Below are 288,358 nucleotides of genomic sequence, written 5' to 3'. Positions count from 1 at the left end.
CTAATAACCCACATCACTCTTAGGCTGGGGAATGAAATTATCCCTACTGACCATGCATAATTTTATGTATGAAATATTAAATAATGTGGTTAACTTTAAAAATGCAGACATCAGTCAAACCTTGTGTTTAAAGATTTATTAGTAAGCAGCCAATGTTTAAGCATTGGGAATAGAATCTGACTGTTGTAGTCTGATCATATACAGGATGAAGAGAAATATTATGTGGAGGCATAAAATACTGGTTCCTTTCTGTTTACATGGCGTTTTATAGCCTGGACTGGCTGTCGCCAAACTATTGCACTTGACATGCCCTCTAGATTCTTTTTTTCTTTTTTACAGTCCAGCCCTTTAAGATTTCCTGTAAATGCAACACTGTGTGTTTTGGTAATCAGTAGTCTAAATAAATTCTTAATGACTAGCTATCAAAACAAGACGCAAGATTCATTGCTTTATGATTTATGTTCGCAAATGCTGTTATGAAGAACTTGGTTCATTAGAAGCAAATCTTCTGTGGCTATATAATCTTTCTAATGAATTATGAATTACACTTTATATTTTATATTGGAAACCGATATAAATACAAACGCTGTTTCTTAAGATAGTGATTTGAAAATGTTTCCATGAGGCTTCTTTAAAAAAAAAACCCCTGATGTAATTCAAAAGATATTTTAACCAGAGATGAGCGAATCTTTTGAATTCTAATTCGCCATCTTTGCTAACTTTTCCATGAAAATTCAAGTAACAGCAATTCAATCGGTTGTGAAGCGAAAGGGCCCCAAGTTCTTCAATTTCCTCTGAAAAAAATCTGTTTGACAGTATCTCTCCCATCTCTTTCTTCCTGTCAATTCCATCTGTATTATTCGCTTTTCCTTAGACACAACATTTTTAAGTGCTGTATTGGTGGATCCTGTTTTTATCAGCTGTGTATGGAGGTGTTACTTTTCATGGTAACCCTGCCTCTGATGATAAGGAGCCTGCTGAAAAACTATTTCTGGAAGGAAAGGTATTATGAGCCTAAAAAGGCCTAGTAGCCAGTGTAAAAATTACAAGATTACTAATTTTTTAACAATAAAGATCATGAAATGAAAAAAAAAATGTATTTTTTTTCAAGTACGGAACATGTAACGCAATACCTGATTCAAATCATAGGTCATTTTCTGATGACAGCTTACCCTTAAGGTGAAGTTAATATTTGATTTCCACTTTTTTATTTTTTTTCCTATAGCAAATAGTGTTATAAACATTAAGTTTAGAAAATCCTTTATTGTGATAGATATTGGAAGAAACTTAGAGCATTGAGAAGTTTTTGCCAAAACATGAGAACCTTGGGCATAAAACGCATGCTGCGTCCAGTACTTTATCCGAAAATTACTTCTCAATTGCTTTTTAAGGATTTAGCTATTGTTGCCTGCTTTAAAAGTGCAGCTAAACCAAATTAAAAAGACAGCAGTTTTTATTGACTGGAGCATAAGATAAGCCTTGTGATTCTTAAAGGTGTAATATTGGATTTACAGTGGTTTCTTTTCTTATTTTTCACATTGCATTTATATATTATATTATATATCATATGTAACCTATATTTAAACAATGGATCGACAATTTCACATTAGAAAAATAAATTGGAAATTGAAACAAGGATCAGGCTGTTCAAGCATGAAACAAAGCTCGGGCCGTTGATGTAAAACCAACTCGCATGTACTGACGCATATTGCAATTGTCTCTATCTAATATATAATTGCCTAGAATACTACTTCCTGCAATTTGTGCCAACTTCCGTGGCTTTGTCCGGAGCTAATGTCCGGAGCTAATGTCCGGAGCTAATGTCCGGAGATTAATTGCCTAGAATACTACTTCCTGCAATTTGTGCCAACTTCCGTAGCTTTGTCCGGAGCTAATGTCCGGAGCTAATGTCCGGAGCTAATGTGCGGAGCTAATGTCCGGAGCTAATGTCCGGAGCTAATGTCCGGAGATAAGTGACGTCAACAGTGTCCAGTGTCTGATTGGTTGCCGCCTGCTGCGAGCGACCAATCAGAAACGTGCCGTACTGTGACACACTCCGCCCGCCATTTTGGTGTGATTTTTGAATTTTTACCTCACAGCAAGTTTCTACTGCGTGGAGGCGGGCCCAGTGACGTTGCTCTTCAAGCTCCTGCCGAATTTCGTCAAAAAAATGATAATACCATTTACCAAAACTATATATATTTAGTTGTGAAGTGGTTCAGTGACATTTTCACACCGATTTTGAACTTTTGTTTGGTGTTTTCTCCATATACTGCCTATTATTTTTGTTCTTTCTTACTATTATTTATTAATTGTATTATTCTTACATTTGAATAAATAAAGTATATATGGATTCTAGACTCCCGATTCTTTAGAATCGGGCTGCCATCTAGTATGTCATATTTGCATAAAAATCTAATATATAAAGCTGAATGTGTGTGTGTATGTGTGTGTGTGTGTGTATGTATGTATGTCCGGGATTGGCATCTGCACCGTCGCAGCTACAGCCACAAAATTTTGCACAGTCACACGTCTGGACCCCGAGAGCGTCATAGGCTATGTTGTGAAGCGAAATTTTAACCCCGCGCGTTCCAATTCACCAAACAATTTTGCCCCTATCTACATAATGGGGAAAAAGTGAAAGGAAAAGTGTTGGAGGCGTCGCAGCTACAGCCACAAAATGTTGCACAGTCACACGTCTGGACCCCGAGAGCCTCATAGGCTATGTTGTGAGTAGTGTTGAGCGATACCGTCCGATACTTGAAAGTATCGGTATCGGATAGTATCGGCCGATACCCGAAAAATATCGGATATCGCCGATACCGATATCCGATACCAATACAAGTCAATGGGACATCAAGTATCGGAATGTATCCTCATGGATCCCAGGGTCTGAAGGAGAGGAAACTCTCCTTCAGGCCCTGGGATCCATATTAAAGTGTAAAATAAAGAATTAAAATAAAAAATATTGTTATATTCACCTCTCCGGCGGCCCCTGGACATCAGCGGGAGGATCCGGCGTCCGGCACGGCTTCTTTCTTCAAAATGCGCGCCTTCAGGACCTGTGGAATGACGTCCCGGCTTCTGATTGGTCGCGTGCCGCCCATGTGACCGCCACGCGACCAATCAGAAGCCGCGACGTCATTCCTCAGGTCCTAGAAGGCGCTCATTCTAGGACTTTAGCTGAGGAATGACGTCGCGGCTTCTGATTGGTCGCGTGGCGGTCACATGGGCGGCACGCGACCAATCAGAAGCCGGGACGTCATTCCACAGGTCCTGAAGGCGCGCATTTTGAAGAAAGAAGCCGTGCCGGACGCCGGATCCTCCCGCTGATGTCCAGGGGCCGCCGGAGAGGTGAATATAACAATATTTTTTATTTTAATTCTTTATTTTACACTTCCGATACCGATACCCGATATCACAAAAATATCGGATCTCGGTATCGGAATTCCGATACCGCAAGTATCGGCCGATACCCGATACTTGCGGTATCGGAATGCTCAACACTAGTTGTGAGGTGAAATTTTAACCCCGCGCTTTCCAATTCACCAAACAATTTTGCCCCTATCTACATAATGGGAAAAAATGAAAGGAAAAGTGTAGGAGGCAAATTGACAGCTGCCAGATGTGAACAAGGGGGACTTAAAGAATGAGAGCGATGGCGCCAAAGAGTATATACCGTACAGTTGCTAAGGTGGGGCCCCGACATGGGATACTCACCACACACGGGGATATGAACACACACACACAAAATGCGCCACACACTACCACGTGCTTGAACACATATTACCCTCAGCACACATTTCACCACAAATACACCAACCTCGCCACATAAAAGTTGAAGCACAAAAGTCGCCGCTCAAAACTCGCCACGCGCAGAACTCGCCACATGCAAAAACTAGGCTCTTGCAAAACTCGCCACAAGTGCAAAACTCACCTCATGGAAAACTCGCCACACGCAAAACTTGCACACGCAGAAATAACGCCACATGCACAAAAGTTGCAACACATGCAAAAGTTGCCTCACACAAAACTTGCACATACTCAAAAGGCACCACACATAAAACTCGCCACGCGCAAAACTCACCATGCGCAAAACTTGCTGCACACAACTTGCTACACTAACCAGTCACATGCAACTCGACACACAAAATGTTGCTACACGCATGTTGCCACACAAAACTCATCTCACAAAAGTTGCTACATGCATGTCGCCACACGCAACTCAACACACAACTTGACAAACGAAACTCGCCCTAAAACACACACAAGTCTGGTATTATCCTTCAAAAATAAAAATCTGATTAATAAGCAGACAAACTACAACAAATGTACCATATAGGAAATACGGCAGCTGTCAGTCACATGACCTGTCTATTATGTGTATGTGTGAGCTAATATATACTGCTGGGGGAGGGCTTCCTGTTGGCTGGGGATTTATCAGGCTGCCAATTTAGCTTACAAATACTGAGGTAAAAATACTGAGCAAATAACGAGGTCTAATACAGGAGGAGATGACACACAGGTACATACTATATACAGGGGAGATGACACACAGATATATACTATATACAGGAGAGATGACACACAGGTATATACTGTATAGAGGAGGAGATGACACACAGGTACATATATATACAGGAGGAGATGACATACAGGTATATACTATATACAGGAGTAGATGACACACAGGTATATACTAAATACAGGAGCAGATGACCTACAGGTATATACTATATACAGGAGGAGATGACATACAGGTATATGCTATATATAGAAGATGACATGCAGGTATATACTATATACAGGAGGAGATGACACACAGGTATATACTATATACAGGGGAGATGACACACAGGTATATACTATATACAGGAGGAGATGACATACAGGTATATACTGTATATAGAAGGAGATGACATTCAGGTATATACTATATACAGGGGAGATGACATACAGGTATATACTATATACAGGAGATGACATACAGATGTATATCATATATAAGGGAGATGACAAACATGTATATACTGAGGTGATGAGGTGAAAATGAGAGATGAGAGGTGTGAGGTGAAAATGAAAAGGTGTGAGTGCAAAATGAGAGGAGTGAGGAAAAATAGTGGAGTGATCAGAAAATGACAGATGTGAGGTTGAAATGACAAGTGTTAGGGGGGAATGAGAGGAGTGAGGGAGAAAATGAGAGATGTGATTGGGAAAATGAGAGGCGTGATGGGAAAATAAGAGAAGTGAGGTGCTATAACTAACCACAGATATTTACCATGCCCAGGCAACGCCGGGCTCTTCAGCTAGTCTGTTATAAAGCTCTAGATTTTACATTTATTAAAATGCAACCAATTTCCTACTGCCCTATTTGAATATGCATCCGCTTCTGGAGTGGCTATTTTTCTGATAAACTTGGTCTGGCCATGTCTTACTTACCGTAGTTGGTCATTTATTTGAACTGCTACAGGAAAAATACATTGCCAATCCCTGTATGTGATCCCATGTGATAACATCTGTGGGGTTTTCAAAAGCCAAATTGATCATTTAGTTGCTAGGCCACATTCATTTTAAAAAGCGTTTGTCATCACAAGGCAATGCCAAGATCTGCAGCCCTAGTTGGGGGTTCTGCATCTCCTACAAAGTTTACTTTGCACAGTGGATGGCAGGGAGTGCAGCAAATTTAATCAGGATGAGTGAGAGTCTCAGAGTTCAGATTTCCAAGGATCTTATTGTTCCATTGATCTTAATATCCTAGCAACATGTGATGCAATTAACAATTAGTTTCCAAGTAGCTCAATGAAGAGTTAATGTCACAGTAAAGTATATACTGATATACACTGTTAGGGCTGGCGGAACGCACCAAATAATATAAAGGTAGTAATAAGGTGCGTTCGCAGCCCAGGGTCCACCGTGCAGAGATGTTACCTGCTGCCCGGTAAACGCAGACGCTATATGGAGGTATAATAGATGAACATACGCGGGTTAACGTCACCCAGTGTGTACAGAGGCGGACTGTTGCTTCACAGAACCGCACTACCACAGAATATAAATGCCATAGCCTGTTAAATCTCACAAAGCTCAGCAAAGTCAGCTCTAGTGTATAGTAACAGGACTCTTCCCCAAGGACACAGGGTTAGAGTCCCTCTAGAACCACTAGCACTTGGCGCCGCAACAGCAGTGACAGGAAGAGTCTTAGGGTACTTTCACACTAGCGTCGTACGACGCTCGACGCAACGTGTCGTGGCGACGTACCGATGCATGCTGTGAAAGCGCAGCACAACGGGGGCAGCGGATGCAGTTTTACAACGCATCCGCTGCCCATTGTGAGCTCCGGGGAGGGACACAATGCACCAAAAAACGTTACACGCAACGTTTTTTGGTGTCGACGGTCCGCCACAACACGATGCAACCGTTGCACAACGGTTGCGACGTGTGGCAATGCGTCGCAATGCGTCGCTAATACAAGCCTATGGAGAAAAAACGCATCCTGCAGACAACTTTGCAGGATGCATTTTTTCAGCAAAATGACGCATTGCGACGTGCATCGTATGACGCTAGTGTGAAAGTAGCCTTAGCTGATAGATTTAGCGCACTAAGTGCGCACAGCGCCGCTCTGACTGACGCCACTAACCACCCTGACTAGGGCCTGGAAAGCGCACTAATTGCACACGGCGCCACAACTGGCGATCACTGCTAATTTGACGCAGTATACTCGTTCCTAGTGCTGGATGGCACAGTCTGGCGCAAGTTAGCTCAAACACCTACATGCAGCGCTAGGGAAGGAAATGATTAGGAGCTTACACCAAATATCAAACACACATCCACACACACACACGAGTTCAGAATTATACTATCGCATGGCTGGGCGGCCATGGAAACCTTTTATAGTTGCAGCCTTCCGGGACCTTCCCAGTGGACCAATCAGAGCCACAACAGGACCTGAGCATGTGACCTCCAACCTCCAATGAGAGGTCATCCCATGGGCATGCTCAGTAGACAAAAAGCAGGACTTAGGCTGGTTTCACATTGGCGTTTTTTGGGGTGCGTTTTTGCGGTAAAAAACGCAAAAAAACGCATGGTGAAAAAACGCATGTAAACGCGTGTAAACGCTGCGTTTTTTTGACGCATGCGTTTTTGCATGTGGTAAAAAAATGCGGCGTTTTGACGCGTTTACATGCGTTTTTACATGCGTTTGCGTTTTTTAAATGCATGCTGAGAAATGTGTGACAGCTGCCAATCATCAAAAAAAAGTAAAAAACCCACTATAAACAGAAACAGTTAGGGTTAGGGTTAGGGGTAGGGATCATAACCCTAACCCTAACCCTAAAGGGATCCTACCCCTAACCCTACCCCTAACCCTAAGGGATCCTAACCCTAACCCTACCCCTAACCCTAAGGGATCCTAACCCTAACCCTAACCCTACCCCTAACCCTAACCCTACCCCTAACCCTAAGGGATCCTAACCCTACCCCTAACCCTACCCCTAACCCTAACCCTAAGGGATCCTAACCCTAACCCTACCCCTAACCCTAACCCTACCCCTAACCCTAACCCTAAGGGATCCTAACCCTAACCCTACCCCTAACCCTAACCCTACCCCTAACCATAAAGGGATTAGGGGTAGGGTTAGGGGTAGGTTTAGGGTTAGGGGTAGGGTTAGGGGTAGGGTTAGGTTCCCTTTATCACCTTTATGTTGGGGGGTGGCATATCAGTGTGTTTTCTGGTTTTTTAATAAAAAAACGCATGCGTTTTTTACCGCAAAAAACGCATGCACCAAAAAACGCATGCGTCCCCATTGACTCCAATGTATTTTTTGACCCCAAAAAAACGCATGAAAACGCATGCGTTTTTTTTTGGTCCAAAAAACGCTTCTAAAAATACTACAAGTAGCATTTCAGAAAATGAACGCATGCAGTAAAAAAACGCATGCGTCAAAAAACGCGACCAAACGCGTACACAAAAAAACGCATGTGTTTTCAATGTTAAAGATAGGGAAAAAAAACGCATGCGTTTTTTTGAAAAAAAACGCTGCAGACAAAAACACAAGTGTGAAACCACCCTTAGTCCCTGGAGTGTCTGCTCACCACTGATTAATGTTGGTTACAATAGCTGGACCTGGGACAGCAGCAGTAACCAAATGCACAGCATCAGCTTGAGCAAGGCGCTGGGGCTGACATCTCTGTTTAGCAGACTCATCTGCGGCTGGAGAAGAATGGGAGACGACAGAGGACATGGTTCAAGATTTCCCCTGTGCAGTGATGGGAAATTGAAACTGTACCTATCATTACCCCCCTCCTAGGGCCCCTCTTCCTTGGACCTTGATACGCTCAAAAGCTGCAACGAGCTGAGGAGCCCAAATGTGCTCAATAGGTTCCCAGGTCCTGTCCTCTGGGCCATGACCCTTCCAGTCCACCAGATAGTACTTTTTGCCACGTACCACATTGCACCAACAATAGCGTTCACCTCATAATCATCCGTGGACGAACCCGATGTCCCGGCAGATGACTCGGAAAACCGGGACATGTGAATGGGTTTTAGGAGGGACACATGAAAGGTGTCGGTGATACCTAGGCATGGTGGAAGGGCCAGACGATAAACCACAGGGTTGATCTATTCCAGGACCTTGAAGGGACCTATGTAGTGAGGTGCAAACTTAGTGGACTCAACTCACAGCCTGATATTACGGGCGGAGAGCCACACTAAGTCGTCAGGAGCAAAAGTCGGAGTGGGGTGCTGGTGTGCATCAGCGGAGACCCTCATTCTCTCCTTGGAAGCTCGGATGGCATCCTTTGTGCGGTCCCAAATGTCACGTGCCTCCACCGCCCAGTCTGCCACCCTAGAATCGGTGGACGGCATGAGCAAGGGCACAGGGACACATGGATGCTGGCCGTAGGTAAGGAAGAGTCTGTCCAGTAGAGTCAGCTGCAGCATTGTTCAGCAAAAACTCCGCACATGGTAGCAATTATGCCCAGTCATCCTGCCTGGCTGAAACAAAATGTCGCAGGTATGTGACCAGGGTCTGGTTGGCAATCTCTACCAACCCGTTCATCTCAGGATGGTATGCAGAAGAGAGATTCAGCTCAATGCTGAGTAGATGACAGAGCTCTCTCCAGAACCGCAAACTGGGGACCCTGGTCACTGACAATTTTGTCAGGCATACCATGTAGGCGAAAACATGCTTAATGAACAACACCGCAAAGGCCCGTGCAGAAGGTACCCGCAAAAGAGGCATGAATTGCACCATTTTGGAAAAATGGTTGGTGACTATCCAGATAAGGGTGCAGCCACGAGACTTTCCTGGGTAAGCCCACCACAAAGTGCATCCTGACCATTTCCCAGGGCCTGTCCGCCACTGGCAGGGAGCAAAGTAGCCCAGCAGGCCGTTGCTGAGGAGACCAATTCTTGGCGCAGGAGAAAGATGCCCAAATATAGTCTCTGACATCACGGGCCATATGTGGCCACCAGTACGTCCTCACCAGGAGCTCAGATGTCCTCTTGGTCGCAAAATACCATCCACCCTGGACAAGTGAGCCCAAGAGAGAACCTCTGGTTGCAAATTAGGTGGTACAAAAGTCTTGCCTGGGGAACAGACTCTAGCGAGACCAGGGCCACAGTTCTCAGGCTCTCTGAAGGGACAATTAGCCGAGGCTGAAGAGGTGTCTCCACTCTGAAAAGTCCAACTTCATGGCTAGCAACTCCCTGTTCCTGATGGAATAGTTCCTCTCCACCTGTGAGAAGGTCTTAGAGAAGAAGCAAGGATGCTTATGACCTTGAGCATCCTTTTGGAATAGGACTGCTCTAGCACTGACGAATGAGGCATCCACCTCGGTAATAAATGGTTTATCTGCATTGGGGCAATGTAAAATGAGAGAGCTAGCGAAGTGTGACTTGATAGGTAGGAAGGCCTTGGAGACCTCCTCCGACCACAATTTGGGATTAGCTTCCTTCTTGGTGAGGGCAACAAAGGGAGCTGCCAAAGTTGAGAAGTGGGGAATGAACTGGTGATAACAGTTAATGAACCCCATAAAGCGCTGCACCGCTTTGAGAGAATGGGGATCTGCAAGTCCATCACAGCTTGTAGCTTGGCAGGATCCATGGCCAATCCCTGGGCAGATATGATATAGCCCAGGAAAGGCAAGGACTCCTGCTCAAGCACACACTTCTCCAACTTGGCATAGAGGGAGTTTGCCCGTAGGAGGTCGAAGACTTTGCAAACATCTCTCTGGTTGGAGTCTATATCTGGAGAGTAGATGAGAATATCATCCAGATAGACTAAAGTCCGAGTTGGTGAGCATATACCAGAAGATATCATTTACAAAGTCTTGGAAAACGGCTGGGGCACTACAGAGCCCGAAGGACATCACCAGATACTCATAGTGGTTGTCCTTGGTGTTAAATGCTGTCTTCCATGCATCCCTCTCACGGATGCAAATCAGGTTGTAAGCACCCCGCAGATCAAGCTTAGCAAAAACCCTTGCTCCCCGCAATCTGTCAAAGAGCTCAGATATCAGGGGCAGAGGGTACTTGTTCTTAATGGTGATGGCCTTAAGACCCCTGTAATCTATGCATGGATGTAGTTCTCTGTTCTTTTTCTGCACGAAGAACACCACCCCTGAATGTGACACTGACTTCCTAGTGAATCCTCTTGCCAGATTCTCTTGGATGTACTGGGTCATTGCCTCTGTCTCTGGGAGAGATAAAGGATAGACTCGACCCGGGGGGGGCTCTGCACCAGGCAAGAGGTCAATAGGACAGTCATATGGGTGGTGAGGCAGAAGGGTCTCTGCAGCCTTCTTGGAGAACACATCCGCATAAGGCCAATAGTGCTTGGGGAGAGAGGAAAGATCTGCGGGTACCTCTGTAGTAGCAACCTGAATGCACTCCCTCGACATCTGCCCTCACAAGATTCATTCCAGAATTCTCCCTGAAGACTATGAGGGGAGTGATACCACAGCCAGGGTATCCCTAAGAGGACCTCATCAATTCCCTCGGAAATGACTAACAGGGAGATAATCTCCTGATGGGAAGGAGACATGGAAAGAGTGAATGGGATGGTTTGGTGCATTATCTGTAAGGGCAGTGTTGACCCATTCACCACTCGTACGGTCACTGGTTTAGCGAGAATCACCAGGGGTATTGCGTGCCGCTGGGCAAAGGCAGGAGACATGAAGTTACCCTCCGCCCCAGAATCCATGCAGTGCTCTACCATATGAGTGGATGGGCCTTTGGTAATTGTCCCCTTAAAGGACAATTTGGAGGAAAACGCTGCTGTGCCTAATGAACCTCCTCCTGTGGTCACTAGACGCGGTAATTTTCCCGACCGCTGGGGACATTTCCTGGCATAATGTCCCGACTGCTGGCAGACAGAACAGACCATGGGTACTCGAGCGACCTGGGACTTAGATCCCGCTCAAAAAACCTCCACGGCCTCATGTGGCTCGGATGCCTGACCTGGAGTTTCCAGTGATCTGGCGAAGGTGGGAGCCAGCCAAAACCTCAGCTAACACTGGGCTCGCTCCAACCTTCACTTGTTAAAACGAAAGTTGATGCAAGTGGAGACTGCTATTAGCTCCTCCAGTGTGGTGGGAATCTCCCTAGTGGCCAAAAGGCCTTCACATGGTCAGCCAGCCCCCTCCAAAATACAGGGATGAGGGCTTTATTCGGCCACTCCAGCTCAGATGCTAAAGACCGGAAGTGGACGGCAAAATGGCTGGCTGGATGAACCCTGTGTCAGTGCCAGCAGTTGGAGCACCATATCATGGGTGACTTGAGGTCCCAAAAAGACCTGTTTCAGAGTGCTCAGGAACCAAGGAGCACTCAGCACCACATGAACGTCGTGCTCCCACAGCGGCATAGCCCACTCCAATGCCCTGTCCGACAAGAGAGATATAATGAATCCCACTTTAGCCCGTTCTGAGGGGAAAGGTGCAGCCAGGAGCTCAAGGTGTATCGCACACTGGTTCACGAATCCACTACATGACTTGCTATTCTTGCTATTCCCAGAATACTTATCTGGCAGCGGGAGGTGGGATAAGTTCAGAACAGGGGTGGCAGTGGACAAACTAGCTGCAGCAACGCTAGCTGCCTTAACAGCTACTGCGGTAACATCCACAGCTGAGGTCGTGCGCTCGAGAACCGCCATCCTGCCCTCCAGCTGATGGATGTACTGCGGCAGTCGCTGTTCGTCCGCCATTACTAGCCAGACCCTGGTGCTAGTATAATGTTAGGGCTGGCAGAAAGCGCCAAATAATATAATGGTAGTAATAAGGTGCGTTCGCAGCCCAGGGTCCACCGTGCAGAGATCTTACCTGCTGCCCGGGAATGGCGGACGCTATTTGACGGTATAATAGATGAACACACGTGGGTTATCATCACCCAGTGTCTACAGAGGTGGACTCTGTTGCTTCACAGCACTGCACTACCACAGAATATAAATGCCGTAGCCTGCTAAAGCTCACAGAGCTCGGCAAAGTGAGCGCTAGTGTACAGTCACAGGACTCTTCCCCAAGGACACAGGGTTAGAGTCCCTCTAAACCCACTAGCACTTGGCGCTGCAACTAATTGTGCAAGGTGCCACAACTGGCGGTTGCTGCTAATTTGACACAGTATATTCGTGTCTAGTGCTGGATGGCACAGTCTGGCGCTAGTTAGCTCAAACACCCAACTACATACACCAACGCTAGGGAGGGGAATGATTAGGAGCTTACACCAGATATCAAACACACATCTACACACACACAAGTTCAGTTTTATACTAGCGCATGGCCGGGCGGGATCAGCTTGAGCAAGGCGCTGGGACTGACATCTCTGCTGAGCAGACTCCTCTGTGGCTGGCGAAGAATGGGAGACAGCAGAGGACATGGTTCGAGATTCCCCCTGTGCAGTGGCGGAAACTCGACACCTAACATACACTACATAGACAAAAGTGCAGGGAAACCTACACATTACAGATACATGAGCTTTTGAGAGATCCCATTCTAATACCACATGAGATCCCATTCTAAATTTATAACTTTAACTCTTCTGGGAAGGCTTTCTACAAAATGTTGGAGTTATTTTGCCCATTCATCCACGACAGCATTTGAGATATTAGATACTGAAGTTGGATGAGAGGACCTGGCTCACAATCTCTATTCGATTTAATCCCAAAGGTGTTTTATGGGGTTGAGTTCAGGACACTTTACGAGCCAGTTTTGTTCTTCCAGAGCAAACTCACCCAACCATGCCTGTATGGACCTTGCTTTCTGCACTGAGGTGCAGTCATACTGAAATAGAAAAGGGCCTTTGACTAAACACTTCCCGCAAAGTTCAAAACTTACAATAGTACAAGATTTCTAAAGCAATTAGATTCTTACACTGCATCTAAACAGCCTAGGCCAGCCACTGAAAAACAACCCCATAGCATTACACCTTCATCACTAAACTTAACAGTTGGCACATGGCAATTAGGCTGGAAATGTAGGCCTGACATCAGCCAAACATCAGACTGCCAGATAGAAAAGCATGAATATACAGAAGACTTTCCAGTAATGAGGCGCTTTACACCAATACATCTGGCACCTGTAATTGTATAGACATCTGCTCTGGCACACAGTTTTAGTGATGATGTTAATGCCAGAAGAAGGTTGGACCTCTGTAGAAGTCCACAGAAGTGGCTTTTATTTACCAGAGAACTTTACGACTCCGCTCTGTAACTTTATGTGGTCTGTTCTTCATGGCTGAGGTGCTGTGACTCCTAAAGTCTTCTAATTTTCAGTAATACCAATCACAATTAGTTGTGGAATATATAACAGGGTAGAATTTAACAAAGTGACTTGCTTCATGGGTGAAATCCTGCTACTGTATCATGCTCTTTAGAATGACCCATTCTTTCACAAACATGTGTAAAACCAGACTGCCACGGCTAAGGGGTGGACTTCATATACCTAGAAATGGGACTAAGTAAAAAAACCTGGGTTCAATGATTAAGAAGTGTATGGCCGATAATTTTGCCTGGATAGTGTATGAGTCTTTGATCCTAATTTAAAGATTGGAAGACTTGAATTAATCTATTATTAATCTTTTTGTGCAGTAGTTTGTATGTTCAATGCCATGTTTGTGTAGCCTTCTGTGGGACACTTCAATACTACTTACTTACACACACCCAAATACCCAAATTCTAAAATTCTACTCATAGTATTACAGAATTCACAAGGTTTTTTTGAGATTACAATGACTGAAGTGATAAGAATATCTGGGCAGTGTAGAATATATTGCTGTTATATAAGTAACATAACTAAATAAGTCTGGATCTATAGTCTCAATTTTTGTACTTTTTTATAAAGATTGAACTAGATCAGAATATATTTTGTCTTGAACCCCTTTCTGACCTCGGACGGGATAGTACGTCCGAGGTCAGAAGCCCCGCTTTGATGCGGGCTCCGGCGCTGAGCCCGCATCAAAGCCGGGACATGTCAGCTGTTTTGAACAGCTGACATGTGCCCGTAATAGGTGCGAGCAGAATCGCGATCTGCCCGCGCCTATTAACTAGTTAAATGCCGCTGTTAAACGCAGACAGCGGCATTTAACTACCGCTCCCGGGCGGCCGGAAATGACGTCATCGCCGACCCCGTCACATGATCGGGGGTCGGCGATGCTTCAGAATTGTAACCATAGAGGTCCTTGAGACCTCTATGGTTACTGATCGCCAGCAGCTGTGAGCGCCACCCTGTGGTCGGCGCTCACAGCACACCTGATTTTTAGCTACATAGCAGCGAACAGCAGATCGCTGCTATGTAGCAGAGGCGATCGTGCTGTGCCTGCTTCTAGCCTCCCATGGAGGCTATTGAAGCATGGCAAAAGTAAAAAAAAAAAGTTTAAAAAAATGTGAAAAAAATAAAAAAAAATAAAGTTTAAATCACCCCCCTTTCGCCCCAATCAGAATAAATCAATAAAAAAATCAACTCTACGCATATTTGGTATCGTGTCTCTCAGAATCGCCCGATCTATCAACTAAAAAAACAGCATTAACCTGATTGCTAAACAGCGCAGCGAGAAAAAAATTCGAAACGCCAGAATTACGTTTTTTTGGTCGCCGCGACATTGCATTAAAATGCAATAACGGGCGATCAAAAGAACGTATCTGCACCAAAATGCTATCATTAAAAACATCATCTCGACACGCAAAAGATAAGCCCTCAACCGACCCCAGATCATGAAAATCGGGTATCGGAAAATGGCGCAATTTTTTTTTTTTTTTTAGCAAAGTTTGGAATTTTTTTTCACCACTTAGGTAAAAAATAACCTAGTCATGTTAGGTGTCTATGAACTCGTACTGACCTGGAGAATCATAATGGCAGGTCAGTTTTAGCATTTAGTGAACCTAGCAAAAAAGCCAAACAAAAAACAAGTGTGGGATTGCACTTTTTTTGCAATTTCACCGCACTTGGAATTTTTTTCCTGTTTTCTAGTGCATGACATGCTAAAACCAATGATGTCGTTCAAAAGTACAACTCGTCCCGCAAAAAATAAGCCCTCACATGGCCAAATTGACGGAAAAATAAAAAAGTTATGGCTCTGGGAAGGAGAGGAGTGAAAAACGAACACGGAAAAACAAAAAATCCCAAGGTCATGAAGGGGTTAATATAGCACATAATATGTGTGGTATTGTCCTGAAAAAGATGAACTGCCATAAGCTATCTATTCTGACATGTTATAACAAGCATTAGGATATCATTTCAGAACAATTATGCAACATATTGTAACAGTGGAAATTATGGCAGTTAGGTAAAAATAGCAGATGCTAATAAATTCTACAATTATTCACACTACAAACAAGACCATGATTGTTTGATACTTTTGGTTGAAATCCCTAATATGGCACCTCTAGACGACATAAAAAAGTGCCATAGACACATGCGGTGCTCCTGCCAATCCTCATTTCTACAAAATGCCAAAGCTACATGATGCGGGCATCCTTTGTTAGAAAATTCTGGCAAAGAGAGTGCATTGTACATTAAGCTGGCGTGATTTACAAGTCCCACAATGATAATTTTTTTATAGCTCTGCAGTTGAGAGACAGATTTGAGGCAAAGTAGAAATGTGGCCAGCGAGAGGGACTCATCCTCTTTATTGCAGAACTGCTGAGAAACACAGGAAAATGAGCCATAAATCTAACAAGCCCCAGAAGTGATAAAAAGTCATTCTGTAAATATTAGTTCTTTGGGTTGAACATTCACTTCTGCTATATGACAGCTCCATCGCTCCTTTGCCAACATTGTCTCAGACACAATAAATCTGTGCATGTTTAACCTATTTCTGTAGAGCAATGTCATGGCTTCCCATAAGCAAACAGTTTATATTGTTGGGTGTCTATCATACTGCTTTGCCTTCATTACATTTATTCCACTACATATAATCTTGTAGGCTTTCCTTCCGCAATGCCCACATAACCTCACAAACTATTCGAGTGGCACGTTGCTCTCAGAAAATGACTAGAAGAATAAACAAGAGTTCCAATTCACTAACTACCAGATTGAAACCAAAGAAATGAGCCAGAATATACTATATGTTGGTATGAGTGCAGTGAGGTGCACATTCACACTGTGGCCATTTGACAAGTGTAAAAGCCATCCCATCATGGGTTCAGTGATTAAGTATGGCCCAAAACTTTTGTCCAGAGAGTGTATAAGTCTTTAATCCTAGTCCAAAGTTTGGAAGTACGACAAGGTGTACTGAATCAGGATGGTCCCTAACTCTTGTAGTAAACCTCACTATACGTCAGCAGACATCAAAATAAATGGGGGTAGGGCAGGACCCAGACCCCACTGTTCAGGCACCCGTTCACCTGTGGAAAACCATAAAAACAAAATGTCCAGCCCAAAAAGGGGACGAAACACATCTGTTTGTACAAAGTACAAAAAACTAAAGCAAAACCAAGGAAATGAGTCGGCATATATGTTGGTATAAGTGCAGTGTAGGTGCACATTTACACAGTGGCCATTTAAAAGATTTTTAGTTACCAGATTAAGACTCTCCTTTTCTTTATATATTTACTTGTAGAATATGGCACCCAAAACCGGATGCTATATTCAAGGTGTGGCTTTACACAGGATTTATATAGGGGTAATATATACATTTATAGAGGATATATTTCTCAATTTGATTAAAATTATGAGACAGGATAGGAAAAAAATATGGGGAAAATATTAAGTAATTCCTTGAATTGTTTTAACTGTTTTTCTATTTTTTACACTTGTGGCACTACAGTCAATTACGAACATGGTGTCATTTGAAGCTCATGGGGTGCAAACAAAATCTTCAACAGGTCACCCAAATACCATGGGTCTTTAATAGTATTGTTCTTCTCATGTGGACCAGGGGCGCTCTCCTCCCCCCTCCCGCCAGTAGCCTCCAGGGTCTGAGTGTGTAGAAAATTGTATTGGATGCTAGGCTGGCGTAGATTGGGTTTAGGTTACAAAAACCAATGAAAGACCCATGCATGACTTATTGTAGTACTATACAGTTTTGCTTCAGTTGGGCTAGTAAATACATTTTACTAGTCTATACTTTTATGTACATAGAAATGACACTATATATTGCTACAGTAGTTTTATGGGTTAGATTCCATCATAAGTAATTTCCTTAAACCTTGCAGTGTTGATTTTTAAGGCTCAATTTATGTATTTTTCCTTAGCACCAATTTCCCAAAATATACACAGGCATTCAGCATAAAAATATCCCTTTGGCAAGTGTCCTATTTTTTAGAAGCAAACAGTTTTATTGTCATTAGGCCTGAATATCTCCTAATGAAAGGCCTCCGATATTGTAAAGTAAGATTCTTCTTAGGGCTGTATTATACAGATACAGTTGGCATGATCTACCCATATTCTTCGGTGAAATACAGGGTAAATAAGTAATAGGTGATGAGTCAGAAGGCTTTACATTACAGGAAAATAGTGAATAAGTAGCTAGTTAAAGTGCTGCTATGTCATTTTGTATAATTTGCTATTTATTTATAGTGTGTAAATATATTCCACAGTTCTACTGAATATGTTGACGCCTCATAAACAGAGCAAAATAATAATAGTGCTCAACAATGAGAAGTAATAGCAGTTCTGCTGAATATTTTATATAATGGGGGAGCTATATACAGAACAATACATCCTACTGTACCATTTCTAAATAATGGACATTTATTCAGATTTGTTTAAGCAAACAACGTATAATTTTTCTTTTCCTTTTTTAAAATTCTCTTCAAACTGTTTTCCTGTTTCGTCAGTTTTTCTGTGGTTTTTATTGCAAATTCTATTAACAAAGTTTAGAGAGCAATTTTTACCTGTATGTTCAATGAAAACAACATGTAATAGTCCGAGTAGTGGTCCTGTCCTTTAACAAGAGATAGTACTGTTTAAATAGTTGGGTTAATCAAATAGGGTAAATCAGAATTTCTTACTACATATAGTACTGAGCCAGCATTAGCCAAACCACACAGACAAAGGTTCTAGAATCAAACTATATTGCTCCTTCTATCCTTGTCTTCCTCCTCCTGCTTCTGCACCATACAGGGATCCATCTTACATTGACACATATAACATGAAGCAAGATACTCTCCTGTGCTTACATTCTTCACTTTTCCACTCAATGGCACCTTTCAACTTAGAGGTGGCTGCAGGATGTCTCACACTGATATGAAAAAATTGAGATAGAGGAGAGCCCCTATTTGATTTCAATCTCCTCCTCTTAAAAAGTGGGAGCATTTATCACTAAATTTGTGAAGAATTTGTTTTTCCCTAAATATTTAAATTGTGGGGATCCACTCTCTTTGGCAGCTGAAACCATAATTTAGCATCATATATGTTAGGGGTCGAGTTCCTGCCTCTGCACAGGGGGAATCTCGAGCCATCTCCGCTGTGGTCTCCCATTCTTCTCCTGCCGCAGTGGAGCCTGCTCAGCGGAGGCGTCAGTCCCAGCATCATGCTCAGTCTGACACTGTGTGAAGGGTTACTGCTGTCCTTCCAGCTTCTGCCATTGTAGCCAGTACTGGTCAGCACCGAGCAGACGTCTTGGGGACTAAGTCCTACTTTTCCCCTTCTGAGCATGCCCAGGGTAAGATCTCTCATTGGAGATCAAGGGTCTCATGCTCAGGTACTGCAGCTATTCCCACTGGTACTCTAGGAAGGTCCTGAAGTTGCTCAAGTTCTGTGGCAGTTTCCCAATGGTCCTTTTTTGGAAGGTCCTGTAGTTGCTGCAGCTATATAAGGTGCGCATGACCGCACGGCCATGCGCTAGTATCTTTCTGAGTTATGTGCTGTGTGCCAGTGTGGTCATGTGAGATTGTATTCAGGGACCCGGCTGAAATAAGCCCCTAGAATACCGGCACCTCCGGTGAGGAGATTGTGTGCATGCATGACCACTGACTGCTCTCTGTTGGGCAGTTAGCCTGTGCTCCTGTGAAGTCTAACAGGGCGCAGTGCTTTCCTTTCATGGCTTCTCTGTGAAGTAACAGAGCTAGTCTATACCACCAAATAGTGCCACCATTTACTAGCAGCAGGTTCTCCGGGCTGCGAACGCATCAATAATAATAAACATCTATATTTACTCGGTGCGTTCCGCTAGCCCTAACAATATATAGGTATGAAAATATTAATCCATATAATGCACCATTGAAAATAGTAAACTGAAAATATGAAGGACTAGAAATAATGGTACTACACCATATTAACATGAATCATATAGGAGGAGGCGTTAATGATCACAACAATAGAACAATTAATAGATTATGAAAGCGTAGTTTATTGATATAAATTCAAAACAAGTCACCACCAAGTTAGCCAAGAAATGGAACCACATTAAAAACCTGATATATCACAAATTGGTCAAAAAATACAAATGTAAAACTACTATAAGTGCAATGTATGGTAAATTCATATTCGGTATAAAGAGTATAACAAATTCAAAATAGTCCATAAAGCAATATGGGCTCACCTGCTTAGCTTAAGGTCCACACTCTTAGCCTCTGGTAGAAATAAAACAACATCAGAGGTCCTTCCACTTCCACTAACAGACCATTTTGGAGCAGTTCAGTTGCCATTTTACTCCAGTTGCACCTCCTGGATTGGAAGTTGTGAACGACCAGGGCCGCCCAGCTCTTCCAGGCGTTCTGAAAACCCGGACCCATTAAAACACCTCGCAGTACTATAAGTGCTGGAGCCTGTTTCAGATCACCGAGGCTAGGAACCTTGGTGACACATATATTCCATCCAGAACATGTCCAACTGCATTGCTACAATATATTATATACATACATATATAGGTAAAGTTTATATTTAGCCTTTTTTTAATCAATAAAGATTCTCAAAAGGCGATAGGTTCTCTTTCACATGCTCCAATGGGATTTATGAATTATTAGAGTACTACAGAACTAGAAAAATCATTGGATTTATTTAGTATAGATCTTTAATATTTCTGCCTATTGTAAATATCTTTCTAACCATAAGGATAGTTGAGAAAACCCAGTCGTCATTTACATTAAATTTAAGATCTCAGAAAAGATAAACATTCTTGAAAATAAAGCTATTTCCCCGATAATTCAATAATCCTGTGTCTAGTTATGCATTTTATTTGCTACTCCCTTCCATTCCATAGCAAATCAAAATTAAAATGGTTGAGCTACATTTTCTGGCCCTTTCGTATTTCACAGCTGCATCGCTGCTTACAAACTGTCACATTAGCTTTCATTTTTAAAGATGACCTTTGAAGCACACATTTAGAAACGTATTATTTAATCATAAGGCAATTTACCTTGCATTCATCTGTGGTTATTTTTTTCCCCATAATGGCTAATCGTTTAAGGCAAACATTTATAAACCAAGTTTCCCTCCACACAACTGACTTTCAATTGTAGAAGGTGAATATAGTATTTATGAGTTTTTATTTTCTCTTTGTTACAGCACGAAATGAGGACTGTGTATGAAGAATTCATTTGTCATATGGTTGATTGAATATTAAGACAAAAGAATAATTCATGTCACTACAGCTATATGAAATGCTTATTATCTAAAAGTGATATAAAGCATTATGTGTATGTTACTTTTGTAAAGAACAGCTTTTTTATTCCATTTTATATAGTAATCTGCATCCCGTTGCGGATTCCGGTGCGGCATTATAAATGAATATACCTAAATTATCAATAGGGACAATCACGTCTAGCCCCCTCATTTCACATTATTGTTATATGAAAATACAGGTAACATAAATACTACTTAGTAAAGTCAACGGTAAAAGGAAAAAATGACTAATCAGAATCACTGCTAGATTCATGAAGAAGTGGAACAAACTAAATTTGGCATACGTACCCCAAAATTCAAAAAGTCAGCACACAGATGTATGAAAATTTTGCAAGAGAGACTTAAAAGTTGCATTTGCTTTTGACTAATCTACAGTACAAAGAAAAAGTTTGGACACACCTTCTCATTTAAAGATCTTTCTGTATTTTCATGACTATGAAAATTGTAAATTCACACTGAAGACATCAAAACTATGAATTAACACATGTGGAATTATATACTTAACAAAAAAGTGCGAAACAACTGAAATTATGACTTATATTCTAGGTTCTTCAAAGTAGCCACCTTTTGCTTTGATGACTGCTTTGCACACTCTTGGCATTTTCTTGATGAGCTTCAAGAGGTAGTCACCGGGAATGGTCTTCCAACAATCTTGAAGGAGTTCCCAGAGATGCTTAGCACTTGTTGGCCCTTTTGCCTTCACTCTGCGGTCCAGCTCACCCCAAACAATCTCGATTGGGTTCAGGTCTGGTGACTGTGGAGGCCATGTCATCTGGTGTAGCACCCCATCACTCTCCTTCTTGGTCAAATAGCCCTTACACAGCCTGGAGGTGTGTTTGGGTTCATTGTCCTGTTGAAAAATAAATGATGGTCCAACTAAACGCAAACCGGATGGAATAGCATGCTGCTGCAAGATGCTGTGGTAGCCATGCTGGTTCAGTATGCCTTCAATTTTGAATAAATCCCCAACAGTGTCACCAGCAAAGCACCCCCACACCATCACACCTCCTCCTCCATGCTTCACGGTGGGAACTAGGCATGTAGAGTCCATCCGTTCACCTTTTCTGCGTCGCACAAACACTCGGTGGTTGGAACCAAAGATCTCAAATTTGGACTCATCAGACCAGAGCCCAGATTTCCTTCTCTGGTCTAATGTCCATTCCTCGTGTTCTTTAGCCCAAACAAGTCTCTTCTGCTTGTTGCCTGTCCTTTAGCAGTGGTTTCCTGGCAGCTATTTTACCAAGAAGGCCTGCTGCACAAAATCTCCTCTTAACAGTTGTTGTAGAGATGTGTCTGCTGCTAGAACTCTGTGTGACATTGACCTGGTCTCTAATCTGAGCTGCTGCTAACCTGCGATTTCTGAGGCTGGTGACTCGGATAAACTTATCCTCAGAAGCAGAGGTGACTCTTGGTCTTCCTTTCCTGGGGCGGTCCTCATGTGAGCCAGTTTCTTTGTAGCGCTTGATGGTTTTTGCCACTGCACTTGGGGACACTTTCAAAGTTTGCCAATTTTTCGGACTGACTGACCTTCATTTCTTAAATTAACGATGGCCACTCATTTTTCTTTACTTAGCTGCTTTTTTCCTGCCATAATACAAATTCTAACAGTCTATTCAGTAGGACTATCAGCTGTGTATCCACTAGACTTCTGCACAACACAACTGATGGTCCCAAACCCATTTATGAGGCAAGAAATCCCACTTGTAAACCATTCCCGGTGACTACCTCTTGAAGCTCATCAAGAGAATGCCAAGAGTGTGCAAAGCAGTCATCAAAGCAAAAGGTGGCTACTTTGAAGAATCTAGAATATAAGACATATTTTCAGTTGTTTCACACTTTTTTGTTAAGTATATAATTCCACATGTGTTAATTCATAGTTTTGATGCCATCAGTGTGAATGTACCATTTTCATAGTCATGAAAATACAGAAAAATCTTTAAATGAGAAAGTGTGTCCAAACTTTTGGTCTGTACTGTACACAGTGCAGTGTCAAGTACTCCCCTTTTTATCTGGTTTCAGGTGTGATTTTCATATTGTCCACACTTGTTAATTTCCACAGGTGAGTTTGAATGAGCATCACATGCTTGATACAAAATTGTTTACCCATAATTTTGGAAAGGTTCTAATAAATTTGTCTGGCTCATATCTGGGGTTTTGTGTGAAATTATGTCCAATTTGCCTTTTTTTCTCAGATTTTTTCTGTTGTTCCAATACACATTAAGGGAATAAACATGTGTGTAATAAAACATGTGCAATTATAATTTTATGGGAGAAATACGTCATTTTCTGGAACAATTTTAAGCGTGCCAACACTTTTGGCAATGACTGTTCATCATATACACTCACTATAGGTATAAACAGGCTCCAGGACCTTAAAATAAGGCTGCCATTGGTGCTATAGAAATCCAGTATTTCCAAATCTTTAGGAAACTTTAGTCTCACTGGGCACCATATGTTCTTTAATATCTTCCCAACAAATTATACTACCTATGATGACACTTGGAGTATAAACAGTAATAAAACAAATCATTAAAATTTAGTTGACACTACAGATTTAATAAGAATAGGAATATATAATACAAGCAGTATGACATATTGGAGAATCAACTAATCTGTCACAGGACACAAATTTGCAAAGAAACATTTTCTTCAATCAGCCCTTGAATGTTAAGGTACCGTCTCACAGTGGCACTTTGGTCGCTACGACGGCACGATCCGTGATGTTCCAGCGATATACTTACGATCTCGCTGTGTCTGACACGCTACTGCGATCAGGGACCCCGCTGAGAATCGTACGTCGTAGCAGATCGTTTGAAACTTTCTTTCGTCGTCAAGTGTCCCGCTGTGGTGGCATGATCACATCGTGTAACAAAGGTGTACACGATATTGTGTACGATGTAATGGGTGGAGGAGCTTGATACGTAGGAGCGCACGACTTTAACATCGCAAATACGTCATGAAATTATCGCTCCAGCGTTGTGCATTGCGAAGTGTGACCGCAGTCTAGGACGCTGGAGCGATAATAGAGCGACGCTGGAGCGTCACGGATCGTGCCATCATAGCAACCAAAGTGCCACTGTGTGACGGTACCCTTACACTGAATACAAACACAATATGAGTCATGTGCTACATTTGGAAAACCAAGCAGGTGGCAATACCAAGGTACCTATACAATTAGGCCCTTATATAGTTGTACAAGCAGCACAAAGTGTATGTCATCAACCACATGGCTATAGTGATATTAGAAATTGACGAGGGCCAACAGCCCGAAACACTGTGTCTGCGAATTGAAATACTGATTTAGCTATTAGACTATTAGTTAAAAATTGATAAATTCATTGTTATTTACCCGAGATGGAGTCAAGTAAGCGAACATACCCTACTTCTCAAGACTCATATATTTCCATGTCATCTGCTATTATGCAATTGTTGTATTCCTGTCCAGAATATTGGCAAAGCAGAACAAAAATCATGTGAAAACAATCAACACCTTGATATTTTCCAATGGCTGGACAATTAATGCTCCAGTAGCATCTGAAAGAATGAAACACTGTCTTCACTCCCACCTTCCTTCCCCCATCATGTACTGAACACATTTTTCAAACCTGACTTTGTGCAAACATGCTGTTGTGCTGCAAGCATTAAAAGGCAATTTAGTACTCAAAGGATTAAAAGCTCATGTTAAATTGAAGACTACACTTGGCATAAACATTAAAAATTGACAGAACACCCTGCACATTAACTTCACCGGGGCCCCATAATTAGCATTTAAAAGTGAAACATAATTTCCTTACCATGCTAATCCACTACCTAGTTACTCATTCATAATGCATTTGTTGAAATACAAATGATTTTTTTTTCCACATTTTACTTTTCTATTTTGCATTTTGACTAGAAAAGAATAAGAGATGCTCAATTTTTTTTATGAAAAGCTTGGACTTTGTATTTGCATAATTGCATTTCATTTGAAGTACATATAGCAAACAATATGGTCTATTTTTAGCTGTAAACTCGCAATGAAGATATAATATTCATTATTAACTCCTTCATGACCTTGGGATTTTTCGTTTTTCCGTGTTCGTTTTTCACTCCCCTCCTTCCCAGAGCCATAACTTTTTGATTTTTCTGTCAATTTGGCCATGTGAGGGCTTATTTTTTGCGGGATGAGTTGTACTTTTGAACGACATCATTGGTTTTAGCATGTCGTGTACTAGAAAATGGGGGGAAAAAAAAGGTGCAATCCCGCACTTGTTTTTTGTTTGGCTTTTTTGCTAGGTTCACTAAATGCTAAAACTGACTTGACATTATGATTCTCCAGGTCAGTACGAGTTCGTAGACACCTAACATGACTAGGTTATTTTTTACCTAAGTGGTGAAAAAAAATTCCAAACTTTGCTAAAAAAAAAAAAAAAAATTGTGCCATTTTCCGATACTCGTAGCGTCTCCATTTTTCGTGATCTGGGGTCGGTTGAGGGCTTATTTTTTGTGTGCCGAGATGACGTTTTTAATGATAGCATTTTGATGCAGATACGTTCTTTTGATCGCCCGTTATTGCATTTTAATGCAATGTCGTGGTGACCTAAAAAACGTAATTCTGGCGTTTCGAATTTTTTTCCCGCTACGCTGTTTAGCGATCAGGTTAATGCTTTTTTTTATTTGATAGATCGGGCGATTCTGAGCGCGGCGATACCAAATATGTGTAGATTTGATTTTTTTTTATTGCTTTATTTTGATTGGGGCGAAAGGGGGGTGATTTAAACTTTTATATTTTTTTTATTTTTTTCACATTTTTTGTAACTTTTTTTTTTTACTTTTGCCATGCTTCAATAGCCTCCATGGGAGGCTAGAAGCAGGCACAACTCGATCGCCTCTGCTACATAGCAGCGATCTGCTGATCGCTGCTATGTAGCAGAATTGCAGGTGTGCTGTGAGCGCCGACCACAGGGTGGCGCTCACAGCTACCGGCGATCAGTAACCATAGAGGTCTCAAGGACCTCTATGGTTACAATGGAGACGCATCGCCGACCCCCGATCATGTGACGGGGATCGGCGATGACGTCATTTCCGGCCGCCCGGCTGGAAGCGGTAGTTAAATGCCGCTGTCTGCGTTTCACAGCGGCATTTAACTAGTTAATAGGCGCGGGCAGAATCGCGATTACGGGCACATGTCAGCTGTTCAAAACAGCTGACATGTCCCGGCTTTGATGCGGGCTCACCGCGGAGCCCTGCATCAAAGCAGGGGATCTGACCTCGGACGTACTATCCCGTCCGAGGTCAGAAAGGGGTTAATAATTCTTGAATATCTATGGTGGGGTAGTATTAGCATGATGTTAACAAGTTTAAAAAGCAATGGTTCACAGCATCGCAAATTTAGCTATTTGTATTACTATATTATGTCTAGATCTGCGATGTACATAGCAATATATATCACTCAACATTGAAATTGCAACACAAAGCAGATACATTTATGCAAATAGAGGAAGTAGCAGGTGCCGCTAAGATCTGCAAATGATCACATTTTCAAGCAACTAGCTCCAATCTGTAGCATGTGGTAGGGTCATAAAACCCAGATCGAAATCTAAGTTTTGGAGGGTTTCAATGAAACTTCAAATATCTGGTCAAGTCTTGTGGGTTGATTGTGCGATGTCTCCTGTTCTCTAATGTGCTAGTTATCACCATTTATCACAAACTGAGACAAAATCTTTGAACTGAGAGATATTAGTTTATCACTCTGACAAATCACAACATGTGTAGGCCAAGATATCACCACAGTTTAATGTTATATGTTCCAGTGATTGGGAGAACTATGACAAATTGTAATGAAAGTAAAGGTACCTTCACACTGAACAATTTAACAACGATATTGCTAGCGATCCGTGACGTTGCAGCATCCTGGATAGCGATATCGTTGTGTTTGACACGCAGCAGCGATCTGGATCCTGCTGTGACATCGTTGATCGGAGCAGAAAGGCCAGAACTTTATTTCGTCGCTGGATCTCAAGCAGACATCACTGAATCGGTGTGTGTGATGCCGATTCAGCAATGTCTTCACTGGTAACCAGGGTAAACATCGGGTTACTAAGCACAGGGCCGTGCTTAGTAACCCGATGTTTACCCTGGTTACCAGTGTAAATGTAAAAAAAAAAAAACACTACATACTTACATTCCAGTGTCTGTCCCCCGGCGCTCTGCTTCCCTGCACTGTCAGCGCCGGCCAGCTGTAAAGCACAGCGGTGACGTCACCAATCTGCTTAACGGCCAGCCGGCGCTCACAGTCAGTGCAGGAAGTAGAGCGCCGGGGGACAAACACCGTAATGTAAGTATGTAGTGTTTGGTTTTTTTTACATTTACACTGGTAACCAGGGTAAACATTGGGTTACTAAGCGCGGCCCTGCATCGTTGTCTAGATCGCTGCAGTGTCGCTAAATGTGACGGTACCTTTAGAGGTACACTAGGCCCGCATCCACATGGATGATCATCAGATTAGAAGAATGGCATGTAGAGCTCCATTCTGTACTGCAAGAACATTTGGACTTTTCTTATCAAGCCTAATGCTTCAAACAGTGTACACACAAACCCTTAAGGTACCTTCACACTAAGCGACGCTGCAGCGATACCGACAACGATGTCGATCGCTGCAGCATCGCTGTTTGGTCGCTGGAGAGCTGTCACACAGACCGCTCTCCAGCGACCAACGATGCCGGTAACCAGGGTAAACATCGGGTTACTAAGCGCAGGGCCGCGCTTAGTAACCCGATGTTTACCCTGGTTACCATCGTAAAAGTAAAAAAAACAAACACTACATACTTACCTTCTGCTTTCTTTTCACCGGCGCTGTGCTTTCCTGCACTGACTGTGAGCACAGCGGCCGGAAAGCAGAGCGGTGACGTCACCGCTCTGCTTTCTGGCTGACCGGCGCTCACAGCCAGTGCAGGAAGCAGAGCGCTGGGGACAGACAGCTGAAGGTAAGTATGTAGTGTTTGTTTTTTTTACTTTTACGATGGTAACCAGGGTAAACATCGTATTACTAAGCGCGGCCCTGCGCTTAGTAACCCGATGTTTACCCTGGTTACCAGTGAAGACATCGCTGAATCGGCGTTACACACGCCGATTCAGTGATGTCTGCAGGGAGTCCAGCGACGAAATAAAGTTCTGGACTTTCTGCAGCGACCAACGATGGCACAGCAGGGGCCTGATCGCTGCTGCGTGTCAAACACAACGATATCGCTAGCCAGGATGCTGCAACGTCACGGATCGCTAGCGATATCGTTGTGAAGTTGTTTAGTGTGAAGGTACCTTTACATGACATTGTGCTACAAGTCAAATGTTCAACAACAGGTGTTCCATTGACCTCACACCACCACTATTAAAGAATTTCTTGGTGAAGAACATGATGGCAATGGAGGCTGACACGGAGGTCAATCTTCTTCAATAATGAGTTCTGCTTATGTCTTGTGTACAATGATAGCCGGATATTGGTCCGCTGACCATGTGAGCAATACTATGAAGAGGCCTTCATGAGGGAACATCACACCAAACCTACTCACAGAATTATGGTGTGGAGTGGCATAATGTACAGTAGTCAGACCCCTTCAGTGTTCATTCCAAGTACACAAACAGCTTGGTATTAAATTGATTTGGTCATGGAACCAATGGTACTACCATTTCTCAAAAGTGTTCCAGGAACCACCTTTCAACACTTAAATGCCAAACCGCATGTTGCTTGTATTAATGTGAGCAGACTTTGTTGACAAAACATGTTTCCATGACAAAGCAGTGACTCTAGACTTGTCTCCCATTGTCCCATTGGGCCAATCTGAGACATCATTGGTTGAAAATTGCAAAGGAAGTGGCAAGCAGTGGATCTTGATGATTTGATTGCCCAAGAACAACCACTGATAACCTCATTGAATAGCATAACATGTCTTGTAAGCCAATACTGAATAGAGCAAGATGTTTTGAAAATTTTGTTTCCATTTTTTTTCATTTACATATCATTAATATGTCTAAAGGTACCGTCACACATAACGATTTCTTTAACGATATCGTTGCTTTTTGTGACGTAGCAACGATATCGTTAACGAAATCATTCTGTGTGACAGCGACCAACGATCAGGCCCCTGCTGGGAGATCGTTGGTCTCTGGGAATGATCAGGACATTTTTTTTCGTCACTGATCACCCGCTGTCATCACTGAATCGGCGTGTGTGATGCCGAACCAGCGATGTGTTCACTGGTAACCAGGGTAAATATCAGGTTACTAAGCGCAGGGCCGCTCTTAGTAACTCGATATTTACCCTGGTTACCATTGTAAAAGTAAAAAAAAAAAGTACATACTCACATACCGGTGTCTGTCACGTCCCCCGCCTTCAGCCTCCCACACTGACTGTGAGCGCTCGCCGTAAAGCACAGCGGTGACGTCACCGCTGTGCTCTGCTTTACGGCCGGCCGACGCTGACACAGTGAGTGCGGGAAGCTGACGCCGGGGGACGTGACAGACACCTGAATGTGAGTATGTACTGTTTTTTTTTTTACATTTTTTTACTAATATTTTTTGCGTTACCACATTTTGAGAGCTATAATTTTTCCATATTTGGGTCCACAGAGTCATCTGAGGTCTTGTTTTTTGCGGGACGAGTTGACGTTTTTATTGGTAACATTATCGGGCATGTGACATTTTTTGATCGCTTTTTATTCTGATTTTTGTGAGGCAGAATGACCAATAACCAGCTATTCATGAATTTCTTTTGGGGGAGGCGTTTATACCGCTCCGCGTTTGGTAAAATGGATAAAGCAGTTTTATTCTTCAGGTCAGTACGATTACAGCAATACCTCATTTATATAATTGTTTTATGCTTTGGCGCTTTTATACGATAAAAACTTTTATAGAAAAAATAATTATTTTTGTATTGCTTTATTCTGAGGACTATAACTTTTTAATTTTTCGCTGATGATGCTGTATGGTGGCTCGATTTTTGCGGCACAAGATGACATTTTCAGCGGTACCATGGTTATTTATATCCATCTTTTTGATCACATGTTATTCCACTTTTTGTTTGGTGGTATGATGATAAAGCGTTGTTTTTTGCCTCGTTTTTTTTTTTTTTTACGGTGTCCACTGAAGGGGTTAACTAGTGGGACTTTTTAGGAATTTTTTTTACATTTTTTTTACACATGTGAATATTTTTTTTTTACACTATAACATTGCCCCAGGGGGGGCATCATGTTATAGTGTAAGATCGCTGATCTGACACTTTGCTGTGCACTGTGTCAGATCAGCAATCTGACGTGCACTCCTGGAGGCTTCCCGGCGCCTGCTCTGAGCAGGCGCTGTGAAGCTGCCTCCCTGCAGGACCCAGATGCAGCCCCACGGCCATTTTGGATCTGGGCCTGCTGCAGGGAGGAGGAGGTAAGATACCCTCGAGCAACGCGATCACATCGCGTTGCTCCAAAGGGTCTCAGGGAAGCACGCAGGGAGCCCCCTCCCTGCGCGATGCTTCCCTATACAGCCGGAACACTGCGATCATGTTTGATCGCAGTGTGCCGGGGGTTAATGTGCCAGGGGCGGTCCGTGACCGCTCCTGGCACATAGTGCCGGATGTCAGCTGCGATAGTCAGCTGACACCCGGCCGCACTTCCCCCATGAGCGCAGCTGATCACACTGGACGTACTCTCCCATCACTGGGAATTAAGTCCCAGGTCACCTTGACGGGATAGTACGTCCAATGGGATTAAGGGGTTAATTGTAATCTACAACAAGATCATCAGTTAAAACTATTTGTACTGGTCATTCTGGGACATTTCTTAAAATCAAATTAAATTATTGTTGTCCTGGCTTTAATTTCTGGAAATAAAGTAGTTTAGATGTAAGATAACCAAAATTTTGAGACTTTTTAAGCTATTTTAATGCATTTTTTTTTTAACAATATACATTTTTATTGACTTTTTTATCATTACACTCTCCACTTTTCAGAAAAGAAACATAACCTCTCTTCTAGTGTGTCTTGCACAGTTTGCTGTCTAGATAGTACAATTATTCTGAGCATTTGAAGTCGAATTGATATTGTTTCACCAGTTTATTTGGTTGTACGTTCTTCTGCATGGCAAAAAGCTCTACTGCACTGTGCGAAATGATTAAAGATGTTTATTTGGATGCACAATTCAAGGCAAGGAATTACAAATCAGAGGCCTAAGGCAGAAAACATTTTTAACTCACAGACCAGCTGTGCGATATAAAGGGGCTACAAGACTCTTCGAGAAGAGCAGTGGGATTCCGCAGTCAGTTTCCGCAGAATTGTTTTCATTCATCACGATAACTTACTAGTTTGTATTTAGTATTTCATACATCCTGTGTGGGTGAAGGCAAGAGTGTTTTCACTGTTATGAAAGAAAAAATCAAGGCAACATCCATTCTAAAGAATTCATCTTACTTAGAAGAGCCAGTGGATTGTGGATTTAGGTACAGTAAATCCAAGCAGCTCTATATTTTGTTTGACATGTTAGTACACCTTTATCCCTAATACATCAATTGCTCTTTCCCCAAGCACAGTCTGCTACTCCTTATTGAAATTCCGACCTTCTTTTGTTAATAATGTGGACGTATCTTAAACCAAAACATAGTACGCTGTTGGGTAAGGTTTATCCCCTGTATAGGGACTTTGTGTAGTTTTGTTTCCATAACATATACTTGATTTTTAGAACAGGTATAACTTTGCCTCTCTTATTCTTTTTTGAACAATATTTTACTTTTAACATATATGCATTTTGGGTAGATATTAGGAAATTTGGAGTGGAATTGAATTCTATTTGATCAAAATTTAAGCATTTTCAAAATATGGATTTTTGTAAATTCGATTTTGCAAATTGGCATTCAAAATTGGCAGCAGGATGACTGTCATTTTACTGAACTGTAAATGATATGCAAAAGTTTAAAAAAAAGAAAAAAAACCTTATAGTCACCTCAACAGTCACCTGTCCAGCCATTCTGATGACTGGTCCTCAGAGCCACCTCTTCTTTTACACTGCATGACCCGCATCGCCTGGCCTGTTCACACTGGGCTGGAACTTCTGGTCACCAAAAGACTTCAGAAGTTGCTGCATACCACAGTTCATGATGTCACAGTCATGCAATGCTTAGTGACTTCTGAGACCTGGTTTTGGCTGGAGGTTCCAGCCGAGTGAATCGTTTAAAGATGTGACAGCTAAAAGAAGGGGTCCTCAAGGCCTCTTAATTCTGCCGTCATAGTTTACTCTAGGCCATGACTTCCATCCCCTACCAGGCCTCATAGATCACTGCACATCATAAGCCATGACATGATGACGTGCGACCCAAAGTGACTTCCAAGACCTGGTTGCGGTCTGATGTCATGTCCTAGAGTTAATAGGCACAGAGATGGAGGTAGCTATGGGGGAAAGAAGAGGCAACTATGAAGACCAAACGATGGTCAGCGAGCAGTTGAAGGGACATACAAGTGAGCAGTGAAGTCAGCATAAGTTTTTTTTATTTACATCTTACTTCTATTATACTCTGGGGCCTGGATAGACTAAAATGACCGGACACATTTTGAGCGATTTTGCGTACATAGTAGTTTAATGACCTATCCTTGAGTTGCCAAAATCATTTTTGTGACTTTTTTGTGACATAGAACATAGAATTTTTTTAATATTTGTTTTCATAGAATATTATGTTTTTTACTATTTTTTTTAGAAATGCTATATACAAAAAGTGAAAATGTATATATATTTTTATATATAGTTCTTTATTCTTAAAATTTGTACATTGAAATTAAAATAATCTATCCAGATAAATACTTTATTTGGTTTCAGTAGTTTGAATATGCAGTATAATATGCATAGTCTCAGATTAAGGAAAGGCTGTGGTGACGGTTTGGTTGTGTTCACTTATGGCGATGTGAGTTGTTTCAACATTGGCGTGTTATTTTTTAATGTCTTTACTCATTCTTATGTATTTTTACGTATATTTTTTTACACGTGTTCCCCTGAGGACACATATTTTTTGATGACATCAGTCACCTTTGATGACATGATTCACTCACAGAACTGATTTGGGTTTGCTAACGGGGATTCTGGCAATAATTTTATTCAGGCATTATTTCTCAGGTGAAGTTTCACACACTGTTTCATCTCCTGAAACCTAGACTGTGATGACAAGGAATAATGCAGTTTCAAAGACGTACATTATAGAGAAGCCAACAATAGCAAGAAAGTAACAATTGCGTAATTACTCTTTAAATAGGGTATCCGTGACTTTATAAAAAGCACTAACAGGCAGGTAATTGCAACATATCTGCCTGCTGTGTCCAGCACCGTTTGTCGATGGCAAACCACTCATGCTGGGGATTCAGAAGCCTCTGCTAACTTAACGTCTACAAAGTGGAGGCTTCTTTTCCACTCCGCTCTAGTGGGACTTATGATTGACAGCTGTATCCCCACTGCCTAAGGCCAGTCTCACACGTCCAGATAATTCCGGTACCAGAGTTATCCATGTCTGAGTGCTCACGTAGGCCATCCGTGTGGGATCCGTGTGATGTATGTTTTTAGGGTCCGTGTGCTGTCCATGTAATGCAACAATTTTTACAATTTTAACCCTATGACAGGAAAAATGCACACGGACAGCACACGGATGGCACACGGACAGCATCCGTGTGTGGTATGTGTTTACACGGACCCATTGACTTTAATGGGTCCGTGTGATCCGTGCGCTCCCACGAACACTGACATGTCTCCGTGATTTGCAAACGGACACACGGTCCGTGAAAACAAGCTGACATGTGCAGAGACACATTTATTTTAATGTGTCTACGTGAGTCAGTGTCTCCGGTACGTGAGGAAACTGTCACCACACGTACCGGAGCCACTGATGTGTGAAACCGGCCTAACTTGGAGAAAAGGCTGTCAGAATGATGTCAGTATTTATACCCTGTCGCCTCAGTAGAGGAAGCTGAATCCCCGGAAAGAGCAGTATGTGACCGCTCTGTGTCGAACAAGAAGGGCGCTGTGCACAAAAGGCAGGTAAGTCGCAATTTATAAAGTCCCAGATATACCCTTTAAGGTATCTGACAGAAGTAGCTAAAGCAGTGTTTTGAATGGTGTTGTCTGCTCTTAAAAAGCAATTGTGGAGTCCTCTGACCATAAGTAGATCACAGGGTTTCCTGTCATGGAACTCCCATGATCAATTTTTTATGCAGTGGAACATGAAACACATGTTTATTTCTTCCAGGGTTAGAAAAATATTGCATGGTGTCTATTAAAATCAGTGGATTGCCTAATGCACAGACTTGTCAGATCTCTCTGGCTATAAGATCAAGGTCTTAAGTTGTGTATTAGAAAATAGGTTTTCTAATCCAGCAAACAATATTTGGGAAGCTTGAACATTTTGCAATGGACTAAGATAGTACTACATAGACTTATATACAGCATCTTATGTCCCAATTGATTTACTGCCCATCCAGTCCTAAGAAATTGCCCTATTTGAGGAGCAGTGCAATGAATGTTGATGCCTCAATTTAAAGAGGACCTGTCACGTAAATGCTTTCCTTAACTTAATTTCGCCCCTATTTTTTATATACTGGGGTGCTTCGACACATCATTTTTGTGGGTACATGTGTTATTTTTGCAGATTGATCATGAATGCATTACAATCTACGTGCCTTTTCGCATGTTCTTTGTTCCACTGCTTTGCTGACCGATTCACAAAAAAGGAGACGTCTGTTTTCCTCCAAATTGCAGATCAAGCTCGCCAATGCAGGTCAAAGACCGTGTGTTAAAAAAGAATAGGACAGCACGTAGATGTGTTATGTGTGCTGTCCATATTCTACTGCTTAATAGGTGGTCAAAACAAAGACAAATTTTTTTCTTTTCATGCAAGAAAAATGAATACTATAGAGATTGTAAAAACTGACATATGGAACAAAAATGGGTCCACAAATGGAAAAAACATGTATTTTTGAAGCATAAGAAAAAACCTGATGTGTGAAACCGGCCTTAATGTAGTCTTTTCAGCCAAGTGGTCAGACTTGGTCCTCCTCAACCCTTCTCTATGGAAGTGTTTTTGATGACCCTGCCCAGTTGGATAAAAAGCTAGATTTAAATATAGGGAAGAGTGCACCTTATCTCATGAACAGAGAGAAGCAAAAAAAAATCTTGAAGAACATCCGATTCAGGAGGACAGAAACATTTTCATATTTCTGGCAAATGACAGGTCCTCTTTAAGGATTGCCAAATAAGTGATAAAAGAAGAGCTGCTGAGGCCAGAAGATAGGAGACGGTTTTCAGCGTTTCTGTCTGATAGCCACAGACTACTGACCTGGCAGATGGACCGGTTCCTGTATATCGATTCGCTCTGAGTCTAATTGCTATCCAAATGTATTTAGTGACTATAAATCATATAGCTGGCATTTGGGGATCTTTGTAAAATAAACATTCTTAAGGCCTACTGGTTTTATCGGAACTTGCCTAGCCTACCATCTGATGTACATGGGGGCCGCTATGTCATCACAGGTCATTGTCTCGCAAGGCATTACTGGGAATGGGAGCTGCTGGCAGCATCGCGAGCATCGGGAAGGCTGCGGGGGACGCCGGTAGGTAAGAATATCACGATTTTTTATTTTTTTATTATTTTTAACCTGGGTTGTGTTGTGTGCGTTTTTGCAGCGGAAAAACGTGGCAAAGACGCATACACAGCGTGTGCACATAGCCTTGACGGATCCGTCAAAAAAAGGACCCAGTGCATCCGTGTTTTACAATCTGCACAGGATCCGTCTTTTCAACAATTTGACGGATTGTGACTGATTGTAAAAAAAGGAAGGGTGAAAGATACCTTAAATGTTGTGCTTTTTTCTTATTAATCTATTTGTAATCTGCCTGAAGAAGGAGCCACAGTGCTCTGAAAGCTTGCAAACATATTATTTTCTGGTTAGCCAACAAAGGTATCACTCCCAGAATACTTCTGTCATCATTGGGCAGAAAAGTATTCACATATATAGTGTATGTAAAGACACATATGCACATTTTTCTCAGTATCTGAAATGAAATCAGAATAAGCCTTTCCCGTTTTAGGTCAATTAGGATTACCATAATTATTAATATTTGCCAAATACCAGAATGATGAGAGAATGTTTTAAAGCATTTTTATTACTGACAGCAAAGTCAAAAGTTTACATACATTTCATTAGTATTTGGTACCATTGCCTTTAAACTACATGACTTGGGTCAAGCATTTGGGATATCCTTCCACAAGTTTCTCACAAGAGTTGGTCAGAATTTGGGCCCATTCCTCCTGCCAAAACTGGTGTAACTGATCCAGGTTTGTAGTTCGCCTTGCTCACACCTGCCTTTTCAGCTTTGGCCATAAATTTTCAATAGAATTGAGATCAGGGCTTTGTGATGGCCACTCCAAAACATTGACTTTGTTATCCTTAAGCCACTTTGTTACTATTTTGGCAGTATACTTTAGGTTACTGTCCATTTGGAAGACTCATTTCCACTCAAGCTTTAACTTCCTGGCTGTTATCTTGTGATATTTCTTCAGTATTGCCACATAATCTTCTTTTCTCTTGATGCCATCTATTTTGTGAAGTGTACCAGTTCCTTCTGCAGCATAACAACCCTACAACATGATGCTGCCACCCCCGTTTTTCACCTTTGGGATAGAATTCTTAGACTTCCCAGCTTCTCTCTTTGTCCGCCAAACGTAACGTTGGTCGTTTTGCCAAAAAAGCTCAATTTTAGATTAATCAGACCACAGGATATGTCTCCAAAAATAAAGGTCTTCGTTCCTGTGTGCATTTGCAGACATTAATCTGGCTTTTTATGTTTCTTTTGGAGTAATGGTTTCTTCCTGGCAGAGTGGCTTTTCAGCCCATGATGATACAGTACTCGTTTCACTGTGGATATTGACACAATCTTACCAGCTTCCACCATGAGCTTCACAAGGTCATTTGCTTTTGTCCTTGGGTTAATATGCACATGTAAAACCAAAGCATGTTCATCTCTATCACACAGAACCTGTTTCCGTGCTGAGCGGTTTGATGGCTGGACATTCCCATCTTGTTTGTACTTGCGTATAATTGTTTGTACAGATGAACAAGGCACCTTCAGGCATCTTGAAATTGTACCCAAGGATGAGCCGGACTTGCGAAAGTCCACAATTCTCTTCCTGATATCTTGGCTGATTTCTTTAGGCTTTCCCATGTTGCTACACAAAGAAGCAGTGTGTTTCAGGTGTGCATTACAATACATCTACAGATGTGTCTTTAATTAACTCAGGTGTTGTCAAAAAAACAGAAGCTTCCAAATACATGACATCATCATATAGGCAGTCCAAAATTCTTTAAAAGGAAAAATTATGAAAAAGTAGACATGTGCACAGCCGTAAAGAGGTGCCAGAGTAGGTTCCCATGCTATAATATATAGCAAAAACTCGGCACTCAACTTAACATAATACAGGTGATTTAATGGTGTCCACAAAATAACAGAAAGTTTTGGTCCTACATCCGGACCTTCATCAGTCACAGTTGATAAATGTGAGGGAGCGAGTGGACCTACAGAATTGCTGATTGTGGAATGAGATCACACGCATGGACTAGCGGTGGATTCTGCATCCCACACAGGCATGGCACTTATGTCCTGATATTTTAAGGTATATCGCTTCATTTGGGGCTATACTGCCCACATACAGGCAGCGCTCACACACAAGTGTGATCTCATTCCACAATCAGCAATTCTGTGGGTCCACTCGCTCCCTCACATTTATCAACTGTGACTGATGAAGGTCCCACACCTCCCAACCATCCCGGATCAAGCGGGACTGTCCCGATTTTGACAGTGAGCCCCGCAATCACGTGCGGGACATTAGTTGTCCCGCACTGGTTGGGAGGTGTGTAATATCACCCGGTCAGCTCCCTGAGTCCCTGCACCCGCAGAGCAGCACACCACATATTGGCTGCTCTGTATGCACAGGACCTGTGATGAGGTCACAGGATGGGAGGAGTCAGAGGTCACATGATCGGGAGGACCTCTGTGTACAGGACTCTGCTGGTTGTCATGGCGCTGGACGAGGGTAAGCATATGTGTGAGGTCAGGAGGTGTTTACAGTGTGGATGTAGTAGAGCTGTGTGTATGGATCGGAGCAGCATGTGAAAGGTGTATGGAGCGGAGTTGTGTGTGTATGAGGTGTACGGAGCGCAGCCGCATGTGTACGAGGTCTATGGATCGGAGCAGCATGTGAAAGGTGTATGGAGCGGAGCCGTGTGTGCATGAGGTGTACGGAGCGGAGCCGTGTGTGTAAGAGGTGTACAGAGCGGAGCTGCATGTGTACGAGGTGTACGGAGCAGAGTCACGTGTGTACGGAGCAGAGCCGTGTGTGTACAAGGCATACGGAGCATAGCAGAGTGTGCAATGTGTATGGAGCGGAGTCGTTTGTGTGTACGGAGTGGAGCCGTGTGTGTACGAGGTGTACGGAGTGGAGTCATGTGTGTGTGTGTACGAGGTGCATGGAGGGGAGCCATGTGTGTACGAGGTGTACGGAGCGGACGCTAGCTGTGTCGGATTGTAGCAGATATTGCTCCTCACTCTGAAACTGACTGACACAGGAGACACGAAGAGGTCTTTATCAATGGCGTATCACAGCTGCAGCAACGTGAGCAGTCAGCGGCGCAGCTGGATGACATATTTCAGCGCCACGGGAGTGGAAGGTTCCGGCTGCTGCGAGGGAGCGTGGTGAAAGGTGTGTGTGTGTGTAGTGATGGAGAAGGCAATTATGGGGGTGGGGTAACCATGTGTGGCCATTATACTGTACCCAGCATTGTGTGGGGCCATTATACTGTACAAAGCATCATGTGAGCCCATTATACTGTATGGACTATCACTGGAGGCCATTATACAGTATGGAGCATAATGTGACCATTATGCAGTATGGCGCATCATGTGGAGCCATTATACAGTATGCAGCATTATGTGTGGCCATTATAAAGTATGGAGCATCATGTGTGGCCATTGTACAGTATGGTGCATCATGTGGAGCCATTATACAGTATGGAGCACTATGCGTGGCCATTATACAGTATGGAGCATCATGTGTGGCCATTATAGAGTATGGAGCATCATGTGTGGCCATTATACAGTATGGAGCACTGTGACCATATTTTTTTTGTTTAGAGTTATTATTTATGAAACATTGTGATCAGCAGTGCTAAATGGGTGTGGTTGGGGCGTGACTAGTTGTGAAATGGGTGTGGTCAGAGGCATGGCCTAAAATTCGCCACGGCGCGCTTTGTGCGCCCCTAACTTTGTCCCTCTTTCCTTTCCTCAAAAGTTGGGAGGTAAGAAGGTCCGGATGTAGGACTGAAACGTTTCTGTTATTTTGTGGACACCATTAAATAATCTGTATTATGTTAAGTTGAGTGCCGAGTTTTTGCTATACAAAATTCTTTAAAGGCATAGTAATCTTAGTGGATGTAAACTTTTGACTTTGCAGTAAGTAATAAAATGCCTTAGAACATTCTCTCTCTCTCTCTCATTATTCTGGCATTTGGGAAATATTAATACCGTATATACTTGAGTATAAGCCGAGAATTTCAGTCCATTTTTTTAGGCTGAAATTACCCCTCTCGGCTTATACTCTAGTCATTCCCAGGGGTCTGCAGGGGACGGGGAGTGGCAGCTGTCTAATAATACTCACCTGCTCCTGGTGCGGTCCCTAGACGTCCCTCGTTCTCCGGGCGCTGACAGCTTCTTCCTGTATTGAGCGGTCACATGTTACCGCTCATTACACTAATAAATATGGACCCCATTCCACTCCCATAGGGGTGGAGCCACATATTCATTACTGTAATGAGCGGTACCATGTGACCGCTCAATACAGGAAGAAGTTGCCGGCGCCCGGAGAACCAGGGACGTCCAGGGACCGTGCCTGGAGCAGGTGGGTATGGCGGGGCAGTGCACTATATTCACCTGTTTCTCCTTCCCCCGTCGGCGCCGCTGTCTTCTGCATCCTCTGCAGTGATGCTCAGGTCAGAGGGCGCAATGACGCAATTAGAGTGTGCCGCCCTCTGCCTGAGCGCCAGTGCGGAGGACGGGGAAGACACAGCGATGCTCGGCGGTGGAACGGCGGACAGGTGAATATAGCAAATTCCGGGGGCCTGAGCAACGAGAGGTGAGTATGTCTTTTTTTTTTTTTAAATCGCAGCAACAGCATGTTGGGCAAATATCTCTATGGAGCATCTTATGGGGCCATGTGCAGCATTATATGGGGCAAATATCTCTATGGAGCATCTTATGGGGCCATGTGCAGCATTATATGGGGCAAATATCTCTATGGAACATCTTATGGGGCCATGTGCAGCAATATATGGGGCAAATATCTCTATGGAGCATCTTATGGGGCCATGTGCAGCATTATATGGGGGCAAATATCTCTATGGAGCATCTTATGGGGCTATGTGCAGCATTATATGGGGCAAATATCACTATGGAGCATCTTATGGAGCCATATGCAGCGTTATATGGGGCAAATATTTCTATGGATCATCTTATGGGGCCATGTGCAGCATTATATGGGGGCAAATATCTTTATGGAGCATCTTATGGGGCCATGTGCAGCATTATATGGGGCAAATATCTCTATGGAGCATCTATGGGGCCAAAATTAGCATTTGTGCAGCATTGTATGGGGCAAATGTCTCTATGGAGCATCTTTTGGGGCCATAATCAATGTCTCAATTAATTTTACTTTTATTGGTATCTATTTTTATTTTTGACATTTACCGGTTGCTGCTACAGTTTTTGCACCCTAGGCTTATATTTGAGTCATTAAGTTTCCCTGTTTTTTGTGGCAAAATTAGGGGGGTCGGCTTATACTCGGGTCGGCTTATACTTGAGTATATACGGTAATTATGGTAATCCTAATTGACCTAAAACAGGAAAGGTTTATTCTGATTTCATGTCAGATATTGAGAAAAACATGCACATGTGTCTTTTTATATAGTGTATGTAAACTTCTAGTTTCAACTGTATGTGTGTGTATACATATATATTTAATTATATGTCCTTGTAGCTTGGACAGCACATAGAGGAAGAGCACAGAAATTCTTGCCTCACAATGGACTCCGTGAGCTGCCCTAGGCCAATATTTTTGCAGTCCATGTGTATCAGTCTACAAGGAACGCTCACATGCGGTATACTGTCTCTCCTTTTAAAGTCATTTAATAGAGAAAAAAAAGTCCCGGCTCTCCAGCAGACTTTTAAATCTTGTCACCAGTCTGTGACCCCTGAACACTTGTCATTGGAAAAATGAAAACACAGTTGGTGGGCTTGTCCCCCAGCATACCACGCTGAATACTCTGTGGAATATACCCTCTGGTTCAGACATATTTTTAATATGTCTCTTACAGCTGGCTCATTTGATCCAGAAAGCCTGAGCTGAGAATTCAGAGGGGAGAAATAAAAGCAGGCATAGCCTGAGAGGATAGTTTGTCTCCTGAGTTTACCTTGAAAGATGAGGCACAGAAAATGAGAACAGAAGAAACATGAGAAAATCTGCCTTTATTATTGCACTTTTTGCTCATTATCTGTACAGAAACTGTTTAAAGGAACACATGGTAATTAACTAATAAAATCCCACACTACACGCATTATTTTGGTAAATCGCCTTTTGTGCTCATTTTGCTTTGAAGCTGTGAATATTGCAAGCGAGTAGCTATAAAAAGGGTAATGAGAGTCAGCCACGAAAACTATATGGACAAGTGCAACATATTGTGTCAGCTATAATAAAAAAAAAGAACACAAACATCTTTACGACTACAAGGCTGAGGACATCATGGAACAGGAATATGTATATCAAAGTTATCATAAAGCGTGACATAAAAATGCTCTGCATCCAATCAGCGCTGGCTTCACTCTTCCCTCCTTCAGACAAAACAGAAATCCGGAGGAAGTCAGAGCTGAGGCGGCTCTCTCACTCCCTCTGGATGTCAGTTATGTCCCAAGGAGGGGAGAGTGACGCCAGTGCTGATTGGATGCAGGGATCACATGACATAATAATGTCAAACGAGCTACGAAATAGCCAGTGTCGACAACACTGGAATGGCGCCCACCTCCAAATTATTATCTAATATATAATTGCCTAGAATACTACTTCCTGCAATTTGTGCCAACTTCCGTGGCTTTGTCCGGAGCTAATGTCCGGAGCTAATGTCCGGAGTTAATGTCCGGAGATAAGTGACACACTCCGCCCGCCATTTTGGTGTGATTTTTTGAATTTTTACCTCACAGCAAGTTTCTACTGCGTGGAGGCGGGCCCAGTGACGTTGCTCTTCAAGCTCCTGCCGAATTTCGTCAAAAAAATGATAATACCATTTACCAAAACTATATATATTTAGTTGTGAAGTGGTTCAGTGACATTTTCACACCAATTTTGAACTTTTGTTTGGTGTTTTCTCCATATACTGCCTATTATTATTGTTCTTTCTTACTATTATTTATTAATTGTATTATTCTTACATTTGAATAAATAAAGTATATATGGATTCTAGACTCCCGATTCTTTAGAATCGGGCTGCCATCTAGTTATTTTATAAGGGGGGAACAGTAATTGGGAAGAGGTTATCCGAGTAGTGGACAACCCCTTTAAATAATAAAATTCTGTCTTTATGTAGTCACTATTAGAGGGCTTATGGTTTACATAGATTCCATTGAATTCAACAAAAAACAATAAGCTCACCCTAGTAGTAGCTTCAGACAAGGAAAAATGTATTTTTTAAATGTATGCGTGTTGGTAAGGGATTTAGACTTATGCATGATAAAATGGAATATTTTTTGTTCCACAGCAATTCTATGCCTTTTATGAAACTCAACTATGGAATATTTTAGATTACAATGAAGTAAACCGCAATCACCGAATTTGTACTAAATGCATTTCACAAGCTACAGCCGTAGAATTGAAATATTTATTTGTCTTAATGTTATATTTCTATCAACCATCCTGCCATAAATGAGCCATGCACAGTGCATCCATGTCACCACAGGACCCCAGGCGCTGCAATTGAGCATCGTCTTTTTTTTTTTTATAGGAGCTATAAAATAAAAATAATGGTCAACCATGGACAGCCGGAAAGAATTTACACAATGAGCTGTTTTCATTTAAAACAATGGCAACCCGAGACACATTACAATAAAAAAACAATAAATTTCGGTACACTTCCATTCAATCATCCTCGTGTTGTACAAAAGCTCATAATCCTGCAACAATAATGAGCACCCACCCACTGGCTACTCTTTGGCTGCGAATCCTTAGTCATTTCTCCTCTCATCTTCTTCATACCCAGACATTCTGATGGCCCCCCTTCTCTCGTTCCACCCTCCCCCATACTTGCTATGGGTGATGATTGACAGATTAATATATGTCTAGCTACGTGTCTTAGAAATCAAAAGCAAGGTGCTGTCAGAATCGCTTGTCAGGAAATGAGATTAGGTGCACTTGTCATTTGCTGAGGATTGCAGTCTTTCTGAGATAAGGTTGCATTTAATGAGTGTAAAAAGCCTCCTTGTGAAAAAAAGGGTGGGAGGGAGATTTCATGGAGGAAGAGAATTATCTTTTTTTTTTTTTTTCTGGTGTCAGCCGAGAGCTTTATCATATAAGTTGATACCGGGGCACCCTGGTAGCCACTGATAATGGCCCTGGGACTATTGCACCACTTCTGCATCTTTGCAGCTACAAATGTGATGGCTTGTTACCTACTTTTAACGCTTGGGGGAGTTAAAAACTGGAATCCCAATGGGATCAGCCACAGTATAAAGATAATAGAACAGATCTTTAGGAACTAGATATTATGGACACTCTGTAAAATGTTCTTTTTACCAGCCGATTAGCGAGTAGCACTTACGCTAGAGATAGAGGCTAATGATACTCAGATCAATAATATTGTGGACAAGAAAACGATCTCTTGGCTTTTTAAGTGAATGAGATGTTCTCTCACTATTTACTCTGTCTTGAAGCGAAGTGGAAGTGCATTGGGCAAAGAACAGTAATATTTACCGACATATCTATTGTCTATTTGAGTTTTATGGTTGGCTAAGTATCCTGTGAAGTCTAGTGTGTAGCTCAAGAGCAGACATGACACAGGAGATGGCCAATGCTTCTTGGATACTTTGACATATGGAGGCCTCCCATTTACCACTCTCCCACCACTCCAATCTATCCTTAACTATCTCGTCCCATGCTATTTCTCTGCATCTACTCTTCCAGTACCTTCACTGGCTTACAATGATCCAGAGAATCCAGAATTAAATACTAACAATGACCTATATGGCTATCCAAAATATGTCTCTCCATACATCTTTGACCTAATCTCGCAAAGCCTCCCCACATGTATTCTAAGATCTTCACAAAATCTCCTGTCGTCTGCCCTTGTTTGTTCCTCACACAACTATCTCTAACATTTCTTCTGAATGTCCACCATACCCCAGAACTCAATACCCAATCATATCAGATTGCCTTCCATGAAGCCTTTGGAACCATTGAAACCTTCAAATGCAACCTGAAAACCATTTTCTTCAGGAGAGTCTGCAACTTGCAATAACTATGCTGCTACTTTTTTATTACCTGAGCTATTTCACCCTTTAATCAACTGCCTCCTTCCCCAACACCTTGTAAATTCTAAGTCATGAGCACATGGTCTTCTCTCCCTCTCTATCAGTTATGTCACTGTTAGTTTATGTTTATTCTACTTGTGATATCTTTAATATATGTATTATATATATGTCAACATATATATGTGTAGAACTCTGGAATTAATGGTGCTTTTAAAAAGATAAAAACATATCTAATATATAATTGCCTAGAATACTACTTCCTGCAATTTGTGCCAACTTCCTGTCCGGAGCTAATGTCCGGAGCTAATGTCCGGAGATAAGTGACGTCAACAGTGTCTGATTGGTTGCCGCCTGCTGCGAGCGACCAATCAGCAACGTGCCGTACTGTGACACACTCCGCCCGCCATTTTGGTGTGATTTTTGAATTTTTACCTCACAGCAAGTTTCTACTGCGTGGAGGCGGGCCCAGTGACGTTGCTCTTCAAGCTCCTGCCGAATTTCGTCAAAAAAATGATAATACCATTTACCAAAACTATATATATTTAGTTGTGAAGTGGTTCAGTGACATTTTCACACCAATTTTGAACTTTTGTTTGGTGTTTTCTCCATATACTGCCTATTATTTTTGTTCTTTCTTACTATTATTTATTAATTGTATTATTCTTACATTTGAATAAATAAAGTATATATGGATTCTAGACTCCCGATTCTTTAGAATCGGGCTGCCATCTAGTTATTAATAATAATACAACAAACATATATCTTTACAAACTTATAATAATAATCTTTATTTTTATATAGCGCTAACATATTACGCAGCGCTTTACAGTTTGCACTCATTTTTCATCGCTGTCCCCGTTGGGGCTCACAATCTAGGTTCCCTATCAGTATGTCTTTGGAATGTGGGAGGAAACCGGAGTACCCGGAGGAAACCCACGCAAAAACTCTTTGCAGATGTTGTCCTTAGTGGGGCTTGAACCCAGGACTCCAGCGCTGCAAGGCTGCTGTGCTAACCACTGCGCCACCGTGCTGCCCACAGCTTATATCTTTAAAGGGGCACTGTCACCTGAATTTGGAGGGAACAATCTTCAGCCATGGAGGCGGGATTTTGGGGTGTTTGATTCACCCTTTCCTTACCCGCTGGCTGCATGCTGGCTGCAACATTGGATTGAAGTTCATTCTCTGTCCTCCGTAGTACACGCCTGCACAAGGGAATCTTGCCTTGCGCAGGCGTGTACTATGGAGGACAGAGAATAAACTTCAATCCAATATTGCAGCCAGCGGGTAAGGAAATGGTGAATCAAACACCCCAAAACCCCACACCCATGGCTGAAGATTGTTCCCTCCAAATTCAGGTGACAGTGTCCCTTTAAGCAAATAGATACAGAAACGACAGGCTAACGGAGCGCCAGGCTGGCGGTCAGGGGAGATGTTGATTGAGAAAGGTCCGATGCAGCTCCTGCCGGGTGCCTCAGGAGAGGAATAAACTGTATCTGCCACCTGATGAAGACGGAGCTGTTCCGTCGAAACGCGTTGTGGATTTCAATAAACAAAGAAACTTTTAATCATTTCATCTGTGTCCTGTGCGCTTCCATGTGACCGGAGTATTTTGCAACTTACAGTGTCCCTTTAAGAACACTTTAATTAATGAGCTGTCACTAGATTAAGTATTTAACATGGAGCATTAAGCAGAGTCGCAGCTTGTGTGGGTCCATTTTGAAGTGTCAACTTTCCACCATATCCAATGAAATCATAATGTTATATAAAGTAGTAGTAGAGTTCAGTATCTGGCACAGCCTCTGCAGTAGAGGCATAGGAGCATCTACCACCTGCACAGTGTTGATAGCAATATATTAGGGTCAATTTAAACCTGATGATGTTTATGAAAACAAACTCTCATTAATAATAGAAGAAGCGTTTAATGTTTGAAAGACACAAAATAATATGGGAAAAAAGAAGTATATATATGTTTTAGTGTACATAGTGGCATTACGGGCCTAATGCTGGACAACTACAAAAAAAATTTTGCAAGAAATTATATATTTTTAATAACACACACACTGTGTATAGTATCCAGTTGTATTTTTTGTTAAAAAAAAAATAATAAAAAAAAAAAATATATATATATATATATATATATACATATATATATATATATATATATATACACTGCTTAAAAAAATAAAGGGAACACTTAAACAACAGAATATAATTCCAAGTAAATTAAACTTCTGTGAAATCAAACTGTCCAATTAGGAAGCAACACTGTTTGACAATCAATTTCACATGCTGTTGTGCAGATGGAATAGACAACAGATAGAAATTATTGGCAATTATCAAGACACACCCATTTAAGGAGTGATTCTGCAGGTGGGGACCACAGACCACATTGTTATGATTTAGGCAATTCAGTACCACAGTGAACATAGAGGTCAGAGCACATACAGTGATCTGACAATAATCCAAAAACATAGAAAGAGCTCTGAGCCGTGGGAACTCTGTTGACCGCAATCCCTAATCCTATCCAACAACACTAGAGGCAGCCGTGGATTGCGCCTAACGCTACCTATGCAACTCGGCACAGCCTGAGAAACTAGCTAGCCTGAAGATAGAAAATAAGCCTACCTTGCCTCAGAGAAATACCCCAAAGGAAAAGGCAGCCCCCCACATATAATGACTGTGAGTAAGATGAAAAGACAAACGTAGAGATGAAATAGATTTAGCAAAGTGAGGCCCGACTTTCTGAACAGAGCGAGGATAGGAAAGATAACTTTGCGGTCAACACAAAACCCTAAAAACCACGCAAAGGGGGCAAAAAGACCCTCCGTACCGAACTAACGGCACGGAGGTACACCCTCTGCGTCCCAGAGCTTCCAGCAAACAAATAGATACGCTGGACAGAAGAAAAGCAAACAAAATAGCAAAGGAAAACTTAGCTATGCAGAGCAGCAGGCCACAGGAACGATCCAGGAGGAAAACAAGTCCAATACTGGAACATTGACAGGAAGCCAGGATCAAAGTACTAGGTGGAGTTAAGTAGAGCAGCACCTAACGACCTCACCACATCACCTGAGGGAGGAAACTCAGAAGCCACAGTACCACTTCCCTCCACCAACGGAAGCTTACAGAGAGAATCAGCCGAAGTACCACTTGTGACCACAGGAGGGAGCTCTGCCACAGAATTCACAACAGTACCCCCCCTTGAGGAGGGGTCACCGAACCCTCACCAGAGCCCCCAGGCCGACCAGGATGAGCCACATAAAAGGCACGAACAAGATCGGGAGCATGGACATCAGAGGCAAAGACCCAGGAATTATCTTCCTGAGCATAACCCTTCCACTTAACCAGATACTGGAGTTTCCGTCTTGAAACACGAGAATCCAAAATCTTCTCCACAATATACTCCAACTCCCCCTCCACTAAAACCGGGGCAGGAGGGTCAACAGAAGGAACCATAGGTGCCACGTATCTCCGCAACAATGACCTATGGAATACGTTATGTATGGAAAAGGAATCTGGAAGGGTCAGACGAAAAGACACAGGATTAAGAACCTCAGAAATCCTATACGGACCAATGAAACGAGGTTTAAACTTAGGAGAGGAAACCTTCATAGGAATATGACGAGAAGATAACCAAACCAGATCCCCAACACGAAGTCGGGGACCCACACAGCGTCTGCGATTAGCAAAACGTTGAGCCTTCTCCTGGGACAAGGTCAAATTGTCCACTACCTGAGTCCAAATCTGCTGCAACCTGTCCACCACAGTATCCACACCAGGACAGTCCGAAGACTCAACCTGTCCTGACGAGAAACGAGGATGGAACCCAGAGTTGCAGAAAAATGGCGAAACCAAGGTAGCCGAGCTAGCCCGATTATTAAGGGCGAACTCAGCCAAAGGCAAAAAGGACACTCAGTCATCCTGATCAGCAGAAACAAAGCATCTCAGATATGTTTCCAAGGTCTGATTGGTTCGTTCGGTCTGGCCATTAGTCTGAGGATGGAAAGCCGAGGAGAAAGACAAGTCAATGCCCATCCTACCACAAAAGGCTCGCCAAAACCTCGAAACAAACTGGGAACCTCTGTCAGAAACGATATTCTCTGGAATGCCATGTAAACAAACCACATGCTGGAAGAACAATGGCACCAAATCAGAGGAGGAAGGCAATTTAGACAAGGGTACCAAATGGACCATCTTAGAAAAGCGATCACAGACCACCCAAATGACTGACATCTTTTGAGAAACGGGAAGATCTGAAATAAAATCCATAGAGATATGTGTCCAAGGCCTCTTCGGGACTGGCAAGGGCAAAAGCAACCCACTGGCACGAGAACAGCAGGGCTTAGCCCGAGCACAAATCCCACAGGACTGCACAAAAGTACGCACATCCCGCGACAGAGATGGCCACCAAAAGGATCTAGCCACTAACTCTCTGGTACCAAAGATTCCAGGATGACCAGCCAAGACCGAACAATGAACCTCAGAGATAACTTTATTTGTCCACCTATCAGGGACAAACAGTTTCTCCGCTGGACAACGATCAGGTTTATTAGCCTGAAATTTTTGCAGCACTCGCCGCTAGAGTTGAGCGACCTTGACCTTTTTAGAGTCGAGCCGGGTTTTGCGAAACCCGACTATGTCCAAAGTCGGGTCGAGTGAAATCGGCCGATTATGACGTAAAGTCGGGATCGACCGAAACACGAAACCCAATGCAAGTCAATGGGGCAGCATAGTCGGCAGTGAGTGGGGGCCAGGAAAACACCTAGAGTGCCCATTTTAATGTCAAAACCATCCATTCTTCTTAATGAAGCTTGTCAAGCGTAATTTACCTTATAATAATTGGAAGGCATTTGAAATTGGGGGTCATTTGGCTAAAGTTGTGGGGGGTAGGGCTGGTTCAAGTAATTAGTGGGCCCAGGAAATCTGGACCACGTCACGGCAGTGGAGCAGGGAGAGGTAAGTATTTCAACTTTGCAAGTGCTGTGAACCTGAGCAAGCAGGGGGGGCCCACTCGTTGGCATTGGCACTGGCACAGGGCCCCTCAAAGTACAGCGGTGTGTTTGCACGGCGGGGGCGCCTCCCACCGGCAGCAACACTTTTGCGTACTATGAGAGGCCCTGTGCCAGTGACGTCGCCAACTAGTATTCCTCCCCCCACCTGATGAAGGAACCTGCACTTTCATCTGCACCTTCCTCTTTGTCCCCGTGTAAGGTGGTATGGTATGCGGGAAGAGCAACCTGACTTTCAGCAGGGTCACAATGTTGTTGTGTAGCGTGCACGGGGAATGTTGCGTTATGGGTCAATGTACCAGCAGACTCATCTATCACTGGCTGGGCAATGGGCACGATGAAGTGGAAACACAGATATAGGCCCAAAGAAGAAAGTGGGCTAAATGCAGTTCAAAATTGGTAACACAGGAATAACCAGGGGGCATTGCAGTGGAGGACAACTGGAATGAGAGGCTGACACAGAGAGTAGGGCCAAATCAGTAAGTAGTCGAAATGCAGTTCAAAATTGGCAACCGTAGTAAACAGGCGGCACAGCTTTGTTCAGTGGAGGAGAACAGCAAGGAGTGGCAGACACCGATAGTAGGCCCCAAACCAACTAGTACGCCAAATGCAGTTGTTCCATTTAACCACAATTTAATGAGAGCCTGAAGATAGAAGCTCAGGAAAGGCAACCTGGGGAACACCTTGGAGTGTAACACACCATCTCTCTCCACCCCATACCCATTTTGTATGGCCTAATGCAGTGTACTTTTCTACAACTACTAAACGAGAGTCGGAAGACCGAAGCAATGGCAAGGAAACCTGGGGAACACCTTAGAGTGTAACACACCCTCTCTCTACACCCCATACCCAATTTGAAGGTCTAATGCAGTGTAGTTTCCAAGAACTACTAAACGAGAGCCGGAAGATCGAAGCTCAGGAAAGGCAACCTGGGGAACACCTTGGAGTGTAACACACCCTCTCGCTACACCCCATACCCAATTTGAAGGCCTAATGCAGCGTAGTTTCCAACAACTACTAAACGAGAGCCGGAAGATCGAAGCTCAGGAAAGGCAACCTGGGGAACACCTTGGAGTGTAACAAACCCTCTCTCTACACCCCATACCCAATTTGTAGGCCTAATGCAGCGTAGTTTCCGACAACTACTAAACGAGAGCATGAAGATCGAAGCTCAGGAAAGGCAACCTGGGGAACACCTTGGAGTGTAACACACCCTCTCTCTACACCCCATACCCAATTTGTAGGCCTAATGCAGCGTAGTTTCCGACAACTACTAAACGAGAGCCGGAATATCGAAGCTCAGGAAAGGCAACCTGGGGAACACCTTGGAGTGTAACACACCCTCTCTCTACACCCCATACCCAATTTGAAGGCCTAATGCAGTGTAGTTTCCAAGAACTACTAAACGAGAGCCGGAAGATCGAAGCTCAGGAAAGGCAACCTGGGGAACACCTTGGAGTGGAACACACCATCTCTCTACACCCCATACCCAATTTGAAGGCCTAATGCAGCGTAGTTTCCAACAACTACTAAACGAGAGCCGGTAGATCGAAGCTCAGGAAAGGCAACCTGGGGAACACCTTGGAGTGTAACACAACGTCTCTCTACACCACGGAAGGGATGATTCTTAGGAAGGAAGGCTGTTGGAAATAAGCATTGCGCGTCCGAGGGTGATTAGATTCTTATTAGGTATATACTCACCCTCGGACGCGCCCTGCTTCTTTATTTGGAATGAATGTTTATTTGCAATGTGGTGTTGACTTTCTCTATTATTTTGGTAATTAATGATTTTATTATTTTCATTATTTTGCATCTTCTCGGCAATAATATAAAGAAGACGCGACAGGACAACACTCGGTGGATGCCATATGTGTGTTTTCAATTTAAAAAAACTTTCAGTTAACTACTTGCAGGAGAAAGTAATTGTAGCTGGTGGCCATTTTTAGTACTGTACCAGATTTTAGTTGTGTGTTTGTTTTTAATGTTAAAATGTCTGCATTTGATATCTCACCAGTATTTTCTTTTTTATAAGCAAAATACTTATTTTTATATTTTCTGATGTTGGTTCCAGGGGTACACGGCCAGCAGTGCCCTGGTCAGTGTAGTAGTAGTTGAAAGAATGGACCGCAGACAGGCATCGAAGGCCTAAAATAAAAACACATGGCTGTAGGCAATTTTAAATTGGTTCCAGGGGTACACGGACAGCAGTGGTGTGGTCAGTGGAGGCCTAGTGGAAGGAGTGACCGCAGACAGGCATCGAAGGCCTAAAATAATAACACATGGCTGTAGGCAATTTTAAATTGGTTCCAGGGGTACACGGACAGCAGTGGTGTGGTCAGTGGAGGCCTAGTGGAAGGAGTGACCGCAGACAGGCATCGAAGGCCTAAAATAATAACACATGGCTGTAGGCAATTTTAAATTGGTTCCAGGGGTAGACGGGCAGCAGTGACCTGGTCAGTGTAGTAGTAGTTGAAAGAATGGACCGCAGACAGGCATCGAAGGCCTAAAATAAAAAAATTGGGCTGGCTGTAGGCAATTTTAAATTGGTTCCAGGGGTACACGGGCAGCAGTGACCTGGTCAGTGTAGTAGTAGTTGAAAGAATGGACCGCAGACAGGCATCGAAGGCCTAAAATAAAAAAATTGGGCTGGCTGTAGGCAATTTTAAATTGGTTCCAGGGGTACACGGGCAGCAGTGGTGTGGTCAGTGGAGGCCTAGTGGAAGGAGTGACCGCAGACAGGCATCGAAGGCCTAAAATAATAACACATGGCTGTAGGCAATTTTAAATTGGTTCCAGGGGTACACGGACAGCAGTGGTGTGGTCAGTGGAGGCCTAGTGGAAGGAGTGACCGCAGACAGGCATCGAAGGCCTAAAATAATAACACATGGCTGTAGGCAATTTTAAATTGGTTCCAGGGGTAGACGGGCAGCAGTGACCTGGTCAGTGTAGTAGTAGTTGAAAGAATGGACCGCAGACAGGCATCGAAGGCCTAAAATAAAAAAATTGGGCTGGCTGTAGGCAATTTTAAATTGGTTCCAGGGGTACACGGGCAGCAGTGACCTGGTCAGTGTAGTAGTAGTTGAAAGAATGGACCGCAGACAGGCATCGAAGGCCTAAAATAAAAAAATTGGGCTGGCTGTAGGCAATTTTAAATTGGTTCCAGGGGTACACGGGCAGCAGTGGTGTGGTCAGTGGAGGCCTAGTGGAAGGAGTGACCGCAGACAGGCATCGAAGGCCTAAAATAATAACACATGGCTGTAGGCAATTTTAAATTGGTTCCAGGGGTACACGGGCAGCAGTGACCTGGTCAGTGTAGTAGTAGTTGAAAGAATGGACCGCAGACAGGCATCGAAGGCCTAAAATAAAAAAATTGGGCTGGCTGTAGGCAATTTTAAATTGGTTCCAGGGGTACACGGACAGCAGTGGTGTGGTCAGTGGAGGCCTAGTGGAAGGAGTGACCGCAGACAGGCATCGAAGGCCTAAAATAATAACACATGGCTGTAGGCAATTTTAAATTGGTTCCAGGGGTACACGGGCAGCAGTGACCTGGTCAGTGTAGTAGTAGTTGAAAGAATGGACCGCAGACAGGCATCGAAGGCCTAAAATAAAAAAATTGGGCTGGCTGTAGGCAATTTTAAATTGGTTCCAGGGGTACACGGGCAGCAGTGGTGTGGTCAGTGGAGGCCTAGTGGAAGGAGTGACCGCAGACAGGCATCGAAGGCCTAAAATAATAACACATGGCTGTAGGCAATTTTAAATTGGTTCCAGGGGTACACGGGCAGCAGTGACCTGGTCAGTGTAGTAGTAGTTGAAAGAATGGACCGCAGACAGGCATCGAAGGCCTAAAATAAAAAAATTGGGCTGGCTGTAGGCAATTTTAAATTGGTTCCAGGGGTACACGGACAGCAGTGGTGTGGTCAGTGGAGGCCTAGTGGAAGGAGTGACCGCAGACAGGCATCGAAGGCCTAAAATAATAACACATGGCTGTAGGCAATTTTAAATTGGTTCCAGGGGTACACGGACAGCAGTGGTGTGGTCAGTGGAGGCCTAGTGGAAGGAGTGACCGCAGACAGGCATCGAAGGCCTAAAATAATAACACATGGCTGTAGGCAATTTTAAATTGGTTCCAGGGGTACACGGGCAGCAGTGACCTGGTCAGTGTAGTAGTAGTTGAAAGAATGGACCGCAGACAGGCATCGAAGGCCTAAAATAAAAAAATTGGGCTGGCTGTAGGCAATTTTAAATTGGTTCCAGGGGTACACGGGCAGCAGTGGTGTGGTCAGTGGAGGCCTAGTGGAAGGAGTGACCGCAGACAGGCATCGAAGGCCTAAAATAATAACACATCGCTGTAGGCAATTTTAAATTGGTTCCAGGGGTACACGGGCAGCAGTGACCTGGTCAGTGTAGTAGTAGTTGAAAGAATGGACCGCAGACAGGCATCGAAGGCCTAAAATAAAAAAATTGGGCTGGCTGTAGGCAATTTTAAATTGGTTCCAGGGGTACACGGACAGCAGTGGTGTGGTCAGTGGAGGCCTAGTGGAAGGAGTGACCGCAGACAGGCATCGAAGGCCTAAAATAATAACACATGGCTGTAGGCAATTTTAAATTGGTTCCAGGGGTACAAGGACAGCAGTGGTGTGGTCAGTGGAGGCCTAGTGGAAGGAGTGACCGCAGACAGGCATCGAAGGCCTAAAATAATAACACATGGCTGTAGGCAATTTTAAATTGGTTCCAGGGGTAGACGGGCAGCAGTGACCTGGTCAGTGTAGTAGTAGTTGAAAGAATGGACTGCAGACAGGCATCGAAGGCCTAAAATAAAAAAATTGGGCTGGCTGTAGGCAATTTTAAATTGGTTCCAGGGGTACACGGGCAGCAGTGACCTGGTCAGTGTAGTAGTAGTTGAAAGAATGGACCGCAGACAGGCATCGAAGGCCTAAAATAAAAAAATTGGGCTGGCTGTAGGCAATTTTAAATTGGTTCCAGGGGTACACGGGCAGCAGTGGTGTGGTCAGTGGAGGCCTAGTGGAAGGAGTGACCGCAGACAGGCATCGAAGGCCTAAAATAATAACACATGGCTGTAGGCAATTTTAAATTGGTTCCAGGGGTACACGGGCAGCAGTGACCTGGTCAGTGTAGTAGTAGTTGAAAGAATGGACCGCAGACAGGCATCGAAGGCCTAAAATAAAAAAATTGGGCTGGCTGTAGGCAATTTTAAATTGGTTCCAGGGGTACACGGACAGCAGTGGTGTGGTCAGTGGAGGCCTAGTGGAAGGAGTGACCGCAGACAGGCATCGAAGGCCTAAAATAATAACACATGGCTGTAGGCAATTTTAAATTGGTTCCAGGGGTACACGGACAGCAGTGGTGTGGTCAGTGGAGGCCTAGTGGAAGGAGTGACCGCAGACAGGCTTCCAAGGCCTAACATAACAAACTTGGGCTGGCTGTAGGCACTTTTAAATTGGTTCCAGGGGTACACGGGCAGCAGTGGTCTGGTCAGTGGAAGTCTAGTGGAAGGAGTGACCGCAGACAGGCTTCCAAGGCCTAACATAACAAACTTGGGCTGGCTGTAGGCACTTTTAAATTGGTTCCAGGGGTACACGGGCAGCAGTGACCTGGTCAGTGTAGCAGTAGTTGAAAGAATGGACCGCAGACAGGCTTCGAAGGCCTAACATAACAAACTTGGGCTGGCTGTAGGCACTTTTAAATTGGTTCCAGGGGTACACGGGCAGCAGTGGTCTGGTCAGTGGAAGTCTAGTGGAAGGAGTGACCGCAGACAGGCTTCCAAGGCCTAACATAACAAACTTGGGCTGGCTGTAGGCACTTTTAAATTGGTTCCAGGGGTACACGGGCAGCAGTGGTCTGGTCAGTGGAAGTCTAGTGGAAGGAGTGACCGCAGACAGGCTTCCAAGGCCTAACATAACAAACTTGGGCTGGCTGTAGGCACTTTTAAATTGGTTCCAGGGGTACACGGGCAGCAGTGGTCTGGTCAGTGGAAGTCTAGTGGAAGGAGTGACCGCAGACAGGCTTCGAAGGCCTAACATAACAAAATTGGGCTGGCTGTAGGCACTTTAAATTGGTTCCAGGGGTACATGGGCAGCAGTGTATGGTCAGTGGAAGTCTAGTGGAAGGAGTGACGGCAGACAGTCTTCGAAGGCCTAACATAACAAAATTGGGCTGACTGTAGGCACTTTTAAATTGGTTCCAGGGTAACACGGCCAGCAGTGGCCTGGTCAGTGTAGTAGTTGTAGAAAGAAGGGACCGCAGACAGGCTTCGAAGGCCTAACATAACAAAAATGTCAAAACAATGGTATTGTCAGTGCCAGGCATTGAAGGATGTCAGCGCCTAGACTACACATTGGTGAAGCTGTGAGAGATAATTTTGCTAGTGGTAGAGCACTGTTTGAGCTGGGGGGGGGAACTGTCTTGTGGCCGGCGTTACAGGCACAGGGCCCCTCATATTACAACGGTGTGTCTGACGTTGGGTGCGCACCACCACCGCCAGAGACACTTTATTGTACTATGAGGGACCCAGTGGCAGTGCCGTCGACCAAAAGCGGCCACACCCACCTCTTCAGACAAACAGCACTCTCAAGGGTCCAAGCGCAAAGTGGCGATAGCACGGCCCCGTGTGGGGAGTTTGGCCATTTCGTGAGGTGGAAACATGTCGTATGCTGGACAATCAGGTGAAGAAAATTACGAGATTGGAAAAGTCATTCAGAATAGTCCACAGGCAAGACCTTTTCATAGGAAAGCTAGGTGTCAGCCGGGCAGGGTGGGGCAAAAGATTTTGAAATCCAGTTGTGGTTCATTTTAATGAAGGTTAGATCATCTACATTTTGGGTAGCCAGACGAGTCCTTTTTTCTGTTAGTATTGAACCTGCAGCACTGAATACTCTTTCTGATAGGACACTAGCTGCCGGGCAAGCAAGCTCCTGCAATGCATATTCTGCCAATTCTGGCCAGGTGTCTAATTTGGATGCCCAGTAATCAAATGGGAATGACGGTTGAGGGAGAACGTCGATAAGGGATGAAAAATAGTTTGTAACCATACTGGACAAATGTTGTCTCCTGTCACTTTGAATTGATGCTGCAGTACCTGTCCTGTCTGCGGTCATAGAAAAATCACTCCACAACCTGGTCAGAAAACCCCTCTGGCCAACGCCACTTCTGATTTCTGCCCCTCTAACACCTCTGGTCTGCTGGCCCCTGGAGCTCGTGTGAGAACGATCACGGGCGCTGTGTGCAGGGAATGCCAGAAGCAAACGGTCAACAAGAGTTGATTGTTTTGTTGCTAATATTAGTTCCAAGTTCTCATGTGGCATAATATTTTGCAATTTGCCTTTATAGCGAGGATCAAGGAGGCAGGCCAACCAGTAATCGTCATCGTTCATCATTTTTGTAATGCGTGTGTCCCTTTTGAGGATACGCAAGGCATAATCCGCCATGTGGGCCAAAGTTCCCGTTGTCAAATCTGCGGTTGTGCTTGGTTGAGGGGCAGTTGCAGGCAAATCTACGTCACTTGTGTCCCTCAAAAAACCAGAACCCGGCCTTGCCACGCCACCAATTTCCCGTGCCCCCGGGAAAGCTTCCTCATTAAAAATATACTCATCCCCATCATCCTCCTCATCCTCCACCTCCTCTTCGCCCGGTACCTCGTCATGTACACTGCCCTGACCAGACAATCGCTGACTGTCATCAAGGCTTTCCTCTTCCTCTGGTGCAGACGCCTGATCCTTTATGTGCGTCAAACTTTGCATCAGCAGACGCATTAGGGGGATGCTCATGCTTATTATGGCGTTGTCTGCACTAACCAGCCGTGTGCATTCCTCAAAACACTGAAGGACTTGACACATGTCTTGAATCTTCGACCACTGCACACCTGACAACTCCATGTCTGCCATCCTACTGCCTGCCCGTGTATGTGTATCCTCCCACAAAAACATAACAGCCCGCCTCTGTTCGCACAGTCTCTGAAGCATGTGCAGTGTTGAGTTCCACCTTGTTGCAACGTCTATGATTAGGCGATGCTGGGGAAGGTTCAAAGAACGCTGATAGGTCTGCATACGGCTGGAGTGTACAGGCGAACGGCGGATATGTGCGCAAAGTCCACGCACTTTGAGGAGCAGGTCGGATAACCCCGGATAACTTTTCAGGAAGCACTGCACCACCAGGTTTAAGGTGTGAGCCAGGCAAGGAATGTGTTTCAGTTGGGAAAGGGAGATGGCAGCCATGAAATTCCTTCCGTTATCACTCACTACCTTGCCTGCCTCAAGATCTACAGTGCCCAGCCACGACTGCGTTTCTTGCTGCAAGAACTCGGACAGAACTTCCGCGGTGTGTCTATTGTCGCCCAAACACTTCATAGCCAATACAGCCTGCTGACGTATGCCAGTAGCTGCCCCATAATGGGAGACCTGGTGTGCAACAGTGGCAGGTGCGGATGGAGTGTTTGTGCGACTGCGGTCTGTGGACGAGCTCTTGCTTCTGCAGGAGGACGAGGAGGAGGAGGAGGAGGAGGAGGGGGTGCGAACGGCTACAGACAACTGTTTACTAGACCGTGGGCTAGGCAGAACTGTCCCAAACTTGCTGTCCCCTGTGGACCCTGAATCCACCACATTTACCCAGTGTGCCGTGATGGACACGTAACGTCCCTGGCCATGCCTACTGGTCCATGCATCTGTTGTCAGGTGCACCTTTGTGCTCACAGATTGCCTGAGTGCATGGACGATGCGCTCTTTAACATGCTGGTGGAGGGCTGGGATGGCTTTTCTGGAAAAAAAGTGTCGACTGGGTAGCTCGTAGCGTGGTACAGCGTAGTCCATCAGGTCTTTGAAAGCTTCGCTTTCAACTAACCGGTAGGGCATCATCTCTAACGAGATTAGTCTAGCTATGTGGGCGTTCAAACCCTGTGTACGCGGATGCGAGGCTAAGTATTTCCTTTTTCTAACCATAGTCTCATGTAGGGTGAGCTGGACTGGAGAGCTGGAGATCGTGGAACTAGCGGGGGTGCCGGTGGACATGGCAGACTGAGAGACGGTGGGAGATGGTATTGTTGCCGCCGGTGCCCTAGATGCAGTGTTTCCTACTACGAAACTGGTGATTCCCTGACCCTGACTGCTTTGGCCTGGCAAAGATACCTGCACAGATACAGCAGGTGGTGCGCTAAATGGTGGTCCTACACTGCCGGAAGGGATGTTGCGTTGATGACTAGCTTCATTGGCCGAGGGTGCAACAACCTTAAGGGACGTTTGGTAGTTAGTCCAAGCTTTCAAATGCATGGTGGTTAAATGTCTATGCATGCAACTAGTATTGAGACTTTTCAGATTCTGACCTCTGCTTAAGGAAGTAGAACATTTTTGACAGATGACTTTGCGCTGATCAATTGGATGTTGTTTAAAAAAATGCCAGACTGCACTCTTTCTAGCATCGGATACCTTTTCAGGCATTGCAGACTGAGCTTTAACCGGATGGCCACGCTGTCCTCCACCAGGTTTTGGCTTTGCCACGCGTTTTGGGCAAGATACGGGCCCGGCAGATGGAACCTGTGGCGATGTTGATGCCTGCTGCGGCCCCTCCTCCTCCTCTGCTTCAGAACTGCTGCCGCCTGCACCCTGTTCCCCCAATGGCTGCCAATCGGGGTCAAGAACTGGGTCATCTAATAACTCTTCTTGTACCTCCTGCGCAACTTCGTCTGTGTCACCGTGTCGTTCGGTGGTATAGCGTTCGTGATGGGGCAACATAGTCTCATCAGGGTCTGATTCTTGATCAGCACCCTGCGAGGGCAATGTTGTGGTCTGAGTCAAAGGACCAGCATAGTAGTCTGGCTGTGGCTGTGCGTCAGTGCACTCCATGTCAGATTCAATTTGTAATGGGCATGGACTGTTAACTGCTTCACTTTCTAAGCCAGGGACGGTATGTGTAAAGAGCTCCATGGAGTAACCCGTTGTGTCGCCTGCTGCATTCTTCTCTGTTGTTGTTTTTGCTGAAGAGGACAAGGAAGTGACTTGTCCCTGACCGTGAACATCCACTAACGACGCGCTGCTTTTACTTTTACCAGTTTCACGAGATGAGGCAAAAGAGCTAGAGGCTGAGTCAGCAAGATAAGCCAAAACTTGCTCTTGCTGCTCCGGCTTTAAAAGCGGTTTTCCTAATCCCAGAAAAGGGAGCGTTCGAGGCCTTGTGTAGCCGGACGACGAACCTGGCTCCACAGCTCCAGACTTAGGTGCAATATTTTTTCCCCCACGACCACCTGATGCTCCACCACTACCACTACCCTCATTACCAGCTGACAATGAACGCCCCCGGCCACGACCTCTTCCACTAGACTTCCTCATTGTTTTAAAAACGTAACCAAACTAACGTTATTTGTTGCAGTCACACAACTTACACGGTGAGCTATAACTTCAGTATGATTTAGCTACCCCTTTACAGGTTGGTGAGACCACAGCGAAAATCAGGCCCAATGTTACACACTCTTTTTTTGGTGGCTGCAAATTAGAGAGATGCCCCACACGCAGGACTGTCACTGAAGCACAAATGTTAATATTAATGTCACACTATTATTTTTTTTTTATTTTTATTTTTTTCAGGAACACTTTAGAAACCCCCCCCAAAAAAAAAAAAAGATTTTTGCAGGGAGAATTTAGAAAACAAATAAAACCAAAAATAGGCGTTCTATGGCCCACTGACTGAGAGATGACGCACCCAGGAGTCAAGACTGGCACACAAGCAGAAAGGCCAATATTAATCTCCCACTGTTTTTTTTTTTTTTTTTCAGGGAGACTTTAGAAAAAAAAATAATAAAAAAAATGTGATTTTATCAGGAAGAATTTAGAAACCAAATAAAATAAAATGATTTTTTCAGGGAGAATTTAGAAAACAAATAAAACCAAAAATAGGCGTTCTATGGCCCACTGACTGAGAGATGACGCACCCAGGAGTCAAGACTGGCACACAAGCAGAAAGGCCAATATTAATCTCCCACTGTTTTTTTTTTTTTTTTTCAGGGAGACTTTAGAAAAAAAAATAATAAAAAAAATATGATTTTATCAGGAAGAATTTAGAAACCAAATAAAATAAAATGATTTTTTCAGGGAGAATTTATAAAACAAATAAAAACAAAAATAGGCGTTCTATGGCCCACTGACTGAGAGATGACGCACACAGGAGTCAGGAGTGGCACACAAACCCAGAGGCCAATATTTTTCTACCAATGATTGATGTAGTTATTTTCTCTGGTAGATTTTAGAACCCAAATCAAGGAAAAAAAATATAGGCTTTCTATGGACCACAATTGGAGAGAGAGAGAGAGAGAGAGAGAGAGAGAGAGAGAGAGAGATGGCACACCCAGGAGTCAAGACTGGCACACAAGCAGAAAGGCCAATATTAATCTCCCACTGTTTTTTTGTTTTTTTTTCAGGGAGACTTTAGAAAAAAAAATAATAAAAAAAAAAAGATTTTATCAGGAAGAATTTAGAAACCAAATAAAATAAAATGATTTTTTCAGGGAGAATTTATAAAACAAATAAAACCAAAAATAGGCGTTCTATGGCCCACTGACTGAGAGAGAGAGAGAGAGAGATGGAACGCTTAGTACTGGCACACAAGCCCAAAGGGCAATATTAATCTCCCTTTTTTTTTCCAGGGAGAATTTCTAAAACCCAAAAAAAAAATAAAATAGGCTTTCTATGGACCACAATTGGAGAGAGAGAGAGAGAGAGAGAGAGAGAGAGAGAGAGATGGCACACCCAGGAGTCAAGACTGGCACACAAGCAGAAAGGCCAATATTAATCTCCCACTGTTTTTTTTTTTTTTTTCAGGGAGACTTTAGAAAAAAAAATAATAAAAAAAATATGATTTTATCAGGAAGAATTTAGAAACCAAATAAAATAAAATGATTTTTTCAGGGAGAATTTATAAAACAAATAAAAACAAAAATAGGCGTTCTATGGCCCACTGACTGAGAGATGACGCACACAGGAGTCAGGAGTGGCACACAAACCCAGAGGCCAATATTTTTCTACCAATGATTGATGTAGTTATTTTCTCTGGTAGATTTTAGAACCCAAATCAAGGAAAAAAAATATAGGCTTTCTATGGACCACAATTGGAGAGAGAGAGAGAGAGAGAGAGAGAGAGAGAGAGAGATGGCACACCCAGGAGTCAAGACTGGCACACAAGCAGAAAGGCCAATATTAATCTCCCACTGTTTTTTTTTTTTTTTTTCAGGGAGACTTTAGAAAAAAAAATAATAAAAAAAAAAAGATTTTATCAGGAAGAATTTAGAAACCAAATAAAATAAAATGATTTTTTCAGGGAGAATTTATAAAACAAATAAAACCAAAAATAGGCGTTCTATGGCCCACTGACTGAGAGAGAGAGAGAGAGAGAGATGGAACGCTTAGTACTGGCACACAAGCCCAAAGGGCAATATTAATCTCCCTTTTTTTTTCCAGGGAGAATTTCTAAAACCCAAAAAAAAAATAAAATAGGCTTTCTATGGCCCACTATTTGTGAGAGAGATGGGACGCTCAGGACTGGCACAGATGGCACGCTCAGGACTGGCACAGAAGCCCAGAGGCCAATATTAATCTCCCTTTTTTTCTGGGAGAATTTATAAAACCAAAAAAATATTTAAATAGGCTTTCTATGGCCCACTATTTGTGAGAGAGATGGCACGCTCAGGACTGGCACAGATGGCACGCTCACAACTGGCACACAAGCCCAGAGGCCAATATTAATCTCCCTTTTTTCAGGGAAAATTTATAAAACAAAAAAAAAAAATAAATAGGCTTTCTATGGCCCACTATTTGTGAGAGAGATGGCACGCTCAGGGCTGGCACAGATGGCACGCTCAGGACTGGCACACAAGCCCAGAGGCCAATATTAATCTCCCTTTTTTTCAGGGAGAATTTATAAAACCCCCAAAAAAAATAAAATAGGCTTTCTATGGCCCACTATTTGTGAGAGAGATGGGACGCTCAGGACTGGCACAGATGGCACGCTCAGGACTGGCACAGAAGCCCAGAGGCCAATATTAATCTCCCTTTTTTTCTGGGAGAATTTATAAAACCAAAAAAAAATTTAAATAGGCTTTCTATGGCCCACTATTTGTGAGAGAGATGGCACGCTCAGGACTGGCACAGATGGCACGCTCACAACTGGCACACAAGCCCAGAGGCCAATATTAATCTCCCTTTTTTCAGGGAAAATTTATAAAACAAAAAAAAAAATTAAATAGGCTTTCTATGGCCCACTATTTGTGAGAGAGATGGCACGCTCAGGGCTGGCACAGATGGCACGCTCAGGACTGGCACACAAGCCCAGAGGCCAATATTAATCTCCCTTTTTTTCAGGGAGAATTTATAAAACCAAAAAAAAAAATAAATAGGCTTTCTATGGCCCACTATTTGTGAGAGAGATGGCACGCTCAGGGCTGGCACAGATGGCACGCTCAGGACTGGCACACAAGCCCAGAGGCCAATATTAATCTCCCTTTTTTTCAGGGAGAATTTATAAAACCCCAAAAAAAATAAAATAGGCTTTCTATGGCCCACTATTTGTGAGAGAGATGGCACACTCAGGACTGGCACACAAGCCCAAAGGCCAATATTAATCTCCCACTGTATTTTTATCAGGGAGAATTTATACACCCCACAAAAAAAAATACAGAAAAATGAAAAGGCTTTCTATGGCCCACTATGTGAGAGAGATGGCACACACAGGGATGGCACTCTAGCAGAAATGCCAAATTGCCAATCTTAATCTCCCACCAAAAAAAAAAAAAAAAAAAAAACAGGGAATGTCCTACAATTACTATCTCCCTGCCTGCAGTAATCTCAGCCAGGTATGGCAGGCAGCTACTATCTCCCTGCCTGCAGTAATCTCAGCCAGGTATGGCAGGCAGCAATAAGGAGTGGACTGATGCACAAATGAAATAAAAAGTGTGGACAAACAAAAAAGATAGCTGTGCAGAAAGGAAGGAACAAGAGGATTTGTGCTTTGAAAAAAGCAGTTGGTTTGCACAGCGGCGTACACACAGCAATGCAGCTATCAGGGAGCCTTCTAGGGCAGCCCAATGAGCTACAGCGCTGAGGGGAAAAAAAAAAAAAAAAAAACTTCCACTGTCCCTGCACACCGAGGGTGGTGTTGGACAGTGCAAATCGCTGCAGCACAAGCGGTTTTGTGGTTAATGGACCCTGCCTAACGCTATCCCTGCTTCTGACAAAGCGGCAGCAACCTCTCCCTAAGCTCAGATCAGCAGCAGTAAGATGGCGGTCGGCGGGAACGCCTCTTTATAGCCCCTGTGACGTCGCAGACAGCAAGCCAATCACTGCAATGCCCTTCTCTAAGATGGTGGGGACCAGGACCTATGTCATCACGCTGCCCACACTCTGCGTTTACCTTCATTGGCTGAGAAATGGCGCTTTTCGCGTCATTGAAACGCGACTTTGGCGCGAAAGTCGCGTACCGCATGGCCGACCCCGCACAGGGGTCGGATCGGGTTTCATGAAACCCCGACTTAGCCAAAAGTCGGCGACTTTTGAAAATGTTCGACCCGTTTCGCTCAACCCTACTCGCCGCAAATCAGGGGAGATGGCAGACACAATTACTCCCTCTTTGAGGATACCCGCCGGCTCAGATACACCCGGAGAGTCGGGCACAAAACTCCTAGACAGAGCATCCGCCTTCACATTTTTAGAGCCCGGAAGGTATGAAATCACAAAGTCAAAATGGGCAAAAAACAACGACCAACGAGCTTGTCTAGGATTCAACCGCTTGGCGGACTCGAGATAAGTTAAGTTCTTATGATCAGTCAACACCACCACGCGATGCTTAGCTCCTTCAAGCCAATGACGCCACTCCTCGAATGCCCACTTCATGGCCAGCAATTTTCGGTTGCCCACATCATAATTTCGCTCAGCAGGCGAAAACTTCCTGGAAAGGAAGGCGCACGGTTTCATCACTGAGCAAACAGAACCTCTCTGCGACAAAACAGCCCCTGCTCCAATCTCAGAAGCATCAACCTCGACCTGGAACGGAAGCGAAACATCTGGTTGACACAACACAGGGGCAGAAGAAAAACGACGCTTCAACTCTTGAAAAGCTTCCACAGCAGCAGAAGACCAATTGACCACATCAGCACCCTTCCTGGTCAAATCGGTCAATGGTTTAGCAATACTAGAAAAATTGCAGATGAAGCGACAATAAAAATTAGCAAAGCCCAGGAACTTTTGCAGACTTTTCAGAGATGTCGGCTGAGTCCAATCATGGATGGCTTAGACCTTAACAGGATCCATCTCGATAGTAGAAGGGGAAAAGATGAACCCCAAAAATGAAACCTTCTGCACACCAAAGAGACACTTTGATCCCTTCACAAACAAAGAATTAGCACGCAGGACCTGAAAAACCGTTCTGACCTGCTTCGCATGAGACTCCCAATCATCCGAGAAGATCAAAATGTCATCCAAGTACACAATCAGGAATTTATCCAGGTACTCTCGGAAGATGTCATGCATAAAGGACTGAAACACTGATGGAGCATTGGCAAGTCCGAATGGCATTACTAGATACTCAAAATGACCCTCGGGCGTATTAAATGCAGTTTTCCATTCATCGCCTTGCTTAATTCGCACAAGATTATACGCACCACGAAGATCTATCTTGGTGAACCAACTAGCCCCCTTAATCCGAGCAAACAAATCAGATAACAACGGCAAGGGGTACTGAAATTTAACCGTGATCTTATTTAGAAGGCGGTAATCGATACAAGGTCACAGCGAACCATCCTTCTTGGCTACAAAAAAGAACCCTGCTCCTAATGGCGACGATGACGGGCAAATATGCCCCTTCTCCAGGGACTCCTTCACATAACTGCGCATAGCGGCGTGCTCAGGCACAGATAAATTAAACAATTGGCCTTTTGGGAACTTACTACCAGGAATCAAATTGATAGCACAATCACAATCCCTATGCGGAGGTAGGGCATCGGACTTGGGCTCATCAAATACATCCCGGTAATCAGACAAGAACTCTGGAACCTCAGAAGGGTGGATGACGAAATTGACAGAAATGGAACATCACCATGTACCCCCTGACAACCCCAGCTGGACACCGACATGGATTTCCAATCTAATACTGGATTATGGACTTGTAGCCATGGCAACCCCAACACGACCACATCATGCAGATTATGCAACACCAGAAAGCGAATATCCTCCTGATGTGCAGGAGCCATGCACATGGTCAGCTGGGTCCAGTACTGAGGCTTATTCTTGGCCAAAGGCGTAGCATCAATTCCTCTCAATGGAATAGGACACTGCAAGGGCTCCAAGAAAAACCCACAATGCTTAGCATACTCCAAGTCCATCAAATTCAGGGCAGCGCCTGAATCCACAAATGCCATGACAGAATACGATGACAAAGAGCAGATCAAGGTAACGGACAGAAGAAATTTTGACTGTACTGTACCAATGGTGGCAGACCTAGCGAACCGCTTAGTGTGCTTAGGACAATCAGAGATAGCATGAGTGGAATCACCACAGTAGAAACACAGCCCATTCAGACGTCTGTGTTCTTGCCGTTCAACTCTGGTCAAAGTCCTATCGCACTGCATAGGCTCAGGTTTAAGCTCAGGTAATACCGCCAAATGGTGCACAGATTTACGCTCACGCAAGCGTCGACCAATCTGAGTGGCCAAAGACATAGACTCATTCAAACCAGCAGGCATAGGAAATCCCACCATGACATCCTTAAGGGCTTCAGAGAGACCCTTTCTGAAAATAGCTGCCAGCGCAGATTCATTCCATTGAGTGAGCACGGACCACTTTCTAAATTTCTGACAATATAACTCTATCTCATCCTGACCCTGACAAAGAGCCAGCAAATTTTTTTCTGCCTGATCCACAGAATTAGGCTCATCGTACAGCAATCCGAGTGCCAGGAAAAACGCATCGATATTACTTAATGCAGGATCTCCTGGCGCAAGAGAAAATGCCCAGTCCTGAGGGTCGCCACGCAAAAAAGAAATAATGATCAAAACCTGTTGAACTGGATCACCAGAGGAGCGAGGTTTCAAGGCCAGAAATAGTTTACAATTATTTTTGAAACTCAGAAACTTAGTTCTATCACCAAAAAACAAATCAGGAATAGGAATTCTTGGTTCTAACATAGATTTCTGATCAATAGTGTCTTGAATCTTTTGTACTCTTGCCGAGAGCTGATCCACACATGAAGGCAGACTTCTAATGTCCATTGCTACACCTGTGTCCTGAACCACCCAAATGTCTAGGGGAAAAAAAAGGCAAAACACAGTGCAGAGAAAAAAAAATGGTCTCAGAACTTCTTTTTTCCCTCTATTGAGAATCATTAGTACTTTGGCTTCCTGTACTGTTATGATTTAGGCAATTCAGTACCACAGTGAACATAGAGGTCAGAGCACATACAGTGATCTGACAATAATCCAAAAACATAGAACGAGCTCTGAGACGTGGGAACTCTGTTGACCGCAATCCCTAATCCTATCCAACAACACTAGAGGCAGCCGTGGATTGCGCCTAACGCTACCTATGCAACTCGGCAAAGCCTGAGAAACTAGCTAGCCTGAAGATAGAAAATAAGCCTACCTTGCCTCAGAGAAATACCCCAAAGGAAAAGGCAGCCCCCCACATATAATGACTGTGAGTAAGATGAAAAGACTAACGTAGAGATGAAATAGATTTAGCAAAGTGAGGCCCGACTTTCTGAACAGAGCGAGGATAGGAAAGATAACTTTGCGGTCAACACAAAACCCTAAAAACCACGCAAAGGGGGCAAAAAGACCCTCCGTACCGAACTAACGGCACGGAGGTACACCCTCTGCGTCCCAGAGCTTCCAGCAAACAAATAGATAAGCTGGACAGAAGAAAAGCAAACAAAATAGCAAAGGAAAACTTAGCTATGCAGAGCAGCAGGCCACAGGAACGATCCAGGAGGAAAACAAGTCCAATACTGGAACATTGACAGGAAGCCAGGATCAAAGCACTAGGTGGAGTTAAGTAGAGCAGCACCTAACGACCTCACCACATCACCTGAGGGAGGAAACTCAGAAGCCGCAGTACCACTTCCCTCCACCAACGGAAGCTTACAGAGAGAATCAGCCGAAGTACCACTTGTGACCACAGGAGGGAGCTCTGCCACAGAATTCACAACACCACATCTCAGTACCAATGCTTTCTGGCTGATGTTTTGGTTACTTTTAAATGTTGGTTGTGCTTTTACACTCGTGATAGCATGAGATGGACTCTACAACCCACACAAGTGGTTCAGGTAGTGCAGCTCATCCAGGATGGCACATCAATGCGAGCTATGGCAAGAAGGTTTACTGTGTCTGTCAGCGTAGTGTCCAGAGGCTGGAGGTGCTTCCAGGAGACAGGCCAGTACACGAGAAGATGTGGAGGGGGCCATAGGAGGGCAACAACCCAGCAGTAGGACCGCTACCTCTGCAAGGAGGAGCACTGCCGGAGCCCTGCAAAATGACCTCCAGTAGGCCACAAATGTGCATGGTTAGAAACCGCCTCCAAGAGGATGGTCTGAGTGCCCGACGTCCACAGATGGGGGTTGTGCTCACAGCCCAACACCGTGCAGGACGCTTGGCATTTGCCACAGAACACCAGGATTGGCAAATTTGCCACTGGCGCCCTGTGCTTTTCACAGATGAAAGCAGGTTCACACTGAGCACATGTGACAACATGAGAGTCTGGAGGTGCCATGGAGAGTGATCTGCTGACTGCAACATCCTTTAGCATGACCGGTTTGGCAGTGGGTCAGTAATTGTGTGGGGTGCCATTTCTTTGGAGGGCCGCACAGCCCTCCATGTGCTCGGCAGAGGTAGCCTGTCATTAGGTACTGAGATGAGATCCTCAGACCCCTTGTGAGACCATATGCTTGTGGGGTTGGCCCTGGGTTCCTCCTAATGCAGGACAATGCCAGATCTCGTGTGTCTGGAGTCTGTCAGCAGTTCCTGCAAGATGAAGGCATTGAAGCTATGGTCTGGCCCACCCATTCCCCAGACCTGAATCCGATTGACCACATCTGGGACATCATGTCTCGCACCATCCACTAACGTCACATTGCACCACGGACTGTCCAGGAGTTGGCGGATGCTTTAGTCCAGGTCTGGGAGGAGATCCCTCTGGAGACCATACACCGCCTCATCAGGAGCATGCCCAGGCATTGTAGGGAGGTCATACAGGCACGTGGAGGCCACACACACTACTAAGCATCATTTCCTTGTCTTGAGGCATTTCCACTGAAGTTGGATCAACCTGTAACTTAATTTTCCACTTTGATTTTGAGCATCATTCCAACTCCAGAACTCCGTGGGATATTAGTTGTGATTTACCTTGATAATTTTAGGTTTTATTGTTCTCAACACATTCCACTATGTAATGAATAAAGATTTATAACTGGAATATTTCATTCAGTGATATCTGGTATGTGGGAATTTAGGGTTTTCCTTTTTTTTTAGCAATATATATATATATATATATATATATATATATATATATATATATATATTACAAGCCAGGAAGCACACTTAACATGACACACAAGCCTTGGTTTCAGGATTTTAATTTAGTAGGACAGAGGGATATTATACTGTTCTCTTTGTTTGTAATGTGTGAAGAATATTTTTTTAAATGGTGCTATTAAGGTGCTGTTGCTGCATTATATCAAAGATTAACCAATTCACACTGAATGACAATACAGTTCCAGCATTACCCTATATCACTTTAATCTTTGGAATAGTATTCACAGAATGAGATTACTACTCCCATATTCAATCAGCTTCAGCACTGCAGTAGTACTCCACAATCTGACTTAAGCTTTTCTATATCAGTCTAATAAGCTGCGTATTCTGGCCTCTATCCCTCTGCTGTAAAACCCTAAAATGGCACAGCTTGGCTGACCCCCATCTTTTATAGTCCATGTGAATGACTGTGTTAGCCCATGTGATCTGAGTGATAACTATATGTTTCCAATATATTAACACTATATGAGTATACAGCAGTGACTGAAACGGCACCAATCTTTTCTTATTATGTTGTTGTAGCTCGCAAATTGAATTGCAGAAAGTTCCCAATTTGCAGGGACCTGTGAATTTTAGGAAACTTGACTATAAGTCAATCCTTCATAGATTAATATACTTCTTTCTAATTCTCACTCCTTCGTCCTCCTATCTCCTTTGCTATCAATTAGAACATGCCTGTTAGCACAAGAGAATATACAATAACTCCATAAAATAATTTTTGGTCATTATAAAAAGATGTTATCAATGAATAATAAGCTAATTCAATCACTGGACATGTTTACACTGAACATTAAGTAGCAATGCTTATCTAATATTACATTTTATACTATTTTCTCCTAACATATGCTTTGTAGATTAGCACTTAGTAGTGGACAAGGGACATACTGTACCCAGTGTATAATGGAGTGTGGCTTCAAAGTGAAATGATGGCCCCAATAATCAAGACTGGAGTTTTCTGATGAGGAGTAAAGATGGGCGAACCCATAGATGTTTGGGTCTGGCAGGTTTGGCTGAACATGTTAAAAAAGTTCAGTTCGGGTACCAGAATGGTACCCAAACTCAAACCCGACCCATGCCCAAACATCCGGTATTTCCCATGCTGTCATCTGTTTAAAAAAAGTTTACCGCCGGTCATAGGCATCGACTGACGAGTGTACTACTCTCATCATCGTACGCCTGCTCTTGCTGATAGCAACGAGAGTAGGAGCCCCCTCTATTTTTGACAACCAGTGCAGGCAAAACCGACAGCTGCAGGATGCAGCCCTGAGCATTATCTTTGGTTATCAAAAATAAAGGAGTCCCCGCGCTGTTTTTCTAAATTATTTAAATAAATAATTAAAAAAAGATGTAGGATGCCCCCGTTTATGACAACCAGTTAAGCTAAAACAGACAGTTGGGGCCTGGTATATTCAGACTGGTAAGGCACCATGGATATTGCTCCCCAGTCTAAAAATAGCAGCCCTCATCTGCCCCAGAAAAGGAGAATCCATTAGAGGCACCAATTCTGCCACTTTGCCTGGATCTTCCCACTTGACCAGATGAGGAGGAAAGTGTGGTAATAGTTGTGAGGTTGGTGTCGGCATTGTAATGTTAGCTAACATATAGCCCACAGGTTAGTAATGGAGAGGTGTCTATAAAGCCCCAATTACTAATAATAAAGACACAGCAAGAATGAAGTCTTTTATTTGAAATAAAACTCCCCACCCACTTTTACTCATTTATTTTCAAAACTTTAAAAAACCTACCATATTCCTCACCTGTCCGATGAGAAGATAATCCATATCTGTCCCATGATGCGTTGCAACTCTGCTACATCTGGATTTCATGGCTAAGCAATGGCATGATGAGACTGCTCAGCTGTAAATCCAGGAGAACACTAGTTATGGCTGACAGCTCCACTGCAGTGCCGAGCGGTGACGTTAATAAGGTGAGCGGAGTTCATAGTCGATGAACTCTGGTAACCTCGCTCATGTCAGCACTGGCAGCGTGAGAACTTTCAGACCCTAAAGTTTACAAGGCGGGTTCTCCCATTACTAATGAGGAGGCATACTAGAGTGTAAAGTGGTGTGTGCAGGCCACACATCTTACATAGTTACATAGTTATTAAGGTTGAAGGAAGACTATATGTCCATCTAGTTCAACCCATAGCCTAACCTAACATGTTGATCCAGAGGAAGGCAAAAAAACCCCATGTGCAAAGAGTAAGCTCCACATTGGGGAAAAAAAATTCCTTCCCGACTCTGGAGTAAGAATTTTGGCATAAGGAATGCCATCGCTTGTCAAGAATTTGAAGAGCAGAAGTTGCCATCGCCTCCACCATCCTTCCACCCAACTCCCACCACTTTGTCAGAGCTAGGCAAAACATGGTGTGAGAAAACCAAGAACTGAAAAACTTTAGGGCACCAAAATGTTGTGACTTTTCAAAGCTTTTTACGCCAGAATTCAGGTTTAAATGCTTTGATGAATTGGGTTGAATGTCTTATTCTGCATCGTGCCCTACATAGAGTTACGCATTTCTTTAAAAATAACTTTTACATGGAACAACTGTTAGCCATTTCGAAATCATCAATATACAGAAGAAGTGGGAGAAGTAAAAGGTATGTTCTCACCCATCTTCTGATCTGGAACTTCAAGGTTTTACGGATTCCCAGTAGTACTTCTGTAGCTACACCTCACATCAGGGCAGCATGTCACAATGCCCTAATGAACCCTGCCATTGCTAACATGATCTAGAGTATCCAGTACCTCCTACCCTAACAAGGTCAGTTAGCAGTCAATTTCTCAGGTGTATATATCTCAAAACTGATACTTCGGCGTTCCTCTATATGACTGCTGAATTGTAACATGGGAATCGTGATGGGAGCCACATAGGGACATTGTAAAGGGATCATTGTGGACTAATACGTACAATTACTTGAAAAAGCGTTATTACATATTTTTCTACATTAAATCCTAATAAAATGTGGTTTGATTGTTATCAATTCACAATTATGGACACACACAATACAACTAAACTAATAAAACACAAAAAGTTGTACCAGTCATGTCTTTTACTGACAAAACCCAAGATAGGAAAAAAATGAACATATACCCTCCTGTAAGTAAATAAGTAAAAGCAATAGTGTATATAAATAAATAGGGTACTTAGTAAACACCATTTTTTATATTAAAAAAAGAATAAAATCCATTCCATCAGGATCAAGGTGACCCTCTTCGGGACTGTCCTAACCTATTAACTATTAACACCATACTGTGTGTTAAAGTGACTTCAAATCGAATAAGGGTTGTGCAGGAGCAGGTCCCGAATATGGATTCCCAGCAGTAGGAAGCTATATAAACGTAATGTTTACATCAAAGAAAGGAAAGCTATAACTTTACTTGCACTAAGTGCAAAAAAACTGAAATTTAACCAAAACTGAAACTTCCTATTGATGAGTATCCATATTTGGGACTCGATCCTGCTCAACCTGTATTCACACATTGACATCACTTTGACACATGGTTGGGATTTAATACTAGAGGTTAGGACCATCCCAATTTGGGTACACCTTGATGGTGGTGGGAAGGCGTTTATGTTTTTTTGATCAAAAATGGTGTTTAACCCCTTCACCCCAAAGCCTGTTTTCACCTAAGTGACAGGGCCAATTTTTACAATTCTGACCACTGTCACTTTATGAGGTCATAACTCTGAAACGCTTCAACGGATCCTGGTGATTCTGACACTGTTTTCTCGTGACATATTGTACTTAATGATAGTGGTAAAACTTCTTCGATATGACTTGCATTTATTTGTGAAAGAAACAAAAATTTGTCGGAAATTATGAAAATTTAGCAATTTTCAAACTCTTAGTTTTTATGCCCTTAAATTAGAGAGTTATATCACATAAATATAGTTAATAAACAACATTTCACACATGTCTGCTTTACATCAGCACAATTTTGGAAACATAATTTTTTTTTGTTAGGACGTTATAAGGGTTAAAAGTTGACCAGCGATTTCTCATTTTTGCAACAAAATTTGCAAAACCATTTTTTTACGGACCACCTCACACTTGAAGTGACTTTGAGGGGTCTATATGACAGAAAATGCCCAAGAGTGACACCATTCTAAAAACTGCACCCCTCAAGGTACTCAAAACCACATTCAAAAAGTTTATTAACCCTTCAGGTGCTTCACAGGAATTTTTTGAATGTTTAAAAAAATTGAACATTTAACTTTTTTTTCACAAAATTTTTACTTCAGGTCCAATTTGTTTCATTTTACCAAGGGTAACAGGAGAAATTGGACCACAAAAGTCGTTGTACAATTTGTCCTGAATGCGCCGATACCCCATATGTGGGGGTAAACCACTGTTTGGGCACATGGCAGAGCTCGGAAGGGAAGGAGCGCTATTTGACTTTTCAATGCAAGATTTGCTGGAATTGAGATCGGAGCCCATGTCACGATTGGAGAGCCCCTGATGTGCCTAAACAGTGGAAACCCCCACAAGTGACACCATTTTGGAAAGTAGACACCCTAAGGAACTAATCTAGATGTGTGGTGAGCACTTTGAACCTCCAAGTGCTTCACAGAAGTTTATAATGTAGAGCCGTAAAAAAAATGTTTTTATTAATTTTCACAAAAAATGATCTTTTTGCCCCAAATTTTTTATTTTCCCAAGGGTAAAAGGATAAATTGGACCCCAAAAGTTGTTGTGCAATTTGTCCTGAGTACGTCGATACTTCATATATGGGGATAAACCACTGTTTGAGTGCATGGCAGAGCTCGGAAGGGAAGGAGTGCCATTTGACTTTTCAATGCAAAATTGGCTGGAATTGAGATCGGACGCCATGTCGCATTTGGAGAGCCCCTGACGTGCCTTAACAGTGGAAACCCCCCACAAGTGACCCCATTTTGGAAAGAAGACCCCCTAAGGAACTTATCTAGATGTGTGGTGAGCACTTTTAACCCCCAATTGTTTCACTAAAGTTTAGAATGTAGCATTGTGAAAATTAAAAAATCATTATTTCTTTCCACAAAATGATGTTTTAGCCCGCAATTTTTTTTTCCCAAGGGTAACAGGAGAAATTGGATGACAAATGTTATTGTCCAATTTGTCCTGAGTACGCTGATACCCCACATGTGGGGGGGAACCACCGTTTGAGTGCATGGCAGAGCTCGGAAGGGAAGGAGCACCGTTTGAAATGCAGACTTAGATGGAATGGACTGCAGGTGTCATGTTGCATTTGCAGAGCCCCTGATGTACCTAAACAGTAGAAACCCACCACAAGTGACCCCATATTGGAAACTAGACCCCCCAAGGAACTTATCTAGATGTGTTGTGAGAGCTTTGAACCAACAAGTGTTTCACTACAGTTTATAACGCAGAGCCGTGAAAATAAAAAATATTTTTTTTTCCACGAAAATGATATTTTATCCCCTATGTTTTTATTTTCCCAAGGGTAACAGGACAAATTGGACCCCAAAAGTTGTTGTCCAACTTGTCCTGAGAACGCTGATACCCCATATGTTGGGGGGAACCACTGTTTGGGCACACAGGAGAACTCGGAAGGGAAGGAGCCCTGTTTTACTTTTTCAAAGCAGAATTGGCTGGAATTGAGATCGGACGCCATGTCGCGTTTGGAGAGCCCCTGATGTGCCTAAACAGTGGAAACCCCCCAATTATAACTGAAACCCTAACCCCAACCCTAACCCTAGCCCTAACCCTAGCCCTAGCCCTAACCCTAGCCCTAACCCTAGCCCTAACCCTAGCACTAATGGGAAAATGGAAATAAATACATTTTTTTACATTTTATTATTTTTCCCTAACTATGGGGGTGATGAAGGGGGGTTTGATTTACTTTTATAGCGTTTTTTTTTGGCGGATTTTTATGATTGGCAGCTGTCACACACTAAAAGACGCTTTTTATTGCAAAAAATAGTTTTTGCATCACCACATTTTGAGAGCTATAATTTATCCATATTTTGGCCCACAGAGTCATATGAGGTCTTGTTTTTTGCGGGACGAGTTGACGTTTTTATTGGTAACATTTTCGGGCAGATGACATTTTTTGATCGCTTTTTATTCCGATTTTTTGGAGGCGGAATGAACAAAAACCAGCAATTCCTGAATTTCTTTTAGGGGGGGCGTTTATACCGTTCCACGTGTGGTAAAATCGATAAAGCAGTTTTATTCTTCGGGTCAGTACGTTTACAGCGATACCTCATTTATGTAATTTTTTTAATGTTTTGGCGCTTTTACACAATAAAAACTATTTTATATAAAAAAATAATTGTTTTTGCATCGCATTATTCTGAGAGCTATAACTTTTTTATTTTTCTGCTGATGATGCTGTATGGCGGCTTTTTTTTTGCGGGACAAGATGACGTTTTCAGCGGTACCATGGTTATTTATATCCGTCGTTTTGATCGCGTGTTATTCCACTTTTTGTTCGCCTGTATGATAATAAAGCGTTGTTTTTTGCCTTGTTTTTTTTTTTTTTTTTTTTGCGGTGTTCACTGAAGGGGTTAACTAGTGGGATAGTTTTATAGAGCGGGTCGTTACGGACGCGGCGATACCAAATATGTGTACATTTATTGTTTTTTTTTTTTTTACATAAATAAATGGATTTATTGGGAAATGTTTTTTTTTTTTATTTGGGGATTTTTTTTTATTTTTTTTTACACATTCTATTTTTTTTTTACTTTCTAACATTGTCCCAGGGTGGGACATCTGTGTATTAGATCAGATCGTTGATCTGACACTGTGCATAGCACACTGTCAGATCAACGTTCTGACAGGCAGCTTAGCTGGCTTCCAGCGCCTGCTCTCAGCAGGCGCCGGCTAGCCAGGTCACTTCATGACCCGGAAGGAGTCCGGCAGCCATCTTGGATCCGGGGACTCCTTCCGGGTCACCGGAGCAACGCGATCTCATTGCGTAGCTCCGGTGGGAGAGCGCAGGGAGCCCCCATCCCTGCGCGATCCCCCTCTATGCCGCTGTCACTACTGACAGCGGCATCAGAGGGGTTAAATGCCCGCGATCGGCGATAGCGCCGATCGTGGGCATTGCTGCGGGGTGTCAGCTGTCGTATACAGCTGACACCCGCACCCGACCACCGCGGCGCTCAGCGCGAGACCGCGGTGATCGGTGCGCCGTATTAGTACTGCTGCTGGCACTAATGCAGTGCCGGCAGCGCAGTACTAGTACGGCGCATGTCGCGAAGGGGTTAAAAAATACCCTGTGTTATTTACATGCACTATTGATTTTACTTATAAACTTACAGCAGGGTATATATTAATTTTGTTTCTATCTTACGTTGTGTCTGTTTAATGGCCAGTGCGACCATGCTCCTATATTTTGCATGTACACCAACTTAGACTCCAGTTCATTTTTTTCTGTCACAGTGGCATGTGAAAGTTTAGGCACTCCTGGTCAAAATTACTGTTATTGTGAATAGTTAAGCAATTTAAAGAGTAGATAATTTCTTAAAGACCTAAAGTTAAAAATGACATTTTGCCTTTGCATTTTATGGAAAGAAATATATATATTGTCTTTTTTTTTTATTTTAAAAATTACAAAAAGGGAAATGGGCTGATGCAAAAGTTTGGGCACCCTTGGAATTTGTGTTCTCCGATATCTTTGGACAAGGTGTCAGACCTTAATTTGCCTGTTAGGGTTATGGATTGTTGACGATTATCGTTAGGAAAGGCCAGGTGATGCAAATTTCCCAGCTTTATAAAAACCTGGCCCCCTTTAACCTTGTGCCATAAAAAAGCAGCCATGGGTTCTTTTAAGCCTAGCATTCTGAAAATGAAAATGGTGGAAGCTCACAATGCAGGAGAAGGCTATAAGAAGATAGCAAAGCATTTGCAAGCTGACCTTTCACCAATTCAAAATGTAATTAAGAAATGGCAGTTAACAGGAACAATGGATGTCAAGATAAAGCCTGGAAGACCAAGCAAAATTTCAGTGAGAGCTGCTTGTAGGATTGCTACAGAGGTAAATCAGAATCCACATTTGACTGAAAAACTCCTTCAGAAAGATTTAGCAGACTCTGGAGTTGTAGTACATTGTCCTTCTGCTCAGTGACACCTGCAGAAACATGGCTTTCATGGAAGAGTCATCAGCAGAAAACCTCTCCTGCTTCCTCACCATAAAATTATGTATCAGAAATATGCAAAACACCATCTAAACAAGCCTGACCCTGATGTACTTTGGTAACAAGTCCCATGGACCGATGATGTTTAAATGGAACTCTTTGGCCACAATGATGAAAACTATGTGTGGAGAAAAAACGGCACAGCATTTCAGGAAAAGAACATCTCACCAACCATTAAGAATGGGGGTTGATCAATCATGCTTTGGGGTTGTGCTGCAGCCAATGGCACAAGGAACATTTTACATGTAGAGGGCAGAATGGATTCAATGAAATTTCAACAAATTCTTGATGCAAACATAACACTATCTGTAAAAAAAAGGCTGAAGTTTAAAACAGAATGGCTTCTAGAAATGGATAATTCTACATGTCAAAATCCACAATAGACTACCTCAAAAGGCACAAAATGAAGGTTTCACAATGGCCCTCACAGACCCCTGATCTGAACATAATTGAAATTCTGTGGTTACACTTCAAAATAGAAGTGCATGTAAGATGTCCCAGGAATCTCACTGAAAGACTCTTGTATTGCTACAAAAAGAGTTTATAAGCTGTGATACTTTCAAAAGGGGGTGCTACTAGGTGCTAACAATGCAGGGTGCCCAAACTTTTGCATTGGCCCATTTTCCTTTTTGCAATTTTTAAAATGTGAAAGATGAAAATATTTAAGTATTAACTTTATGCCCTTTAAAGATCATTTTATCTTCAACTTGCTTAAGTGTTCACAATAACAGTAATTTTGACAAGTGGTGCCCAAACATTTACATGCCACTGTATGTCTTTTATTGAGCACATTGAGCAATCATTCATAGTGCAGGAAGATAAACTTAGTAAACCCTTGAATTTAATAATCTGTAGATCTCTCTTTAGCAGCGATTACCTTCCCAACTGTTTACTGGAGCTGCAAATAAAGGATTTTTTCCCTGTAAATATCTTTAAGGACATCAAAAATCCATTATGGGATGTCCTGCATGCTCAACCATCTTTAGGTCATCATGTCACAACATCCCAATACGGTTAAGGTCAGAACTCCGACGTAGCCATTCCAACACACAAATCATCTTTTACTTGTGTGCTTTAGGTCCATTGTTTATTGTTCCCTCAATGATAACAATGCGTCCAGTCTCTGAGGAAGCAAAGTGCTCACAGACCACAGTTTCATAGTTGGGATTAACTTTTGGTGTTGGGGTGTAATGTATCTTTCCTCCACAGTGTAGAGCAGTGTTCCTCAACTCCAGTCTTCAACACCCACCAACAGGTCATGTTTTAAGGATGTCCTTAGTATTGCCCAGGTGATAATTGCATCACTTGCACAGGCAACAATTCCATCTCCTGAGTAATATAAAGGGAATCCTGAAAACAAGATCTGTTGGTGGGCCTTGAGGACTGGAGTTGGGGAACACTGGTGTAGTGCATTTGTGCCACAAAGCTCCTCTTTGGTCCCGTCTGCTCCTAAAACTGAGAGTTTTGCAGCGTGTAGTCTTCAGTAGGTATTTTATTCCCTTTGGAATCTTCCTCCTTTCCTTTGGTATTGCCAATTGTGCTTTTCGAGTGATCTTAACAGGTTGCACACGCCAAGGGTTCTAATATTTCTTCATTTATATAGTTTGCCTAACTGAGCATTGATGTAGCACACCCTAGTCTTAAGTAGAGATGTGTGGATATGACACAATTCAGATTCACCAAATCACGTAGATTTTCCAAGGGAAATTTGTTTTGCAGCAAAATTACTCTCCGCGAATTGAACGACACTTTTTATGCTCCGGGATCTCTCCAAAACTCAGCGCATAAAAAACATAACTTATAGAAAATAGCAGAAATGTTTATACTCACCTATCCGGCTGCTCCATCTTTCCCCATCTCTCATCTGCTCCCCAGTGCACCGTGTTATCACCATCACGCTAGGCAAGGACTTGAAGCTTTGATGAAGCCAAGGATATTTCGGCACAAGTGCGTCATGATTTTTTACCCTTTTGATGGCCCTTTATGGTTCAGCAAAATGGTAGTAAGCCGGCCACCACTTTGTTGAACCAACCTTATGAAAAATCTGTATTTTGGCCAAATGTGGATTTCTGTAATATTTAAGTAGAATTCAATTCTACTGACACATAGTTGCTCAACTCTAGATAACAGCTAAACATCATTGCAGGAATTTTGCTAAATTCTAAGGGTTCTTGCACCCAGTATATGTTATATGGTTTTCGAAAAATAGGCTCTTTGTGTCACATCCTAAATTCTTCAGAATTTTTTCCTTGCCCTTTTTTCCAAGTCCTACAACTCGGCTTTATTAACTTGAATTGGGCTGAGTTACAGTTCTCAGCGCAACATCTCTACTGTACCCACCTCTCAGCCCCAGAGACCCCCACCAATCGACAAGTGATGGTGCAGTCCAGCAATATGTCATCACTTGTCAAGACTGTAAAACCCCATTAAGGATTTGTACTGCTACCCTTATAACACCGCAGTAGTGCAGAGCATACAAAGAGTCTCCCTTCTGTTAATGCCGTCTGAATGAATATATTACAAAAGCAGCCTCCATTGTAAGCTAATGTGGCAGGCAGTTCATTCTCCTAACAATTACTTTCATGCCAATGCTGCGCTCACATCAGTAATCTGCTGTATTACATGCTGTGTGCATTGCTTTTATTGAAATTCTTTCAAATACAGTAGCTATTCCATACGGCTAAAATATATATATATATATAATATACGTACACATCTATTTACATACATATGTATATATATAAAAAATAATAATTCTCTATATATTGTATTGTATATATATTGTACTCTATATATATATATTGTATGGATATGTATATATATGGAGGTCCCATTTATAGCATATGTTTTCTTCTATTTTATCGACAATAGATAGAGTCCATATCTATGTCTTAGACCAATAGTTTACTGACTATATAGAAATGGTGGAAATATACGGATGACTGAGAGTGAATCTGGATTCTCCGGAATGTAGATTTTCCGCAAATCGTCACTGTAGGAGAGACAGATCCCTGGAAACTTTCTATACAGGAAAGGAAATGGTTACAAGAATATTCTAATGAGGACAGGAGCCAGAAGTCCACAGGGCTGTGATGAATTTTAACACCGTCTTTACCAACGGGAATAAAAATGGCAAATTAAAATTCTCTCTCTCCCCCCCCTTGCTGCGAATCATTAACCTCATGCTTCGATCCCACAGTCTTATGTCGATGATGAGACATTTCATTTCTTCTTCATGTGATTGAGTTTGCTTGCCTAGCCGGCTAAGTGATGGCAAAGCGTTCCCTGGGGGTTCTGCAAAGGAAAGGGTTAAAGTGGCATTTTTCATCCGCACATCCCCCCCCCAACACATGCTTTTCCCAGTCTTACAGGGCTTTGGATTTTTAACTCTATTATCACCAGAGTTTGTAGCTTCAAAGGAGTTAGTGATGGAGAATTGAAATCCGCACCCCCTATTCATTGTCCAGGAGGTGAGCATCAACTCTATGGCTGCGGATTTCTAAATGAGGGTCTCTGGCTGACGCAAATCAGCCCAAAACACTGTAAGGATGAGGAATTCATTCCACTACTATCCCTATGTAACAAGGAACAGCCCACCCTGGTAATAGGGGCATAACTGTACTGTTATGGTGGCCCTATGATCGTGGGGTGGGATGTCTGCGAGGGGCTCAACTATATTACTACATTGACCCTATGGACATGGACGAGGGATGTCTTCTAGGGGCACAACTAATATATTAACCCTATAGACATGGATGTGGGATGTCATCTAGAGGCACAACTAATATATTATATTAACCCTATGGACATGGACGAGGGATGTCTTCTAGGGGCACAACTAATATATTATATTAACCCTATGGACATGGACGAGGGATGTCTTCTAGGGGCACAACTAATATATTATATTAACCCTATGGACATGGACGAGGGATGTCTTCTAGGGGCACAACTAATATATTAACCCTATAGACATGGACGTGGGATGTCTTCTAGGGGCACAACTAATATATTATATTAACCCTATGGACATGGACGAGGGATGTCTTCTAGGGGCACAACTAATATATTAACCCTATAGACATGGACGTGGGATGTCTTCTAGGGGCACAGCTCTACTCCTTTATTAACCCTATAGACATGGATGTGGGACATCTTCTAGGGGCACAGCTCTACTCCTTTATTAACCCTATAGACATGGATGTCATCTAGGGGCACAGCTCTACTCCTTTATTAACCCTATAGCCACGGACGTGGGACGTCTCCTAGGGGCACAGCTCTACTCCTTTATTAACCCTATAGACATGGATGTGGGACGTCTTCTAGGGGCACAGCTCTACTCCTTTATTAACCCTATAGACATGGATGTGGGATGTCTTCTAGGGGCACAGCTCTACTCCTTTATTAACCCTATAGACATGGATGTGGGATGTCTTCTAGGGGCACAGCTCTACTCCTTTATTAACCCTATAGCCACGGACGTGGGACGTCTCCTAGGGGCACAGCTCTACTCCTTTATTAACCCTATAGACATGGATGTGGGACGTCTTCTAGGGGCACAGCTCTACTCCTTTATTAACCCTATAGACATGGACGTGGGACGTCTCCTAGGGGCACAGCTCTACTCCTTTATTAACCCTATAGACATGGATGTGGGACGTCTTCTAGGGGCACAGCTCTACTCCTTTATTAACCCTATAGACATGGATGTGGGATGTCTTCTAGGGGCACAGCTCTACTCCTTTATTAACCCTATAGACATGGATGTCATCTAGGGGCACAGCTCCACTCCTTTATTAACCCTATAGACACGGATGTCATCTAGGGGCACAGCTCCACTCCTTTATTAACCCTATAGACATGGATGTCATCTAGGGGCACAGCTCCACTCCTTTATTAACCCTATAGCCACGGATGTGAGGTTCTGCAGCAGTACGGCGGGTCACACAGCAGGGAGAAGGGAAGGTGGCTGGTGACTGTCAGGTTGATGGAGGAGGGGCAGAGCCTGCCGGTGGGATGTCCCCAGCCCTGGAATGCAGGCTATGAATAAGCACTTGTACTCAGCACACAGAGAAAGAGCCCAGTGTGAGTGCTGCAGCTGGGCGAGGGTCTGTGTGCCAGTGAGCAGAGCCCACTCAGGGCTTCCAGAGGAGGAGGAGGACCGCCACCTTCCAGCCCGGCTTCTTCCCTGCACTGACTGACTGGAGGATTACGCGTCTGTCTGATGGGATCTGTGCCCGGGAAGGATCTGTCCGGATGGAGGTCACCTAGTGCCGCGGTGGTGTCGCCGGCGGAGCTGCGCTCCCTCACAGGGGGTGTCCCGGGATTGTGAGGGCTCAGCGGTGGAGGAGGAGCAGCGGGCGGGAGGGCGGGGAGGCTGCTGCTGCTGCTGTCTGCTGAGGGGAGCCGGAGCTGGCGGGCACATGGCTGCTTCCTTTGTCCTGCAGCTGCTGTGATTCTCCTCTGTGTAGCATTAACCCTTGGACGCGCGGTGCCGGCAGCACCCGGGATCTGTCCATCCATATACCCGGCTCTTGTGTACACGCGGCGCCGCCTCCTGCCCTGGATGTCTGGATATATCTTCAATGGCTGCGAGGGATCCTGCTCCCGTGGATTATTACTGCCAGGGTGAACTCGTGCATTGTTGGTGTGGAGAGCGAGTCTGAAGTCTGGAGCCAAGTGTGTGGATGCGAGCCCTCTCCAGGTACCAGCTAGCTCCATACACTTTGTGCAGCCTGTCAGTGTCATGTTGGCTTGTTATTGTTTACCTCAGGATGGGGCTGGTGGCACCACTGAGCCCACAGGACTGCTGGGGCACTAGTCCATCATCCTGGGGCTGGTGGTAGCACCTTGGCATGGCACCACTGAGCCCACAGGACTGCTAGGCACTAGTCCATCATCCTGGGGCTGGTGGTAGCACCTTGGCATGGCACCACTGAGCCCACAGGACTGCTGGGGCACTAGTCCATCATCCTGGGGCTGGTGGTAGCACCTTGGCATGGCACCACTGGGCAGCAGGGGCACTAGTCCATCATCCTGGGGCTGGTGGTATCACCATGGCATGGCACCACTGGGCAGCAGGGGCAACTAGTCCATGATCCTGGGGCTGGTTGCTCCACCTTGGCACGGCACCAGTGGCCTTACAGGGCAGCAGGGGCAACTAGTTCATTATCCTGGGACTGGTGGCTCCACCTTGGCATGGCACCAGTGGGCTTACAGGGCAGCAGGGGCAACTAGTTCATTATCCTGGGACTGGTGGCTCCACCTTGGCATGGCACCAGTGGGCTTACAGGACTGCTGGGGCAACTAGTTCATTATCCTGGGACTGGTGGCTCCACCTTGGCATGGCACCAGTGGGCTTACAGGGCTGCGGGGGCAACTAGTTCATTATCCTGAGACTGGTGGCTCCACCTTGGCATGGCACCAGTGGGCTTACAGGACTGCTGGGGCAACTAGTTCATTATCCTGGGACTGGTGGCTCCACCTTGGCATGGCACCAGTGGGCTTACAGGGCTGCGGGGGCAACTAGTTCATTATCCTGAGACTGGTGGCTCCACCTTGGCATGGCACCAGTGGGCTTACAGGACTGCTGGGGCAACTAGTTCATTATCCTGGGGCTGGTTGCTCCACCTTGGCACGGCACCAGTGGGCTTACAGGGCTGCTTGGGCAACTAATCAATGATCCTGGGGCTGGTGGCACCACCTTGGCATGACACCACTGAAACTACAGGGCAGCTAGTGCCTGGGCTGGAAGAATAAGTGACAGTCCATGATCCTGGGATTGGTTGCTCCACCTTGGCATGGCACCACTGGGCTTACAGGGTAGCAGCAGGGGTAACTAGCGACTGGAATGTGAGAGTAAGTGACAGTCCATTATCCTGGGAGCTGGCCAGGGAAGAAAGCATGGAGTCAGCCTATTTATGTATCCGAGGGTGGGTGCAAACATTTCTACATGCACAAAACAGTGGACAGAAATGATCCTCGCCATGGAACAATGGTGCCAGCACCAGCTCCAGATGTGGCTTCTTGGCCAAGTGGTTACAATATGGATTGTCTTTTTTTATTACTATGTATTTAGCTCATTCTTTACTTCTGTATGTTATTTCAGTCTTTCCTTGCCACGTCTTTTTGTGTATTTTCATTGTAGCCTACTTCCCGGAATACAATATGTTGGAAAGATTGCTTTGATCTAGGTCCCAACTGGGCAGGGAAGGTAGACTGTAGCTAAGGAGCCAGGCAGCTGCCCCCGGTATCCCTGACTGCCCTCCATAGCATCTCCCACTCCCCTGCCCTGAGCCAGCTATTTATGCCAGGACAAGCCCTCTCCTTCCCCTGACAATGCCATGGGAGACCAGGCTTTTACTATACTGTGAAATGCAACATATCTGTATATATGGCAGCCCGACTCTGTGGGCACTATTGGTATGCTTTATCCTAAAACTGCCAGCTTATTGTACACCGTTACCTAACAAAGAAAATTAATTGCTGTAATTTGATGACATCATAATGATTGACATTGCACTGGACTTCCAAACTATGAAGATCCGCATCTGTAATACCATGCACACTCAAGTAAATATACATTTTTATATATTTTGTAGCAATATATATATATATACATATATATATATATAATCGGTGTTTGATATTATGTACCTGCCAGCTATCAGGACAGGGAACAGTGTGGTGATATACGAGTAATATACGAGTATACAAGCCATCTCTGCGTTGATGTGTTTATGTAGCGAGTTATAAAGGATAACGCAGAAAGCGCTTTCCATTCATTATTTGTCACAGTTAAAATGATCATCTTTTTTTTTTTCCCGCTGAAAACTCCTTATTACGGCCGTGATGAAAAGTTCTGGAGGAACAATAGTGAATAAAATGAGGTTACCCTATTCCCTGATTGTGTTATGAAGTCTCATTTTGGCTGTACGAATTTGAGATTGTCAATGCCGTCATTAATATCATCTGACAGCAGAAGAATAGTCACAATCAGTTCAACAACCGTGATTTGCATGGGCTGGAGATTGCGAGACGAGAGCTCAATGTGGATAAAAATTAAAATATCCAAGAACATTTTTTTTTTCCCCATTTTTGTTGGTTGTCTTTAAAATATTAGTTGTGACATAGCAGAACGAAAATATGCATTTCAAGAGCTAAAGATTATCGCCGATGGTGGATATAGAATGGCCAATTTTGTGTCGCTGGATAGAATAAATGAAATGGTTTAAGCGACATTTTGAATGAATATATGGCGTAATATTTCAACATGGGTCATGTAAAAAAAAACAAATACGGTCCATATTTTTAATTGATAGGAATGCAAGGTAATATTTTTTTTTCTCTATGAATTCTGTAAGTGGCGCCTGTAGCATATAATTAACCATAAATGAAACTAAAAAAATTAAATAATATTGGCATTTCATAGCTCGTTAAGAACGTGCGCTAATTTAGGTCCCTTTGTGTCTTGTGTTTTTCTTTTTCTCAAGAAAAATGTAAATGGTCAATTCTGTTTCAAGTTTATTTTGTATTTAATAATGACCAGGATAAATAAATAAACCAATAATTTAAAAGAAGGGTTTTCTGGGTGAGTTATACACTTTCCCGATATGACTTTTTTTTTAAATCCTCGACCTAAATCTATCTATCTATCTATCTATCTATCTATCTATCTATCTATCTATCTATCTATCTATCTATCCCATATCTATCTATCTATCTATCCATCTTGCTATGCATGTATGTTGGCTTTTATCTTTCTATTTTTTTTTATTATTACTCTGATTTATTTATGCGAGCTGGATTATTACAGACATCCCAGCTATGCAGTACGTAGAATGAGTTCAGTATCTTGTGTATTTCCATGATGCTGTCACTTATCATAAAATAACAGCATTATGTATCCAGTCTTGCTATTATGAATACTTAGTTTGTATCAATGTGAATGTGACTTTTTTATTTTTTTTTATTAGCAAACAACGTAAAACTGTGCTAATCTTGGCAAGAAATCTATGTAGACAAATTGACCACCTCAAATATTTGCTTGGCCCCTTTGGAAGCTATTTATTAAATCATCTTGAAAATTCTGTATGGCTGCATAGTGGTTCTTTGTATAGGCACCTTCATAGGTGATATAGAGTCTATTGATTGTGGAATCAGAAAAAAATGTTGTTCCGAATATTCTGGTTACAATATATCTGCTGCATTTTAGGGCTTCATTTGTGTAGTATCCATATGTAAGAATTCTTCCTCTCTTGCTCTTCTTCCTTGGGTCCAGGCTCATCTTGGCCGGCAGGACTGTGCACATGGCTTTCAGCACCTTGTTGGGCTGCACTGTTTGTGGTCAGGTCATTGACCTTTGACCTTCGGGAGATCAGAGCAAGTCAATACCGCTGATGATGTCGGCCATCATTTGCAGTTGTGAAAGGATCTTTTTTGCAACATATTTCGTCTTCTAAAGATCAATGTTTTTTTTCAAACCTCTGTTTGCTTCATTGATACACATAAATTAGCAAATATCAAACCCGCAAACACAAGGGACATTTTATATGGATGTATTCCTAATAAATGGCCTGTAAACAGATGTCGTATAAAAGACTTGTCTAGTGTATTATCAATCGCTCACTCTTTTACTTTCCCAACAAAAAGTTATTATTTTCTAAAAACATCTGTTATCTTAAGATACAGGACTGCCAAATGAATTCTATAGATAACATAAAATAAAACACATTTTAAGCATCCTAAATATATATATATATATATATATATATATATATATATATATACTAGAGTGTATTATCTATATCTATACATACTATATACAGTATATACACTTGCCAGTATTCGCATGTCATGTATCACTTGCAGTATCTTGTCTTATGCTTCTAGAAATGGGTATACACGGTTTGCTAGTATAAATGTATTTATAAGATCAGACTCATGCTCACTAGTAACTGGCAACTGGCATAACCACTGTAGGTTAAGAAACATCCCAGTGTATCAAGAATGTGCTGAGCCTAGAGACAGAGTGATTAAAAATAATGTGACTATGAAACCACAACACCACTGCACTACTTGAGCTGTATCACTTTTGGTAACACAGCAAATCAAGAAAGTGCATGAGACTGGAAACAACATCATTTGGCCTAGGTAAAAAAAAAAAAATGCTTTATGAAATATGTAGCTAAATACCACCATCTAGTGGAAACGTGTCTGCTATTGCAACTTCATATTTTTCATACCCTCACTGTTCCACCACATCTATGTATATCTTTGTGTAAGATATTATATATATATATATATATATATATATATATATATATATATACTGTATATATATATATAAAATATATATACATATTTATGTATTTATGTGTGCGTATACATATACATAAACATACACATATATATATATATATATATATATATATATATATATATACACGCACACACATATATATAGTGTTAAGTCTCAATAATCTGCACAGTGTTGACTGTTGATAATATTACAAAGGCTGTGATATGTCAGAGACCAATTCTATTTTATATTTCAGGTTTCAGATGCCAGTTCTGAAAAATTCTTCAGTGCCGTCCCAAATAATGGTAAGTCTAATTTTTTATCATTACACATATTCCTTATCCTCAGTTACTATTAAAATACGTCAGAGCTGGAATAAGTATTAATTGCGAAGATGACGTATTCCTATTTTGTAGGGTATTAATGCGGAAATCTTAACCATAAAGCATGTTGTACAAGGAGTCGTTTTTATTAAAAAAACAGATCATGGTGGAAGGATTGCACTTCATGTAATATGTTCCCACTAATCTGATATTATTGTTAATTGATGGGAGTTGGGTCCAAAACCTTTGGATTGGAATTTGGGAGGATGATCAATCCCAGGAATCTAATTTTCCCTACAGAATCGGCTGCATTATAGTAAGCGGCAAATTACGGCGTAATGAACAAACTCTCCGAAGAATGCGATAGTGAAAAGATCTATGCCTATGGATTTCGATGTAGTTTCCACCATAGATGACATTGTAACCATGGGGCAGTTTTAGCGTTTCCCAGTCTATTCACTGCTGGGAAGTGATCACCATGTAAAGAATATCAGGGTCATCTTCTATAATAATTGCAGAATGCAATATGGTTGATTTCAGTACAATTACAGCTCTGATTGATTAGTAAATGTAGACTTGTGAGCACCAGGCCGGTCGAAAAGGAGGTGGCCCAGTCAATCTACATTCCTACCTGGTAGTTTGTTTCTGGGGTGAAGAGCCCACTTCACCAAGAATGAGGCATGATTGATGAAGAAGATCCCTTGTTCCTTTGCCCTCTGTTCTTTCTTCTTTCCACCACATTTCCCATATTTTTGCTTGTGTTTACTTACAGGGTCTGATTTGTGGCATCTATTTGGTTTTGAATAAGCATCCTTGACAGCGAGACTTTCTTCTGTTGTGATTTAGTTCCCTTGAAAGGATTACAGCCTCTTTGTGTAGTCTAAAATCAACATCAGCTCTTCCAGGCTTTGCTTGGGAATCCATACACAAATAGGCTTTTTAGTGGATGGTAGATTATTCTTTTGGCCTCTATTTCCATCAAAATGGACCCATTCTTCTCCCTGCTGGATTCCCCCCTTCTTGCCATATGCTAATTCATGCTGGTACTCTGAATCAAGCTAGGGCTCAATACATAACCCAGGTGCTGAGAAAACTAGACCGACTGGTATTTTTTTTTTTTTTTTTGCAGGGTTAGAGTAAAAAGGCTTAAGGGGAGGCCCTTTGTTGTTTTTTGGGGGGATTAGTTCTCTAAACGTCAAGTATAACACAACTTGAAAGATCTTCTGTTCTTGGCCGATGTCAATAAGAGCAAAACAGGTGCAAGACCTCTGCGGTGTATGTGTGCGAGTCTAGTACCGCTTTGGCCGCTGTATGTTTAGCAGTTGGGTGGATAGGTGGCTGACAAGGCTGTCAAGAAGCTGTCAGTTTGACGAACATCATGTTTCAACTCTTAAACAAAACAGGTTCGCCTGTGTTTAAAAGTCAGTGCTCCTTTACGCATTATGTAGTGTTACTTGCCAAGAGCAAAGAAACGCTGAAAGGAAGGTCAATTTTCTCCTCTCTGAACCATATCTGTATTCTTAAAAGCCCCAATTCACACAGCAGTCTTGATTGTACAAGGTTTGTAAATGGGATTTAGACATCGATATCCAATTAGGACAATACATTATGTATGATTAATGAGATTTCCTAGATTAGCAGTTTAACTCTCTTTAATCCCAGCGAATCTGTAGACTACATAATTGCTGTATCAGCATTTCTCAACTTCTTCTCCTTGTGTAGAACAATCCATGTGGTGTAAACATCCACGGTGACAGTGTCTTTTAATACTAGGAGCAATGAAAGAATCATTGCATTTAATTAATTGGTGATTAGATTTTAATAATTGGTTTATTGCGTGGTACTTACTTGGCTCAATTGATGAATGTGAATTGAAACATTGATGTACAGATTGGTAGATTTTAGAAGTTAGCTGTCGATGTTTTCTTTTTTTTTGTTTGATTGTTATAAATAAATATTTGATTAGTGATTAATAAAATATATTGTGTATGGCTAACGTAACTTGTGCACTGGTATCTAGGGTGCATATTTTGTAAAATCTTATGTTTTTGTTATACCGAAAAATGTTTGTTGCAAACAGCAGAATAAAATAAGATTTTTTTTTTCTTAAATACCAGATATAATTTCCATTTTACATTGATCAGTAAGCTTAATCCAGGATCAGATCAGGTGAATTCTATATGAAAATATATCGCATTTTGTAAGCTTTTATTATTTATATTACTAACAACATAGATGGTGAACAATTGAATGTATATTCTGAATAATGTTGCACGGGTTGGAGAAAAAATAGTAAAAGGTTACGTGTCTGTTCTTCGTGTAGGAATTCTTTATATCTGGGTTTCTGGAGACAAGTGATTGCGCAGTTGTAAAGAACAAGGTTTCTGATGTGCAGGGTCTGTTATTGTAACGTGAATGGTCATGCTGTCACAGAATGACATTTGTGTTTGACGCCATGTCTGTTTTGTGTATGATGAGAATTGGTAGTTTTTAGTAGTTGGAAGAGCTTTCAAACCACAAGTCTCAAGGGGCTACCAATGCTCCTTGCAAAATGTCTTACAGGCGATGATCCCTGGGAAATCGTATGCAAATTAGCTCAATTATAGAGGAAAGGGACTGTTTCTGCAGTTATGAATAGTTAATTGTGACTTGTAAGCAGGATTGAAATTGTTAGATAATGATGAGATAACCCTTCTCCACCATTGGCAGTGGTAGTTGACAAAGATCATGAGTTGAAAATGCATTCCGTTTTTATTATTATTTTTTTTAATTAAACATTGATATTGTCAATGGGTGGGTAGTTGCGTTCCCGTGCGGTCTGTGGGCACGTCAAAACAATGCATCAGCATACATCCACATACATCCGCATGTCCTGCATACCCAATGTTAAAGATAGGTACGCAGGACGCATGCGGAAGTAGGCAGGGCTTAGCGGAGGACATACCCAGCCCTCTACAAAGCCCCAAAACGCTAATATGAACTTTGCCTAACACATGATCCCTGCACCTAATATTATACTCACCATCTGCCTTCTACAGCTCTTCCTGGCGCCACTCCGGTACTGTGCTGTCATCTTGTGACCACAACTTCTGACTGGCCGGAAGTAACAGTCCCAAGCCCTCAATGCATATTTATGAGAGCCAGAAGGAGGCTCTCACAGACTTGCATTGAAAAGTGACCTCTGATTCACAGCAGCAAACACTGGAGCGATCCGGTAGGTCACAAACTATTGGAGACCGACCAAAGCTGCGGTGATAAATGATGAAGATGGTGGCTGCTTAGGATGAGAGTAGGGGCTGGGAACTTAGACGAATAGCACCACTCCAGCTCAGCAATAAAAAAAATCAATGGAGTGGTGCTTTAATGACGGCCTACCTTCCCTTAATGCAAGATCCAACATGCTTAATCCTTTCTCCACCATTTTGTCATACACATTAGATCATCAACCATTCAAGTAGTAAGTGGGTTCCGCCAACTGAAGTGTAATATTTATGATACTTTTGAAGGACATCATACACATAAGACTAAGCGTTTGATACCGTGCCGCACAAGAGGTTGGTACACAAAATGAGAATGCTTGGTCTGGGGGAAAATGTGTGTAAATGGGTTAGTAACTGGCTTAGTGATAGAAAGCAGAGGGTGGTTATAAATGGTATAGTCTCTAACTGGGTCGCTGTGACCAGTGGGGTACCGCAGGGGTCAGTATTGGGACCTGTTCTCTTCAACATATTCATTAATGATCTGGTAGAAGGTTTACACAGTAAAATATCGATATTTGCAGATGATACAAAACTATGTAAAGCAGTTAATACAAGAGAAGATAGTATTCTGCTACAGATGGATCTGGATAAGTTGGAAACTTGGGCTGAAAGGTGGCAGATGAGGTTTAACAATGATAAATGTAAGGTTATACACATGGGAAGAAGGCATCAATATCACCATTACACACTGAATGGGAAACCACTGGGTAAATCTGACAGGGAGAAGGACTTGGGGATCCTAGTTAATAATAAACTTACCTGGAGCAGCCAGTGCCAGGCAGCAGCTGCCAAGGCAAACAGGATCATGGGGTGCATTAAAAGAGGTCTGGATACACATGATGAGAGTATTATACTGCCTCTGTACAAATCCCTAGTTAGACCGCACATGGAGTACTGTGTCCAGTTTTGGGCACCGGTGCTCAGGAAGGATATAATGGAACTAGAGAGAGTACAAAGGAGGGCAACAAAATTAATAAAGGGGATGGGAGAACTACAATACCCAGATAGATTAGCGAAATTAGGATTATTTAGTCTAGAAAAAAGACGACTGAGGGGCGATCTAATAACCATGTATAAGTATATAAGGGGACAATACAAATATCTCGCTGAGGATCTGTTTATACCAAGGAAGGTGACGGGCACAAGGGGGCATTCTTTGCGTCTGGAGGAGAGAAGGTTTTTCCACCAACATAGAAGAGGATTCTTTACTGTTAGGGCAGTGAGAATCTGGAATTGCTTGCCTGAGGAGGTGGTGATGGCGAACTCAGTCAAGGGGTTCAAGAGAGGCCTGGATGTCTTCCTGGAGCAGAACAATATTGTATCATACAATTATTAGGTTCTGTAGAAGGACGTAGATCTGGGGATTTATTATGATGGAATATAGGCTGAACTGGATGGACAAATGTCTTTTTTCGGCCTTACTAACTATGTTACTATGTTACTATGTTAAATATTTGTTGATTGGTCAACGAAAGGCAGAAAAGAAATCATGGGAGACTACGTCAGCCGTGTTGCATGTTTTCAGCCAATGTTGCAGCCAGTGCGTATCTAATAAAATCTAATATGTTCGATTGAGTTTTTGAAATATGACAAATGTTCAAAGTGTGGGTATCGGTCGAAACAAGCTACCGTTCAGCCAAAGCAGTCGACGATCGTTCATTTTGGATGAAATGATCCTTTATCTAATGTGCATGGGGCCGTTAATCTTGCACTGGATCCACAAAGCTGCTTGGAACTAGAGAAAGATGAACTATATTAATCAGGATCCTTGGTGATAGATCGTCGATATCATGGTTGACGGCAGTATTTCAGAACCATAGTAAAATGTTTTTGCGGAAGATGTATGTTTATTTAAATAGATTTTCTTTTTGTTGCTTCACAATCTGGATTCCATTCAGCCAGTTACCATTCCAATTAACTAACAATTATTTAACATTAACAGTAATTACAGACGCCAGTTAAGCGCCTACAGATGTCAACTGTTAGCTTTGTACCTAATCACTCAATGAAATGGAGAAAGTTCAACAAACATCAATTAGCCAAGCAATTAGTATGACTTAGGAAAAGAACATGCTATCATGTGTGAGCTGATTCAATTTATTTTATTTTGGCAGTAAAGCACACAGTTACAGACAAGCAGCAATCCCTTCTTGAGATAAGATAAAGCCTTATTGTTCGGCTGTTTACACAAGACTTCTGTCCTCCTTTTTTTTCCCTCCACTATCCTAGACAAATATATTTTGCTGCTAAAGTTGTCAGCTTAATGAAGGGTAATTGTATTTGCCATTTGATAAGTACAACATTGTCCTTTCAAGAGTAGGTCCAAGCATAATAGGACAGGGTTAGGTCAGATAGGGATGGTGACATGACAAGGTGTTAGATTCTCATGCCAGACTATTCCAGTCCCTCTTATAGCATACCCTCTTGCCCTGTAGGTCAGCGGGCGAGAGTGTTAGCAACCTGCAGTATGTGCTGGAGTCTGTACATCAGTGATACATTTGCTGCTAAATTTCAGTATGCATTTGCATTGAATTAACTGCTAAAGCTGGACCACACCATATGTCATGGACTGACCTTGGATGTTTAGTCATCTATAAAAGTAAGAAATGCATGAGGATATTAAAAAGAAGGAGCAGAATTTAAAGTGATTATAGTCGGAATTATAGAACATTTTTGGTGCATTTATTTTGAATATGTCGTATTGCTATGCTAACATTTTAGGAACCAGCGGTCACGTTTCATAGTCAGGTCCTTTCTTTTCGTAATTTATTTTTTAATGGAGAAGTATAACATTGAAGTTTTTCCGACTGCTTATCTTGCTGCCGTCCCTGGGAATACATGCAGCCTCTCACGCACATGTATCAGCTGATGAGTGAGTGCTACACAATATCTGTTTGTAGAAGGTGTGTTGGATAAAGTCCTGAGTGAGCTGTTTAAATGACTAGTGCAAACTTTAACTTAAAAGATAGCAAGCTGGAGAGCAAACCAAATGTTCTCAAGTGCTCTTTTGGAAGAAGAATGGTTTTAAGTGCATATATTAATTGAATGGTTGCAAGAAGTGCACATATTTGGATTTCTTGAAGAGCCTATTAAAAATATTATTCTCTTTTGTCTCCCACATCTCACCAGCAGTATCACAGACACTTTGACCTGTGATCATTAAATTAGTCATGTTTTTACTTTGATTTATCATATATATGTAGTTAAATGACATAATTTTAAAGGGGACCTGTCACTAGTTTTTGGGCCTAAGAATAAATGGCACCACCTTTATCTGCTCTTGTGCTTCATCCCACAAACGTGCCTATCTGCTCCCAACTCCCCCAAAAAACACCATTTGATATGCTCCCACACTGTATGTAAATACGGGTGGTTTGGACACATGGGTATCCCCACTGCGGCATCTGTCCCTCCTCTCTGCTCCTGATCGCGTCCTCCTGTCTTGATGAGGACACGTCATCCACATTGCGATCTGAGACATCGCGCCTACCCAGTAGCCTCACTTATACTGTAATCATATCAGCATTAAGAGAGATGGATTCTCTAATCCATGAGCAAGATAGACCAAAGGTGATCCCACAATGGAGCCAGATAGCATGGGAAACAGAACAGTGGAGTATACAGGAGGGCAGGCAGACAACCAGAGCAGGAAACACCAGAAGACACAGAACCAGGAGTGTAGATGTACTCAGCAACTGAGGAGGAATAGTCAAGCCAAGACTTGCAGAAGATGTACTCAGGAACTGAGGAGGAATAGTCAAGCCAAGACTTGCAGATGACAAATGGTAAATTGGAAAGAATTATGCAATGAGTAGGCAAGTGGTTACCCAAAGGACAGCAGTGATGAACAGTCAAACTGGACACTAGCTTGCAGAGAATATTACATACCCGTACTTGTAGCAGATTTGTGTGGTACCAGCATGTGCAGTATTTGCAGAGCAGACAAATGGCTATCTGAATATCTGAGTTTGAAAGCAAGTGCAGATATTTGACAAACAAGCAAGATTTTGCCTAATAGCTGATTAGCCAGCTCAGTGAAGTAGATGGTGAGGTAAACTCCTGAATTACATGGGGTAACTGAATGCTATGCTTATGAAATACTCAGTCAGCACATATACGTTTATAAAAACTTGGTTCCAGCTCACTCAGTTGCTCTATGCTCATCCACCTGGAACCGACACCGGCCTCACCCTGGCCTCACATCAAGGAATATAGAAAAAATTGGAGTCCGGCCCAATAGGACTGGATTTTCCTTTTCTTTTATTTTTCAATAGAAAATATAGTGCATACGAAGATTTACATGGTCTAGTCGACGCGTTTCGACAGCACTAAGCAGTCTTACTCATGACTGCTTAGTGCATGAGTCATGAGTACAGTAAAACTGCTTAGTGTAGTCGAAACGTGTCGACTGGGTCATGTCGACCATATAAATTTTTCTTTTGTATGCACTATATTTTCTTTTGAAAAAGAAAAGGAAAATCCAGTCCTGTTGAGCCGGACTCCAATTTTTTATAGCACATATAGGTGTCTGAGTAGGCCTTAAAAGGCCTTGGGTAATGAGGTCAAAAGTGGATGCTGGAACCCTAAAGTAGCACGGCGTGAACTTGCACAAGTAGACTTAGTCCTAAAGGAAGACCTGGCTCCTGTACCAGGACAGGTGAGAAACAATTTGACTACTACCTACAAAAATTTAGACCATAGGCAAATTTCTATTAGTGGCTATTAATCACATGTAACATTTATTATAATCTTTTGATGTTATTGGATGAAACTCAAGGGTGAGAATTAAGTGACTGTATCAGATTTCCTCTTATCTTCTTGCTTTATCCTCTCATAGATTATGTGTCGTTATGTTGAGTGTGAGGAAGTATATTTGTTTCATGGTTTAGTAACATATTGGCACAGAAATCTAAGATTAAAACAAACATGATCAGTTGTTTCAACTCGGAGACAAGCGGGCAGCTTCAGACAGAATTTCCATAAGCTTTGTAAATCCATTAATTGTCATTCTTGTTTTATGTTGAAGTGGATGCCAGTTATGGAGGACTTGTTTGGCACCACTATTTTCAACTCTAAGTAAGCTATTAATCCCAGGGGATGTGGCATTCTCTAGCAGTCAACATCTTGTCAAAAGAGAATAGGGGGCTGGTACAGCTAAGGTTACTTATTCTCCGAGGGCACCGTCTCCTTGGAAACAAGCTCCAGAGGAACGTTCACGAGTGACTTGCCTATTGAGCTTAGGCTGGCCGTTATCGGGGGGGAGCGTATCTGAATATTCGGCATCTTGGTTACAACATTAGATGATGCTTAAGACATGGTAATATGCAACAACAATCGTATAGGGCATGAATACGATTTCCAAGACATTTGTCAAGGTTCACAGGTTTAAAACAATTGGATTGGATGCTTTTCAAAGCATTAACTGCAAGTACAGTATTAGACATACAGTACACATACACATTATAGTGACTGACAGCCCGACAATGCTCTTTAATTATACTCTATTCAATACATCTGCAAATAACTCCTACTCCAGCAATAATAATGCTTCCCATTGCAGAATGTGTAGAACTATTCGTTATCCAGTTTCCGTTTATTTACTTTCCTTTTGATTCAAATCATTATGCCATAAGATGTGTTTATATCAGAATATGTAATTTGAGCGTCTTGCTTCTTCATAATGCACTTTAACTCATTAACGACTGCAGATACACATTAAAACGGCAGCCGCTAACGGGCCTTATTTCCTTATCGCCATTCCTGCGATCAGGAATAAGGGTATGGCGCCCCTCAGAGTTAAAAAATCTCTGGAGTCTCAGCTACCGGGGGCTGAGACCCTTGAGAACATGATGAGGGCTGGATTTTTTGGTCCCTGATCACGTGAGCACCGTAATTTAATGAAGAACAGCGATCACATAAAAAAGTGCTCACTATGCTTTTAAAATAATTTTGGCTCTAATTATGTCTCTAAGCCCTCCCGACACTGCTCCATTCCCCTACCCTCTGCATCCTCTTTATGAAAAAAAAATGGCTGGCACATGCGCATTGTGCCTGCCAAGATTTTCCGACCAGCACCCGGCAATAGCAACTAGCAGGGAATTTTCCTATTGGTTCCTGAGTTGATAACTGTGATAGACCTTATCACGGTGATCAGAAGCCAATAATTACAAAATCAACCCCCCTGTTTCATCTCCTAAGTCAGATTAATTTTTTATTTTATAATTTGTATTTCTTTCTTTCTTTACCTTTAGGGTTAGGCTTAAGGTTAGAGTTGGGCTTAGGGTTATTGTTGGGGTTAGGATTAGACTCAGGGCTAGAGTTAGGGTACCGTCACACACTGCCATTTCGATCGCTACGATGGTACGATTCGTGACGTTCCAGCGATATCGTTACGATATCGCTGTGTCTGACACGCAGCAGCGATCAGGGATCCTGCTGAGAATCGTATGTCGTAGCAGATCGTTTAGAACTTTCTTTCGTCGCTGGATCTCCCGCTGTCATCGCTAGATCGGTGTGTGTGACACCGATCTAGCGATGCGATCTAGCGATGCGTTCGCTTGTAACCAGGGTAAACATCGGGTAACTAAGCGCAGGACCACGCTTAGTTACCCGATGTTTACCCTGGTTACAAGTGTTAAACTAAAAAAAAACAAACAGCACATACTTACATTCTGGTGTCCGTCAGGTCCCTTGCTGTCTGCTTCCAGCACTGTGACTGCCGGCCGTAAAGTGAAAGCAGAGCACATCCGTGACGTGTGCTTTCACTTTCACTTTACGGCCGGCAGTCACTGAGTGCGGGAAGCAGGCGGCAAGGGACCTGACGGACACCAGAATGTAAGTATGTGCTGTTTGTTTTTTTTTACGCTGGTAACCAGGGTAAACATCGGGTTACTAAGCGCGGTCCTGCGCTTAGTAACCCGATGTTTATCCTGGTTACCCGGGGACCTCGGCATCGTTGGTCGCTGGAGAGCTGTCTGTGTGACAGCTCCCCAGCGACCACACTACGATTTACCTACGATCACGGCCAGGTCATATCGCTGGTCGTGATCGTAGGTAAATCGTATAGTGTGACGGTACCCTTAGGTTTAGGCATAGGGTTAGAGTCTTTTCAAACTTTTCTGCCATACAAGGCAATCCTCATATGTTTTTTGCCTGTCTACCAGCCACGAAAACATGCGCAGAGGGGACTCGAGCATAACGCTCAAGCACCCACAATACTCGGTGCATGCTCAAGCACCTAATGCAAACTCAAGTATTAAGCACTAGCACTCAACACTAATGACAACATATTCAATATGACAATCTAATTTTATCAAATTCTGTATAGTACCTTTGGATTTAAAATCATCACTATACTCCTGGATAACATTCCTGTGGGGTGTAGTTTTCAAAATGGGGTCACTTGTTTTGGGTTTCTGCTGTTTAGGCACCTTAGGGGCTCTGCAAATCTGACATGTCACCCCCAATTTATTTCAGCCAATTTGTGTTCCAAAAATTAAATAGTGTTCATTCTATTCCAAGCCCTGTCGTTCATCCAAAGAAATCTTTTTGACTACATGTAGGGTATCACTGCTCTCGAAAGAAAGTGAGTAACAAACTGTGGGTCCACTTTTTGGTGTTATCGTTTGCAAAAGTTAAAAATACGGAACTAAAGCAACATTTTACAGCAAATTTTAAAATGTATTTTTTTCATTCCATTTTGCATTGATTTCTGTGTGGCATTTGAAGAGGGGTGAGGTTTTTAAAATGTTATCACTTTTGGGCAGTTTCAGTAGGTCCTGAAAGAAATAGAGTTTGTAAATTTGTTGAAAATAAATTGAAATTGCTACTAAACTTTTAACCCTATCGCCCAAATTGCGATATTTTCACAAATGAATTCAAGTCATGTAGAGCAAATTTTACCACTATTATGAAGTACAATATGTCACAAAAAAACAATCTCAGACTCCGTGGGATCCGTTGAATCGTTTCAGTGTTATTACCACATAAAGTGACAGTGGTCAGAATTCTAAAATTAGTCAAAATGAGCTTGGTCGCAAAGGGATTAAACTATAAATTATGAATATTTACTTCCTATTTTTATCACATACCTTAGTTTTGTACATATAGGTGTTTTTTTATGGATTTTTCGATAAAGAATCAATAAATATAAATTCTAAATGATGATATTATGAGATTGCTTTGTCAGTTATTGGTTCATCAGGTTGGTGCTTCTACAGTGTGTTCCACAAACCAATATGCTATTGTAAAATACCATATGTTGCTTGATTGGTGTGCAATTCCACCTATAGAATGTAAGGTACTACACTAACATCCTATGATTAACCTTGCATTAAAGGGGCATTCATTTTCACCTCACATTGGAATAATAATAGAAGTTGTTTGAGGGTCATTGACCCTATATATAGTGGATGCTTTCCTGAAACGGAAAGTACTTGCAAGCAGCATAATACAAAGAATAGCAGGTTTACCCAGAATCCTTTGCAGTAGGCGGAGCTATGCAAATCATCTCTTTCCACCCCTGTCTAATCCACAGCGCTTGGAATCGCCAAGCGTGCAATGCTGCGGATTAGTTTCTAAATTTACACAGCCAACCAATTCCTACCTGTGGACACGTGTTTCGGGCTTTAGGCCCTCATCAGCACAGGGCTGGAATTGGTTGGCTGTATGGAGTGGGGCTCGGTGAGCAAGCGATACATACATGCTAGCCACCTTAGGGAGAGACCCAAGTTGGGCTAAATGTAGCGGGACGAAAGAGACCGAAAAGCCCTCTACTTAAAGAAAATACATAGTGGATGCTTTCCTGAAACGGAAAGTACTTGCAAGCAGCATAATACAAAGAATAGCAGGTTTACCCAGAATCCTTTGCAGTAGGCGGAGCTATGCAAATCATCTCTTTCCACCCCTGTCTAATCCACAGCGCTTGGAATCGCCAAGCGTGCAATGCTGCGGATTAGTTTCTAAATTTACACAGCCAACCAATTCCTACCTGTGGACACGTGTTTCGGGCTTTAGGCCCTCATCAGCACAGGGCTGGAATTCTTTGTATTATGCTGCTTGCAAGTACTTTCCGTTTCAGGAAAGCATCCACTATGTATTTTCTTTAAGTAGAGGGCTTTTCGGTCTCTTTCGTCCCGCTACATTTAGCCCAACTTGGGTCTCTCCCTAAGGTGGCTAGCATGTATGTATCGCTTGCTCACCGAGCCCCACTCCATACAGCCAACCAATTCCAGCCCTGTGCTGATGAGGGCCTAAAGCCCGAAACACGTGTCCACAGGTAGGAATTGGTTGGCTGTGTAAATTTAGAAACTAATCCGCAGCATTGCACGCTTGGCGATTCCAAGCGCTGTGGATTAGACAGGGGTGGAAAGAGATGATTTGCATAGCTCCGCCTACTGCAAAGGATTCTGGGTAAACCTGCTATTCTTTGTATTATGCTGCTTGCAAGTACTTTCCGTTTCAGGAAAGCATCCACTATGTATTTTCTTTAAGTAGAGGGCTTTTCGGTCTCTTTCGTCCCGCTACATTTAGCCCAACTTGGGTCTCTCCCTAAGGTGGCTAGCATGTATGTATCGCTTGCTCACCGAGCCCCACTCCATACAGCCAACCAATTCCAGCCCTGTGCTGATGAGGGCCTAAAGCCCGAAACACGTGTCCACAGGTAGGAATTGGTTGGCTGTGTAAATTTAGAAACTAATCCGCAGCATTGCACGCTTGGCGATTCCAAGCGCTGTGGATTAGACAGGGGTGGAAAGAGATGATTTGCATAGCTCCGCCTACTGCAAAGGATTCTGGGTAAACCTGCTATTCTTTGTATTATGCTGCTTGCAAGTACTTTCCGTTTCAGGAAAGCATCCACTATGTATTTTCTTTAAGTAGAGGGCTTTTCGGTCTCTTTCGTCCCGCTACATTTAGCCCAACTTGGGTCTCTCCCTAAGGTGGCTAGCATGTATGTATCGCTTGCTCACCGAGCCCCACTCCATACAGCCAACCAATTCCAGCCCTGTGCTGATGAGGGCCTAAAGCCCGAAACACGTGTCCACAGGTAGGAATTGGTTGGCTGTGTAAATTTAGAAACTAATCCGCAGCATTGCACGCTTGGCGATTCCAAGCGCTGTGGATTAGACAGGGGTGGAAAGAGATGATTTGCATAGCTCCGCCTACTGCAAAGGATTCTGGGTAAACCTGCTATTCTTTGTATTATGCTGCTTGCAAGTACTTTCCGTTTCAGGAAAGCATCCACTATGTATTTTCTTTAAGTAGAGAGCTTTTCGGTCTCTTTCGTCCCGCTACATTTAGCCCAACTTGGGTCTCTCCCTAAGGTGGCTAGCATGTATGTATCGCTTGCTCACCGAGCCCCACTCCATACAGCCAACCAATTCCAGCCCTGTGCTGATGAGGGCCTAAAGCCCGAAACACGTGTCCACAGGTAGGAATTGGTTGGCTGTGTAAATTTAGAAACTAATCCGCAGCATTGCACGCTTGGCGATTCCAAGCGCTGTGGATTAGACAGGGGTGGAAAGAGATGATTTGCATAGCTCCGCCTACTGCAAAGGATTCTGGGTAAACCTGCTATTCTTTGTATTATGCTGCTTGCAAGTACTTTCCGTTTCAGGAAAGCATCCACTATGTATTTTCTTTAAGTAGAGGGCTTTTCGGTCTCTTTCGTCCCGCTACATTTAGCCCAACTTGGGTCTCTCCCTAAGGTGGCTAGCATGTATGTATCGCTTGCTCACCGAGCCCCACTCCATACAGCCAACCAATTCCAGCCCTGTGCTGATGAGGGCCTAAAGCCCGAAACACGTGTCCACAGGTAGGAATTGGTTGGCTGTGTAAATTTAGAAACTAATCCGCAGCATTGCACGCTTGGCGATTCCAAGCGCTGTGGATTAGACAGGGGTGGAAAGAGATGATTTGCATAGCTCCGCCTACTGCAAAGGATTCTGGGTAAACCTGCTATTCTTTGTATTATGCTGCTTGCAAGTACTTTCCGTTTCAGGAAAGCATCCACTATGTATTTTCTTTAAGTAGAGGGCTTTTCGGTCTCTTTCGTCCCGCTACATTTAGCCCAACTTGGGTCTCTCCCTAAGGTGGCTAGCATGTATGTATCGCTTGCTCACCGAGCCCCACTCCATACAGCCAACCAATTCCAGCCCTGTGCTGATGAGGGCCTAAAGCCCGAAACACGTGTCCACAGGTAGGAATTGGTTGGCTGTGTAAATTTAGAAACTAATCCGCAGCATTGCACGCTTGGCGATTCCAAGCGCTGTGGATTAGACAGGGGTGGAAAGAGATGATTTGCATAGCTCCGCCTACTGCAAAGGATTCTGGGTAAACCTGCTATTCTTTGTATTATGCTGCTTGCAAGTACTTTCCGTTTCAGGAAAGCATCCACTATGTATTTTCTTTAAGTAGAGGGCTTTTCGGTCTCTTTCGTCCCGCTACATTTAGCCCAACTTGGGTCTCTCCCTAAGGTGGCTAGCATGTATGTGACCCTATATAGAGACACAAAGAATCAATATGGATCAGTATTGAAACTTTTCAGATATTCTGTGTGTGGTGCTAGTGTTTCTTCCTTGTAATATAGGTTCTAGTTAAAAAAAAACTTCCTTATAACAGTATTCTTTGCAAATCTACCTCCATTCTCATGAATTCAACATGAATCTGTGAGAAAAGATCAATGTATAATCAGGAACATGGCAGCACATCATGACCCCTTAGCAATACATGGGTGTTGTAATGTAGATGTTTCCAACATGAACTGATATGGCAACAAATTGACTTTTTGGTAACTTTAACATTTTGAATTTTGACATTAGGCTACTTTCACACTGGCGTTTTTTGCCAGACGTCGCAATGCGTCGTTTATGGCAAAAAACGCATCCTGCAAAGTTGTTTGCAGGATGCGGTTTTGCCCCATAGATTAACATTAGCGACGCATTGCAACGCTTTGCCACACGTCGCAACCATCGTGCGACGGTTGCGCCGTGTTGTGGCGGACCGCCGGGAGCAAAAAACGTTAAATGTAACGTTTTAGGCTCCTGACGGACCGCTTTTTCCGACCGCACATGCGTGGCCGGAACTCTGCCCCCACCTCCTCGCACCTCACAATGGGGCAGCGGATGCGCTGGAGAAATGCATCCGCTTCACCCGTTGTGCAGTGTGTCAAACGCTAGCGTCGGAATCTCTGCCCGACGCATTGCGACGGGGAGATTCCGACGCTAGTATGAAAGTAGCCTTACAAAAAAAATTAAAGAAGGTTGTTTCATTGTTAAAACTTTTTGTATCTGTTAAAAATAGGAATATAAACAAACATTTTACACTATCCATAAATTCTTCATCTTTGCTTATGGTGATATTGAATAAATAGTAGAGCTGAGTGGATGTTTTGAAAGTTGAATTCCCTTACCGAATTTTCCAAAATGATAAATGATAATTTTGCATGAACCTAAATAGTGGAAAGTTTGTAATTGCTAGGAAAAATACACTCTGTAGGGGAGAGGGAACTCTCCTGAACATAAGAGCTTAGGCTACTTTCACACTAGCGTCGGATTCGGCCCCTCGCATTGTGTCGGGCCGAGATTCCGACGCTAGCGTTTCATGCGCCGCACAACGGGTGCAGCGGATGCATTTCTCCGGCGCATCCGCTGCCCCATTGTGAGGTGCGGGGAGGTGGGGGCGGAGTTCCGTCCGCGCATGCGCGGTCGGAAAAAGCGGTCCGTCGGCAGCAAAAAACGTTACATTTAACGTTTTTTGCTTCCGGCGGTCCGCCACAACACGGCACAACCGTCGTTGCGACGTGTGACAATACATCACAATGCGTCGGTAATATTACTCTATGGGGCAAAAACCCATCCTGCAAACAACTTTGCAGGATGCGTTTTTTCCCCTAAACAACGCATTGCGACGTATTAAAAAAACGCTAGCGTGAAAGTAGCCTTACACTTTACATTCAAGACAGAGAGCCCTGCCGACCATACGCCACTTTACAGGAGAAAATAAGAGGACCCCGCAGACCATAACAGCTTACACTTTGCAAGCAAAAAAGAGAGAAATGACCCTACTGACCATAAGAGCTTACAAACTTCAGAAGAGAGAGAAGTCCCTGCTGACCATAAGAGCTTACATTCTAAAAGATAGAACCCTGCTGACCATAAGAGCTTACACTTTACCTGCGAGACAGAGAGGACACCTCTGCCCATAAGTCACTTGACAGGTGAGCAAGAGAAAGGACATACGCATTACATATGAGAAAGAGAAGACCCTACTGACCGTAAGAACGTATACACTACAGAAGAGAGAGAGAGGACCACTCTAACCATAACAGCTTACACTCTTCAGAAAAGAGAGACTTAGGCCAAAGGCCTAATGCAAGAGAATCGGATCAATTGCCTAAATGACACTTGGATCAAACTCTAATCAGCGTTTGAGCCGAGTGACAGCTTAGTGTGATCCCATCCCATGTTTTGAACAGCTGACATGTGCCCGGCAATTGGTGTGGGTGAAATTATGATCTGACCGTTCCTGTACAACTAGTTAAATGCCGCTGTTTAAACTCTGACAGTGGCATTTAACAAGCGCTTCCGGCCATCTGGGGTCAGCGATGCGTCGGCATGACAGCCATAGGTCTCTTGAAGACCTCTATGGTTGTTGATGCCAGATTGCTGTGAGCGCCACTCTGTGGTCGGCGCTCATAGCAGTCTTGTAATTCTGCTGCATAGGAGCGATCTGAGCATCTATCCAATGTAGCAGAGCCGATCAGGCTATGCCAGCTTCTAGCCTCCCATGGAGGCTATTGAAACATGGGAAAAGTGAAAAAAAAATGATTTAAAAAATCTGAAAAAAATATTAAAGTTCAAATCACCCCCCTTTCACCCCATTCAAAATAAAACAATAAAAAAAAAATCAAACATAGGCATATTTGGTATCGCTTCATTCAGAATCGCCCGACCTATCAATAAAAAAGGATTAACTTGATTGCTAAATGGCGTAGCGAGAAAAAAAATCAAAACTCCAGAACTACATTTTTTTGGTTGCTGCGACATTGCATTAAAATGCAATAACGGGCAATCAAAAGACCATATCTGCACTAAAATGGTATAATTAAAAATGTCAGCTCGGCGAGCAAAAAATAAGCCCTCACCCGACCCGAGATCACGAAAAATGGAGACGCTACGGGTATCGGAAAATGGCGCAATGTTTTCTTTTTTTTTAACAAAGTTTGGAATTTTTTTTACCACTTAGATAAAAAAGAACCTAGACATGTTTGGTGTCTATGAACTCATAGTAGTGACCTGGAGAATCATAATAACAGGTCAGTTTTAGCATTTAGTGAACCTAGCAAAAAATCCAAACCAAAGCACAGAGCACAACTCTTCCCGCAAAAAGTAAGCCCTCACATGGTCATTTTGACAGAAAAGTAAAAAAGTTATGACTCTGGGAAGGAGGGGAGCGAAAAACGAAAACGCAAAACTGAAAAAAGCTCCAGGGGTTAAGGGGAGGCCCGCGTGACCATGCAAAATGATGCTAGCCCATTCTCTAATGCTTTAGCAGTGTTTGAGATGGTGCTGGGCAAGTTTTTCTTTTTTTTGTGACCTACAATTTGAATCTTAGCATGTACTGCGAATTACAGAAACTTGATCCTACATAGATCAATTTGTTCATCTCTATAATCATGTAACATCACATGAAGACATTGTCCAGTGGGTGTCACAGGACACTATATCACGAAGGATGAAACATGGATGAAGGGGAAGAACATCGGAATATTTTTTTTATTTTTCTATATTTTTTAGGATACTAAGGTTTTTTTAAAACCTATTTAGATTGCGGACATTCCCCTTTAGATCGCAAATTAAAAGATCTGGCAAAAAAATACATCTACCCTAAAACATTTCCTGCTTTCGCTGAGCAACTATGTAATTTTCTCACTTACCTAAAACCACTGTGGATTGGAGACTTCAATCCCTGAAGTAACTAGCATGACATTTCTAAGGCTGTCATTGCTATGTGTCACCATTTTCTGCTGTTCAAAGATTTACAATGACGTGAGCCAGTCACTACTCTGACTGTTATTGTAGAAGACTTGCAGCACACACTGGTTCCTGGCAGCCGCGCTGTGCTTTTGGGTTTGTTTAGCCCAATTATTTGCTTGTCAGTCAGCAGCCCGGGTGTTGAGCAGGTATTGTTGAGGTATTTTTGTCCCACTGAACTGCCATAGTCTAATGAGGCCCTCAGGTGAATGCCGATCCTGTCAGCTAGGTGCTAAGATGATGTGCCATTAAAAGATTGGGTGGCAATTAGATTGTTTGAGTAAGATAAGATACATGGCAGAGTAAATTGAAGGATAGGGAAAGCTTTTGAAATGTCAAACTTTTGCAGTCGTGCGAAGGAGTATAAATTATACATGCTATATACATACAGTTATTTTACCACCTACAGTAATAGTCATAGCGGGGAGTTTCAAACCTGTCATCTTTTCGAATGATTATTATTATTTTTATCATTATTTGGCATTGTTGTGATGTCTACAGTGGGATTTGTGATTTCTTTATGGTCATCTTTCGATATACTGATACTGGAAGAATTATTTTCTAATTAAAGTAATTGTATCATTCGACATGTTTCCTTAATGAAATTTCTATGATGTATGGATAGCAGAAAAGACACTGATTCCACAGATATCTATATATCTGGACTCACTTTCACTTCCTTCACAGTAAGAATTTTCTGTATGTTAATAAAGTATTTAGTCCCCTCTGTTTTGCTGAGATGAGGAGTTTGGGAGGATTTATCGCAATGTGGTTTATTATTATTATTATTATTAGAGTACCATGGTGCTGTACATGAGTACATAAGATACAAGTATGTGTGTGATTGGTATAGCTATCAACACAATTTAGCAGTTCTGCACTTTTTTTTACACAGCAGATTTTCTCTAAATTTAAGACTATGATACTATTACATATTCGTGTTACTTAAAAACATCATTGTAAAGAGATATAGGGAGTGTGAGCTTCTCTAATATCGGAAAGTGAAGAAACAAGTGTTTCATGACATTGAAATTGTACTGTCTGGAAACTGTTCTCTAGACGACAGTAGCCAGGGATCAACTCAAGAACTTGAAAGCCTTGTCAAGAGCCTCGTTGGTTGTGAAATGGACACTAGAAAATGTTGACAAGTGATTCAATGTGAGGAGGTTCCACTCGGCTGTGTAATTTAAAATGAACCTTAGCTTTTATATAGGCCAGGATTTTTTTTTTGTAAATTCAGCAATTTGTTATGTGTTTGCACAGCTTCTACATGTTGTCAGAGGGCACAAAAGTCCATTAAAGATGTTCGGATACATTTCACTTTTAATGGGGTCCCTAAGGAACAACAAAGATAGTGCTGTACACAGTGTTTAAAAGCAACAGGACTTTGTCAGAACAGAACCCAGCTCCTTTGAGAATAAAGCCATATAGGATTGATTGTTCTATACATTTTGATATTGCATGAAGTTTTTAGGCAAGAAGCCTAAATTACAAGGCCACCACTAATTAATCACATCAATGTGACTTCTTGCCATTGTTAGGGTACCGTCACACAGTGGCATTTTGATCGCTACGACGGCACGATCCATGACGCTCCAGCATCGTAACAATATCGCTCCAGCGTCGTAGACTGCTGTCACACTTTGCAATGCACGACGCTGGAGCGATAATTTCATGACGTATGTGCGATGTAGAAGCAGTTGGTTACTATGCGCACATCGTATACAATATCGTGCACACCTTTGTTACACCATGCGATCATGCCGCCACAGCGGGACACTAGACGACGAAAGAAAGTTTCAAACGATCTGCTACGACGTACGATTCTCAGCGGGGTCCCTGATCGCAGTAGCGTGTCAGACACAGCGAGATTGCTGGAACGTCACGGATATATCGCTGGAACATCACAAATCGTGCCGTCGTAGCGATCAAAATGCCACTGTGTGACGGTACCCTTACTTTTCCTGATGAGCTCAATATTTGTTCATCTCTTGATGGCTGTCATGTTATGTATTCAGTAATTGGCCTTCAATATAACCTACGCCGACAGGCATGAATTAAGCCTTTGTCAGTCACCTTAATCAGGATAAATACATTCATATATGTTTGGGATCAGGCCAGGTACAACGCATTATGTCATCCTAAGATTAAGGATGATACTCATGTCATTCTGATGCTTGCTTATTGCAAGAGGTAATAATGTTGGTTGCAGATTATTTGCTACCTGTTTCAGGGGTTACAATCATTGGTGTGTGTTATTCTGGATGTGTTTCTAACCTATATTGAACCCATAGATGTATGTTGTGTTTGCCTGATTTATTTGTTGCCATGTTTGACTTCTCACTATATGCTAAATTAGGTATGGCTTAAGAACATTTAGAGAGTTCATATAAGGTAAAATTGTGATACTTCAGACATATGCAAAAAAATCACGCCACCAGCAGAAGCAGGAGGCGAAGCGCGCGTCGGGGTGAGGGGACGCCATGAGCACCATTGCCAGCACCAGCACCAGCACCGCTATTAGGTAACAATATGCCTGCACTATATTTTTATCGCACCAGCATAATTTAGCTTTTGATGTAGATTGTATTTTGGCCTCCGTGTATGAGGATTGTAATCTTTGGTGATTTAGGAAGGTATTTTAATAAGAATTAAGATGGTTTTACCACTATGATATTATAATGAATCTGTAAATCCTCTGTAGTCTCCATAACTTTTGAACATATAAATAGGGGATTTTCCAGATATTATGCATATAATTATGGCCTAAGCATTTTTTCTATATTGTGGTCATTTTTGGTATTGTGTTAAGGTGCTAATATATAGGATTACTGACCTGGTGTTTTGTGGGGTCCCCTATGGCATTTTTGCTTTTTTATATGTATTTTTTATACTGTATCAATAAATATGATTTTATTACATATGAGATCTCTTATTTTTTCCACATGTACCTATGTGGGAATAGTTGTGTTAGTATTGTGAAGTGCCCCTTTAGGACAAATTTTGTATAGATTGTTTCCAATGAAATCTATTATTGGCTTACTTCAAGGCCAATAAAAAGTCAAGAAAGTTGCGATGTGACAGTTAAAGTCTACATTATTTCATTCATAGGCATAACTCCCATTGTTGTTCACATCAGCACAATCGTAGGTCGCCTGAGATTGTTTATTTTTCATTATATTTTTAATAATGCTTTAAGAATTGATACCATATATTAGCCATTGAAAGCCTTAGTTTTTAAGTTTTGATTCACGACTAGGGTTTGCTCACATGTGATATTACAACAAAGCAAAAAAGGGTGAGGAGTAAAGAATGCCTTTTTACTAAAGCTGCATATATACTGAATCATGTTTGACTTCTCACTATATGCTAAATTAGGTATGGCTTAAGAACATTTAGAGAGTTCATATAAGGTAAAATTGTGATACTTCAGACATATGCAAAAAAATCACGCCACCAGCAGAAGCAGGAGGCGAAGCTCGCGTCGGGGTGAGGGGACGCCATGAGCACCATTGCCAGCACCAGCACCGCTATTAGGTAACAATATGCCTGCACTATATTTTTATCGCACCAGCATAATTTAGCTTTTGATGTAGATTTGATGTAGATTGCTCTGCTTCTCTGGTCTGGCTGTGAGCGCCGGGCAGCCGGAAAGCAGAGCGGTGACGTCACCGCTCTGCTTTCCGGCCGCTGTGCTCACAGCCAGACCAGAGAAGCAGAGCGCCGGGGACAGACAGCGGTAGGTAAGTATGTAGTGTTTGTTTTTTTACTTTAACGATGGTAACCAGGGTAAACATCGGGTTACTAAGCGCGGCCCTGCGCTTAGTTACCCGATGTTTACCCTGGTTACCGGCATCGTTGGTTGCTGGAGAGCTGTCTGTGTGACAGCTCTCCAGCGACCAAACAGCGACGCTGCAGCGATCCGGATCGTTGTCGGTATCGCTGCAGCGTCGCTAAGTGTGACGGTACCTTAATAGATTGTTCAGTGCGCATCATTTACTTGAGGTCTACCTGTGTAAACAGGTTATTAAACGCCAGCCGATAGGTAAAGGTTTACTGATTGCCATTCGTTGTGCCGCTGGTAAACGGACATTAAGCTTCTATAGTAAGTGATATACGGCGATAGGTTTTCTTTGTGTCTCAGTATACGCAGTTCTGCTTTGTTTGCTCTGTCATCGTCATGAATAAATTCTCAGTACTGTTCATCTAAATTGTTGATTACTCGCACTGTAAGAGATTAAAGCAGGCACTCGGTTTATACAACTCAGCCTAACAGTTTATTTTATCATGTCCCTTTTTGCCTCCCAACTTATCACTTTCCTGGTGGAATGCTGCAAAATAACATAAGTGTGTTGACACAAAATGTGGCTATCTCAAGAAATTTCTTATATTTATTTTTGTCTTTTAAATTGAAGGTCTGCAAGCATTATCTGTACGTCTTCAGTTTGAGAAGAAATATTAGACTACATTCATCGCATTTTAACAGCTGTCTATTCTAAGATAATCCATTGGTGGACTGAGAAATCTCCCCCCCAAACAAAAATAACTCTATGATGAGTTGAAAGCTTTGTTAGAGACTATCTGTCAGATAGTTGGGCATTAAACCTTAAAATCCCATGGAATTGCAAACATTAGATATCTGCTATCTTCTTGCACCAAAATCCCTTTAATCGCGCTGTTTAAAGGATCAAGTCGGCAATGCAAAAGAACAAAAGGCCTTAAATACTACCATTTGAGCACCCTAAATTATGCAAACAAAATGATTCCTATGTTTCGAGTAGCAGGTGTGTGAGTAAGCAGGGGAGATTAGCTCTTGCTATCTCCAGCCATTAAGCATTGAACCTATTAGAGTCTGCACAAAGCATAAGGTCCTGGCAGACATGTTTTTGTTGCACAAGTAGGTATTTACTGCCATGATGAATTGTGCCATCATTTACTGAAAACCAAAGCTACCAAAAATAACCATATGAAATTATCCAGTATTTCCCAATTACAGTTCTTTCCAACCTGGTGAAAGGTTCCCTGGAAGACAGTACGGTAATTCAAAGCCAAGAGCTATCACCATTCCGGTTGGGATTGGTTGGTTGTGGGTCCTTTATTTGATTTTTTTATCTGTGGTCTATTTCGATTCCTCGTATTGTCGTTACTCAATAATGTAAAAGATATGGTATGGCACATATGTGCTGCGAGGTAGATAACTCTTAGTGTTAAGGAGGCCATACTCTTTAGATTGAAGTAGGTTGATGGCCAAACAACCATTGAACAAACGGGTCCACTGGTTACCATACATAGTCAATAAAACCAGGAAACAATCTTTCTGTAAGTTTCCATTAAAGAAAGATAACTAAAAAAAGAAAAATGTATAATCTTACTATTGTACAACAAATTCAAAGACATCTGGCTTCAAACAATGACAGTCTATGATCGGTTGGCTGAAAATGATCTTTCATGAATTTTTTTCCACTGTGGTTCAAATTTTTCTTTTTCATCAACTTTAGTTTAATGTGTTTGGACAACTCCATTAGAGGGAGGTAAAAGTGTCCCTATGGATAGATTTTATTGTGGGCTTTTTGTTAGATATTCATGCTCTACCAAATCTGCATAAATAGCGAAATCCCAAAAGAAATGTTCTCCATAGCTCCCTTTGTCTTCGCTGGTCACTTATAAGAAATTTGCATTTCCAGACTTGTGCCTAACAAACACATATTAACGCATTAGAATTCAAACTGATTCATCAACTTTTACTCACAACAGATTGTTTTCCTTAACAATCCTCTATGATTAAAGACTGTTTTACATTTCCCCAAGGAGCTCAGGCTACTCCCGCAGCTGCCATTTCCCTATAAAAATGAACATGAAAGATGAATTTAGCCTGACCCCAGGGCAGGATTAACAGCCTGTGATGTGTCACATCAGAGTGTAAGGGGAGGCTTTTAAGGCCTCTGTCATCTGTTATGACAACAAAGAAAAAAAAAACTTAAATCTTAAATCCCAGAATAAAACATTCCTGCCTGTTTCACTAGAAGATTACATAGCTGAATGGATGGATTAACCCTTGGGTGTATGGCTGTTACTTTAAGTTGATCCAGGAATCGTGGTTAGCATTTAAGATGCATGCTTCTCAGGATTATCCCTTTCAGGGTTTAAAAACCAAAATTGTAGGAAGAAGCAGACATTGAAGAGTCAATGAGAACTGATTGACGCTGATGACAGATGAATCAGAAAACTTCCAGAAGACATATTATGAGTAGAGTTTTATGTTTGCATCTTCTTTCTCGCCAGGATTTTTGATTTGCTGTTATGCAAATTGCCTCTTCTGAGAAAAAGAGGACTTAAACTCAATAGCGCCACCTGTTGGAAGTAGCGATCCTACAAGTCACAATCAACCCTTTAACGAGTTGTGCAATAAGACTTAGGATAAAAGCCAAATCTGTATCTCAATTCGCAGACACGGTGTTTTGGGCTGTTGACCCTCGTCAGTGCGAAGCATGAGAACTAATTTGGCAAGGTGAGAGGCTCTGGACTGGGGTCTAAGGGGTAACATTTCTCCTTATGGAGAGTGACATTTGCTGTTGAGATTTATCTCATGTAGCCATTTACCTTCACTCAAGTTGTATGATGGTCTGACTTGGTAAATGTGAACCTTCTTTATGCTAAATACAATTTGCATCTGTTATTTTTGCCCTTGTATTATATACCACATGTTCTCAAGCTTTCTTTTGTTTTTTTTATGCTGAGACCTAATAGCATTAAGATGATTATATCTGGTTAACACTAAAGGGTCAAAGACAATATCACATGTGTTATTCTTTATTTTACTCATTTATCATTAATTCGTAGAACGTTACAGTTGGAAGGGACATCCAGAATCATCATGACCAACCCCTTGCTCAATGCAGGATTCCCTAAACCATCTCATATAGATGTCTGTCCAGCCTCTGTTTGAAGACTTCCATTGAAGGAGAACTCACCACCTCCTGTGGCAGCCTTTTCCACTCATTGACCACCCTCCCTGTCAAAAATCTTTTTCTAATACCTAATCTGTATCTTCTTCCTTTCCGTTTCATCCCATTGTTTCTCATGTTTCCATGTGCAAATGAGAATAAGGATGATCCTTCATAGTTCCATCATATTCTGCAGACTTTATAGAAATCCCATTGGGGCTCACAATCTAAATTCCCTATTACTATGTCTTTGGAGTCCGAGAAGAAACCTAGAAATGCCTTACAGATGTTTGATCCCAGGACCCCATCGCTACAAAGCTGCATTGCTAACCACTGAGCCATTGTGTTTCCCACTTGTTCACATTTATAGTATCTGCCAAAATTTTCCAAAGTATTTCTTAAATGGAGACTGTGACGGATGCATATTTGCGAAACCAATTACCCATGGACTATACTGATACCCTTTTAAAGTGTATACATCATGAGCACTTCTTGCCAGTGGATGGATGGCACCTACGTGTGAGTGATGCCACTCTATGGCATCTATTAAGTGATTTTTGAATCATTTTAATGGATTTTGATTGGAAAACTAATGATGTAAAATTAGCAGATGTTAATTTTGGATGCCAGACAATGACATCTGTCAATTACAGGCTAAAAGGCAACATCCATTTTTAACTAGACATACATTTTTGGTTGAAGTAGCATATTCTACTATGCTGTTTGTTGCTTACTTTTTTTCTGTATATGTACACTGGACTTATGGAGGTAAAAAAGTGTCTATTATCCCATCGGAGCAATAAAGACTCGTCAAGATTATTTAATTTACTTGCAGAATGTAGTGGGAGGGGAATAAGGAAAATGATGAATATGCTACTATTGTATTTTTTTTAGGTTTGTAACTGGTGTGCTAAATATGCTGGACAGCACTGCTATTACTTATAATCATTAGATAAACATATTTTTAACCAACATTTCCTTGTTTTGCTAGTCAACTTTTGACTGGTCATGCAGGGTTGTTAGAACCTTCCACTCTATTGTTGGTAGCATTACATGGCACAAGTGCCTATGCTTGGCATCAGATCTACTGTTTGATTCATTTTGGCTGCCTGACCTACTAACATTTTTCTTGAGCCAAATAACTCAAATCAGGAAAATCATTATGTAAGTAATTGTAAATATGGATTCTGAGAAACTACAACATCCAAGCCAAAGAGGTGCCCTTGATCCTGACCTATTGACCACAATTGTTTTTGCCTATAGATAATTACAATCAAATGGGCAATGATGAGATACAGTAGACGTGATTTTGGGCTGGTTGTAAAATTACACTTTATATGTGCCATTCTAGAGGTTTTTTGTAAGTATCATCTACAGCCATTAGCTAAACATACATTTATGTTACAAAAACTACTTTGTGGATGAGGCCTTAGCCTATTGTTTTTCATTTCCAAGTAAGGTTGTTTTGATAAAAATGTGTTTAGTTTCTTAGGGCTCATTTACATTGACCAACTCACGGCTGTAAACTACCGCCAGCTAGCTATGTTGAAGATGATCGGCGGTCATTTATTAGCCTTCCGAATTCTGACTTTGCTTATGATGCACAAAAATGATTCCTAGGAACGCTCATATCCCGATAATCTTGTTGAATAATCATGCTGACGATCACATGAAGGACAAGGCAATTGCATGTTTTTCGAGTGAAATGATCCTTGAAACCATCGTTCTGGCAGCACATTGTCAGGTGTAAACAAGATTTGTGCTGCTGAGAAAAATGACAAGAAACAAAACATTGACCCCATGCCAAAGTATTGGTAAAACGCGCGTCGGGTGTTTGGTGGGTGAGCTCATAACATGACATAGGTATTGAACTACGGATATATGTATCCAATGTTTGTGGTAATTCTTACTATTAGCACTGTTCATGTACTTATATTTGTCGCATATTTATGTACACTATAAATTGCTTATCCTGCAGTGCTATACATAGGGTGTGATTGTGACTTCTTCAGTAGCAGGTATATGTAAATATATATGTGTGTGTGTGTGTATAAATATATATATATATATGTGTGTGTGAATGTGTATACATTTATATTCCATTTATGAATTTACCTTATCCATATTTGTATCTATGTGCATTTAATTATGTATAGGGTTTTCCACAATAGCTCACTCACTAAATTTTAGTCTATTTACCTGTACACGGTGTTTGTACGTGCCTACTGTTTTCAAATTGTATTTAACCCCTTAACGTCCAATGACGGGCAGAGTCCGTCATTGGACGCCTTCCCCCATTTAGTGCGTGCTCCGGTGGTGAGCCTGCACCTTTTCCGGCACATGACTGATCAGCTGACATGTGCCCGGCACAGCTGCTGGTGGAATTGTGATTCACCCTTGGCTGTTAACATGTTAAATGCCGGTGTCAAACTCTTGACAGCGGCATTTAACATGCATGCAGGGGAAGCGCGTCACTACCTCCCATCGGCGTCCGTGTCACATGACCGTGGGTCAGGAAAGAAGAAAACTGGAGGGCACCACTAACCAGGATCTCCCGTTACACACTAAACATGTACATGTGTTGAGAACAAAAGGAGAAAGGTAGCATGCAAAGCACGGGGATCACCATATAAATAATACAAAAATCTTTATTAAAGTGACAACACTGCAAGGTTAAAAACATTTAAATCAACATGTAGCAACACAATAGCCCACAATAGGGCTGTGCCCTTGCCATACCCCTAAATAAACAGTAACAATTCAAAGTGAGCACATGGTAATCACACTGTTAAAGCCAATTACGTAAAAGCATCCATACTGATAAGCACGATAGAGATAAATAAATAAGATTAACGAATATCAATAGAATCCTATCATGCAAACTGAGTTGTTAGAGAGCAGGTGATCACCCTAGAGCAATGTGTGCACATGGCACTAAAATGGCCAGATAGAACCGGATGAAGCCCGGTGTAACAACATTCACTCTCAGGAGCAGAATGATGAACACATGCAAATAACAATGATCAAAGGTGGATCATAGATCAGCATACTATCTGGGCAAAGGCAAAATGCAACCCACACAGGAAGATTCCTGTAAGCAATGAAGGTTATGCTGCAGGTAGAGAAAGCGGAGGAGGCAAGGGCACAGGATGTGACCCATGCGTGTTGCCAGATACACTGGCTTCTTCAGTGTCGCCGATGGGTTGGCTTGACAACCCGAAGTCAGCAGGAGACCCCTGTGGTTGGATAGCTATGAGAATAGACCCCTGTGGTTGGAAAGCTATGAGAGTCGACCAAGGGAGGTATTCTGCTACACGCAGGCGATCTGATCATCGCCTGCATGTAGCAGAGCTGATCTGGTTATGGCAGCTTCTGGTCTGCCATGGAGACTATTGAAGCAGGCCAAAAGTAAAAAAAAGTTTTTAAAATATTTAAAAAATATAAAAGTTCAAATCACCCCCCTTCCGCTCCATTCAAAATAAAACAATAAAAAAATCAAAGATACACATATTTGGTATCACAGCGTTCAGAATTGCCCGATCTATCAATATAAAAAAACACAATCAGTAAACGGCATAGCAGGAAAAAAATCGAAACACCAGAATTACATTTTTTTGGTCACCGCAACATTGCAATAAAATGCAATAACAGGCGATCAAAAGATCGTATCCATACTGTAATGGTATCAATAGAAACGTCAGATCGGCACGCAAAAAATAAGCCCACTCGGCCCCAGATCCTGAAAAATGGATACTCTACGGGTCTCGGAAAATAACATTTTTGTTTTTCTTACAAACTTGGGAATTTTTTTCACCACTTAAATAAAAAAAGAACCTAGACATGTTTGATGTCTGTGAACTAGTAATGACCTGGAGAATCATTTTGGCAGTTCAGTTTTAGCATTTAGTGAACATGGTAAAAAAAAATAATCCAAAAAACAATTGTGTAATTGCACTTTTTTTTGCAATTTCTCTGCATTTGGAATTTTTTTCTCATTTTCCAGTACATGATATGGTGAAATTAATGGTGCTATTCAAAAGTACAACTCATCCCGCAGAAAACAAGCCCTCACTTGCCTTATTAATGGAAAACTAAAAAAGTCCATATCCATGGTCCTTAAGGGGTTAAGAAAAAGTTTTGGTTTCTTTTAGTTACCGTATATTTACCGTAGTTGTTTATTACCTCGTTCCTGACACACGTTCTTTCGCATGTTTTATATTTTGGTGCCCCATGAGAACACAACATCTGATGAATTGGATTGCAATATTTTGGTAATCTGCCGAGAACAATGGCATAATTTGCACACAGAACAATGTATTTATTACATTGTAAGTGCGTTTAGCTTGTCTTAACAGTCTAGTGAATGGCTGCTGACTGGTTAGTATGTAGCTTATCAGTGGTCTTGCAAAGGATAATGATGATATGTTGCTTAGGCCAATGATTTTTAAGCAAGCTCAAAGATCATTCCACTTAACGAAGTAGTGTTTTTGTTCATTCGTTGTGTGATCTTGCATGTGAACGTTCCTTACAACAGACTACCGTATTTCATTTTAGGCGTTATCAATGCTTCAATTAATGCCGAAATGTAGAAGTTATTCATTTTTATTACTATTATATTAGGTTTTATGTTTTTTAGGATACAATGCTAATATCCAGCACATGCATTTAAATAGCAAGATGATCATCAGCTGCACGCTGTTGGCAGGGTCTCATCATAATTGCATGTTAACTGTAGTCAGGGTTGTTGGTTGGCAGCTGAAATACATAAATAATGTCTGTTGAGATACTTTTAGAACATTATATACCCAAGAAAGCAAGGTTTTGTCCTGCGGCACATCAAAACCTTGTGACAATGTGAGAAGTGAGCTGCAAGGCATTCTGGTAGATGTGTCAGATCAAGCTGATGCTGCACTGATTGAGCCAAGTCAATTATACAACGCCTAAGGCAACCAAACCGATCAAGCCATTGAGCTGCAAAGCTGTAAGCTGGGGAAGTGAAGGTGGTTGGAGGAAGATGAGAAAGCAGAGAGGAGGGGAGATGTATGTTGTTTTGCTACCTGATACTGAAAGGGATTGATGCAACCTTCAAAAGCGGTATTAGATACTAAGCGGCCAGGAAGCAGCGCTCCATCCATCAAGGTTACATCAGCATCTGTTTTCTACTTTTTTTAATTGATGCCACATCTGTCACATCACGGAATATTACCTGCTGATATACTGACGCACCTTAACGTCACAGTGTCAGGAAGTAACTTATGAGCCATGACAAAGTGAGTACATCCATTATCAATTGTGTCTTTCTCAGTTAAACTGCCTGCATATTGTCGGGCTAAGGGAAATTTAGATAAAATTAGCTATTTTCTAGGAACCCTCACTCCTAACCCTCTTATAGAATTTTCTGGCTCTTCAGCTTCTTCAATAATTAGCAAAATTCAATTGTGCAGAATTAGGAAGTACAGACGCTACTGTTAACGCCTCTGATTATGCATTGCTCAAAGTCACAGACCTCAGAGGCCCAGCGGCTAGTTGAACGGTTATGACTCCACTTCCTGTCCCTGCTCAGCCCATGGCACAATTTCGAGGTGGGTGCCAGTAGGTGTTACTCAGTTTGATATTTTCGTCACACATATAGTCCCGTGGACAAGGTTTTATTTTATCCGGGCCACCTATTTAATGTATTAATGAGCAAATGTGCACTATCTACTTGAGTGTTAAAGAGAACCCGTCAGCACAATTTTGTAATGTAAAGTAAAGCAACCACTGTTATTGATTAATGATATAATAATAGTTATTTTTAATCACCATTTAAAGTTCTCTCCTAATTAGATTTCGGTGCACAGGGGCCGGACTGTACCCTGGGTCTTCTCCCCGTGTGTGATCTCCTGGCCCCTCTTCCTGCATCCAGTTTGTGAATGACTGGCCTCCTCTGTTTGTAATCTTAGCAGTGAACTGAGAACTAAAGACTAGAGGCGGGTGGAGGGGTCGGGAGGAAAAGACCCCGGGTACTGTCCAGCCCCTGTGCACCGAAATCAGCAGAAAACTTAAACTGCTGACTAAAGAAGAGCTACAAAGTGGATTTCTTCATCACAGGTATCAATGTAATCAGTAATACAGTGCCAATACAGCCATGTCTTTATTTCGCATTATTAATTCATGTTGACAGGTTCTCTTTAATGAAACTGATGCTTAGTCAAAGCAGTTAACCTTGAAAAGTATTAGAACTAAATATAATAAGAGATCCATCAATAACAACTTGTTGGTGGTTTAATTGGTGCCGTGGAAAAAATGACGTAAAACAACTAATAAGATAGTGATGCAGCCTAATGGTGAACATGGTTTAATGTAATTAGTGATTAATTTATTGTAGCAAAACGGGTGTTCTCATTATTGGTGTCTAAAATTGAAAAACCTGTGCAGTCTATATGTTCACAGCTCCTCAGCATATACGACAGCTGTGGTACAGATAGGGTTGGCAAAGTGGTCACATTGACCTTGTTTGCAGTTGTGTCAGGCAGCAGCTGCCTTCTTCTCACTCGCGCTATTTGTCCGTGACACACAATCCCTACAGTAGTCCATAACGGTCTATTGTTGCCATATACTGTATGTTATTGACATCAATTTAGAAGTTCTTTAACACTTGGGTAATTGCTAGACATACAAGTATGAGAAATCTATATTAACTTGGCTCGTCATAGGGGATAAAACAGACTGCCGACTGGATGCTCTGCTGAACACCTGGCGGTAACATAAGAGCACGGGCAATTATATTGCATTAACATTGCATCACCTCACTATCAACAATAATAGTTCAAGTATTACCTTGAGAAGATCTAGTCACAGTGCAAACAAGGCATATTGCCATCTGGCTGGATTTGTAGTCTGTTTACTTTTAATTATCCTATCACCTTTCTATTTTGTCATGAACGTTAACCACTTTAGCACAAGATGGGCCTGCAGAAGGCTGCTGATCGCATCTCCCCTAAAGTAAGAACATCAGCCGAGGGAGAGTGCTTGTAAATTCAGTGTCTGTTAAAGGTCAGTGTAATGAGAGAGTAACTGTACTCCTGAAAATGATTATGGGGCTGTCATAGGATTATCCTGTACCACATGTTTTTCATTTGGTGTTAATTTTTGTATATGCTTCCAACAAGTAAAGAAAGGTAAAGATATACTTATGCAAATAAATACATTACCCCAAGCACATACCTGCCCACATGTTGTCACCCTAATACACTACCCATATCATCCTCTTTATAAATTTCATAAAACTGACGCTCCATATCTGTCTCCCAGAGCAGTATATGCTAGATTATTCACCAGGGCACATGATCTGCCTATGGATGCGCAATAGAGTGGGAACACTAGGTTGGAAAAGTTCAAAAATGTTATTTAAAGTGAATCTGTCACATCATTGTTCGCATATAAGCTGTGGCCACCGCCATTAGGGCTTACCTACAGCATTCTGTAATGCTGTAAATAAGCCCCCAATGTAACCTGAAAGATGAGAAAAACAAGTTAGATTATACTCACGTAGGGGCGGTCCGGGTCCGATGGGCATCGCAGGTCCGGCTCCGGTGCCTCCCATCTTCATGCGATGACGTCCTGTTCCTTGCTTCTGTCGCAGCTCCTGTGCAGGCGTAATTCTCTGCCCTGTTGAGAGCAGCATAAAGTACTGCAGTGCACAGGCACTGGGCCTTCCTGACCTTTCCCGGCACCTGTGCACTGCAGTACTTTGCTCTGCCCTCAACAGGGCAGAGAATTACGCCTGCATAGGAGCCACGACAGAAGCAAGGAAGAGGACGTCATCGCATGAAGATGGGAGGTGCCGGACCCGGACCTGCGACACCCATTGGACCCGGGACCGCCCCTTGGTGAGTATAGTCTAACTTGTTTTTCTTATCTTTCACGTTACATCGTGGGCTTATCTACAGCGTTACAGAATGCTGTAGATGAGCCCCTAAGGCAGCTTATATGCGAAAAATGAGGTGACAGATTCTCTTTAATAAGTCATATTAGGGAAAACGTTCTTTTCCAGGATTTCCATATTGGCCGTCTTTACCATACACAGGTGTGCATGCTCGTTCAAGCTCCTATGTTCTCTATGAGAAACCCACCAACCGAATGATTAGTCTGAAATCGGACATGCCCAATCGACAGCTCTCCCATCATCAGTTGACCTGCGCCCCATGTTAGAGTGTGGGTCAAACCCATTGAACATTGGCTTGTTCAGCTGACATTAGTCTAATGTGTATGGGGCCTTATGATGAGCCATCACAATATCAGATCAGTGGCGGTCCAACTTTGGATGGTTTTGCAGCTTGCAGGAGTGCCGCTGGCATTTTTTTCTTTTTTATGACACACTGCACTTATCCCATTACATCTTAAATGTGTTTCTGCTTTGAGTTGCTGCTTAAGTTATTGAATACCGTATATGCAGTCAGCGCTGAGCGCTGACACAGGGATAATGCCAGCGTTAACGGACTGCGGTGTAACGCACTCCGTTAACGCAGCTATTAACCCTGTGTGACCAACTTTTTACTATTGATGCTGCATATGCAGCATCAATAGTGAAAAGATCTCATGATACAAATAATAATAATAATTAAAAAAAAGGTTATTCTCACCTTCCGACGTCGCGCGCTGTCCTCGGCAGTGCAAGCGGCAGGTTCCGGTGCCAAGGATGCTATGCGAGAAGGACCTGCCATGACATCACAGTCATGTGACCGCGACCTCATCACAGGTCCTGCGCTCATACCAACCCTGGGACCGGAAGCTGCCGCGTACACCGCACACAGCCGCCAGGACTTTAAGGGGTCTTCAGAAGGTGATTATATGTGTATTTTTTATTTTAAGTCTTATTTAACCATGCATATAGTGCCCACATTGCTATATACTACGTGGGCTGTGTTACATACTGCATGGGTTCTGTTATATACTACATCTTTGTGCTATATACTATGTAGCTGGGCAATAAACAACGTGACTGTGCAATATACAACGTGACTGTCCAATATACTACATCGCTGTGCAATATACTATGTGCTCTGTGTTTATTGCTACGTAGCTGTGCAATATACTATGTGGCTGTCGGTTCTGCTATATACTACGTCAACTGTGCAATGTACTACGTGGCTCTGTTATATACTACGTAGCTATATTATATACTACGTCGGTTGTGTTATATACTACATCACTGTGCAATATAGTACGTAGCCTGTGCTATCTACTACCTATATATTCTAGAATACCCTATCTATATATATATATATATATATATATATATATATATATATATATATATATATACTAGATGGTGGCCCGATTCTAACGCATCGGGTATTCTAGAATATGCATGTCCACGTAGTATATTGCCCAGCCACGTAGTATATTGCCCACTGACGTAGTATACAGCACACAGCCACGTAGTATATTGCCCAGTCACGTAGTATATTGCCCAGCGATGTAGTATATTGCCCAGTCATGTAGTATATTGCCCAGTGACGTAGTATTCAGCACACAGCCAAGTAGTATATTGCCCAGCGACGTAGTGTATTGCCCTGTGACGTAGTATATTGCCCAGTGACGTAGTATATTGCCCAGTGACGTAGTGTATTGCCCAGCTACGTAGTATATTGCCCAGCCACATAGTACTGTATATTGCCCAGCCACGTAGTATATTGCCCAGTGACGTAGTATATTGCCCAGCTACGTAGTATATTGCCCAGTGACATAGTATACAGCACAGAGCCACGTAGTATATTGCACAGCGACATAGTATACAGCACAGAGCCACGTAGTATATTGCCCAGCCACGTAGTATATTGCCCAGTGACGTAGTATATTGCCCAGCCACGTATGTCACAGGTTAAAAAAAAAAATAAACATACTCACCTAACGATCCGAGGGCCCCTTGTAGTTCTAACATACTCACCATTCTCGTCGATGCTCCTCAGCGTCCTGTCTTTCCGCCTCCTGGGGTCCAGTGGAGCTCCGGCGATAGGCGCACGGCTGCCGCCATCTTGCGTTCCCAGGATGCATAGCGAAATTACCCAGATGACTTAGCGGTCTCGCAAGACCGCTAGGTCTTCTGGGTAATTTCGCAATGCATCCCTGGGAAAGGAAGATGGCGGCAGGCGCGAGCGGCTCAGCGGACAACGGACGGTGAGTATAGCAGGTTTTTTGTTTTTTTTTAATTATTTTTTACATTACTTTTTTTTACTATTGATGCCGCATAGGCAGCATCAATAGTAAAAGGTTGGGGTCACACAGGGTTAATAGCTGCGGTAACGGACTGCGTTACCCGCGGCATAACGCGGTCCGTTACTGCCGGCATTAACCCTGTGTTAGCAGTGACCGGAGTGGAGTATGCGGGCGACAGGCACTGACTGCGGGGAGTAAGGAGCGGCCATTTTCTTCCGGACTGTGCCCATCGCTGATTGGTCGCGGCAGCCATGACAGGCAGCTGGCGAGACCAACAGTTGTTTTGCCTATCATATTATATTGAATACACTACATATTTGGAAAAAACACCTGATGAAGCTTCATAGTATTTGCTATGTAGCTTTGTTTTGTTTTATTTGCTCCTTCATGTCTATCCTTCCTGGCAGTTTCTTCATTTTTGTAAAGGATTAAATAGTAGAAAACAAAGTAATTTCAATCTCCCACTCACAGGATGTTATCACATCACACATAACAGTATTTCATATATTTTTTGCACTTAACAAAACATTCATTTATGTCAGTTTTAGGTAGAATGCACCATAGCGATGGTGATTGTATATCCATCAAATCTGTCAGCATGTATGATTAGCGCAAAAAAGGTTACTAATGAATAATATAGATAGTGGTGCTTGTATGTCTAGGTAGCACTAGCTGCAAAATAAGACAACAACCACAACCACGTGGTGTGCATTACGTCTCGAAGGTCCTATTCGTGGTGACCATGTACGTCACAAAGGTGATCACATACTCGCGCACTGCCGGAAGAGCAGCACGGAGCATCTGTCACTGGCCGAGACAACGCTCTGACATCGTGGCATTTATCTATCAGCCCTCCTCAAGCAGCACCCAGGTGACTGGAGAGGCTTGTAGAAAAAAGACCTTTTCATCTCCTGGACACCCTAAACCACAGCACATAGCGATGATGAGGTAAATCTCCTGTACATCCTCTGTATTTTTAATGGAGAAATCACTTACTATGTTAGTCTAATGGTCTGAATCATATAGACTCTATAACGACCAGTGTGACTCTCTACCTATATTATTAGGCTGCATTGTGAATTGGATTGTAAATTTAGGCCAGTACTCCTACCACCCCAAAAGAGTATGGTGATATTATCACGTTAATATACCATCTAAGGTGGACCAAGTTGGCCAGTTCTCCTACCACCCTAAATGTGTATGGTGATATTATCATGTTAATATTCATACCATCTAAGGTGGACCAAACTGGCTAAAAGTGTATGGTGATATTATCACGTTAATATTCATACCATCTAAGGTGGACCAAACTACAGTAACCAATACCGCAGTCCTAATTGTCCTTATTGTGTTGTAAAAATCGAACTCTATTTGGGCCTTGCATTAACTCAACACACCGTCCAGTGATATCCCCTGTATATTGAATCCCCTCCCCCTAATAGTTTTTGCTCTTGTCCTTCTTCCCCTTTTTTTTCTTTGTTCCCCTTCTTTTAAGATGAATTACACCGCAAATTCATCTAATTTTATATAAAAAAGTTAATTAGTTTGTACATTGTACATTAGATTGCCAAGACATTTTCAATTGCTGTTCTTTCATGAGATTGGGATTTATTGTTTGTTTGGTAGTGCTTAAAATATTAAAACTTTTGGATTATATTTAATTTCCTATTGTTCATGTTGTAGATTATAGGCCTTTGTTCACATGTCCCCTTATCATCCATTTGTGTCATATCCAGTATAAAAAAAACTATTACAAACTGAGCAAAACAGATTTTTGTGTATGAAGTGGCTATAGTCCCTATACTGCCTATTTTTCATACCAGTGTTGTGTTGGTTGCATTGGCAATGAGGATTCATTCACCTTTTCATCGTTGGGCCGTTATACACTTTTGTGTTTTGACTGTGTCTTTTTGTTGAGGTTTTGATTTTAATAGATATCTAAGAAATCATATCTTAGGGGATATACCGTATGTACTCGAGTAAAAGCCGACCTGAATATAAGCCGAGGCACCTAATTTTACCACAAAAAATGGGAAAACATATTGTCTCGAGTATTAGCTGGGCATACATTGTCCCCTCATCCCCATCCTGGTCTGCACAGCCTCCTCATCCCCTTCCTGGCCTGCATTGCTCCTCATCCCTATCCTGATATGCATGGCTCCTTATCCCTATCCAGGTATGCATGGCTACTCATCCCCATCTTTGTATGCATGTCTTCTCATCCCTACCCAGGTATGCATGGTTCCTAATCTCTATCCTTGTATGCATGGCTCTTCATCCCTATCCTTGTTTGCATGACGCTTCATCCCTAACCTGGTATGCATGGCTCCTCATCCCTATCCTGGTATGCGTGGTTCCTTATCCCTATCCTGGTATGCATGGCTCTTCAACCCTAGCCTGGCATGCATGGTCCCCATCAGAAAAACATTAAAAACAAAACAAAACCATCCTACTTACTATCCCTACGCTCCCTTGCAGCGTCTTGTTCTGGTGCCAGCGGCTGCAGCGGCTGGGCGATCACGTATGCCCGCTACTTAAGAGAATGAATAGTCACTGCCCTCCACGCCTTTGGAAGTGGAAAGAAGTGAATATTAATTTCTTTCAAGTAGCGGGCACACATGATCGCCCGAAAGGTGCAGGAAGCCAGCAACTACGACTACTGTGAACATTCATTCCTCTTTAGCAGCAGGCACAGCCTTTAGCCACAGCAGCTGGCTTCTGCCTCCTGTGACCTGCTGCTTTGCCACTGCCATTCCCCCTCCGTCTTCTGGGACCTTCACTCGAGTATTAGCCGAGGGGGGCTTTTTCAGCACAACAAAAAGTGCTAATACTCGAGTATATACGGTACATAGAGTTCTTTTCAACCTTTATAATTTTTTTCCTACAATATAACTTCCTTTGTGATTCCTAATTAAGTTAGTGTAGAAGCAAAAACGTCCTACTAATTGGTTTGGCATTATACTTGTCAAGATGTTAATGACTCCATGCAAACTTTTAGTAGACTGAGAGGTATTACAAACAATGGCTATTCCAATAATCTATATCTGGATGATCCAATAACTGTGTTTAGTATGTAAATGCCTATTGCTGGCATCGAGTAGAAATTAAGACAAGTCTGCTGTAGTCTAATGGGGAATGTGTTTTAGTGTTATACAGCTGGTCCCCATCAATGTTCATAAACCGTCCATCTGTGAGGAGTTTATTGATCTGTCTTTTAAGTAAACTTTTATTGCCTCTTTATTGCCTAATTAGCCTTAAACTAAATTGAAACTGCACAAACTAATATAAGCAGACGTTGACATTATTTAAACGATCGTGATTATAGATCAGCAGTGACCAATGGAAGAGAAGAAGAACATATACACACTGCAACACATAAGTAATGAAAGATCACTGTCTGATCTCGTTTTTTCATAATTTTTTTAATATAATCTCAAATACAGTTCTAAGCACCCTCTATGTATCTACCTGCAGATGGACAGATTTGGCAATTTTGTTGTCCAAGAGACCGTTATCGATGAGCTGGATCATGCTGTTTCTCTTTTCTTGGGAACTCGTCTTCATGGTTGATCTTTGATTCGAACCAGTGACCTTTCCCTTGGAAATCAACCTAATAACTCACGTTTGAATCAGTAGTGGATGGTTTGATATGAAACCTGAAAATCAAAAGTTACCTGTTTTATCGCCTGTGTACATCAGGGGATCCATCTAATTCCTACAGAGGTACATCAAACAGTGAGGTCCGAATAACAACTTGTAGATGCTTTAGAAAAAAAGATTTTTTTTTACCATCATAGAGGCATCTATCACTCTCTTAGACAACAGTTTTTTCATGTACGAGAATTAACTGACCGAATTTCTTTTTTTGGTCAGAGTTTAATCGAAGTTAGGTCCGAATGTCATGAGTTTTTCTCTTGTGTTGAAAAAAAGTTCTATATTCTTTTCCTATGTAACAGTCTGTGAAAATCGAGTGCTCTCTGTTTTTTTGATTAACTCGTAGAATTACATTGCAATTTTGATCTGGCACTCGGATCGAAGTCGGGCATGTCTCCACAATTTTGCACTGACTACAGGGAAAAATCATGGACATGTGAATGGGTGCATTTATACTCCACAGTTATTGGTAATGAGCGTTTCCTGATAATCATGCAGTGTAAACAGGCTACCAATCACACGAAAATGGAGCAAAATGCTTTTTCATCGGGTGAGATGATTTTTAAGCTTACGTTAAGAGTAATCATTCTCACCAGCTCAACGTCCTGTGTATACAGGTATGCACTAACGAGAACAATGACAGTCTATACGCACTGGATGACCTTTTGCTGTTCGTTTAGTGCACATCAAATACACGGTCTAACGGCATAAACAGGCTAATAAATGACTGCCGATTAATATACATGTAGCTGATCGACAGTCATTTACGGATGCAGGTCCTCTAATGTAAATGCACCCTGACCCATCCTTGTATTTCTGGCAAGGCTCAAAATGCCTCATCATATTTTTAAGGATTTTCTCCACATTCCAATGCTTCATTTTTCTCCCTTTTCATGTTTTATTAGAGGTTATCAGCTACAATGAATTTTTTTCACTATCTGGCAGCTCTATTAACCTATCTATTTGCCTAAATTAATTGCCCATCAGTAGCTGTTCAAAAACAGAGATAATAGCAGCTAGAATCTGGAACATCCCAACACTGAAATCATGATAACATTTCCACACTGAGTGAATGGCGTGCGTAGAAAGAGCTCGGCGTTCATGGACAGCTATTTAAGAAGTGTTTCTTTTCAATAGCTTGACACGTAGGAATTTAGTGAATTGACACTTGGCTTCTATAAAATAAAAGTGCAGAGTGGATTTGAGTTACCATCAGATAAATATTCCATTAGAGAACCAGTAAAATTGGCAGAGCAAAGTACGCTATTACCAATGTAGCGATTATAGACACAGGATATCACAGAGACACAACAAAAGGACCGATGTATTTAAACCTTAACAGCTTCGTACCTTTTCTCCAAGGCTACGGCTCAAAGTTGTTTCCTCAAACATAAGACAATGTTATCGCATGTAAGTCTAAATGTAAAAATCAGAGGTGTTTCTAAATAAAACAGAACTGATCTGTGCTGTAGAAGAATGTGCAAACCCAAGTGTGAGAATGTGATACTCCATTCAACCATAATCTGCTCCACTATTTCAACCATCCAATGAAATTAGTTTTAGCGTTCAGGAGAGAAGCAGATTTACAGTAAGTCAGGATATGAATGCGGATTAGGCTGTCATTTGTAGACTGGTGTATGACTGACAGTTGACCAAGGGCATGTTATATGAACCAATGAACCTCTTCTCCAGCTTAAGCGCTGTCACATTGATACAAGTCATGCGTGTCCAGGCATTGAAGACTAGACTATTTAAAGCTGGGGAAGTTGGTGCAAAGCATGAGCCTAAAATCATGATTTTATGTTGTCATTGAATATTTCTCTGTTTCATACTGCAAAAAATATAAATATATCTCAGTACCATAATACAGATGAGATATATAATATACTAGATGGTGGCCCGATTCTAACGCATTGGGTATTCTAGAATATGTATTTATGTATGTATATAGCAGCCACATAGTATATAGTACAGGCCACATAGTATATAGGAGCCATGTAGTATATAGCAAATACTACGTGGCCTGTGCTATATACTATGTGGCCTGTGCTATATAGTATGTGGCTGCTATATACATGCATATTGTAGAATACCCGATGCGTTAATACAGGCCATGCAATATATAACAGTGGCCACGCAGTATATAACACTGCCACGTACTATATAACAGCCCACGCAGTATATAGCAGCCACGCAGTATATAACAGCCACGCAGTATATAACACAGGCAACGTATATAACATAGGCCACGCAGTATATAACACTGGCCACATAATATATAACACAGCCCACGCAGTATATAACACTGGCCACGTAATATATAGCACAGCCCACGCAGTATATAGCAGCCACGTAGTATATAGCACAGCCCACGCAATTAAGATTGGTGTCCCAAATCAACAGGTGGACCCCCATTTATGGAGAGTGTGTTTCCATTACAGCCCATGAGAATAACGGGAGCGAGGGAGAATTCCACCTGCAGCATCAATAGTAAAAAGTTGGGGACACACAGGGTTAATAGCAGCGGTAACGGAGTGCGTTACCCGCGGCATAACGCGGTCCGTTACCGCCGGCATTAACCCTGTGTGAGCGGTGACTGGAGGGGAGTATGCGGGCGCCGGGCACTGACTGCGGGGAGTAAGGAGCGGCCATTTTCTTCCGGACTGTGCCGTCGCTGATTGGTCATGGCTGTTTTGCCGCGACCAATCAGCGACTTGCATTTCCATGACAGACAGATTCCGCGACCAATGAATATCCATGACAGACAGACAGACAGAAAGACGGAAGTGACCCTTAGACAATTATATAGTAGATAAAACTGTAACTATTGGTGTAGGTATATAATAATATGGTTTTAGCTATTTCTGCCTTATTCTACTTCATATTCTAGATGTGATCTGTATAGAATTTGGAGCACATACTTCACCCAAGGTACAGGTTTTGGCCATTAGATTTTGTGATGGGACGTTGATTCAGGGAACTAGTTTGATTGCAGTATGGAGTTGGGGAGGAATTTTACCCCTAATATGCAGCTATTAGCGCCTACCTCATGGGGTTTTTTGCCTCGCTCTTGTTCAGCATGTTAGGCTATAGGTTGAACTCGATGAACATAAGTCTACCTTCAACCTTTGAAACTACTAATGTAGAGATCAAGAAAGCATTGTGAATACTTTACTGAATGGTTTCAAACATCTAGAAAAATGTCTGGAGAGATTGGGCTAAAACGCTTTATTTCTTTGTTAGAACATTATTATCAAAATGCCCTCATTCTATTCACATTTAGTTTTATAGTGTAGTCAATAGGACTAGTGTAGTAGCAAATAGTACTAGAATATTAAAGGGAATAACCCTCCTAAGCCGTCTCTATGGAAATGTAGGTTGTAACAAGCTGAATGAAACAACAACTTGATATTTGCAATCTAATGTCTTATTCTAGAGAAATCCATGTTTTTCATATATGTAAATGAGCTGTTCAGGACAATGGCGCAGACACTGATCTGTATGAGAATCTGTCTCCAGAGGTTGTTTTAGATAAAAGGGGGAGTTACCGGTATGATGTGCAATGGCCGCTCTCTGCTCTCCTGATCTCACTGCAGAGCTGTGTATGATTATAACTGACAAATCAGCAGGTTCCCCTCAGCTTCACCTTCCATCTCACAGGCAGACAGTCTTTCAATATTTTTGCAGGTATCTCCTCGTTTCATTTATAATAATCTCTGGAGGCAGATTCTCATACAGCTCAGTGTCAGTCCCATATTCCTGAACATCTCATTTACATATAAGAAAAACTTTGATTTCTCTGGAATAAAATGTCAGATAGCAGATAGGTATCGTTTTCTTCTGCTTCCTATGGCCTGCATGCCCATATAGACCGCTTGGGAGGGTTTATCCTACTGACAGATTCCCTTTAAGGGGAACCTTCCATGGCTCTAAACACTATTAACCTCCAGATGTAAGGTTAACTTGCAGGTTAATAGCATTGCAAAGCTATCCGGCCACCTTACTGAAAGTGTGGCTACTGGGAGAAAATTAACTTTACTTGTGTTATGAGCTGCCGAATATCAGTTATAGAGACATTGAGAACCACAGCTCTAATCACGCCCTGGCACTTTGATTTTTTGCTCACTCTGTATGGCTGTACTGTAGTGCGTGCTGTCAATCAAACTGCCAGGGCATACTGAATGCCGCCACTTACTGTGTACTGAGCGGTGACTGCAGCCACTCCCTATTTGATTGAAGGCTGATGGCTTCTATGAGGAATAAAGCTAATTTTCTCCCAGTAGCCGTGTTTTCAGTAATACAGCCAAACAGAATTCTAATTGAGTTAACTCTAATTAAAATTTGTATTGCTTGAGTTCAATTAAGAAGGCCAGAACCAGAATAAAATTGTTAGATTTGTCTGGAGTCAACACAGGTTTTGGTACAGATTTAGAAATCCTATTCATGTGATTGGGATTTCTTCAACCCTATTCACGTGCAATGGAAAACATCTGGATGGATTTTTGGCCACATTAGGGAAAAAAATTTCAGCGCACTACTCATTTTCACTATTTCTGTTGAAAAAGCCCAGGTTTAGCTCCAATAAATGAAATACCTGTTAGGGGTCAAGTTCCTGCCTCTGCACAGGGGGAATCTCGGGCCATCTCCGCTGCGGTCTCCCATTCTTCTCCTGCCGCAGTGGAACCTGCTCAGCGGAGACGTCAATCCCAGCGTCTCGCTCAGTCTGACTCTGTGCTAAGAGTTACTGCTGCATTTCCTGCTTCTGCCATTGAAGTCAGTGCTGGGCAGCGGCGAGCAGATGCTTCTGGATCTAAGTCCTGCTTTTCACGTTCTGAGCATGCCCAGAGTAAGATCTCTCAGTGGAGATCGAGGGTCACATGATCAGATACTGCAGCTAGGTCATTGGTCCTTCTTGGAGAGTCCTTGTAGGTGCTAGGACTAAGTCCTGCTTTGCACTCTGAGCATGCCCAGGGCAAGATCTCTTAGTGGAGATCTGGGGCCACATGCTCAGGTACTGCAGCAACTCCATTGGTCCTTCTTTGAAGGTCCTAAACGTGCTGCAACTATTTAAGGCTCGCATGGCCGCACGGCCATGCACTAGTATTGACTTGATAATGTGTGTGTGTAAATGGATGTATGTCGATGGATGAAAGCTCCTAAATCATTCCCATTCCTAGTGTTGTTGACTGTTCGCGAATGATGGAAGCTATCTAGCGCCTGTCCAAGCCATCAGCACGTTACACACATCTAATTGCTGTGACCGCCAGTGCGGCGCCGTGCGCTTTCTCTGCGCTTTCTGGACCCAACCCTGGGTGGTTAGTCGCGTCCGCCAGTGCGGCACCGCACGCACTCTCGTGCGTCTTAAATAATATTATTTCTGTCTCTCTGACACCCCAGTAGCGGTGTTGAGTGCATGAGGTCTTTATGAACTCAAATCCTGAGTCTTGGGATTGAGTTCTGAGACTCCTTGCTTGCGCTCTTGGTGCGGTACCGCGGCCCTGTGATGCAACAGGGCTCGCTTCCTTCACACAGGGTGAAGTTAACCCATGTGTGTTACAAAAAAGGAAAAAAAAAGAGCATGAACCGCACATCCCAAAATCATACGTTGATCTAAAGCCGCCAGGCAAAAATTAATATAACTGAATATGAGGTTTTCAGTTTAACATTCTGATCAGACTGTATGAAGCCCACTGCCCCTTCACGGCAAACCTCGTAGTGGGTCCTATCGCCCTAACGGAGCGGAGCCGTGCGGCGCCCACCGCCACAGCGGCCATGCACCAGCAGGGCGGATGGCCTGTTGCCCCACAGCACCCATGCTGCAAGACTGAGTCCCCAAGACTCCAGACCGCGCCGCCCCACCAGCACAAAGCCACAGCAACAATGGCCGCCACACAGCACCAACACCAAAATGAAAGGAGCATTTAAACTCACCTTCCTCCAGCTCTTCAGTGAGAGCCAAAATGGGCTAGACCCCTTACGTTGCAGTCTCCTGCTAATTAAAATCACCTGAGCCAAATGGGAGGAGTGCTGGTCCAAGAAGAAGACTAGAACATGCTTTACAAAAAAGGAAAAAAAAAAAAAAGAGCATGAACCGCACATCCCAAAATCATACGTTGATCTAAAGCCGCTAGGCAAAAATTAATAAAACTTAATATGAGGTTTTCAGTTTAACATTCTGATCAGACTGTATGAAGCCCACTGCCCCTTCACGGCAAACCTCGTAGTGGGTCCTATCGCCCTAACGGAGCGGAGCCGTGCGGCGCCCACCGCCACAGCGGCCATGCACCAGCAGGGCGGACGGCCTGTTGCCCCACAGCACCCATGCTGCAAGACTGATGGCTTTAGATCAACGTATGATTTTGGGATGTGTGGTTCATGCTCTTTTTTTCCTTTTTTGTAAAGCATGTTCTAGTCTTCTTCTTGGACCAGCACTCCTCCCATTTGGCTCAGGTGATTTTAATTAGCAGGAGACTGCAAAGTAAGGGGTCTTGCCCATTTTGGCTCTCACTGAAGAGCTGGAGGAAGGTGAGTTTAAGTGCTCCTTTCATTTTGGTGTTGGTGCTGTGTGGCGGCCATTGTTGCTGTGGCTTTGTGCTGGTGGGGCGGCGCGGTCTGGAGTCTTGGGGACTCAGTCTTGCAGCATGGGTGCTGTGGGGCAACAGGCCGTCCGCCCTGCTGGTGCATGGCCGCTGTGGCGGTGGGCCCCGCACGGCTCCGCTCCGTTAGGGCGATAGGACCCACTACGAGGTTTGCCGTGAAGGGGCAGTGGGCTTCATACAGTCTGATCAGAATGTTAAACTGAAAACCTCATATTCAGTTATATTAATTTTTGCCTAGCGGCTTTAGATCAACGTATGATTTTGGGATGTGCGGTTCATGCTCTTTTTTTCCTTTTTTGTAACCCATGTGTGTATTCACATTGTACCGCTATATCGTCCGTCTATACTTGCAGCAGGGTTTTCACCTGCACGGTGGACCTCGGACTGCGAACGCACCTAATACTATTACATCTTAAACTTGGTGTGTTCCGCCAGTCCTAACAATACCCTCATTGTTGGCTCCTTCTACTACATGATATGTCCCAAGACACCTTGTACAATCCACGTGAATCCTAGTAGATCATAGAGAAGATCCCATTGGTTTAAAGAGGATGGATATAAGATCTATTAAAGAAACAACCATTTGTAGAAGTACAGAGTCTAACGTGGCTTTTTTTAAGCATAGTATTGTACTATTTTCAGAAAAAATAATCATTTTAGTTAGTCCTAATTAGAACACCTCATGGCTAGCTCAATTGCTAATTCCTGGTATTATTGTACTGATGCTACGTGTATCTACTAAGCCTTTTAAACAAAACATAGATTAGGAAGGTTTGCCTGCATAGTATCAAAATAAATTCTCTATTCACATAGTAATTCCACTCATGACTTAAGAATGCCAACTAGAGACCAGCCTGCAACATTTGAAACTACTTAGCAAACCTTTCATTTTTTAGGGTTATTATTGTAATCTAACCCTTCAAGAAATAGGGAGTGACAGTCAGGAATTTACCTCACCAACGTGAGTCAAACTTGTTTCATCAATTGCCAAATGTAGATTGCAGATAGAAAATAGCAATTAAGAAAATGTGTTTAGAACCGGTCAGTGAAGAATAGTAAGTTGTTCCAAGTCTGACAGTTTTTAGTGAAAGGAGCTTTGTTTCTTCTTAAAGTTATTCTTCCGCTGCCTTGTTGAGAGTAATTGCAGATGTGCGTTGTGATCCAGCAACATAGAAAGCCCCCAAAATCTTGCGATTACCTTAAAGCCTTTGCTTTTCCATCACATTCCGAGGCTGCTTTTTGGCTTTTTTTTTTTTAAAGGCATCGGAAAGTGTTCTGGTTCTTTTGAAAGATTAAGAGCTTCCTTTGGAAAAATGACAAAGAGGAAATTCAAGGAACAAGAGTATTTAAGTAAAAGCTAATCTGTCTTTTGTAAAACTATAGAAGGATTAAGCTATTAAAGTCGACATGCCTGGCAGGTTTAGGTCATTCACCAAGCTCTAGGAGGAAACATTTGATAGATTAGGTAAGCTAAGTATTGTCACTTTTCATCCTCTTTGATGCATTATTTTATAGGTGACTTATAGTATAAGGTACGTTTTCATATGCAATAATATATTGCGTATCAGTCAACTAAAATTAAATGACTTTCAGTTTAAGCTAAAACAAAATTTGGAAAGTTTCAAAATTTAGCAAAAACTCAAAATTGAAAAGAGACAAAAACAAATAGTAGTGATGACATCTGAGATATAAATACCGTCGGGCCTTCCTTTCTTGGAAAATGATGGCATACCACTATAACATGACGTAGTTTTCAGTTAAGGCTATGTTCACACTTTGCGTTTTTTTTTTATCGTTTTTCCTGTGAAAATTTGAAGCATTTTCTCTCCCAGCAAAGTGAATCAGACATTTCTGATATTACATGCTCATCTTGCTTTTTCTTCCCTTGCAGATGTGAAGCAGTTTCAGATCTGCAGCATATCAATTATTTCAACTTTTGGTACCATTTTTCACCCATTTTAAGGAATGTGTAAAAAAGCATTAAAGGGAATTTTTCACCTCAATTTTGCCCTATAAGCTGAGGCCACCGCCATCAGGGGCTTATCTACAGCATTTTGTAATGCTGTAGATAAGCCCCTGATATAACCTGAAAGATAAGAAAAACACGTTAGATTATACTCACCCAGGGGCGGTCCCGGTTCGGTCCTGTCCGATGGGCGTCGCGGTCCAGGTCCGACGCCTCCCATCTTCATACGATGACGTCCTCTTCTTTGCTTGCTGCCATGGCTCCTACGCAGGTGTACTTTATCTGCCCTGTTGAGGGCACAGCAAAGTACTGCAGTGCGCAGGCACCAGGAAAGGTCAGAGGCCCGACGCCTGCGTACTGCTGTAGATAAGCCCCTGATGGCGGTGGCCTCAGCTTATAGGGCAAAATTGAGGTCACAGATTCGCTTTAAAAACGGCAATAAAAGTGGACGCAACACTCGCATATTTTAGGCAAACTTTTTCCTACTAACACATCAGTATTTGGAACTGATTTTTCTGCTCCAAATCGTGAACATGTGCACATAGCCTAAGGTTTAACTGCAGGGAACCATATTGATCATGAAAACAAAGTGAGCTCCAGACCTTCCTTATATGCCCCCAAGGCATCACTTCCATCTAGGTGCTGTTGCGAGAACTGCAACCAAGTATCATTTGAATGAGTTGCAGTACCTGCGCAGTCACTGACCAAAAGAGGGACTGTTCAGGGAAAAATCTTGAATTAAAACAAAATTTACTCGGACTCCCATGACAGCACGACGAGAGAGGGGATCCGCCCATTAGGAACAGGAAACCTACAGATACAAAAGGGCGGTACCTCTCCCTTGCCTCAGTTGGTTTCCTGTTCCTGAGGGGACGGGTGCCTACAGACAGAAGGCCCAGGCCGGCCGGCCGATTACGGTAGCGGGGGGGTCTCCTACCTCGGCCGGTGCGGAGATCCCTGGAGACGCCACGGTGGTCCTTGCTGGACTTCACGGCAGTGGCGTTCGCAGCAGGGAGCGGAGTCCGGAGGATTTCCTGCCTCCATCAGCGTCAGCGCAGGTAAGTATTCCCATTGGTGGTGCAGCGGTATGGTGGGGCTGCGGGTGCCGGGCTCAGGCGTGTGGGTGAGCTCCCGGAGCGCTGCGCTCCATTCCCCGGCGTCCTGCACAGCTCTCAGCGCGTGCTGGAGCATTTCCGGGTGCAGTGACGTGGGGGGGCGGAGTTAGCGGCCGCTTCCGGGTCGCCGGACGTCTGCGCATGCGCAGTCGTTCCAATATGGCTGCGCCCATCGCGTCTGTGTGCCGGTTTTTGACCGCAAGATCTCCTGCCCTCTGCTGTATCCTGGGCCAATAGGGACAGCGCTGGCCCATCTGCTGACCGGATCCAAGGGGTATTTATGCAGGTGGAGATGTCAGATCCCTGCTTTTGGTCGCATTTCGTCATGGAGAGTGGTGGTGAGCAGCAGCAGCTGCCAGACGAGGTACGTCAGAAGCCCAAACAGAAGGATAGAGGCGACCAGCCCAGTCGTAAGAGCTCTTCCGAACAAGGATCCAGAGCTTCGACTAAAGAGACCCCTCGGATTCCGGTATTGTACTTTGGCGCATGGGTAAGTGATCTACGTGAAAGTTCACTCTGTGACGCGGGCCCCTTTATACGTTATCATTCCAGGGGAAGAAGAGTACGGGGAAGTCTAAACATAAGGAATGTGCCCTCTGTGGAGTCCCTCTACCTGACTCTTGTTCAAAAAAATTATGTGCCCCCTGTATACAGCAGACGGTGAGGTCTACAGGAGCGGGTTGGTGGTAGTGACTTTAGGTCAGATATTAGTTATCTCCTATATTGTCCTCCCCTAGGTAGCAGAAGAGTCCGTAACTCCGGCAAATCTGAGGGAAATGATCCGGCTGGAAGTAAGGGAATCACTACGGTCCCTATCCCAAGCGGAAGGCTCAAAGCATAGGACTCTCTTGGACTCTAATTCTTCAGAGGAAGAAAGAGAGGAGAATTCCTATCTCTCCAGTCCTCTCTCCTCTTCATCAGATGAGGAGTCAGGACGATTCTGTCTACCCTTGGATAGAATCGACAAAGTCGTCAAATCAGTCAGAGGCACCATGGGTATAGAGGAACCTAAATCACAGCCCTCGAAACAGGAGATGATGTTTAGCGGACTTGATCGTAAAAAACATAGATCTTTCCCGGTAAACGAAAAGATTCAGGACTTAATCCTTAGAGAATGGAAGAAACCAGAAAAAAAGGGGGCCTTACCACCAGCGTTAAAACGCAGGTATCCCTTTGACGATCCGGTTGTGGATACATGGGATAAAGCTCCTAAACTGGACGCGGCTGTTGCAAAGGCGTCAAAAAAGGCCTCATTACCCTTTGAGGATATGGGAAACCTCAAGGATCCTCTGGACAGAAAGGCAGATATATTCCTTAAAGGTACCTGGGAGATGGCGGCTGGATCTCTCAGACCAGCCGTAGCGGCATCATGTACGGCCAGATCTTTAATGGTCTGGCTAGATCAGTTAGAGTCTCAGCTTAAGGACGGTGCATCCAGGGATACTATTCTGAAGGCTCTACCGACCATCCAGAATGCTGCAGCCTTCCTATCGGACGCATCGGTGGACTCTGTCAGAATGGCGGCCAGAGCGGCAGGACTATCCAACGCGGCTCGCAGGGCCTTGTGGCTGAAATGCTGGTCAGGTGACATTCAGTCTAGAACCAAGCTCTGCGCCATTCCGTGCGAAGGACAATATCTCTTCGGTCCAACTCTGGACGAGTTGTTGGAAAAAGCAGGGGATGACAAAAAGAAATTCCCCAGTCTATATTCATCTTACCGCCGGCCCTTCAATCGAAGGAGATTTGGTCGCGGGAAAAAACGCGGGTCCTCTCCCACTAGAGAAAGTTTCAGATGGGAAGACAGACGCGGTAGAGGTACGGGCTATATGTTTCGCAGTTCCTCAAAGGATCAGAAAAAACCGGACCAATGACTAGCGATCCCTGTGGGGGGTAGACTGTCAGCATTCTCTTCAGCTTGGCTTGACATTACAAACAGTAAATGGGTCAGAGGCATCATTACTGAAGGTCTAAAGCTGGACTTCAATCACTGGCCTCGTGAAAAATTTAAATTAACCCCTTTACGTTCCTCCCCCCTTGAGAAAGCAGCCCTGGAAGCAGAGGTTATCAACTTATGTTCCAAGAACGTGCTGATTGAAATTCCGGAATCAGAAAGAGGAAGGGGATTTTATTCTCCTCTTTTTCTGATTAAGAAACCAGACGGATCTTTTAGAACGATCATTAATCTCAGATGTCTTAATGAGTTCCTGGTCAATGAATCATTTAAAATGGAAACAATCAATTCAGCAATAAAAATGTTGTTTAATCACTGTTTCATGGTAGTGGTAGATCTAAAAGATGCATACTATCATGTTCCAATACATGAACACTTCCAGAGATTCCTGAGGGTAGCTGTGTCAATGGGGGGCCAGATTCGCCATTTCCAGTTCAGAGCTCTTCCCTTCGGCTTATCAGCAGCTCCTAGGGTGTTTACAAAGTTAGTGGCCGGAGTCATGGCACACTTACGAGAGTCTGACATCCTAATTATTCCCTACTTGGATGACTTTCTTATAGTAGGGAGCTCTGAAGACCATTGCCGTTCTCAGCTAGAGACAGCCACATCCGAACTTGAGCATCTGGGGTGGATCGTAAATTACGAAAAATCTCGTTTACAGCCCCAGAAAATACAAAGATTTTTGGGACTATTGTTAAACTCAGAATCCCAACAGTGTTGTCTTCCACCCGACAAGTTGTTACATATCCAACAACAGGTGTCTAGGGCAATTGATAAGCCATCCATGACCCTTAGACAGGCTATGTCACTATTGGGTTCTTTAACCTCTTGCATTCCCGCTGTCCGTTGGGCCCAGTTCCACACCAGACCATTACAATCCGAGGTGCTGGTTAATGATAGAATCTTACAGGGGTCCCTGCAGGATCAGATTACCTTAGGTCCAAAAGCACTCCCTTCTCTTAGGTGGTGGCTAGACAGTAAAAACTTATCGGCGGGAGTTCCCTGGGTGTCACAGGTAACACGTGTGGTAACTACAGACGCTAGCCCTACGGGTTGGGGAGCACACATGGATGACATGATGGTTCAGGGTCTATGGTCCCCTCCCCTAACATCAGCCTCCTCCAACCAGAAAGAGTTAATGGCAGTAGAGCTTTCAGTGAAAAAATTCCTCATATATCTACAGGGTCATCATGTCAAGATCCTATCGGACAACCAGGTGGCGGTTGCATACATAAATCATCAGGGTGGAACTCATTCCGAGTCACTGATGAGAGTGGCGGATCGTCTGTTCCAGACAGCAGAAAATCACTTCTTATCCCTAACTGCTCTACACATAAGAGGAAAAGAAAACATCAAAGCGGACTTTCTAAGCCGCAACACCTTGAGACAAGGGGAATGGTCCCTAAACAATTACGTGTTCGATCAGATCGTCCACAAATGGGGACATCCAGAAGTAGACTTATTTGCTACCAGGGACAACCGGAAGACAACAAGATTTTGTTCCCTAAATCCCAGAGAAAATCCTCTGTCGGTAGACGCTTTTCTGATCAGATGGGATTTTCAACTGGCATATGCATTTCCTCCACTAGGCCTGATACCCTTAGTAGTCAGGAAGATAAGAGAAGATCGAGCCAGAGTTATATTGATTGCCCCATTCTGGCCCAGAAGGGCCTGGTTCACTTGGCTCAGGATCATGTCAGTGGAGGACCCCTGGGTACTTCCGGACATTCCAGATCTGCTCTACCAGGGGCCGATCAGCCATCCTCAAGTAAAGAATCTCCATTTAACGGCATGGATTTTGAAAGGGCGTTACTAAAAAGCAAAGGGTTCTCCCCGAGTCTAATTGAGACCCTTATGAAAAGTAGAAAGCAAATAACCACAACAATCTACGCTAGGACCTGGCGGAAATTTCTGGCCTCTTCTGATTTTAATTTAGAAGAGGGATTACCTATTAAACAAATCTTAGAATTTCTGCAAAAAGGCCTAGAGCTAGATCTATCCACTAGTACTCTAAGGGTACCGTCACACTATAACATTTCGATCGCTACGACGGTACGATTCGTGACGTTCCAGCAATATCGTTACGATATCGCTGTGTCTGACACGCAGCAGCGATCAGGGATCCTGCTGAGAATCGTACGTCGTAGCAGATCGTTTAGAACTTTCTTTCATCGCTGGATCTCCCGCTGTCATCGCTAGATCGGTGTGTGTGACACCGATCTAGCGATCTAGCGATGCGATCCAGCGATGCGTTCGCTTGTAACCAGGGTAAACATCGGGTAACTAAGCGCAGGACCGCGCTTAGTTACCCGATGTTTACCCTGGTTACAAGCGTTAAACTAAAAAAAAACAAACAGCACATACTTACATTCTGGTGTCCGTCAGGTCCCTTGCCGTCTGCTTCCAGCACTGTGACTGCCGGCCGTAAAGTGAAAGCAGAGCACAGCGGCTGTGCTTTCACTTTCACTTTACGGCCGGCAGTCACAGTGCGGGAAGCAGAGACTGCAAGGGACCTGACGGACACCAGAATGTAAGTATGTGCTGTTTTTTTTTTTTTAGTTTTACGCTTGTAACCAGGGTAAACATTGGGTAACTAAGCGCGGTCCTGCGCTTAGTTACCCGATGTTTACCCTGGTTACCCAGGGACCTCGGCATCGTTGGTCGCTGGAGAGCTGTCTGTGTGACAGCTCCCCAGCGACCACACTACGATTTACCTACGATCACGGCCAGGTCATATCGCTGGTCGTGATCGTAGGTAAATCGTATAGTGTGACGGTACCCTAAGAGTACAGGTCTCGGCCCTAGGGGCTCTATTTTCATGTAACATCGCCAGTAATTATTGGATCTCAAGGTTCATTAAACCTTCTATTAGATCTAGACCCATACATAAAGATAGATCTATGCCTTGGGATCTCAACCTAGTCCTGTCAGCATTGACTAGAGAGCCGTTTGAACCATTACATTCAGCTTCAATTAAGGCCCTATCTCTTAAGACAGCCTTTTTTGTGGCAATTACATCTGCTCGTAGAGTTGGAGACATACAAGCGCTCTCCAGGGTATCCCCTTATACAGAGTTTCTACCAGACAGAGTAATCCTCAGACCGGACCCAGCCTATTTACCGAAAGTGTCATCACGGTTTCACAGGACACAGGAGATAGTTTTACCATCCTTCCTTCCCAATCCCTCCAACCCTAAAGAAGAACTACTCCATACATTAGATGTTAGGAGATGCCTGCTAGAATACATCTCTATTACTGACACTTGGAAGAAAGATAATGCGTTGTTTTTAAAGGGACTTAGGGTATCAAAGTACACACTAGCAAAGTGGATTAGGGAGGCTATCTCTTTGGCTTACACTGCAGGTGGGGGTCCGGCTCCGCAGAATCTGAGGGCGCATTCCACCAGGGCCATGGCTACATCCTGGGCGGAAAAGTCTGAAGTATCAATCGACCAGATATGTAAGGCGGCCACATGGTCATCCCCGTCCACCTTCTTTAAGCACTATAGGTTGGATTTGGGGGCTTCCTCTGATCTCACATTCGGGTTAAGGGTGCTACAGGCCATAGTCCCTCCCTAAGGAAGCTTACATCTCTGTAATTCTCTCGTCGTGCTGTCATGGGAGTCCGAGTAAAGCATTAAGCTACTTACTGGTAGCGGCATTTCTCGGAGGCCCATGACAGCACCCTTAGTTCCCTCCCTATTCACGTGGGGGTTGCACTCCATATAAATGTATATATTTCACAATATGATACCAGTCCCAATAGATGTCTGCTATTTTTGTATATAATCTGTATATAGTGTATATTTTTGTGTACCACTAACCGCGTTAGTCCTCTCAAGACTCTGAAATACAACTGAGGCAAGGGAGAGGTACCGCCCTTTTGTATCTGTAGGTTTCCTGTTCCTAATGGGCGGATCCCCTCTCTCGTCGTGCTGTCATGGGCCTCCGAGAAATGCCGCTACCAGTAAGTAGCTTAATGCTTTTCAACAAGTCTGTGAGAGTCTCAACGTGCAGCTTTCTAATTAGAAAGCAGAAGTATACATTCTAGTAATATCTTGTCTCTCGACCGTACTCTAGTCCATGCCAAAAGCTTGGTTGACCGATATTTTTATCAGCTAAGCACTGAGCTTAAAAAGACCACTGTTCCAGAAGAAGTAGGTACCAGCAGAAAATTTGTGAGCATGTTGGCTATCTGGTGCCTTGTATTTGTCAGGCCGCAATTATAGGATTATTCATCTAATTAAAATATTTCCAACTTATATTTATTTGTTTTATTTTGTTTTTGTTTTGTTTTTTCAGTTCACAATAATTTCTTAAAATACCGTAGTAAAATATGCTACATGTGCTACTGCTACATTGTGTGGGCTTTTAAACTATTTTATTTATATTTTTCCCTGTAGTCGGTCATGGAAAGCTACAATTATTAATTTGAATGCTATGCTTCCACAGAAAATCTGTATGGGATTACTAGTCGAGATTTTGACTTATTGCTTTGGAGATCACGTGCTTGTGATACCATAGTCTGTGTATTCAGAATATCTCCTCTATCTTTATAGTAAATAGGATGTCTTGGCCCAACTTGATACTCTTAAATTCATCTACTCGCTTTTTATGTTTAGATATCTATTCAAAATAATCGATTTTGGAGTGTGTTCTGTTTTAAAATCCACATTAAATATTGCTTCAAGTACTCTTTTAATATGCTTCTTATTGGGATTCAAATTTGACCACCAAATAAGAAGTAGGAAACAACTCCCTGCATACCAAAAACCACGCTATTTTTTTTTACATCATGCTGTTTATACATCAGTAAGTTTCTGCTGTAATTACTGTCACTTTATAGCATAATTAATAATTATCTTTGGGTCCATGATTGGCCATTATCTTTCACTAAGCCTCGTCTACTAGAGAAGAGGCAGGGCTGGAGTATGAATGCCAACAGTCATGGTCACATTTACATTTTTGGTACATGGTCTTTTTGCTCAATTTAGGTTGACTGATTTAAAGCACCACTCTAGCATCATTTTCTTTGTAGTGGTCTAGTGGTGGTATTAAGCTAAGTTCCTTGCCCCTAGTGTTATACTTGCCAGCCGCTGCCTTGGTGATGCTCTGGTCGGTCTCCAGCTGGTTGTGATTTGCTGGTCGAGCATGAAGTCACAACTCAAATGTAAGTCTATGAGAGCCAGAAAAAGGCCAGAACGAGACTCTCATAGACTTACATTTACAGTTTTTTTTATTTCCAGTCAGTCAGAATTGCGGTCACAAGATGGCAGCACTATCTACATATTTTCTATGTCTCTTTTATCTTTTATGGCTCCCGTAAAGCAAGAGTTGTCACTGAAGGAAGAAGTTAGCGGAGTGAATTTGAACATAAGTAGATCTACTGCTACTTAATTTATGTAACAGGTTAAATAAAAGACTAATACTTTGCACAGTCAGTTATATAAACAGATACATTAGTTAATGCACAGCATGAAATATGTCTTCAATGCAGTTCAGGATTTATGGGTCAACTCCTGTATGGTATGGAGGTGACTAGCGCTGTATTGGCAGGAACAGTCACAAAGGTGCCTCTGCAACTATCTGGCGCCTGACAAGGGCCGCTGCTCCGTCTCACTAATCGCATGTTTTCCTGAAAAAGTCTTTCAGCTCTCTCTGGGCCGCTCTAGCGTGAGCCAGATCCCGTCTGGCCTGCCGTCCTCCTTCTGCCCACGCTCAGTACAGTAAGTCTCTGCTGAAACTGACTGCTCATCTCACATACCAACGTATCGAAGTGAAGGACAGCATCCAATCCGGGTGAAGATAAGAAACACTTTATTGTGCCATAGGTGCAACGTTTCAACCTCAGAGGGTCTTTGTCAAGCATACATAATGATCAACATGACGGCCTTATATAGGAAGTAGATAACCACCACCTGGCAGGTCCGCCCACAAAAATTTACATACTTATTAACTGGTGATCATAATAACAATAAAAATGTGAAAATTGTGTGACATACATAGTTAAAAATGCATTACAGTATTACTATATTCCCCTATTGTGGATAATAACTTTCATAATCAACATAGAAAGCACATGTGGATGATCAAAAATAAATAAACAGCCTTGCCTGTCATTTCTAAGCCTATCGAAATGCTCACGGGGGCCATTATATACATGAACTACCTATCACCGGGCTTGTATCACTACATTCCTGGTTAACCAATCAATGCCTAAGGTGAAGATCCAATCTGGGGCACCGGTACAGAACCAGCCCCACACAGTGGAGCCAATCCAGGCTCCATGTCTGCTTACCTAGAACCGCCTCCCAGTCTGATCACTTTTTCCGTTCGTATCATTCATGACATCCAAGCTCCCCACAAAAGGCTCGAGTCCCGGAACCAGTGCGCACATCCGTCGGCCCCCCGGTGAAGCAAAGCATGAAATGACATGCCGCTCCACCCCGGACCATCAAGAGACACGCCCACCAGCAAAAATATCCGCCCCATGTACAAGAGCCAATCAAGGCTCCTGGCTCACATCGATCACAACGCCCCCATGTTGGTCACCTGACCGACCAACACTGACGTCCGCCGCTCACCTGGCGCACTATTGTGGGAAGGAGTCCCCGACCAAGTGCGCATGCTCACCGGCTCCCAGGCGACACATACACAATATGCAGTGCCGCCCCAAACAGCCGAAGGGCACGCCCACCGGCCGCAAGCCCCACCCCCCACAAAGCAAGCCAGATGATAGCTATGGAAAACGCACATCCACCAGTGGCATATGTACAACATAAAGAGTCACTAGAGGCAACCAAAGGACATGCCCAGATTAAAAAAGTCCACCAGTACCACTCCAGAGTACAATCGCACGAACCAACCGACTTTAAGGGCCAGTGAAGCAGCATACAATGATATTCCCTAAAACATAAGGACAAATTGGAGAGAACAGCTACCACAAATAGCCCTCGAATCTCTATCCCGAATTACAGATAACCAGATTCACTCTAGTATGAGATAACAATATTGAACAAGGGTCGGTAACATAAATCGTCTCATATACTATATCGCCATACCACTGGCAGTATATTGAATTATTATTAATGGGGACACACCAAAACTGGTAAGAGAACTCTCAATCCAATGAATAAGGGACAGTGAAAAATCACTTCATCATATACTAACCCACATGGCCCTAGAGGTCATCCTAGGGGGTAGAGTAAACTATATAACCAATCACCACTTAAAAACAAAACCATACAGATGCGAAACCCCACAAACAAAGTTTATGTTACCGACCCTTGTTCAATATTGTTATCTCATACTAGAGTGAATCTGGTTATCTGTAATTCGGGATAGAGATTCGAGGGCTATTTGTGGTAGCTGTTCTCTCCAATTTGTCCTTGTGTTTTAGGGAATATCATTGTATGCTGCTTCACTGGCCCTTAAAGTCGGTTGGTTCGTGCGATTGTACTCTGGAGTGGTACTGGTGGACTTTTTTAATCTGGGCATGTCCTTTGGTTGCCTCTAGTGACTCTTTATGTTGTACATATGCCACTGGTGGATGTGCGTTTTCCATAGCTATCATCTGGCTTGCTTTGTGGGGGGTGGGGCTTGCGGCCGGTGGGCGTGCCCTTCGGCTGTTTGGGGCGGCACTGCATATTGTGTATGTGTCGCCTGGGAGCCGGTGAGCATGCGCACTTGGTCGGGGACTCCTTCCCACAATAGTGCGCCAGGTGAGCGGCGGACGTCAGTGTTGGTCGGTCAGGTGACCAACATGGGGGCGTTGTGATCGATGTGAGCCAGGAGCCTTGATTGGCTCTTGTACATGGGGCGGATATTTTTGCTGGTGGGCGTGTCTCTTGATGGTCCGGGGTGGAGCGGCATGTCATTTCATGCTTTGCTTCACCGGGGGGCCGACGGATGTGCGCACTGGTTCCGGGACTCGAGCCTTTTGTGGGGAGCTTGGATGTCATGAATGATACGAACGGGAAAAGTGATCAGACTGGGAGGCGGTTCTAGGCAAGCAGACATGGAGCCTGGATTGGCTCCACTGTGTGGGGCTGGTTCTGTACCGGTGCCCCAGATTGGATCTTCACCTTAGGCATTGATTGGTTAACCAGGAATGTAGTGATACAAGCCCGGTGATAGGTAGTTCATGTATATAATGGCCCCCGTGAGCATTTCGATAGGCTTAGAAATGACAGGCAAGGCTGTTTATTTATTTTTGATCATCCACATGTGCTTTCTATGTTGATTATGAAAGTTATTATCCACAATAGGGGAATATAGTAATACTGTAATGCATTTTTAACTATGTATGTCACACAATTTTCACATTTTTATTGTTATTATGATCACCAGTTAATAAGTATGTAAATTTTTGTGGGCGGACCTGCCAGGTGGTGGTTATCTACTTCCTATATAAGGCCGTCATGTTGATCATTATGTATGCTTGACAAAGACCCTCTGAGGTTGAAACGTTGCACCTATGGCACAATAAAGTGTTTCTTATCTTCACCCGGATTGGATGCTGTCCTTCACTTCGATACGTTGGTATGTACTTCTCCACTTGGGTCCTGTGGAGTTAGGACGAGCAACCACTTTTTGCTGCAGTAGTGCTGTCGGCCGCCATTGCTTTACTTGCTCATCTCACATGTCACCTCCTATCACCAGCCCAGGCTTGGGTCTCTGGCTGGATGTCCTCAGGGCCTCTTTGGTACTTTACCGACAATGAATGTCAACTTGGTCCGTACTAACTTTTATACACATCCTTAATTTTTATGCTGTTTTTTGAACAAAAGTGGATGAAATGTAATATACAGTGGGGCAAAAAAGTATTTAGTCAGTCAGCAATAGTGCAAGTTCCACCACTTAAAAAGATGAGAGGCATCTGTAATTTACATCATAGGTAGACCTCAACTATGGGAGACAAACTGAGAAAAAAAAATCCAGAAAATCACATTGTCTGTTTTTTTAACATTTTATTTGCATATTATGGTGGAAAATAAGTATTTGGTCAGAAACAAAATTTCATCTCAATACTTTGTAATATATCCTTTGTTGGCAATGACAGAGGTCAAACGTTTTCTGTAAGTCTTCACAAGGTTGCCACACACTGTTGTTGGTATGTTGGCCCATTCCTCCATGCAGATCTCCTCTAGAGCAGTGATGTTTTTGGCTTTTCGCTTGGCAACACGGACTTTCAACTCCCTCCAAAGGTTTTCTATAGGGTTGAGATCTGGAGACTGGCTAGGCCACACCAGGACCTTCAAATGCTTCTTACGAAGCCACTCCTTCGTTGCCCTGGCGGTGTGCTTTGGATCATTGTCATGTTGAAAGACCCAGCCACGTTTCATGTTCAATGCCCTTGCTGATGGAAGGAGGTTTGCACTCAAAATCTCACGATACATGGCCCCATTCATTCTTTCATGTACCCGGATCAGTCGTCCTGGCCCCTTTGCAGAGAAACAGCCCCAAAGCATGATGTTTCCACCACTATGCTTTACAGTAGGTATGGTGTTTGATGGATGCAACTCAGTATTCTTTTTCCTCCAAACACGACAAGTTGTGTTTCTACCAAACAGTTCCAGTTTGGTTTCATCAGACCATAGGACATTCTCCCAAAACTCCTCTGGATCATCCAAATGCTCTCTAGCAAACTTCAGACGGGCCCGGACATGTACTGGCTTAAGCAGTGGGACACGTCTGGCACTGCAGGATCTGAGTCCATGGTGGCGTAGTGTGTTACTTATGGTAGGCCTTGTTACATTGGTCCCAGCTCTCTGCAGTTCATTCACTAGGTCCCCCCGCGTGGTTCTGGGATTTTTGCTCACCGTTCTTGTGATCATTCTGACCCCACGGGGTGGGATTTTGCGTTGAGCCCCAGATCGAGGGAGATTATCGGTGGTCTTGTATGTCTTCCATTTTCTAATTATTGCTCCCACTGTTGATTTCTTCACTCCAAGCTGGTTGGCTATTGCAGATTCAGTCTTCCCAGCCTGGTGCAGGGCTACAATTTTGTTTCTGGTGTCCTTTGACAGCTCTTTGGTCTTCACCATAGTGGAGTTTGGAGTCAGACTGTTTGAGGGTGTGCACAGGTGTCTATTTATACTGATAACAAGTTTAAACAGGTGCCATTACTACAGGTAATGAGTGGAGGAAAGAGGAGACTCTTAAAGAAGAAGTTACAGGTCTGTGAGAGCCAGAAATCTTGATTGTTTGTTTCTGACCAAATACTTATTTTCCACCATAATATGCAAAAAAAATTATAAAAAAACAGACAATGTGATTTTCTGGATTTTTTTTTCTCAGTTTGTCTCCCATAGTTGAGGTCTACCTATGATGTAAATTACAGACGCCTCTCATCTTTTTAAGTGGTGGAACTTGCACTATTGCTGACTGACTAAATACTTTTTTGCCCCACTGTATAGAGGAAAGATCTCTTGGTGAGTCCACTTCTTTGGGTTAAAAAACTGCTGGTGATAACGTTGATCTTGAAGAAATGGCTACCCCATTAAATAGTTAATCTTACCAGATCCTTAAGAGTTAAAAAAGCAAATCTTTATGTTTCTGATGAAATGGGATGAATGCAAATGTTCTCGGAGTCTCATTATGAACTCCTGCTGTTTTTCATTAGCCTAGACAGTTATTCATCATTATGGTTTTATACTGTGCGATTCAGTATACTAAATATCTTACGAAAATAAATAGAGAACTTCGGAAGATTAAAAACAGAAGTTCAATTTTCTTTCTACTTTGATAAAAATATAATTTATGTTTTCTGCCAGAAGTAAAAAATGGTACATAGAAATGGTAAACATGATGTGTGTCCACTGCTAATTTCTCACGCTTGATGTAGCACAATAAATTCTAACTATGTACCAGTTTGCCATAAAGAATTAGTTGCAATTAAACTCTTATTGCTTATCTTTAAAAATGCACAAATTCGGCTACTTTTGCTTTTCTGTATCATTGGACAAACAGCTTTTCTGCCATCAACAACATAAGATCTCCATACATGCTCAGTGGCATCACCCATACAACTTTAAAGGGAACCTGTCAGCAGGATTGTGCTCACTACCCTACAGACACTGTCAGGTTGGCGTCGTTATACTGACTAAAATGATACCTTGGTTGATGAAATCCGTCTTGTGGTGGTTTTTTAATATTTATATTCAGTTTGCTCGTGCTCTGGGGCTGCCTGCGGGTGGGTTTTCCTGTGGTGCTCTGATTAGGTATTCATATTGATGTCTTGTGATAGGTCACTGATCCCTCACTGACCTGCCTTCTAGTTTACATAATGAATATTATATATATCTTGGAAAAAAAACCACTACATCAGGCAGGCGCCAGCCATAGCACCTGTGCTGCATCATGTTTGAGGTTATCCTGATATTAAAAAAAAAATCCATTTAAAAATGGTGCCCGCCGCGCCTGCACAGTAACAGCTATCGGTGATCAGATAGCTGCTATTGCACAGGAGCCGGCGGCAACATCTTGCTAGAGAGAAAACAATTCCTTCTCCAAGATGGTGTTGCCGGCACCTCTGCAGTAGCAGCTATCGGTGATCGCCAATAGCTGCTATTGCACATGAGCTGTTGGCGCCATCTTGCTAGAGAAGAAAAAAATTTCTCCTCCAAGATAGCGCCGGTGGCTCTTACTAAAGTCTCTTCTCTCCAATCTATCCTGAATGTGTAGTCAGGCTCCTATAAATGTCCAGCTCCTACACTGATGCTTCCACCCTGTGCCAGTCATTGCACTGGTTGCCCATACATTACCGAGTCCAATGTAAACTGAACACTCTCTCCCACAAAGCTCTCCAAAATTTTGTTCCATCGTACATCTTCTCCCTCATTTCTGTGTATCATCATACCAGTGCCCTTCATTCCATTAATGATAAAAGACTAAGATCCTCTATAATCTGAACATTCCACTCCCGTCTCCAAGACTTCAATTGTGTTGCATCATATTATAGACATCACCTTTGATACAGGATGTTGTATTATTTGTCATTTATTATGCTAGATCAAGTAAAAAAAACAATAATTCAGTTTTTCAGAAATCTGATTATATACAGTAATGGCGAAAGTGTTTGCACCCTTGAAGCTTGAAGATGCTTGTTGGTGGTTATAGGAAGCCATTGTTTGCAGTTATTTGTTCCAAAGGTTATGCAACCAAATATTTAGTTGAGGGTGCCAACAATTTTGTCCAGCCAGTTTTGGGGGTTTTGTCTGAAATTATGTCCAATGTACCTATTTTTTCCTTTGTTTGTTTTTTTTTTGTGTTGTTCCAATACAAATAAAATAGTCATATGTATAACAAAACATGTGTAATTGCAATAATTTTCTTTGAAAAATACTTCATTTTCTGGAACAATTTCAAGGGTGCCAACACTTTCGGCCATGACTGTATATAAGGGAATATCTTATTGAAAGCTGTTCTATTTTTTAAGCCTATGCAAAACAGAGATTAATGCAATTTTATTTCATTAATGAAATATGGACTTTGCAGTTTCTATTGACTCAACATGTATTTCTATATTTAAATCAATAATATGACAATTTTGTGGTTTACCTATAGGGAACAGGAAGGAACCTAATGTTGATCCTAATGAAAAACATGTTGATGAGTTCAAATAAGGTTATATGAGTATTGACTGACCTACATAGGCATTTGGTTATACAAACCCAGCCTGGCCTTGTGTTAGGATACTGATCTAAATTTGACACTTAGTTTGACAGGTTTGCTTGTTTGCTTAAATAAGGATGCAAATACAGGAAAATTGCTAACGATCGAATTTGGAAAGGAAGAGGAAATGCAAATGTGAGATATAAAGTGAATGGCATATTCACCTAGTTTAAATGTTTATTTTAGTACTGAAATGGAAAAACATGGAATATTATAAATTGCAAAAGTGCCCAATATGTCACATACCTATCTATATACACTGTTGAATTAAATTTGAGAATGTTGGGTATATTTATGCCACAGTGTACCAAAATTTGATTCCTGAGTTTTAGTAGAAAAAGAAGTGTCCTTTTCTAAAATGATATTCCACTTCCTATGCAATTTTATACTGTACAATTTGTACCAAGGCCAAGAAACTCTCAAGGGAGGCTTGGCTAAAAAAGTGACTACCACTTTGATCTCTATTTTTTGACATTTAAGTTGTCACTTTTCTTTCTTGATACAGTATCAAGGAAGTTACCGTAGTTTTTATTATTATTATTATTATTAAATTGATATATACCTCCTATGGTCACTTAAACATAACATTATTTAGGTCAATATTTTGGATCAGTATTTTCAGGCCCAAACCATGAATACAACCAGAGAAATTATAGAGGAAATATTAGCATTTCTTCTGTTCTGGATTTACAAATACCGATGCAAAATACTGACCTAGATAGTCTCGTGTAAAAGCGACCTTGGTGGAAGTATTTTCATATTATGCTGATACAATTCTAGAATCTGTGGAAATAATATAATATGGTATACTAATAATATCACGGAGGACAAAAGGTTTTTTTAAATAAATAATAATATATCTCCTGCCAATCATTACATCACATATACTGTGGGTACGGAAAGTATTCAGACCCCTTAAAATTTTTCACTCTGTGTCTTTGCAGCCATTTGGTAAATTTAAAAAAGTTAATTTTTTTCTCATTAATGTACACTCTGCACCCCATCTTGACTGAAAAAAAACCCAGAAATGTAGAAAATGTAGCTAATTTATTACAAAAAATAAAAACTGAAATATCACATGGTCATAAGTATTCAGACCCTTTGCTCAGTATTGAGTAGAAGCACCCTTTTGAGCTAGTACAGCCATGAGTCTTCTTGGGAATGATGCAACAAGTTTCTTACACCTGGATTTGGGGATCCTCTGGCATTCTTCCTTGCAGATCCTCTCCAGTTCCATCAGGTTAGATGGTGAACGTTGTTGGACAGCCATTTTCAGGTCTCTTCAGAGATGCTCAATTGGGTTTAGGTCAGGGCTCTGGCTGGGCCAGTCAAGAATGGTCACAGAGTTATTCTGAAGCCACTCCTTTGTTATTTTAGCTGTGTGCGTAGGGTCATTAGGGTTGGAAGGTGAACCTTCGGCCAAGTCTGAGGTTCCAGAGCACTCTGGAAGAGGTTTTCATCCATGATATCTCTGTACTTGGCCGCATTAATATTTCCTTTAATTGCAACCAGTCATCCTGTCCCTGCAGCTGAAAAACACCCCCATAGCATGAGGCTGCCACCACCATGTTTCACTGTTGGGGTTGTATTGGGCAGGTGATGAGCAGTGCCTGGTTTTCTCTACTCATATCCCTTAGAATTATCACCAAAAAGTTCTATCTTCATCTCATCAGACCAGAGAATCTTATTTCTCATAGTCTGGGAGTCCTTCATGTGTTTTTTTAGCAAACTTTATGCGGGCTTTCATATGTCTTGCACTGAGGAGAGGCTTACGTCTTGCTACTTTGCCATAAAGGCCCAACTGGTGGAGGGCTGCAGTGATAGTTGACTTTGTGGAACTTTCTCCTATCTCACTACTGCATCTGTGGAGCTCAGCCAGAGTGATCTTGGGGTTCCTCTTTACCTCTCTCACCAAGGCTCTTCTCCCACGATTGCTCAGTTTGGCTGGACGGCCCGGTCTAGGAAGACTTCTGGTGGTCCCAAACTTCTTCCATTTAAGGATTATGGAGGCCACTGTGCTCTTAGGAACCTTGAGTACTGCAGAAATTGTTTTGTAACCTTGGCCAGATCTGTGCCTTGCCACAATTCTGTCTCTGAGCTCCTTAGCCAGTTCCTTTGACCTCATAGTTTTTAATATTTTTTTCCTGACATGCACTGTGAGCTTTGAGGTCTTATATAGACAGGTGTGTGCCTATCCAAATCAAGTCCTATCAGTTTAATTAAACATAACTGGACTCCAGTGAAGGAGTGGAACCAATTCAAAGAGGATCACAAGAAAATGGACAGCATGTGACTTAAATATGAGTGTCTGAGCAAAGGGCTTGAATACTTATGGAACAAATAGAAGAGAAAATCCAGCTTCCAGAAATATCCAATTTATTAAAGTTAAAATCCAAGGTCCAAAAACATGGTTCACAGGAGAGAAGATAGCAGCATGCTACGCGTTTCGAACACTAAGTTCTTTTTCAAAAAGAACTTAGTGTTCGAAACGCGTAGCATGCTGCTATCTTCTCTCCTGTGAACCATGTTTTTGGACCTTGGATTTTAACTTTAATAAATTGGATATTTCTGGAAGCTGGATTTTCTCTTCTATTTGTTCCACTGTTTCACGTGAAGACTGCACGTCATCCGGGCTTCCCCACAACAAATGCCTAGTAGGTGAGCTGGTTTTTTCTGTCCATTTTTTTTTCCTTTTGCTTGAATACTTATGACCATGTGATATTTCAGTTATTATTTTTTAATAAATTTGCAAAAATTTCAACATTTCTGCTTTTTCATTCAAGATGGGGTGCAGAGTGTACTTTAATGAAAAAAAATTAAGTTTTTAATTTACCAAATGGTTTCAATGAACCAAAGAGTGAAAAATTTAAAGGGGTCTGAATACGTTCCGTACCTACTGTGCATGTCACTTCTCCACTAGGACTTTGTCCAGCGATGTCTGCTTCTGTTGCCAGGCACTGCCGACTTCACTCTGCAGGCAGCTCTGCTTATAGAATAAACATTGGAATCAGAAGCTCTGGAAAGCACAGGCTCTGTTAAGCCACTTAGATTTGGGTGGCATGGACCTACAGTGCCGTCTAGTCTGGCAGTATGGGTTTGTGTGTTGTTCAGCTGGAATGATCAACTCCAAGTTACAGCCAGTTGAAGAGTACCCCACCATTCTAAAGGTACCGTCACATTTAGCGACGCTGCAGCGATCTAGACAACGATCCCGATCGCTGCAGCGCAGCTGTGTGGTTGCTGGAGAGCTGTCACACAGACAGCTCTCCAGCGACCAACTATGTGAAGTCCCCTGGTAACCAGGGTAAACATCGGGTTACTACGCACAGGGCCGCGCTTAGTAACCCGATGTTTACTCTGGTTACCAGCGTAAACGTAAAAAAAAACAATCACTACATACTTACATTCCGGTGTCTGTCCCCCGACGCTGTGCTTCTCTGCACTGACTGTGAGCGCCAGCCGGAAAGCACAGCGGTGACGTCACCGCTGTGCTCTGCTTTCCGGACAGCGCTTAGTGCAGAGAAGCACAGCGCCGGGGGACAGACACTGGAATGTAATTATGTAGTGTTTGTTTTTTTTACGTTTAACCCGATGTTTACCCTGGTTACCAGTGAAGACCAACGATGGCACAGCAGGATCCAGATCGCTGCTGCCTGTCAAACTCAACGATATCGCTAGCCAGGACGCTGCAACGTCACGGATCGCTAGCGATATCGTTCAGTGTGACGGTACCTTAAAGCTTGCAGCTTACTGCTGGAAGCTTCCAGATAAAGCTTTGTGCTTCCCTGGTTTAGGCCTGTGATTTCTGCTCCTGCTTTCTATTTGTGCTTTCCTGTTTTTACCTTGGCTTTTTTATTGTGGGTTCTCCTGCCTAACGATTGTGTACCTTTGCTGCCCTCTTGGTTTTGACCCAGTTACCTGACTATCCTTCTTGCCAGCTTACGCCATCGAGCAGCAGCTGATTATGTGGCTGTTATCCATTGACCCATGTGTAGAGCTAGATTCCTGTATAGGGGTTAAAGGTTGAAGGCCAGGACAACCCCAGGGCTCTGGGAAAAGCAGTAGCTTGTGCCACGCCTGTTCATGGTAGCCATTTTAGAGCTGCCAGGCGACCACCGACAGAGCCACCTTATAATATAGAACACGATCAAGAACTTGGTCTTGCCAATTCACTTCAGCATAGGGGATGCTATATGCAGTCGATGTCTGTTTTGGCTAGTATAGGGTCTCAAAAAGGTCACAGAGATGAATAAGTGCAGTAAAGATTTAATTTAAAGGTGCAGCTAAAATTCTATTTTTATACACATTTTGTTCTAGTATCGTCAACCAAATCATGACCCTTACTAACAATTCCCTCTGTTATTAGACAAATAAAACCCAATCTAGAACTTTCAAGATAATTGTAATTGCAGCATTTATGTACCATGTGAAGTTTGTAATAAAATATCCTTTTGCTTTGCCAAACCCCACGTTCCTCCCTTAGTATAAGTGGAAATTAATGTGACGTGAATAAACATAGTTTGGCTAATTGTATTTATTTTTTTATTTTTTTTGTGAGACTGAGAAGAATTATAAATTGAAATTCCAGCTTAGCATTTCTTTTAATTAAATTTTAGAATGAAACAGAAAGGATATTGTTCTTTCTAAAGGAAGAAAGAAGGATAGACTGATGGCAGATGTTGGAGCCCTGTCGAATGGAATAGGTCTAGACATGAATAATTTTCTTTAGCAATTGTGCAGGCTGATTTTGTAAGTGGAAATAAACATTTTATTGACAGGTCTAATTTTCGTTGACATTTACTTTGTATTCCTTTCCTCGCCAGACTAAGCAGCCAATCTGTATAATAATATATAAATAGATGTAATTCCCTTTGACCTTATCCATCATTGTAAAGTAAATTCTGTCCTAGAGAGTGAATAGGTGCTGTAACTTGACGTTAAACAAGTCCATTGAATTACACTCAGTGAGTGAATTAACTTTGGATTTCAGCAAAGATTAAAGTGTCATGTTGAATAGTGCAAGGTTTTTCACTTGCTATATTAAACAAGTTTTGCCTAAAAGGACTGTAATTATCAAGGTAATGACTGTGTATATTAAAAAATCTAATAATATTTCCTGATATCTTTCTTTGAGTAATCTATATCTAATATATTGACTTTTCATGGATCCCCAATATTTTTTTTCTTGCTTGGCATAAGGCTAGGTTCACATTGCGTTAGGGCAATCCGTTTAGCGCATACGCTAGCGGATTACGCTAATGCAATGTCCCAAAAGGGATTGCGTTTGGCGATCCCGCTAGCGCAGATACCCGATCTGCGCTAGCGAGGAACGGACCTCGGACGCTGCAAGCAGCGTCCGAGGACCGTCCGAAACTAATGGGACATCGCTAGCGCATGCCAAAAATGGCATGCGCTAGTGATGCGCTAGAGATCTGTTAGCACATTGCAGTCAATGGGTGCGCTAACGGATCCGTTACATGGCGTTAATTGCGACAATTGCGCCATGTAACGGAGTCCGCTAGCGGACACCCATTAAGGCAATGTGAACCTAGCCTAAATATAGATGGCCATTAAAGTGAACCTGACAGCACAATTTTGTAAAGTAAAGTCATGGCTGTAAAAGAGCTGTAATACAGATTAAATTAATACCTTTGGTGAATAAATCCTCTTTCTGGTCTGTAATTACTATTTGAAGTTTTCTGCTAATTAGGTTTTGGTGCATGGAGGCCGGACTCAACACTTGGTCTTTTCCTCCATGTCTGTGATTCTCCAGCCCCTCTTCCTGCTTCCAGTCTGTGAATGATCTGCCTCCCCTGTTTGTAATCTCAGCATTGACCTATCATTCACAAACCAGAGGAAGGCGGAGGGGACGGGAAACACAGACAATGAGGAGAAGACTCTAGTTACGGTCCAGCCCCTGTGCACCAAAATCTAATTAACAGAAAACTTCAAATGGTGTTTAAGAAAAAAATCACAAAGTGGATTTCTTCACCAAAGGTATCAATGTAATCAATATTTCAGAGCCATTACACCTATGTCTTTACTTTACATTACAAAATCGTGCTGACAGGTTCTCTTTAACTAAAGGTACCGTCACATTAAGCGACGCTGCAGCGATATAGACAACGATGCCGATCGCTGCAGCGTCGCTGTTTGGTCGCTGGAGAGCTGTCACACAGACAGCTCTCCAGCGACCAACGATGCCGAAGTCCCCGGGTAACCAGGGTAAACATCGGGTTACTAAGCGCAGGGCCGCGCTTAGTAACCCGATGTTTACCCTGGTTACCATTGTAAATGTAAAAAAAAAAAACACTATATACTTACTTTCCGGTGTCTGGTCACGTCCCTCGCCTTCAGCTTCCCGCACTGACTGTGAGTTGCGCGCCGGCCGGCCGTAAAGCAGAGCGGTGACATCACCGCTGTGCTCTCCTTTACGGCCGGCCGGCGCTCACAGTCAGTGCGGGAAGCTGAAGGCGAGGGACGTGACCAGACACCGGAATGTAAGTATGTAGTGTTTTTTTTTTTTTTTACATTTACAATGGTAACCAGGGTAAACATTGGGTTACTAAGCGCGGCCCTGCGCTTAGTAACCCAATATTTACCCTGGTTACCAGTGAAGACATCGCTGAATCGGCATCACACACGCCGATCTAGCGTTGTCAGCGGGAGATCAGCGACCAAAATAAAGTTCTGATCATTCCCCAGCAACCAACGATCTCCCAGCAGGGGCCTGATCGTTTGTCGCTGTCACGCATAATGATTTCGGTAACGATATCGTTGCTACGTCACAAAAAGCAACGATATCATTAACGATATCGTTATGTGTGACGGTACCTTAAAACTAGTCTGATCTCAACTTTAAAATATCAGAGAATAATGTAAGAAGTAGATAGCCTATGTGAAGACCAGAATGTGGAGATCTTGCTATCCATTAACCAAAGAGAAAATTGTAAAGTATTCCTTGCCAATCACAACTCTTATCTTTAGCTAATTCCTCACAAGTTTTTTTGGTGGACCTCAAACCATAATGAGCAATGGTAAAACATTGTGTGCATCCTTCCATAAAAAATAGTAGTAATAGAATTTTTAGCGTTTATGTTGTGCTGCACATGTGATACATCGGCCTCTCTGCAAAATTTTGTAACCGTATAGCCTCTGAAGTAGGTCATCATCATGAGTTTATTTTTAGGCCTGCGATCAGCTTACCGCGTTGTATTGAATAATAGATATTGCTTCCTGTTTCCCCTTCAGCGTATGTAGCGAGATATATGCAAAAGGTGGTCTGTAGGGCGGGAAGGCAATCTAACCCGCTACACTAAAGATGCTATTGTAAATATTACATTATTAATCATATTTGATTAATGAGGATTTGACGGCCTTGGTCACCCACCCTGGTTGCATTGCCCACCATCTTTTGCTAAAAGCCAGCTATACTGCCTGCATTGGGGCTTCACTATGAAAAATTAATCCTGTCACATATGATCATTGGTTAAAAGTTTATTAAATGATTAGAGGCTATATGACTGTCAATTTTAATGCATGTTTACCAACACAGCTGATCCGGAGGAGCACATTTTCCATGTAAATTAAATTCCAAATGAACAAGGAGTTTGAAGAGGCGCATATTGTTCAGGCCCTTTATTAACATTAAATGTCAGCGTATTAATTTCTGTGCCTAGAGCCGGCACATTGGGAACGCTGCCAGCCTATTTAATACAAGAAGTCTGCTTTAATAAACACTTACAGTACAGTTACTGCTCAAAACAAAGTGCTTATGAATTGCACAGCTGACAGCAAATTATAGCTGTTAAATGGATAGTTTAAGGAATAATAGAAAACGTATCTGTGCAAAAATGAACAAGATTCACAGCTTCTCTCTAGAGGAATTCACAGCAAAACTCTTAGGCTTTTGCCAGCATTGTGCTATTGATTATATGGAACGTGTTCGTGATTCCTATCAGAAGGAGCCATATAATCAGTGATTTTTTTTTTCTGTCTGACATTGAGCTATTTTAGCTTGTCAAGCAATTCCAAAACATGCATTCACGCGCAGGGACCCATATTTCCTAATATGTAAAATGATTACCGTACTTTATTTTACTGTACAAATGGGCACTCAAAATTTGGAGCTTTTGTAACTCATGCTAGTAACTCCCGACTCTTCCCTGACACGATATTGGATAGAGGGGCAAAGTCAGACTGCCATATTTCTCGTGTGAGGATCGCATCGCACTGCATGGACTGGCCGGCACCACTCCTGACCTGAGCAAGACAGTATGATGTATTTCTATGCAGCTGTCAAGCTCAGGTCAGGAGAGCCGTCAGCCAGTACGAGGTTTACGATGCGATTCTCCCACGAGAAATACGGCAGTCTATCTCTGCCCGAATACTCTGACACATCAGATTTCCTAACGTCTCATAGAGAACATAACAGTGATCAGCTGAGTTAAGCGTTCTTGCGTATGGGCTTGTTCACACTCTGCCTTCTTGTCATGTTTTTCCTATGTGTTCCTCAAGGTTAAAAAAAATCACAGCACTTAGCAGTACCAGCAAAGTAAGGCCGGGGTCACACTAGCAATGAATTTATAGAGCAATGGCGTGCACACTGTGCTGTGCCCACAGGGACCCTTGCCCTCAGGACCCACAGCTTTAATAGGGACCGTATCCCCTTCCCGTGCCTTTCTGGACTCTTGTTTCCAAAGTCAATAGCTCTTCTCAGGAGCCCATACCAAATAATTTCTTACTGCGGTTTTCTCCTTTTCTAATCAAATTCTACTTTAACCCCTTCATGACCGGGGGATTTTTCGTTTTTCCGTGTTCGTTTTTCGCTCCCCTCCTTCCCAGAGCCATAACTTTTTTATTTTTCTGTCAATTTGGCCATGTGAGGGCTTATTTTTTGCGGGACGAGTTGTACTTTTGAACGACATCATTGGTTTTAGCATGTCGTGTACTAGAAAACGGGAAAAAAATTCCAAGTGCGGTGAAATTGCAAAAAAAGTGCAATCCCACATTGGTTTTTTGTTTGGCTTTTTTGCTAGGTTCACTAAATGCTAAAACTGACCTGCCATTATGATTCTCCAGGTCATTACGAGTTCATAGACACCAAACATGACTAGGTTATTTTTTATCTAAGTAGTGAAAAAAAATTCCAAACTTTGCTAAAAAAAAAAAAAAAAAAAAAAAAATTGCGCCATTTTCCGATACTCTTAGCGTCTCCATTTTTCATCATCTGGGGTCGGTTGAGGGCTTATTTTTTGCGTGCCGAGATGACGTTTTTAATGATAGCATTTCGGTGCAGATACGTTCTTTTGATCGCCCGTTATTGCATTTTAATGCAATGTCGCGGCGACCAAAAAAACCTAATTCTGGCATTTCGAATTTTTTTCCCGCTACGCTGTTTAGCGATCAGGTTAATACTTTTTTTTAATTGATAGATCGGGCGATTCTGAGCGCGGCGATACCAAATATGCGTAGATTTGATATTTTTTTTATTGATTTATTTTGATTGGGGCGAAAGGGAGGTGATTTAAACTTTTATGTTTTTTTTATTTTTTTCACATTTTTTTAAACTTTTTTTTTTAACTTTTGCCATGCTTCAATAGCCTCCATGAGAGGCTAGAAGCAGGCATAGCACGATCGGCTCTGCTACATAGCAGCGATCTACTGATCGCTGCTATGTAGCAGAATTGCACGTGTGCTGTGAGCGCCGACCACAGGGTGGCGCTCACAGCGACGGGCAATCAGTAACCATAGAGGTCTCAAGGACCTCTATGGTTACCATTCACAAGCATCGCCGACCCCCGATCATGTGACGGGGGTCGGCGATGACGTCATTTCCGGCCGGAAGCGGTAGTTAAATGCCGCTGTCTGCGTTTGACAGCGGCATTTAACTAGTTAATAGGTGCGAGCAGATCGCGATTCTGCCCGCGCCTATTACGGGCACATGTCAGCTGTTCAAAACAGCTGACATGTCCCGGCTTTGGTGCCGGCTCACCGCGGAGCCCTGCATCAAAGCAGGGGAGCCGGCATCGGACGGTATAGTACGTCCGATGCCGGTAAGGGGTTAAGCGAGGTTTGATAAAGACCCACTACGGGGTCGAAACTTTACCTCGACACCCTTATGTTTCTGTGGTGACTCCAATAAATCTTTGCCTATGATATGCATTTGAAAATTCATACCTTGATTGCGGCTGTTTTTTTCAAATTTACACTAGCAATGAATACAGACGAGTGATATGCGCTAATACATCGCATAGCACTCGACCAGTATTCATCTATGGGGCAGCTCACATCAGCGTTTTTTTCTCAGCCATTTTCAACGTGCGAGAGAAATCGCAGCATGCTGCGATTGTCACCGACACTCGGCCGAGTCTCGGCTCACTCGCACCCATATAAGCCTGTGGGTGCGAGTGAGACTACGCACATCACTCGGATATCATCCAAGTGATGTGCGATATACACTGACGCCGGCAATGGAGAAGATGGAGAAATTCATTTCTCCGCCTCCTCCGCAGCTGTGCTCTGATCTGCTCTGTGCGAGAGGCTCGGAGCACAGACGCATGACACTCGACTCCTGTTCACAGCAGAGCAGGAGCCAAGGGTCATTAGCATATCGCATCAGATGCCATACGCTAGTCTGACCCCGGCCTAAGGGTATGTGTACACATTCAGGATTTTTCACGTTTTTTCTGCTATAAAAACGCGATAAAACCACAAAAAAAAACACATCCATTAAGCATCCCACAGTTAGAATGCAATCCGCAATTTTTGTACACATGTTGCGTTTTTTCAGGAAAAAACGCATCATGGAAAAAAAGCAGCATGTTCATTAATTTTGCAGATTTTTCGCGTTTTTCCCCTCTATATTATTTAATTGGGGAAGCTCCGGAAAAAAACGCAAAAAATCCACAAAAAAACGCAACAACTGTGAGAAAAACGCGAAAAAAACGCGTGCTGATTTCCTGTGGAAAAAGTCATTTTTTTGTCAGGAAATTTCTACAAACATTCCTGACGTGTGCACATAGCCTAAATGAGATTTCTGGAATCTCTTGCACACGCTGCAAATTTTTTTCCTTAAATCTTTAATTCAGTTTTTAACCCCTCTGTGACCTTAGACGTACTATCCCGTCGAGGTGCCCTGGGCTTATCTGACCCTGGACGGGATAGTACGTCATAGCCGATCGGCCGCGCTCACGGGGGGAGCGCGGCCGATCGCGGCCGGGTGTCTGCTGCTTATCGCAGCTGACATCCGGCACTATGTGCCAGGAGCGGTCACGGACCGCCCCCGGCACATTAACCCCTGGCACACCGCGATCAAAGATGATCGCGATGTGCCGGCGGTACAGGGAAGCACCGCGCAGGGAGGGGGCTCCCTGCGGGCTTCCCTGAGCCCCCCGCAGCAACGCGATGTGATCGCGTTGCTGCGAGGGTCTCCTCACCTCCCTCCCTGCTCGAGCCCCGGATCCAAGATGGCCGCGGATCCGGGTCCTGCAGGGAGGGAGGTGGCTTCACAGAGCCTGCTTAGAGCAGGCACTGTGAAGGCTGCAGCGCTGCATGTCAGATCAGTGATCTGACAGAGTGCTGTGCAAACTGTCAGATCACTGATCTGTGATGTCCCCCCCTGGGACAAAGTAAAAAAGTTAAAAAAAAATTTTCCAAATGTGTAAAAAAAATAAAAAAAAATATTCCAAAATAATGAAAAAAAAAAAAAAATATTATTCCCATAAATACATTTCTTCATCTAAATAAAAAAAAAAAAACCAATAAAAGTACACATATTTAGTATTGCCGCGTCCGTAACGACCCGACCTATAAAACTGTCCCACTAGTTAACCCCTTCAGTAAACACCGTAAGAAAAAAAAAAAAAAAACGAGGCAAAAAACAACGCTTTATTATCATACCGCCGAACAAAAAGTGGAATAACACGCGATCAAAAGGACAGATATAAATAACCATGGTACCGCTGAAAGCGTCATATTGTCCCGCAAAAAAAGAGCCGCCATACAGCATCATCAGCAAAAAAATTAAAAAGTTATAGTCCTGAGAATAAAGCGATGCAAAAATAATTATTTTTTCTGTAAAATAGTTTTTATCGTATAAAAGCACCAAACCATAAAAAATGATATAAATGAGGTATCGCTGTAATCGTACTGACCCGAAGAATAAAACTGTTTGTGATCTTCCTCACAAAAATCGGAATAAAAAGCGATAAAAAAATGTCACGTGCCCAAAAATGTTTTCAATAAAAACGTCAACTCGTCCCGCAAAAAACAAGACCTCACATGACTCTGTGGACCAAAATATGGAAAAATTATAGCTCTCAAAATGTGGTATTGCAAAAAATATTTTTTGCAATAAAAAGGGTCTTTCAGTGTGTGACGGCTGCCAATCATAAAAATCCGCTAAAAAACTCGCTATAAAAGTAAATCAAACCCCCCTTCATCACCCCCTTAGTTAGGGAAAAATAAAAAAAAATGTATTTATTTCCATTTTCCCATTAGGGCTAGGATTAGGGTTAGGGTTAGGGCTAGGGTTAGGGCTAGGGTTAGGGCTAGGGTTAGGGCTAGGGCTAGGGTTAGGGTTAGGGCTAGGGTTAGGGCTAGGGTTAGGGCTAGGGTTAGGGTTAGGGCTAGGGTTAGGGCTAGGGTTAGGGCTAGGGTTAGGGCTAGGGTTAGGGCTAGGGTTAGGGTTAGGGCTAGGGTTAGGGTTAGGGCTAGGGTTAGGGCTAGGGTTAGGGCTAGGGTTAGGGTTAGGGTTAGGGTTGGGGCTACAGTTAGGGTTGGGGCTAAAGTTAGGGTTAGGGTTTAGATTACATTTACAGTTGGGAATAGGGTTGGGATTAGGGTTAGGGGTGTGTCAGGGTTAGAGGTGTGGTTAGGGTTACCGTTGGAATTAGGGTTAGGGGTGTGTTTAGATTAGGGTTTCAGTTATAATTGGGGGGTTTCCACTGTTTCGGCACATCAGGGGCTCTCCAAACACGACATGGCGTCCGATCTCAATTCCAGCCAATTCTGCGTTGAAAAAGTAAAACAGTGCTCCTTCCCTTCCGAGCTCTCCTGTGTGCCCAAACAGGGGTTTACCCCAACATATGGGGTATCAGCGTACTCAGGACAAATTGGACAACAACTTTTGTGGACCAATTTCTCCTGTTACCCTTGGGAAAATACAAAACTGGGGGCTAAAAAATAATTTTTGTGGGAAAACAAAAAGATTTTTTATTTTCACGGCTCTGCGTTATAAACTGTAGTGAAACACTTGGGGGTTCAAAGTTCTCACAACACATCTAGATAAGTTCATTGAGGGGTCTAGTTTCCAATATGGGGTCACTTGTGGGGGGTTTCTACTGTTTAGGTACATTAGGGGCTCTGCAAACGCAATGTGACGCCTGCAGACCAATCCATCTAAGTCTGCATTCCAAATGATGCTCCTTCCCTTCCGAGCCCTCCCATGCGCCCAAACGGTGGTTCCCCCCCACATATCGGGTATCAGCGTACTCAGGACAAATTGGACAACAACATTTAGGGTCCAATTTCTCCTGCTAACCTTGGAAAAATACAAAACTGGGGGCTAAAATATAATTTTTGTGGAAAAAAAAATATTTTTTATTTGCATGGCTCTGCGTTATAAACTGTAGTGAAATACTTGGGGGTTCAAAGCTCTCACAACACATCAAGATGAGTTCCTTAGGGGGTCTACTTTCCAAAATGGTGTCACTTGTCGGGGGTTTCTACTGTTTAGGTACATTAGGGGCTATGCAAACGCAATGTGACGCCTGCAGACCATTCCATCTAAGTCTGCATTCCAAATGGCGCTCCTTCCCTTCCGAACCCTCCCATGCGCCCAAACGGTGGTTCCCCCCACATATGGGGTATCAGCGTACTCAGGACAAATTGGACAACAACTTTTGGGGTCCAATTTCTCCTGTTACCCTAGGGAAAATACAAAACTGGGGGCTAAAAAATAATTTTTGTGGGAAAAAAATTTTGTTTTATTTTTATGGCTCTGCATTATAAACTTCTGTGAAGCCCTTGGTGGGTCAAAGTGCTCACCACACATCCAGATAAGTTCCTTAGGGGGTCTACTTTCCAAAATGGTGTCACTTGTGGGGGGTTTCAATGTTTAGGCACATCAGTGGCTCTCCAAACGCAACATGGCGTCCCATCTCAATTCCTGTCAATTTTGCATTGAAAAGTCAAACGGCGCTCCTTCCCTTCCGAGCTCTCCCATGCGCCCAAACAGTGGTTTACTGCCACATATGGGGTATCAGCGTACTCGGGACAAATTGGACAACAACTTTTGAGGTCCAATTTCTTCTCTTACCCTTGGAAAAATAAAAAATTGGGGGCAAAAATATAATTTTTGTGAAAAAATATGATTTTTTATTTTTACGGTTCTGCATTATAAACTTCTGTGAAGCACTTGGTGGGTCAAAGTGCTCACCACACCTCTAGATAAGTTCCTTAGGGGGTCTACTTTCCAAAATGGTGTCACTTGTGGGGGGTTTCAATGTTTAGGCACATCAGTGGCTCTCCAAACGCAACATGGCGTCCCATCTCAATTTCTGTCAATTTTGCATTGAAAAGTCAAACTGCGCTCCTTCCCTTCCGAGCTCTCCCATGCGCCCAAACAGTGGTTTACTGCCACATATGGGGTATCAGCGTACTCAGGACAAATTGGACAACAACTTTTGAGGTCCAATTTCTTCTCTTACCCTTGGAAAAATAAAAAATTGGGGGCAAAAATATAATTTTTGTGAAAAAATATGATTTTTTATTTTTACGGTTCTGCATTATAAACTTCTGTGAAGCACTTGGTGGGTCAAAGTGCTCACCACACATCCAGATAAGTTCCTTAGGGGGTCTACTTTCCAAAATGGTGTCACTTGTGGGGGGTTTCAATGTTTAGGCACATCAGTGGCTCTCCAAACGCAACATGGCGTCCCATCTCAATTCCTGTCAATTTTGCATTGAAAAGTCAAATAGCGCTCCTTCCCTTCCGAGCTCTCCCATGCGCCCAAACAGTGGTTTACTGCCACATATGGGGTATCAGCGTACTCAGGACAAATTGGACAACAACTTTTTGGGTCCAATTTCTCCTGTTACCCTTGGTAAAATAAAACAAATTGGAGCTGAAGTAAATTTTTTGTGTAAAAAAGTTAAATGTTCATTTTTATTTAAACATTCCAAAAATTCCTATTAAACACCTGAAGGGTTAATAAACTTCTTGAATATGGTTTTGAGCACCTTGAGGGGTGCAGTTTTTAGAATGGTGTCACACTTGGGCATTTTCTATCATATAGACCCCTCAAAATGACTTCAAATGAGACGTGGTCCCTAAAAAAAAATGGTGTTGTAAAAATGAGAAATTGCTGGTCAACTTTTAACCCTTATAACTCCCTAACAAAAAAAAAAATTGGTTCCAAAATTATGCTGATGTAAAGGAGACATGTGGGAAATGTTACTTATTAAGTATTTTGTGTGACATATCTCTGTGATTTAATTGCATAAAAATTCAAAGTTTGAAAATTGCGAAATTTTCAAAATTTTCGCCAAATTTCCGTTTTTTTCACAAATAAACACAGGTACTATCAAAGAAATTTTACCACTATCATGAAGTACAATATGTCACGAGAAAACAATGTCAGAATCACCAGGATCCGTTGAAGCGTTTCGGAGTTATAACCTCATAAAGGGACAGTGGTCAGAATTGTAAAAATTGGCCTGGTCATTAACGTGCAAACCACCCTTGGGGGTAAAGGGGTTAAAAATCTGCAGCAATTTTCGCAGCAATTTCTCAGAAGCCAAAACCTGCTCTTTTGGCCGCAATGATAATAGCAATCTTTATTTTTATATAGCGCTAACATAACTACCATTCATTCCCCCAATAATTGCAGTAGGGTCCAAACACATTACATGGTCAATCTTCTCCACTAAAAAAGGGGAATTTGTCAGTCTTCCTTTGAGATGTGTGTCCACTTTCAGTCCCTTAGTGCCATCTTGTTCATTACTTATCTTGTATTTCTCCCCAAATTCTACCCCGTAGTGGAGCCAGATTTTTACAACTGAACTCTTCTAGAACTCCATAGTGGATGAATATCTGAGCAGAACTAGCATTGGTGACTTGTGCTTTTCAAAATGTCGTCTTTACAAACTAGACTGCCTATAGAAATGTATAGGAAACTTGACGTCTCATTACATTGTAGTGGATCGTGTCCGTCAACTATTTCTAGTAGCAACCTTTGTCTCTTTAAGCAGCAAAACTGACTGTAACTTAGCAAAACCAAAAAGTTGAGCCGAAACATGTGTAGGAGCAGGTTCACGCCTGAGCCATTTAATGTGCAAGACCTAAGGTATAAACAAAAATGAGCAAGTACCTTTCAGTATATAAATAGTAATAGTACATGTAAATAACATAAGGTACTTTGTTGACACTATTTTGATCAAAAAAGCATAAAAAGCCATCCCACCGCGACAAGATGTGCCAAAATATGGACAATTACTATTTAATTATTTATTTACTACAGGGTATTTGCTCATTTTGTTTTTTGTTTTTTAGGTTTTGGCTGCAACTTAGGACCAAAATGAAAAAAATTTGGTTGAACTACCTGTGACAAAATGGTGGTCAGTGGTGGATATACTTAATAGGGAATTGCTGAAATAAATGCTGGCTACGGTTTCCAAATAATTCTGTTATAAGTTGAAGTCACACATTACACAATTTAGCATTTTTGAGAATATCTTCTTTCTTCATAATTTTTTTCTTGTTTTTATTTTCACTTGCAATTCAAGCTTTTTATCCTGTTTTTCTAACCGTATAATAAAAGCAACAATTGCAGTTTAAGCGAGCACTGGAAACATGAAACTCAATCACTTTAAGGGAATAACGAAGGCAATTCTTGCCACTATACATAGTCTTCGCACGTGAGCTCTTACTTGAAAGATAATTGCATGTTCTGTCAATCCAGCACATAGGCGCTCTTCGATACATAGATGTGAAGACGTACATTGTTGTTGCATAACGACAGAAGATTATGTAGTTGGGGAGGGGAATCACAATTTTTTTTTTCAAGCGGGCTCATCATTACCATATTTTCTTTTCATGGAGATTAGAAAAACTGACAAATTAAATCTCCGGAGACTCCACTTATGCATAGACTACATTCATTCGGAAAGCCCAGGAGTCTTAATTAAAGCTAGGATATGTATTTCATTATTCTTTACCTGTGTAAGCAGATTTAGAACGTATCTTTTGGGACCATGAGAAAGGAGCTTTGGGAACACAACGGCTTCTGCTCACATTAGGTTTTTGACTGCCTCTTAATATTTCCAGTTATTTGATGGAAAGGTTTTGTTTTGTGCCTGGGTAACACTGCTATTTTCTGTCCTTCACCACTGAATATATTTGTTTTGTTGGGCTTTTTTATTTGATAATCCTTTTATGGTGTGTGATTTAATGATATGTACCACATAAGCTACATTTACATGACAGCAGCAGAAAGTGACAATATTTCCCCTTGAGTGATGTTGATAGAGTTTGTTTTAGTCGTTCCAAGTGAGATCCCCTATTGCGTTATCTCCTAATGATGGAGCTCGAGCGCTCTGAAGAAAGGCGGCATTCCAGCCATGAAATCCCAATGGCCACCCCCAATTTTCTATAAACTGTTTTTGCAAGCTTTAAAGTAAGCCAGAAGGCAGGGAATAATATGATATAAATTTCAGAAAAATTAATGTTGACACATAACACTGAGTTATAAGAAGTTTCAAACACTTATTTTGTGTTTACTGCGTTTTACATGCATTTAGCATAACTGTAAAACTTCTTCCCTTCCCGACTTAGCTAGTCAATAGGTCATTTTGGGGAGCTGTCAAAAACGTTATTTTCAACCATGACACTTGGAATATTGACGGGCACATGTCTTATTTATTGTGGCCCTAAACTGAGAACTGTATATATGTATATATATATATATATATATATATATATATATGTATATATATATATATATATATATATTTATTAGATTGCCAAATGGGTTGAACATGATAGCACTTTGCCTAAAATGGTATTGTTCAGTTTATACTACCTTAAGATTACATAAGTTTTTATTTATCCCACCAAATGGTCAGATGATATAGAAAAAATGCCAGAGTCGCAATATTCATCGTGGCATTTCTTTTCTTCAAGTTATCAATTTATATATTTATTGACTTTACCCTATTGGAGCGCAGGATGACTGTTTAGAGAAAGGAAAGGACCATTGCTTTAAATAAAATGATCAGATATTTGTAAATTATCTAGGTAAATGGGTTTCACTGTTACACGCACCATTTCATGAATTCTTGTGAGAATTGACTAGACTTAAGTGGTGAAACATACTGGGAACTATGATTGCAATTCCTGTATATGGCTGTATTTTGACCATCAATGTACTAGATTAGCCTGTTTGTCCAATACTATGTAATCTTCTTGTTATTTTTTTTCTAAATCCTTTAGCTGTACTAACACCTCATTGTTTTGCAGCGAGGCAAGGACAGCAGTTTACAATTTCTGTAGCAAAATGACCCATCATTTTGGTTCAAATTAAGCAATAAATACTCATTACCATACACTTATGAATTTTAGAAACTTTTTGCATGGTTAAGGTTTATTAATGGAATGTGTCACCATTATGGCTCTCGGTCCTTGTCTAAAGTATCACACAAATCTGCAATGAGAATCAAGAAAGCAGAGAGAGAGGTCATTACACATCACACTGGTAACCAGGTCTGTGGAGTCGGTAAACCAAAGCTGCGACTTCTCAATGTCCATGACTCCCGACTACACAGCACTGCCTTACTACTGAGCATGTACATAAAGTGCAGCACAGATTCATCTCAAGTAAAAGCTAATATCCTTAGATCAGGAACAAAACAGAAAGTTATAGGACATTTCATAACTTTCCCAAATTATTATGAAAAAATTACAGCACACACAGCATTGTACCACTGAACCCAATGTATTATATATTAGGAGTTGGAGTTGGTCCATTTTATACCGACAAAATGGACACTGACTCCCACTCCACGACTCCAACTCTGACTCTACAGCCCTGCTGGTAACTCCCCCTTTATGTTAAATATGCTCCCCATAGTTTGGAAGAGGCCATTTACATAAGAGTGATGAAAGATGATTTTTCAACAATATGGCATCTGATGTGAGACATACAGGGAAGACTTTTTTCCGCAGTCTATAAAGTGTAAGCCCATGTTAATAGTTTAAGTCAAATGTGGTGATAGATTCCCTTTAAAATCCTGAAAATTCACGCTTTTCCTATGCTTTGCTTTATAATAAAACATTTTTCATACAAAATTGAAAAATATAGAAAACAATCAATTCCGTTTCTTTAGACATAGTTTTACTTTTTTAGGCAATCATGTACCTATTTAACTTGTTTGACTTCTTAGTCTAAGTCATGGGAATAGGTGGCACTAGAGTTCCTATCTTCTTCCTGTCTGATGAGGCTGTTTGCATATTTCAACAATTACTTAACAACATTCCAAGTAACCCTTAAGGTACCATCACACTGAACGATATCGTTAACGATATCGTTGCTTTTTGTGACGTAGCAACGATATCGTTAACGAAATCGTTATGTGTGACAGCGACCAACGATAAGGCCCCTGCTGGGAGATCGTTGGTCGCTGGGGAAAGTCCAGGACTTTATTTTGTCGCTGGATCTCCCGCTGACATCGCTGAAATGGCGTGTGTGATGCCGATCCAGCGATGTCTTCACTGGTAACCAGGGTAAATATCGGGTTACTAAGCGCATGGCCGCGCTTAGTAACCCGATGTTTACCCTGGTTACCGTTGTAAATGTAAAAAAACAAACACTACATACTTACATTCCCGGTGTCTGGTCATGTCCCCCGCCGTCAGCTTCCAGCACTGACTGGTGAGCGCCGGCCGGCCGGACGGCCGTAAAGCACGCTGTGCAGCGGTGACGTCACCGCTGTACATTACGGTCGGCGCTCAGTCAGTGCGGGAAGCTGAAGGCGAGGGACATGACCAGACACCGGGAATGTAAGTATGTAGTGTTTTTTTTTTACACATTTACAACGGTAACCAGGGTAAACATCGGGTTACTAAGTGTGGCCCTGCGCTTAGTAACCCGATGTTTACCCTGGTTACCCGGGGACTTCGGCATCGTTGGTCGCTGGAGAGCTGTCTGTGTGACAGCTCTCCAGCGACCAAACAGCGACACTGCAGCGATCGACATCGTTGTCGGTATCGCTGCAGCGTCGCTTAGTGTGACGGTACCTTTAAGAATAGCTTGAAAGGTGTTTTTGGAGCTGTAAAGAACACATCTGTTCTCAGCTGCAATATATTCTAAACTCTGCTTTACTGATTAACATCTGGTCTTAGATGGGTAGTGACGCTCACAATGTAATATGGCACCTGTGGTTATCTTCAGTTGAAGGTCCTGAGCTCATTTCCTAAGCTCTAGCACTTACAGTGGAATTACTTTATTTATGAATAAAACTATGTTTCTGCAGTCAGAGCAATTTTATTATTACTAGATTGTTGTAACTCCAAGTATTCTTTGATATATTTTTCATGAAGTTTTGCATTTTTGACACATTATATATCTATTTTTATTGTAGATACAGAACTGGGTGTCACTATACTGACATCAAACAAATGCAAAGATGGTTCAGGTCCAGTTCTGCCAAAAGTGTCAGGACTAGAAAGAAGTCAAGAGAAGAGTCAAGACAGCACTGCTGAGCTGCCATTTGAGACTACAGTGTGCAAAGAACTAGGACCAACAACGTTACCTACCATTCAGCCTGAAGTAGAGCAACAGCCATTGCTACTGTCTTCTCCAGGACCAGTTGTGATTTCTCAGTCAGAGACACCTAAACAGACACAGATTGAGCCTCTTCAGCTTCCGCAAACTCAATTGCCACCTCAGCCACAAGTGCAGCTGCCACCAAAGGCTCAGCCTCCATCTCAACCACCTATTCATCCAAGTCCACCAGTAGCGCAAGCACGACCTTCTTCCCAATCTTTGCCCCAGACATTGTGCAACTACAATAGCAGCAGCTTGAGTGTGAACAGTTTAAGGTTGGTTAAAAAATTGCGTTTTCGCTTTCATATTTTTGCATATTTATAAGGCGCTCTGTATAAACTAGTATCCATCTAAATTAATCACAAACAATCTAATAAATGTAATAGTAGTATATGCAAAAAGTTGAGTGTTTCTATATTAAAGGTGCATTTACAGAGCACGATTATTGGGAAACTTAAGTACCGTACATTCATTTTCTCATAATTGTGCAGTGTAAAAAGGCTTCTAGTCAAATGAGCAAAATGCTTAGTCATCAGGTTAAATGATCGTTTGGTTTGGATAAAATTTTAGGCCAAACCTATGTGAACAGGACGCATGCGCCATGCTGTCGAGAACATTGTCAACCTATACTTACATTTCGATTTATTACTGATAGTTCTATGCACATCTGAAGTCTGTTTAAACAGGCTATCAAATGACGGCCGATCAAACACGTTGTCAATTGGTGGTGGTCGTTTAACGCTGCTGGTGTTCTGGCATAAATGCACCTTAATTTAAGAAAATTTAGGCTATCTGTGCAGTTGTCTGGATATTTGTTGACCAACACAAGTAGAAAAACTTTGAAAACCATCAAGGATGGAATAGATCTTATTGTAAAATCAAGGTGATGGCCAATCTATTATTCTGGACATAAAGTAAATAAAAATATTTTAATCCTAATATAGTATTGCACCAAAAAACTACTCATTATCTATTTCCAACCTTGAGTATTTCATTTTCGCATTTTCTAACGGTCAATTCAGTGTTATTTAATTTTTTCTTTTTCATTGTGGTAAATATCCAGTACCTTTCTTTATAATGGCCATGGCTGAATAATCAGCTTTTCCAGATGGGAATGAAGATAATGCCCACAATTTGATAATGCTTCTATATTTCCTTCAACAGCAGCAGCAGAAGCAGCACTCCTGCCAAAAGTCAAGTGCCACCATCTCATTTGGCTCATCATCAATCACCTTCTCCATATCCCTTATCTTTACCAAGCCACAGTCCCTTGCATAGCTTTACACCAACCATCCAACCTCCTGCTCACCAGCACCACCCAAATATGTTTGCCCCACCTGCTGCTTTACCTCCTCCACCTCCACTGACTTCAGGGACCCTTCCAGTTCCAGGACATCCAGCTAGCAGCACTTATTCAGGTAATTAGTTCAACATTTAGAAATTAAACCCTTGAAATAATGGAATTGTTCATTAACTGTTCATTAGCGCTTAGTGAAGAATTCTTTGGGGTTAAATGTTTCGTCCTATTGTAAAAAAAATAATAACATATTTTTCTTACTTTTATTTGCAGAGCAAGACCTTCTCAGACAAGAGTTGAACACCCGCTTTTTGGCTTCACAAAGTGCAGATCGAGGGGCATCTTTAGGGCCGCCGCCATATCTGAGAACAGAATTCCACCAACATCAACATCAACACCAGCACACGCATCAGCACACACACCAGCACACCTTCACACCTTTCCCGCACGCCATCCCGCCTACTGCAATTATGCCGACTCCAGCACCGCCCATGGTGCGTACCCCAGGCAGAAATGTGAGGATAAGTAGAACACAACTCTATTCATTGTTAGTCTGGTTGTTGCTTAAATAAAGGATATTTTATAATAGAAATGTAACTTATCTAATTACAGGTTTTTGGGGGTTTTAATGCTATTTTTCAAATCTGAATGCTCAGGTACTCCCTTTATTACATTTACCTTGGCCTAAGTCCAACAATTTCATAAGTCTTTTGGCTGATTTTCAGTATAAGATGTCCAATGATCAACAAAGTGCCTTATCATTTAAGCCTTTTATGGAAGCTGTCATCTTATTATATATCTTTTTTGGGAATTGTACAAAAATACATAAAATATTGCGACTGATCATTAATGTTGCTGGCCAACAATCCATAAAATGTAGAAGCTTGATAGCGTGTATATAAATAATATAATTTAGAATAAATTATAGTTGTATAAGGAGATAATAAAAACAACATATTTTATAGCCATCATTTATCAAACTCTCCTGGATGCCGAACCAGAGATTTTTACTAGATTTATTCTGCACGTACAAGTTATTACTGAGGAAATCTGATGCTTCACATTTCCAGCTATTTGGATGTCATGAGCAGTTGTATTATGCTTTGTGTTTAGTTCATATATCTTGCCCAAGTTTAAATCTGTTTTACTAAAGAAAATATCATGTAAGATTTCTGATAGTATCATGTTTTTGGTATAGAAGATATTCTTTTAGTATATGAGCCAACACTGTAACATGAAGCTTCTGGACCCCCATTCAAAAACTTCAAATGGGGATCCAAACTATGAGGCATCTTTTCTTTATATGGAGCAGAGGAATGCTTGGTTCTTCTTAAAATCTATGGTGTGATTAGAACGTCTCTGGTTCATGATCCATGCTAAGAAACTGATAAACCATCAACGTCTTAGTGGTTTTCAATGTGCCTTTGCTTTCAGTCTCTGATGGTTCATTTGGATCAGAATACAGAATTATTAGTCAATCTTAGCCAAAATGTACAGTAGAAGCAGGATGTATTTAGGTGCCCGTTCTCAGTCTATCCTGCTGATTTTTATCAAATACCCAAACTATCAAATGAATGAGTGAGCTCTCAAATGTCCTATCAACTGCAAATATAAAAAAATTATGTTTCACCTGTAGATAAAGTGTCTTAAAATCCTTCCTCTGTTGAAATAAACATGCAAGTTGGGCCACCCTGGTATATATATGGGCAAAATAGGTGTTAGAGATAACTGATGATCTAAAACAATCAGATGTATAACACCAGCTTTTCTAATAAAAAGTACATGCTAGACTATTTTTGTTTATACAGTTTTATAAAAATGTAGTGTTTGGTCAGTAATAAGCAACACTAAATAATATGTTTATGGGTTCTTAAAAGGGAATCTATAGAATCAACCCTCCTAATCCATATATATGAGCATGTTGGTCATAGAAAGTTGAATAAAATAATACCTTGATATTTCCAATCTGATGTTTTATTCCACAGTAATCCCCGTTTCCTTATATGTAAATGACCTGTTCAGAACTAAAATCTGCATGAGAATCTGTCTCTAGAGCTTATTTTAAATTAAAGGAAACATTACCAGTGTGAGACATGTCTGCTCTCCTGATATGTATCATACTGGTAACACTCCTTTTCATTTAAAAATATGCTCTGGATGCAGATTCTCATGCAGATCTTTGTCCGGCCCATAGTTCTGAACAGCTCATTTACATATTTGAAAAACATGGATTTATCAGTAATAAGACATTCGATCTCAGGTATCAAGGTATCATATTATCCAGCTTCCGAAGACCTACATGCTCATATAGATAGCTTAGGAGGGTTGACCCTACTGACAGATTCCCTTTAAATGGCTTCAGTTGGAAAAGCTAAAAGTTATTTTATATTTTTGTATTTCCTTTGACTCATTATGATCATTATGATGAAAAATAGCCCAAAATTGATCAACTACCATCTAAAATATAGGATCCTTTTGACAAGACCTCTTTCACCATCCATAAATAGACAACACACTCTGTGGTAAAATTGTAAAATTGGTAAAAAAGTAAAATTGTTAGAGCGGTATAAGTATAAATACAAGGCTGTGCTTGAACAACACCAGTAAACAGGTAATAAAAGAGATGCTTATTTTCCAACGCCATCCTATATTTCCTTACAAGGCACCTCCTGGGTGACTGCAGCAGTCTCGCTGCAGTGTTATAATGTTATCGTAGGGAAATGTATTTATAGGGATCATCTTTTATCATAAAAATAAAATACAAGGCAGCTGTAAAAATGTCTTTGTGTGCACAGCATTCAGTGCAGAATTTTTATTTATCCCATAAAAGCATCAGGATGAAATGATAATAGATTCCGAGTAGGTTAAACAGCGTGCTTGTTCACAGCACACTATACATGGGCCGCGAACAGTGCTTTTGGTTATGAAACAGTGTGATACAGTCATGATCTTTACAGATTCCTTTCTGAGACACAGTAATAACCATTTGCTTTGATCCCTTTGCAGTTTGACAAATACCCTACAAAAGTTGACCCCTTCTACCGCCACAGTGTGAGTGCAAAAGTGCTATGTTCAAATGTTGGCTTCTCTTGTCTGTAGCATGTCGCAAAACATCACCCCACACTAATCTGCCAAGACCGCAATGCTTCCCCTAATCATTCGGCCTGGAATTCCCATTGCTTTTTCTTGCATCAGCTTTGGCTATATATAAGCGTCATTCATGTGATTCATTTCTCCTAGAGATGCACTATCCTGTTTTTAATCAAAATTTGTCAGTGCTCATAAACTGTACACGAAGTCTTACCGTGAGAAAGATGACATACAGCGTGAGCTTGTTCCCACTGGGAAAGTAATGATAAGCCAGGAATTTTAAATAGGAATTTCATGGGTGTTATAAAACCTACACGATAAAATGTAAGTTATTCCTATCCAAATCAAATCATGTCTGCTGCACATGGAAAGTCTGTCATCTAACAAAGTATTTAGAATGATGCAAAATATCCAGAAACTGATATAATTCTTGTGTGTAGCGGATGACAGATAAAATGGAAACTCAGTTTATTACTCTGAGTTATTGGACAGACGCTACTTGTTAGTTGCGCGCACTATGTAGCATCAGCCTGTCTGCTGCAGAAAGTCTAGAAAATAAATTAAAAGGCTCCTGCCACCAATACATAGGGGAACTATAAAAATTCCTTGATATTGCTGGAATTTCACAAAATGCCAGAGTGAGGGCGTGGAAAATATATGTTACATTTCAGTATTTTTTTTAATGCAAATAAAATTTTTGGAAACCTTATTTTCTTCAACCTCTCTTACTTATTTCAACAAGTAAAAAATAGAAATTATTTATTAAAGTAGCGTAGCACACGTGCACATATCATACTTTGTTATAACATTTCTTTTCTAGCAATATGAAGGCACATGTACCATCAAATGCCTTATGTGGTATATAGAATCACTATACTGCACCACGAAGGGTTACATTTCATACACAGAATAGCAGTGTATAGGACAAAAGTGCTGTCAATTTTTGGGGTAGCCCATTCTTCACAAACTGAAATCTTTGTTAGAAATTAGCTGGCATAGATTCCCGCTATAGTTTATGAATCTGTAGTCTGTGACCAAACTGGCCTCTCCCAACAAGTTTTGGCCTCTCTTTTTTAAATAAAAAGCTGATGAGGGTAGCATAAAAGGGGCAAAAATTCTCAATGATGTTTGCAAAAATATGAAACTTTTTAACGTCCGAGCATAGCTCTTCATAAAGGTCCCCCGATGTGTCAATGGCTTTATTTTATGAAATTGTAAGCATTTTGTGTGCAACTGTAAAGAATCCATGCATATGGTAAAGGCCAAGAAGTTTGTAGAGGGTCCAGTGGCGGGCACAGACAGAAGAGGGCTCCTGTGCCAAAACAGTATACAGGCTTTTTCAGTCCAAGAGTTCATCACATTTCCACCTATTTTGGAAGTCACCCCCTAGCCTTATGGGCTCCAATTCAGCTTCACAGGTTGCACCTATGATATTTCTGCTCTCGAGAGGGTCAATGCTATAGTGGCTTATGGAAATTACTGCGGCTCGCTGCTGCGGTCCTTCTGATCACCACATACAAATGATATTTATATGACTCAATTGTGGCCATTAATACAGATTTCCCATCTCTTTTTATTCTCTTCTCACTATATTTTACCCTGCTAAATATATCATTTGTACAGGTATTTTTTTTTTTATTATTGTATATATCGCTTACCACCTTTACAATGGTACAATTTGGAGCAGACTGACTGTTTTGTTCGCTACATTGTGTCTGGAATTAGAAAAGTTCTGCCTCAGTAACATATCCACTTATTGTGACATTTCTAGCTAATGTACTGTGCGTTCTGTGATATTTTGAGATCAGGAGCTATGCTGCAGCCTGACAAATCATTTATAAACCATTAATGTCACCTATGTTTGTGTTAGAAGCTGAAGGTGATGAACAATTGACAATTTGGAATGGCGGTGGAAACAAAATCCTGTTATTTTCCTGTTGTACTCTGGAAATGATGTTATATCAGCATAGATATAAAGTATACAGCACCATAATTTGCAACAGATGAAATTAGATTTATATCAGGTTATCACTGTGCATGGCTTTCTGCAAAATACACTCGTTAGGCCTGTTTACGCAATTTTTTGTGGTGTACTTGACCTATCTGTTTATACTGTAAAAAACGTATTTAAACAGGTATTTGCATACAATTTAATAATAATTCTAATAATAAAATCATTATATATTACATGGGTATGACATACAGTGGGGCAAAAAAGTATTTAGTCAGTCAGCAATAGTGCAAGTTCCACCACTTAAAAAGATGAGAGGCGTCTGTAATTTACATCATAGGTAGACCTCAACTATGGGAGACAAACTGAGAAAAAAAAATCCAGAAAATCACATTGTCTGTTTTTTTATCATTTTTTTTGCATATTATGGTGGAAAATAAGTATTTGGTCAGAAACAAACAATCAAGATTTCTGGCTCTCACAGACCTGTAACTTCTTCTTTAAGAGTCTCTTCTTTCCTCCACTCATTACCTGTAGTAATGGCACCTGTTTAAACTTGTTATCAGTATAAAAAGACACCTGTGCACACCCTCAAACAGTCTGACTCCAAACTCCACTATTGTGAAGACCAAAGAGCTGTCAAAGGACACCAGAAACAAAATTGTAGCCCTGCACCAGGCTGGGAAGACTGAATCTGCAATAGCCAACCAGCTTGGAGTGAAGAAATCAACAGTGGGAGCAATAATTAGAAAATGGAAGACATACAAGACCACTGATAATCTCCCTCGATCTGGGGCTCCACGCAAAATCCCACCCGTGGGGTCAGAATGATCACAAGAACAGTGAGCAAAGATCCCAGAACCATGCGGGGGGACCTAGTGAATGAACTGCAGAGAGCTGGGACCAATGTAACAAGGCCTACCATAAGTAACACACTATGCCACCATGGACTCAGATCCTGCAGTGCCAGACGTGTCCCACTGCTTAAACCAGTACACGTCCGGGCCCGTCTGAAGTTTGCTAGAGAGCATTTGGATGATCCGGAGGAGTTTTGGGAGAATGTCCTATGGTCTGATGAAACCAAACTGGAATTGTTTGGTAGAAACACAACTTGTCGTGTTTGGAGGAAAAAGAATACTGAGTTGCATCCATCAAACACCATACCTACTGTAAAGCATGGTGGTGGAAACATCATGCTTTGGGGCTGTTTCTCTGCAAAGGGGCCAGGACGACTGATCCGGGTACATGAAAGAATGAATGGGGCCATGTATCGTGAGATTTTGAGTGCAAACTTCCTTCCATCAGCAAGGGCATTGAAGATGAAACGTGGCTGGGTCTTTCAACATGACAATGATCCAAAGCACACCGCCAGGGCAACGAAGGAGTGGCTTCGTAAGAAGCATTTCAAGGTCCTGGAGTGGCCTAGCCAGTCTCCAGATCTCAACCCTATAGAAAACCTTTGGAGGGAGTTGAAAGTCCGTGTTGCCAAGCGAAAAGCCAAAAACATCACTGCTCTAGAGGAGATCTGCATGGAGGAATGGGCCAACATACCAACAACAGTGTGTGGCAACCTTGTGAAGACTTACAGAAAACGTTTGACCTCTGTCATTGCCAACAAAGGATATATTACAAAGTATTGAGATGAAATTTTGTTTCTGACCAAATACTTATTTTCCACCATAATATGCAAATAAAATGTTAAAAAAACAGACAATGTGATTTTCTGGATTTTTTTTTCTCAGTTTGTCTCCCATAGTTGAGGTCTACCTATGATGTAAATTACAGACCCCTCTCATCTTTTTAAGTGGTGGAACTTGCATTATTGCTGACTGACTAAATACTTTTTTGCCCCACTGTATGTCTGCACTCTTATCCTTTTCGATTCATTTCTTTCACAGTCTGCTTTTTCATCCTTTAAAAAACGGAAGAAAAGCAGATCCATTTTTTAGTGTAGCTTATGTAAGATATGTGCAAACACAGTCATACATTTGCACCTGTTTTTTTTCATCCATCTTTTCATGTTTTTTTCCCTTGAAAAAATTTACATAATCTTCTTACACTTCTTCCTATGCTTAAAAAAACTGATCCGATTAAGAAAAAAGAAAAAAAGATCCCTAATGGATGTAACATGCACATAAAAAACCCTGACATGTTAGAGTGCATTAGATTTATAATGGATCAGTTTTTCTTTTGTTTCCAATGTAAAAATGTATCGCTGTTACTGACTACAGAAAGGTGGTGTTAAACCCCTTCTACAGATTCTTAAGTTTAGAAAACCCATCCACAGAGATTGACAGTGGGATTTATCAGGTTAACAGCCGCGGGTGGATCGCGATTCCACCCGTGACTGTTAGGGGCACACGTCCGCTGTTCAAAACAGCTCACATGTGCTGGAAAAGATGTGGGCTCTGTGCCGGAGACCACATCAAAGGGAGGGACACAGCATGCGCAGTACATGTCGTGAAGAGGTTAACACATCCAATTTTGAAACTTATTTTTATTCCAAGATCTATTGATTAAAACATAATTTGATTGTGGGGAAAACCCCTTTAACGCTTATTTTAGTTATAACACAGTATATGCCCAAAGCGCTTTAACACCATGTGGTAGATTTATATGTAGTCACATTCAACTATAAATATTATGTATTGTAATTTGGCATAAATCTCTGTGATCATCTGTATATTCCCAGAAAAGTCTGGTAACCATATTTGTATATATTATGCTAAGAAGAATGAGGCTTTCAGAGACATCCTAGTTAGACAAGATGCACATTATGTTCTGCTTGTTCTGAGATCAGAATTCACAACTAAACATATAATTTACTGTAAATTTATTTTAATGATAGGTATTATTTTTAAATAACCCATAAACTATGGCTTCATGAACTCTATCCCTCATTGTGTACTACAAAGCAGATATTTGTATATTCGGCTCACCATCAATAAATCCTGCATGATCGGTTACATGCTATGCTAATACATGTCTTTTAGAGCCCTTAAGTAAAATTATAACCTTTAAAGGCTATTTTCAAGAATACCACATCAGATCTCACATTCTAGTGACACAGTTACAGATAGATAAACATAGTTGATTTATAGATAGATAGATAGATAGATAGATAGAAAAAAGTGTACCAGTTATAGTCCAACTCATATAATGGATAATCCACAAAACGTAGGATGTGCTCCAGACAATTCAGGTGCAAACAAAGACAGAATGGAAAGAATCAAATCAGCATTAATCCACATAATGTGGGTGTCAGCCTCTAAAACAACAAAAATGTTAGAGCCCATTCACACCTCCATACTTAGTCAGTATTTTATCTCAGTATTTGTAAGCCAAAACCAGAGGAAAAGTATAATAGAAACACGGCACCATTTTTTCACCCACTCCTGGTTTTGGCTCACAAATACTGATGTGAAATATTGACCAAATACTAAACGTGTGAACATTAGATTACAAGATACAATGATTCACTAATTTTTAGATCCCAAGATTCTCCCAAGAACCAAAATGTTGCATAGTTTGGGCATGGAATAAATCTTTGACCGAAGTGCTACCTTCTATTTTAAGATAGATAGATAGTAAGGTCTTTAGATATACTGATATACTACTTCATGTTTTTATTGTGAAACCAATTGATTTAGTTTGTAACCAACTGAGATAGTGAAGTCACAACACGATCCAAATTATATAAAAAGTATAACTCTTTATTAACACATAACACAAGGATATTCCATATATCACAAAGCGTAAATAATCATCATATTAAATTGCAAATATTTGTGAATATACTAAGCAGCAGTGACAAACCCGCTGCTGCACATGGACTCAGCAATAAAATGAGTAACAAAGAACAAAAAACAGAGAGTGACCTATCCTAATATCACAGATCCATATTAATAAAGAGAAGATATAATATCATATTAATCTATATTCAGTGGATCTGTGTAGCCGCTAATACTGCAATGGTCCAATAGAGCATGCCTAATAAGGTAAATAAATGGATTATTGGCCCATATAAATCATAATAAATATGAATAGGGTAAACTTAGTAACAAATATATAAATGGCCCAACTCCACAATACAGGTCAGTAGCGACCAGATCGGCATGTTATAATAAGCTAAGCCCAGTACCTGCGGCCATGTCAGCAGAGGATGGCGGTCACACTGATACCTCGACGCGCGTTTCGCTGGCTCCGCAGCTTCGACCTCCTGACGAAGCTGCGGAGCCAGCGAAACGCGCGTCGAGGTATCAGTGTGACCGCCATCCTCTGCTGACATGGCCGCAGGTACTGGGCTTAGCTTATTATAACATGCCGATCTGGTCGCTACTGACCTGTATTGTGGATTTGGGCCATTTATATATTTGTTACTAAGTTTACCCTATTCATATTTATTATGATTTATATGGGCCAATAATCCATTTATTTACCTTATTAGGCATGCTCTATTGGACCATTGCAGTATTAGCGGCTACACAGATCCACTGAATATAGATTAATATGATATTATATCTTCTCTTTATTAATATGGATCTGTGATATTAGGATAGGTCACTCTCTGTTTTTTGTTCTTTGTTACTCATTTTATTGCTGAGTCCATGTGCAGCAGCGGGTTTGTTACTGCTGCTTAGTATATTCACAAATATTTGCAATTTAATATGATGATTATTTACGCTTTGTGATATATGGAATATCCTTGTGTTATGTGTTAATAAAGAGTTATACTTTTTATATAATTTGGATCGTGTTGTGACTTCACTATCTCAGTTGGTTACATATTGTGCTATGTGAAGAGGATCGTATTTAGTTGTTATAGAGGAATTTGTTTGGTGGTCAATTGATTTAGTTGTTATTATTATTTTGTATTGATATTCTAAGCCCTAGTTTTTCTCTTGGAGCTGATATTTAAAATTGCAACTTTAATTTTCAAATCTCAACTTTATATGTATTTCTCATATTTATATTGCTATAATAATTGAGCTCCTCAGGTGTAAACATTAAGTTTACAAAGATGCTGTGAGAGTGTATAGCTTCTGATCCCTTGGGATCCTGCAGACTCTGCATGGAATATGGCTCACATGACAGCTTTTGCAGCAGCTTTGTACTGTTTATTATTTCAAATACAAATTCAATTTAAATTAAAAAAAAGATGATACAGGGTTTTGTAAAAGTGGCTTGGGGGTCAAAAGATTTGTTTAGTTTAAGAAGCCAATGTTAAAATATACTTTTAGGGCATTTAGAGTTGATAGAAGGTCCCACATTTGTGACCTCCATTTATAATCTGAAGCAGAGCAGCTACAAGAGCCTCTTTCTAACTCGAAGACTAGTCCCATCCATCAAACTCACAAAAAACCCATTGATTTAGTGATCATTATGAACTGTTACTTGGCCGTCAGGGGACATTGCAGGAAAAATGTCAACTGGAACAATAGAATATGAGTAGAAAATTGAAAAAACTATTTGAGATGATCAAAAAGATTAACAGAACCCTTGTCCGGGAGCCAAGTTGGTAGCCAGAGCTTAATGATCCGCTTCCTACCTGCCAGAATCTTCTGATTTATAGGCCCAATGCGACATCATCGTTAAGGCGTTATGCATGCATGAACTGGGCTTATGAGTCAGAAGAGGTGCAGGGGGTTCCAGCAGGTAGGAGGAGGTTTGTAGGGCTGTAGTCCAGCGACCATGGACTACCTACTTGGTCGCTGGAAAAATGTGCAACAAATCTTTATAATCATTTCTAATATTCATAGATGCAAATATTTCTCTTAATATCCAAAGCAATTATTTCTGGGCATGCCATATTCATGGTAAGGTTCCCTGTCCATTTTTCCTACTACACCTGTAGAACCTAGTATTGGCCAACTAATCGACCCCATGAAAGTTTGGAAATCATTGTATACCAAGAGTCTTCGTTCCAGAATGTTCATAGTTTCTCTATTAAAATTTTCTTAGTCAAATGGCTGTCCTTAGGAAAGGTGAAGATCATCAGGTCAGTGGAGGTTCAACACCTGGCACCCTAGTCGATCAGCTGAGATTGTGACCGTGTGTGTACAGTGCGCTGAACAGCACAGGTCTCTTCACATGTAGTGGCTGCCTCGGAGAACTGCAGATCCGCTTCTTTTCTGTTCAGCAGCTGGTTGGTAGAGGTGTTGGATGTCGGAGCCCCACTGATCAGATATTGTAAAGTCATGAAACCCCTTTAACTGATTGTATAAGATTTATAGTAAACCACTTTAACTGTGGAGAATATGGCAGCACAGTATTTAACGTTTATTTTTTTATTAATCTGTAACTATAGTATAAATTTATTTTGGTACAGTAAAGAGTTAAGATTTTTATAGGAATCTTCATCTAGATTCTTAATATCTTTTTTCCATTAAAATGGATACAGCTATGTGTGATTGCATTTCCTATTGTTTACTGAGAGTCAGGCCACACAGCTATATCTGCTTATTAAATGGCCCATAGATTAGCATTAGCAATGACAGCATAACCAGTAAAGCAGAGTAATGAAGTCATAATTGCGCATATTCTTTAATTTCTTACACAACACCATTAAACCTTTTAACAAAGTAATTGAGTTTTAATGGAGTGAAATCCTGGCACTCTTAAAGCTTCATTTTTTAATTAGCTTGCTATTTCCCTTGGACTTATTTGGCTTAACATCCCTCCTGCTTTTGATGTACTCTAAATTCTGAAACCACTTAGGCATTCAATCCAATTTAATATTTCATAATTACAAAATCACCTTTTATTTTGGAATAAAGGAATTCATCAAGGGTATCATTTCTGTGCTAATTAATGTTGAACGCCCTTAAAGTTCTCCTTTCCACATACATTAAACCACAACTGATTTGACAGTGAGAACCGATTATTCTATCCGCATCAATGTCTGCTTTTGGCTTTGTACTTGTGCTGTGGTTTTGTGTCGTGCTGTTTATTGCCCCATGTTAAGGCTTTCTTCTATTCATTAACTATTTCTTGGTTTTCTTGTAGTTATTCCATTCATATCCTCCAGCTGTATCGGGCATTCCTCCCATGATCCCACCTACTGGACCTTTTGGATCACTTCAAGGGGCGTTTCAACCTAAGGTAAGAAAATGTTCTTTTCTATAATATTTGAATATTCTCAATGAATACTAATTATGTGCTTGTATTGGGCTTAAATGGTACATTCCTCAAAATATTACTTCTGTTTATCAATTTTAGCAATGTTATTATGAAACACAATGCCTTGACCAATCGTTCAGCCGATAGTCATATCAGCCAACTCGTCCATAAACAGGAGTGCTCACTCGGCCAAGCACTCCTGTATTCTCTATTAGGAAGCCCCTGGCTGACATGTTGACTGGCAGTTTATCTCCATGAGAACAATGAGATTGGCAGTACACTGTGCAATCAACATTTTCGCTAGCAGTCAGTCGATAGGCACCTCGATCCACATACAACATAAACCATCGGCCGAACCCGTCGACATTAGCAGGTTCTGTCAACATTAGTGTATCGGGACCTTTAGACAAATTATTTCACTGTCTGCTCATGTCAATTCCATTTTTCTGCTTTGTCATAGGAGTAGAATAACAAAATGCCTAGATCCATCATAACATGGTTGTCTCCTGACAGACCCCATTGACTTAAAATTATCTGTTGGCTTCTGTCACAGTGTCTTTGTTATTTCCAAAAATTGGATATACTACTCCATTTTTATGGAAAATTTGATGGAATAGACAATACAGTCTCTAATGGAAATGTGAACACAACCTAAAACACTGATCATTCTAGTATCATTGCTTCCATTCATAAAGGGGCCATAAAAGCTTTGTCCATGAGGAATTGCACTATTCTTATTGTCAAAACAAATGTCCTAAACTGGATAATGAGAGCCTAACCTTGTCAAAATGTCCTAACCAAACCCACAAAACTAGACAAACAAAATATTACTATCTATTTAGAATCTGAACCAAGTTATGCCATTTGAGGGGATGATTTATAAAAAGTATCACTTTCACCAAAATAAATTGACACAACTGGTCTAAGCCATGCAACTGGAATAAATGAAATGTCTGGAAATGTGTTGTTCGTAATATTTTTAACAAACGCAATGTACAAATTTCACACATTCTCGTACTTGTTTTCAACATTTACGCCAATACCTGTCAAAAATTTGGCAACTTTAAGCTTGAGTTATAGTAGTTGGTCAGAATCATATTTCATTTTTCAACCCTTTACTATACATAAAATATATTTCTGTTCTATGGAACAAAGAGGTTTTCCATATTGTGTGTGCCTTTGTTATACTCCTCCCTGGTGGCTTCTTCAATAATAGAGTAAGACAACATCTTTCCCTGAAATGGCTTTTTATTAGCAGTTGCCCATCCGTACACTAATTACTTTTTCCTTAATTGTTGAGTGCAATACAGCTCAAGTGGTTTCTTTACTTTATGGTGCTATCATAAGACAGTTAAGTGGCTCTGGAAGTCTAATCTGCACTTGCAATCTAATACAGTTCTGACCCAAGGTTATTGTTACGGACTTAACCTGCTTATGTGATGTGATATTTGAAGTCAGTGCGCACCCTTAATGGTTTGTGAAGGTAATAGCAGCCTGTTAAGCTCAGTGGTCAAAGTTCATCATCAATTATGCAGGGTATGGGAAGGTATTGTTTTCTTCCTTATCCTAAAGTGTAACTGTGAAAAGGAACCAGTGTACACATGTTTAATGATACATTAGCTGCCTGCATTGTATCTGTACAGACGCCACTGAAGAAACATTTTGTGTAGTGACTAGCGAGCCTAAAGTTCCATTTCATAAAAGGAAAATGAATGACAGTTAACCGGAGGAACACGCAACTGAGCATGCAATCTAGACATAATTGGCGGTATAGGGCAGCTCAGAAGCAGAGCGGTTCAACTGATAACTTTGTGGTACCACCAAAGAATCCGTGTGTAATTTCATCCAGGTTAGAGATGGGAGCTTTTCTCATTATCACTGTCCCTTAGGGAATATTGTCTAAGACACTCAGCCTACTGACATTCGAAAGAAAGAATTGTACTGTGACACTGGCCTACAACCTGTAGAATGGTAATACTAACCTGCTTTTAAAGAAGGACAAGGTTTATGTTACAACTTAAAGGTTGACAAAAGGGTGAATGCTGGAAAGATTCATGTTAATATAGCTCTTTGTCTCCACTGCCGTAGCTGATGATGTTTAGCTTCACTTATCAAGGGAAGTCACAGGCCATTAGGCGTGAGCTGCCTGAAAATGAAAAAGAAACTGCCAGGCAAAGGGGCTTGTCAAAGACAAAGCTAAAGAGATAAAAAGTAGCACAGAGAAGAAAACTATTTTGTCATGTCCAATTAATTTCAACCGTTGTGTCTTTCTCAGACTTCCAATCCTATTGATGTTGCAGCCAGACCTGGAACTGTCCCTCACACACTGTTGCAGAAGGACCCAAGGGTAAGTGGAAGAAGAACGACTCCACGGTCCACAGTGTCACCATTATGTCAACATATTTCTAACCCTACTGGGAGTGATAAATGTCCTTGTCACGAAAAGCTAGTCAATCTTACACCTTATGCTTTCTTCAGACTATGATGTCCGTGCTTTGGGGATATTTCTTCATGCTGTATGAACTCTTGTGTTTTTTCTTGTCATTTTATATAATATTTCTGTTATTAGCTGCCGGACAAACTCATATTACTGAACCTGTCATATTAGTCCAAGTACAGATCTCACTAGGGAATCCTACAGGCTGCTTGACATACCCAGATCTAATGTTACATCCCTGTTCAAAGGACAAATATCCCTCTAAATTTAGAGCTTATCGGGAAGGATTGGCATGAGAGATAAGTCCATACTGATGACAGGCGTTGAGTTAGATTCACTAAGTAGATAAAAAGGATTATGGAAAGAGCACAGCAAATGTCTCTTGTTCCATTTACTATCAGATACAGTTTTTTTTTTAGGTGAATGGCAAAGAAAACACCATGATGCACCTTTCTGGGCTTCATCTGTTTACAGACTATTCTTATATTAATAATTATTATAATTTTCTATGCTTGTAATAATTTACTCCATGCTGTTTATTTAAACACGGCATTATAGAAATCCAGTATGGCATTCATTGATGTTGGATTTTATATTACTGAAAATGAATGAATGCAAATGGTAGATGATTAGAACACATTACTGGTCCAAAAACTACATTATTTACCTAAATATGAATATTTTTTAAGATATTCAACTAACAGTGGGAATAAATGAGGCATTTAATTGTGGTTGGATTCTAGTATTTGGCAAGTTTGGTTACTTTGGGCTTCATGTAACATTGTAGTTTGTGGAAAGTAAAGAAAACTTTTCTACAGGCATGCTAAAAAATACAGAATGATGTTCCTTTTGTAGATTTGTCGTGGTCCTTCCCAACTGATCCAAAAGCATTTGTGCACAAGATTTTTCTTTGTACCATTGTACATGTGGCTTGTCCTCTGTGGTAGTGGTTCAGCTTTCTGTGACACTATAGATCACAGAGAACTGTGATTGATGGACTCCTTGTGTAAAAAATATGTTTATGATTATTTGAAATGTCAGTTATCCTTTCTCTACATTGGCGAGGACTCATCAAATTGAGCCATAAAAATCGATCTTATATAGTAAGATTTTTAATGATTATTTCCAAAATAGTAAGCTATTCTCCATTCATAGCACAGTTCTCAGCTATTTCTGCTTGCAGTCCTATACACAATGCACCCAATTTATCAAATCTTTTATGCCAGAATTCAAGCTTTCAAAAAGTCACAAAATTTAGGTGCAACTAGGAGTTGCGACTTTTCCCGTTTTCACCCCAGTTTCTCCTAGTTCTTCCAAAATGGGCGTGATGGGGTGCTGTTTGGGATGTGAAGCCACAGCTTAATTCATGATGAGCCATGGTGTTCCGTACACCATAAGTCTCACTACAGTTACCGAATGTAATGAGATTTTTGGCCTTCCACATAAAGGTGCACGCCACTCGACAGCCACTCCAGAGGAGGTGTGCACCTCTTCATGAATCAGGAGGGTTTGACTCCAGCATGAAAACTCACCAACACCGGCGTGATTAATGCTGGTTTTGAGGAATTGGGCCCAATGTTTGGAGTGATTGTCAAGCAAACGTCCTCCGCGGCATTGAAGTAGGTGTTCTACAAAGCCCAGTTCATGAGTTCCAAAGCCCCTTTCTTGGGAACAATGAGAGTCCCAGTGGTTAGACTCCTAGTGATTAGTAAGTTAGTCTCTATTCTAGCAAATTATCTTAGAAATAACCCTTTAAACCACTGCATAATGGTATGAAATGTTAATATAACATTAGAAGATAATGACATTTCTGTTTATCATGTTTAAGATGAAACTGCTAAAGACACTTTAGTTTCTAAAAATATAATCTTTGAGAAATTGGTATTGCCAGCAAATCTGCATTTCTTATCTCGCAGGATAGATTGCAGCAAAATGTTGTGCTTTGTTTGTTTCCCTTTTGTCAGCTGTCAGAAACCCAAAAGTCAGGCCTGTCAGTTACCATCAAATCATGCACCAAGATGTCACATCTTGTTAAGATTATTACACATGAAGAAGGTTGATATGAGAGGCTTGGAAGGCTATAATGAGATGCAATGCATGCGTTGTTGTGTGCTAGTTTTAGAAACCATATGGAGATATCCAGTAGAAATGCATACATATTCTGTATTGCAGTATGTGAGTAAATTCTTCGGGTGGCATAACGTACTACAGTAACTATACATCTGTCTCTGTATAACCAAGCTCAAGGTTTTCTTGATATTATTTATACATGTGTAGCCATAAAAAATGCTTTAGGACTGATGACCTATCCCTTGAATGGGTCATCAATGACTGAACGATCGGGTTCCAAGACCCAGTACCCCCGCCGATCAACTGTTATCGGTGGCGGCTGTCAACCGATCAGACATTGATGACCTATCCTAAGCATAGGTCGTTAATGGTAAAATGGTGGACAGCCTAACTAATCTGGGTGACCTGAGCCCTTCAATAAGGCTTTGAATTTTTTTACTCCGTCTTAAGCTGGATCTCCTTTATATCCTTAACATACTGTACTGCATGAAATTGACAAATGACTTAGATAAATATAAAGGTGTTCTACAGCTGGGACTTTTTGTCTAATGTGACCTGAATCATCACCAGTCACAGAAAGCAACAGTTATACTACTAAAAAGCAGAAACCGCTTCTGGCATAATATACAAATGAAAACCACAATATACAGTACAACATATAAAAATGACACTATGGGAATCCATTGCAATTATATGGCCTTAATAAGTCATATTTTCGGTCAGGAAAACACACCAACGAATATTAATTTATGTGCCAGTGTGCACAGGTCTGGTCCGCCTTATGGACAAGACTAGTGCATGTAATAAAGCTCTTGTATCCATTCCCTATGGGGATCTATTGGATATGGCTGGACTGATATTAATATGGTCTCCTGGACACAGCCTGTCATGTCACTTCTGGTGAATATGCTGTATTTTGTTCTGGATATTAGAATACAGCAGTTATAGGGAATAAGCAGCTCCTTAATTTTAGAGTTGAGTGAACCTACACCTCAAACAATAAATAAAAGCTGTTTTCATCGCCTCTGAAATCCACATCAGAAGGTGAGAGGTACTCCTGACGCAGCATCTATTAACCCTATCAGGTCTCATAGTTGGCCAGCAGTGTTGTGAATTCCGCTCTTGGGCTCCCTTCGGTGGTTGTAAGTGGCACTTTTGTGAGTTCCGCTCTTGGGCTCCCTCTTGTGGTTTCTAGTGGTATGGCTGCTCCTTGGAGTTAGCTGTCTTCAGCTGTTTCCACTGATCGTCTTTTCTGTTCAACTATTTATGCCTGGCTCTGTCCTTCAGCCAGTGCCACTTGTAAATGGTTCCTGGTTGGATTCACATCTCTTTGGAGTTCCCTGTTATCCTGACCAGTTCAGCAAAGCTAAGTTTTTGCTTGCTCTTTTCTGTTCACAGTTTGTGGACTTATCCGTTCTGTGCTTCTATGTTTGTCCAGCGTTATCAGTATGAATTAATTCTGTCTTGCTGGAAGCTCTGGGAAGCAGATTTACCCTCCACACCATTAGTCAGGTGTGGAGATTTTTAGTAAACTCTGCGTGGATTTTTGTAGTGTTTTATACTGACCGCACAGTATTCCATCCTGTCCTATCTATCAAGTTAGACTGGCCTCCTGTGCTCATCCTGGTTTCATTCTGTGTATGTCTTTTCCCTCTCCACTCACAGTCATTATTTGTGGGGGGCTAATCTATCCTTTGGGGATTTTCTCTGAGGCAAGATAGTTTTCCTGCTTCTATCGTTAGGGGTAGTTAGCTCTTAGGCGGTGACGAGGTGCCTAGGGAGAGTTAGGAGCACCCCACGGCTAATTCTAGTGTTGTGTTGAGCTTAGGGACTGCGGTCAGTACAGTTACCACTTCCTTCAGAGCTGATATCATGTTGCTCCTAAACCACCGCATCATAACACAGCAGATATTGTGCACCAGTCCTATTATTTAGGTGGGGAATAATGCACTAAACCTGTTGGACATGCAAAACACTTGACAATAAGCGTCTGACTTTGTCAGTAGCACCACTCATCTGTTGCAAAAGGGACAGATGCTGGATACCTTCTTTAGAATCTATTTTTTTATTATTAATTTCACTGGGATTTTTTTGATTTATTTTTTGCTTCTATTTTCTTTCATTTCACGACAATAAACATTTTCTTGTTTCAGCACTTTATGCTGTGTTGTATTCTTTTGACACAGCTTTTAAATTACAAGTTAATTAAAGTAATATTTTCCAATCCTTCAGCTCCGCACACCAAGATATATGCTTTGTGCCACATGTATTGGACTGATGCTGGCATTGTCTCCGCGCAGCTTTCTGTTCAATAGCCAGGGAGAACAGTCATAAACTGCTTTAGTTTATGATCAGTATCTACGTTAGCATAGATATCTTTACATGTGCAAGAAAAAAGTTTTAATCAGATTTGGAATAGGCATCAATTGCCTTTAAGGTAGCAGCCAATTCTTTCTTCAAAGCATTACAGCTTTCCCCGCGGTGATGGGGTGGAGAGGGGTTGTGCGTGAAATGCAGTATTTGTTGTTGTAACAATACAGTCCCGTATTCCCCGAGCTGCTGTATTATTGAGAGTGCTGATGAAATATTGATGTAATTGGTGGATTGGAGTCTCTTGATTTCCAAGTCGGGGTTGAACAAACAAGAACACATATTGAAAGCTTTAGCTATGCAGACAAGACAATAGCATGTGATATTTCCATTCATATTCTGTACACTACAAAAAGATTCTTGTTCTTCCTTTGGACAGAATTGAGTTCTAGATGGCCTCATCCTAGCCATGTTTGACTAATTTACCCTTGGCCTGCCAAGTCTCCCAGTATGTTTCAGTCACTACACATACATTACAATGTATCTTTAATGATGGGGGTTATATCCGTGAGGAAACGACTCTCACTGTTGCAAAAATTGTCCATGTTCACTGTTGCACTTGTATGTTACATCAAGGTGTCCATAGTGTTTAGTCGTTAAAGAGGTTGTCCACTACTTTAGCATTGACAACACTATCCTCAGGATAGGTCATCAATGTCTCATCGGTCGGGGTCCGACACCCGGCACCCCCCGTCGATCAGCTGGTGTCGACGGCCTCCAGCTGGAAGCACTCCCTTGCGGAGCTAGCTGTCTTCTGGTAGTGGCCGAGACTTGTTACTGCACATCCCCCTCCTCAGTTTTTGCTGCTTTTTTGTGCCAAAACCTGATAAAGTGGAATCAGATTTTTTTAATGCACTAAACTTTATCAGCATGCACAAGAGACAAATGTACCATTACAAAACCGCAGGAAAAAAAATGCAATGTGTGATCATAGCTTTAATCTACAATGTGCACATTTCAATAAGAACAAGGAAAACCATTGCATGAACACGTGTGCCCAATTTTTTGACCATTATTGTATATATATTGTATATACATATATATATACAGCTTTGGGGGAATTCATGGGGGGGAAGGCGAGGAAATAACGGTTAGGTCAGCGTCACACTAGACGTATGGAAAATCAGTCAGTCTCCCTGCCAAGAGTCGCACAAGTGTTCTCCATATGGTCATCCGTGTGTAATGCGTTTGCAATGCGATGATGCGATTTTCTCCCACCAATGAATCCAAATGGCATCCGTAGGACATGCATATGGCTTTACATTTCTCACTGATTTTCCCCATTGAATTAAATTGCTCAGTGTTCTGACATGAGGGAAACGTGTGCGTATTTGTTGCAAATTAGACGGATGGTCCATGTAACATCCGAGTTGTTCTCGCACCCATAGGCTTGCATTGGCGAGTCTCAGACGATATACGCGTACAATCGCAGCACGCTGCCATTTTACACGCACGTTGAATACAGTGATGTGATCTGCCCCATAGATTAACACTGGTCTGAGTGCTATGCGATGTTTTCCCGCATAGCACTCACCCGTATTCTACGGTAATGTGAAGCCAGCTTTACTCTTTAGATATGGCATAATATTTCCAAAAGAAAATATGTGAGAAATAAAGTGACACTCTAATGAGTGCAGTCCTCTCAATACGAAATAAATGTTGTAATGAGAAAACCCTTTGGCCTATAAGTCAGATAAGTTGCCACCATCGGCCCATAGTGTAATGTGAATGGGGGCCTCCCAACATCATTGATGGAGAGAAGGATCCGGTTTGCTGGATTTCCATTGGCCAAATCTTTTGTTGTCTGGCAGCTGCTTTCTTGTAGAGAAAACAGTAGCGCTTGGCTAAACCATGGGGTTACTAGTAGAGTTAGCAGTCGGCCTTTACTCCTGTAAATTGATGTATTGCATATAACACCCCTTTGCACCTGGCAGATCTGTGTGCAGGGACTGTGTGGTGATGACTTATAATACATGGCTGGGGGGAATTTGTATGGGGATCTGTGAGGCACCTTATGTTGGCAACGCAATGAGATGAATATCTGCAGAGCTCAGGTAGTCATTAAACATAACAATTTAATAAAATGACAAACACATTAATTGCATCATCAAAACTTATCTCCTGGGTAAAATCTGCCAGTTTTTCTCTTATTTTATTACTGGTGCTCCTCTGACTCTTTACCAAAGGGTGTTGCTTACATAATAATTGCCCAAAGCAGCTTAAGTATACGCCCCCGAAGAATCTTGTGAGCTTTGCCCCCTTGATAAAGACCGTAATAAATTTAGCATTAAATAAAAAGCCCTTATGTACTGAACTGTATAGCAGATTAAAAAAAATTGGAATACTTAGGGAAGCAGGGGGACTAAAATAAGGACAAAAAATGGCCACTTTTGTCCTGGTGACAGGTTCTTCCTAAGTTATTATAGTGGTTAAAGAAACCGTTCAATGGCAAATTCAGCTGCGCTACATTGGTAGTCTCATCTGATATAGGTCAAAGACCGATTCTTCATGCAAACCATGGAAAACAATTATGTTTTTCAGAACCACTTGCATCTAAATAGAAAGCCTGAACACATTCATTCATTAATTTATATACCATTGTCTTACTTTTTTTGTTCAAAATTTTTATTTTTTCCTCATTTAGTTTCCATATAAAGCTTTGTGTTTCATAAAAGAAAGGTTGGCCTTGTCTATTACATTGAACAGCAAAAGCCCAATAAGAAAGCATTTTACTGTATCAAAACAGCAGCTGTCAAATGTTGGCAACTCGGCATTTTGTACTCGTCAATGCCAAAACATCCCACATTGTATTTTAGAAAAAAAGACGTGTTGTGGAAAGCAAGCAAAGTGGCCTTGGCTGTCATACAAATGCAGACTAGAATGGAGGACAATGGGAAATAATGATGGGTGCTTTAAAAGTATATTATACTTAATAGTGTGTGTGTATAGTGCATACTGGCATATGTTCAGTATACTGTTGGAAGCTGTCGAAGTTACAAAATGGTTGTGATGAGGTGCAAATTGGCTAATTATTTTCTAAAAGGTCTTAATTTGAATGTAAAATGTCGACATTGTGTTTATAAATTTGATTGTCTGAGTGACAGGCATGTAACTGGGTTGTCATTTTCTCTTCACAGTTGACTGATCCTTTCCGGCCTATGCTGAGGGTAAGAGTCTATTTGAACATTTCGTGGCATATTTAGCAAACATAATACAGTAGATTAATTGATTCATCGTGTAGATTGTATAACAGCGCAGAAGCATTCACTAACAATATATTTCCTTTTCTGATCATCTATTACAGGGAAATTATATTAATTTTAAAATTTTTCTCTAATATTAAAAAGTGTAATTGACAAATATTTTTTACTGTAGAATATATTGTAGCAGCGCCAAGTTTGTCAGATAGAAGAATTACAATTGGCATAATAGATGGTCAAATTTAGATGAGCAAATCTTCAACAAAATTTGCCTTGTCATTGTTTAGTCATTGAGTAGATTTGATGTTATAGAGCTATATTTGCCACAGCTGAGACAGCAAATTAAAGAATACCAGTCAATATTGCAATATTGCAATATTTGCACCTCCATAAATACAGATTTGTAATGGAAAATGTGCCTGTGACAATGCTGTCAAGTTGAATTGGCAAAGTCATACCTAGTGATTTATTATCGATAGGTTTTTTTTATAGGTAAATCTACTAGGTTACATTAAAGAGTTTATCCAAGACTATTTTATTTTTTCTTTATGGGCATCAGGTGCTTATTACCTGGCTGTTCTGGTAAAACAAGACCATAAATGGCCACATCCATATACAGGTGCCACAAAGACTACTCCCCATGTGGTCGTCTTATAGATACATCTAGTGCACACTCCCACCTAATACGTATCAACATGAGAAAAATAGGGGTAATAAGTCCATATGTATGAAAAAGTACAAGTTTATTAATCAAAACACATATAGTATTACAGACTAGGATCAGGTAGTGATGGCTACCAATGTCCAGACATTCCAATATTATACTATGCGACCAATAAAGTGCTTAGTGCATAAATATATATACTGGGGGGATAAATGTTAAAGGCCAATGTACTCCAAAAATCATTGTAAGTGCGCGCAAAATCAATGGAGCCTATACCACCCCCACATCAGCATTGCTTACCCATAGTATAACAGGGTCTGGACACATGCCACGCCAGCACTGACGCACGTTTCGCCTTTCTTTTTCAAGCTGCGCGCACTTACAATGATCTGTGGAGTACATTGGCCTTTAACATTTATCCCCCCAGTATATATATTTATGCACTAAGCACTTTAGTGGTCGCATAGTATAACAATGGAATGTCTGGACATTGATAGCCATCACTACCTGATCCTAGTCTGTAATGCTGTATGTGCTTTGATTAATAAATTTGTACTTTTTCATACATATGGACTTATTACTCCTATTTCTCTCCTATTTACCTGCCTGGTAACAACCTCTGCCGACTCATTCCGGCGATTTTGTGTCTTCCGGTGATGTCACGTCAACAAAGCAGCTGCTAATCTTCCATTCTGCTCAGTTGAAGTGGAGTTACTGCCAATGTCATTGTGATTGATACCTGGCTCCCCGATGCCTAACTGCATTGAGCCGACTGTCAGTCAGCATGACGTTAGCAATTATGTCCCCACAACAGAGATATCTGGAAGGGGAAAAGCTACTCTGTTGACATGAAGCAGCAGAATCCCTGGCAAGAGCGGTCCATGCCCTCCATACATTATATGGTTGGCCGATCTGCCGAATTTGGCAGGATTGGCTACATGTAATCTAATGTGTATGGAGGTCTTTGGCTTGCATGTGCTGAGTTCTGGAAAAAATAGTATAAAATGTTTTTATTGTACCGAGGGATCCTTATGGTCTGCTCATTTCACAAGAAAAAGTCATGTGGAAAATCACAGTAGCTTGAGTAATGTAAAGTGCTGCATCAGCCATTCAGAAATAGTCCCCTGGCCATTTATTAGTAGCCATCACAGCTGGTACCATATATCTCATTTATTGTAGTTGTACTGTGTAATGTTTCAAATATGAATTGTTTTATTTCGCCTAGAAACCTGGAAAATGGTGTGCTATGCATGTTCATATCGCCTGGCAAATATACCATCATCAACAAAAAGTCAAGGTAAGTGTTGGATTAAAATTAATTGCCTGCAGCTTACCCGGTTGTATATAAATCATGATTATTTTGTATAAAATACCTGTAACAGAAAGAGAAATATACTTACCGTATATACTCGAGTATAAGCCGACCCCCCTAATTTTGCCACAAAAAACTGGGAAAACTTATTGACTCGAGTATAAGCCTAGGGTGGAAATGCAGCATTTACCGGTGAATTTCAAAAATAAAAATAGATCATTATTTCCCCATAGCTGTGCCATATAGTGCTCTGCACCGTTCATATTTCCCCATAGGTGTGAACCATATAGTGCTCTGCACCGTTCATTGTGCCCCCTAGCTGTGCCATATACGGTGCTCTGCACCGTTCATTGTGCCCCATAGATGTGCCATATACGGTGCTCTGCACCGTTCACTGTGCCCCATAGCTGTGCCATATACGGTGCTCTGCACCGTTCACTGTGCCCCATAGCTGTGCTGTGCCATATACGGTGCTCTGCACCGTTCACTGTGCCCCATAGCTGTGCCATATACGGTGCTCTGCACCGTTCACTGTGCCCCATAGCTGTGCTGTGCCATATACGGTGCTCTGCACCGTTCACTGTGCCCCATACATAGCTGTGCTGTGCCATATACGGTGCTCTGCACCGTTCACTGTGCCCCATAGCTGTGCTGTGCAATATACGGTGCTCTGCACCGTTCACTGTGCCCCATAGCTGTGCTGTGCCATATACGGTGCTCTGCACCGTTCACTGTGCCCCATAGCTGTGCTGTGCCATATACGGTGCTCTGCACCGTTCACTGTGCCCCATAGCTGTGCTGTGCCATATACGGTGCTCTGCACCGTTCACTGTACCCCATAGCTGTGCTGTGCCATATACGGTGCTCTGCACCGTTCACTGTACCCCATAGCTGTGCTGTGCCTTATACGGTGCTCTGCACCGTTCACTGTGCCCCATAGATGTTCCACATAAATTTGTGCCGCCGCTGCCGCAATAAAGAAAAAAAAACACATACTCACCTCCCTTGATTGCAGCTCCCGGCGTCTCGTTCCGGCGTCTCCATCTTCCCGGCGTCTCTGCTCTGACTGATCAGGCAGAGGGCGCCGCGCACACTGTATGCGTCATCGCGCCCTCTGCCTGAACAGTCAGAGAGCAGAGACGCCGGGAAGATGGAGGCGCCGGCCGGGAAGATGGATCGGCGCCCGGCGGCTGGAACGAGGACAGGTGAATATGCTATACTCACCTAGTCCTGGCGATCCTCGCGCTGTCCCCTCCTGTCTTCGGTGCCGCAGCTTCTTTCTCTATCAGCGGTCACCGGCACCGCTGATTAGAGAAATGAATAAGCGGCTCCGCCCCTATGGGAGGTGGAGCCGCTTATTCATTTCTGTAATGAGCGGTCCCACGTGACCGCTGAAGAGAGGAAGAAACTGCAGCACAGAAGACCGTGGGATGGCAGGGACAGCGCGAGGATCGCTGGGACTAGGTAAGTATACCTCAGCGCCCTCTCCCCCTCACCCGCCGACCCCACCGCTACCGTGACTCGAGTATAAGCCGAGGGGGGCACTTTCAGCCCAAAAATTTGGGCTGAAAATCTCGGCTTATACTCGAGTATATACGGTAATAAGACTCCATGGTGCTGACAGAATTTTTTCAAGATGGTGTGTACAGTGCTCATGATCTTTAGGGCATGTGTAACATGAAAAGAAGTCCATCTTTAACAAATTACTTTCATTTTTTTCTTCCATTCTTCCAGAAGCCATTTTTTTTATTTTACTGTTGAAAAAATGCAATTTTGCCATCATCTTAGGGCATTCATTGTATATCAGAAGTTCTCCCGGTCAGTGCGATTAGAGAGATACTGTACCAAAATTGCTTAGATTTTTGCTGGTGGAAAAACTTGAGAGGTTTGTAAAAAAAAAAAAAATAATAACTATTTCTGTTTGTGTCACCATTTTCCGAGATCCATAACGTTGTTATTTTTTTGTCAGTTGAGTTATGTGAGGGCTTGGTTTTTGCGTGGTGAGCTGATGGTTTTTTTATACCAATTTAGGGTACATATGGCGTTTTGACCTTTTTTATTGCATTTCTTTTAGAGAAATACACAGTCCTGTGGGTTTTGATTTTTTTTTCGTTGTGGCATCAATTGTGCGGGTTCTTTAATTTTATATTTTGATAGGCTGCACTTTTTTGCAAAATAGGTATGTTTTTTTTTATTTTTTAATGTTCTTATTTTTCACAGTTTCATACTTTTCAAGGTTGAAGGTAGACATAAGTCTATCGAGTTCAACTTTCAAGGTTGATGGTAGACATAACTCTATCGGATTCAGCCTAAGGAGCCTACATTTTATTTTTATTTTATATGTTTAACAACTTTCTTTTAAATATTTTAGTCACCTGCTTACATGCCGTTTTCTTTTGCGGACCGAATGGTTCGCAAAAAAACAACAACACGGAGACATGTCTATTAGAAACAGATCAAAGTCACCTATACAAGTCTATGAGTTCATGAAAATCGCAGGCAGGACACGGATAGCATCCATGACAACCAATGTGCTGTTCATTTTTAACATTGCAATGGGTAGGAGAAACTTTGCAATTTTTTGTTTTTATTATTATTATTATTATTTATTTATTTATATAGCACCATTGATTCCATGGTGCTATACTTGAGAAGGGGTTACATGCAAATTACAGATATCACTTACAGTAAGCCAACTAACAATGACAGACTGATACAGAGGGGAGTGGACCCTGCCCTTGTGGGCTTACATTCTACAGGTTTTTGGGGAAGGAGACAGTAGGTTGGGGGGTTTCAGCAGCTCCGATGTTGGTGAGGCAGTAGCTCTGGTAGTGGTGAGGAGGCAGCGGGGTCATTGCACCCTGTAAGCTTTCTTGAAGAGGTGGGTTTTCAGATTCCGTCTCAAGGTTCCGAATGTGGTTCATAGTTGGACATGTTGGGGCACAGAATTCCAGAGGATGGGGGATTTTGGAGAAGTCTTGGAGGCAATTAGGTGAGTAGCAAATAAGTGTCGAGGAGAGAAGGAGGTCTTGGGAGGACCGGAGGTTACGTGAGGGAAGATATTGGGAGATTAGTTCAGAGATATATGGACGAGACAGGTTATGGATGGCTTTGTTGGTCAGTATTAGTAATTTGAACTGGATACACTGAGGGAATGGGAGCCAGTGAAGTGATTGCAGAGGGGAGAAATGGAGGAGTAGCGAGAAAAGAAATGAATTAGTCGGGCAGCAGAGTTAAGGATGGATTGGAGAGGTGCAAGAGTGTTAACAGAGAGGCCACCGATAAGGATGTTGCCGTAGTCGAGGCGGGAGATGATGAGGGCATGCTTAAGCATTTTAGTAGATTGAGGAAAGGATGGATTCTGGAAATATTTTTGAGCTGGATGTGCGGTTTGAAGGACAGGGCAGAGTCAAGGGTTACTCCGAAGCAGCGGACTTCTGGTGTATTGGGGAAAGCGTGATGTCATTTATTGTGATAGATAGATGAGGTAAGGAAGATCTGTGAGATGGAGGAAAGATGATGAGTTCAGATTTGTCCTGATTGAGTTTGAGGAAGCAAGAGGAGGAGAAGGAGAATATGGCTCCGGCATTCTGGACAGCAGAGAGATGATGTCTGGGCCAGATAGGTAGATCTGAGTGTCATCAGCACTAAGGTGGTACTGCAATCCATGGGACTTTATGAGTTGTCCCAGGCCAGGCATATAGATTGAGAAGAGATGGGGTCATAGAACAGAGCCTTGGGGGACTCCAACAGAGGGAGGGTGGGATGAGGAGGCAGTGTGTGAGTGAGAGACGCTGAATGTGCGGTTGGAAAGATATGAGGTGATCCAGGATAGGGCGAGGTCTTTGATGGAAGGGAGAGAGGATCTGTAGTAGGAGGTAGTGGTCAACTGTGTCGAAAGCAGAGGACAGTTCTAGAAGGAGGAGTATAGAGTATTGTCCGTTAGCTTTGGCTGTAAGTAGGTCGTTAGTAATTTTTGTTAGGGCAGTCTCAGTGCAATGATGGGGACGGAAACCAGATTGTAGATTGTCAAAGAATAAGTTAGATGAGAGGTGGGAGGAAAGTTCAGCGTGGGCGTGCTGCTCGAGGAGTTTGGAAGCGAATGAGAGCAGTGATATTCGGCGATAGCTGGGCATAGAGGTTGGGTCGAGGGTTGGCTTTTTAAGGATAGGTGTGATTGTGGCATGTTTGAAAGCAGAAGGGAAGGTACCAGAAGTTAGTGATAGATTGAAGAGATGGGTTAGGAATGTGATAAGTGTGGTGGGCAGGTTTGGGAGGAGGTGGGATGGGATGAGCTCTAGTGCATAAGTGGTGAGGTGTGATTTGGATCGGAGACAATTAAGCTCCCCTTCAGTGATGTTCAAGAGTGAGGTTATGGGGGAAGGGCATTGGTCTGGTATTCAAAGGGGTTTTGGTGGTTGAACAATAAAGACTTGCCTTGTTTGGTCGATCTTATTTTTGAAGTGTGTGGCAAAGTCATCAGCTGAGATGAGCGAGGTTGGAGGGGGCAGTGGTGGGCAGAGGAGAGAGTTAAAAGTTTTGAATAACTGTTTGAAGTTGCAGGATAGGGAAGATATGAGGGTTGTGAAGTAGGCCTGTTTAGCAGCGGTGAGGGCAGATTTGAAAGCGAGTGTTGTTTGTTGCTTGAGTGCAGTAAAATGCCGCTCTGCAACCCTGGAACTTGCCGGAGCTTTTTGGTGATGTTATTGATCCAGGGTTGTCTATTGATACGTCCCATGACGGTCTGACATGAACGAGAGGGGCAACCGTGTCAATAGCTGATGAGAGAGTGGCATTGTAGAAAGCAGTGACACTGTCTGTGCCATGGAGTAAGGATATGGATGCCAGGGGTAGAATAGAGTCAGAGGGCATGTGGATGTCTAGGTGTGCGAGGTTTCTGCAGAGGTGTGCATGTTGCTGGACATGGGTGACAGGTGAGGAGGACAGGGATGAGAAAGTGAGTAGATGGTGGTCAGATAAAGGGAGAGGGGAGATTGTGATGTTAGATAGAGAGCAGAGACAGGTGAAGATCAGGGTTAATGTATGTCCGTCTGTGTGGGTAGCTGAGGAGAACCACTGACTAAGACCAAAAGTAAGGGACAGCAGTTTGGAGGCTGTTGACTGAAGGGTATCAGCAGGGATGTTGAAGTCACCCATGATGATAGTGGGAATGTCAGTGGGAAGAAAGTGAAGAAGCCAGGTAGAGAATTGGTCAATAAAGGCAGGTCCGGAGGTCGGTATATGATGGCCACTTGAAGGTTGGAGGGAGAGTAGATGCAGACAGAGTTGACTTTAAAAGAGGGGAGGGTAGAGGTGGGATTGAGTTAAAGGTGCAGTTAGTAGAAAGGAGAAGACTCACTCCTCCACCATGTCTGCTGCCGGGGTGAGGAGTTTTTTTTTTTTAGTATATGCGAAAGTCACTGCTGAAACACTAATGGTGAAAATTGGCTCACTGACCAAACTTGATCCAAAACACTAAGGATAATCTGATTAAAGATACTGCTGAAAATTGGTCCATTCTTTGCGTACGAGAAAAATCACTCTTTTCTAAATGAGGCCTAACTATAATAGACTTCTGGGGTATCCAATTAAAATCCCAGTGTGCTACTCCATTTCTTGTGATGTGAAACAATCTGGGTCTTGAAAGTCTCCTCATCTTGGCATGCTTGACATATCACTCTCCGCAAGTAGAAACAATACCCCCTTGGATCCCGGTCAGATGCCTCTCACATGGCCAAACCAGATATCGCACTTTGCACTGATGAGGGGCAGTACCCTGGAACACAGTGTCTGCAAATTGAGATTCTAGTTTTGGCTTTTATCCTTAGTCACATGACAAGACTCAATAAAGGGGTCAACATTGACTTATAGGACTGCTACTTCCTATAGGTTGCACTAGATTTCTAGTCCTCTACCTCTCTGATGAGACAATTTGTACAATCTGTACAGGCACTGTAATTTCATGATTTTTTTTTAGTTCAGAGACATTGGGTTTGATTTATCAAGACCGGTGTTGTTCACACCAGTCTTCATGGGGTGTCTATGAGTCAGATGCTCCTGATTCATGAAGAGGTGAACGCTTCTTCATAAATCGGTAACATTGGACAAGGTGCACAGCTCACCACAACTCCCAAAACTGGATGAAACTGATGTGAAGACAAAAGTGGTCACAAAATTTGAGTGCAACTCCGAGCTGTGCCTTAAATTTTGGGACTTTTCAAAATTTTTATGCCAGAATTCTGTCATGAAAGCTTTAATGCTTTGGCTCCATTGACTGAAATTTTTTAAGAGCTGTGCAGCAAAATTTTGGGGAAGACGTCACAAGTTTTGGATCACAACCATTTTGTTTCTTGTCTTTATAAATTATTTTGATTTTTATATTTTTGCTACCTATCATCATACCTTACCCCAAACAGTTATTATTATATGATCTTCACATTTTTTATATAAGATATATTAATTTCTCACTGGCGATAGCCTTCTTATGATATTGTTATGGCTACATACCAGGTAGTCTTTTTGATTTTGCCCCAGGGTCTATGATAGGGCCTGGCAGGGACGTTAGGGGTAGCCGTCGAGGAGTGTGCGCGCCATTATCGTTTCTTTCAGGGTGCCAACTTCTGCTGGTAGGCAGGCAACAGAGAAGGGTATGTGCAGGGTGATATCTGCTGTTAGCACACTACAGTGTTCTGACCTCATTGATTAGATACCTACAATCATTATCAGTTGCTTTCTGCATTTCTCTGACCGGTCCCACAGAGATACTGTTTTTTGACTATTCATCATACCCTTGGACATATTAGTATTAATTCACTAAATTGTTTGTCCAGGGAATTTTGTTTTATTTATCTGTTACCTCGGTCTGCATAGGTTTATATGTCCCATTTAGTGATTAGCGAGTGCGCTCGTTACTCGAGATTTCCAAGCATTCTCAGGTGCTCTCCTAGTATCTTGGGCGTGCTCATAGATTGTTGGTGTCGCTGCAGCTGCATGATTTGCGGCTGCTAGACAGCCTGAATACATGTGGGGATTCCCTAATAAACAGGCAATCCCTGCATGTGTTCAAGTTGTCTAACAGCCGCAAATCATGCTGCTGCAGGGACACAAACATAACCTACGAGCACGCCCAGGATACTAGGAGAACACCCGAGCATGCTCGGAAATCTCGAGTAAAGGCCCCTTCACATTAAGCGACGCTGCAGCGATACCGACAACGATCCGGATCGCTGCAGCGTCGCTGTTTGGTCGCTGGAGAGCTGTCACACAGACCGCTCTCCAGCGACCAACGATGCCGGTAACCAGGGTAAACATCGGGTAACTAAGCGCAGGGCCGCGCTTAGTAACCCGATGTTTACCCTGGTTACCATGCTAAAAGTAAAAAAAAACAAACACTAGATACTTACCTACAGCTGTCTGTCCTCCAGTGCTGCGCTCTGCTTCTCTGCTCTCCTCCTGTACTGGCTGTGAGCCGGAAAGCAGAGCGGTGACGTCACCGCTCTGCTTTCCGGCTCACAGCCAGTGCAGGAGGAGAGCAGAGCACAGCGCTGGAGGACAGACAGCTGTAGGTAAGTATGTAGTGTTTGTTTTTTTTTACTTTTAGCATGGTAACCAGGGTAAACATCGGGTTACTAAGCGCGGCCCTGCGCTTAGTTACCCGATGTTTACCCTGGTTACCAGTGAAGACATCGCTGGATCGGTGTCACACACGCCGATCCAGCGATGTCTCCAGGGAGTCCAGCGACGAAATAAAGTTCTGGACTTTGTTCAGCGACCAACGATCTCCCAGCAGGGGCCTGATCGTTGGTCGCTGTCACACAGAACCATTTCATTAACGATATCGTTGCTACGTCACAAATAGCAACGATATCGTTAACAATATCGTTATGTGTGAAGGTACCTTAACGAGCACACTCGCTCATCACTAGTTCCATTATATACCTAGGGTCATCTAGGGACAATAGGGACAGCCACCGAGGAGCAGGGATGCCACTATTGGATCCCCTTAGGGTGCCAACCTCCCCTGGTAGACAGGTAACAAGACAGGCAACAGGTTAGGGTATGGGTAGCAATTCCCTGTTCTCATCCATATCTATTTTTAAAATATATTTTCTTATTGTATATATGTTTGTTATTGGATGTTACTCATTCTTTTAATGCATAGCTAATAAATAGTAATTTTAGGTCTTTTTTCTACGCTAATCATAACTGTTTTGTTCAAAAACTTTTTCAAATTTTTCATTTTCTCACCACCTAAGTCGAGCAGATTTTCTATCATTTACTTTAGAAATGCATAAACCATAATCAAAGTCTATACGAGCTCATAGCTGACATAGGTTTCAGTGTGGTTTTCTTTGTAACTGGCATTTGAAATGCCGGCCTTAATAAATTCCCCCTTTTGTTTCCAGATAGAATTTCCCTTTCATGTTTGGTTCTTTGCATTTCAAATTCTACAATAACAAATACCATATATACTCGAGCAAAAGCCGAGAATTGCAGCCCATTTTTGTAGGCTGAAATTTCCCCTCTCGGCTTATGCTCAAGTCATACCCAGGAGTCAGCAGGGGAGGGGGAGCGGCAGCTGTGTAATCATACTCACCTGCTTCTGGCACGGTCCCTGGTTTCCCGGCGCCGGCATCTTCTTCTTGTAGTGAGCGGTCACATGGTACTGCTCATTACAGTAATGAATATGGACCCCACTCCACTCCCATAGGGGTCATAATCCACTCCACTTATGGTGTCATAATCGGCATTTGTGCAGCATTATATGGGGAGTATTTTGTTTGGAGCATCTTATGGGGCCCATCATAAACTGTATGGAGCATTATATGGGGCGTATTTTGTATAGAGCATTATATGGGGCCCATCATGAACTGTATGGAGCATTATATGGGGCTCCTGATTCAATATGAATATTCAAAAACACTTAACCTACTGGGAGCATTATATGGGGCGTATTTTGTATAGAGCATTATATGGGGCCCATCATGAACTGTATGGAGAATTATATGGGGCTCCTGATTCAATATGGATATTCAAAAACACTTAACCTACTGATGTCTCAATTAATTTTACTTTTATTGGTATCTATTTTTATTTTTGACATTTCCCGGTAGCTGCTGCATGTTCCACCCTAGGCTTATACTCGAGTCATTAAGTTTTCCCAGTTTTTTGTGGCAAAATTAGGGGTCTCAGCTTATACTCGGGTCAGCTTATACTCGAGTATATACGGTACAATGATAATAATTGTGTTCTGAGCTCTCAGTTTCCTTGTTGGACTTCATTGTCTTCAAGCAGTCTCATGTTATGTTTGATTACCCGGCACTGGAACGCAAGTTGTTATTTTATTTCAAGTGAGAATTTTCCCTTAGGGACTATAGTAACCAAATGAGAAAAACTATTAAAATAACTACTAAGCCACACGGGGGATTGTGAATTGACTCCAATGATCACTATGATGTTTTCCCTAAAGCAAAACGTTAAGTCAGCTACCTCCATTCAATAAAAATAAACATTGTAATCTAAATGACGTACCTTCCGAAATATCTCCTTGTTCTATAAGAATTAGTTTAAAAAAATGGATGAAGGAGTAGAACTTTTTTTTAACCGTGGGCAGCGTGACTCAGAGCCTAGCTGCTCGATTGTAGGCAGGTATTTTTTTTTTTGCCTAAAGCACTATGGCATTTCAGAGAAAATATGCTTTAGAGATTCGGCAGTGGGCTATAGCCGGAAACTAGACCAGGCCATCTTTTCCCAGAGCTGCTAGAGGTGACTGACAAGTCTTTTTCAGTGTGAGAGACACCTGTCAATTACCTGAAGCGATACAGGGATATTTAGGGCTCACTCACATGAGTCTTATGCCAATTCAGTATGCTGCGAGTGGCTTCAAAATTCGAATTACTTTCGCCCATACAAGTCTATGGGTGTGTGTGAAACATCATACTGCACTCCGGATATCAGTCCGACAACTGCGAACAGACAATGGAGAAGATGGAGACCTTTATTTCTCCATCTTCTCCGCAACTGTGATGCGATTCTTTCATGTGAGAGAATTGGATCGCACTTAAGATGATACTTGGCTCAAACTCTGAACAGACTTTGAGCCAAGAGTCATTGGCATAATCACGCCGATTCTCTTGCATGTGAAAATCATAGCTTGTGTGTCCCCGGGCTCAAAGTACGGTATATGTTCTCTGAGATGCCGTAAAGGATAATTTGTGGATTAAATCCGTACTGCCATAATGATACAAATTCAGATGTAATGAAGAACTCTGGTGGTTTATGCAACACGTTTCAAGGTCTATCTGACCGACATCTGAGATGCCGAAGCGTTTTAGGAAAAAATATACCTGGCTGCAATCATGCTGCCACGCTCCGTTTCTTGCTGCCCGAGGTTTGTACAGTATGAATCAGGTGACAGGTTCTCTTTAAATTCATTACAAACATGATTTTAAACCATAATTGACCTGATGATTTTTTTTTGCTCATCTGTTTGGCCATCATGCTTTTTATATGTTGCTAGGTTTAGAGATTATTTTTGTAAGTTTGATTTAGCCTACAATATTTCATAAGTACCTGCACAGAGTTTTCTCAACTCTCCATCAGGGGCAGATATCAGAGGAAAGAAGGATCAGGCAAAATTTTAACAAGAGATCACAAGTTTGTAGAGATGAGTGAATCAGGAGAAGTGTCTGTTGGCTGAACGTGTATTTGATTAACCCTTTTACGACACCCGCCGTACATGTACGACACAAATCGGAAGCATGTATAAGGAGCGGGCTCACACAGCGAGCCTGCCCCATTCAAGACAGGTGATGGCTGTATATTACAGTTAGCACCTGCTACTAACATTCGCGGGTGGAGCAGTGCCCTGCCTGCCATTGTTACCCTGTTAATTGCTGCTGTCAAACGGACTGTCGCATCTTCAAGTCCCCTTAGGGAGTTAACAATAACAGTGAAAAGTAAAAAAATGCTTTAAAAATATGAAAGAACTAAAAAAAAAGCTAAATGTTTTATTGTTTATTTCAGAAAAGTCCAATCTATCAAAATATAAAAGCAATTAATAACCTGATCGTTAAACACCATAAACGAATAAAATGAAGGAACGCCAAAATTATGTTTTTTTTTGTCTTCATAATTCCACAAAAATGGCTGTAGGGATCAAAAAGTCACATCTATCCCATAATAGTATTAATAGAAACGTACTCATGCACTGCAAAAAATAAGCCATCACACAGCTCTATCGTCCAAAATATAAAAATATTATGGGTCTCGGAAAATGGTGACTCAATCCCAAAAATCTTTTCTTGCAAACTTCTGATTTTTTTTACAATACTAAACTAATTAAAAAACTGGATTTTTTGGGTATCGCCGTAATCTTATTGATGAAGGCAATTTTATTGCCAGGTCATTTTTAACACAAAATGTATACCAGAAAAACAATTCCCAAAAGAAATGTCTGAATTGTGTTTTTTTTTCACAATTTCACCGAATTTTGATATATTTTTCTCATTTTCCAGTACATTGGTAGAATTAGTGGTGTTATTTAAAAGTACAACTTGTCCCATGAAAAACAAGCTCTCACATGTGGACAGAAAAATAAATGAGTTATGACTCTGGGAAGAAGGGGAGGAAAAACTGGAAATTAGGTGTTTACGTTGTAAGGACACTCTAAGTCAGAAAAAGACATTATATAGCACATATATACAATAAGCATAAATGTAGGGGTTGTCAATTACTTAATGGGTCCAGGGTGCTAAATAAATGTAAAAATATCTATTCTCACCTCCTGGACAGTGCCTCTCCCCTGATCTCAGCCTTGTGTCCCCCTACAGTCTCCTCAGATATACTATTTTACATGACTACTGCAGCCAATCACTAGCAGCTAATGTGCATTCCCCACCATTACATCTGAGTGGAAAAACAATGTTTTTTCCACCTAAATGTAATTGCGAAGATTGCAGATTATCGGGAAGTGGTGATTGACAACAATGGTTAAGTGACATTGATTTATTAGGAGACTGGTGGGAAAACAAGGCTTGGTGAGGTGAAGCAGCGCCAGTCCGAGAGGTAAGTATAGACTTTTTTTTACTTATGCAGCACCCTAGAGCCAGTAAGGCCTCATTCACATGTGCATTTTTAAACATTGCGTGAAAAAATTGTACCGGTGTCATCTGTGTTTGGTTAGTGTGTCCGTTTTTACCATCAGTGTGTAATCAGTGTATGATCTGTGTTTCCATTTTTACCATCGGTGTGTCATCAGTGTTTGGTCAGTGTGTCCGTTTTTACCATCAGGGTGTCATCAGTGTTTGGTCAGTGAGTCCATTTTTACCATCAGTGTGTCATCAGTGTTTGGTCAGTGTGTCTGTTTTTACCATCAGGGTGTCATCAGTGTACGGTCTGTGTGTCCATTTTTACCATCAGTGTGTCATCGGTGTTTGGTCAGTGTGTCCATTTTTACCATCAGTGTGTCATCAGTGTTTGGTCAGTGTGTCTGTTTTTACCATCAGGGTGTCATCAGTGTACGGTCTGTGTGTCCATTTTTACCATCAGTGTGTCATCAGTGTTTGGTCAGTGTGTCCGTTTTTACCATCAGTGTGTCATCAGTGTACGGTCTGTGTGTCCGTTTTTACCATCAGGGTGTCATCAGTGTACGGTCTGTGTGTCCATTTTTACCATCAGTGTGTCATCGGTGTTTTTCATGGTTGGATAAATAAATGACGAAGCTTCTCCTATACTAAATACAGATAGCACACTAATGCTATCTGTGTGCTGTACGTGTTTTTCACTGACTCATGGACCTTTATTAGCGCTTTTCGTCTGTGATACTGGAGAAAAATGGACATGTCTCTTTGTGTTTTGCACAGTCATACGGTCCATAAAGAACACAGCAGTTTAGATTACAATGTGTATATGATCTATTTGGGGAAAAAACGGACACAACACGTACATGCAACATGGACGTCTGATTGAATATTTACATTGGCTTTGAAAAGACAACTACTGTATATCACATTATATATTATATGTTTGTGAACATTTCACAACGGAGTCACTGGTTTAGATTTCAAAGACTTTAGAGGTCAGCGAGCTTTAGATGGCTAAATATGCAATTTTTATTAATTACACATTTAATTTCCCTGTCCTCTAAATGAAAACTGCTCTTAATGAATGGGTAATGATTTCTATAATCATTTGTGCCATTTTGTAAGAATTAACAGCTAATATTATAATCATCCAAGAGCATTGTCCAGTGTAGGACATAGACTTTATTCTAGTTTCAGTGCAGAAGATCAGTTTTTGTAAGAATGTATTTCGTAATTTTACCTAAACGTCAAGTCACTCCCATTTATTCAGACTAAGCTGTGTCTGTCACTTCTGATAACATCAGATTTAAAAAAAAAAAGTGTAATTTCAATTATAGCACATACAAAGATCATTTTTGCAATTTCAAGGTGTGAATGTGGCATTTTGTATGGTCTTTGAAGCCTCCTTTCTTATCTGCCCACGGGGGAAATCTCAATTCCAGTCATGCTTTTCATTTCAGAAACAGATGCAGACAGATCCACACAAGCTTGATTTTGGCCTGAAGCCTGAGTTTTTGAGCCGGCCACCAGGTCCGAGCCTCTTTGGAGCAATCCATCACCATCCGCACCCTCATGACTTGGCCCGCCCTTCAACTCTATTCTCTGCTGCTGGTGGGTATTCACCACATTCACTATGTAGTTATTTGTAGGAAACTACCATTTATCATGAACCATTAAACATTTACTTTTCAGCATGTGATGTTACACATTAATATAGGAAAGAATGTGCATCTATTTTCCTAGTTATTGGTAAGGGACACAGAAGTGATCATAAACCACATAAACTACCCAAGCTCGTCTTTAGTTTTGCAACTCATTTGCCCTGTTTTGTGTTTATTTCAATATACTAGTTTGTTCAGGAGAACTATGAAAGATGAATTACCATTTTTTACATTTTGGCATGAGTATTATTCAAGAGGAGCAGCAGTATTTGTCGAATTCCAGCCATTAGTTTCCTAATGTCTAGAGTGTCTAGACTAAGAATGTTCTCAATTTATACCATGTCATCTTTTCAATCCTGACATATATTTATGACTTAGTAGAAAACCCAGATGGAAATTACATCAGACATCCACTTATAGTTGTGGGATCATGTTTTATCTGTAATGGGATTGCCAAACTTAAAAGTCACTGGAACTTTAAATAGTGCCCAGATTTGTTTTATTTAAATGTTTAATTAAATTATTTTTCATTTTATTGCTTGATTGTGTAACAGCTGTCATGTAACCTCTTCTCACTTATCTTCCGGTTATGGTACCCATAGATTTTGTGTGAGAGTTTTACTTACCATATCTACAGCACAATATATAATTAAGTACGGTAGATTGAAAATAATGGTTTCAAGATGGAGGAATATAGTAGTCTTTCAACATTTAGCAGATTGTAGTGTAAATGATTCTGAAAAGATTATATGTTTATACTTGCTAATTACCATATTTTCTGGTGTATACTGGGCGTATAAGACGACCCCCAACTTTTCCATATAAAATATGGAGTTTGGGATATACCGCCATATAAGACGGGGGTCATCTTATACGCCCAGTCATCTTATACGGCGTGTGCGGTGCGTATGGTTCCCAGGGTCTGGAGGAGAGGAAACTCTCCTTCAGGCCCTGGGATCCATATTCATGGAAATAATAAAGAATAAAAATAAAAAATATGGATATACTCACCCCTCCGACGAACCCTGGCTGTCACCGCTGCAAGCGTCTGCCTCTGTTCCCAAGAATGCAGTGAGTGTAGGACCTGCGATGATGTCGTGGTCACCTGACCGCTCACGTGACCGCGACGTCATCGAAGCTCCTTCACTCACTGCATTCTTAGGAACGGAGGCAGACGCTTGCACCGCTGAGAGCCAGGGTCCGTCGGAGGGGTGAGTATATCCATATTTTTTATTTTTATTCTTTATTTTTTACATGAATATGGATCCCAGGGCCTGAAGGAGAGTCTCCTCTCCTTCAGACCCTGGGAACCATCCAGGATCGCTCCCTGCAGCCGTACCCGGCGTATAAGACGACCCCCGACTTTTGGGACGATTTTTAGGGGTTAAAAAGTCGTCTTATACGCCGGAAAATACGGTATATGATATTGATATACCAATTATGCGCATATGATTCGCAGCATCAGAGCCGTCTTTATCCATGGTTACTTAAAGTGGTTATTCGGGACTTTTATTTTTTCCCTATGGGGCTAAGAACCTGCTAACTACCTGCTTGCTCTGCTCCAAGATGACCTCTTCCATCTCAGAGTGGTCATGCTTTGCTATTGCCAGTAATTCTCCTGCTTCTTGTGACACCAAATCGACAGAGATGTTCCTTCTTTTCCGCTCTGCTCTGTCGACAGGGCATCACTGCCAATGTCATGTTCCCTGCTACCCAACTGTGGGGAGCTAGCTGACAATCAGCATGATGTCGGTAGTGACACCCCCTTGACAGAGCAGAGCTGAAGAGAAAAAGCTGCTTTGTCAACGTAAAGTCAAAGAAGCAGCCTGAACCAGGAGAGATTGTCGCATGGCAGCATAAACAGGTAATTAGTAGCTACCTACTCATACGTTCTTAACCCTATAGGAATAAAAAAGTCCCGGATAACCCTTTTAATTTATACAATTTTTGATATTTGTTTTTTTTTGTCCTTTTGTAGGCGGTGCACACCCTGCAGGGGCTCATTTTGGTCCTCCCCCTCATCACAGCAATTTTCTCAATCCATCTGCTCATCTTGGTATGCATTATTTTTTTTCTAATATACAAATTGTTCCTTTAAGATGTACATTTATTAAAAGTGTTGTCTCACCAGAGTTATTCATTTATTTGGATATGCCATAAATGTCCAACAGATATGGGTAACATCTTTGGTACCTCCAGAACGGGATCGCTCAAGCTGATGACCAATCATCTTTGAGAAAAGCGGTGGTAGTGCATGTGCCAACTTTATCCATTCATTACTATATGAATACATATAGAAACTCCCTGGTAGCCACATACAAACTGACACGGGGGATCAGAGGATCCTGTTCTGGAGGTAGGTGTGGATCCCAGAGTTGGTACCATCATCCTATTAATATGCCATAAATGTGTCTTGTGAGGCAACACCTTTAAAAGTTTTTGCTGATATCTTCTTTTATTAGATTTTATTATCTCATATCCACATGATTTGTCTTTCTCATGTAGCTAAATTAATTATAACTTATGTTGTTTTAGAACCTTTTAATCGGCCTTCAACATTCAGTGGTCTTGGTTCTGTTGGTGGAAATGCCTTTGGTGGCCTTGGCAATCCTTCAGTCAGTAAGTATGATATTTTATTCCATCTGTAGTTAGGAAGATTTCGTAGTTGTGATGGCGTCATGGGGTCCTTGCCTTTTCTTTTATAAGAAGGGGAAGTTTTGCGTAATCACAAAGTGAATTTTCTTATATGTTGTAAAATATCCTTGTGTAATATTGAGCTTGTCTGATTGATTATCTCACCATAACCAAAAATGGTGGCCATGCCTGTGATCATATAAGAACAAAAGCGCTGAGTATCTCACCATAACCAAAAATGGTGGCCATGCCTGTGATCATATAAGAAAAACAAACAGCTCGTTCCAATTCTCGTGAATGTACCCATCAACATTGACAAATTCTGTTTCTGGAAAATAGCAAACCTTTATTTATTTATTTTTAATTCCTTTAAATTTCTATTGAACGGGTTTTCTTTTTCTGATGGAAATCAATAATTCATTAAAAGTGAAAGAAAGCATCGTTCTAATTGTCTCTCATTTTCAAAAGTGCACGAAATGTAATGGCTTTCAGGCAACCTGTGATGGATTGTCACAGCGTCACATAGCAGGGAGCTTCCACTTCCTCCCAGTTTGTCAGCAAAAGACTATCAATATGTCTGAAGGGGCTACCTGAAAGCCTTCAAACTTTCTGTGACCATGGCTACTATCAGGCAATTCATGCAGTTTTGCAAACAACAGTCAATTAGTAAGTTGCTTATTTCCATTGGATAAAAACACTAATTTTTATCATGCTGTTTCATATTCTAAATTACATAATATAAGTAGATGAGTGCATTTATAATTGAGAAATCCATTGTGGCAGATTTACTAATACTCTTAGTTATTGCCATCCAATGGCAATCTTTTGGCAAGCAGTGTAGCTTGTAGGATAGTAATAGTGTATAATAGACAAATTGTTAGGATTCGGCTTTCTTCTATGAAAATTTGGAGAAGCAGATGAGAATCTAGTTGGCATTTGACCACAAGTGTGCAAATTACATACCTGCAGTTACATGACAACTGCTAGGAGAACTGAATCATTACAGTGGGTACATTCCACACTCAGTATTCTCTAAGCTTGCATTATTTGCTAAAAGTTTGTCTTTGAGTAGTAAATGTTTTTAAATCAAGTTTCAGTTGAAGTAAATACACCAAATTTATTACAGTGGCTCATGCTAAATGATACATTTGGTCCATATTCAGAGACTGTTGTCTAATTTTATAGCACCTCTTGGTTAACTTCCTCTTACCATGTTTCTTTTTGTATGAGGCGCAAAAAGTACCCAAAATGTATTAAATGTGGCACATTTAATGCAATGTGGCAGAATTCTGTCTCAGTTTGAGTTATACAGTGGATACGGAAAGTATTTAGACCCCTTTAAATTTTTCACTCTTTGTTTCATTGAAACTATTTGGTAAATTTAAAAAATGTTCATTTTTTTCTCATTAATGTACACTCTGCACCCCATCTTGACTGAAAAAAAAGCAGAAATGCAGAAACTTTTGCAAATTTATTAAAAAAGAAAAACTGAAATATCACGTGGTCATAAGTATTCAGACCCTTTGCTCAGTATTGAGTAGAAGCACCCTTTTGAGCTAGTACAGCCATGAGTTTTCTTGGGAATGATGCAACAAGTTTTTCACACCTGGATTTGGGATCCTCTGCCATTCTTCCTTGCCGATCCTCTCCAGTTCTGTCAGGTTGGATGGTGAACGTTGGTGGACAGCCATATTCAGGTCTCTCCAGAGATGCTCAATTGGGTTTAGGTCAAGGCTCTGGCTGGGCCAGTCAAGAATTGCTACAGAGTTGTTTTGAAGCCGCTCCTTTGATATTTTAGCTTCGGCCAAGTCTGAAGTCCAGAGCACTCTGAAAGAGGTTTTCATCCAGGATATCTGTGTACTGGGCCAGATTCATGTTTCCTTCAATAACAGTCGTCCTGTCCCTGCAGCTGAAAAACTCTCCCATAGCATGATGTTGCCACCACCATGTTTCACTGTTGGGATTGTATTGGGCAGGTGATGAGCAGTGCCTGGTTTTCTCTACACATACCCCTTAGAATTATCACCAAGAAGGTCTATCTTCATCTCATCAGACCAGAGAATCGTATTTCTGGTCTGGGAGCCCGTCTTGTGTTTCTTAGCAAACTCTATGCGGGCTTTCATATGTCTTGCAATGAGGAGAGGCCTCCATCGGGCCACTCTGCCATAAAGGCCCGACTGGTGGAGGGCTGCAGTGATAGTTGACTTTGTGGAACTTTCTCCCATCTCCCTACTGCATCTCTGGAGCTCAGCCACAGTGATCTTGGGGTTCTTTTTTACCTCTCTCACCAAGCCTCTTCTCCCACGATTGGCTGGACGGCCAGGTCTAGGAAGTTTTCCAAACTTCTTCCATTTAAGGATTATTGAGGCCAGTGTACTCTTAGGAACCTTGAGCACTGCAGAAATTGTTTTGTAACCTTGGCCAGATCTGTGCCTTGCCACAATTCTGTCTCTGAGCTCCTTGGTCAGCTACTTTGACCTCATGATTCTCATTTGGTTTGACATGCACTGTGAGCTGTGAGGTCTTATATTGACAGGTGTGTGCCGTTCCAAATCAAGTCCTATCAGTTTAATTAAACACCGATGGCCTCCAATGAAGGAGTAGAACCATCTCAAGGAGGATCACAAGGAAATGGACAGCATGTGACTTAAATATGAGTGTCTGAGCAAAGGGTCTGAATACTTATGCCCATGTGATATTTCAGTTTTTCTTGTTTATTAAATTTGCAAACATATCTACTCTACATTTCTGTTTTTTTCAGTCTAGATGGAGTGCAGAGTGTACAATAATGTGAAAAAATGAACTTTTTTAAATTTCCCAAATGGCTGCAATGAAACAAAGAGTAAAAAATTTAAAGGGGTCTGAATATTTTCCATACCCACTGTACTTCTTTCTAAATAGTAAACCTGCTCCTTGGATTTTTTTTTAACAACTATATTATTGAAAATGTTCTTTTATGTTGGGTAGGTTGTTAGCCTTCAGATTTATTGTACTTTCTGTGACATTCTATGTGCTGCAACATTTAATATGCATATAAAAGATATTTTAAGTGAATTGTACTTTCAAAAAACTTTATATATATCAATAATACGTATGAACATATGAAACATTAAATTATTTTACCATAGAATTCAGCTTAACTTTTCATTATCAGAAACTTCTTTCCTTCCCTCCTGCTTCCCAAACTTGTCATCCACACTAAGAAAGCAGCTCTCATGACAAGACATAAGGTACCGTCACACTGGACGATATCGCTAGCGATCCGTGACGTTGCAGCGTCCTGGCTAGCGATATCGTCCAGTGTGACAGGCAGCAGCGTTCAGGCCCCTGCTGTGATATCGCTGGTTGGGGCAGAAAGGCCAGGACTTTATTTCGTCGCTGGCTCTCCCGCAGACATTGCTGAATCGGCGTGTGTGACGCCGATTCAGCGATGTCTTCGCTGGTAACCAGGGTAAACAGCGGGTTACTAAGCGCAGGGCCGCGCTTAGTAACCCGATGTTTACCCTGGTTACCATCGTTAAAGTAAAAAAAACAACCACTACATACTTACCTACCGCTGTCTGTCCCCGGCGCTGTGCTTCTCTGCTCTGGCTGTGAGCGCTGGGCAGCCGGAAAGCAGAGCGGTGACGTCACCGCTCTGCTTTCCGGCCGCTGTGCTCACACAGGGCAGAGAAGCACAGCGCCGGAGGACAGACAGCGGTAGGTAAGTATGTAGTGGTTGTTTTTTTTACTTTAACGATGGTAACCAGGGTAAACATCGGGTTACTAAGCGCGGCCCTGCGCTTAGTAACCCGATGTTTACCCTGGTTACCGGCATCGTTAGTCGCTGGAGAGCTGTCTGTGTGACAGCTCTCCAGCGACCAAACAGCGACGCTGCAGCGATCCGGATCGTTGTCGGTATCGCTGCAGCGTCGCTTAGTGTGACGGTACCTATACTGCCAGCACTGTGGAGGGTCAGATTACACAGCCTTTTATTCTCTATGTATAAGGGAGAGGGTAAAGATGAGGAGTAGATTGAGGAAACAGACAGCTAGAGACACTGAAATATTTTGTCTTTTACCTCACCACAGAGCTGGATACACATCTACACTGATCAGTAGTGCTATATAATTTTCTCCATTATGCTGCTTCTCTTTGAGGGCAAACTTAGGAAGAAAGAGCAGGAATCCACCTCTCTGTGTATGGGAGACATCCTAGCTCCATCAGTTCAGGGTCAATTCAATCAGAGTCAGATCCTGCACAGGAATAAACTGTTGCAAATGTAGGATGCAAGCTATATAATGACCAAAAAGTTAGCGGAAGACAGTGAAATATTTTGTTATGCCTTCTAAAGAGTCGTTCACCTCACTGCTGGAATCACATCTACACTGATTAGTGCTCCTGTATAATTTCCTACATAATGCTACTTTTTTCTGAGGGCAAACGTAGAAAAGAAGAACAGGAATCCATATCTCTATGTATGGAAGATATACAGTTATATGAAAAAGTTTGGGCACTCCTATTAATCTTAAGCTTAATGTTTTATAAAAATTGTTTTTTTTTTGCAACAGCTATTTCAGTTTCATATATCTAATAACTGTTGGACACAATAATGTTTCTGCCTTGAAATGAGGTTTATTGTACTAACAGAAAATGTGCAATCTGCATTCAAACAAAATTTGACTGGTGCATAAGTATGGGCACCCCACCAGAAAAGTGACATTAATATTTAGTAGATCCTCCTTTTGCAAAAATAACAGCCTCTAGTCGCTTCCTGTAGCTTTTAATGAGTTCCTGGATCCTGGATGAAGGTATTTTTGACCATTCCTCCTTACAAAATAGTTCCAGTTCAGTTAAGTTTCATGGTCGCCCAGCATGGACAGCCCTCTTCAAATGATCCCACAGATGTTCAATGATATTCAGGTCTGGGGACTGGGATGGCCATTCCAGAACAGTGTAGTTGTTCCTCTGCATGAATGCCTGAGTACATTTGGAGCTGTGTTTTGGATCATTGTCTTGCTGAAAGATCCATCCCCTGCGTAACTTCAACTTTGTCACTGATTCATGAACATTATTGTCAAGAATGAGGTTAGAAAACAAAAAAAAGTGCTTTAGTAAGTCAGTAAAAAGTAGGTAGGAGTATTTAAAACAAGAAAATGATAAGGGTGCCCATACTTATGCACCTGTCAAATTTTGTTTGAATGCAGATTGCACATTTTCTGTTAGTACAATAAACCTCATTTCAAGGCAGAAACATTACTGTGTCCAACAGTTATTAGATATATGAAACTGAAATAGCTGTTGCAAAAAAAACCTATTTTTATAAAACATTAAGCTTAAGATTAATAGGGGTGCCCAAACTTTTTCATATAACAGTTCATTTTCAATTCAGAGACAGAGCCTGCACAGGGGAAAAACTGGTGAAAATTGCCAAAGCTATTATACTTTACGTACAGAAAGGAATAGTATATTCTGAAAAGTTACTTGAAAGTACAATTGATTTTTAGCTATAATCAGAAAACTTTGTAAAAAGCAGAGCAAAGCTTTGTATTGTTAGGAAAATATTTAACAAGATGTCACAAAAGTCACCAAACCAAACATTACCACCAAACCAAACTTTACCAGAAAGTGAGAGTCTTTCACCAAAAATTGTGTCTACTTTTAAAAATTACAACCTTTTTTTATATACTTGGTACATTACATATTTTGGTAGACATTCAAATCTTTGTACATATAACAAATTAGGGTAATAAAAAGTTGATGGAAACTTTTCTTTGTTTGGTTGCCATTATTCTTTGTTTTTGCCATGTGACCTGATAAATGGTTCAAATTCTGTTCGCATAAAATTCCATTAAATATTTTCCCAAAGTTTAATGAGTATTGCTTTCAGTTGTTAAGTGCATATATGTTTATATGGGAACAAAATGTAGGAAAGCTGTCATTTTTCTTTGTCTTTTTTTCCTAAGAAACAACCAGACCCTTCAACCACCCCCTCATTATGGGTTAGTACCACTATAACATTTACACTTTCTGCTGCATTTCAAATATTTTGTTGGGGGTTTTGTAATTTTTTGAGTCCATACAAACACATTAATGCTGTTATTGTGTCTTTTTATAGCCTCCAACTCAATGTTTAGCCATAAGGAAGGGCCAAATATGCAGAGCTTCAACAATCCTCATGAACCATGGAACCGACTTCATCGGACACCACCATCTTTCCCAACTCCTCCACCTTGGCTAAAACCAGGTGAACCAGAACGCAGCTCTTCTGCTTCAACTCATGACAGAGATTCTGAGAAAAGAGAATCATCATCCAAGGATGATAAAGAAAGGTTTGTTATTCAGTATACCTATAGCATTCACATAGTAAAATAATGTTCAAATGGTATACTGTAATATTCCTCTATATTATGCGGTTTGTTTTATCTTGTTAAGAAGTATTTTAGCATTAGGATAATTTAATTACATTTTTAGATGTTTATTAAATGTAAAAGTTAAAGATGTTGTCACAGCTGAACAACATCCTGTTGTTTACAGTATATTTACTCATTAAACTATTTCTATATTAATTAAATGGAATCTGTTTCCAGGTTTTTGATATTTAATTTCAAAACAGCATAATATAGGGGCAAATACACTGATTCCATGGATATGTCACTTATTAGTCTGCGTGCTGTAGTTTCAATACAGTCCAGGTTTTATCAGCTGAGGATTATCACTGAAGGACTAGGTTTAACGCGCAAGCCAGTCCGGCTTATTTGTGTAACCCCGCCCCACCTTTAATTGGCATATTGCTGGCAGTGTACACAGGAAGCTGCCAATCAGAATGTAGGTGGGGTTGTACACAGCTCAGCATACTGACCACTGCTAGATCTACGACAGAGAAAACAGGCATCTTATCCAAACAATCCTGTAAGTTATACATCACTAGAATCAGGCTCTTTACCCCTACATCGTGCTGCTCTCAGATTTCATAGCAAAAACCTACTGACAAATCCCATTTAAATAGTTCCTGATACCCTCTACTGTAAATAATATTGCTGTAGTTATAGACAGAACCTCAGAATGTGCATTATTTTGGCTTTGCACATGTAATTAATTGATAAATGTCTGTACACTATACATAGCTTGTTGATTTTTTATTTAAATTCTGATTAAAACCTAAGTTTTAATATTGCTTTGTTATCAGGGAAATTTCTTAGCCTTCGGGCAGCTAATGATCAAACTGGACAACCACTTCTCAGGACAATGCTGATTCAATCAATTATTCATACAAATATATTTAATGTATTCCCAATAACATTCCAAATTTGACTGCAACCACAGACACAATAATGTTATCTATATTTAAAATGTCTTTTTCTTATGACAATTACATTAGATTTATTTTATTTTTTAGGGAAAGTCTGGAAAAAAGGCATTCTAGTCATCCTTCACCAGCACCTGTTAGCCAAGTAAATTCATTGGGACATAATCGCAGTTTATCTGAGCAAAGTCGAAGTCACTTAAATAATGAGGTACGAGATAAAGAAAAGCCTAAAGAAAGAGAAAGGGAGCACTCCGACTCATGGAAAGAAAATAACATGGAAGAGCACAAAGCAAAGGAGAACCATATTTCAGAGAAAGAGAATATTGTACATGAAAGTAGAGCTGTGGAGGAAGCTAAACAATTATCAAGGGTGCCTTCGCCTTATGTCAGGGCACCAGTAATGGAAAGCACTAGACCCAGTAGCACTTCTAATCGAGAAAATGAAAGAAAAAGTGAGACTTATGATGCTCAAAAGAAAAGTAATGATGTTAAAGTTAAAGAAGAAAGAAAGGAAGACCATGATGTTTTGGTTTCTGAAGTACCTACCGTCCATAGATCCTCTGAACAAGCTCCTCCAATATCTGCTTCAAGTGTTCATCCAAGTCATTTAGCATCCATGCCAATGGCTGTAGGTGTAACAGGAATGCATCCAATGAACAGTATTGGTGGACTAGACAGGACTCGGATGATGACCCCTTTTATGGGTATAAGCCCTATTCCAGGAGGTGAACGTTTTCCTTATCCATCATTTCACTGGGATCCCATGCGAGATCCATTGAGAGATCCATACAGAGGACTAGATATTCATAGGCGGGATCCTCTTGGACGGGATTTTTTGTTGCGAAATGATCCACTTCACCGTCTTACCACACCAAGGTTATATGAATCAGACAGGTCATTCAGAGACAGAGAACCCCATGACTACAACCATCACCACCATCACCATCTTTCTGCAGACCCACGCCGGGACCACGAAAGAGCAAGTCAGTTGGAAGAAAGAGAAAGGTTACATATGCTTCGAGAGGAATATGAACATGCCCGCTTACATGCTGTGCATCCAGCTGCATTGGATGGTCATCTGCCTCATCCAAGCTTAATCACACCAGGACTTCCCAGCATGCATTATCCCAGGGTCAGTCCTACAGCAGGACATCAAAATGGACTTCTTAATAAGACTCCCCCAACAGCAGCACTAAGTGCCCCACCTCCACTTATTTCTACATTGGGAGGACGGCCAGGCTCTCCCAGGAGGACTACTCCATTGACAGCAGAGATAAGAGATAGGCCTCCTTCTCACACATTAAAGGATATTGAGGCACGATAAGTACATTTAAAAAAAGCTGATGGACAAATGGCCTGATTAGATTTAAATCAGTGCAAGACATACAATCTTTGTACAAATGTAAAAACTCTAAGAGCAATGATTTTCACTTTTTGTATAAGATCTGTTGCAAATTTCCATATCTTTTGGCCAATTCAAATGTTTGTCTTTAATTGATTTATTTTACTAATGTAAAGCATTTGGTTGGAACTGAAGGAGGTAATTCATTACATCCATATGGGCTGTATCAGACTTATGATATTGAAAGAACATGTAAATATTTATGTAAAAAAAAACAACTTGCTTCATTGGGTATTGGTTCATATATGCAAAAGGATAGGATGAAAGCTTTACTGTGTACAAATGTAAATAGACATAACATAATACAATAATACTTCTTAAACTGTGCAGTTTACAATGTTACTATTTAAAACACAGTCTGTTCATACTGTGCTGTGTACATTATTAGAGACAACTAAACCCCCTCAACTATGCAATTATTGTGGAGGCTTTCACTATAAAGCCATGATCACAACGGAACATTTGCCACACTTACACAACTAAAGTCATATTGTCCCTGAGAAGCTTTTGTTACAGCATCTTTTGCTTTTTTTTCCAGTCATCTCCCTTTATTTTGAATATCCAGTAACATCATTCTGATAATTTAGACAAACAAATATATTTCTCAAGTATAAGGCTCACATAATGCATAGAAAACTATGTCAAGGCAAAGGTAACAATGGTTGCTTTCAATTACTAGACCTGTCACAGGGGCGGACATACTGTTAGTGCAACCTGTGCAAACGCACATGGGCCCACTTCGACATCCAAAGCAGGTGGAATTGTGCACTATGATTAGCTATTGGACTGCACAATGGCCATCTTCTGACTGTGTCTACCCCTAACCTGTCATCTTGTTTCCACCTGTTATGCTTACCCAGCAAAACTGGCTAAGAGTCCTTTTATTCGGGCAGATAAATTGCCACTAAAGAGCACCAATCAACAATATTGCAAGACGATCAGCGCTTGTCTACTTTACTTGATACAAAAATTAGGTTTATTGTTCAAACCATTGTTCATGTGAACAGTCATATTCATTCCTCCACCCCTCTCTTACAATTCCTATTACAAGTGACAGACAAATGACTGTTTATACAAGGGGATTTACAACAAAAGAGTATATTATCATTCGATCGTTGAGACGTTTAGACCGGGCAGTGATTTCGGGTGAGCTTTCGAGCAATTGTCACCTCTTGTGAAGTCCCTTAAGTCCTTGGCCAATCTGATCCATGAAATATTTACATTTACCCAAGACCTTTGTAGAATAAGTTCAGTTTCTGATCAAGCCTAGATATTGTTAACATTTCCTTGATTGGAGAGGATATGACTTTACCTGAAGAAATACCATAAACATTTGGTTTACTGGGTTGTAAATTATATGTATTAAATAATCATAGTTCATTGGTCTTCTAGTGTATTAAAGTGATCTTAAGTTGTTATCTTGTTTTGGCAAAAGCAAAACGATGAATAAAATTCCCAACAGTTGTTTCTAATAAGCAGAGATCTATTTTAGTAGTCAACTGAAGGTTTAGTTGTGAGCTTCAGATTTTGTGAACTCCAGATGTTGTGCAGTGTTTTTTAAGGAGCAAACTCTCCCAGAAGAATATGTACACTGGAACAGTAGTGGTAGCTTTCAGTATTGTAAAGAGATTGTTATATACAAACCTTTTGCTGTTTATCTTGTATGTAAGAAATTCCTTTTTAGTACATATGTAAAGAGGAAAAAAATGAACTGAAAAGGAAAAACAAGCATAAAATGAAGCGACTCAATCTTCAGCATGTTCCTCATCAGCGAAGACTTGTGTTATGTAAATTGTGCCATGTTATTAAAAAATGTGAACAAAACTTTCAGGTCCTTATTTGTGTGCATTTGCCAATTATTTCTTACAGAGGGGATAGTTCATGTGCACCAAAACGTCTTTTAGGGGCCCCTCCCCGCAAGAGAAATAATTCAGATTCAGAAATTCTAAGCAAATTAGCCTTTTTTATTAATGAAGAATTAGCCTGCCAAACTTCACTAAACCACTGCAATTAATTTACAAAAAATTCAACTCCAAGGATGAAGACAAAGTCAGATTTTTTTTAAGGGTGTTATTCCAATTTCAGAAACCCAATTAAATGCTCTTTGAAAGCAAATTAAAAAGTCACATGATCCCTATTAGACTGCAATAATATCTATTCTGAACATTGATTTCAATGAGCTCCCTCCTTGTAGTTTACTGCACACAGTGGTTTTCAAAATTCTTTGATGCTGGTAAAACTATAGTGCAAATTTGCATCTTAATGTGTTAGTAAATGATCTTTGGACCATTCAGTTGTTATTTGACAGCATTTATTAGATTTACCTCAAATAGGTATTCCCATCTCAAGAACATTTGAGGAATGCAAACCTTCTTCTGAGACCCATCCCTATCTTATAAACAGGGGCATGTTTCATCGAAACCAACAAAATGAGCTATAACGTAAGTCGGTAAACATGCAATGTGTAAGATTACATTCACACTGTGGCCATTTCACAGACAAAAGCCAAGAAAAAACAAAATGAGCATATATCTTATAATAAGTAAATAGCAATAGTACATGTAAGTAATATAGAGTACTTGATTAACACTATTTTGATAAAAATATGTAAAAGCCATCCCGCTGTGACAAGATATACACAGTAGGGATGGTCCTATCCTGTCTTTAGTATTAAAACCTTACCTTGTGGCAGCCAACCTCAATGTGAATAAGGGCTCACACATCTATGGACTTTGTGTGAGCGCTTGGCTCCTGCCATGATATTTTGTCCAGGGCTGAGGATTTAATGAAGTTAGTGCTTTGCAAAGTTCTGTCAATTATCATAAGGGGAGGTGTGTTAGGTGTCGAGTTCCTGCCGCTGCACAGGGGGAATCTCGAACCATGTCCGCTGCGGTCTCCCATTCACCTCCAGCCACAGTGGAACCTGCTCAGCAGAGACGTCGGTCCCAGCGTCTCGCTCAAGCTGATACTGTGCGAATGGTTACTGCTGCTTTTCCAGGCTCTGCCTTTGTAGCCAGCACTGATCAGCAGCAAGCAGGCCTTTCTGGGACTAAGTCCTGCTTTTTCCATACTGAGCATGCCCACGGGATGACCTCCCATTGGAGGTCAGGGTCACATGCTCAGGTCCTGTTGCGGCTCCTATTGGACCATCAGGAAGTTCCTGGTGCGCTACTGCTATAAAAGGTTTACATGGCCACTCGGCCATGCGCTAGTGTAAACTTACTTGTGTGTGTGTAGATGAATGCCTGTCGATGGATGAAAGCTCCAAATCATTCCCATCCCTAGTGTTGTTGCCTGCTCGCGAATGGTAGAAGCTACCTAGCGCCAGACAGTGCTACTCTGCACATCCAGCACACAAATCAGCGTCTCTCAGCAGCGACTGCCAGTGCGGCGCTGTGCGCTTAGTGCGCTTTCCGGGCCCTGGTTAGGGTGGTTAGTAGCATCCGCCAAAGCGGCGTTGTATGCACTCTTGTGCGATAAATTATTATTATTAGTTCAGTTCTATCCCTGACACCACAGTAACGTGTCAAGCGTAAGAGGTCTAGAGGAACTCTTTCCCCGTGTCTTGGGACAGAGTTCTGTGACCCTTTACTTGCGCTCTCTGTGAGGTATCATGACCCTGTGACCCAACAGGGTTCGCTTCCTTCATACCGGGTGAAGCTAGTCCGTGTGTGTATTCACATTATACCACCATCTAGTCCGCCATTACCGAGCAGCAGGTGTCCTTTCTGCGCAGTGGACCGGGACTGCGAACGCACCTCATATCCTATCTAAATATTATTTGGTGCATTCCGCAAGTCCTAACAAGGTGTGGGGGTGGTAACTAATGGGGCAGAACTGTGCACCGAAAACATGGCCACATCAATGATGCACCTAAGCCCCATCATTTACAGTGGTATGTAAAAGTTTGGTCAAAATTTCTGCTTTTGGGAATAGTTAAGTAAGTTGAAGATGAAATGATCTCTAAAATGGCATAAATTTGACACTTTTACTTTGTATTTTAGGCAAAAAAATAGATATTTTCATCTTTTACATTTTAAATCCTTCATGACCTTGGCTGTATCCATTTGTCCCGGTCGGTGAGTACCGAACTTGGACTTATGGAAACATGCAGGCAATTTTGCACTCACTGGAGCTTAGCTATGCTCATGATCTCCTCTTGGTGTTCAGCAAATCTCACAGCAGACAACGCACTCATTTCCTGGAGCGGTGCCCACAGATTAAATCCCTAAATTCTGCAATCGTTTGCAGCATTTAGAAGTCAGAGGGAGGACCTACTTTGCCCTCTGAATGTTGCCATGGTGACCCAATATTGTCATGACGACATGTGCAGCAGGACAATAACCCGAAATATACTTCAAGAAGCACCCAGAAATGGATGCAAACAAAGCACTGGAGAGCTGAGAAGTGGTCATTTCAGCTCCAGTAGCGTAATGTCTCCCACCACTACCTTTTACATACTGATGCTACAGGGAATCTGCGAATGTACACACTAAATCAGTTAATTTTGCCTGCTTTGATAAATTTCTGAGTACAGATCACCGTGAAAAACACAAATCTGTCAATCAGTGTATGGAAAAAGCAATCAAGTTATGGACTGTGGAAAGATGTGTGTGACTGTAATGAACACTTATTTCCAGCAGATGATACCTAGCAGCTATCCCTACACTAAGCGCAGCTAACAGCTGTATTAATAGATAATAGAATAAATGCTATCTTGAATTTTTTTGTTAGGTTGCAGCAGCAAGGACTATAAGGCAATAATCCCTGACTAGATGCGTTAAAGGGTTGATTGTGACTTGTAGGATCTCTACTTCCAACAGGTGGCGCTATAGAGTTTAAGTCCTCTTTTTCTCAGAAGAGGCAATTTGCATATTTAATTTCCCAGAGGAGCATTGTACGGCGAATAAGCCTCCTTACCTTGACAAGCCAGCTGGTATGTCACTTTCCATAAGGAGAAACGTTACCCCTTAGACCCCAGTCCAGAGCCTCTCACCTAGCCAAATCAGTTCTCATGCTTCGCACTGACGGGGGCCAACAGCCCGAAACACCGTGTCTGTGAATTGAGATACTGATTTGGCTTTTATCCTAAGTCACCTTGCACGACTCATTTAAGGGTTGATTGTGACTTGTAGGATTGCTACTTCCAACAGGTGGCGCTATAGAGTTTAAGTCCTCTTTCTCAGAAGAGGCAATTTGCATAGATGCCTGTAATACACTATTCCTACTGCGATAGCTCACCCTGCACGAATTGCAGATAAGATTGGTATTATTAGAGGATAGGATCTATTTAAATTAACCCTGAAAAAATCTTTTAGTTTAACCTGTTAAATATTTTGAATGTATAGATAAGTCCAACATCACCTCACCCTTGTTTGAGGCAAGATCCGGCGATGAGCCTACAACTTTTCATCAGCTGACATTTGCCACTAACAGATGAGTGTGGAATCGTGATCCCCCTGCAGCTGTTAACATGTTAGATGCTGTTGTCAAGCTTTGACAGCGGCATTTAACATGATCAAATCGGAAACACATCACATACCCCACCAATCTGCATCCATGTCACATGAACACGCGTTGCCAATGGGTTAGCATGACAACCCGGTATCCCCTGTGGTTGTCATTGTTGAACAGCTATGAGCACCGCTCAGTGTCCGGCGTTCATAGCAGATGAGCATTATAGCTACACAAGCCCTCACATGGCCATATTGATGGAAAAATAAAAAAGTTATGGCTCTGAGAAGAAGGTGAGCAAAAACGAAAACTCAAAAATGGAAAAACCCAAGGTGGTGAAGAGGTTAATGTAGCAGCATCAAGGAATGTTATTTTATCAACCCTGCTGGGGAATATAGTGGAGTGTTTCACGTCTAATCAGCCTAATATGGAGGAGACCAGGGTCTTCTGTACTTACTGTACAAAGTCTCCTGTCCGGGCTGTGCAATGTGAGAACTCCCTATGTGACGACCACCTGACAGCCCACAAGGCACTGGATCATATACTAATAGTACCCACTGGCTTTTTTCATTTCAAAAAATGTTCTCTCAATTAGAAGGTGGAGCCTCAGAAAAGCATTTTTTTTCCATTACTGAGGAGTGGGTCTCCTATATTGGTAAACTGTATGACCTAAGTGCAAGGAATGCCCAAAATTAGAAGGAGGCACTCCAATACCCCTTTGAAGAGATGTAGTGGAGGGCCTCAGAATTTGTTTTCCATTATTAAGGAGTGGTTGTGCATGCACTAAGTGTATAGGCTAAAAAACATTTACCTTGAGGGGTATACATATATATCAAACGATGTTAGAGGTAGGCCTCTCAAAATTCTTAATGTGGGCATCTTACACATTTTGACTGCAAACACAGACAGCCATACCTTGCTGATGGGTACTCAGCCACTGCGGGACCCACATTGAAATACGGACTCTCTTTTTTTCTATCCTTATATATTCTTTTGCTTGGACTTTTGTGCCTTGTAGCACATATATCTGTTCAAACTCCCCTGATGAGTCTCCTATATTGGTGATGAAACGCATAGGGAGAAGAGGAAATCTGTTTACTTGCATCCATTCATCTGGTGGTTGTCCATAGCAGGGTCCACTTGGGGCCTGTCCTTGTAAGGACAGGAGCTACACAGGGATTACAGGGTAGGCAGGATTTTTGTGTCCCAGCCCGCTACTTTTTCCCCTGGACCGTTACTCATCATAGCCCCACTGGCTGAAATAGATTCAAGTGTCCGTCCCGAGTGGTGAGACCATTCCATTCTTTTATATTTTTTGAGCACTGGTTATTTTGAGCACTTTGTATATGTGTTTGTGTTAGGAGTCGAGTTTCCTCTGCTGCACAGGGGGAATCTCGATCCGTGTCTGCTGCGGTCTCCCATTCAGCATCGGCCGCAGTGGGGTCTGCTCAGCGGAGACGTCGCTCCCAGCGTCTCGCTGAGGCTGATTCGGTGCATAGGGTCACTACTGCCTTTTCTGGCTTTCCTATGGTACCCTGCACTGATCTGCGGCGAGCAGGCCTCTCTGGGACTAAGTCCTTATTTACACACACTGAGCATGCCCAGGGCAAGGTCTCCCATTGGAGGTCGAGGGTCACATGTTCGGTCACATGTTCAGGTACTGCAGCGCATCCCATTGGTCCTCCAGGAAGGTCCTGAAAGGGCAAAACTTTGGTAGCAGCTTCCTGTGCTGTAACTATATAAACTGCGCATGACCGCACGGCCATGCGCTAGTATCGTCTTTTGTCATATGCTTTGCGCCAATGTGGTCATGCGTTTGTATGTGTTCAGGGCAGCACACTGCAGCGCCAAAACATGCAAACTTGAAAACACGAAATTTGAACTGCATTACTGCACTAGAAATATGAAAAATGAGAGCTTTTAGCGCACAAAAATGGCCAATTTTATGTGTACCTCGTAGCCACTTTACGGCATCTCTCTTATACGAGGTCCTACGCTTGACCTACCTCACTGAGAATAAACGTCTCCATCTGAATGGGTACATGTGAAACCTCTTCTTGGACTCAAATTCTCTCTCTCTGTGGAGTGGTATTGGACCTACTATAATTAAAACACCTGAAGCTAGGAGGCGGGGAGTGCACGATCAGAAGGCTAGAGAATACATTTCAAAAACCTGACCTGCACATCCAAACATAGACTGAGTGTGAACAGGTGCTGAACCCAGAGTCGCCAACTCGTATATAGTTAAATAAATAGGGCAGCACACTGCAGCGCCAAAACATGCAAACTTGAAAACACGAAATTTGAACTGCATTACTGCACTAGAAATATGAAAAATGAGAGCTTTTAGCGCACAAAAATGGCCAATTTTATGTGTACCTCGTAGCCACTTTACGGCATCTCTCTTATACGAGGTCCTACGCTTGACCTACCTCACAGAATAAACGTCTCCATCTGAATGGGTACATGTGAAACCTCTTCTTGGACTCAAATTCTCTCTCTGTGGAGGGGTATTGGACCTACTATAATTAAAACACCTGAAGCTAGGAGGCGGGGAGTGCACGATCAGAAGGCTAGAGAATACATTTCAAAAACCTGACCTGCACAGTCAAACATAGACTGAGTGTGAACAGGTGCTGAACCCAGAGTCGCCAACTCGTATATAGTTAAATAAATAGGGCAGCACACTGCAGCGCCAAAACATGCAAACTTGAAAACACGAAATTTGAACTGCATTACTGCACTAGAAATATGAAAAATGAGAGCTTTTAGCGCACAAAAATGGCCAATTTTATGTGTACCTCGTAGCCACTTTACGGCATCTCTCTTATACGAGGTCCTACGCTTGACCTACCTCCCTCGACGCCAAGTTGGAGAAGTGTGTGTTTGAGCAGGAGTCCTTGCCTTTCCTTGGTAACATCATCTCTGCCCAGGGTTTGGCTATGGATCCTGCCAAGCTACAGGCTGTAATGGACTGGCAGGAACCCCATTCTCTTAAAGCGGTGCAGCGCTTTATGGGGTTCATTAATTACTATCGCCAGTTCATTCCACACTTCTCAACTTTGGTAGCTCCCTTGGTTGCCCTCACCAAAAAGGGAGCAAATCCCAGGTTGTGGTCAGAGGAGGTCTCCAAAGCCTTTCGATCAAGTCACACTTCGCTAGCACTCCCATCCTACATCGCCCCGATGTTGATAAACCATTTATCTTGGAGGTGGATGCCTCATCCGTTGGTGCTGGAGCAGTCCTTTTCCAAAAGGATGCTCAAGGTCGGAAGCATCCTTGCTTCTTCTCCAAGACCTTCACACCAGCGGAGAGGAATTATTCCATCGGGGACAGGGAGTTGCTAGCCATGAAGTTGGCTTTTTCAGAGTGGAGACATCTATTGGAGGGAGCTCGCTTTCCCTTCCAAGTCTTCACTGACCACAAGAACTTGGTATATCTACAAACGGCCCAGCGGCTGAATTCTCGCCAGGCTAGATGGTCCTTGTTCTTCTCCCGGTTCCATTTTACTCTCCATTTCCTCTCCGGGGAGAAGAACGTTCCTGCTGACGCTCTCTCCCGCTCCGTAGTGTCATCGGAGGAGGAGGAGGAGGAGCCTCGGCTTATTGTCCCTTCTGAGAGCCTGAGAACTGTAGCTCCGGATTCGCTTGAGTCTGTGCCCCCGGGCAAGACTTTCGTACCAGCTAACTTGCGACCGGAGGTTCTCTCTTGGGCTCACTCCTCCAGAGTGTGTGGGCATTTTGGGACCAAGAAGACATCTGAGCTTTTGGCGAGAACATACTGATGGCCACATATGGCCCGAGATGTCAGGGACTATATTCAGGCGTGCGTTTCTTGCGCCCAGAATCGGTCTCCTCGGCAACGGCCTGCTGGGTTGCTTTACCCTCTACCGGTGGCAGACAGGCCCTGGGAGATGGTCGGGATGGACTTTGTGGTGGGCCTACCCAAGTCGCGTGGCTGCTCCATTATTTGGGTTGTCACCGACCATTTCTCTAAGATGGTGCATTTGGTGCCGCTTCCTCGGTTACCCTCAGCACGGGCCTTGGCAGTGTTGTTCATTAAGCACGTTTTCCAATTGCATGCTATGCCTGATAAGATTGTCAGCGATCGGGGTCCCCAGTTCGCGTCTCGGTTTTGGAGAGAGCTCTGCCGTTTACTCAGCATAGAGTTAAACCTCTCCTCTGCATACCATCCCGAGACGAATGGGTTGGTGGAGAGAACCAACCAGACTCTGGTGACATATTTGTGACATTTCGTCTCTGCTAGGCAGGATGACTGGGCATCTTTGCTACCTTGGGCGGAATTTGCCTTGAACAACGCCGTAGCCGATTCCACTGGTCAAACTCCTTTTCTCCTTAATTTCGGCCAGCATCCGCGTGTCCCTGTGCCCATGCCCGTGTCATCCACCGATTCTAGGGTGGCAGACTGGGCGGTGGAGGCACGTGACATCTGGGACCGCACACAGGATGCATCCGGGCCTCCAAGGAGAGAATGAGGGTTTCGGCTGATACACACCGGCGCCCCGCTCCGGTTTTTGCTCCTGGCGACTTAGTGTGGCTCTCCGCCCGTAACATCAGGCTGCAAGTTGAGTCCACTAAGTTTGCTCCTCGCTACATTGGCCCGTTTAAGGTTCTGGAACAGGTCAACCCTGTGGTCTACCGTTTGGCTATTCCTCCACGCCTTGGTATCACCGATACTTCACGTTTCCCTCTTAAAGCCCGTTCATTTGTCCCGGTTTTCTGAGTCATCTGCTGGGACATCGGGTTCATCCACGGATGAGTTTGAGGTGAATGCTATTGTGGGGTGCAAGGTGGTACGTGGCAAGAAATTTTATCTGGTGGACTGGAAGGGTCACGGCCCAGAGGATAGAACCTGGGAGCCTGTGGAGCACATTCGGGCTCTGCTGCTTATTGCAGCTTTTGAGCGTAGTGAGGCTCAAGGAGGGGGGGGCCCTAGGAGGGGGGGGGTAATGTTAGGAGTCGAGTTTCCTCTGCTACACAGGAGGAATCTCGATCCGTGTCTGCTGCGGTCTCCCATTCAGCATCGGCTGCAGTGGGGTCTGCTCAGCGGAGACGTCGCTCCCAGCGTCTCGCTGAGGCTGATTCGGTGCATAGGGTCACTACTGCCTTTTCTGGCTTTCCTATGGTACCCTGCACTGATCTGCGGCGAGCAGGCCTCTCTGGGACTAAGTCCTTATTTACACACACTGAGCATGCCCAGGGCAAGGTCTCCCATTGGAGGTCGAGGGTCACATGTTCGGTCACATGTTCAGGTACTGCAGCGCATCCCATTGGTCCTCCAGGAAGGTCCTGAAAGGGCAAAACTTTGGTAGCAGCTTCCTGTGCTGTAACTATATAAACTGCGCATGACCGCACGGCCATGCGCTACTATCGTCTTTTGTCATATGCTTTGCGCCAATGTGGTCATGCGTTTGTATGTGTTCAGGGACCCGGCTGAAATAAGCCCCTAGAATGCTGGCACCTCCGGCGAGGAGATTGTGTATAAGTGTGTTCAGGGACCCGGCTGAAATAAGCCCCTAGAATGCTGGCTCCTCCGGCGAGGAGATTGTGTATGCATGCATGACCACTCACTGCTCACATCTGGGTAGTTGGCCTGTACCTCTGTGAAAGTCTAACAGGGCACAGAGCCTGCCTCTCACGGTTACTCTGTGAAGCTAGCAGAGTTGGTATATACCGCCATATAGAGCCGCCATTATTTAGCAGCAGGTACTTTCCTGCACGGTGGATCCCGGGTTGCGAACGCACCAATTCCATTTAATAAACAATATATTTGGTGCGTTCCGCCAACCCTAACAGTTTGTTTGTTGGGTTCTTATATTTTAGGCTATCCCCATTAAAGGTCAAGTTTTAACAATGGTAACCCTCCATAGCTGATGGTATATGCATGGCAATAGACCAGAATAAAAAAACACTGGATCTGATTCTATGTTTCGCTTCTGTCATTTGGCTGTATTAAGAAGTCTGGGCCAATCCAGCCCTTGTTCATTTTGATAAGAGTCAGCCTGTCAGCATTTTCAGTTGACAGGCAGATGCATCTATCAGTTATAATTAGTGTTGAGCGATACCGTCCGATACTTGAAAGTATCGGTATCGGATAGTATCGGCCGATACCCGAAAAATATCGGATATCGCCGATACCGATATCCGATACCAATACAAGTCAATGGGACATCAAGTATCGGAAGGTATCCTCATGGATCCCAGGGTCTGAAGGAGAGGAAACTCTCCTTCAGGCCCTGGGATCCATATTAAAGTGTAAAATAAAGAATTAAAATAAAAAATATTGTTATATTCACCTCTCCGGCGGCCCCTGGACATCAGCGGGAGGATCCGGCGTCCGGCACGGCTTCTTTCTTCAAAATGCGCGCCTTCAGGACCTGTGGAATGACGTCCCGGCTTCTGATTGGTCGCGTGCCGCCCATGTGACCGCCACGCGACCAATCAGAAGCCGCGACGTCATTCCTCAGGTCCTAGAAGGCGCTCATTCTAGGACTTTAGCTGAGGAATGACGTCGCGGCTTCTGATTGGTCGCGTGGCGGTCACATGGGCGGCACGCGACCAATCAGAAGCCGGGACGTCATTCCACAGGTCCTGAAGGCGCGCATTTTGAAGAAAGAAGCCGTGCCGGACGCCGGATCCTCCCGCTGATGTCCAGGGGCCGCCGGAGAGGTGAATATAACAATATTTTTTATTTTAATTCTTTATTTTACACTTCCGATACCGATACCCGATATCACAAAAATATCGGATCTCGGTATCGGAATTCCGATACCGCAAGTATCGGCCGATACCCGATACTTGCGGTATCGGAATGCTCAACACTAGTTATAATACTCCAGGACCATAAAGGCATAAAGAGACCGTTCATGCCACGTATCTAGCTTGGATACCTAAAGGTACCGTCACACTAGACAATATCGCTAGCGATCCGTGATGTTGCAGCGTCCTCGCTAGCGATATCGTCCAGTGTGACAGGCAGCAGCGATCAGGCCCCTGCTGTGCTGTCGCTGGTCGGGGAAGAAAGTCCAGAACTTTATTTGGTCGCTGGACTCCCCGTAGACATCTCTGAATCGGCGTGTGTGACACCGATTCAGCGATGTCTTCACTGGTAACCAGGGTAAACATCGGGTAACTAAGCGCAGGGCCGCGCTTAGTAACCCGTAGTGTTGAGCATTCCGATACCGCAAGTATCGGGTATCGGCCGATATTTGCGGTATCGGAATTCCGATACCGAATTCCGATACTTCCCGCGTATCGGATATCGGAATCGGAAGTTCCCAGAATTCAAACTGAACGCAGCAGCCAATGAGGAATGATTGGAAGTGTGAGCACATCCTGTTTAGCATGGTGGGCATGTAAGTACTGGCAAGGCTTGGATTGGCTGCTGAAATGATGTCACTCTGCACTATAAAAAACGCTGCCACCATTTTGCGCTCACTCTGCTGTGATTTCAGTTAGGGACAGGACGCTGTGTTCTAACTGAGGGCCAGTCGAGCTAGCTAATTGCTTTATTTTCCTTTCCAAAGGCTAATTTAGCAAAACGCTGTGTGTTCTTCACTGTTCACCTTGCTCTTGCCTTGCAGCGCTGTTTTAACAGCGTTCTGCAAGGTCTCTGTGTGTGTGTGTGTGTGCAGCTCACTCTGTAGTCTGTGTGCAGCCATATACCCGGTTGTATTCAGCTCAGGGGGGGTTCACACTGCCTCACACAGTTGTCCTTTTTTGCTCTTAGTGCAGCCTGCTGCACATTTTTTCTCAAATTTCCTATTAGTGTTTTTCCACCAGTCTCCAGCTCTATTGTGGAAAAACACTACATAGGATAACCTATAGGGGGGTTTTTGGGCCTTGCAGCGCCGTTTACGGCTGTCTGCACGGTCTCCGTGTGAGCCCAGCTCGCCCTGTAGTCTGTGTGCAGCCATAGCCGGTTGGATTCAGCTCAGGGTTCGTTACTGGCTCATACCTTGAGAAAAATTTTACTTTTTTTCAAATAGTGCAGCCTGTTTAAAATTTGAAAAAAAAAAATTCCTATTAGTGTCTTTCCACTCGTATCCAGCTAAATAGTGGAAAAACACTATATAGGATAACCTAGAGGAGGGTTTTTTGGCCTTGCAGCGCCGTTTACGGCTGTCTGCACGGTCTCCGTGTGAGCCCAGCTCGCCCTGTAGTCTGTGTGCAGCCATAGCCGGTTGGATTCAGCTCAGGGTTCGTTACTGGCTCATACCTAGAGAAAAATTTTACTTTTTTTCAAATAGTGCAGCCTGTTTAAAATTTGAAAAACAAAAATTCCTATTAGTGTCTTTCCACTCGTATCCAGCTAAATAGTGGAAAAACACTATATAGGATAACCTAGAGGAGGGTTTTTTGGCCTTGCAGCGCCGTTTACGGCTGTCTGCACGGTCTCTGTGTGAGCGCAGCTCGCCCTGTAGTCTGTGTGCAGCCATAGCCGGTTGGATTCAGCTCAGGGTGCGTTACTGCCTCATACCTTGAAAAACAATTTCCTTTTTTTCAAATAGTGCAGCCAGTTTAAAATTTGAAAAAAAAAATTCCTATTAGTGTCTTTCCACTCGTATCCAGCTAAATAGTGGAAAAACACTATATAGGATAACCTAGAGGAGGTTTTTTTGGCCTTGCAGTGCCGTTTACGGCTGTCTGCACGGTCTCCGTGTGAGCCCAGCTCGCCCTGTAGTCTGTGTGCAGCCATAGCCGGTTGGATTCAGCTCAGGGTTCGTTACTGCCTCATACCTTGAGAAAAATTTTACTTTTTTTCAAATAGTGCAGCCTGTTTAAAATTTGAAAAAAAAAATTCCTATTAGTGTCTTTCCACTCGTATCCAGCTAAATAGTGGAAAAACACTATATAGGATAACCGAGAGGAGGGTTTTTTGGCCTTGCAGCGCCGTTTACGGCTGTCTACACGGTCTCCGTGTGATTTAAACTAGCTCTGTAGCCCGATCTGCACCAAAAAAAAAGTTAAGTTCACCAAACACAACTTAACACTTGTGTAGGCCACATTTGAAAAATAATAAAGTTTAGTCCACAATTTACAACATTAGTGTTTCTTACACCTGTTAGGAGGAGCATTTCAGGAATAAGCACACTAAGGCCTTAGTACTTTTCTGCTTATCTTTATCTGTCAACCAAGATGAAGAGGGCAGGGAGTAAGGCACGTGGGCGTGGGCGCGGAGCAGGGAGAGGAGCAGGGAGAGGACGTGGTGATTCTGTGCCTGCTGCGGGCGCCGGTGACTCGTCGTCACTCAGTTTCAGCAGGGAACAGTCCTTCATGCGCAGCTTTGTCGGAGAGCGCCGTGCACCGCTGCTACGTGAAGACCAAATTGAAGCCGTTGTCGGGTGGATGGCAGCTAACGCCTCGGCATCGACTTCAGTTAGTGCCACATCCTCTCAGGCACAGAGCACTGGAGAGCAGCCATCTGTCTCTTCACCACCTGCCAAATTGGCCAGGCAGTCAGAGAGCCCAGGACAGGAGCCGTCTCTACTTCTGTTCTCTGAATCTCTTGGCTTGGAAACGGGGCCAGCCAAGCAGCATTGGAGAAATGGAAGAAGAGGCAGTGTGCAGTGATGCCCAAAAGCTTTATCTCTCTGACTCTGAAGAGGCAGGTGGGCCAGTGCCTCCGGTGACCACAGCGCAGTACGCATCTGATGATGAAACTCAGGTGCCGCTTTCTGATGCGTACTGTGCTGCCGAGACTACCCAGGAGGAGCAGTTGGTGGCAGAGGGTAGTGGAGATGATGAGGTCCTTGACCCATCGTGGAGTGAGGAACAGGAAGGTGGTGGGAGCAGCTCTGAGGAAGAGCTTCCCCTTACGGGCCAAAGAGGGAGAGGGAGGGGGAAGACTGCGGAGCCTGTAGCCTCCACTTTGGCACCCGTTAGGAGCCTGTCTCTTTCCAAAGCCAAAAAGGGCGCTCCCAAGACTTGCAGTGCCTGGTCCTTTTTTGACACAGTTGCAGATGACATTTGTTTTGTCAAATGCAAGCTGTGTCATCAGAAAGTAAAAAGAGGTAAAAGTGTCAGCAACCTCAATACCACAAATATGTGGAAACATGTGCGGAACAGGCACGCGGTGGAGTTACAGAAACACAGTGAAGACGTAGGCCAACCAACAGCGGCAGCTACCACCTCTTCATCTCGTGTTGCCTCTTCCTCCACTGTTGTCCAGAGACCTAGTGTAATTCCACCCACAGCACCACCTTCCCAGTCATCCTCACACTCCCAGTCTACTCTACAGCCATCGGTAGTCCAGGCATGGGAGAAAAGGCGGGCATTCTCGGCCAACCACCCCCGAGCACAGGCTCTGAATGCAGGCATTGCCAAACTGTTGTCCCTGGAAATGCTCTCGTTCAGGCTGGTGGAGACTGACAGCTTCCGTGACTTGATGGCATTGGCAGTCCCACAGTACAAGGTGCCCAGCCGCTTTTACTTCAGCAGGCAGGCTGTCCCTGCCCTGCACAGGCATGTTGAGGCAAACATAAAACATGCGCTACTGAACGCCGTCAGTAGCAAGGTCCACCTCACCACCGATGCGTGGACCAGTCAGCATGGACAGGGGCGATATGTTTCCCTCACTGCCCATTGGGTTAATGTTGTTGAGCCAGGTACAGATCGTACGAGTGGCGCAGGACGTGTCCTGCCCACTCCAAGGATTGCAGGAATCCAGTCTGTACGCATCGACTCCTCCTCTTACACCAGTTCCTCTGATTCCTCTCTGCAGGATCCGTCACAGTCCACCTCCACATGGACCCGTGAACGTTTACCTATGACCGACATGAGCACAGCCGTGGCCAAACGTCAGCAGGCCGTCTTGAAACTAGTTTCATTGGGGCATCGAAGCCACACAGCGCAGGAGCTCTGGAATGCCATCAAGCAGGAGAGCGATGTGTGGTTACTGCCAGCGAATCTCCAGCCAGGCATGGTAGTGTGTGACAATGGCCGAAATCTGGTGGCAGCTTTGGCCCTTGGCAACCTCACTCACATCCCATGTCTGGCACATGTGCTCAATTTGGTTGTGCAGAGTTTTCTGAGGGACTATCCGGATCTTGATGCCCTGCTGCACAAGGTCCGCCTAGAGTGTGCTCACTTGCGGCGTTCCAGCTTGGCCAGATCCCGCATTGCTGCTCTGCAGCGCCGATTCTGCCTTCCGGAACACCGCATCATATGTGACCTACCTACCCGGTGGAATTCCACGTTACATATGTTGGAGCGGTTGTGTGAGCAGCAGCAAGCAGTTATGGAGTACCAGCTGCATCAGGCGCAAAGAAGTCGCAGTCAGCGCCGATCAGACTTCACAACCACAGAGTGGGCCACTATGAAGGACGTCTGCCAGGTTTTGCGTCCTTTTGATTATTCCACGCGGATGGCAAGTGCAGATGATGCACTAGTCAGCATGACTGTCCCCCTTATCTGCCTGCTTCAGCAAACTTTGCAAGGGTTAAGGGATGATGTGGTGGAAGAGGTGGAGGATGAGGAGTCACCTTTTCCATCAGCTTCTGGAGAGTCAGCGCCACGTGGTTCCTCACAAAGGGGTACGCAGGGGCCAATTTGTGAGGAGGATGAGGAGGAGTCAATGGAGGAGGAAGAGCTCCGTCCAGAGGAGGGAGCGACACAATTGTCCAGTGGTCAGTGTGTACAGCGAGGGTGGGGTGATGACGAGCGGGCAGAGATCATGTCTCAAGCAGGGGACAGCGTTTCTGGGCCAGTTGGCACTCTGCAGCACATGGTGGATTTCATGCTGCAGTGCCTGAGAAACGACCGCCGCATTGACCACATTCTCAACATGCCTGATTATTGGGTGTTCACCCTCCTCGATCCTCGCTACCGGGACAACGTCCAAAACCTCATCCCTGCGTTGACCCGGGAGCGTAAATTGCGGGAGTACCACGACACTGGTGAATTCCATCATCTTCTCCTGTCCAACTGAGAGGAGTGCTGCTAGTGCTTTACAAAGCAGCTCAGTGCGTCGAGGCAGTGGGGGAGGCTCTGCCCAAAGAGGGAGCAGAAGCAGTGCCTCTGCCCAAGGCAAGCCCAGTATGGCACAACTCTGGCACACTTTTGTGTGCCCGCCCCAAATGTCTACACCATCACCGGCGGCTCCAGTCAGCAGGAGGCAACGGTTCCGTCAGATGGTGACAGACTACATGGCTTGCCCTCTTACTGTACTCCCAGACGGCTCTTCCCCGTTCAAGTTTTGGGTCTCTAAGCTGGATACATGGCCAGAGCTAAGCCAGTATGCATTGGAGGTGCTGGCTTGCCCTGCGGCTAGTGTCTTATCGGAACGTGTCTTTAGTGCCGCAGGTGGTGTACTAACAGACCGTCGCATGCGACTATCCTCCGATAACGTTGACCGGCTTACTTTCCTGAAAATGAACCAGGCCTGGATCTCGCAGGAATTTGCCACTCCTCTGCCTGATTAAGTAATTGGGTGTCATCCAGGTCTCCTGCTGTGTTCATCTTTCTACCACCTGAACTGCTATTCCTGGGCTCCAACACCGCCAGTTGCGGCTCAGAAGTGCAGGCTGCACAGTAAAAACATACGACCCAGTGTTATTGGGTTTCAGTAACGTCAGCTGATCCCCAGCTGTGTAGCCGGCAATATGTCCTGCGACCGCCACGCTGGCACAACAACCTAAATGTAAGGGAACCTGTCCCCCTCCCCCCCCCCCGTCGTTTGTTACTGAAAGAGCCATCTTGTACAGCAGTAATGCTGCACAAGGAAAAGGTAGCTCTTTTTTTTTAGCTCTTTGCACACGCAGAACTTAACACTTATAAAATGTGTTCACTGATACCGTTATACCGTCCCGGAGCTGGGACTTTCCTTCGTAATGTGACGCAGCACAGCCGTCATTCCTACCCCCTTGGTGCCATGCGCTGCCTCCTCAGCATTGTTTTAAGCTGTCACGGAGCCTGCGCTGTTCTGTTATCCCTTGGGCATGCCCTATTTGCGCTGCCTGTCTTCTGACATAATTTGGTGTCAGGCTGGCTGCGCCTGTGCGGCCGCGCTGCCCGAGATCCCGCCTCGCAGTGTCTTCTGATTGAGTCACACTGCGGGCCTGGGATCCATGGGCATGCGCAGTGCATATCTTCCCCTCGGGCTCTCGCTCATTTCCCTCCGCCTTCTTTAGACTGTGCGCCGTCAGCTGATCCCTAGCATGCCACGGCCGTGACACCGCACAGTCTGAAGAAGAGGGAAGGAGGGGAGTGAGAGTCGAGGTTATGCACTGTGCATGCCCATGGTTCCAAGGCCCGCAGTGGGATTACGTTAGACGAGACTGCGAGGTGGGATCTGGAGCAGCGTGGACGCACAGGCACTGACAGCCTGACACCAAATTATGTCAGAAGACAGGCAGCGCTAATTGGGCATGGCCAAGGGCTAACAGAACAGCGCAGGCTCCGTGACAGCTTAAAACAACGCTGAGGAGGCAGCGCACGGCATCAAGGGGATAGGAATGACAGCTGTGCTGTGTCCCATTACGAAGGAAATTCACACCTCCGGAACGGTTTAACGGTATAAAGGGACACATTTTTAGTGTTTACTTCGGTGTTTGCAAGGAGCATAATTAAAAGAGCAACCTTTTCCTTTTGCATCCTTAGTGCTGCACAAGATGGCTCTTTCAGCTACAAACGTCTTGGGGGGGGGGTTAAAGGTTTCCTTTCAACTTGCTCCAATCAGGCTTCGGCCTACACTCTGTTCCTCTGCTCCTCCTGCTGTCCCTGGGCTCTAACACCGCCAGTTGGTGCCTGGAAGTGCTGTGTGCACAGTCAACAGTCGCTCCTCTGTTATTGGGGTTCAGTAACGTCAGCTGATCCCCAGCTGTGTGTGCGGCAATACCTCCAATCTGCTCCTCCTGCTGTCCCTGGGCTCTAACACCGCCAGTTGGTGCCTGGAAGTGCTGTGTGCACAGTCAACAGTCGCTCCTCTGTTATTGGGGTTCAGTAATGTCAGCTGACCCCAGCTGTGTATCCGGCAACGTGTCATGCGACCGCCACGCTGGCACAACTAAAATGTAAGGGGACCTGTCCCCCCCCCCCCTAGGCGTTTGTTACTGAAAGAGCCACCATGTGCAGCACTAATACTGCACAAGGGAAAGGTCACTCTTGAAATTATGCTCCTTGCAAACGCTGAACTACACACTCATGTAATGTGTCCCCTCACACCGTCCAACCGTCCCGGAGGTGGGACTTTCCTTTGTAATGTGACGCAGCACAGCCGTCATTGCTACCCCCTTGGCACCGTGCGCTGCCTCCTTAGCGTTGTTTGATTCCGTCATGGACCCTGCGCTGTTATGTTATCCCTTGGCCATGCACAGTTTGCGCTGCCCATCCTCTGACATCATTTGTTGTCGTCCTGGCTGCGCCTGTGCGTCCACGCTGCCCGAAATCACACCTCGCAGTGTCATCTAATGTGATCCCACAGTGGGCCTGGTATCCATGGCCATGCGCAGTGCATATACTAGCCTCTCACTCCCCTTCTTCACGCTTCTTCAGACGTCTTCACGCTTCTTTTAGGCGTCAGCTGATCCCTAATAGCATGCCACGGCCGTGACGCCGCACAGTCTGAAGAAGCAGGAAGGAGGTGAGTGAGAGGCGATGATATGCACTGCGCATGCCCATGGATCCCTGGCCCGCAGTGGGACTACATTAGATGACACTGCAAGGTTGGATCTCGGGCAGCTTGGACGCACAGGCACTGCCAGCCTGACACCTACATGATGTCAGAAGACGGGCACCGCTAACTGTGCATGGCCAAGGGATAACATTACAGCGCGGGCTCCGTGACAGAACCAAACAACGTTGAGGAGGTGGCGCCCGGCACCAAGGGGGTTGGAATGACGGCTGTGCTGTGTCACATTACAAAGGAAAGTCCCACTTCCGGGATGGTTTGACGGTGTGAGGGGACACATTATATGAGTGTGTACTTCAGCGTTTGCAAGGAGCATAATTTTCGGAGCCACCATTTTCCATGTGCAGTATTACTGCTGTACAAGATGGCTCTTTCAGCAACAAATGCCTGGGGGGGGGGGGGTTAAAGGTTCCCTTTCAACTTGCTCCACTGCAGGCTTCGGCCTACACTCTGCTCCTCTTTGATTCCCTGGGTTTCAACACTGTCAGTTGCCACCTGGAAGTGTTGTCTACACAGAAAAAACACTAGGTGATGTGTCAGTGGGGTTCAGCACCGCCAGCTGTTCCCCTGCTGTGTAGTCGGCAACGTGTCCAGCACAAGCCACGCTGGCACAACAGAACAAAAGCTGCCACCAGTGCAGGCTTCGGCCTACACTCTGCTCCTCTCCTCCTCCTGCTGACCTTGGGCTCAAACACCGCTAGTTTTTGCCCGGAAGTGCTAGCTGCACAGAGAAAAACACCAGCCAATGTGTTAGTGGGGTTCAGCAACGCCAGCTGTTCCCCTGCTGTGTAGCCGGCAACGTGACCTGCAAACGCCACGCAGGCACATGAACTGAAATTAAAGGGAACCTGGCCCCACCCCCCCAGGTGTTTCTATGTATAACAGCCACCTAGTACAGCAGTACTGCTGCATTTGTACAAGGTGGCTGACTTTTTCTCCTTGCCCACGTGGAACTCAACACGTACAAAATGTGTCTCATTGAGACCATTCCACTGTCCCTGAGGTGTGACTTTCCTTTCTAATGATACGCAGCACCCCCCTTGGTAGCGTTTCCCGTCTTTTGTCATCATGGTTAGCTGGCTGCGCCTGTGCATCCGCCCTGCTAGAAACAACGCCCCTCGTTGTCATATTTATTTTGTCAGCAAGGGTGTGGTTTATGGGCACGAGCAGTGCATATGTTCGCCTGTCTTAACTCATCTCCTTCCGCCTTCTTCAGACTGTGCGGCCTCCTGGCCGTGGTAGGCGATAAGGGATCAGCTGAGGCCGCCCAGTCTGGAGCAGGTGTAAGGACATGTGTAAGCGGCAAACCTATTTACTGCACAAGGCCACGAATCACAGCCACGCAGTGTGATTTTTTGAAAACACACTGTGGGTCTGGGATTCATGTCCATCGCTAACCGCAACGGCCGAAATGAAATGAGGTCAGAAGACAGGAAGCGCTCACAGCGCATGGCCAAGGGATCACAATAGCGCAGACTCCTGTACAGCAAATAACAACGCTCAGGAATCTGCGCCCAGTACCTAGGTGCAAATTTTGACACCTGTGCTGCGTCTCCTTAAAAAGACAAGTCACGCCTCCACAACTGTTTGACAGTATAATGGGCTAAATAGTGTATGTGTTTTAGTCAGCGTGTGCAAGGAGCAAAACAAATAGAGCAACCTTTTACTTGTGCAGCATTAATGCTGCACAAGGTGTGGCTCTTGAACCTTGCAACACCTGAGGGGGGTTAAAGGTAACCTTTGAAATTGGTTCAACTAGGCTTCGGCCTACACTCTGCTCCTCTCCTGCTGACCCTGGGCTCAAACACCGCTAGTTTTTGCCCGGAACTGCTAGCTGCACAGAGAAAAACACCAGTCAATGTGTTAGTGAGGTTCAGCACCGCCAGCTGTTCCCCTGCTGTGTAGTCGGCATCGTGTCCAGCACAAGCCACGCTGGCACAACTGACCAAAAGCTGCCACCAGTGCAGGCTTCGGCCTACACTCTGCTTCTCTCCTCCTCCTGCTGACCCTGGGCTCAAACACCGCCAGTTTCTGCCCGGAAGTGCTAGCTGCACAGAGAAAAACACCAGCCAATGTGTTAGTGGGGTTCAGCACCGCCAGCTGTTCCCCTGCTGTGTAGTCGGCAACGTGTCCAGCACAAGCCACGCTGGCACAACAGAACAAAAGCTGCCACCAGTGCAGGCTTCGGCCTACACTCTGCTCCTCTCCTCCTCCTGCTGACCCTGGGCTCAAACACCGCTAGTTTTTGCCCGGAAGTGCTAGCTGCACAGAGAAAAACACCAGCCAATGTGTTAGTGGGGTTCAGCAACGCCAGCTGTTCCCCTGCTGTGTAGCCGGCAACGTGACCTGCAAACGCCACGCAGGCACATGAACTGAAATTAAAGGGAACCTGGCCCCACCCCCCCAGGTGTTTCTATGTATAACAGCCACCTAGTACAGCAGTACTGCTGCATTTGTACAAGGTGGCTGACTTTTTCTCCTTGCCCACGTGGAACTCAACACGTACAAAATGTGTCTCATTGAGACCATTCCACTGTCCCTGAGGTGTGACTTTCCTTTCTAATGATACGCAGCACCCCCCTTGGTAGCGTTTCCCGTCTTTTGTCATCATGGTTAGCTGGCTGCGCATGTGCATCCGCCCTGCTAGAAACAACGCCCCTCGTTGTCATATTTATTTTGTCAGCGAGGGTGTGGTTTATGGGCACGAGCAGTGCATATGTTCGCCTGTCTTAACTCATCTCCTTCCGCCTTCTTCAGACTGTGCGGCCTCCTGGCCGTGGTAGGCGATAAGGGATCAGCTGAGGCCGCCCAGTCTGGAGCAGGTGTAAGGACATGTGTAAGCGGCAAACCTATTTACTGCACAAGGCCACGAATCACAGCCACGCAGTGTGATTTTTTGAAAACACACTGTGGGTCTGGGATTCATGTCCATCGCTAACCGCAACGGCCGAAATGAAATGAGGTCAGAAGACAGGAAGCGCTCACAGCGCATGGCCAAGGGATCACAATAGCGCAGACTCCTGTACAGCAAATAACAACGCTCAGGAATCTGCGCCCAGTACCTAGGTGCAAATTTTGACACCTGTGCTGCGTCTCCTTAAAAAGACAAGTCACGCCTCCACAACTGTTTGACAGTATAATGGGCTAAATAGTGTATGTGTTTTAGTCAGCGTGTGCAAGGAGCAAAACAAATAGAGCAACCTTTTACTTGTGCAGCATTAATGCTGCACAAGGTGTGGCTCTTGTACCTTGCAACACCTGAGGGGGGTTAAAAGTAACCTTTGAAATTGGTTCAACTAGGCTTCGGCCTACACTCTGCTCCTCTCCTGCTGACCCTGGGCTCAAACACCGCTAGTTTTTGCCCGGAACTGCTAGCTGCACAGAGAAAAACACCAGTCAATGTGTTAGTGAGGTTCAGCACCGCCAGCTGTTCCCCTGCTGTGTAGTCGGCATCGTGTCCAGCACAAGCCACGCTGGCACAACTGACCAAAAGCTGCCACCAGTGCAGGCTTCGGCCTACACTCTGCTCCTCTCCTCCTCCTGCTGACCCTGGGCTCAAACACCGCCAGTTTCTGCCCGGACATGCGAGCTGCACAGAGAAAAACACCAGTCAATGTGTCAGTGGGGTTCAGCACCGCCAGCTGTTCCCCTGCTGTGTAGCTTGCAACGTGACCTGCAAACGCCACGCAGGCACATGAACTGAAATTGAAGGGAGCCTGCCCCCCACCCCCAGGTGTTTCTATGTAAAACAGCCACCTTGTACAGCAGTACTGCTGCATTTGTACAAGGTGGCTGACTTTTTCTCCTTGCCCACGTGGAACTCAACACATACAAAATGTGTCTCATTGAGACCATTCCACTGTCCCTGAGGTGTGACTTTCCTTTCTAATGATACGCAGCACCACCCTTGTTAGCGCTGCCCGTCTTTTGACATCATTGGTTAGCTGGCTGCGCCTGTGCGTCTGCCCTGCTCGAAACAACGCCCCTCGGTGTCTTATTTTTTTGAACAGCGAGGGTGTGATTGATGGGCATGTGCAGTGCATATGTTTGCCTGTGTTCACTCATCTCCTTCCGCCTTCTTCAGACTGGGTGTCCTCATGGCCGCGGCAGGCGATAAGGGATCAGCTGAGGCCGCCCAGTCTGAAGCAGGTGTAAGGACATGTGTGAGCGTCAAACATATTTACTGAACAAGGCCACGAATCCCAGCCACGCAGTGTGATTTTTTGAAAAGCCACTGTGGGTCTGGGATTTATGGCCATCGTTAACCGCACCGGCCAACATGAAATGAGGTCATGAGACGGCCTGCACTAACAGGGTATTGCCAAGGGATAACACAAGAGCGCAGTTTCCTGTACTGCAAATAACATTGGTAAGGAATCTGCGCACAGCACCTAGGTGTAAATTTGTACACCTGTGCTGCGTCTCCTTAAAAAGGCTAGTAGACTAGTCACGCCTCCACTACTGTTTGACAGTATAATGGGCTAAATAGTGTACGTGTTTAATTCAGCGTGTGCAAGGAGCAAAATTAAATAGAGCAACCTTTGACTTGTGCATCATTAATGCTGTTCAAGGTGTGGCTCTTGTACCTTGCAACACCTGAGGGGGGGGTTAAAGGTAACCTTTGAAATTGGTTCAACTAGGCTTCGGCCTACACTCTGCTCCTCTACTCCTCCTGCTGACCCTGGGCTCAAACACCGCTAGTTTCTGCCCGGAACTGCTAGCTGCACAGAGAAAAACACCAGTCAATGTGTTCGTGGGGTTCAGCACCGCCAGCTGTTCCCCTGCTGTGTAGTTGGCATCGTGTCCAGCACAAGCCACGCTGGCACAACCGACCAAAAGCTGCCACCAGTGCAGGCTTCGGCCTACACTCTGCTCCTCTCCTCCTCCTGCTGACCCCGGGCTCAAACACCGCCAGTTTCTGCCCGGACATGCTAGCTGCACAGAGAAAAACACCAGTCAATGTGTTAGTGGGGTTCAGCACCGCCAGCTGTTCCCCTGCTGTGTAGTCGGCATCGTGTCCAGCACAAGCCACGCTGGCACAACTGAACAAAAGCTGCCACCAGTGCAGGCTTCGGCCTACACTTTGCTCCTCTCCTCCTCCTGCTGACCCTGGGCTCAAACAACGCCAGTTTCTGCCCGGACATGCTAGCTGCACAGAGAAAAACACCAGCCAATGTGTTAGTGGGGTTCAGCACCACCAGCTGTTCCCCTGCTGTGTAGCTGGCAACGTGTCCTGCAAACGCCACGCAGGCACATGAACTGAAATTGAAGGGAGCCTGCCCCCCACCCCCCCAGGTGTTTCTATGTATAACAGCCACCTTGTACAGCAGTACTGCTGCATTTGTACAAGGTGGCTGACTTTTTCTCCTTGCACACGTGGAACTCAACAAGTACAAAATGTGTCTCATTACAGACCATTACAATGTCCCTGAGGTGTGACTTTCCTTTTTAATGACACGCAGCACCCCCATTGTTAGCGCTGCCCGTCTCCTGACATCATTGGTTGGCTGGCTGTGCCTGTGCGTCCCCCCTGCCCGACACAACGCCCCCCGTTGTCTCATATATTTTGACTGCGAGGGTGTGATTGATGGGCACGAGCAGTGCATATGTTCCCCTGTCTTCACTCCCCTCCTTCTGCCTTCTTCTGACTGTGCGGCCTCATGGCCGCGGCATGCGATAAGGGATCAGCTGAGGCCGCCCAGTCTGAAGCAGGTGTAAGGACATGTGTGAGCGGCGAACATATTTACTGAACAAGGCCACGAATCCCAGCCACGCAGTGTGATTTTTTGAAAACACACTGTGGGTCTGGGATTCATGTCCATCGCTAACCGTAACGGCCGACATTAAATGAGGTCAGAAGACAGGAAGCGCTCACAGCGCATGGCCAAGGGATCCCAATAGCGCAGACTCCTGTACAGCAAATAACAACGCTCAGGAATCTGCGCACAGCAGCTAGGTGTAAATTTTGACACCTGTGCTGCATCTCCTTAAAAAGACTAGTAGTCACGCCTCCACTACTGTTTGACAGTATAATGGGCTAAATAGTGTACGTGTTTTATTCAGCTTGTGCAAGGAGCAAAATTAAATAGAGCAACCTTTGACTTGTGCATCATTAATGCTGTTCAAGGTGTGGCTCTTGTACCTTGCAACACCTGAGGGGGGGTTAAAGGTAACCTTTGAAATTGGTTCAACTAGGCTTCGGCCTACACTCTGCTCCTCTACTCCTCCTGCTGACCCTGGGCTCAAACAACGCCAGTTTCTGCCCGGACATGCTAGCTGCACAGAGAAAAACACCAGCCAATGTGTTAGTGGGGTTCAGCACCGCCAGCTGTTCCCCTGCTGTGTAGTCGGCATCGTGTCCAGCACAAGCCACGCTGGCACAACTGACCAAAAGCTGCCACCAGTGCAGGCTTCGGCCTACACTTTGCTCCTCTCCTCCTGCTGACCCTGGGCTCAAATAACGCCAGTTTCTGCCCGGACATGCTAGCTGCACAGAGAAAAACACCAGCCAATGTGTTAGTGGGGTTCAGCACCGCCAGCTGTTCCCCTGCTGTGTAGTCGGCATCGTGTCCAGCACAAGCCACGCTGGCACAACTGACCAAAAGCTGCCACCAGTGCAGGCTTCGGCCTACACTTTGCTCCTCTCCTCCTCCTGCTGACCCTGGGCTCAAACAACGCCAGTTTCTGCCCGGACATGCTAGCTGCACAGAGAAAAACACCAGCCAATGTGTTAGTGGGGTTCAGCACCGCCAGCTGTTCCCCTGCTGTGTAGCTGGCAACGTGTCCTGCAAACGCCACGCAGGCACATGAACTGAAATTGAAGGGAGCCTGCCCCCCACCCCCCCAGGTGTTTCTATGTATAACAGCCACCTTGTACAGCAGTACTGCTGCATTTGTACAAGGTGGCTGACTTTTTCTCCTTGCACACGTGGAACTCAACAAGTACAAAATGTGTCTCATTACAGACCATTACAATGTCCCTGAGGTGTGACTTTCCTTTTTAATGACACGCAGCACCCCCATTGTTAACGCTGCCCGTCTCCTGACATCATTGGTTGGCTGGCTGTGCCTGTGCGTCCCCCCTGCCCGACACAATGCCCCCCGTTGTCTCATATATTTTGACTGCGAGGGTGTGATTGATGGGCACGAGCAGTGCATATGTTCCCCTGTCTTCACTCCCCTCCTTCCGCCTTCTTCTGACTGTGCGGCCTCATGGCCGCGGCATGCGATAAGGGATCAGCTGAGGCCGCCCAGTCTGAAGCAGGTGTAAGGACATGTGTGAGCGGCGAACATATTTACTGCACAAGGCCACGAATCCCAGCACCGCAGTGTGACTTTAGGAAAAGCCACTGTGGGTCTGGGATTTATGGCCATCGTTAACCGCACCGGCCAACATGAAATGAGGTCATGAGACGGCCTGCACTAACAGGGTATTGCCAAGGGATAACACAAGAGCGCAGTTTCCTGTACTGCAAATAACATTGGTAAGGAATCTGCGCACAGCACCTAGGTGTAAATTTGTACACCTGTGCTGCGTCTCCTTAAAAAGGCTAGTAGACTAGTCACGCCTCCACTACTGTTTGACAGTATAATGGGCTAAATAGTGTACGTGTTTAATTCAGCGTGTGCAAGGAGCAAAATTAAATAGAGCAACCTTTGACTTGTGCATCATTAATGCTGTTCAAGGTGTGGCTCTTGTACCTTGCAACACCTGAGGGGGGGGTTAAAGGTAACCTTTGAAATTGGTTCAACTAGGCTTCGGCCTACACTCTGCTCCTCTACTCCTCCTGCTGACCCTGGGCTCAAACACCGCTAGTTTCTGCCCGGAACTGCTAGCTGCACAGAGAAAAACACCAGTCAATGTGTTCGTGGGGTTCAGCACCGCCAGCTGTTCCCCTGCTGTGTAGTTGGCATCGTGTCCAGCACAACCGACCAAAAGCTGCCACCAGTGCAGGCTTCGGCCTACACTCTGCTCCTCTCCTCCTCCTGCTGACCCCGGGCTCAAACACCGCCAGTTTCTGCCCGGACATGCTAGCTGCACAGAGAAAAACACCAGTCAATGTGTTAGTGGGGTTCAGCACCGCCAGCTGTTCCCCTGCTGTGTAGTCGGCATCGTGTCCAGCACAAGCCACGCTGGCACAACTGAACAAAAGCTGCCACCAGTGCAGGCTTCGGCCTACACTTTGCTCCTCTCCTCCTCCTGCTGACCCTGGGCTCAAACAACGCCAGTTTCTGCCCGGACATGCTAGCTGCACAGAGAAAAACACCAGCCAATGTGTTAGTGGGGTTCAGCACCACCAGCTGTTCCCCTGCTGTGTAGCTGGCAACGTGTCCTGCAAACGCCACGCAGGCACATGAACTGAAATTGAAGGGAGCCTGCCCCCCACCCCCCCAGGTGTTTCTATGTATAACAGCCACCTTGTACAGCAGTACTGCTGCATTTGTACAAGGTGGCTGACTTTTTCTCCTTGCACACGTGGAACTCAACAAGTACAAAATGTGTCTCATTACAGACCATTACAATGTCCCTGAGGTGTGACTTTCCTTTTTAATGACACGCAGCACCCCCATTGTTAGCGCTGCCCGTCTCCTGACATCATTGGTTGGCTGGCTGTGCCTGTGCGTCCCCCCTGCCCGACACAACGCCCCCCGTTGTCTCATATATTTTGACTGCGAGGGTGTGATTGATGGGCACGAGCAGTGCATATGTTCCCCTGTCTTCACTCCCCTCCTTCTGCCTTCTTCTGACTGTGCGGCCTCATGGCCGCGGCATGCGATAAGGGATCAGCTGAGGCCGCCCAGTCTGAAGCAGGTGTAAGGACATGTGTGAGCGGCGAACATATTTACTGAACAAGGCCACGAATCCCAGCCACGCAGTGTGATTTTTTGAAAACACACTGTGGGTCTGGGATTCATGTCCATCGCTAACCGTAACGGCCGACATTAAATGAGGTCAGAAGACAGGAAGCGCTCACAGCGCATGGCCAAGGGATCCCAATAGCGCAGACTCCTGTACAGCAAATAACAACGCTCAGGAATCTGCGCACAGCAGCTAGGTGTAAATTTTCACACCTGTGCTGCATCTCCTTAAAAAGACTAGTAGTCACGCCTCCACTACTGTTTGACAGTATAATGGGCTAAATAGTGTACGTGTTTTATTCAGCGTGTGCACGGAGCAAAATTAAATAGAGCAACCTTTGACTTGTGCATCATTAATACTGTTCAAGGTGTGGCTATTGTACCTTGCAACACCTGAGGGGGGGGTTAAAGGTAACCTTTGAAATTGGTTCAACTAGGCTTCGGCCTACACTCTGCTCCTCTCCTCCTCCTGCTGACCCTGGTCTCAAACACCGCTAGTTTTTGCCCGGAACTGCTAGCTGCACAGAGAAAAACACCAGTCAATGTGTTAGTGGGGTTCAGCAACGCCAGCTGTTCCCCTGCTGTGTAGTCGGCAACGTGTCCAGCACAAGCCACGCTGGCACAACAGAACAAAAGCTGCCACCAGTGCAGGCTTCGGCCTACACTTTGCTCCTCTCCTTCTCCTGCTGACCCTGGGCTCAAACAACGCCAGTTTCTGCCCGGACATGCTAGCTGCACAGAGAAAAACACCAGCCAATGTGTTAGTGGGGTTCAGCACCACCAGCTGTTCCCCTGCTGTGTAGTCGGCATCGTGTCCAGCACAAGCCACGCTGGCACAACTGAACAAAAGCTGCCACCAGTGCAGGCTTCGGCCTACACTTTGCTCCTCTCCTCCTCCTGCTGACCCTGGGCTCAAACAACGCCAGTTTCTGCCCGGACATGCTAGCTGCACAGAGAAAAACACCAGCCAATGTGTTAGTGGGGTTCAGCATCGCCAGCTGTTCCCCTGCTGTGTAGCTGGCAACGTGTCCTGCAAACGCCACGCAGGCACATGAACTGAAATTGAAGGGAGCCTGCCCCCCACCCCCAGGTGTTTCTATGTATAACAGCCACCTTGTACAGCAGTACTGCTGCATTTGTACAAGGTGGCTGACTTTTTGTCCTTGCCCACGTGGAACTCAAAACGTACAAAATGTGTCTTATTGAGACCATTCCACTGTCCCTGAGGTGTGACTTTCCTTTCTAATGATACGCAGCACCCCCCTTGGTAGCGCTTCCCGTCTTCTGACATCATTGGTTGGCTTGTTGCGCCTGTGCGTCCGCCCTGCCTGAAACAATGCTCCTCGTTGTCTTATTTTGACTGCGAGGGTGTGATTGATGGGCACGAGCAGTGCATATCTTCACCTGTCTTAACTCATCTCCTTCCGCCTTCTTCAGACTGTGCAGCCTCATGGCCGCGGCATGCGAGAAGGGATCAGCAGAGGCCGCCCAGTCTGAAGCAGGTGTAAGGACGTGTGTGAGCGGCCAAAATATTTACTGCTCAAGGCCACGAATCACAGCACCGCAGTGTGACTTTATGAAAAGGCACTGTGGGTCTGGGATTTATGGCCATCGTTAACCGCACCGGCCAACATGAAATGAGGTCATAAGACGGGCAGCTCTAACAGGGCATTGCCAAGGGATAACACAAGAGCGCAGACTCCTGTACAGCAAATAACAACGCTCAGGAAGCTGCGCCAAGCACCAAGGCGTTATTTGGGACACCTGTGCTGCGTCTCCTTAAAAAGCCAAGTCACGCATCCACTACAGTTTGACTGTAGAATGGGCTAAATTGTGTACGTCTTTCAGCGTGTGCAAGTAGACAAATTAATAGAGCAACCTTTCACTTGTGCAGCATTAATACTGCACAAGGTGTGTCTCTTGTACTTTGTAACACCTGAGGGGGGGTTAAAGGTTTCCTTTGAAATTGGTTCAAATAGGCTTCGGCCTACACTCTGCTCCTCTACTCCTCCTCCTGCTTCAACACGGGCTCTAACATCGCTAGTTTTTGACCGCAAGTGCTAGCTGCACAGAGAAAAACACACGCCATTGTGTTAGTGGGGTTCAGCAACGCCAGCTGTTCCCCCACTGTGTAGCCGGCAAAGTGTCCTGCAAACGCAACGCAGACACAAAGCTGCCTCCAGTGCAGGCTTCGGCCTACACTCTGCTCCCCCTGCTTACCCTTAGCTCCAACACCGCTAGTTGGGGCTCTAGGAAGACAATCTTTAATAGGCAACGCATCTGGGTTCCAGCACCGCCAGCTGGTTCTCGGCAGTGTTCTTGTCACAGGTACTCCCTCGTGCCAAGCCTGGTTTCAGCACCGTCAGCTGTTTCCAGGTTGTGTCAAGCTCACTGAGACGCCTATGCTTGCCCCGTCGTGGTGCGGTCGGGTTAGCCAACTCCAGGGTGCCTCCAGTTTAGGAGCTTCCTATGTGGGCTGCGTGAACTGGTAGTCAAGGCTGGTTCTGTAGTGCCAGTAGGCCCAGCTCCCCCTGTCGGACTGTTGGGGTTCGGTAACTGCGGCTGCCTCGCGGCCTAGCTGTTCTCTCCTCTCCTGTGGACCTTCAGGTCCACCACCTGGTTCCAGCACCGTCAGCTGGTTCCAGGCCAAGCCTTTGGCTTAGGTGCCTCCTCCTGGGTATCCGAGTTCCGCCAACGTCAGGCGGTCCTTGGTAGTGCTTTTAAGCGCGGGCACCTACAGCTTAGTAACCGGGTTCCAGCACCGCCAGCTGGTCCTCGGTCGTGCCATTGGCTCTTGCACACTGGGGCAACGCATCTGGGTTCCAGCACCGCCAGCTGGTTCTCGGCAGTGTTCTTGTCACAGGTACTCCCTCGTGCCAAGCCTGGTTTCAGCACCGTCAGCTGTTTCCGGGTTGTGTCAATCTCACTGAGACGCCTATGCTTGCCCCGTCGTGGTGCGGTCGGGTTAGCCAACTCCAGGGTGCCTCCAGTTTAGGAGCTTCCTATGTGGGCTGCGTGAACTGGTAGTCAAGGCTGGTTCTGTAGTGCCAGTAGGCCCAGCTCCCCCTGTCGGACTGTTGGGGTTCGGTAACTGCGGCTGCCTCGCGGCCTAGCTGTTCTCTCCTCTCCTGTGGGCCTTGGGGTCCACCACCTGGTTCCAGCACCGTCAGCTGGTTCCGGGCCGAGCCTTTGGCTTAGGTGCCTCCTCCTGGGTATCCGAGTTCCGCCAACGTCAGGCGGTCCTTGGTAGTGCTTTTAAGCGCGGGCACCTACAGCTTAGTAACCGGGTTCCAGCACCGCCAGCTGGTCCTCGGTCGTGCCATTGGCTCTTGCACACTGGGGCAACGCATCTGGGTTCCAGCACCGCCAGCTGGTTTTCGGCAGTGTTCTTGACACAGGTACTCCCTCGTGCCAAGCCTGGTTTCAGCACCGCCAGCTGTTTCCGGGTTGTGTCAAGCTCACTGAGACGCCTATGCTTGCCCCGTCGTGGTGCGGTCGGGTTAGCCAACTCCAGGGTGCCTCCAGTTTAGGAGCTTCCTATGTGGGCTGCGTGAACTGGCAATCAAGGCTGGTTCTGTAGTGCCAGTAGGCCCAGCTCCCCCTGTAGGACTGTTGGGGTTCGGTAACTGCGGCTGCCTCGCGGCCTAGCTGTTCTCTCCTCTCCTGTGGACCTTCAGGTCCACCACCTGGTTCCAGCACCGTCAGCTGGTTCCAGGCCGAGCCTTTGGCTTAGGTGCCTCCTCCTGGGTATCCGAGTTCCGCCAGCGTCAGGCGGTCCTTGGTAGTGCTTTTAAGCGCGGGCACCTACAGCTTAGTAACCGGGTTCCAGCACCGCCAGCTGGTCCTCGGTCGTGCCATTGGCTCTTGCACACTGGGGCAACGCATCTGGGTTCCAGCACCGCCAGCTGGTTCTCGGCAGTGTTCTTGTCACAGGTACTCCCTCGTGCCAAGCCTGGTTTCAGCACCGCCAGCTGTTTCCGGGTTGTGTCAAGCTCACTGAGACGCCTATGCTTGCCCCGTCGTGGTGCGGTCGGGTTAGCCAACTCCAGGGTGCCTCCAGTTTAGGAGCTTCCTATGTGGGCTGCATGAACTGGTAGTCAAGGCTGGTTCTGTAGTGCCAGTAGGCCCAGCTCCCCCTGTAGGACTGTTGGGGTTCGGTAACTGCGGCTGCCTCGCGGCCTAGCTGTTCTCTCCTCTCCTGTGGGCCTTGGGGTCCACCACCTGGTTCCAGCACCGTCAGCTGGTTCCGGGCCGAGCCTTTGGCTTAGGTGCCTCCTCCTGGGTATCCGAGTTCCGCCAGCGTCAGGCGGTCCTTGGTAGTGCTTTTAAGCGCGGGCACCTACAGCTTAGTAACCGGGTTCCAGCACCGCCAGCTGGTCCTCGGTCGTGCCATTGGCTCTTGCACACTGGGGCAACGCATCTGGGTTCCAGCACCGCCAGCTGGTTCTCGGCAGTGTTCTTGACACAGGTACTCCCTCGTGCCAAGCCTGGTTTCAGCACCGCCAGCTGTTTCCGGGTTGTGTCAAGCTCACTGAGACGCCTATGCTTGCCCCGTCGTGGTGCGGTCGGGTTAGCCAACTCCAGGGTGCCTCCAGTTTAGGAGCTTCCTATGTGGGCTGCGTGAACTGGCAATCAAGGCTGGTTCTGTAGTGCCAGTAGGCCCAGCTCCCCCTGTAGGACTGTTGGGGTTCGGTAACTGCGGCTGCCTCGCGGCCTAGCTGTTCTCTCCTCTCCTGTGGACCTTCAGGTCCACCACCTGGTTCCAGCACCGTCAGCTGGTTCCAGGCCAAGCCTTTGGCTTAGGTGCCTCCTCCTGGGTATCCGAGTTCCGCCAACGTCAGGCGGTCCTTGGTAGTGCTTTTAAGCGCGGGCACCTACAGCTTAGTAACCGGGTTCCAGCACCGCCAGCTGGTCCTCGGTCGTGCCATTGGCTCTTGCACACTGGGGCAACGCATCTGGGTTCCAGCACCGCCAGCTGGTTCTCGGCAGTGTTCTTGTCACAGGTACTCCCTCATGCCAAGCCTGGTTTCAGCACCGTCAGCTGTTTCCGGGTTGTGTCAAGCTCACTGAGACGCCTATGCTTGCCCCGTCGTGGTGCGGTCGGGTTAGCCAACTCCAGGGTGCCTCCAGTTTAGGAGCTTCCTATGTGGGCTGCGTGAACTGGTAGTCAAGGCTGGTTCTGTAGTGCCAGTAGGCCCAGCTCCCCCTGTCGGACTGTTGGGGTTCGGTAACTGCGGCTGCCTCGCGGCCTAGCTGTTCTCTCCTCTCCTGTGGGCCTTGGGGTCCACCACCTGGTTCCAGCACCGTCAGCTGGTTCCGGGCCGAGCCTTTGGCTTAGGTGCCTCCTCCTGGGTATCCGAGTTCCGCCAACGTCAGGCGGTCCTTGGTAGTGCTTTTAAGCGCGGGCACCTACAGCTTAGTAACCGGGTTCCAGCACCGCCAGCTGGTCCTCGGTCGTGCCATTGGCTCTTGCACACTGGGGCAACGCATCTGGGTTCCAGCACCGCCAGCTGGTTCTCGGCAGTGTTCTTGACACAGGTACTCCCTCGTGCCAAGCCTGGTTTCAGCACCGCCAGCTGTTTCCGGGTTGTGTCAAGCTCACTAAGACGCCTATGCTTGCCCCGTCGTGGTGCGGTCGGGTTAGCCAACTCCAGGGTGCCTCCAGTTTAGGAGCTTCCTATGTGGGCTGCGTGAACTGGTAGTCAAGGCTGGTTCTGTAGTGCCAGTAGGCCCAGCTCCCCCTGTAGGACTGTTGGGGTTTGGTAACTGCGGCTGCCTCGCGGCCTAGCTGTTCTCTCCTCTCCTGTGGACCTTCAGGTCCACCACCTGGTTCCAGCACCGTCAGCTGGTTCCAGGCCGAGCCTTTGGCTTAGGTGCCTCCTCCTGGGTATCCGAGTTCCGCCAACGTCAGGCGGTCCTTGGTAGTGCTTTTAAGCGTGGGCACCTACAGCTTAGTAACCGGGTTCCAGCACCGCCAGCTGGTCCTCGGTCGTGCCATTGGCTCTTGCACACTGGGGCAACGCATCTGGGTTCCAGCACCGCCAGCTGGTTCTCGGCAGTGTTCTTGACACAGGTACTCCCTCGTGCCAAGCCTGGTTTCAGCACCGCCAGCTGTTTCCGGGTTGTGTCAAGCTCACTGAGACGACTATGCTTGCCCCGTCGTGGTGCGGTCGGGTTAGCCAACTCCAGGGTGCCTCCAGTTTAGGAGCTTCCTATGTGGGCTGCGTGAACTGGTAGTCAAGGCTGGTTCTGTAGTGCCAGTAGGCCCAGCTCCCCCTGTCGGACTGTTGGGGTTCGGTAACTGCGGCTGCCTCGCGGCCTAGCTGTTCTCTCCTCTCCTGTGGGCCTTGGGGTCCACCACCTGGTTCCAGCACCGTCAGCTGGTTCCGGGCCGAGCCTTTGGCTTAGGTGCCTCCTCCTGGGTATCCGAGTTCCGCCAACGTCAGGCGGTCCTTGGTAGTGCTTTTAAGCGCGGGCACCTACAGCTTAGTAACCGGGTTCCAGCACCGCCAGCTGGTCCTCGGTCGTGCCATTGGCTCTTGCACACTGGGGCAACGCATCTGGGTTCCAGCACCGCCAGCTGGTTCTCGGCAGTGTTCTTGACACAGGTACTCCCTCGTGCCAAGCCTGGTTTCAGCACCGCCAGCTGTTTCCGGGTTGTGTCAAGCTCACTGAGACGCCTATGCTTGCCCCGTCGTGGTGCGGTCGGGTTAGCCAACTCCAGGGTGCCTCCAGTTTAGGAGCTTCCTATGTGGGCTGCGTGAACTGGCAATCAAGGCTGGTTCTGTAGTGCCAGTAGGCCCAGCTCCCCCTGTAGGACTGTTGGGGTTCGGTAACTGCGGCTGCCTCGCGGCCTAGCTGTTCTCTCCTCTCCTGTGGACCTTCAGGTCCACCACCTGGTTCCAGCACCGTCAGCTGGTTCCAGGCCGAGCCTTTGGCTTAGGTGCCTCCTCCTGGGTATCCGAGTTCCACCAACGTCAGGCGGTCCTTGGTAGTGCTTTTAAGCGCGGGCACCTACAGCTTAGTAACCGGGTTCCAGCACCGCCAGCTGGTCCTCGGTCGTGCCATTGGCTCTTGCACACTGGGGCAACGCATCTGGGTTCCAGCACCGCCAGCTGGTTCTCGGCAGTGTTCTTGTCACAGGTACTCCCTCGTGCCAAGCCTGGTTTCAGCACCGCCAGCTGTTTCCGGGTTGTGTCAAGCTCACTGAGACGCCTATGCTTGCCCCGTCGTGGTGCGGTCGGGTTAGCCAACTCCAGGGTGCCTCCAGTTTAGGAGCTTCCTATGTGGGCTGCGTGAACTGGTAGTCAAGGCTGGTTCTGTAGTGCCAGTAGGCCCAGCTCCCCCTGTAGGACTGTTGGGGTTCGGTAACTGCGGCTGCCTCGCGGCCTAGCTGTTCTCTCCTCTCCTGTGGACCTTCAGGTCCACCACCTGGTTCCAGCACCGTCAGCTGGTTCTCGGCAGTGTCTTTTGCTCTTGTACCTTCTGCTCCCCATCCTGGTTCCAGTACCGTCAGCTGGTTCCGGGCAGAGCCTTTGGCTTAGGTGCCTCCTTCTGGGTATCCGAGTTCCGCCAACGTCAGGCGGTCCTTGGTAGTGCTTTTTAGCACGGGTACCTCCTGCTTAGTAACCGGGTTCCAGTAACGTCAGCTGGTCCTCGGTAGTTCCATAGGCTCTTGAACCTTCGGGTAGCCATCCGAGTTCCAGTTCCATCAGCTGGTTCTTGGCATTTTCTCAGCCTTCTTGTACCTTCTGCTACATTTCCAAGTTGAAGACCCTAAAGTCGACGACCCGGAAAACCACCCCGATGACGACGACGACGACCCGGAAGACCACCCCGATGACGACGACGACGACGACGACGGCGGAGACAACGACGGCTGAGACGACGACGGCGGAGATGACGACACTGGAGACGACGACCCTGGAGACGACGACATGGAAGACCGAGAAGCAGAAGAACAAGAGGCTGCAGAACAAAGAGCAGAAGAACATTAAGCATAAGACTTAATATCAGAGCAAAAGATATTATCTAAATTATATGCAGAAGAAGACTAAGCAGTGTATGGGGGTGAGTCCGTTCCTCCTCGTGGTGCCCCTGGATAAAGCCTGATGCTGCAGGCCAAACTGAACGCGGACAAATGTAACTTTTGTGACTGGCAGAACGGAAGGTGTAATCTTCCAACTTTTATAGATAACAACTACGGGAATGCCTGTCACAAATGAGAATATGATGAAGAAGTAGAATAGGAAGAATAATAACAGTGGAATAAAAAGAATATGTAGAATAGGAAGAATAATAATAGTTGAATAAAATGAATATGAAGAATGTAATAAAAAAAAAAAATAGGTAGAAGATGAAGAAGAAGATGAATAAGGTGAAGAATAAGTTGATGTCAAAGATGCTGATGATGATGAAGATGAAAGTGTGGGAAAAGTAAAAAAAAAAAAGAAAAAAAAAGAAGGGGAAGGGCGTGGAATAGTGAAACATCAATATCTGACAAAAGAAAAAAAAATTTACATACTCAATATCTTTTTCACTCCGAACGTCTTAAAAAAAAAAAAAAACATGCTATTCTATTTGATTGGGCTAAACCTCATTGCCTTTAATGTCTCCGCCACCTCCCACAATACATCCTACATTATTATTAGTTGTTTTCCTTCATGTAGAATGAACCTACAAGGCAAGAAAGGGTTTATTTTAATTCCGATATTTTGGTCCCATTGACTTGCATTGGGATCGGGTATCGGTATCGGCGATATCCGATATTTTTTGAATATCGGCCGATCCTATCCGATACCGATACTTTCCGATATCGGAAGGTATCGCTCAACACTAGTAACCCGATGTTTACCCTGGTTACCATCCTAAAAGTAAAAAAAACCAAACAGTACATACTTACCTACAGCTGTCTGTCCTCCAGCGCTGTGCTCTGCACTCGTCCTGTACTGGCTGTGAGCGTCGGTCAGCCGGAAAGCAGAGCGGTGATGTCACCGCTCTGCTTTCCGGCCGCTGTGCTCACAGACAGTACAGGAGGAGTGCAGAGCACAGCGCTGGAGGACAGACGGCTGTAGGTAAGTATGTAGTGGTTGTTTTTTTTCACTTTTAGGATGGTAACCAGGGTAAACATCGGGTTACTAAGCGCGGCCCTGCGCTTAGTTACCCGATGTTTACCCTGGTTACCGGCATCGTTGGTCGCTGGAGAGCGGTCTGTGTGACAGCTCTCCAGCGACCAAACAGCGACGCTGCAGCGATCCGGATCGTTGTCGGTATCGCTGCAGCGTCGCTAAGTGTGACGGTACCTTAAGGCTATGTGCGCACATTGCGGATTTACTGCGGATCCGCAGCATTTTTACCCTGCAGAAACGTTGCAGAACCGCATGTGATTTACAGTACAATGTAAATCAATGGGAAAATAATAATGCTATGCTAATTGTTATGACCTGGTGGTTAGGAGCACCCGGCACGACCTGATAGTTAAACTCACACAGGACGAGTTCTGGGATGTGGGAGCTCTGCTGAACGCAAGCCCTAATCCTATCACACACACTAGAAATAGCCGTGGAGCGTTCCTGACTCTCCCTAGACGCCTCTTCACAGCCTCAGAGCTAGCTAGCCCTAGAGATAGAAAATAAAGCCTACCTTGCCTCAGAGAAATTCCCCAAAGGAAAAGGCAGCCCCCCACATATATTGACTGTGAGTAAAGATGAAAGTCACAAACGCAGAAATGAAACAGGTTTCAGCAAAGGGAGGCCAGACTTACTAAACAGACAGAGGATAGGAAAGGTATCTTTGCGGTCAGCACAAAAAACTACAAAAGACCACGCAGAGTGTGCAAAAAGACCTCCGCACCGACTCACGGTGCGGAGGGGCCACTCTGCATCCCAGAGCTTCCAGCTAGCAAGACAAAATCATGATAACCAGCTGGACAAGGAAACAATGAACAATGATAATAACTATCAGGAACTTAGCTTCTGCTGGAGAAGACAGGTCACCAGAAAGATAATAATCTTTATTTTTATATAGCGCTAACATATTCCGCAGCGCTTTACACACATTATCATTGCTGTCCCCATTGGGGCTCACAATCTAAATTCCCTGTCAGTATGTCTTTGGAATGTGGGAGGAAACTGGAGTACCCGGAGGAAACCCACACAAACACGGAGAGAACATACAAACTCTTTGCAGATGTTGTCCTTAGTGGGGCTTGAACCCAGGACTCCAGCGCTGCAAGGCTGCTGTGCTAACCACTGCGCCACCGTGCTGCCCCTAATCCAAGAGCGAACTGAACCAATGCAGGAACATTGAAAGCTGGCATGGAGTAACGATCTGAGTGGAGTTAAATAGAGCAGCCAACCAAAGGATAAACTACGTCACCTGTGTAAGGAACCTCAGAAGCAGCAGCTTCACTCACAGCCACCAGAGGGAGCCCATAGACAGAACTCGCCGAAGTACCATTCACGACCACAGGAGGGAGTTCGACAACAGAATTCACAACAGTACCCCCCCCTTGAGGAGGGGTCACCGAATCCTCACCAGAGCCCCCAGGCCGATCAGGATGAGCCAAATGAAAGGCACGAACAAGATCGGCAGCATGAACATCAGAGGCAAAAACTTAGGAATTATTTTCCTGACCATAACCCTTCCACTTGACCAGGTACTGGAGTTTCCGTCTCGAAACACGAGAATCCAAAATCTTCTCCACCACATACTCCAACTCCCCCTCAACCAACACCGGGGCAGGAGGATCAACGGAGGGAACCATAGGCGCCATGTATCTCCGCAACAACGACCTATGGAACACATTATGGATGGCAAAAGAAGCTGGAAGGTCCAAACGAAATGACACAGGATTAAGAACTTCAGAAATCTTATATGGCCCAATGAAACGAGGCTTAAACTTAGGAGTAGGGTTGAGCGAAACGGGTCGAACATTTTCAAAAGTCGCCGACTTTTGGCTAAGTCGGGGTTTCATGAAACCCGATCCGACCCCTGTGCGGGGTCGGCCATGCGGTACGCGACTTTCGCGCCAAAGTCGCGTTTCAATGACGCGAAAAGCGCCATTTCTCAGCCAATGAAGGTAAACGCAGAGTGTGGGCAGCGTGATGACATAGGTCCTGGTCCCCACCATCTTAGAGAAGGGCATTGCAGTGATTGGCTTGCTGTCTGCGACGTCACAGGGGCTATAAAGAGGCGTTCCCGCCGACCGCCATCTTACTGCTGCTGATCTGAGCTTAGGGAGAGGTTGCTGCCGCTTTGTCAGAAGCAGGGATAGCGTTAGGCAGGGTCCATTAACCACAAAACCGCTTGTGCTGCAGCGATTTGCACTGTCCAACACCACCCTCGGTGTGCAGGGACAGTGGAAGTTTTTTTTTTTTTTTTTTTCCCCTCAGCGCTGTAGCTCATTGGGCTGCCCTAGAAGGCTCCCTGATAGCTGCATTGCTGTGTGTACGCCGCTGTGCAAACCAACTGCTTTTTTCAAAGCACAAATCCTCTTGTTCCTTCCTTTCTGCACAGCTATCTTTTTTGTTTGTCCACACTTTTTATTTCATTTGTGCATCAGTCCACTCCTTATTGCTGCCTGCCATACCTGGCTGAGATTACTGCAGGCAGGGAGATAGTAGCTGCCTGCCATACCTGGCTGAGATTACTGCAGGCAGGGAGATAGTAATTGTAGGACATTCCCTGTTTTTTTTTTTGTTTTTTTTTTGGTGGGAGATTAAGATTGGCAATTTGGCATTTCTGCTAGAGTGCCATCCCTGTGTGTGCCATCTCTCTCACATAGTGGGCCATAGAAAGCCTTTTCATTTTTCTGTATTTTTTTTTGTGGGGTGTATAAATTCTCCCTGATAAAAATACAGTGGGAGATTAATATTGGCCTTTGGGCTTGTGTGCCAGTCCTGAGTGTGCCATCTCTCTCACAAATAGTGGGCCATAGAAAGCCTATTTTATTTTTTTTTGGGTTTTATAAATTCTCCCTGAAAAAAAGGGAGATTAATATTGGCCTCTGGGCTTGTGTGCCAGTCCTGAGCGTGCCATCTGTGCCAGCCCTGAGCGTGCCATCTCTCTCACAAATAGTGGGCCATAGAAAGCCTATTTAATTTTTTTTTTGGTTTTATAAATTCTCCCTGAAAAAAAGGGAGATTAATATTGGCCTCTGGGCTTGTGTGCCAGTTGTGAGCGTGCCATCTGTGCCAGTCCTGAGCGTGCCATCTCTCTCACAAATAGTGGGCCATAGAAAGCCTATTTAATTTTTTTTTTTGTTTTATAAATTTTCCCTGAAAAAAGGGAGATTAATATTGGCCTCTGGGCTTGTGTGCCAGTTGTGAGCGTGCCATCTGTGCCAGTCCTGAGCGTGCCATCTCTCTCACAAATAGTGGGCCATAGAAAGCCTATTTAATTTTTTTTTTGGTTTTATAAATTTTCCCTGAAAAAAGGGAGATTAATATTGGCCTCTGGGCTTGTGTGCCAGTTGTGAGCGTGCCATCTGTGCCAGTCCTGAGCGTGCCATCTCTCTCACAAATAGTGGGCCATAGAAAGCCTATTTAAATATTTTTTTGGTTTTATAAATTCTCCCAGAAAAAAAGGGAGATTAATATTGGCCTCTGGGCTTCTGTGCCAGTCCTGAGCGTGCCATCTGTGCCAGTCCTGAGCGTCCCATCTCTCTCACAAATAGTGGGCCATAGAAAGCCAATTTAATTTTTTTTTTTGTTTTATAAATTTTCCCTGAAAAAAGGGAGATTAATATTGGCCTCTGGGCTTGTGTGCCAGTTGTGAGCGTGCCATCTGTGCCAGTCCTGAGCGTGCCATCTCTCTCACAAATAGTGGGCCATAGAAAGCCTATTTAATTTTTTTTTTGGTTTTATAAATTTTCCCTGAAAAAAGGGAGATTAATATTGGCCTCTGGGCTTGTGTGCCAGTTGTGAGCGTGCCATCTGTGCCAGTCCTGAGCGTGCCATCTCTCTCACAAATAGTGGGCCATAGAAAGCCTATTTAATTTTTTTTTTGGTTTTATAAATTTTCCCTGAAAAAAGGGAGATTAATATTGGCCTCTGGGCTTGTGTGCCAGTTGTGAGCGTGCCATCTGTGCCAGTCCTGAGCGTGCCATCTCTCTCACAAATAGTGGGCCATAGAAAGCCTATTTAAATATTTTTTTGGTTTTATAAATTCTCCCAGAAAAAAAGGGAGATTAATATTGGCCTCTGGGCTTCTGTGCCAGTCCTGAGCGTGCCATCTGTGCCAGTCCTGAGCGTCCCATCTCTCTCACAAATAGTGGGCCATAGAAAGCCAATTTTTTTTTTTGGGGGGGTTTTAGAAATTCTCCCTGGAAAAAAAAAGGGAGATTAATATTGCCCTTTGGGCTTGTGTGCCAGTACTAAGCGTTCCATCTCTCTCTCTCTCTCAGTCAGTGGGCCATAGAACGCCTATTTTTGGTTTTATTTGTTTTCTAAATTCTCCCTGAAAAAATCATTTTATTTTATTTGGTTTCTAAATTCTTCCTGATAAAATCATATTTTTTTTATTATTTTTTTTTCTAAAGTCTCCCTGAAAAAAAAAAAAAAAAAAAAAACAGTGGGAGATTAATATTGGCCTTTCTGCTTGTGTGCCAGTCTTGACTCCTGGGTGCGTCATCTCTCAGTCAGTGGGCCATAGAACGCCTATTTTTGGTTTTATTTGTTTTATAAATTCTCCCTGAAAAAATCATTTTATTTTATTTGGTTTCTAAATTCTTCCTGATAAAATCATATTTTTTTTATTATTTTTTTTTCTAAAGTCTCCCTGAAAAAAAAAAAAAAAAAAAAAAAACAGTGGGAGATTAATATTGGCCTTTCTGCTTGTGTGCCAGTCTTGACTCCTGGGTGCGTCATCTCTCAGTCAGTGGGCCATAGAACGCCTATTTTTGGTTTTATTTGTTTTATAAATTCTCCCTGAAAAAATCATTTTATTTTATTTGGTTTCTAAATTCTTCCTGATAAAATCATATTTTTTTTATTATTTTTTTTTCTAAAGTCTCCCTGAAAAAAAAAAAAAAAAAAAAAAAACAGTGGGAGATTAATATTGGCCTTTCTGCTTGTGTGCCAGTCTTGACTCCTGGGTGCGTCATCTCTCAGTCAGTGGGCCATAGAACGCCTATTTTTGGTTTTATTTGTTTTATAAATTCTCCCTGAAAAAATCATTTTATTTTATTTGGTTTCTAAATTCTTCCTGATAAAATCATATTTTTTTTATTATTTTTTTTTCTAAAGTCTCCCTGAAAAAAAAAAAAAAAAAAAAAAAAACAGTGGGAGATTAATATTGGCCTTTCTGCTTGTGTGCCAGTCTTGACTCCTGGGTGTGCCATCTCTCTCTCTCTCTCTCTCTCTCTCTCTCTCTCTCCAATTGTGGTCCATAGAAAGCCTATATTTTTTTTCCTTGATTTGGGTTCCAAAATCTACCAGAGAAAATAACTCCATCAATCATTGGTAGAAAAATATTGGCCTCTGGGCTTGTGTGCCACTCCTGATTCCTGTGTGCGTCATCTCTCAGTCAGTGGGCCATAGAACGCCTATTTTTGTTTTTATTTGATTTATAAATTCTCCCTGAAAAAATCATTTTATTTTATTTGGTTTCTAAATTCTTCCTGATAAAATCATATTTTTTTTATTATTTTTTTTTCTAAAGTCTCCCTGAAAAAAAAAAAAAAAAAACAACCAAAAAAAACAGTGGGAGATTAATATTGGCCTTTCTGCTTGTGTGCCAGTCTTGACTCCTGGGTGTGCCATCTCTCTCTCTCTCTCTCTCTCTCCAATTGTGGTCCATAGAAAGCCTATATTTTTTTCCCTTGATTTGGGTTCCAAAATCTACCAGAGAAAATAACTCCATCAATCATTGGTAGAAAAATATTGGCCTCTGGGCTTGTGTGCCACTCCTGATTCCTGTGTGCGTCATCTCTCACTCAGTGGCCCATAGAAAGCATATAGTTTGTTACATTTGTTTTCTAAATTCTCCCTGCAAAAATCAATTTTTTTTTTGGGGGGGGGTTTCTAAAGTGTTCCTGAAAAAAATAAAAATAAAAAAAAAATAATAGTGTGACATTAATATTAACATTTGTGCTTCAGTGACAGTCCTGCGTGTGGGGCATCTCTCTAATTTGCAGCCACCAAAAAAAGAGTGTGTAACATTGGGCCTGATTTTCGCTGTGGTCTCACCAACCTGTAAAGGGGTAGCTAAATCATACTGAAGTTATAGCTCACCGTGTAAGTTGTGTGACTGCAACAAATAACGTTAGTTTGGTTACGTTTTTAAAACAATGAGGAAGTCTAGTGGAAGAGGTCGTGGCCGGGGGCGTTCATTGTCAGCTGGTAATGAGGGTAGTGGTAGTGGTGGAGCATCAGGTGGTCGTGGGGAAAAAAATATTGCACCTAAGTCTGGAGCTGTGGAGCCAGGTTCGTCGTCCGGCTACACAAGGCCTCGAACGCTCCCTTTTCTGGGATTAGGAAAACCGCTTTTAAAGCCGGAGCAGCAAGAGCAAGTTTTGGCTTATCTTGCTGACTCAGCCTCTAGCTCTTTTGCCTCCTCTCGTGAAACTGGTAAAAGTAAAAGCAGCGCGTCGTTAGTGGATGTTCACGGTCAGGGACAAGTCACTTCCTTGTCCTCTTCAGCAAAAACAACAACAGAGAAGAATGCAGCAGGCGACACAACGGGTTACTCCATGGAGCTCTTTACACATACCGTCCCTGGCTTAGAAAGTGAAGCAGTTAACAGTCCATGCCCATTACAAATTGAATCTGACATGGAGTGCACTGACGCACAGCCACAGCCAGACTACTATGCTGGTCCTTTGACTCAGACCACAACATTGCCCTCGCAGGGTGCTGATCAAGAATCAGACCCTGATGAGACTATGTTGCCCCATCACGAACGCTATACCACCGAACGACACGGTGACACAGACGAAGTTGCGCAGGAGGTACAAGAAGAGTTATTAGATGACCCAGTTCTTGACCCCGATTGGCAGCCATTGGGGGAACAGGGTGCAGGCGGCAGCAGTTCTGAAGCAGAGGAGGAGGAGGGGCCGCAGCAGGCATCAACATCGCCACAGGTTCCATCTGCCGGGCCCGTATCTTGCCCAAAACGCGTGGCAAAGCCAAAACCTGGTGGAGGACAGCGTGGCCATCCGGTTAAAGCTCAGTCTGCAATGCCTGAAAAGGTATCCGATGCTAGAAAGAGTGCAGTCTGGCATTTTTTTAAACAACATCCAATTGATCAGCGCAAAGTCATCTGTCAAAAATGTTCTACTTCCTTAAGCAGAGGTCAGAATCTGAAAAGTCTCAATACTAGTTGCATGCATAGACATTTAACCACCATGCATTTGAAAGCTTGGACTAACTACCAAACGTCCCTTAAGGTTGTTGCACCCTCGGCCAATGAAGCTAGTCATCAACGCAACATCCCTTCCGGCAGTGTAGGACCACCATTTAGCGCACCACCTGCTGTATCTGTGCAGGTATCTTTGCCAGGCCAAAGCAGTCAGGGTCAGGGAATCACCAGTTTCGTAGTAGGAAACACTGCATCTAGGGCACCGGCGGCAACAATACCATCTCCCACCGTCTCTCAGTCTGCCATGTCCACCGGCACCCCCGCTAGTTCCACGATCTCCATCTCTCCAGTCCAGCTCACCCTACATGAGACTATGGTTAGAAAAAGGAAATACTTAGCCTCGCATCCGCGTACACAGGGTTTGAACGCCCACATAGCTAGACTAATCTCGTTAGAGATGATGCCCTACCGGTTAGTTGAAAGCGAAGCTTTCAAAGACCTGATGGACTACGCTGTACCACGCTACGAGCTACCCAGTCGACACTTTTTTTCCAGAAAAGCCATCCCAGCCCTCCACCAGCATGTTAAAGAGCGCATCGTCCATGCACTCAGGCAATCTGTGAGCACAAAGGTGCACCTGACAACAGATGCATGGACCAGTAGGCATGGCCAGGGACGTTACGTGTCCATCACGGCACACTGGGTAAATGTGGTGGATTCAGGGTCCACAGGGGACAGCAAGTTTGGGACAGTTCTGCCTAGCCCACGGTCTAGTAAACAGTTGTCTGTAGCCGTTCGCACCCCCTCCTCCTCCTCCTCCTCCTCGTCCTCCTGCAGAAGCAAGAGCTCGTCCACAGACCGCAGTCGCACAAACACTCCATCCGCACCTGCCACTGTTGCACACCAGGTCTCCCATTATGGGGCAGCTACTGGCATACGTCAGCAGGCTGTATTGGCTATGAAGTGTTTGGGCGACAATAGACACACCGCGGAAGTTCTGTCCGAGTTCTTGCAGCAAGAAACGCAGTCGTGGCTGGGCACTGTAGATCTTGAGGCAGGCAAGGTAGTGAGTGATAACGGAAGGAATTTCATGGCTGCCATCTCCCTTTCCCAACTGAAACACATTCCTTGCCTGGCTCACACCTTAAACCTGGTGGTGCAGTGCTTCCTGAAAAGTTATCCGGGGTTATCCGACCTGCTCCTCAAAGTGCGTGGACTTTGCGCACATATCCGCCGTTCGCCTGTACACTCCAGCCGTATGCAGACCTATCAGCGTTCTTTGAACCTTCCCCAGCATCGCCTAATCATAGACGTTGCAACAAGGTGGAACTCAACACTGCACATGCTTCAGAGACTGTGCGAACAGAGGCGGGCTGTTATGTTTTTGTGGGAGGATACACATACACGGGCAGGCAGTAGGATGGCAGACATGGAGTTGTCAGGTGTGCAGTGGTCGAAGATTCAAGACATGTGTCAAGTCCTTCAGTGTTTTGAGGAATGCACACGGCTGGTTAGTGCAGACAACGCCATAATAAGCATGAGCATCCCCCTAATGCGTCTGCTGATGCAAAGTTTGACGCACATAAAGGATCAGGCGTCTGCACCAGAGGAAGAGGAAAGCCTTGATGACAGTCAGCGATTGTCTGGTCAGGGCAGTGTACATGACGAGGTACCGGGCGAAGAGGAGGTGGAGGATGAGGAGGATGATGGGGATGAGTATATTTTTAATGAGGAAGCTTTCCCGGGGGCACGGGAAATTGGTGGCGTGGCAAGGCCGGGTTCTGGTTTTTTGAGGGACACAAGTGACGTAGATTTGCCTGCAACTGCCCCTCAACCAAGCACAACCGCAGATTTGACAACGGGAACTTTGGCCCACATGGCGGATTATGCCTTGCGTATCCTCAAAAGGGACACACGCATTACAAAAATGATGAACGATGACGATTACTGGTTGGCCTGCCTCCTTGATCCTCGCTATAAAGGCAAATTGCAAAATATTATGCCACATGAGAACTTGGAACTAATATTAGCAACAAAACAATCAACTCTTGTTGACCGTTTGCTTCTGGCATTCCCTGCACACAGCGCCCGTGATCGTTCTCACACGAGCTCCAGGGGCCAGCAGACCAGAGGTGTTAGAGGGGCAGAAATCAGAAGTGGCGTTGGCCAGAGGGGTTTTCTGACCAGGTTGTGGAGTGATTTTTCTATGACCGCAGACAGGACAGGTACTGCAGCATCAATTCAAAGTGACAGGAGACAACATTTGTCCAGTATGGTTACAAACTATTTTTCATCCCTTATCGACGTTCTCCCTCAACCGTCATTCCCATTTGATTACTGGGCATCCAAATTAGACACCTGGCCAGAATTGGCAGAATATGCATTGCAGGAGCTTGCTTGCCCGGCAGCTAGTGTCCTATCAGAAAGAGTATTCAGTGCTGCAGGTTCAATACTAACAGAAAAAAGGACTCGTCTGGCTACCCAAAATGTAGATGATCTAACCTTCATTAAAATGAACCACAACTGGATTTCAAAATCTTTTGCCCCACCCTGCCCGGCTGACACCTAGCTTTCCTATGAAAAGGTCTTGCCTGTGGACTATTCTGAATGACTTTTCCAATCTCCTAATTTTCTTCACCTGATTGTCCAGCATACGACATGTTTCCACCTCACGAAATGGCCAAACTCCCCACACGGGGCCGTGCTATCGCCACTTTGCGCTTGGACCCTTGAGAGTGCTGTTTGTCTGAAGAGGTGGGTGTGGCCGCTTTTGGTCGACGGCACTGCCACTGGGTCCCTCATAGTACAATAAAGTGTCTCTGGCGGTGGTGGTGCGCACCCAACGTCAGACACACCGTTGTAATATGAGGGGCCCTGTGCCTGTACCGCCGGCCACAAGACAGTTCCCCCCCCCAGCTCAAACAGTGCTCTACCACTAGCAAAATTATCTCTCACAGCTTCACCAATGTGTAGTCTAGGCGCTGACATCCTTCAATGCCTGGCACTGACAATACCATTGTTTTGACATTTTTGTTATGTTAGGCCTTCGAAGCCTGTCTGCGGTCCCTTCTTTCTACAACTACTACACTGACCAGGCCACTGCTGGCCGTGTTACCCTGGAACCAATTTAAAAGTGCCTACAGTCAGCCCAATTTTGTTATGTTAGGCCTTCGAAGACTGTCTGCCGTCACTCCTTCCACTAGACTTCCACTGACCATACACTGCTGCCCATGTACCCCTGGAACCAATTTAAAGTGCCTACAGCCAGCCCAATTTTGTTATGTTAGGCCTTGGAAGCCTGTCTGCGGTCACTCCTTCCACTAGACTTCCACTGACCAGACCACTGCTGCCCGTGTACCCCTGGAACCAATTTAAAAGTGCCTACAGCCAGCCCAAGTTTGTTATGTTAGGCCTTCGAAGCCTGTCTGCGGTCACTCCTTCCACTAGACTTCCACTGACCAGACCACTGCTGCCCGTGTACCCCTGGAACCAATTTAAAAGTGCCTACAGCCAGCCCAAGTTTGTTATGTTAGGCCTTGGAAGCCTGTCTGCGGTCACTCCTTCCACTAGACTTCCACTGACCAGACCACTGCTGCCCGTGTACCCCTGGAACCAATTTAAAAGTGCCTACAGCCAGCCCAAGTTTGTTATGTTAGGCCTTCGAAGCCTGTCTGCGGTCACTCCTTCCACTAGACTTCCACTGACCAGACCACTGCTGCCCGTGTACCCCTGGAACCAATTTAAAAGTGCCTACAGCCAGCCCAAGTTTGTTATGTTAGGCCTTGGAAGCCTGTCTGCGGTCACTCCTTCCACTAGACTTCCACTGACCATACACTGCTGCCCATGTACCCCTGGAACCAATTTAAAAGTGCCTACAGCCAGCCCAAGTTTGTTATGTTAGGCCTTCGAAGCCTGTCTGCGGTCACTCCTTCCACTAGACTTCCACTGACCAGACCACTGCTGCCCGTGTACCCCTGGAACCAATTTAAAAGTGCCTACAGCCAGCCCTATGTTATTATGTTAGGCCTTCGAAGCCTGTCTGCGGTCACTCCTTCCACTAGACTTCCACTGACCAGACCACTGCTGCCCGTGTACCCCTGGAACCAATTTAAAAGTGCCTACAGCCAGCCCAAGTTTGTTATGTTAGGCCTTGGAAGCCTGTCTGCGGTCACTCCTTCCACTAGACTTCCACTGACCATACACTGCTGCCCATGTACCCCTGGAACCAATTTAAAAGTGCCTACAGCCATGTGTTATTATTTTAGGCCTTCGATGCCTGTCTGCGGTCACTCCTTCCACTAGGCCTCCACTGACCACACCACTGCTGCCCGTGTACCCCTGGAACCAATTTAAAATTGCCTACAGCCATGTGTGATTATTTTAGGCCTTCGATGCCTGTCTGCGGTCACTCCTTCCACTAGGCCTCCACTGACCACACCACTGCTGCCCGTGTACCCCTGGAACCAATTTAAAATTGCCTACAGCCATGTTTTATTATTTTAGGCCTTCGATGCCTGTCTGCGGTCACTCCTTCCACTAGGCCTCCACTGACCACACCACTGCTGCCCGTGTACCCCTGGAACCAATTTAAAATTGCCTACAGCCAGCCCAATTTTTTTATTTTAGGCCTTCGATGCCTGTCTGCGGTCCATTCTTTCAACTACTACTACACTGACCAGGGCACTGCTGCCCGTGTACCCCTGGAACCAATTTAAAATTGCCTACAGCCATGTTTTATTATTTTAGGCCTTCGATGCCTGTCTGCGGTCACTCCTTCCACTAGGCCTCCACTGACCACACCACTGCTGCCCGTGTACCCCTGGAACCAATTTAAAATTGCCTACAGCCAGCCCAATTTTTTTATTTTAGGCCTTCGATGCCTGTCTGCGGTCCATTCTTTCAACTACTACTACACTGACCAGGGCACTGCTGCCCGTGTACCCCTGGAACCAATTTAAAATTGCCTACAGCCATGTGTTATTATTTTAGGCCTTCGATGCCTGTCTGTGGTCACTCCTTCCACTAGGCCTCCACTGACCTGTCTACTGCGGCCCGTGTACCCCTTGAACCAACCTAATAAAATATTTAAAAAATTAATTTGATTATAAAAAATAAGATCGTGTTGAGATCTCAAATGCAGACATTTTAACAATCAAAACAAACACACAACAAATATCTGGAACTGTACTACAAAGGTCCAACAGCTACAATTTCTTTCTCCTGCAAGAAGTTAACTGAAAGTTTTTTGGAGTTGTTAACACAGATATGGCATCCACCGAGTGTTGTCCTGTCGCGTCTCCTTTAAATTATTTCCAATAAGATGTTAAACTATTAATTTAATAAAATCAATAATTAAAAAAATAATTGAGTAAGTCAAAAGCACATTGCAAATAAACATTAATTACAAATCAAGAAGCATGGCGCGTCCGAGGGTGAGTAGATACCGAATAAGAATATAATCACCCTCGGACGCGCAATGCTTATTTACAACAGCCTTCCTTCCTAAGAATCAGCCCTTCCGTGGTGTAGAGAGAGGTTGTGTTACACTCCAAGGTGTTCCCCAGGTTGCCTTTCCTGAGCTTCGATCTTCCGGCTCTCGTTTAGTAGCTGTTGGAAACTACGCTGCATTAGGCCTACTAATTGTGTATGGGGTGTAGAGACAGGTTGTGTTACACTCCAAGGTTTTCACCAGGTTGCCTTTCCTGAGCTTCGATCTTCATGCTCTCGTTTAGTAGGTGTCGGAAAGTAGGCTGCATTAGGCCTACAAATTGGGTATGGGGTGGAGAGAGATGGTGTGTTACACTCCAAGGTGTTCCCCAGGTTTCCTTGCCATTGCTTCGGTCTTCCGACTCTCGTTTAGTAGTTGTAGAAAAGTACACAGCATTAGGCCTACAAAATGGGTATGGGGTGGAGAGAGATGGTGTGTTACACTCCAAGGTGTTCCCCAGGTTGCCTTTCCTGAGCTTCGATCTTCATGCTCTCGTTTAGTAGGTGTCGGAAAGTAGGCTGCATTAGGCCTAAAAAATGGGGAATGGGGTGGAGAGAGATGGTGTGTTACACTCCAAGGTGTTCCCCAGGTTTCCTTGCCATTGCTTCGGTCTTCCGACTCTCGTTTAGTAGTTGTAGAAAAGTACACTGCATTAGGCCTAAAAAATGGGTATGGGGTGGAGAGAGATGGTGTGTTACACTCCAAGGTGTTCCCCAGGTTGCCTTTCCTGAGCTTCGATCTTCATGCTCTCGTTTAGTAGGTGTCGGAAAGTAGGCTGCATTAGGCCTACAAATTGGGTATGGGGTGGAGAGAGATGGTGTGTTACACTCCAAGGTGTTCCCCAGGTTTCCTTGCCATTGCTTCGGTCTTCCGACTCTCGTTTAGTAGTTGTAGAAAAGTACACAGCATTAGGCCTACAAAATGGGTATGGGGTGGAGAGAGATGGTGTGTTACACTCCAAGGTGTTCCCCAGGTTGCCTTTCCTGAGCTTCTATCTTCAGGCTCTCATTAAATTGTGGTTAAATGGAACAACTGCATTTGGCGTACTAGTTGGTTTGGGGCCTACTATCGGTGTCTGCCACTCCTTGCTGTTCTCCTGGTTTCCTGTCCTGAAATACCATTTTCAGCCTCTCGTTAAGTAGTTGTTAATGTTAGACTGCATTTGGCCTACTAGTTGGGTTGGGGCCTACTATCGGTGTCTGCCACTCCTTGCTGTTCTCCTCCACTGAACAAAGCTGTGCCGCCTGTTTACTACGGTTGCCAATTTTGAACTGCATTTCGACTACTTACTGATTTGGCCCTACTCTCTGTGTCAGCCTCTCATTCCAGTTGTCCTCCACTGCAATGCCCCCTGGTTATTCCTGTGTTACCAATTTTGAACTGCATTTAGCCAACTTTATTCTTTGGGTCTATATCTGTGTTTCCTCCTCATCCTGCCCATTGCCCAGCCAGTGATAGATGAGTCTGCTGGTACATTGACCCATAACGCAACATTCCCCGTGCACGCTACACAACAACATTGTGACCCTGCTGAAAGTCAGGTTGCTCTTCCCGCATACCATACCACCTTACACGGGGACAAAGAGGAAGGTGCAGATGAAAGTGCAGGTTCCTTCATCAGGTGGGGGGAGGAATACTAGTTGGCGACGTCACTGGCACAGGGCCTCTCATAGTACGCAAAAGTGTTGCTGCCGGTGGGAGGCGCCCCCGCCGTGCAAACACACCGCTGTACTTTGAGGGGCCCTGTGCCAGTGCCAATGCCAACGAGTGGGCCCCCCCTGCTTGCTCAGGTTCACAGCACTTGCAAAGTTGAAATACTTACCTCTCCCTGCTCCACTGCCGTGACGTGGTCCAGATTTCCTGGGCCCACTAATTACTTGAACCAGCCCTACCCCCCACAACTTTAGCCAAATGACCCCCAATTTCAAATGCCTTCCAATTATTATAAGGTAAATTACGCTTGACAAGCTTCATTAAGAAGAATGGATGGTTTTGACATTAAAATGGGCACTCTAGGTGTTTTCCTGGCCCCCACTCACTGCCGACTATGCTGCCCCATTGACTTGCATTGGGTTTCGTGTTTCGGTCGATCCCGACTTTACGTCATAATCGGCCGATTTCACTCGACCCGACTTTGGACATAGTCGGGTTTCGCAAAACCCGGCTCGACTCTAAAAAGGTCAAGGTCGCTCAACTCTACTTAGGAGAGGAAACCTTCATAGGAACATGACGAGATGACAACCAAACCAAATCCCCAACACGAAGTCGGGGACCAACACAGCGCCAGCGGTTAGCGAAACGTTGAGCCTTCTCCTGGGACAATGTCAAATTGTCCACCACATGAGTCCAAATCTGCTGCAACCTGTCAACCACCGTATCCACACCAGGACAGTCCGAAGGCTCAACCTGCCCTGAAGAGAAACGAGGATGGAAACCAGAATTACAGAAAAAAGGAGAAACTAAAGTAGCCGAGCTGGCCTGATTATTAAGGGCGAACTACGCCAAAGGCAAGAAGGACACCCAATCATCCTGATCAGCAGAAACAAAGCATCTCAGATGTTTCCAAGGTCTGATTAGTTCGTTCGGTTTGGCCATTAGTCTGAGGATGGAAAGCCAAAGAAAAAGACAAATCAGTGCCCATCTTAGCACAAAAGGACCGCCAAAACCTCGAAACAAACTGGGAACCTCTGTCTGAGACGATGTTCTCTGGAATGCCATGCAAACGAACCACATGCTGGAAAAACAATGGCACCAAATCAGAGGAGGAAGGCAATTTAGACAAGGGTACCAAATGGACCATCTTAGAGAAGCGATCACAAACACCCAAATGACCGACATCCTTTGAGAAACAGGGAGATCAGAAATAAAATCCATGGAAATATGCGTCCAGGGCCTCTTCGGGACCGGCAAGGGCAAAAGCAACCCACTGGCACGAGAACAGCAGGGCTTAGCCCGAGCACAAGTCCCACAGGACTGCACAAAAGAACACACATCCCGTGACAAAGAAGGCCACCAAAAGGATCTAGCCACCAAATCTCTGGTACCAAAGATTCCAGGATGACCAGCCAACACCGAACAATGAACCTCAGAGATAACTCTACTAGTCCATCTATCAGGGACAAACAGTTTCTCCGTAGGACAACGGTCAGGTCTATCAGCCTGAAACTTCTGCAGCACACGCCGCAAATCAGGGGAGATGGCAGACAAAATTACCCCCTCTTTAAGAATACCCGCCGGCTCCGGAACACCCGGAGAGTCAGGCACAAAACTCCTTGACAGGGCATCAGCCTTCACATTCTTAGATCCCGGAAGGTATGAAACCACAAAATCAAAACGGGAGAAAAAGAGCGACCATCGAGCCTGTCTAGGATTCAACCATTTGGCAGACTCGAGATAAGTCAAATTCTTGTGATCCGTCAAGACCACAACGCGATGTTTAGCTCCTTCAAGCCAATGTCGCCACTCCTCGAATGCCCACTTCATGGCCAACAACTCTCGATTGCCAACATCATAATTGCGCTCAGCAGGCGAGAATTTTCTAGAAAAGAAGGCACAGGGTTTCATCACCGAGCCATCAGAACTTCTTTGCGACCAAACAGCCCCTGCTTCAATCTCAGAAGCATCAACCTCAACCTGAAAAGGGAGCAAAACATCTGGCTGGCACAGCACAGGGGCAGAAGAAAAATGACACTTCAACTCCTGAAAAGCCTCTACAGCCGCAGAGGACCAATTGACCACATCAGCACCTTTCTTGGTCAAATCAGTCAACGGTTTAGCAATACTAGAAAAATTAGCGATGAAGCGACGGTAAAAATTAGCAAAGCCCAGGAACTTCTGCAGGCTCTTCACAGATGTCGGCTGAGTCCAATCGTAAATGGCCTGAACTTTAACAGGGTCCATCTCGATAGTAGAAGGGGAAAAAATGAAACCCAAAAATGAAACCTTCTGAACTCCAAAGAGACACTTTGACCCCTTCACAAACAAGGAATTCGCACAAAGGACCTGGAACACCATTCTGACCTGCTTCACATGAGACTCCCAATCATCCGAAAAGACCAAAATGTCATCCAAATATACAATCATGAATCTATCCAGGTACTCTCGGAAGATGTCATGCATAAAGGACTGAAACACAGATGGAGCATTAGAAAGCCCGAATGGCATAACCAGGTACTCAAAATGGCCCTCGGGCGTATTAAATGCTGTTTTCCATTCATCGCCCTATTTAATTCGCACAAGATTATACGCCCCACGAAGATCTATCTTGGTGAACCAACTAGCCCCCTTAATCCGAGCAAACAAATCAGACAGCAGCGGCAAAGGATACTGAAATTTGACTGTGATCTTATTAAGAAGGCGGTAATCAATACAAGGTCTCAAAGAGCCATCCTTCTTGGCCACAAAAAAGAACCCTGCTCCCAATGGTAACGACGGGCGAATATGACCCTTCTCCAAGGATTCCTTTATATAACTCCGCATAGCGGCGTGCTCTGGCACAGATAAATTAAACAGACGGCCCTTAGGAAACTTACTACCAGGAATCAAATTAATAGCACAATCGCAATCCCTATGAGGAGGTAGGGCACCGGATTTGGGCTCTTCAAATACATCCCGGTAATCTGATAAAAACTCAGGGACTTCAGAAGGAGTGGAAGGCGAAATTGACAACAATGGAACATCACCATGTACCCCCTGACAACCCCAGCCGGACACAGACATAGATTTCCAATCCAATACTGGATTATGGACCTGTAGCCATGGCAACCCCAAAACGACCACATCATGCAGATTATGCAACACCAAAAAGCGAATATCCTCCTGATGTGCAGGAGCCATGCACATGGTCAATTGAGTCCAGTACTGAGGCTTATTCTTGGCCAAAGGCGTAGCATCAATTCCTCTCAATGGAATAGGATACTGCAAGGGCTCCAAGAAATAACCACAGCGCCTGGCAAACTCCAAGTCCATCAAATTCAGGGCAGCGCCTGAATCCACAAATGCCATAACAGAATAGGACAACAGAGAGCAAATCAGAGTAACGGACAAAAGAAATTTAGACTACCGCACCAATGGTGGCAGACCTAGCGAACCGCTTAGTGCGCTTAGGACAATCGGAGATAGCATGAGTGGATTCACCACAGTAAAAACACAGCCCATTCCGACGTCTGTGTTCTTGCCGTTCAGCTCTTGTCAAAGTCCTATCACACTGCATAGGCTCAGGCCTATGCTCAGAGAATACCGCCAGATGGTGCACAGCTTTGCGCTCACGCAAGCGCCGATCGATCTGAATGGTCAAGGACATAGACTCATTCAGACCAGCAGGCATGGGAAATCCCACCATGACATCCTTAAGGGCTTCAGAAAGACCCTTTCTAAAAATTGCCGCCAGGGCACATTCATTCCACTGAGTAAGCACAGACCACTTTCTAAACTTCTGACAGTACACCTCCGCTTCATCCTGACCCTGACACAAAGCCAGCAAGATTTTCTCTGCCTGATCCACAGAATTTGGTTCATCATAAAGCAATCCAAGCGCCGGAAAAAATGCATCAACATCACGCAATGCAGGATCTCCTGGCGCAAGGGAAAATGCCCAGTCTTGAGGGTCACCACGCAACAAAGAAATAATGATTTTTACTTGTGGAACGGGGTCACCAGAGGAACGGGGTTTCAAAGCTAGAAACAGTTTACAATTATTTTTGAAATTCAAGAACTTAGATCTATCCCCAGAAAATAAATCAGGAATAGGAATTCTAGGCTCTAACATAGGATTCTGAACCACAAAATCTTGAATGTTTTGTACCCTTGCAGTGAGATGATCCACACAAGAGGACAGACCTTGAATGTCCATATCTACACCTGTGTCCTGAACCACCCAAAGGTTTAGGGGAAAAGAAAGACAAAACACAGTGCAAAGAAAAAAAAATGGTCTCAGAACTTCTCTTATCCCTCTATTGAGATGCATTAATACTTTGGGCCAGCTGTACTGTTATGACCTGGTGGTTAGGAGCACCCGGCACGACCTGATAGTTAAACTCACACAGGACGAGTTCTGGGATGTGGGAGCTCTGCTGACCGCAAGCCCTAATCCTATCACACACACTAGAAATAGCCGTGGAGCATTCCTGACTCTCCCTAGATGCCTCTTCACAGCCTCAGAGCTAGCTAGCCCTAGAGATAGAAAATAAAGCCTACCTTGCCTCAGAGAAATTCCCCAAAGGAAAAGGCAGCCCCCCACATATATTGACTGTGAGTAAAGATGAAAGTCACAAACGCAGAAATGAAACAGGTTTCAGCAAAGGGAGGCCAGACTTACTAAACACAGAGGATAGGAAAGGTATCTTTGCGGTCAGCACAAAAAACTACAAAAGACCACGCAGAGTGTGCAAAAAGACCTCCGCACCGACTCACAGTGCGGAGGTGCCACTCTGCATTCCAGAGCTTCCAGCTAGCAAGACAAAATCATAACCAGCTGGACAAGGAAACAATGAACAAATAATAACTATCAGGAACTTAGCTTCTGCTGGAGAAGACAGGTCACCAGAAAGATCCAAGAGCGAACTGAACCAATGCAGGAACATTGAAAGCTGGCATGGAGTAACGATCTGAGTGGAGTTAAATAGAGCAGCCAACCAAAGGATAAACCACGTCACCTGTGTAAGGAACCTCAGAAGCAGCAGCTTCACTCACAGCCACCAGAGGGAGCCCATAGACAGAACTCGCCGAAGTACCATTCACGACCACAGGAGGGAGTTCGACAACAGAATTCACAACAGCTAATGGTGTGGAAAAAAAGGACCATGTCAATTCTTTGTGCGTTTCTGCAGCGTTTCTGCACCTATTCCATTACAGGGAAACGCAGGGGTAAAAATTTATGAAATCCGCATGAAAAACGCACAGAATCCACATAAAAACGCGCAGATTTTGACCTGTGTTTTCTGCCAAGAGATGCAGAATCCGCACGGAAAATTCCACAGACAAATCCAAAATGTGTGCACATAGCCTAATAGTTGTATGGAACAGAGGAATCACGGAGGACAAGGTACTCATTCAGCATCTTCTAAAATGTTTCCCTCCTTGTCAGAGTACCACGCACATCAGTGCCAGACCTTTGATAGTGTTCCCCTGCCTCTGCTGCATCTGGTGTGTGTCTCACTCATCCCTACTGCTTGGCTGTCCAAGGAACTGAGACCTCTGCCGCCAGCATTGTCAGATGGGATTTTTTTAATAATTCTTCAATTCAGGCCTTTTGATACAGCAACATTTTATTAGATTTCTCCACCACAGATAAAAGAGATGTAAAGTTCTACTTGTAGCGTGGGTCTAGAAGGCTGACCAACCAGTATTTAGTGTTGGCCAAAATCCGTACAATGCAAGGGTCATGGGAAAGGCAGCGAAACATAAACGAGTGTCAGGCAGCTAGCAGTCAAAACTTCTCTGTCTCCAACAGAAGGACAACTGTCCATCTTCTACTCATCCTCCTCATCCTCCCTCTCCTCGTCTTCAGGCTATCAATGCAAAACAGATGGGATGAAGGTGGTATGGGTAGCACCATCTGTAGTGCAGGTAACCAACTTCTGCTCCTCCTCCCCTTTATTAAATTCGCATTGAGAAGATGATATTAGACTGGGCTGTGCAGCATCTCCTTATATAGTTTCTTGCTCCATTTCCTTTCCAACTTGCACTGCCTGCAAAGCCTCCTCTTTAATTGTTAGCAGAGAGCGTTTCAGTAGACAGAGAAGCAGTATGGCTACACTGAATACGGCATCATCGCTGCTCACCATCTTGATCAAGTCCTCAAAGATTTGGAGAACCATACAGATGTCAGACATCTATATCCACTCATCAGCTCTTATGTGCAGAGGCTGACCAGAATACTGACAGGCATGGTGTAGCTGGTATTCAACTACTGGCATCTGCTGCTCACAAAGCTTGCCAACATATGTAACGTTGAGTTTCAATGCATGGTGACCGCACACAAGTAGGTGAGGTGGAAGTTGCAAATGCTTCTGCAGCACTGTGAGGGCGTTGGCAGCTGTAGCTGACTTGCGTAAATGGGCACACACGGCGTACTTTCACAAGTAGTTCAGGCAGATCTGGGTAGGATTTGAGAAACCGCTGAACCACTAAGTTGAGCAGGTGGGCCAGGCATGGTACGTGTGTGAGGTTGTCAAATTTCAGAGCCACCATCAGATTTCATCCATTGTCACACAAGACCATGCCTGGTTATAGGTTCAGGGGTGAGAGCCACAGATCAGGCTGGTCTGTTAGACCTTTCAACAACTCCGTGGCAGTGTGTGGTTTGTCACCTAAGCAGATTAGCTTCAGAAGATTCTGTTGCCGCTTGGCAGAGCCAGTGCTGCAGTGCTTCTAACTTGCGACTGATGTTGACATTTTGGAGATGGAGGGTGAGGAGCCGAGTACTGAGGGATGGCCGCCGCCATGAGGTTGCAGAAAGCTGCCATCTCCACAAGCCTAAATGGCAACATTTCCAGGGTAAGCAGTCTGGAAATGTGAGCGTTTAGTATTGTGGCTTGTGGGTGAGTGGCTGCGTATTTACTATTGCGTTCCAAATACTGGGGTCGAGACAACTAAACACCCTGATTTTGCTGCCAGAATGAACACATATTAACTTAATACAAAAAAAATTACACTCTTCCACTCCTCTGACCTATGCACACCTTCTTCCCTCATAAAACACGTCCACCCCTCTGATCATCATACCACACCACTATCCTAGCCAAAGAACTTATAAAAACATTTTTGGAAACTCAATCATTTACTGTGCTGTGCCTGAATTTTGCCAACTTTGAGTAAAAAAGGCTTGGAATCCGAGCATGAATCTGAATAAGCTATGTTCGTGCCAAATTTGAGATTGATGAACATTTTACGAACAAGTTCGCTCATCTTTAGTGAGTGGTGCTATGGGCGTGTGAAGCAGTGAATATTCATTTCTCTTTAATAGAGGGCACACTGATAGCCACAGACTGCTGCAGCTGCTGGGCGATCACATGTGCTCACTATTAAAGAGAAATGAATATTCACTGTTCCACATGCCCATGAGTGTGGAGAGCAGTTGAATATTCATTCTCTTTTATAGTGGGTACATGTGAATGCCCAGACGCTGCAGAAGCCGGCGGCTGTAGCTAACAGTGAGCCCGCTATTAAACAAATTAATATTCATTGCTTTCCACAACTATAGTCCCAGGAGTGGGGAACAGTGAGCATTCTGCCATGCGCTGCTTACAAGCTGAAATCAGCTGCTGACATCAGAAAAGGACCCTGCGATTGAGTGGAAGGAAGGTAAGTAGAATTATTTTTTTATGTGTGCAGCGTGATAGGGGCCATGTATACCAGGATGAGGAAGAGGGGGCTGTAACGGGGTCTACCAAGCTGGGGTACCTCTTTCAGTACCACCCCGTGTTTCAGGAGGTCCACTCTGCTTTGGATGGAGTCTGAATGAAAGACGCTGGCTGGAATTGCTTGGTTACATGGGCGCATATAAAAGATCACTGCTTCTCCACGTATTTCCAGTCTGACAAAACTTTACTCACAGGACACACAATATATCACACAGATACAGAGGGCAGGCTGATAGAAAAGCAGCAGGCCAGACATACATTACAATAGCCACAGGTGGCCAGAGCTGTGGGAATTACAAAGGTGGGGGGGAGGACAAAAGGGTAATATCATGTCCCCTCTGCCCAGGGTGCAGCCTGTGGGCTGATGCATTAAGGACATGCATCTCACATGGAACCTATTATACATACATATAACTGCACAACATATTCTGGGTGCTGAGTGGTTCCGTAACACGTAACGCGGCTTCCCTTTTCAGCCACGCGATCGGCATACACAGTCCGATCCTTAACGGATCGGTTTGGGGATGACCGAAGTTTATGGGGTTGGTACAAGTTCCGTTTGTCAACTTAGTCCATCGGCGTTACTGTTTTGTTTGACGGGTCTGTAGTGGTTGGTGAGGTCCAGAGGTTGTAGGGCTAAACTCCACCGCAGCAATCTGGTGTTGTCTCCGGAGACCCGATTAAGCCAGACTAGGGGATTATGGTCCGTTAGGAGGGAAAACTGTCATCCATTCAAATATGGTTGCAACTTTTTGAGTGCCCATACTACCGCCAGGCACTCCTTCTCGATGGCCGCATAGCTTACTTCATGGGGCAGTAGTTTCCGACTTAGGTAAGCTACAGGGTGTTCTTGGCCATCTGGCCCGACTTGGCTCAGTACTGCCCCCAATCCAAACATAGAAGCGTCTGTGTGAACAAGGAAACATTTAGTTAGATCGGGTGCTGCCAATACAAGGGTATTGGTGAGGGCGTCCTTTAGTTGGCAGAAGGCTTCATCACTCTCTGGGGTCCAGGTTACCTGGCGGGGTTGGTTCTTACGGGTCAGATCAGTGAGGGGCTTGGCTACGCTGCTGTAATTGGGAACGAATTTCCTGTAATACCCCGCTGTCCCTAGAAACGCCATGACCTGGGTTTTAGTGCGTGGGGTGGGCCATTTGGCTATGGCCTCAATCTTGGCTGGTTCTGGTCACTGTTTCCCACTTCCCACCCAATGCCCTAAATACTGAACCTCTACTTTGCCCACGTGACACTTGTTTGGGTTCAGGGTGATTCAGGCCTTGTGGATCCTGTCCAATACTGTCTCTAGGTGATTAAGATGCTCTTCCCATGTCGCACTGAAGATGGCGATGTTGTCCAGATAGGCACAAGCATAGTCATGGAGACCATCCAGAAGCCGGTCAGCCAGCCTCTGGAAGGTCACCGGGGCATTCTTCATCCCTAATGTCATAACTCGAAACTGGAATAAGCTGAACAGGGTGACAAATGCCAACTTGGGATAGCATCAGGACTAAGGGGAATCTGCCAGCAGCCTTTACATAGATCGATGGTGGTCAAATACTTTGCCCCCGCCAGCCGGTCTAACAACTCATCCACACGCAGCATGGGATATGCATCCATCACTGTTTTCTCTTTGAGCTTACAATAGTCTACACAAAACCGTGTAGTCCCATCCTTCTTGGGAACTAACACTATCGGGGATGCCCAGGGACTATCTGACTCTTCAATGACCCCTAAACGCAACATCTCTTGTATCTCTTGTCGCATCCCCACTCATACAGACTAAGGGACGTGGAAGGGGTTTTGTCGCAGGGGGGTCTGATCCTGGGTCTGAACCTTGTGTTGTGCCAGGCGAGTGTACCCTGGTCTCCCCGAAAACATCCTCTGTCGCTGCCTCAACAACTCCTCCACCTGCTGTCTCTCCTGGGGGCCTAGGTCTTCACCCAAGTGTACCTGGTCCCATGTTTTAGACTGAGTCCTATCCCCTAAGACATCCGGCAAGGGAAGTCCGGCTAAAATCCTCTGCTTCAGGTGCACAGATGGCCACTACCTCTTCAGGGCGCTCCCGGTAGGGCTTCCGCATATTCACGTGGAACATGCGGATAACCCAGGGGTCTTCACAATCGGCGACATTATAGGTCGTGTTGGCTATTTTCCCCACTACCTGGTAGGGCCCCTGCCATGCAGCTTGGGACTTGTTCTGCCTAGTGGGCTCTAACACCAGGACCTTCTGTCCTATTTCCAAGGTGCGCTTTCTGGCCCTCCGATCGTACCATACGCGCTGGCGCCGCTGGGTCACCTGCATGTTCTCACGTACAGCCTGGGTCAGCTTCTGTAGGCGGTCCCGGAATTCCAGCACATAGGGTACAATAGGTACCCCTTCTATGAGGCCCTCCCCTTCCCAATGTTCTAGCACTAAGACTAGTTGTTCCCTTACCCGTCTCCTATATACCAGCTCGAACGGGGAGAACCCCGTGGATTCTTGGGTCACCTCCCGATAGGCAAACAGGAGGTGTGGCAAGAATTTCTCCCAGTCCCTGAAGGTCCTGGTAAAAGTCCCAATTAGTTGTTTTAACATCCTGTTAAAGCATTCACACAACCCATTGGTTTGCGGGTTTTACGGGGTGCTTCTAATGGACTTTGCGCAGCACAGCTTCCACAGTTGGTTGGTCACCTCTGCTGTAAACTGGGTACCCTGGTCCGAGATAATCTCCTGGGGAAATCCAACCCATGAGAAAACCTGGAGCAGGGCGGCCGCCACCATCTCTGCCAGTATGTTAGGTAACACAACCGCCACTGGATACCATGTGGCATAATCTACCACTGTCAATATATACCTTTTCCCTGACGGACTGGGTTTGGCTAACGGCCCTATCATATCGACCGCTATTCGGCTAAATGGTTCCTCCACAATGGGGAGGGGGCGTAATTTGGCCTTGCATCGATCTCCCCTCTTGCCAATGCGCTGGCAACTGTCACAGGTCTGGCAGTACTGACGAACATCATAGGTTACTCCCGGCCAAAAGTAGTTTTGTGTCAGACGATGCCTGGTGCGACTGACGCCTAAGTGCCCGGCCAAGGGTATGTCATGAGAGATTTGCAGTAACTCCTGCCTATACTTCTTGGGAACTACCAGCTGTCGTTTTATAGTGGGGCTCGTCCCTGTGTGGTGCTGCTCTGTGATCCGGTAGAGGAGTCCCTGCTTCCGAACAAACTGTTCCCCTTCCAGTACCCCCCTCCCCTCCTGTGCCTTCCCACGATATCCCTCCAATGAAGGATCGTCAAGTAACTCCCTCTTAAATTCATCTGGGGTAGCCCAAGAAATGTGTCTGGCTATGGGAATACGTGTAGGGCTGGGATGTCTTACCTGGGCCTCCTCTGAGTGTGATTCTGCCTCCGCAGCTCGATCTTGTCTCCGGGTGGTCACAGGATATGTCTTAGCCAGAGGGGCAACCGAGAAGGCAGACAACATGGGCCCCAAGTCATTTCCCAGCAAGATGTCTGCAGGCAAATCCCCCATCAAGCTGACCTCAACAAGGCCATCCCCGACTCCCCAGTTCAGGTGAATCCTGGCAGTGGGCAGTGAATGTAGAGCTCCCCCTGCTACACGGACTGCCACTGTCCAGTCTGTCTGTCTTCTCTTGGTCCCAGACGAGATGAGGCTTCACAAGGGTCAAAGTTGCCCCGGAATCTCTTAGTCCCTGCATACGTTTCCCATTAACCCACACCACCTGTCGATGCTGTTGTCGATTATCTGCCCGGGCTGCCTGCATGCAGCACTTTTTCCATCTCTTCCACCCCTTGGTTAGTCGTAGCCCCCAATGCCAGGTCAGCTTCGCCTTGGTAGCAGTGTACAGCAGCCCGGCTGAAGGTAGCTGTTCCCACCTTTGGCCACTGAGTATGCTGAGTCCGGTTGGGACATTGTCTTTGCAGATGGCCCAGCTGACGGCAGGTGTGGCATCGCGCCCCAGGGGGACTGTGGTAGGCCGGGTTTCTAGCTGGTCCCCCTACAATCTTTGGTGGTTTGGGCCCCTCCAGGTCCATGGGTGGACCCCTAGTGACCATCTTTGATCCGGACAACTGAGGCCTCCGGGCATCATGATGTTCATCGGCCAGACGAGTGGCTTCCTCAAGAGTTGTTGGCCGCCTGTCCCGAAGCAATTCCTGTGTCTTGGGGGTTAGTCCATTAAAGAATCGTTCTAACAAGAAGAGCTGGAGGATGTCCTCCTTAGTGGTTGCTTGGCTCCCTCTTACCCACTGTTGCAGTGACCGCAGTAATTTACAGGCCCATAGAGCATGGGTATCAGTTACGCATTTTATAAATCCACAGAACTTATGGCAGTATGCCTCTGGTGTCAGCGCACACTGGGCCAAGATCACTTCTTTGATCCGCTCATAGTCCTCATCAGGTACCGTGCGATAGGCGTCCACTGCCCGGCCTGTCAGCTTGCTAGCCAGAATCTGAACCCGTTTCTCCGGCTTCACTTGATGAATGGCACACTGCCGCTCAAAGTCCTGCAGAAAGCCATCAATGTCTTCCTCTGCCTCCCCCAACTGTCGGAAGGCATTATACTGGATCTTTATGTGGCTTACTGTTGAAGGTACCTGGTCGAAGGCCAGAGCTCCCCCTGCTCGCTGACTCTCCTTTCTCCGCTCTGCCATCTCCATCTTGGCCAGCTCCACTTTGGTCCGCTCTGCCATCTCCATCTTGGCTAGCTCTTTCCTGGTCCGCTCGGCCATCTTTTCCTTCAGATCAGTACGCACATCAGCCATCACCTCTCGTATGATCTCTACTGCAGGGTTTGGGCCATAGAACGCCAGTCTGTTCTTTACCTCCCTCTGGAATTCAGTCTCCCCAACATTCACATTGGGGGGCGCTGCACATCGTATTCCATGATGGCTGCTATCAAATCCGCTTTTGTTTGGTTGCTGGCAATCAACCCTCGGGCTTCCACCAGATCTTTTAATGTAGTCCTCTTCAACTTCTGGTAGTTGTTTTCCATTCATTCCTTTCCTCCTGTAGAAGGGGTATCATATCCCGCTGTCTACCAAGCTGGGGTACGTCTTTCAGTACCACTCCGTGTTTCAGGAGGTCCACTCTGCTTTGGCTGGAGTCTGAATGAAGGACGCTGGCTGGAATTGCTTGGTTACATGGGCGCATATAAAAGATCACTGCTTCTCCACATATTTCCAGTCTGACAAAACTTTACTCACAGGACACAGAATATATCACACAGATACAGAGAGCAGGCCAATAGAAAAGCGGCAGGCCAGACATGCATTACAATAGCCGCAGGTGGCCGGAGCCTGCCGATATTTACTATGGGAATTACAAAGGTGGGGGGAGGACGAAAGGGGAATATCGTGTCCCCTCTGCCCAGGGCGCAGCCTGTGGGCTTATGCATTAGGGACATGCATCTCACATGGAACCTATTATACATACATATAAC

At 43.7% G+C, this 288,358-nt stretch overlaps 2 protein-coding genes across 5 annotated transcripts; both read left to right on the top strand.

The window, feature by feature from the left end:
• Positions 1–82,441: 82,441 nt before the first annotated feature.
• Positions 82,442–224,624, top strand: AUTS2 (activator of transcription and developmental regulator AUTS2). 4 transcript variants are annotated; one of them, XM_069757425.1, is made up of 16 exons: positions 82,442–83,083; positions 87,936–87,984; positions 172,038–172,497; positions 173,387–173,640; positions 173,793–174,034; positions 176,526–176,570; positions 185,566–185,661; positions 187,955–188,026; positions 195,694–195,723; positions 197,646–197,717; positions 211,276–211,426; positions 213,455–213,532; positions 214,012–214,095; positions 220,056–220,091; positions 220,208–220,421; positions 221,489–224,624. In XM_069757425.1, exons 4-16 carry the CDS (start codon positions 173,547–173,549, stop codon positions 222,720–222,722), a joined length of 2,448 nt encoding a protein of 815 aa, XP_069613526.1. In that variant the 5' UTR covers positions 82,442–83,083; positions 87,936–87,984; positions 172,038–172,497; positions 173,387–173,546; the 3' UTR covers positions 222,723–224,624. The 4 variants fall into 4 exon arrangements, with proteins under 4 accessions (XP_069613526.1, XP_069613527.1, XP_069613529.1 ...); XM_069757426.1 differs by having other exon boundaries at positions 82,445–83,083; positions 173,793–174,013; XM_069757427.1 differs by lacking the exon at positions 176,526–176,570 and having other exon boundaries at positions 82,746–83,083.
• Positions 137,320–173,500, top strand: LOC138671479 (uncharacterized). The gene is made up of 4 exons (XM_069759656.1): positions 137,320–137,432; positions 137,510–138,200; positions 172,038–172,483; positions 173,387–173,500. The coding sequence occupies exons 2-4, from the start codon at positions 137,549–137,551 to the stop codon at positions 173,498–173,500; spliced, it is 1,212 nt and encodes a 403-aa protein (XP_069615757.1). The 5' UTR covers positions 137,320–137,432; positions 137,510–137,548.
• Positions 224,625–288,358: the final 63,734 nt, after the last annotated feature.

The sequence above is a fragment of the Ranitomeya imitator genome, chromosome 3 (genome assembly GCF_032444005.1).
Source record: "Ranitomeya imitator isolate aRanImi1 chromosome 3, aRanImi1.pri, whole genome shotgun sequence".
Lineage (NCBI taxonomy): Eukaryota > Metazoa > Chordata > Amphibia > Anura > Dendrobatidae > Ranitomeya > Ranitomeya imitator.
This window is presented reverse-complemented; position numbering and strand designations above follow the sequence as displayed.

Bases quoted from the DNA above. Each gene is read 5' to 3' on its own strand.
- LOC138671479 (XM_069759656.1), top strand. From the start codon at position 137,549: ATGATCCGGCTGGAAGTAAGGGAATCACTACGGTCCCTATCCCAAGCG. The intron at 138,201-172,037 runs GTGCATCCAGGG...TTTTTATTGTAG, and splicing joins AGAGTCTCAGCTTAAGGACG to ATACAGAACTGGGTGTCACT. The intron at 172,484-173,386 runs GTGAACAGTTTA...TTCCTTCAACAG, and splicing joins ACAATAGCAGCAGCTTGAGT to CAGCAGCAGAAGCAGCACTC.
- AUTS2 (XM_069757425.1), top strand. From the start codon at position 173,547: ATGTTTGCCCCACCTGCTGCTTTACCTCCTCCACCTCCACTGACTTCA. The intron at 197,718-211,275 runs GTAAGTGTTGGA...TTTTCATTTCAG, and splicing joins ATCATCAACAAAAAGTCAAG to AAACAGATGCAGACAGATCC. The intron at 211,427-213,454 runs GTGGGTATTCAC...GTCCTTTTGTAG, and splicing joins AACTCTATTCTCTGCTGCTG to GCGGTGCACACCCTGCAGGG.